At 37.7% G+C, this 288,358-nt stretch overlaps 2 protein-coding genes and 3 pseudogenes across 5 annotated transcripts; 4 read left to right on the top strand and 1 right to left on the bottom strand.

The window, feature by feature from the left end:
* Positions 1-96,759: 96,759 nt before the first annotated feature.
* TUSC3 (tumor suppressor candidate 3) lies at positions 96,760-238,350 on the top strand (the record flags this gene model as incomplete). Its single annotated transcript, XM_080929067.1, has 10 exons — positions 96,760-96,897; positions 148,763-148,932; positions 164,960-165,077; positions 168,310-168,450; positions 171,914-172,054; positions 201,945-202,034; positions 227,813-227,876; positions 229,674-229,748; positions 232,765-232,855; positions 238,091-238,350. 10 exons carry the CDS (start codon positions 96,760-96,762, stop codon positions 238,104-238,106), a joined length of 1,044 nt encoding a protein of 347 aa, XP_080785193.1. The 3' UTR covers positions 238,107-238,350.
* LOC308429593 (short coiled-coil protein-like) lies at positions 123,701-124,052 on the bottom strand (the record flags this gene model as incomplete). The annotated part of the gene is made up of 1 exon (XM_080928499.1): positions 123,701-124,052. The coding sequence occupies exon 1, from the start codon at positions 123,947-123,949 to the stop codon at positions 123,701-123,703; it is 249 nt and encodes an 82-aa protein (XP_080784625.1). The 5' UTR covers positions 123,950-124,052.
* Positions 238,351-254,956: 16,606 nt separating the features above from the next.
* On the top strand, positions 254,957-255,667 carry LOC308429901 (histone H1.0-like; annotated as a pseudogene). The gene is made up of 2 exons: positions 254,957-255,012; positions 255,141-255,667. The product of its transcript is annotated as a histone H1.0-like (transcript).
* A 2,539-nt stretch (positions 255,668-258,206) lies between these two features.
* On the top strand, positions 258,207-258,814 carry LOC308429900 (E3 ubiquitin-protein ligase RNF4-like; annotated as a pseudogene). Its single transcript has one exon. The product of its transcript is annotated as an E3 ubiquitin-protein ligase RNF4-like (transcript).
* Positions 258,815-281,259: 22,445 nt separating this feature from the next.
* LOC308429899 (large ribosomal subunit protein uL1-like) lies at positions 281,260-281,747 on the top strand (annotated as a pseudogene). The gene has a single exon. The product of its transcript is annotated as a large ribosomal subunit protein uL1-like (transcript).
* Positions 281,748-288,358: the final 6,611 nt, after the last annotated feature.

Genomic DNA, 288,358 nt, shown 5'->3' with positions numbered 1-288,358 from the left:
TTGTATAAATGTCCATCTTAACAAAAGCAATCTACATATTCAATGCAATCCCCATCAAAATACCAACCTAGTTCTTCATAGAGCTGGAAAGAGAAATGTGCAATTTCATCTGGAATAACAAAAGACCTAGAATAGCAAAATCCATCCTCAACAACAAGAAAACATCTCTGGGAATCACTATCCCTGATCTCAAGCTATATTACAGGGCAATTGTGTTAAAAACTTCATGGTACTGGTACAGAGATAGGCATGTGGATCAATGGAATAGAATAAAAGATCCAGAAATGAGCCCTCACATATATGGTCACCTGATTTTTGACAAAGATGCTGTAAACATTGAATGAAAAAAGGACAGCCTATTCAACAAATGGTATTGGTCCAACTGGCACTCAGCATACAGAAGAATAAAAATAGACCATTTCTTATCTCCTTGTAAAATCTCAAATGCAAGTTGATCAAAGATCTCCACATTAAACTAGGTACACTGAAAAAATTAGATGAGAAAAAAGGGAAAACGGTAGAACACATAGGCACAGGAGAAAATTTCCTGAAAAGAACACCCATGGCTCATGATCTAAGGTCAAATATTGATAAATGGGTCTTAATGAGATTGAAAAGTTTCTGTAAGGGTAAGGTCAGTGTCAAGAAAACAAAACAGAATCCAACAGAGTCGGAAAAGATCTTTACCCACCTCACATCAGATAGAGGCCTAATTTCCAAGGTATTCAAAGAACTTAAGAAGCTAGACACAAGAGAATCAAACAACCCTATTAAAAATGGGATACAGAGCGGAATAAAAAGGTCTCATTTGAGGAATATCGAATGGCTGAGAACTTCTAAGGAAGTGCTCAACATCATTAGCCATCACGCAAATGCAAATCAAAACAAACATGAGATTCCACCTCAAATCAGTCAGATTGGCCAAGGTCAAAAATTTAGATGATAGCAGATGCTGGTGAAGATGTGGAAAAAGAGGAACACTTCTCCACTGTTGGTGGGGTTGTAAACTGGTACAATCACTCTGGAAATCAGTCTGGGGATTCATCAGAAAAATGGACATAATACTACTTGAAGACCCAGTTATTCCAATTCTGGTCATATACCCCAGAGATGCTCCAATACACAACAAAGACACATGCACCACAATGTTCATAGCAGCCCTAATTATAATAGCTAGAAGCTGAAAAGAACCCAGATGTCCTTCAGTAGATGAATGGATACAAAAATTGTGGTACATTTACACAATGGAGTACTAATTATTTAACAGAAACAATCACTTTATCAAATTCTTAAGAAAGTGGATGCATCTAGAGAATATCATCCTGAGTGAGATAACCCAGTCACAAAAAAAAAAAAAAAAAAAAAAAAAAAAAAAAAAAAAGACTTAATATGCAGTCACTGATAATTGGATACTTACCCCAGGAAGCTCTGAACACCCCAGAAAAAAATCACATTCTGTGTGAAATTCAAAAAAAGAAAAAAAAAGAAAGAAAAGAAAAGAAAAAATCATTATGTTTAATTCTTACACACCAAGAAATCTTTCACTAATTCCAGGTTACAGCTTTTTTTACATTTACTTTATGCTCATTGTAACTCGTAAGATCTTAATGCACACTATGAAACCTTTAAAAAAAAAAGCCAAGGACTGACAAAAATGTATTCATATACTTTATGCAAAGATGCTTAAAATTTGTACATTTGTCTTTGTTTTTTTCTTTTAAAGTAAAGTTGGTCAATAAAAAAAAAGAAAAAAAATACAAAAAAACTGTATGTATATCAAGTGCACATTTGATGACTCTCAACATATGCAAACACACACTAACACCATCACCACAGTCAAGGAATAAGTGGTTATCGAATTTTCCCTTTATTCATTTGAAATTATCACTGTGCTTGTTTGTTGTATTAGAGTTTTGCATGAGCTTGACCTTGACAACAGATTGTAAAAGTAACATTTTTATACTCTTGGCTATAGATCTCATGCAATACAGCACACAGGACTTCCTCCAGCCCAACAGATATCTTATGCCTCACAAACAACTCTTCATATTTATCAGCCTACTTCTATGACATTGCCTACTTCCATGAGTTTAACTCTTTCAGAAAACTCATCGACATAGGTTACACAGTCATCCCCTGTGACTGATTCACGTTATTTAGTAAAATGTGTTCCATATTTATCTGTCTTTTCACAAATAGTACATGGTTTGCTTTCTGTTCAGAAATAAGTAATAACATAATATACATATGTACCATTTTAATTGAAAAACTTTATTTTAAAAAACAAAGATAGATGCACTGATTTTGAGCATTTTTGCATAAAAGTATAGGAATACATTTTTGTCAGTACTTGGGTTTTTTAAAGGTTTGATAGTGTGCATTAAGATCTTACTACTTACAATGAGCAAAAATTACATGTAAGATGAGATGTAACCTGAAAATAGTCAAAGTTTTCTTTGTGTGTAAAGATTAAGCATAATTGTTTTTCTTTCTTTCTTTTTTTCTTGAACTTCATAAAGTCTGTGAATTGTTTATGGGGTGTTCAGCGCTTTCTGAGGCTAGTATCCAATTGTGAGTGACTGCATGTTTTGTCTGTTCTTTTGTGACTCTGTTATCACATTCAGGATGATATTCTCTAGATGCATCCATTTTCTTAAGAATTTTGTAAAGTCATTGTTTCTGATAGTTGAGTAGTACTCTATTGTATAAATATACCACAATTTTTGTATCCATTCATCTACTGAAGGACATCTGGGTTCTTTCCAGCTTCTGGCTATTATAAATAGGGCTGCTATGAACATTGTGGTGCATGTGTCTTTGTTCTATGTTGGAGCTTCTCTGGGGTATATGCCCAGAAGTGAACTATCTGGGTCTTCAGGTAGTACTATGTTCAATTTTCTGAGAAATCGCCACACTTATTTCCAGAGTGTTTGTACCAGCTTACAACCCCACCAACAGTGGAGAACTGTTCCTTTTTCTCCACATCCTTGCCAGCATCTGCTGTCATCTGAATTTTTGATCTTAGCCATTCTGACTGGTGTGAGGTGGAATCTTATGGTTATTTTGATTTGCATTTCCCTGATGGCTAATGATGTTTAACACTTCCTTAGATACTTCGCAGTCATTTGATATTCCTCAATTGAGAACTTTCTGTTTAGCTCTGCACCCCATTTTTAATAGGGTTGTTTGATTATCTGGTGTCTAGCTTCTTGAGTTCTTTGTATACCTGGATATTAGGCCTCTATCTGATATATGGTAACTCTATTTTTGACAAAGGAGCTGTAAACATTCAATGGGGAAAGGACAGCCTCTTCAACAAATGGTGTTGGTCCAACTGGAACTCAGAATGCAGAAGAATGAAAGTACACTCTTTCTTATCTCCTTCTACAAAGGTCAAGTGCAAGTGGATCATAGATCTCCACATTAAACCAGGTACACTGAAACTATCAGAGGAGAAAGTAGGGAAAATCTTCGAAAACATCGGCACAGGAGAAAATTTCCTGAAAAGAACACACATGGCTCGTGCTCTAAGGTAAAATATTGACAAATGGGACTTAATGAAATTGCAAAGTTTCTGTAAGGCTAAGGACACTGTCAAGAGAACAAAAGGGCAGTCAACGGAGTGGGAAAATATCTTAACAACCTCACATCAGATACATATCATTTTTTATCCATTAAATTGTTGGTGGACACTATTTTTACATCTTATCTATATGAAAAATACTACAATATGCCTGAATTCATATAATGATTTGAAATCCTGGTTTTACCTCTTTGAAAGGTATACTCAAGCGTGGGATTGCTTAGAGGGTGAAAAAATCAACTTCTACCTCATTTACCCTCCTCACTACCAAGAACAAGATTTCCAGCTCCCTAACCCACCCTGATACATGTGATCAATCATTGCCATTTGGATTTTATCTCATGACATTCCACACCAATCATATATCTGGCATTTGCCTTTCTCTTTGGGGGAATGGGTTTTTGGTTGCCCATCTTAATGAGTTTATTGTCAACTTTATTTATTTATTTGTTTTTACTTAATGTTATTGTTCAATATCAAGTTTTTGCATGCTTAGAATATTAACTCTTTATTAACAAATCTTTCCTACAAATTCATAATTTGTTGCTTTTTTGTTTTTGTTTCTTTTTTTTTATTTTTTTCCTTTTTTTTGTTTAGTTTTTTTGTCTTTTTTATGTTTCTCAGCATATAGCTCTGGCTTTCCTGGAACTTACTTTGTAGACCAGATTGGACTTGAACTCACACAACCTTCCTGCCTCTGCTGGTTAATGACTGGGATCTATATGCACTACCACGTTGGGTCTTGTTGCTGCTTTTTTTTAAATCCTCAAATATCTTCTTACTGTGAAAATTTGTGGTTAGATAGAAATTTGCTCATCTACTTATGCTTTATTGTCTGTGCTTTGGTTTCAAAGCCCAAGTGAAAGACAATATTTTCTACTACATTGTCTTCTAGTACTTTTAGCACTTACATTAGTCTCTTCATCCAATGTGACTTGATTTTTAAATGTATGTTAAGAAAGAGACTAACTTCAATTAATTACTTCCACATTTGATTATTAAGTTTCTCCAATATCAGCCCTTAGACACATTGGCTTTCCCACACATAGTATCTTCAGATCCATTGTCAAAGGAAGATTACTATAAATAGTTGAAATTATTTCCAATCTCTGTTATTCCATTGGTTTGTGTAGCTTTTATACAGTATCATACTGATATATTACTATTATTAATATTTTCAAGAGTTGTTCTTACTTTTCCTAAGCTTTTTCTATTGTTTTTTGTGGTTCTGTATACATTTTATGGCTTTTTTCTACAACAAAATATGCATTTGAAATTTTGAAGGAGTTAGTAGCAAACCATTTTTTACAGTAAGGATAATTTTACAAATCATAAACATAGACTTTTAATGTATCTATATCTTAAATTTTCTTTATCAGTGATCTCTAGTTTTCAATAATCACTTCTTTCCCTTACTTGGTTACATTTATTGACAAATATTTTGTTAATTTGATGCTACTATAAATATATCTCCTCAAAGTATTCTTTAATTATATTACACCATGGCTGGGTGCAAGACGCAGTTGCCTGTGATGTGAGAGCACGGATTATGTGAAATTTAAGCAGGCATTTTTTTACCTCATGGTAGAGAAGGGAGAAGAGGATTGTGAAGGTAGAATAGGAGAACTAACTGCAGTTGAAGGAACGGGGCTATTATGTGCTTTTGTCACCCACTAGTGTCTGTGGTCAGGGCCAGCTGCTTCTCTTCTGCAATCTCAAGGGACTTCAGAAATGAAAGCCTTCCTGTGACTTTGACCTCAGCTTAGAGGCTTGGCTTTGAGGGAAGAACTTTTTTTTTTCCTTTTAAAAAAATATTTTATTGACATATAAATTGCAAAGCTCAGAACACGGTGTACTTACTAGAGAGTTTGAATTTTGACAAATGTATGACCCTGAAAAACCACAAGGACAATCAAGACAGAATATGTCTATCACCCCACAAACCCTCTTTATTCCTTCTCTCAGGCAAAAGTGCCCAGAACCTCACTCAGCAAGGTCCCACATACACCACACAGCATCCCTAGGCTTAGAAAATTTCTAGTCTGCACTGTCACTGCAGATACAATTTGACACCTTTAGAGTCTCATAAACTGGAATTGTGTGTGTCGACTTCCTTTTCATGACTATGTTTGCTTAGTCAAATGTTTCTGACATTTATTCCTCCTGCGGGCTTCAGTAACTTGTTGCTTTTCATTCCAGAGCCACAGAATTCACCATAGGAAATTACAATTTATTTATCAGTGTTATATGAGACTTCCCCTATACTGTCCCAAAGGTTATTAGAAATAGAGCTCTCATGAATATTTCCTAGATAGGTATGTGTGAAAACCAATTTTTATTTCTCCTCTGTAAATGACTACAAGTGAAATTGCTAAATCATATGCTATTTATTTAACATCACACAGAGCTGCCAAACAATTCTTCCCAAGTGGCCATTCTATCTCAAGGTCTCAATAGTGACATGTGAGAGTTCCAGTAGTTTCATTTCAATGCCAGTTCCTGTTATGATCAAGCTTCCAATCTAGTCACTCTGGTAGGTCTGTAATAATGAATTCCCCTTGTAGTTTCAATGTACATTATCTTAATTACTATAAATGTCAAGCCTATTTTCTCATGTGCTTTAGTTTTTGTACACCATTTTGTTTTGCTTAGTTGTAAGGAAACTGTTACATTTTGATCATTAACAGTTAGGTATCAACCAACCATCAGACTGAACACAAGGACCCCAGTGAAGAAACTAGAGAAAGGACTGAAGGAGCTGAAAGGGTTTGCAACCCCATGGGGAGAACAAAATAATCAACTAACCAAACCTACCACAGCTTTCAGGGACTAAAACACCAACCAATGAGTTCGCATGCAGAGACCTAACGCCCAAAGTACATATGCAGCAGAGGATAGCATTTTCTGACTTCAATGAGAAGAGAGGCCTTTGTTCCAGAGAAGGCTCATTTTTCCCAGTTTAGGGGAACACCAAGATGCTGAGGTGGGAGAGGGTGGTTGGGAGAGGGAACACCTTTATGGAGTCAATAGGAAGGGGATGAGGAGGGGATTCTGGGAAAGGGATAATGTCTGAAATGTAAATGCAGAGAACTTCCATTAAAAAATATTGGGGATGGGGAGAGAAAAAAATATAAAGAAGAGCAAGAAACAAGAGCCAAGTATCCAGACATGGACATATTTCAAAATAAGAACAAATCTGAGATTGTTTATGTTAGGATTTTGTTGTTGCTGTCAGTTGGAATTGGTTGAGACTGCTGCTAGGATGTTCACAAATATTTTAAACTTACTTGTTCCAGTGGGTCACTGTAAATTAATCATAAAACTTGGTCTTTAAATTAAACAAACAAACAAAAAGGTATCATCTTTTATTATCTTAGCTATAAAATGAGTAAGTATATTTTATATAAAAATTCTCAGTCATATTGTGAATATTTTTATATTTTTCCAATTATAAATAATGTCTCAAAATCTTTGAGGTATGACTTCCTTTCCTTCTTTTATGATAACTTAGAAATATTAAATAATTCTTAATGGGTTCTTAGACTGTTTTATGTTCAATTTATTCAGTCATTTACTGTATCTTAATGCAAAAACTCTAATATTTTTAACAGCTTTAATATGTAGACTAAATAATTAATTGGCTATTCATCTCTATACAATATTTGTTTCATTAATGTTGATACACACACACACACACACACACACACACACACACATTGAATAACATACTACATAAAACAATATAGAAAATAATAGGTATTTTCTCACATTCCAGTGTCATGAGACATTTCTATTCAAAATTTTTAAGCATGTCAAGTGCCTGAAGTGTGAGGAACAATATTCTGTTGCTTTATGACTAGGTCAACTTAGGGAGTATGTATCACCTATTGCCCATATAATATAGTAATTGAATTCTCTGAATGGAAACATGTCCTGTGTTGCTCTTGGAGTCTGGATTGACATAACTTCAGTTTTCACATGTACCTCAACTGACAACTTACAATGAAGCACTCACTGTCCCATACTCACTATTATAACATACCTTCCCAAAGTTTGACACAACCAATGGGTAGTTAGTGTTTTTAGCAGTCTCATTACCTGGGAGTATAAGTAAGCTTTAGTTAGGCTGTGTTTGTTTGTGTGTTTGTTTTGCAGCAAATAAATATATCCCCTGAGGTTCCAGTTCCCTAGAGGTTTGGGTGAGATGGTGATTTCTGCTTTCGAGCCCCTAACCCACATGCTTGATAGGTGGAAATTGCCAATGAACTGAGAGTTTCAGCCATTCTCACGGTGTTTTCTCATTGCTTTGGATAGAGCTTCTTGATGGTGAAAACTCTAAAAGAATGAGCTTGCTCAAGCCATGTTGCCATTAAAATCCAGCCATAGAGACAGCACAGGGACTTGCTTTCTGCTTGTTTTTGGTTAAGAAATTTACAAAACGGAAAGGTGCTCGGACACCTGACAAGTAGAATTTTATTGATGCCACATTGTAATAAAAGTATTTGGATGGAATATTTATTGATTCAGTCTCCAGTCTGCCACAGTTCTACATTTTAGATTCACCCAGCATTGAACATCCATCACAGTCCAGACCCCAGGTTACTGTTTTTACTTAGGCTCCATTGATCTCCAAAATAATCATGTAAGCTAAATATTCATTTATTCTTTCACAGAGTAGAAACAGTTTAAACAGTTGGGGTTTTTCTGAGTTCTAATATAGGGAGGTATGAAAAATAGAGCATGATTTGGGGTTACACATAGGCATACATTCTGGCTCCACTACTTAATAACAAGGGGAGTAAAAATAGAATTGGTAATTTCACAACTATGGAACATATGCATTGCCTATAATAAATAGAAATTTAATTTTATGTCATCTTTTGTTGTTTGTCAGACCACTCAATTTATTTACAACTGTAAGGCAAATGTCTTACAGCTTAGAAAACAGAATGATGTTCCGATATTCTTATATTTAGGAAGAAATACTGACATAAGAAGAGCCCAGATATTATGATGTTTAGTGATATATATGCCAATTTGTACTCTTCTGATAATTAGAGCATTCTGCTGTACAAATTGTGTTTTATAGCAATTTTAGTAATAGTAAACAATTTACAAATTAAAACAAAGTGAGAACATAGGAGAAAGGACATGTTTTGAAAATGTTTCCCATGAAGAAAAACAGTGCACTTTCATACTTCACCCCAAATGACTCAGGAGTTATTCCCCACACTATTTCAATAGAGCAGATTTTCAGCTGAGACTATACAAACCTGGAAGTAAGTAGACTCTGGTCATCTAGTGAAAGCTTTTTCTTTGTATCTTTGAAGAAAAATACTTTGCCTCTAATAACTATAGTAAATATATAGATGCATCCCGCCTGGGTTTGCTCCTACTAAGTAACCCTCATTCATGTCTGCTTTCTGTTATCATTGCCACTCAAAATTATCTGTTGGCTCCAAGTGCTTGCAGTTTCTTAGTTGATTGCCAGTAAAAATTTTTGCTTCAAACATATTGGTATTCTAATTAGGAAGAACATAATAGATATTAGCGTCATTTTTCAGTTACCATTTATTAATTTATAATTGTTGAATGACTATGAGTACCTAAGTGTATCAGATGCACAAACATATAAACACACTCATGGTAATTGTTTTCCTAGTACTATGAGATAGGCTTTCATCTAGCAGTACATCTCTATTTTACTGTTGAAATAAATGATATGAAAAGGGGCCATTTACCTTTTGAGGTAAATATTTTAGGGACTATTTGCTTGGGAAGTTATGCTTGACACTTCAAAGCTGAGCAAGTGTAATCACACACTCCCCTCCAACCCTCCATAAAAGAAGAAGATGATGAAGAAGAAGAAGAAGAAGAAGAAGAAGAAGAAGAAGAAGAAGAAGAAGAAGAAGAAGAAGAAGAAGAAGAAGAAGAAGAAGAAACAAAATAGAGAATAAACTGAAGAACTTGGCACACAGTGGAGACTGTTGTCATGTTGTCATGCAAAGTCACTGTGGTCATAGAAAACAAAGCATAAATGCTGAAATAAAACTGCCATATGTAGAAACAGAAAAAGAAAGGAGAGAGAGAGCAAAAGAAAGAAAGAAAGAAAGAAAGAAAGAAAGGAAAAGTAAGGCATGAAGGAGGATATTAATGTTTCTCCCAAGAGCAACAGGAAGCAATTAATACTTGTAGAATTATAAAGTATAATGCATTCTCTAGTTTTGTTTAAGTCATGTTGAATTTCTTTTCTCTCAATTGCATTGCAAATGCTCTAAAAAATAAGAGATCAAAAATCAAATAATTGAGCTCTATTTTTATGTTCCTTTCTAAAATACTGTCAATTTTGGCAGTCTTGTTGGAGATGGTTCACAGGCTTACCCTCTGATGTGACCTGAGAAAGAACCATATAGTCTAGTGAGGAGGCAGGAAGATTCAGGAGGCTTCAACCCTTGCTAAAGAACTATAGGTTACTGAGGAATGTTAAGAGTGACAGAAATTCCCTCATCCTAGAGCATGTCAATTGATTATCCAATACCCAATCAAAAGTCCCAAAAGCATATTTATACAAATAACATTCTTGTGCAATGAACAGGCTGTATTTATACATTCAGGTGTGTGTGTGTGTGTGTGTGTGTGTGTGTGTGTGTGTGTGTGTGTATGTATGTGTGTGTGTGTGTGTGTATGTATGTGTGTGTGTGTGTCTGTGTGTGTGTGTGTGTGTGTTGTTCTCCCTTGTAAGAAGAACTGAAGCATCCACATTCTGGCCTTTCTTATTTTTGAGCTTCATAAGGTCTGTGAATTTTTTCTTGGATATCTAGTTATCAGTGAGTGCATAATCATGTTTGGTAATTTATGACTGGGTTACCTTCAGGAAAATTGCTTCTAGTTCCATCAATTTGCCTAGGAATTTCATTAAGTCATTGTTTATAATAGCTGAGTAGTACTCCATTGTCTAAATGTACCCCAATTTTTGTATCCATTCCTCTATTTAAGGACATCTGGTTTCTTTCCAGCTTCTGGATATTTTGAATAAGGTTTCTATGAACATAGTGGAGCATGTGTGTCATTGTTATACATTGGAGTTTCTTTTGGGTATATGTCCAGAAGTGGTATAGCCGAGTCTTCAGGTAACTATAAGTCTAATTTTCTGAGGAACCTGCAGACTGATTTCCAGATTAGTCGTACCATATAGCAATCCCACTAAAAATGAAAGGGTGTTCCTCTTTCTCCATAGCTTTCCCAGCATCTGCAGTCACCTGAGTTTTAGATCTTAGCCATACATACAGGTATGAGGCAGAATCTTAGGGTGGTTTTGATTTGCACTTCCCTGGTGACTAGGGTTGTTGAACATTTATTTAGGTGCTTCTCAGCCATTCAGTATTCCTCAGTTGAGAATTCTTTGTTTAGAAAATAAAAATCCTACCAAAAGTGTTTAATCTAAACATCATTAGTTATATTCTTCAAATATAAATATTTAAATGGAAGAAAAATAAATTTGATTTGAACAATTACAACATAAGCTTTATGTCAAAAAAATAAGAAAACAACAAATTTGAGGCAGAAATTTATTTTAAAATATTGTATTTAGAATGTGTAGTTCCTAAGCATATCTTTTCAACAAAAATTATCTAGATGGAGATTGGGGTAACTGTTTCTATATGGGTAAATCATTCGAGTACTATTCCAGAGAATGTGAAGGATAGACCAGAGTAAAGATGAAAATTCCATGAAATGCTCTGCTGATCCATGAAGGTTTACCTTGCAATTCAGAACTTCCCATGTTTCTTGAGGTCAAGTGTAGACAAAGTTAGTGAACAAAGTGGATACAGAGTATGTAGATGGATCTTATATTTGCTTTAATTACCTAAATATGATTCCCTGGGAAACAAATTCTGTCCGGTATTATTTTCCAAAATAGCCATCTTTCTCAAAGAAGTTATCTTGTTTTATCTTCCAGATATGGGCATGTGAATTTTATAGTTGATCCAGCTTCCCTCTCATGTGCAATGTATTCTAGGGGAAAAAGTGAGCTTCAAAAACTGGTCTGAACTATTCAGATGGTAACGTCATTTAATCCTTTCCTGGCTTTAAGTTTTCCTCTGCTGCAGTCAATGTATATACAATGTGCCTGTCTATAAACATATTATCAACTGATTAATCTATAAAAGTTGCTGTCAGTTATTAATATCTGTACATCAATGTGTCTTGCTATTTATTCCTTTAAGGTTTGTTTTATTTAATTTATTTATAGCTCTGTTATATTAATTGACTTTTTATATAAAACCTAAAAGAATCATTGAGAGGAAAACAAACTCAGGCAAAGAGATATTTTACAGATGAGGTTTGCAGGATAGATTAATGAACAGAATGTTACTAATAACAAGCATCGGGGTGAGGTAAAACAATGTGAGATCAATAAATAACACAAAATGATATAATGGTAAAAGCTAATGTGGAAGATGAGAAATTAGTTATCATCCAAGTGTGGGAATCTTGGCTAAACAACTATTGCAAGATCACTGCTAAAACTATACAATACCATAATGAGTAAAGAAGCTCAAAGGTCAATGCCTATTTGGGAAAAGTTCAAAACTGCCTGACTAAAGTATTATTAAAGAAATAATCCTTATTAAACTTCCAAACATATATCTCGATTCAAAATTTTAACACTTGTTGTATGTAGAGAGGACAATACATGCTACCTTACCCAGTGAAGAAAATAAATGATATTTCAACTTCCCCTCATATTACAATTTAGTTTCCTTCATTCTGGGAGAAATATACAAACTACAGAAAATGACTAGAATAGAAACAAAAGATAAATGGTAATGCAATGCATTCTGGGAAATACTGGGAAGAAGCTAGGAGTCAAATGCCAGTATGCATAGTGGTTAATAGTGATGGTAAATTTGACAATTTTAGAGCCACCTTGGAAATGAAACTCTGTGTGAGGATGTTCTAGATTAGATTAACTGAAATGGGAAGACCCACTTTAAATATGATTAAAACTATTCCTTGGGACAGAATACCAATGAGAATTGGAAGGAGAAGAAAGCTGAAGAGTGAGAGTCATCATTCTGCAATCCTTGCCTGAGATGTCTATGTGGCCAGTGGCTCAACTTCTTGCCACCATGACTTTCCCATCCATCACAATCAACTGTATTCCCTCAAAGTATGACCCTGATTGAACTGTTTCTCCTTAAACTGCTGTGTCGGGGAGTTTGTGGATGAATGAGAAAAGTAACTAGTACAGATCACATATCATCTGGAAACTTCAGAGGCAGAAGAACGAGTTTGAAAATATCATTTGTGCTATGTCATTGTGTGTAACCAAAGAATTGTATAATATAGGCAAAAAGGAGGATTAATGCAAAACTTCTTTGAAACAAGCAATATTGTAGGAAGTTAGTTAAGAGTATCAAATGACTTCTTAGTGATGACCTGAGAAACATCTACAAATGCTTTATGAATTCTAGCAATAACCAAGAAGAGAAAAGATTTTTAAAATGTATAAAATAAATAGATGGAATAAAAGCAAAAATTCACATTCAGGACTGAAAAGGACTGAAATTGTACAAAAATATTATTTGATAAAAAATCAAATTAAAAGAAAAATTGCCAATGAGCTTTCAAATAAAAGCAAGAAGAGAATTGTGAAGAGAATTGCCAGTAAGACTGAAACTCCAGAAGAACAATTTGGTGTTATCAGGACAGCTTCAACACTGCTCCCCAGATGCAAAGGAAAACACACAAGGGAAGCCAAGAGACCACACAATAAGAGACTCCTTTGCAGGAAGTTTTCTAAATCTATTACAAGGCAGAGTATAAAGAAAAGTATTCAAATGAAAAGAGCAGATACATTTGGAGATGAGGGAGACTCACAAGAGAAGGGAGGAAAGACTGTAGCAGTCAAAGGGATAGATCTCAGATACCACGAATCAATTATGTACAGTTCACATGGTTCAACGAGACTAGAGGCAAGCAAGTACTGGACCTTCATGTTTCTGCAACAGACTCTCTGTGGCAGTCTTATGGCTGTTAACTTGGTATTTTTGTGAGACTACTACCAGTAGGATTGGGTATACCTTTTACTCCTTTTACTCTTTTGAGACACTTTTCTTCTTATTTGGTTGCCTTGTGAATCCTCAATATTAGAGCTTTTTCCTTGTGCTATTGAATTTTGTTTTGTGCTCCTTGGCTGCTGTCTATTGGAAGCTTACTGTTTTCTAAAGAGAAAACTGGGGTTGAGGTAGGTCTGATGGAGAGGGGAGGTGGGAGGCAGCTAAAAAGAGTTGGGAAGAGAAAACTGTGGCTGGGGTGTACTCTATGACAGAAGAATCTATTTTCAATGAAAATAAGTGATACAAGATAGATGAAAGATTATAGTAAATAATAGATAGATAGATAGATGATAGATTGATAAATGATAGATAGATAAATAGATGATAAATAAATGATAGATAGACAGATAGATTACAGATAGATAGATAGATAGATGATAGATAGATAGATAGATAGATAGATAGATAGATAGATAGATAGATGATAGAGGTAGGAAGACAGAAAGACAGATTGATGATAGATGATAGAAGAAAAAAGTCTCAAAAAATCAATTTAAATACAAAGAAATTTCAATAACATGCCCCCAAACCAGGGAGTATCATATTTCAAGGACATAAGCTTAAAATCTAGAAGACAGAAGAGAAAGATCTAAGGTGCTTTGAAGAAAAAATATATACCTCAGTAAATTTATATTCAGAAAAGTATGTTAGCCTGTCAGCAAAACAAAGACAAAAATTAAAAATAAATGAAGGCACATGAATGAGGCGATATCACATTAATGGAGATTAAAGACACAAGTTTAGATTCCTGTTACTCATCACTATGAACATTAAAAGTTTCTGAAATTTTTAATGTAATAAATTATTTCTAGGGTAAAATCTGAAAGTCTAGCTGGCCACTAAGAAATAATAAAAGAACCAATAGAATGAAATAGATATTATAAGTAGGTTGGTATGAATAGGCTTCCTGTTTCTCTTTGTTTCAGAGACAGGATATTATTATGTTCCCTAGGGTGGCTTCAAACTTGGAAGTTTGTTTTTGTTTCATAGGCAAACATGATTATATGCATGTCCCTTCATGGCAAGCATTGCTCCTCCTCAGAGAAGTTACTACATTTCAGAAATATAAAGCAGAGATTATGTTTTGGAAATATAGTCACATCATCTATCAAATTCTTGTTTATCTCTCAGAATCATTTTTAATATGTGGGGAGTGTGATGACAGGAATGTGCGCATATGAGTGTAGGTATCTGAGGAGACCAGAGGTATTGGTTCTCCTATAGCTAGAGTGACAGACAAAGTTGTGCTTAGAACCAAACTCAGAATTTCTACAAGAGGAGTAGAGGTTCCCAACAGTTCTGCCAGCCCTCCAGCCCTTTTAGCTTTAGCTAACCCCAGGAAGCCAAGTGAAAATAACAGCAATGTAAAAAAGAACTGCAACTAAGAGTAATAAAAACATAAAAAAAGTCAGGACCCTTTCTTATCTTCCCATAACCTCTACATTTCTGCTAATATAGTGCCTGCTACAGAAAGCCAACAACCACAACTTTTCCCACAAACTGTGGAATTACTGAGTTTTATGTAAGCATAGATTCTTTCAAGATTTTAATTAAACACCACACTGAGTTTCCAGAAAGCATCATGTCAGCTAGTTATGAGTATCCTCAAAAACTTAGCAACAGTATAGTCTTAAATGTGATCTCATCCCAGAACACAATAGGATTTTAATTCAAGAAATCTGGATCCAGAGCTCCTACTGTGAGCTCCCAAAATAACTCCTAATGGTGGTAGAGAGGATACTGAATTTATTCTGAACTACATGTCCTAAAATATCCTTTCACTCCAACAATAAAAATTCCAGAGAACAGTTTCATCAGTTTTCTCTCACTATCCTGCTTTATACAAGTGGACCTAAAAATTCTTTGTTTTGATTTGGACATATTTCTTCGCGAAGAGACTGCAATATGCACCCAGATTGTCAGGTTTGTTTTCCCTGGGCGAAAGCATGACCAGCAAAGAAACATTTTCTTTGCTGACTTTCATCTGCAAACTGAGTTAATGTTTTAAGCTTTAAGTTTAGACACAGAATTTTTCAAGCTCGGAATTGAAATTTAGGTACTCCTATCAATCAAAAGTCAAAGAAAGACAATTAGTCAAAGAAAGACCAATGGACAGGCAACACTTCAATTAAGCTTTTATGAAAATTAACTTTTTTCTTCTATAATAATAGTAGATCCATTGTAGATTGTGCCTTCTTAAATTTCAAAAGTTTTTAAGGAAAGAGAGCATATATTAGTTCTAGTTCTTTAGAGTACTATGGAGTACCAGTAAACTATGTACCTCCAGTCAGTGCCTAAGAAAAGTTGTAAAATGAAGCTATGTCAGTGATGTTGGTGTCTAGACATGGCAGAGCAAGTTCTTTTATTTATTATTTGTTTATTTATTTAAAAGTAAAAACAAAACATTGTGCAAAATCATCCAATTGTACAATGTTTTGAAAGAAAATTCAGGTGACCTCATTTTACTATGATGATTATTTCTTATAGTACTTATTTCTACGTTGATTAACGTCCTCAAACATTGAACCCAATAGAATTTTTTAAGTCTCATCCAATGTTCATTTAATCTACACTACATGGATCTGTGATCTTATAGAAGCACTGTAATAATTCCTGCCTCTCTTCCTGTGAACACGTTTCAAGGGGAGGTAGTAATATTCCATCAGGCAGTTGACACTTGTCAGCTCACCAAAACTGACTTGATGCAACATCTAGGAAACATTTCACAAATCCTTGTACTCTCTCATCCTCATCCATGACTATCCCATCTCCCACTCGTGCATATATGCATGAGTTTCTTGAATCACCAAAAAAAAAAAAAAAAATAGACAGATATGACTAAAATTATCCATAGAACTTTCTCCATAGGGTAATCACTTGGGACTTAAAAAAAATCACACAACACTAGTTTTCTAGAATAGAATGACTATTATGGAGAACTATGAGTTCTACAGGTTATATATTATAGAATCCTATATAGGTACCCCTATAAGTTATACACAGATTATATTTTGCAAATTGCATCTACTTTTTCATGCCAGAGGCTCTCTTAAATATTCAATGTTCAAACTGGTTTCCTAATATCAATCTATTTCAATTCTATCCCCAACTAGAAAAGGACATTCTGTAGCTAAGTGTTCATTGTCTACTTTTAGGATTCTTTTTTGCAAAATCAATCAGATGTTAACCTGCTTTGGATGGACTTTTTTTGGTGTATGCATTATATAACTGAAATATTTTAATAGAAAGTTATTTTCTACACTTGCCCAATTTCTGAAATTAAACAAGACAAAATTAGTTAGAAGCCTGTTTCTTAAGAATGTAAGGCTATGATTCAATCAGTGACTCATATGAGTCCATCATTCATCTTGTGTATATATTACAAAATACCAAAAAAGTATATAACTAATTTCTAAGTTAATTAAAAGGTCATGAATCAGTTTGAGTTTTCGATAATGCTCCCGGTAACCTTCCTGGCTCCCTCTTTTCAAAATCTAGATTATTTCAAAAGTGAGAAGAAAAACTGTGGTAGTAGCCTAAGGGCAGACACAGGTGGAAGGTAAAGGCACCTGGTGATTGCTAGAAATGGGATGAATTTGACCAGTGGCTGAAGACAGCTTCAAAGAGTCATATAAGAAGAAAGGAACTATGTGTTGGAGATCTTACTTATTTCAACTTTTCACACTGCATAGAAATCTGCTTGAAATTCCAGGGAAGGCTGGTACACATCAATTATTCTCTAGTATTTGATTTCCAATCCATCCTCTTCTGAAGCTCCAGGGCTGATGAAATATAAGCTGAGAATCTTCTGATGTGTTGTCCCTTTGAGAGACTCTAAAACTAAAGAGCAGAACTCTTTGTCAGACTGACAAACTAATGGGTTTCCTGGACGTTCCATCATAGGGACCAAGGGCCCAGATGCTGATATAAATGAGGAACATAGCTATGTAAAACTAGCAGGCTTACTAGACTAGAGGTTGCCATTAATAGCACAAATGATACAAAACACAGTCTCAGCAAGTAAGTTGAGGCTTTGGAAAAACTCTTACAGATGAAAAACTGAAGGAGTTTTTTTTTTTTTTTTTTTTTCAAATTAAAAAGAGTAAAAATTTTCATCCCAACAAAACCAATCTACAGATTCAAATCAATCCCCCTTAACATTCCTACACAAAATTTTACAGATCTTGAGGGGACCATTTTCAGTTTTGCAGGGAAGCACACACACAAGCAAACAAATAAAAAACAAAAGCCGTATTCAAGTTGTACAAGAAGGCAATAAGAACAACAACAGCATGGTTCTGACACAAAAATGAACACGTTGATAAGTGAAATAAAACAGAAGAACCAAACATAAATCTACACACCTATGGTTACCTAATTTTTAATAAAGGATTCAAAAATACACACTCAGGCAAAAACACATTTTTGACAAAGAGCACTAGTCAAAGTGCATGTAGAAGAGTCTAGATTGGTCTAGAATTTCTACTCTGTACAATACTCAACTAACTCTGAATCAAAGTCCTGACCATAAAACTATATACACTGAATCTGGTAGAAGAAGAAAGTGGAGAAAAGCCTAGAACTTGTTATCACAGCAAAAGACTTCCTGAACAAAACACCTAACTTTCTGAACAAAGGCACTAAGATCAACAATCATAAATAGGACCTCTTTAAATAGAAAAACTTCTAAATTATACCATTATTTGTACAAAGAACTAACCTATACAATGAGAAAAGTTTTTTTTTAATTAACCACACATCTGCTACAAATCTAATATTCACAAAACTAGACATTGATAAAACAAATAACCAAATTCAAAATAGGGAACAAATCTAAAATTTTTCTTACAAGAAAAACTCAAATGGTTGAGAAACTTAAAAAAAAAAAATATTCAACAACTTAAGTGATCAGGGAAATGCAAATCAAAACTTCCTTAGGGGCTGGATAGAAAATTGAGAAACATAGGACCAAAGGGACGTTAGTGGCAGTTTTATCTTGAACCCCTGCAGACTAGAGCCTACCTTTTACTTACTAATTACCTCTCAAGTTATCTCTCATCACAGGAAATCAATTTGCAGAATGTGGGAATGTGCTTCTCTGAAAAAAATTATCACCACTTTGATAAACTGTATTGTTTTAGAAGTAGCAATGTCATGCTAAACCCGAAACCACATTTGTCTGTAGAGACGGTCAAACATTAGGTTACAGGTGCTTGCTTCTTAAAATCCAATCCATTAGTGAGCATGTGGCAACACTGGCACAATTTTCCTGCCTGACATCTTACCTTTCACCTGCACAAATCTGTTAACCTATGCCTTCAGAATCCCATTCGGACATGGAGCAGAAAGAACACTTTTCTCTGAAAGATTTTGAATCACCACCTTCCCTGGACACAAAGGGCAGTGAAAAGAAAATGTGCTTTTCCCTTGTACTTGTGAAACAATTCAAAACCGATTTGTCAGTTGTAAAAGGAGAAAATAGAAAAAAATTTTTGTGGGAAATGGTTTTGATTATTTTTTCCTTCTGCTTTTCTTTTTCATTCATTTTCTTTTTCCTCCTACTCTTCTTCCTTCTCTTCCCCCTTTTCTCTACCATCAGAGAAATTTTGAAGGTTTTTGTCTTGATGCAAAATATAATTAGATTATGAAATAAAAATTTACTTCAAGAGACTGATTTACTACAAATTACTTAGCACGAGTTTTAAATTATTTAGTGTGTGTTAGTAAGAATTAAAGTATATGCTATTATTTTACCTGATCTAAAGTTAGAAGAGTCATTCCTCTCTCTGATTTATATTATAACATAGAGTCAAGCATTTTTTTTCATAATCACTTTCAATAGTTTCAACAGGAACACTGGGGAGTAATTACTTCTTAGGCCAAATAAAAAAGTCTTTTTATTATTGGCACCGCAATTTAGTCTTGACAAGCTCACTGGTTGTGCAATTCCTGTTAGTCTCGTTTTATATGGTCTTAATTAGGAAGCATCTGGAAATGAACACCTGAGTGGCAGAAAGTTAGGAGGTGGAATGACAGCTCTTCATGGTGTTTAATGGGCTGTACTGAAACAGCGTCTTCAGGTCATGAAGCCTTTTGATCATTACTAAATAATTAGTGCGGTGAAACACCATGAAGTTAGCTGTTTCATGAACCTACTTTAAGGATACCATTAAGGGACTACTCTTAAATGGGGCTTAGCATCTGGTATCAGTCTTTTCCCAGTGTAAAGTTTCTCCACTGACACAGGGTCTTGGTACTCTAGGGCACCGAACGAGCCTCAGTTCATGAGATTACTGTGTTAGAGTTCATCCTCATTTCTCATCACCCTGAAGCTTCTCAATGACATCACATCATTACAACCATTCATGTGCAACCCTGTTATTGTCTTCTCCCCAAGACTTTAAGACCAGTAAGGCACTTGCATGTTTCATTATAGCTTTACAGATGACAAAACATTTGGGCCTTGAGAAAAATATTTTTCAAATCACTCTATGATGTTATCTGGTAAGCAATCAAAACCTTCATAGTTAATCTATATACATGTATCTGGGCAACTGTGGGATGGAAAATTACTTATTGGTTGTCATGATTATAGAAATAGATAATCTTCTGGATAAGAGCTGGAGTCCAGCAAATATAAAGTAACCAGTGTCTGCCAGGTAGATGCTTCTGATGACCAAGATGTAATCTAATTAAATTACTCCAAGATTGAAACAAGAATGGATGGGAGATCATAGAACTTAATAATGCATAAGGAAACATGGACCTCAATCATAAAAAACAGCTATGTATCAGCATTACCTCCTCCACCCATTCCAACAAATACTATTTAAATCCATTTTGTTTTAAATGTAGGCCCAGCAGCAAAGAAAACGTTCATTCTTATGATCTTCTTTGTCTAATGATCTACTTGAAACATTGGGCAAATATTAAATAAATGGGGACTGGAGAGATAGATACCTTGAAGGTTATGAGCACCTGCTGCTCTTCCAGAAGGCCAAGGTTCAATTAGTGGCCCTGGGACTACAGCAAACAAATGTCAATAATTTCAGTTTCAAGAAATCTGATGCTGTCTTCTAGCTTGATGCAGAGACAAACATGCAGGCAATAACCCATGCACATAAAAATAAATAAATCAAATTTAAAACATATTAAGCAAATAAATTTATTGAAAATGTATTTAGTGTTGCAATATGTTGTTGTCAAGTTGTGAGGAGAGGACTCTTGGAAGTGAATACCATTGAGAGCGTATTTTCTTTCAGTTTTTCAGTTTTCCATGGGACATATGTGATTTCCCAGAATTTTGTTGTTGTTATTTGTTTTTCTTTGTTTAAATTTTTGTTTTTGTCTCTGTCGCTTTGTTTTGTGGCAGGGTCTGTCGATTATATAGCTGTGCTTGTTTTGGAACTTTCTATGTACACCAGGCTGGCCTCAAACACCCAGGGATCCTCCTGCCTCTACTTCCATGTACTGGTATTAAAAGGATGTGTTGCCATGCCCAGTCGAGACTTTTCCATTTAAACAAGGTGTATAATAGTCAGAAACTTTGCTTGCAAAACATTTTATTTCTAGCTAGCATCTAATACAATAGACATCATAAGTCATGAGGCACATGATGGTGGGTCTTTTGCTGTAGTAGTGATTGATTTTCTATAAGATTCACAAAGCAGATCTCTACTTCATGTCAAATCTGAGAAATAAGTCACTGCCAAATGCAGTTACCTTTGTGTATCATTACTAAAGCAAGCTGCCTAGGGTAAGAAACCGAGGGCTATACATCAAACCATAATGTAAGAAAAACAGAAAAAAACTTTCTGTCTTAATACTAGTAAGAAAAAGCATGAGAAAGGGGAAAGAGGAGGTTGGAGGGTTTTGTGTTAGCTTTTTTACTAGGTCTCCCTATATTTCTTAGTCTGTGTATGAATTTCTATACTCACTGGGTCTGTTCCTCAGTCTCCAGAGGAGCTCAGACAGCAGACACAGTCAGCTCTCTTAGAGTCTTTGAACCTCAAACTGATTTATTTGTGCTATGAATTCACACTACAATGTGGTCTAAAAGGTCAGGTAGATTCAAAATTTTTAAATGATCCCAACTGATAGCATGAATTATTTTAAAATATTATTAACTGTAAATTTTCAAATTGATTTAAGAGATGTTAAAATATTATGACATACCTTAAATTTTTTCACACATAATCAAAGTTCTGTTCCAAACTAAAGCCTGTATCCAGCATTTCTAAAACTGGATTATAGAGAGCTGCTGTTTTAGTATGAGAAGTGTGGTTAGGATCTGAAAAGATATTTTAGGCTAGTCTTCTCGAGATCCAGGTTTTGTTCCCAGGCCTACATGGTGGTCAACTCTCAACCATCTATAACTGCATTTCCACTGGACATCTGTGATCTTAATGGACACCAGATATATGCCACATGAGAATTACATAAACACATGTAAGCAAAACACTTGTACACTTAAATAAAATTGTAAAGGAAGTCAGTTTAATACAGAATGATCATCTATAAACTTTTTCATCAAGACATGGCAAAAAATAGACCATACCATTCTGAAGGTAAAGATTCAAGATAAGGGTTTGGTCTATGAATTGCTAACTTCTCTTTAGGGAATCTTAGACTATTTCTTTCTGTGGATGTGACTGCTTTGTATGTGTATGTGTGTGTGTGTGTGTGTGTGTGTGTGTCCTTTAAGTTCAACTGCCTTCAGAACTGATGGGAATATCCTCATTTCTTGCCACAATCCACTTGCTGGTCTCTAGTTCAGTGCAAAATATTCAGGAGAAACAACAATAAATATAAATTAATTTAATCTAAGTGTCTCATAAATTTTGATTTATGACATTCTACTCTAAAAATAGTTATAAGTCAAACAATTGATAAAAGCTTGAATTTTCTTCTCTTAGGAAAATATTTGTCTTCATCAATTTAGAATGAAGGTATTATTTTGTACTAGAAACAATATTTCAGATAAAAAATACTAAGATGCACATTATTATAACAGAAACAAACAATGAAATTACTATCATTTTGAAAGATGTATTTTTTAAGTTATATTTCTCAACAATTTTGTTTTTTGTCAGAGTGCACACAGTCCCCTCAAAATTTAGTTGATGCAAAGAATTTGTACAACAAAAAGAGATTGTTTAAAATTTACCTGGAACTGAAATGTTGTCTTTAGATTAGACATAACTGCCAATATTTCAAACAATAATTTCATTTTTTTTGTCTTAGGACTTTATAAAATTTAAATTGACGTTTTAAAATTTCAAAATACTGACTTGAGAATAAAAATTATGTCTGATACATGAAAAATACATAGAAATCACAGGTCATTCTTAGCTTTTATTTTAAAGCAAACTCAATAATATTGACTTTATCATTAAGCCCTTATGAATTTTGAAACAGATTTTTATCTGTAACGTTAGAGTCAAAAGATTTTCAAAACGACTCAGACTACACCAGCTAGGCAGCTAACCAGGGCATTTCTTCAGTGTTTGTGAGAGTTTGTCTGAATTGGGGGGCAAAAGCAAATATTTGAGCTTTGGGAACAGTGTGAGTTACTGTCTCAATTCCTCAGGATTGAGAATGCAACCCAGACTTTAGGCTAACCTTCGGGCAAGCACTCAAACTCTGAGCTCTGCCCTACCTCTCTGCTTCTCGGTATCTGTTTTCTCTATGTGTCAGTTCTTCCCAGTGTTCTTTTCATTTTCTCATTTCCTGCTTTAGGAGGCACTTGGCTTTGCCTTTATGGAGAGTGCCTGTGGAATGAATCTCCCTTTCTATCCACCTCACTTTCTGTCTCCCTTCTTAAAAGAATACAGTATCTTATACTGGAGTAATCTCCTCCCAACATAGTATGCATTGTTTAAACTACCATTCTGCAACATTCTTATTTAGAATTCAACAGTATAAAGTGTTTTTCTTTCTGTAGAGTAATCTTGTAATTTCACCCTGTAACAAATACAGAAAAAAAAGTTTTTAAAAACAAACTCTACATTTGCTGTCAAGATGGAAGTGTCAGTGAAGGTCTAGAGTTTGAACTGGAAGTGTAACTTTTGAATCAGTAAGAAACACATGTATTATTGAAGGGATGAATGCCACAGACATATTACATACTACTAAGTATGTTCTGGGTGGGGGTCATCTCAGGAAGCAAAATTACAGACTCTTATATAGTTACCGTCCTGAAAAAGAAATAATTTCTTTTCTTTGAAAGAAGAGAACAAATAACCCTGGCAGCATCCCAACAACACATCATTTAAAAAAACAATGTGATTTCTTCAAAAATGGACCTCACAGAGGGTTCACATCTCAGGACTGGGCTCCCTGAACTGAGAGTGAACTGTCTCAATCAAGAAGCCTTCACTTCCACAGCTGTGTCCTGAAGACTGAACAGTCATATTGCTCACAGTTACTGAGTACATCACTGTGCTCTCCACCTTTTTCAAACGAGTAAGGTTATATACAGTCACATGTCCCTCCAAGTATTGAGTTCAGACAGCACCTGTAACAAATATTTGTTCTGAGTATCTTGGTGATGATTCATTCAATACTTGAAAGACCATATGACAACCCTAACCTGGCTGAAAAAAAAAGGCTGTAAAAGATAATGAAGAAAAATTGAGCAAGTATTTTTTATCATAAATGCTATTTTCTAGGAAATTTGAGAATTTATCCCTTCTGAATATGTGATTTAACATCAACACAGAACTTCATAGGTATTCCCTGTCTAGTGATAATTATGTTATTATCTACCTCAATTTTCTTGTTATTAGTCATGTATCTATTTATCTAGAAATCATTAATCTATCTATAATATATTAATACAACTCTTTAAAACAATACAAACATTTTTATTTTTATTAGTTATTTGGGAGTTTTTTTACATCTTGTTTGACCCATTTTCTCTTTACACTCAATTTGTAAAGTTCAAAAAAAATCTTTAAGGCCTGTTTGTGCTGCTAAAATATTTTAGACATGTGGTCCTCTACTACAGTATGATGAACTTAGGAGAGGTTACAGCATTATAAAAAACTGCCTCTCCAGCTCTTAGTAGCTAGCCATTGCCAGCAGCCCCATGGCTACAAGTGGCATGGTATGCCCAGCTCTCCTATCCATGCTGGAATTCTGTCTGATTTCTGGTCACACCATCTATGGCTCTTATACTCTTTCTGACCTCTTTATGCAATGTGTCATAAGCCAGGTAAAACAGGTTAACAGATAGATAGATAGATAGATAGATAGATAGATAGATAGATAGATAGATAGATAGATAGATAGATATTGCTTACCCAAAATAGAAACACTGATATATACATATTAAAATATAGATATGGTTAAGTATTCGGCAGTTTCTCATTTTCTCTACCTTGGACAAATATGGATCTCCGTATTAATCACTATCTAGTGCAAATATCAGATTCTGAGATGAGGGTTGAGCATTGTCTTGGTCTACATGCATAAAAATGTTATAAGAAGTCAATTTAATACTGTGTCCATTTAGCGGAATAATAATAAAAGTTTATATGTAGGGCCTATGACCCATCTGACCATATATTCTTGGCCTAATAATGGTTCCATGTAGTTTTTTACCACGGTCATGGACTTAAATCTAATCAGAAAATAGTTGGTTTACTACCATGGTATTGATGCCATTTATGTATCATTCATTGTTCATATATTGCCAAACCAGTAATCATATCTTCTGTCACCATGAAAACTAGCAGGTCATGATAAAGCTCCCAACCAACACATGCTTTATCTCCACATGTTCTATGACTCAATCATACAGTGTCTTCAGCAATAGGGCCTCACCATCAAGTTCTGGAGCACAAGCAAGAGCAATGGCAGTAGCCATTATGCAACTATTAAAATGGTAAACATCCAAAATTAACACCAACCTTTGGTCAGGATTTGGAACAAGTGTAATGATTCACTGTCATGGCAATTTGGAAGTAAAATGGTAAAGAAAGCAATTGGACAATTTCTTTCAAATTTACATATGTCTTTTTAAAATTACATATGATCCAATAATCACATTATTTTGTCCACAGCAGAATGTGTGCCATTTATTTAGCAATATGTACGTAACTGACAAAACTTGGAAGAGCTAATATGTCTCTCAGGAGGCAAACAGGTGAAACAATACATGGTCTATACAAACAAGTTTTTATAAATTTCATACATATTAAGTGGTCGCAGAAAATAAACACTGGAGAAAACAAAGTGCATATTGAGGAGCCAGCCTCTGATTCTTTCTACCCGTTGTTTCTGAAAACATGAATACTTTGGAAAGGCAAATGAATAGAGATGGTTAATCAGTCAAAGGTTATAAAGACTAGGCAGGAGTTGCCAGTGAGCAGAAAGAACATAGAGGAAATTTAGAACAGTGAAACCATATTCTGTAGAAAAAGGTTATGATGTTAAAATATGTCAAGATCTTAGAATGTACAGCACAGAGAATAAACACTAGTGTGAAGTGCGGTCTTCAGGAAACAGTTATATACTTACGTATGTTTTCAACTGTGGCAAATGGAGCACAGTGGTAGAGGACAGCATTGGGGTAGGATGATAGGTATGGGATAAGTAGGCATGCTATAATTTTTGCTACAATTTGTATAAACTTAAAATGGGTCTAAAAATAAATTATGTTTCTAAAGGCATTTTTTATTTGTGAGAGAAAACATTTTTTAAGAAATATTTTAGCTGCCTTATAACTGGTAGAGCTTTTTACTCTGCTTGTGGAATCAAATCAAATATCTTTAAGTTGCTTAAGATTTTTAGGAACAATTTAAATATTCACATGAATGATTTAATGGTATTATATATCAATTTTCATTTATTAATTCATTCACTTTATATTCTTATCACAGCCTCCTTCTTCCCAGTCTCCCCTTCACAGAGCTTGTACTCTACCCCTCTCTTTCCCCTCTAAGAAGAGAGAGGAGCCCTGGGTATCATCCTAACAGAGCATGTCAAGTCCCTGCAGGACTGAACACATCCTCTCCCACTGAGGCCAGACAAAGAATTTCAGTTAGGGAAAGAGGATCTATAGGCAGTCAACAGATTCAGGGACAGCCTCCACTTCAGTTGTTGGGAGACCCTCATGAAGACAAAGCTATACATCTGCTACATATGTGCAAAGGACCTAGGTCCAACACATGTTTGCTCTTTAGTTGGTTCAGTCTCTAGGACCTCCCAAGGGTCCAGATTTTTTTTACTATTAGTCTTTTTGGGGCTTTTCTCTTTTGCAGGTCCCTCAATCTTTCCCTAGCTATTCCACAAGACTTCCTGAGCATCATCTAATGGTTGGCTATGGGCCTCTGCATCTTTTTCCATTGGTTTCTGGTTGGAGCTCTCAAAGGACAGTTATGTTAGGCTCTTGTCAGCAAGCATTACAGAATATCATTAATAGTAGCATAAATTATTTCTTGCCCAAGAGGTGGGTCTCAAATTGGAATGGTCATTACTGGGCCATTCCCTCAGTTTTTTTTTTTTTCTTTTCCATCTTAGTTTCTGCATATCTTGTAGGCAAGACATATTTGGGTCAAGGATCTTGTGGGTGGGTAGATATCTTTATCCCTCCATTGGCAGTGTTGCTTGGCTATAAGAACTAGCCACTTCAGAATTCATATCCCCCATTGCTAGGAGTTTCAGAGTGAATCCACAGATTGTTTGGGGCGACTCTGGCATATCCTAGAGATGCCCCATTACCAATTTCTGTTCCCTCTTCTCAACTCTCCCTACACCTAATCCCCATATCCTGCTCCCTTCCCATCCCCTCTCCTGCCTAATTTCCTCCCTCCATCTACTTCCAAAGTCTATTTTATTTCCTTTTCTGAGTAAAATGAAAGCAGTCTGCTTTGGGCCTCTAGTGTTTTGGCTTCTATGGGTCTGTGGACTGTAACATGATTATCCTGTTCTTTATGACTAGTATCCACATATAAGTAAATACACACCATGCATGTCCTTTTGGGTCTGGTTGGATCATTCGGGTTATTTTTTCAGTTGCATCTATTTGCCTTCAAAATTAGTTATGTCCTTGTTTTTAAGAGTTGAGTAATATCCCACTGTATAAATAAACTACTTTGTCTTTATCCATTTTTTAGTTCAGGAACATCTGAGTTGTTTCCAGTTTCTGATTATTATGATTAATTGAGCAACTACCCTTGTGGGATAGTGGAACATCTTTTGAGCATATCCACAAGAGCAATATAGCAGGGTCTTGAGAAAGAACTATTTCTAATTTTCTGAGCAACTACCAAATTGATTTTCAAAGTGGTTATAAGTTGGTACTCACAGTTAGGGAAACAACATCCTCCATATTCACAAATAACATAAAATATCTCGGTGTAACTCTCACCAAGCAAGGGAAATACTTGTGTCATAAGAACTTCAAGTTGCTGAAGAAATAAATTGAAGAAAATATCAGACAATAAATCTCTCAATGCTTATAGATCACTAAGATTATCATATAGAAAATAGCCATCTTACCAAAATCTATCCACAGATTCAATGCAGTTCCCATCAAAAGTCCAATGTAATTCTTTACAGACCAAGAAAGAACATTTCTCAGCTTAATATGGGAAAATGGCATAACTAAAACAATCTTATAAAAGAAGTTATGAAAGTATCATTATTCCTGACATCAAGTTGTACTACAGAGTGATAGTAATAAAAACTGCATAGTGTTGATATAGAAACAGACAGATTGATCAATGGAATCAAATTGAAGACCCAGAAATAAATGAACACAAAATATAGACACTTAAATTTTGACAAAGAAGAAAAACTACAATGGAAAAAAGTAAGTATCTTTGACAAATTAAACTGGTCTAACAAGATGCCTGATATAGAAGAATGCAAATATATCCATATTTAGCACCCTGTATAAAGCTCAAGTCCAAGTGAAGAAAGTGAAGGATCTGCCACGCGGACCAGCAGCTTCTAAAGGTTGAAAAACTGGTGAGTAGGAGATCTAGGCAGCCATGGAGCAGAGAGATCTCTGCGGAGTGCACACGCAAAGCGCACCCTCCGACCTGCCTGATCCAGGGACCAGGAACAGAACTTTGGAACTTCTGTTCCCACCTGGCGACTCTGAGGAATAGAACAGGGCTTGGCCCATCTGCCACCTGGATCAGTGGAGATCCAGGGACACAGACCAGATACAAAAAAAAAGGCGAGAACATATCACTGACAACAAAATGGCAAGAGGAAAGCGAAAGAGTATATCCCAAAGAAACCAAGACAACCTGGCAACACCAGAACCCAGCTCTACCATAACAGCAAACATCGGAAAGCCAAACACTCCAGGAAAAGAAGACACAGACCTAAAATCATACCTCAAGATGCTGATAGAGATACTTAAACAAGAACGGGAGGAAAAGCAAAAAAATTCAGAAGCTTTTAAAGAGGATACAAGAAAAACACTGAAAGAACTAAAGAGAACAGAACCAAAGAGATGAAGGAATGGAGGAGGGAATATAAAATGGAAATTGACACAATAAAGAAAACACTAAAAGAGATAACCCTAGAGGTAGAACACCTAAAAAAGAATCAGGAATCACAGAAGCAAGCATTTCCAATAGATTACAAGAGATGGAAGAGAGAATCTCGGGGGCAGAAGACAACATTGTAAACAGAGAAAAAACAACCAGAGAAGATGCAAAAACAAAAAGCTCCTAACCCAAAATGTCCAGGAAATCCAGGACACAATGAGAAGACCGAACCTAAGGATAATAGGAATAGAGGAGGGAGAAGAGTATCAACTAAGAGGCACAGTAAATATCTTCAACAAAATCATAGAAGAAAACTACCCTACCCTCAAGAATGAGATGACCACGAGCATAAAAGAAGCCCTCAGAACTCCAAATAGGTTGGACCAGAAAAGAAATACCTCCTGACACATAATAGTCAAACCATCAAGTGCCCAAAGCAAAGAAAGAATACTAAAAGCAGTAAGAGGAAAAGGTCAGGTAACAAATAAAGGCAGGCCAATCAGACTCACACCCGATTTCTCAACAGAGACTATGAAAGCTAGAAGAGCCTGGACAGACATCATGCACAACCTCAGAGAGCACAAGTGCCAGCCAAAGCTGTTAAACCCAGCAAAACTATCAATCACCGTCAATGGAGAGATGAAGATATTTCAAGACAAATCAAAATTTACACAATATCTGACCACAAACACAGCACTACAACGAATTAGAGGTGGAAAACAAAATACAATGAGGGAAAATACAGCCTAGTAAGAACAAGAAAACTCCTAAACAAGAAAACTAAAAGGAGAAAAAGACACAGACACAACTCAAACCACAAAAGCAATAATAGCAGGAAACAGAAACAACTATTCCTTGATATCTATTAAAATTAATGGACTCAACTTCCCAATAAAAAGACATAGGTTATCAGATTGGATACATAAACAAAATCCAGCCTTTTGCTGCATACAGGAAACTCATCTCAGAGACAAAGACAAACACTATCTCAGAGTAAAAGGGTGGGAAAAAAAAACTTCTAAGCAAACAGCCCCAAAAAGCAAGCTGGAGTGGCTATTCTAATATCGAATAAAGTAAATTTCCAACCAAATGTTATCAAAAAAGATAAGGAAGGACACTTTTTACTCATTACTGGGGAAATCTGTCAGGATGAACTCTCAATCATTAACATATATGCTCCTAAAAACATCACCCACATTCATAAAAGAAACCCTACAAAAGCTCAAAAAATACATTTCACCCCACACAATAATAGTGGGAGACTTTAATACCCCACTCTCACCAATGGACAGATCATGGAAACAGAAACTGAACATGGACACTGCAAAACTAGCAGAGACTTTGAACCAGCTAGAATTAATAGATATATACAGAACATATCATCCTAAAGTAAAAGAATACACTTTCTTCTCAGCAACCCATGGCACCTTCTCGAAAATTGACCAAATAATTGGACCCAGAATGAGCCTCAATCGATAATGAAGACTGAAATACTCCCATGTATCCTCTCAGATAACTATGGTCTACAGCTGGTCTTAAACAACAACAAAGACAACAAGAAGGCAACGTATATATGGAAACTAAACAACACTCTGTTAAACAATAGCAGGGTCAAGGAAGAAATAAAGAAAGAAATTAAGGATTTTATAGAATTCAACGAAAACAAAAACACAACATACCCAAACCTATGGGATACAATGAAAGCAGTACTAAAAGGAAAACTCATTGCCCTAAGTGCTTCCAAAAAGAAACTGGAGAGAGCTTACATCAGCAACCTGACAGCACAGGTAAAAGCCCAAGAACAAAAAGAAGCAGATATACCCAAGAAGAGTAGACAGCAAGAAATGATCAAAATTAGGGCAGAAATAGACCAAATAGAAACAAAAAGAACCATTGAAAAAAATAAACAAAACCAAGAGTTGGTTCTTTGAGAAAATCAACAAGATTGATAAACCCCTAGCCAGACTAACTAGAGGGCAAAAAGAGAGTATACAAATTAACAAAATCAGAAAAAAAAAAGTGGAGACATAACAACTGAAACTGAGGATATTCAAAAAAATCGTCAGATACTACTACAAAAACTTATACTCCACAAAATTAGAAAACCTGGAGGAAATGGACAAATTCCTAGACAGATACAAGATCCTTAAGTTAAACCAGGACCAAGTAAACAATATAAATAACCCTATAACACCTAAAGAAATAGAAGAAGTCATCAAAAGCCTCCCAACCAAAAAAAGCCCAGGTTCAGACAGGTTTAGTGCAGAAATTTATCAGATATTTATTGGGGATATAACCCCAATACTCTACAAACTATTCCAAAAGATAGAATCAGAAGGAATACTACCCAACTCATTTTTTGAGGCCACAATAACACTCGTACCTATACCACACAAAGACCCTACAAGGAAAGAGAACTTCAGACCAATCACACTTATAAACATTGATGGAAAAATACTCAACAAAATCCTTGCAAACCGAATCTAAGAACATATCAAAACGATCATTCATCATGACCAAGTAGGCTTCATCCCTGTGATGCAGGGATGGTTTAATATAAGGAAATCCATCAATGTAATCCACCATATAAACAAATTAAAAGAACAAAATTACATGGTCATCTCACTAGATGCTGAGAAAGCATTTGACAAAATCCAACACAATTTCATGTTAAAAGTACTGGAAAGAACAGGAATCCAAGGTCCATACTTCAACATAATAAAAGCAATATACAGCTAACAAACAGCCAACATCAAACTTAATGGTGGGAAATTTGAAGCAATCCCACTAAAATCAGGGACTCGACAAGGCTGCCCACTCTCCCCCTACCTATTCAACATAGTACTGGAAGTCCTGGCTGGGGCAATTAGACAGCAAAAGGAGATCAAGGGGATGAAATCAGAAAGGAAGAGATAAAAACATCACTCTTTGCCGATGACATGATAGTGTACTTAAGTGACCCCAAAAATTCCACCAGAGAACTCCTAGAGCTGATAAACAAGTTCAGCAAAGTGGCTGGATACAAAATTAACTCAAACAAATCAGTAGCCTTCCTATACTCAAAGGACAAACATGTGGAGAAATAAATTAGGGAAAAGGTACCCTTCACAATTGTCACAAAACTACGAAATGCCTTGGTGTGACTCTAACTAAGCAAGTGAAGGATTTGTACGACAAGAACTTTAAACCTCTAAAGAAAAAAAGAAATTAAGGAGGATCTCAGAAAATGCAAAGATCTCCCATTCTCGTGGATTGGAAAAATCAACATTTTAAAAATGGCCATTCTACCAAAACCAATCTACAGATTCAATGCAATCCCCATCAAAATTACAACCCAGTTCTTCATGGAATTGGAAAGATCAATGTGCAATTTCATATGGAAAAACAAAAAACCTAGAATAGCAAAATCCATCCTCAACACCAAAAATCATCTGCGGGAATCACTATTCCTGACCTAAAGCTCTATTACAAGGCAATTGTGCTGAAAACTGCATGGTACTGGTACAGAAATAGGCATGTGAATCAATGGAATAGAATAGAAGATCCAGAAATGAGCCCTCATGTAAATGGTTACCTGATTTTTGACAAAGAAGCCATAAACATTCAATGGAAAAAGTACAGCCTATTCAATAAATGGTGCTGGTCCAACTGGCACTCAGCATGCAAAAGAATGAAAATAGACCCTTTCTTATCTCCTTGTACAAAGCTCAAGTGTAAGCGGATCAAAGATCTCCACATTAAACCAGATACACTAAAACTATTAGATGAGAAAGTAGGGAAAACTTTAGAACATATAGGCACAAGAGAAAATTTTCTGAACAAAACAACAATGGCTCAAGCTCTAAGGTCAAAGATTAACAAATGGGACTTAATGAGATTGCAGAGTTTTTCTAAGGCTAAGGACATTGTCAAGAAAACAAAGCGACAGCCAACAGAATGGGAAAAGATCTTTACCAACTCCACATCAGATAGAGGCCTAATATCTAAGAAATACAAAGAACTCAAAAAGCTAGACACCAGAGAATCAAATAACCCTATTAAAAAATGGGATATAGAGCTAAACAAAACGTTCTCAGTTGAAGAATATGGAATGGCTGAGAAATAACTGAGGAAGTGCTCAACATCCTTAGCCATCAGGGAAATGCAAATCAAAACAACCCTGAGATTCCACCTCACACCAGTCAGACTGGCCAAGATCCAAAACTCAGATGACATCAGATGCTGGCGAGGTTGCAGAGAAAGAGGAACACTTCTCCACTGTTGGTTGGGCTGCAAACTAATACAACCACTCTGGAAATCAGTCTGGCAATACGTCAGAAAATTGGACATAATACTACCTGAAGTCCCAGCTATTCCACTTCTGGGCATATACCCCAGAGACACCTTAGTACACAACAAAGATGCACCACAATGTTCATAGCAGCTCTATTCATAATAGCCAGAAGCTGGAAAGAACCCAGATGTCCTTCAGAAGATGAATGGATACAAAAATTGTGGTACATTTACACAATGGAATACTACTCAGCCACCAGCAACAATGACTTGACCAAATTCTTAAGAAAATGGCTACATCTAGAGAATATCATTCTGAGTGAGATAACCCAGTCACAGAAGAACAGACATAATATGCAGTCACTGATAGTGGGATGCTAACCCCAGAGGCTTGTACTGCCCCAGAAACAACTCACAGTCTATATGAAGTCCAAGAAATAAAACAAAACAAAACAAAAAAATCTTTACACAAGAAAACTTTGACTATTTCCATGTTACATTTTGTTTTACATGTACTTTATGCTCATTGTAACTATTGAGTTTTCAATGCATACTATTAAACCTTTAAAAAAATCAAGTACTTACTAAAAAAATATATTCATACAGTTTTATGTAAAAATTATTTTAAAATCTGAAAAAATATTACTGACAAAAATGTATTTTATAATTTTATGCAAATAATGCTTAAAAGCTGTACATTTATCTTTGTTTTGTAAAGTAAAGTTGTTTAAAAATTAAAAAACATGGAAAAAATTAAATTACTTACATCACTTAAGACAGGCAAAAATCTTAGTAAAATGTTTTCAGAAATATATGTGATACACTTTCTTATTTACAATATATGTTACTATTATAAAACACTATGGCCATGGGGGAAAAACACTTATTTCAACATATATACCTTAGGTCACACTCATCTCTAAAGAAAGTCAGAGCAGGTAGGAACCTGAAGACAGGAACTGAGAGAGAGGCCATGGAGGAGTTCTGATTACTGGCTTGGGGTTAATGGCTTGTTTAGGCTGCTTTCTTATAACAGCTAGGGCCATCAGAAAAAAGCACAACCCTCAGTGGGCTGAGTTCTCTCATACAAATCAGTAATCAAGAAAATGACCAGAAAACATGCCAATCTTGTGGAGGTATTATCTCAATTGTGAGTTCTTCTTCACAAACTTGTGTTAATTTGATATGAAATGAACTAACACACATACAAAAACTACTACCTACCTTTGACCAAAAAAAATTATTTTTTTATTTTTTAAATTTATTTTTCATTGCTTATTCTCTGTATTTATATTTCAAATATTATCCCTCCCCCTACAACTCTCATCCCACTGGCAATACCCTTGCTTCCATGAAGTGCTCCTTCTCCCAACCACCCTCTTCCACCTCAACACCTTAACATTCACCTCCACTGGAAAATGAGCCTTCACTGCACCAAAGGCTTCTCCTCCTATTGATGCCAGACAATGCTATCCTCTGCTACATATGCAACTGGAGCCATGGATCCCTGCAGTTCTTTTAGACAGAAACAATTTTGGGTCAGAGTTTTTGACTGGGGAATGGCAACCTCATCACTCACTTGATGCCCTGATTAAGAGTCTACCAGAGGTGGAATCTACAATTTCCATCTCTCCACTGCCCTCCCTTTGAGTCCTGAGAGTCTCTTGCCTCCAAGGTCTCTGGTACATTCTAGAGGGTACCCCACCTCCTATCTCCCAGGCTTGCCTGTTTCCATTCTGTTGCCTGTGCTGGTCCTCATGGATTCAGTGCTGTCCCTCCTCCAATTACTGATCATGTTCCTCTCCTCCCCTTTCTGTCCCCTTCCTTATCCAGGTCCATCCCTCCCACATGAGCTTTCCAATGGATCATCTATTGGCTCTGAATCTGTGCATCAAAGTCTAAGTGCACAGGAGGAACATTACTTAGCTCATATATAAATTCCAACCTCCAAAAGGACTGAAAGTGCAAGCAACTTTTAGGTTTTATTGGGGAAGAATTCAGCCATTTGTTTAAAATTAAGGCTCACAGAATGGAAATGTTCTCAAACATGTGAAATGCATTTACAGAGGCCTAAACATTCATCACAAGTGTACACTCAGTTATTCAACTTGTGTAGTCAAAAGTTAACATCAAAATGTTATTCTCAGTAGCCAGAACTAAGGCTAAAACTATTTGTTTTGACAGATCAAGTGCAGAAAGATAAAACATTTATGGCACTGCCAAAACAAATTAGAAGGCAAGAAGCAGGGTAGAAGTTACAATTTGCCTGTCTCCCCTTTGTTTTAATATTTTCATGTACTCATTACTGGTGACTGAAAGAAATACTAATCAAGTATTTGTATCAACAGCATCACTCTTCAGAGAGTTAAGTAATATTACCAGGATTTGGTCCCTTATAACAAAATAAAAAATAAAAGTAGACATATAATATTCTTTTTGATGGCTTATTTTATTTTGGGTCATTTAAATTATCCAGAGAACAGAGCTGTAGAGATGGCTAAGTGGTTGAAATCACTGACTGCTCTTCCAGAGGACCCAGGTTCAATCCCCAGCAACCACATTATGGCTCACAAAGGCCTTTAAAGGGAAAATGAAACCCTCATACCAATGTATGTGAAATAAAAATTTATAAATTATTTTTAAAAAAACCGAAACAGTAAGCATATGTGACTCATATATTATTTACACAGGACTATTGTTATTTCCTTATTTATAACTATACATGTCTTTATACATGTCCATATTTATATAAACAAACTCATAGAAATCAAATTGTCCTTTTTTAGAACAATGAGATATTTTTTAAGAGACAGTAAAAACTAAAAGTCCTCTTGGGTAGCAGGATAATAACAAAAAAGTGCCTTCCCTTCACTCATCCAAGCATTTTCCATTGCCTAAGTAACATTATTAAAGCTATGGATTTCAAGTATTTTAATTAAAGTTTTAATAAATTCTCTATATTTTTAGAGATATATAAATATCTCTATATTTTCCAAGTAGGGAGAAATAAACAGGAGAGGGCTTTGGTCAAATACAAAAATAAGTACACTAATTGTCTATCTAAACATAGAGATAGGTAGTGTAATGTTAACACCATCACATATATAATTCACAAATTTTTTACACAGGTTGTAACAATTGAAACTTAGAATTTTTATCCTTGCATAGATTTAACTGTTGTTAAAGGAAAACCAATAGTGAGAGTTGGGTGTTACTTTGTTTCTTTCTTTAGTATTTTTCTCCTATGGAGGAAATGGTAGAGCAACAATGAAGACATCATAAGTACTTTCAGAGAACTAAAAGAAGAAAGACAACTCCCAACATCAGCCTGAGAGATAAACTGGGTTGTGCAGATTAGGGATCCTGATGATAATTAAAATGGATATTGTGGTCTCCCAGACTGGAGTCGGAAAGAAGCCCTCCCAGGAATGGATGAGGCCTGGTGTGATCTTTATAGATCAAGGACTCTTGTGGACAAGGCATCCCACAGGGGACTTTTCATCAAATTGTCTTAGCAGATCTACGTAAGTATAGGATTACTTTTGTCATTTTACAGATACCCAAATCAAATTTCTGTGAGCTTATGTCTCTGTTTTGTGTTATCTGGCCAGAAAAAATTACCAAAATGAGATTTATGCCCATGACTACTTTCCCCAAATCCTTAGATTTTAAACCCAAGGCCAGACCTGGGAGTTTTGCAGTGTATGTGTCCCATGACATTGGAAATACAACACTGATAGTCACACCTCCTCCTCAGTCTTCTTTACCTCAAATAAGACTTCATTCCATAGAGTCTCAGTAAATTCCAGTTGACTCCTCCATAACCTATCATTCATCTTCAATATAGGTTAAAGTTGTTAATGTTAAATTTAGGAGATGCAGTCTTTTTGTGCTTTCTAGATTAACTTCTAAATGTTTGATTAAAACGTTTGATAATGACCATTAAGTGTACATACTCAGTTGTTTTTGATATTACTACAAAAGTCATTTTCTTTTTACATGTCTATGTATGGTATATTTCTGTGTACATGATTTTGTTTATGTGATTTTGTTTAGGTGTGTGGAGCCAGAGGGTAAAAATACTTGGTCATGCTCCACACTAGTTTATGAGACAGAGCCTTTCATTGAACCTGATGCCCATTCATGGATTAGAGTAAATTGTCATGTCACAGCACTCCAGAGGTTGGCCTGTCACTGTTTGCTCTGTGTCACAAATGCATGCCACTGTGCCCAGATTTTTGGGTAGGTGTTAGGAATTTGAACTTGGGTCTCTGCCTTTGTATTGCAAGCACAAAAGTGATTTTTGCTGAGTTAAGATGAAAATAGATGCCTGGTCTCATACTTCATCTTTCCTAATAGTAAACACCATTTTTACATGAAATTACCTCAGAGAAAAAAAAGATGGCTTTGTCTACCCCTGTTTGTCTTGAAGTTGAAGTCTTGTTGGCCTGTAAGCTCAGCACGGTCTTGGAATTAAAGGTTCATAAGACAAATGTAAAAATCCAGCTTTGCTCAGTAAAGTGACCTAGTTTTAATTAACACATTAACTGACTCTCACCAAGAGTGGCAAACAGAACAGCTGTAGGAAGCTCTGCGTGCTTCATTACAGAGAAAATCCACCGAATATAGTGTTTCATTTTCTAACTGGGAGCTTTGAGATGATAATTTTAACATTTAACTCTGTATCTTTGTCATAGGATAAAAAACTCCACATTACCTAATCACCTTTATTATTTTGCTGAAGTTGTTCTGCTAGCAAAAAAAAATTTCCATACATCTTGCAGACATGTTTCCTCGATGACCCAGGTTCAGTTCTATCAGCTTACATTGCACATATTTATAAATAAATATTTTGATGTTTATCACTTGCTATAATTCAGCTGATGCTATATGATAGCAGTAGCTAATTTGGCTGAGCACTTTAACTATATTGTACTTTTTTTTTAATCTCCTATTTTCTGCCTCAATTATATAATCCTCAAGAATTGGAATTTCATACTTTTAAAGGGAGTTTTATTTTAGCTTATGTTCCCAGAGAATAGAAGGTGTAAGAACAAGGTGCTAGCCAGACTTTTAGTTTGCACAGCTCTATTTTATAGCACTCTGTGCATATGTAACTGATGCAATCTAACAAGAGGAAGAACTCAGTACCAAAGCTGCAGCATGCATCTATTTCTGACAGCTCTGCCTACATGATCTAAACTCTTCCCTTAAACTCTAAGCTACCAGAATAACTAGATTGAGTCCTGGGCCTCAACACTAATGTGATTGAAAAGAAACCACTTTCAAACCATAGACAGAGTAATCACTAATTTTATTGAGCATCTATTATTTTTACTATGTACTCTGCTAAGGTTTAAATCGCCCCATGTTACTCTTAAAGCAGTCTTAGGAGGTACACATGACTAGTAAACACTTCACAGATGAGCCTAAATTTGAGAAAGTTGCCTGAAGTTATTGAACTGGCAAATGGCTAAACTCACATGAGAATAAGCCTGCCTCAGGGACAGAGAGGTGACGTATTTCCCTGCACCCTCTGTATGTGGCTAACATAGTGAAGACAGCATTTGAGAAAGTTTTTAGTAGTGTCATCTCTTGTTTTGTTTTATTAGTACCAACATCATTCCTTCCATCTGTCTGTTTTCTGTTTATCTCTCAGCCTCATAGCCAAAATTCCAAAACGAGATTTTTTTAATTCCCTTAGATAAATGTTAAAATTTGAAACTGTTTAACCCTGCACAGATAAAGTCATTTTTATAGAGTTGAGAGAAAAAATATAAATAAAGACACTAGAAAATTAAGGCTTTAGAGTAGTTGAAGCCCTATACCATTACAATAGCAATTAACAAAACTAATCATTTCCATTTTATATGTAGATTATTGGCTCATGTTTTCATTTTATTTTAAATTGTGCACATTAACATAAATACACAGACTAAAGGGAAGTAACTAATTTGCATTTTATAAATGCAATTAGCATTAATAGAATGTATGAACTCTGATAGTCTAGTTGACACAGTTGCATTAATTCTTATCTCTGGATAGAGTTAAGTGATTCAGAATATACTACTTTCTAATTGGATTGTTCTAACAAGGATAACTCAGGATGATGTGCATTTAGAGCTGAACAGAACATGACATCCAGAATCTTAACAACATAATGAGAATATTTTTGACGTTCTGTATATCAGGCTTTCAAAGACATCTATAAAATTATTCCTAAATACTTGTTTTCTCCTGCTTAGAAATTTCACTCTGAATAAAGTGTTTTTTAACACAACAAAGTGCTGACTGTACCTAAGGGACAGCTTATATAATTGTGTTATTGTTCAAGTAGGTTTCAAGATCTGAAGAAAATATTCCATTTACAGATTCTTTGAAAAGCGGTAATGTCTAACTCAGTATGAACAGTGAGTAGAATAAAGCAAACACAACAATAATTCCCACAAAATAAATTTAATCACTCAAGAGATGCACCATCTCTCACTGATCTGTGTTCTAGTATGCCTTAAATTTTTGTGAAGTTCATTGATTTTGTGTGCTGACTATACCATACTACTTTTTAATTTATGAAAATAATGTTCTGTTTCTAAGAAACATGGAATGTAAAAAAAACACATTTACAATATATAGAGAATATTTGGCAATCACTTTTAAACATTAGAAATGTTGGTTATGAAGAATTTTATTCTATATGCTCTCCAAACAGAGAATTTTCAATTCCTTTGATCAAAATACAGTAGTCTATGAGGTTATTGTCATATTTTCTTTCATTTTTCAGTCTTTTTTGATATATTATATTTACATTTCAAATGTTATCCCCTTTCCTGGTTTCCCCTCCATAAACCCCCTATTTCAATCCCCTCTCCCTGCTTCTTTGAAGGTGCCCCCCAACCCAACCATGAGGTGCTAAGAAAGTATATTCTTTTGTTTTAGGATGAAATGCCGTATAACAGTCTATTAAATCCATTTGGATCATAACTTCTGTTAGTTTCACTGTTTCCCTGTGCTGTTTCTGCTTCCATGATCTGTCCATTGATAAGAGCAGGATGTTAAAATCTCCCACGATTATTGTGTGAGGAGCAACATGTGCTTTGAGTTTTAGTAAGGTTTCTTTTATGAAGTTAGGTGCCCTTGCATTTGGAGCATAGATTTTAAATTTGAAATTTCATCTTGGTGGCTTTTTCTTTTGATGAGTATGAAGTGTACTCCTTATCTTTATTGATAATTTTTGGTTGAAAGTCAACTTTATTCGATATTTGAATGGCTACTCCAGCTTGTTTCTTGGGACCATTTGCTTGGAAAATTGCTTTCCAGACTTCTAATCTGAAGTAATAACTGACTTTGTCACTGATGTGTATTACATGTATGCAGGAAAATGCTGGATACTCTTTATGTATGCAGTCTCTTAGTCTGTGTCTTTTTATTGGAGAATTGAGCCCATTGATGTTGAGAGATATTAGGGACCAATGATTGCTGTTTCCTGGTATTAATGTTGTTAGAGGTGAACTTATGTTTGTATGACTGTCTTCGTTTGGGCTGGTTGAAATAAATTTACTTTCTTGCTTTTTCTAGGGTGTGGTTTCCTTCCTTGTGTTGAAGTTTTCCATCTATTATCCTTTATAGAACTTGCTTTGTGGCAAGGTATTATGGAAATTTGGTTTCGTTGTGGAATATCTTGGTTTTCCCACCTCTGTTAATTGAGAGTTTTGCTAAATATAGTAATCTGGGCTGGCACTTGTGGTCTCTTAGGATCTATATGGCATCTTCCCAGGATCTTCTACCTTTCAGAGTCTCTCTTGAGAAGTCTGGTGTGATTCTGATTGGTCTGCCTGTATATGTTACTTGATCTTTTTCCCTTACTGCTTTTAATATTCTTTCTTTGCCTTATGCATTTTGTGTTTTGAATATTATGTGACAGCAGGAATTACTTTTCTGGTCCAATCTATGTGAAATTCTGGAGGCTTCTTGTATGTTTATGGGCATCTCTTTCTCTAGATTAGGGCATCTCTTTCTCTAGATTTTTCTTCTATAATTTTGTTGAAGATATTTACTGGCCCTTTAAGTGAGGACACTTTCCTTCCAGTTTCTGTCTGAGCTCAGTGCTGACCCTGTGCCACAGCTCTCTGTACCCAGATGCTGCTGGGAGAAAGCTGGTCCCCAAGTAGTGCTGACACACAGGCCTATAGGAGGGTCAAGCTACTGCTGGATAAGACCAGCTAACACCAGAATTAAGCAGATGGCAAGAGGCAAGTCCAAGAACAAAAGAAAGAGAAACAAAGGCCACTTGGCATCATCAGAACCTATTTCTCCCACCACAGAAAGTCCTGGATACCCCACACACAGAAAAAGCAAATTCTGATTTAAAATATCAATTCATTATGATGTTAGAAGACATTAAGAAAGTCATAAATAACTCCCCTAAAAAACACAAGACTATACAAGTAAACAGGTAGAAGTCTTTAAAGAGGAAACACATACTCACTTAGAGCCATCAACCAGGCAGCAAACACCAGCTGATATGAGGATCCCAACACATATATAACAGAGGACTGCTGGGTCTGGACTTGGGAAAAAATTTGCACCTAACCCACAAGAGACTTAAGGTCCCAGAGAATGGAGAGATCTGGTGAGGTGGGGTGGATGCCATGGTGGCATCCTCCTGGAGATGGAGAGGGATAGAGAGGAGTTATGAGATGTATAACAGTCAGAGGGTAGAAGAGAATGGAGATAAATTCTAGACTATTTTTTTTAGAAAGATTAAATTTAAAAATTAGAAAAAAAGAAAGAAGTGAAATATCTTCTTGTCAGATTTTCCCTTTGATGATATGGAGGGTTTTGTTGTTGTTGGTGGTGGTGGTGGTGGTAGTGGTGTTGTTGTTGTTTTGGTTTGAAGTAATTTCATCAGGTACTAAGATGTTCAGCTTGCTTCTTGGGTCTGTTTGCTTGGAATATTTTTCTTCATTTACCAAGAAGTGTGGCCTATCCTGCACCAACGTGCATTTCTCAGATACAACAAAAATATGGATCCTGATTTTGGACTCATTATACAAGTTTGCATGATTATGTTGGGGAATTGAAACCATGGAGGTGGAAAGTTGTTGTTGCTGCTGCTCCTAGAAGTAGTGATGGTGTGTGTGTGTGTGTGTGTGAGTGTGTGTGTGTGTGTGTGTGTGTGTGTGTGTGTGTGTGGTGTGTGGTGTGTGGTGTGTGTGTGTGTGTGTGTGTGTGTTTCTAATCTTCTCTGAGATTATTCCTCATTTTGTCTTGGGTGTGGTTAACCTTCTTTGGGTTGGAGATTTTCTTTTAACACCTTCTGTAGAGCATGGTTTGCAGATACATATTTCTAAAATTTGGTTTGATTATGAAAAGTCATATTTTCTCCAGATATTGTGATTAAAAGTTTTGTTGTATATAGTAATCTATGCTGGTATATATAGTTTCATACAGTCTGTAAAACATCTGTCTATTCAGGTTCAATTTTTAAGTCTCCATTGCAATGTCGAGTTTTATGTTAATAGGTCTGCCTTTATATTTACTTGATCTATTCTCTCTCTCCCAGCTTTAAATATTCTTTCTTTGTTCAGTACCTTTAGTGTTTTGATTATTTGCCAAGGGAATTTTCTTTTCTGATCCAGCATATTTAGTGTTCTGTGTGCTTCTAGTACCTTGACAGGCATCTCATTTTTGACTTAGAAAATTTTTCTTCTATGATTTTGTTGAAAACATTTTCTGTGCTTTTGATCTGGGTTTCTTCTTCTTCTGTTCCTATTATTGTTAGATTTAATCTTTTCATTGTGTCCCAGATTTCCTGGATATTTAATGCCAGGATTTTTTTTTAAAGATTTAACATTGTTCTTGGTCAAGATATCCCTCACTTCTATTGTGTTTTCAATGCCTGATACTCTCTTACATCCTTTGTGTTCTGTTGCTGAAGATTGTCTCTGAGGTTCTGGTTTAAGTTCCTAAATATTGCATTTCCTGAATCACTTATTGATTCTATTTCCCCTTTCTGCCTTGAACTGTTTTATTCACTTTCTTCCATTATTGATTTTATTTCCACTTTCATGTCTTGAACTGCTTTATTCATTTCCTTCCATTGCTTGAGTTTTCATAGATTTATTCATTTCCTCTTTAAGAATTTGTATCCTATTCATAAAGGTAATTTTATGGTCTTTATCTTGTATATCAGCTAAACTACAATACTCAGTGCCTACTATGATTGGGTTGCTAGGCTCTAGTAGAAATATATTATTTATTAGAAACTTCTTTACACTGATGTCTAAGTATCTAGGTTTTGGAAAATTATAATATTAGAAGCTAATATCTCGTCTTGTCTTTCTTGTGTGGGTATTCTCTTCTTGGTTTCTATTGCCCAGTCTAGTTCTTAGGAGAATATAGTGGCTATGTACTGTCTGATAGAAATTTTCAGGATACTGATAAGGTGCTGTGACTTGGGGTTCCATGTAAAATATCTTTAAATATTTGGTGATCTGACTCTTAGGAATGAGAATGGGCAGAAGTTGGAATAGCTTCTAAGTAAATCCAAAGGATTAAGGAAAGTTCCACCAAGATTTGCTTGGAATGGGGGCAGAGGTGAGAGCTCACAGCATAAGGTCTGCTAAAGAACTGGGTATACAATTTGGGAATTGAATATGAAAGAAAGAAGTGAGAGTTAAGATCTGAAGTTCACCCACTGATGCCAGACAATACTATTCTTTGCTATATATGCAACGGAAGCCATGGGTCTCTTCATATGTGATCAATGGTTGGTGTTTTAGTTCCAGAAAGTTCTGAAAGGTTTGGTTGATTGATAACGTTGTTCTTCCTGTGGAGATGCAAACCCTTTCAGTCCTTTCTCTAGCTCTCTCATTGGGGCCTCTGTGTTCAGTCTGAAAGGCTTTGGTTCAGTGAATGTGTGTTTTCCCAGTGTATAGAATGCCAAGGCACTGAGATGCAGAGGGTGATTGGGAGAGGGAGCATCTTCATGGAAGTAAGTTGAGGGGGAGGAGTGAGGGAGAGGGGAGTTGGGAAAAAGGAGACTAGCATTTAAAATGTAAATACAGTGAATATCCAATGAAAAATAAATAAAAACCTCCATAAACTTGTAATTAAAAAAAAAAGATCTGAAGTTCACCTATCTGCTCTATTGAACTACCTGCCTCTCTGGCAGCCTTGGTTGATAGGTTTCCAGGGAATGCCAGTTAGGACCTGGGTGAGTGGGCAGGAAGTTTGGAGGGAAATATCTGCATGATTAATTGGTTGAGGACAGAGAAGAGCAGGAGGCTGCAGTATGTAGTACACTCCAGATGTGGAGGATTGGATATGAATGAGAAAATGAAAGGATGAAGATCTACAGTTAGCTACCTGCTTTCCTGATTGTAGTGGTCTGTGTGTTCTCAGGAATACCTGCTGGAGTTGGGTACTGGGATGAAGAATTAAGTGAGGAAGAGTTTGGAGGGAAGGTTTGTATGATCCACTGAAAATGGGGCCAGAGGGGAAGGGAGCATTCAACAGGTAACCTGTTGCTGAACTGGGGAATAGTAGAGAGATAAAGATCTGCCTACCTGCTTTGCTGGCTTTCAGCTTCTTGCATTTTAAATTTTGATTTATTTTACTTATTTCATGCTTAGATTAGGAATAAAGGAAACCACACAAACTTACCTTGTTGCATACACTTTTTTTTCTTCTTGGTGGTAGTGATTTGAATGAAAATAGAGATTTTAAGCTCATATATTTGAATGTTTAGTTCTCAGTTGGTAACCTCTTTAGGAAGGATTAGTAGGTGTGGCCTTGCTGGAAGAGGTGTGTCACTGCAGATGGGATTTGAGGTTTAAATCCTATGCCAGGCCCAGTCTCACTCTGTCTTCTGCCTGGTCCAGGGTGGGCACATTTTCCCAATGTAGGGGAATGCCAAGTCAATGGGGTGGAGGGGGTGATTAGAAGCAAGTGCACCTTCATGAAAACAAATGGAGAGGTAGGGGAGTGGGGTGGGGGGAATGGAATAGCATTTCAAGTATAAATACAGAGAGTATCTAATTATTTTAAAAAATGGGGAAAAAAGCCAGTGCTTCGGCACCATGCCTGTCTGCCTTAGGCCACACTTCCTTATGTAAGATGTATGTGTATGTGAAATTAGCTCACAGACTTAAGGAGGCTGAGAAGTTACAAGTACAGCAGTTGGCAAGCTTGAAAGAAACTCAGGAGAGCAAAGAGCTGAAGTTATTTAGTGGAAAAACACAAGACTGATATCCTCATAGCTAGTAGACAGATAACTACATTTTTCCTACTCCACATTTTTTTCTTGCTTGTTTTTTTAGATTCATACTTTCACTGAGTTGAAAGAGGTCCACTCAAATTGGCCCTCAGTCTGATTGTCTTGATCTACCAATTCAAATCCTTTACTCATGTGCCCTTACAGGTTCTATCACTACCTCTTCTCATGGTTAATTTCACCATCTATTTCCCCATTTGTACTCAGATGTAAAATTCTCAAATGTTTACAATGAGTATCTCCACATTTTTCCAGTTTGCTTGTTCTGCCTAGATCTCTGTATGATAATTTATAAAATGTAAAACCTCTGAAAAAGGACATGGCAACTATGGCAAGAATACTGAACTAAATAGAAAATGTCACTCATCCATAAAGAAACCCTATTCATTCCCAAGAACTGGGATGTTTTAAGTATTATTTTTTCACTAAAAGAAGGCAAACATACAGATATTTTAGATACATGCATATAAAGATATTTTAAGATCTAGTATTTTTTTAAAAAGCAACTTGAGTTGTCACTAGTCCCAGTCCCCAAAGCATCAGCATAAGTCCATACTCACAGTGCGCTGTGTGTTGGAGGTCTTAGGTATGGCCATTATCAAGTCCCAGTCATAAGAGTTCTGTGAGGTATTTGAACTTATGAAAGAGCATTCAAGATTCTGTAGTATATGTGTATAAAAGAGATAATTGGTAGTTAGAAAAACACTAACATTGTTGTGAGTGTGTTTGTGTGTATTGTAGAGAGACTTGATGCCTCCCAAAAGGGGGATGTTGAAGGGCACCACCTGAAAGATAAAAAAGAGGGGTGGTGAGGTGAAGAACTCTGGGATAGGGAACTGAAAGAGGGGCCAGGATGAGAAAATATTTGGGATGTAAAGAAATAAAATAATTTCTTTTTTAAAAAGAAAAAAGATGAAAGAAAGAAAAAGAAAGGAAGGAAGGAAGGAAGGAAGAAACAAAGAAACAAAGAGAGCATGGGGAGGGAGGGAAGAAAGAAGGAAAGGAAGACAGAAGGGAAGGGAGAAAGGAAGGGATGAAGGAAGGGATGAAGCAAGGGAGAACAGAAGGAAGGAAGGAAGGAAGGAAAAGCAAAAAAATCAAGAAGAAAAAGGCAACATCATTAAGAATAAGGGACACCATGTTGCTGATGAAAATCAGCATACCTGCCTACTCTCTTGTTGGCTGGGGGCAGACTGAACTTCCCCAGAGCAGTGTTGGCCTCTTTCACTTTAACTTTCTTTAAGAGTAAACATTTTTCGGAAAGCTAATATTCTGTCTTATACTTTATTCCACAATCCCTAAGCAAGATTCCCTTGCATCCATCTGAGACCAGGTACACAACATGCAGCTACTGGTTTTGGTGAGTGAGTCCTTGGCCACTGCTAATGAGAACAGCTTTACAGAAGTGCAATGGCTCAACTCCTGACAGAAGTATATGGGTCTGAGCTTTATGTGGAGTTGATCACTCTTCTTTGGTAGATGCTGATTAGTGGAGTGAACATGTGGTACAAGAGATCACAATTCTGCCCATTCTTTTTTTCTTTGATTTTTGATAGTTTTGAGAGATGTAAAGCTTTAAGATTCAATGCTTTCCTTACAAATTCTAAGGGATGTTTTACTTCATCTCTTTTCATATTCCAGCCTTCTGTCACAGCCTGCTCAAATTGACACACCTTCTTTATGTCCCATATTCCAGCTCATGTGTTTGGGACATGCATGTTATGTTTTTTCTTCTGTATCAAATAAAAGATTACCTGTTTATTTTTCTTTCTTTTTTAAATTTAAATTTATTATTTTACTTATTCACTTTGTATCCTGCTCACTCCCTCTCTCCCTCCCACAATCCTTCCCTCCCCAACTCTTCCCTCCCCTTATCCTCTGAGTGGGTGGTATTTTGGTTTTGTGTTTGTTTGTTTGTTTTTAATTGGACAACTTTATTTTAAAAAAACAAAGATAAATGTACAGATCTTAAGCATATTTGCAAAAAAAGTATATGAATATATTTTGGTCAAAGGTTTTATTAAAGGTTTGATAGTATGCATTAAAATCTTACTAGTTACAGTAAGCATAAGGTACATGTAAAACAACATGTAACCTGGAAATAGTCAAAGTTTTGTTGGTGTGCAAAGATTAAGCATAATGGTTTTAGATTTTTTTTTTTTTTTTGGCCTTTGTTTTTCTTAAATTTCATATAGTCTGTGAGTTGTTTCTGGGGTGTTCAGGGCTTTCTAAGGTTAGTACCCAATTATCAGTGACTGCATATTATGTCTGTTCTTTTGTGACTGGGTTATCTCACTCAGGATGATATTCTCTAGACGCATCCATTTTCTTAAAAATTTCATAAAGTCATTGTTTCTGATAGCAGAGTAGTACTGCATTGTGTAAATATACCACAATTTTTTTATCCATTACTCTACTGAAGGACATCTAACTTCTTTCCAGCTTCTGGCTATTATAAATAGGGCTGCCATGAACATTGTGGTGCATGTGTCTTTGTTGTATATTGGAACTTCTCTGGGATATATGCCCAGAAGTGGAATAACTGGGTCTTCCAATAGTACTATGTCCAATTTTCTGAGGAATTGCCACACTGATTTCCAGAGTGGTTGTACCAGTTTACATTCACACCAAGAGTGGAGAAGTGTTCCTCTTTCTCCACAACCTCACCAGCATCTGCTGTCATCTGAGTTTTGGATCTTGGCCAATCTGACTGGTGTGAGGTGGAATCTCAGGGTTGTTTTGATTTGCATTTCCCTGAGGCCTAAGAATGTCCAGTACTTCCTTAGATGTTTCTCGACCATTTGGTGTTCCTCAACTGAAAACGTTTTGTTTAGCTCTGTACCCCATTTTTAATAGGGTTATTTGATTCTCTGGTGTCTAGCTTTTTAAGTTCCTTGTATACCTTGGATATTAGGCCTCTATCGGATGTGGAGTTGGTAAAGACCTTTCCCCATTCTGTTGGTTGCCCTTTTGTTTTCTTGACGATGTCCTTAGCCTTACAGAAACTTTGCAATCTCATTAATTCCCATTTGTTAATCTTTGACCTTAGAGCTTGAGCCATTGGTGTTTTGTTCAGGAAATTTTCTCCTGTGCCTATGTGTTCTAAAGTTTTCCCTACATTCTCATCTAATAGTTTCAGTGTATCTGGTTTAAAGTGGAGATCTTTGATCCACTTACCCTTGAGCTTTGTACAAGGAGATAAGAAAGGGTCTATTTTCATTCTTTTGCATGCTGAGTGCCAGTTGGACCAGCACCATTTGTTGAATAGGCTGTCCTTTTTCCATTGAATGTTTACTGCTCCTTTGTCAAAAATCAGGTGACAATATACATGAGGGCTCATTTCTGGATCTTCTATTCTATTCCATTGATCCACATGCCTATTTCTGTACCAGTACCATGCAGTTTTCAGCACAATTGCCTTGTAATATAGCTTGAGGTCAGGGATAGTGATTCCCGCAGATGTTTTTTTGTTGTTGAGGATGGATTTCGCTATTCTAGGTCTTTTGTTTTTCCATATGAAATTGCACATTGATCTTTCCAATTCCATGAAGAACTGGGTTGAAATTTTGATGGGGATTGCATTGAATCTGTAGATTGCTTTTGGTAGGATGGCCATTTTTAAGATGTTGATTTTTCCAATCCATGAGCATGGCAAATCTTTCCATTTTCTGAGATCCTCCTCAATTTCTTTCTTTAGAGGTTTGAAGTTCTTGTCATACAGGTCCTTCACTTGCTTAGTTAGAGTCACACCAAGGTATTTCATAGTTTTTGTGACGATTGTGAAGGGTACCTTTTCCCTAATTTCTTTCTCCACATGTTTTTCCTTTGACTATAGGAAAACTACTGATTTGTTTGAGTTAATTTTGTATCCAGCCACTTTGCTGAACTTGTTTATCAGCTGTAGGAGTTCTCTCGTGGAATTTTTGGGGTCACTCAAGTACACTATCATGTCATCAGCAAAGAGTGATGTTTTTATCTCTTCTTTTCCGATTTGTATCCCCTTGATCTCCTTTTTGCTGTATAATTGCTCCAGCCAGGACTTCCAGTACTATGTTGAATAGGTAGGGGAGAGTGGACAGCCTTGTCGAGTCCCTGATTTTAGTGGGATTGCTTCAAGTCTCTCCCCATTAAGTTTGATGTTGGCTGTTTGTTTGCTGTATATTGCTTTTATTATGTTTAGGTATGGACCTTGGATTCCTGTTCTTTCCAGGACTTTTAACATGAAGGGGTGTTGGTTTTTGTCAAATGCTTTCTCAGCATCTAGTGAGATGACCATGTGATTTTGATCTTTGAGTTTGTTTATATGGTGGATTACGTTGATGGATTTTTTTATATTAAACCATCCCTGCATCCCAGGGATGCAGCCTACTTGGTCATGATGAATGATAATTTTGATGTGTTCTTGGATTCGGTTTGCAAGGATTTTGTTGAGTATTTTTGCATCAATGTTCATAAGTGAGATAGGTCTGAAGTTCTCTTTCCTTATAGTGTCTTTGTGTGGTTTAGGTCCGAGGGTTATTGTAGCCTCAAAAAATGAGTTGGGTAATATTCCATCTGATTCTATCTTTTGGAATAGTTTGGAGAGTATTGGTGTTATATCCCCAATAAATGTCTGATAAAATTCTGCACTAAACCCGTCAGGACCTGGGCTATTTTTGGTAGGGAGGCTTTTGATGACTTCTTCTATTTCTTTAGGTGTCATAGGGTTATTTAGATGGTTTACTTGGCCCTGGTTTAACTTTGGGAACTTGTATCTGTCTAGGAATTCATCCATTTCCTCCAAATTTTCAAATTTTGTGAAGTATAAGTTTTTGTAGTAGGATCTGATGATTTCTTGAATTTCCACAGTTTCAGTTGTTATGTCGCCACTTTCCTTTCTGATTTTGTTAATTTGGATACTCTCTCTTTGCCCTCTAGTTAGTATGGCTAGGGGTTTATCAATCTTGTTGATTTTCTCAAAGAACCAACTTTTGGTTTTGGTGATTTTTTCAATGGTTCTTTTTGTTTCTATTTGGTCTATTTCTGCCTTAATTTTGATTATTTCTTGCCATCTACTCTTTTTGGGTATAGTTGCTTCCCTTTGTTCTAGGGCTTTTAGCTGTGTTATCAGGTTGCTGATGTAGTCTCTCTCAAGTTTCTTTTTGGAAGCACTTAGGGTTATGAGTTTTCCTCTCAATACTGCTTTCATTGCATCCCATAGGTTTGGGTATGTTGTGTTTTCCTTTTCGTTGAATGCTAGAAAATCCTTAATTTCTTTCTTTATTTCTTCTTTGACCCTGCTATCGTTTAAGAGAGTGTTGTTTAGTTTCCATGTGTATGTGGGTTTTTTTGTTGTCTTTGTTGTTGTTAAAGACCAGTCGTAGACCATGGTGATCTGAGAGGATGCATGGGAGTATTTCAATTTTCTTATATAGATTGAGGCTCGCTCTGTGTCCAATTATGTGTTCAATTTTCGAGAAGGTGCCATGGGGTGGTGATAAAATGGTGTATTCTTTTACTTTAGGATAATATGTTCTGTATATATCTATTAATTCTAGTTGGTTCAAAGTCTCTGCTAGTTTTGCAGTGTCCTTGTTCAGTTTCTGTTTCCATGGTCTGTCCATTGGTGAGAATGGACTATTAAAGTCTCCCACTATAATTGTGTGGGGTGAGATGTATTTTTTGAGCTTTAGTACGGTTTCTTTTATGAATGTGGGTGCTTTTTTATTTGAAGCATATATGTTAAGGATTGAGAGTTCCTCCTGACAGATTTCTCCTGTAATGAGTAAAAAGTGTCCTTCCTTATCTTTTTTGATAACTTTTGGTTGGAAATTTACTTTATTTGATATTAGAATAGCCACTCCAGCTTGCTTCTTGGAGCTGTTTGCTTGGAAGTTTTTTTCCCACCCTTTTACTCTGAGATAGTGTCTGTGTCTGTCTCTGAGATGAGTTTCCTGTATGCTGCAAAAGGCTGGATTTTGTTTATGTATCCAGTCTGATAGTCTATGTCTCTTTATTGGGGAGTTAAGATCATTTATGTTAATAGATATCAAGGAATAGTTGTTTCTGTTTCCTGCCATTATTGCTTTTTTGGGTTGAGTTGTGTCTGTGTCTTTTTCTTCTTTTAGTTTTCTTGTTTAGGAGCTTTCTTGTTTTTACTAGGCTGTATTTTCCCTCATTGTATTGAGTTCTCCACCTATAATTCGTTGTAGTGCTGGGTTTGTGGTCAGATATTGTGTGAATTTTGATTTGTCTTGAAATATCTTCGTCTCTCCATCGATGGTTATTGATAGTTTTGCTGGGTATAGCAGCTTGGGCTGGCACTTGTGCTCTCTTAAGGAGTGCATGATGTTTGCCCAGGCTCTTCTAGCTTTCATAGTCTCTGTTGAGAAATCGGGTGTGAGTCTGATTGGTCTGCCTTTATATGTTACCTGACCTTTTTCCCTTACTGCTTTTAATATTCTTTCTTTGCTTTGGGCACTTGATATTTTTACTATTATGTGTCAGGAGGTATTTCTTTTCTGGTCCAACCAATTTGGAGTTCTGAAGGCTTCTTTTATGCTTGTGGTCATCTCATTCTTGAGGGTAGGGAAGTTTTCTTCTATAATTTTGTTGAAGATATTTACTGTGCCTCTTAGTTGATACTCTTCTCCCTCTTCTATTCCTATTATCCTTAGGTTCGGTCTTCTCATTGTGTCTTGGATTTCCTGGACATTTTGGGTTAGGAGCTTTTTGTTTTTTGCATCTTCTCTGGCTGTTTTGTCTATGTTTGCAATGTTGTCTTCTGCCCCTGAGATTCTCTCTTTGATCTCTTGTAATCTATTGGAAATGCTTGCTTCTGTGACTCCTGATTTCTTTTTTTGGTATTCTGACTCTAGGGTTATCTCTTTTAGCGTTTTCTTTATTGTGTCAATTTCTGTTTTAATTTCCCTCTTCCATTCCTTTATTTCTTTGTTTCTTTTTTCCTCTAGTTCTTTGAGTTCTTTGAGTGTTTTTCTTGTTTCTTCTTTAAAAGCTTCTGAGTCTTTTTGCTTTTCCTTCCTGTCTTGTTTAAATATCTCTATCAGCATCTTGAGGTATGATTTCAGGTCTGTGTCTTCTTTTTCTTGAGTGTTTGGAATTCCGATGTTTGCTGTTATGGGAGAGCTGGGCTCTGGTGTTGCTAGATTGTTTTGGTTCCCTTGGTATATACTCTTTCTCTTTCTTCTTGCCATTTTGTTGTCAGTGATATGTTCTTCCCTTTTCCCTTGTATCTGGTCTGTGTCCCTGGATCTCCACTGGTCCAGGTGTTCTATCCCTCAGAGTCGTAGGGTGGGAACAGAAGTTCCAACGTTCTGTTTCTGGTCAGTGGATCAGGCAGGGCAGGGCAGGGCAAGGCAGGGGGTGCACTTTCCATGTGCACTCCGCAGATATCTCTCTGCTGCCTGGCAGCCCAGGTCTCCCACCCACCAGTTGCTCAGCCTCTATGATCCACTGTTCCCGGTCGCAGATGGGCCAGGCTCCACTCTGCGTCCTGAAGTTGCCTCCGGGTGGAAACAGAAGTTCTAATTTTCTGTTCCCAGTCGCTGGATCAGGCAAGGCAGGGCAGGGCAGGGCAAGGCAGTGGGTGCACTTTCCGTGTGCACTCCGCAGAGATCTCTTTGCTCCCCGGCAGCCCAGGTCTCCCACCCACCAGTTGCTCAGCCTCTACCTACATTTTAGTTTTTAAAGAATGACAAAACAATATAGTTCAACCTTTATCAAAATATATTAGTCGTGAATTAATGAATTAAACACAAAGTTCACTGTTAGGTCTACAAGCTGTAAGTCACTGTATAAATAACTTGGTCTTCATGATGAATGACCAGTCATAGGAGTTCATTCCAAGTCAACAGTTGACTGACCACCCTGAACTGTTATTCAGATCATGCACAGACAACAATGTTCAAAGCTAGGTTGCTTCTTTGTCTTCCAATGATTCATTCCTGTTTCAATTTGCAAAATGGGTAATCAAAAGAAGGGATTTGCTGATAGGGTGACAGTACATGTAGTGAAATTCTGATGGAACACACTATTGTAGAAGTGTTATGAAAGGAAAGGATGGGAATGCAGCTGTTGTTCCTGCCTTTAGATCAGGTCAGTTCCTAACAAACAGATTAATATGTGTCTCAGGGTTTCATTTCTGTGAACAGACACCATGTCTAAGGTAAAATTTGATTGGGACTGCTTACAGGTTCAGAGGTTCAGTTCATTATCATCAAGGCAGAATCATTGCAGTATCCAGGCAGACATAGGGCTGGAGAAACAGAAAGTTCTACTTCTAGATCTAAAGGCAGACTGGAGAAGTCTAGCTTCCAAACAGCTAGGAGAAGGATTTCAAAGCACACTCCAACATTGATACACTTCCTCCAACAAGGCCATACCTCCTAATAGTGCCACACCCTGGGCCAAGCATATTCAACAATGTGTTTCTTGGGAAATTTGGATTATGTCATAGGAAAATTTTGAGCTGAGATTTTAAGTTTTAGTTCTATGATTCTGTCTCCCTAAGAACCCACATGAATACATTTGACAATTTCAGTATCCTGTCCATACAAATGGTGGTCAAGTACCCTGGAATTTGCAGTCCTTTCCTTTGGTGATATTTTCCTTTTTGAGATTTTTAAAAATTAAGTATGCGTATCTATAAATGTAACCACGGTGCCAACAGAGACTAGAAGATTTCAAGAAAATTCTGGTAAATTTATACTTTCACTAATACACAAACACACAGAAAAATATGATGAGAAAGCCCATGTTTTAAATCTATATTGTTATGTCTTGCCTCAAAAGCTTAAGAATCAGAGTTCCATAACCAGTAATCACACACACACACACACACACACACACACACCAAATGTGATCATGATGACATGCATTTATCACCCCAACCCTAAGGGAGCAGTGGCAGGACTTTGGAGGCCCAGGCTAATCATTGAATTTAGAAACCCTGTGTTATAAATAAGCAAGGTGTCCATCACCTGAAGAATGATACCGGAGGTGTTTCTCTAACCTATAGACACATTCGAGTGAGCATATATACACACTTGTACATCTGCATGCATACAGAGATACACACACATGCATACACACACACACACACACACACACACACACACACACACACTCACTCACTCACTCACTCACTAAAAAGATAAGATGAGAAAGTTCCTTGTGCCTCACACTGGAACACAATTTCTATGATCCAAATTAGAGAGAAACCTGGGCTAAAGCCCATTCAGTAAATAAACTGGAAGAATTATATTTGCTGTTTTTTAATTTCATTTGGTACTGGGAGAAACTCTGATTCTTCTATTGTTCATGGCTTATCAAAATTCCCTTAGTAAAGAATTATACAGTTGGATATTTGCTGAAAGTAAAAAAAGTGACCATCTGTAGGTGGAAAAAATATCAGAGAACATTCATCTTTGATTAGTATTCAGACCCTGGCTGTGATCTATAGCTAAGGAAAAGCAGAAGTTTGTATCCTTTCTTAGTTTTGCCAATATTTTAAATAATGTTGAGTAATGGTCTTCTAGAATCTAGGTGTCTATAACGACAAAGATAAGACATAGAGGAAATATTTAAATTATAATAAGGTGATGTCTGTAACCTCCCACATTCTGGTTCTGTTAATGTTTTATGAGCACCAAGGGCTTTAAAGGTTCCAGGGAGTCTAGAATAAAACAGATGTGCACATTTTAAGTTAATTACTCTCTGGAGAAAAGGAAGGGTAGGAAGGAGAGAGAAGGACAGACGAAGATGGAAGGAGGAAATGAGACCGGGAAAAAAGATTAAGGACAAAGAAGTTGTCAATAATAACAATTATGGTTAAACAAAGTAACATACAAGGGGGAATTACCTCAACCAAGAAATAAGGACTTTAGAAATGAACAAGACTTCTTATTAATAAGTTACATAATACTTCAGCCAGCAGAGAGAAATGTGACTTAGATGTAGCACAAATCGCATTTTTTTCTAATTAGAAATGGGGCACACTTGAAGATATTTTTTTAAGCTAAGATGAAAGACTTTGTAGTGAAAATGACAAAAGATCATTGACAGGATGAGGGAAGGAAGAGAACTTGAGAATCTTAGGAAATGAAAGTTTCCATGTCTAATGAAATATATAAAGTTTAGTGCTAATCAAGATGAACACAAACTAAGTTGGCTTTACTCTGACATTCACTGTTTGCTATTATAGGTATGTAAAAAACTATTGATTCTGTAAGTTGATTTACTATCCTGCCTTTGCTAAAACTGTTTATTATTTCTAGAACATTTCTTTTTTATCTCTGTTTTACTTTACTTCCCTTGAAGGCTCTTCTACCCAAAATATCCCCTTAGTATATTCCTGATGACTGTGGGCATTCCAAATAAAAAACATATCTGGAGGCTTAAAGCTAACATCCAGAAATTAGAGAAATTACATATTTATGTTTCTGAATGCTTTTAACTCCACTCACTTACCTAAAGTTTTATAATATCATTTTTAAGAGCTGAATAACATTCTATTGTTTAAATAAATGAGCTGCATTTTGTTATCCATTCTTTAGTTGACAGACATCTATGTTTCCAGTTTATGACTATAATGAATAGAACACTAGATAGAGCAACAAACACTGATGTGCTAGTATCTCTACAGAAAGATGCACTGCCTTTGGGTATGTGTAGAAGCATAGCATAGTCAGGTCATGTGGATTTTCAGCTTTTTGAGAAACTTTCACATTAATTTCCATAGTGGTTCTATCAGTGTGCACTACCACCAACAGTGAATTTTCTCTTTTCTAACAGCCAGGTCAGTATCTCTTTGTCATTTGTTTCTTTGATATGGGTTGTTTTCCTTGGTGAAAATAAAATCTCAAAGTAGTTCAAATTTGCATTTCCATCATGTCTATGGATGATTAATATTTTAAAAACAATTTCTCAGCTATTTATGTTTTGTTATTTGATAGACATCTGCTTAGATCTATACCCCACTTTTATCTGTTGTTTTCTTGATACTTAGGTTGTGTGTGTGTGTGTGTGTGTGTGTTTGTGTGTTAAATTTATTGTATGATATAGATAGTAATCTTCTATTAAATGAACAGCTGGCAATTTTTCCCATTCAGTGGTCTGTTTCTTTACTTGAAAGATGATTAAAAGACAATTAAAACTTTTTTTAAAAAAGATGGTAGTTTTTGCTCTACAGGACCTTTTCAGTTTCGTAAGCTCCTATTTAGTCTTGTTTTAATTCCTTGATATCAGGCTCCTGTTCATAGTTCTTTCTTTCAAATTTTTACTTCATCATAAAGTCATTTCTGTGTATTATTTTCTATTGCTTCTTTAACCCATTTAAATTGTGGTAATGTCTTGTTTAATCAACTTGAATTTGTATAATTGCTGACAGCTCATTTGCTACTACTTGTAAACGTTATAAAATTGTGGTTAGATGTGGTAAACACAGTTATTTTAATTTTTCCAAATTTGTTGAGATTTTGGGGTCCCAGTGGGTGGTATGTTTTAGAGAACCACTATGGGCTGTTGAGTAGAATAAATAATTTTTTGGAGATTGTGTAGAACATTCTGTATATATCTATTAGGGTCGTGTGCTTTGTGAATTCATTTAATTCTGATGTTTTCTTGTTGATAATTTTTGTCTAAATAAGCCACTATGCCTGAGTTAAAATTAATCTGTAAAACTGGATGTGCCAGAGTTTCCTGTATATTTTTAGGTTTGGAATGTTTTATTGGTTTATTGTTTCCTTAGTTAGAATAAAGCACCCTTTCTTTTTGTTCAAATTTGTCTTATTTTGAATTCAATCTTATTAGCTGTCAGGCAGGCTAGCAATGCTGACAAGTTCCTGGTCCTAACTGGAGGGAATTCTTTCTCCATCCCTACATTTTAAAGTAGTTTCTAACTTAAAATATATGGTGATATTTTTACAAACAATAGAGAGATCAATTTAAAAAATCAATTTTATAAACCTGTGTCTTTGGGATAGGAATGGGAGATTTGAGGCCACTAAGAGTTAGATTTATTATTGAAAGGTGTTGACTGCTGTTATTTTCTATTTTTGTTTTCTACTTATATTTCAGTAATTATAGATTCATTTGCATTCTATAATCTCTTAAATATACTTTTTTTCTTCAAAACAAAGCATATTTTCCAGTATTATCTGTAGAGATGTATTGTTGGGCATTAATTTAGTGCACTTACATAATAATTTTTTCTCTTTTCCCTTCAACTATAGAAGATAGTTTTGCTGGGTATAGTAGTTTCCATTGGTATCCATACTTTGAAAGTACATTTTCAGGGCCTGAGACATGGCTCAGTAGATAGGGGTATTTTCACCACAGGCCAGACAAAAGAATGAACCTATGAGACCTTCTGAACATCTCTCTTGGTTAGGGATTCTATTGCTGTGATTAAACATGATTACCAAAATTGACGTGAAGTAGAAATGTTCTGTTTCAGCTTCTAACTCTCAGGTCATAATCTATCAATGAGGGATGTTAAAACAGTAACTTAAGGTAGGAACCTGGAGAGAGAAACTGAAGCATTGGCCATAGAAGGATGTTGCTAAGTGGCTTGCTCTTCATGGTTTGATTATCCTGCTTTCTTATAAAACTCAAGACCATCTCCCAGGCCTCACAAGGTGTACAGCATTCCATACCCTACCCCAGTTGAAGTTCTTCTTCCCTGATAACTTTACCTTGGGACAAGAAGTTAAAAACTTTGCTTGGACGTCTTCATAGCAACCTGCTACAGACACTCCACATACACAAAATTAAATGTAAATTTTCCAAATGTTTAATGTTTTATTGGGAAAATCTAAAGTTTTAATTAAAGATTATAAACTATAATTTAAAGATGTAATGGTGAGATGTGTAAATAAGCACATATGTACTTTCAGAAGTATTTATGAAGCTGCTAGGCAAGTAATAAAACATAGATCCATCCTGAGCATTGTGGACCATACCTTTAATCCCAGCACTCAGGAGATAGAGGCAGGTAGATTTCTGTAATTTAGCAACATCCTGAGCTACATAGGGAGATCCTAGCTCAAAAAAAGACTAGATAAAAATTTAGGATACACATTTTAATAAGTTACATTTTAATCTTAATGTTCTAATTTTTTAGATATTAAAATATTATTAAATATTGTTATTTTACTGGGTTATTTATTGATAACTGATTTAGTTTTTTAAAAAAGTTTTAAATACCCTTACAGGGAATACAAGTTGCAACTTCTGGAAGTAGCATTCTTATGTGAATTTTAAGATGAGTTCGTAAATTTCTACGTTAATGGTAATATTTTCCAAATGTTTATTGTTTGCCAGTCTTCTTCAAACCATAGTGCTATAAGGTAAAAATGCACTTGAATTTCATTTTCAATTTGCATTATTGAGGATGGCATAGTTCCTGAGAATCTAATTGTGCATTTGCCCAAATACTCCTTTGTTACTTATGATATTAACAGTTATTCATGTACATTCTGACTCTAACAAATGAGTAAACATTACACTTTCCTTAGTTCATTATTAGATGTAAATTTGAAGACTCGTTTACAACAGACTAAAATAAAATAACAAGAGTGTAGCTATTTGTACTTTCACATAGGGGCATTTATATTTTGTATGGTGTAAGGCATTTCCAAATTAAAATTTCTTTATGATAGCTTTAGTGCTTTCTCAGAATTTGTTATTGTGTGAAATGTTCCTAAACTCATTACTGAAGACTTTGTAGAGATGTGTGAAGAGGTCAGTTTAGTATCGATTTTCAGAGTTACTCTTTGTTAATGTTTAGACTACTGAATTTGGGTAACCCTCATCTATAGCAACAGAGGCAAGGCGCTTCACTGATTAACGTATATTTCCTAAAATCTTTCAATGATATAATCTGCTTAATCTGCTTATAATGTGTATTAAAACAACCACAGAGGGGCACAATGACAATTAACATACAGAATTCATTGTATATTTCAACTTTTTAGAAGCAACTTAGTTATTAAAATGTCTCTAAGATTCTCCTCTGACCATAATTACTGACAATTTCATTTTGTTTACTGGCTTTACCTGCTGTGGTGGCATCTCACGTTGATTACTTTCACTTAAAATACATTACACTTGGGCTCTATGTATTTCTCTTGATACATACATAGCTTCTTGATGCTATGGCAGGAGACTTTTTTTCCCCTTGCAAATGGTTGGCTTCCATTACCATACAGATTACTTTTCTTAATTAAAGTGGGTAGGTTTATAAATTGGAACTGAAAGCTCTGGGCTCCTCCTTACAACTCTGTGTTGTCATTCATTACAGGGAGTGTTCTCTCTCACATTCACACAACCATTAACCAAAAGGCCAAAATACTTCTGAATTTAAAAGGCCACATTTAGACAAATTAATCTTATGAAATAGAAAATGTCAGTCACCATTCCTTCAATGTTTGCTGAACAAGGAAAATGATGAGTAATATGTCATCAGACAAAATACAAAAATGAATATTGCTCATTATGATGATTTTACTTCTAAATAATCCTATAGCTTTAAACAATTCTGGGTAATTATAGAATACCAATAATGTCTATTTTTAAAAGTTAAAGTATTCATTTAAGTTACGTAAAAATTAATGCATAAAGTTTCACCAGTCTAAAGATGTCCTGTGATTGTATGTAGATTCTATATCTGAAGCATATAGGTGGTATTTTTCCTTCTATTTTCCTTCTTTAACACATCATAATAATTGTCCGTTCTACCCCTGTTCTCCTGCAGATGGCACACTGTCATTGTTTACAGCCAAAATTAAAATTTTGAATGTGTGCACCATATTGTCTTTATCTATTGATCTGTTGGTGAACGTCTAGGCAACATCCATATCTTAGCTTTTATGAACACAACAGCAATAAACATGGATGTGTAAGTACCTCTGTGCCAAGCTGACTTAGCAACCTGTGGGTGTATACCTAGGAGTGATATAGGTGGATCATACAGTAGTTCTGTCTTTAGCATTTTGAAGAACCTCTTTATTGAGTCCCACACTGTCTGTACTCATTTAAATTCTCACCATACTCTATCAGGGCTCTTCTTGCCCCACCTCCTAACCAATATTTAATGTCATATGTTTTCTCCGTGAAAGTTATACTGAATGAAGTGATGTGGAATCTTAAAAGCAGTACCAATTTACTGTCTCCCAATGGTTAATGATACTGCACAGAAGAGCGGGAGAGATGCCTCCACAATTAAGAGCATTGACTGCTCTTCTAGAGGTCCTGAGTTCAATTCCTAGCAACCATGTGGTGGAGTGCAGCCATCTGTAATGAGATTTGATAACTTCTTCTGGTATATCTGAAGACAGATATAGTGTACTCATATACATTAAATAAATAAATGTGAAAGCCTCAGTCCTTCTTAGGAAAAGAAATGTATAGCACCCTCTCAGAGTGTGGTACACCTGGACCTTAAATCACATATAATCCAAGAGCTAAGAATATAGCCTTGTGGCAATTTTTGGTATTCAAAGATCATTATGCTTAACCTATACTCAACAAGAAAACTGTTGCCATGTTATATTCTGTCCTATGTGTACTTTATGCTTATGGTAACTACTAGGATTTCAATGCATGCTATCAAACCTCTAGAAGAATTAAGTACGGACAAAAATATTCATATTCATAATGTATGCCAAAATACCTTTAACAACCTGTATATGCATTCCTCTTCTTTAAAAAAAAAAAAAACGTTGTAAGAGAGAATAAATAAATAAATAAATAAATAAATAAATAAATAAATAAATCTTTTTTAAAGGATGCTGCACACTGTTTCACATATTTATCAGCCATCTACATTTCTTCTTTTGAGACCTGCCTATTTAGTTCTCTTTGCTGATGGATGATGTAGTTTTATTGGTGCTCAATTTTTGTGGTTTTTTTATATTCAGAACATTACCATTTGTTAAGCAGATGGTGAGCAGGGGTTTGCTACAGTTCTGTAGGCAGTCTTTTTTGCTGTGCACAAATAGTTTTTAATATCATGCAATCCTATTTGTTAATTCTTTATTTGATCTTCTCAAGCATAGGAGACCTGTTGAAAAGTTTCTTGGCCATATCAATATCCTGCAATGTTTCCTCTGTTTTGAGATTTCATGTCTCAAACTACACTTACATATAATTCATACCTGTCTGTTATCCATTTTGAGATTATCTAATGTGGGGTGAGAGCTATTAGTCTAGTTTCATTTTTAACATGTGTATAGCCCATGCCACTGCATTTGGGGCATAAATGTTCAGAATTGAGACTTCCTCTTGGTGAATTTTTTTTGATGTATATGAAAGGTCCTTCCCCAGCATTTTTTTTATAACTTTGGGTTAAATGTCTATTATATTGAATATTATAATTACTAATGCAGCTTATTTTTTGGGACCATTTGCTTAAAAATCTTTTTCCACAATTTTACTTTAAGGTAGTTTTAGTCTTTGTCACTGAGTTATTTTTTTTTTTTTTTGGTTTTTTGTTTGTTTGTTTTTGTATGCAGCAAAATGTTGAATTTTACTTGTGTATCCAGTCTGTTCCCCTGTGTGTTTTGTTGGGGGATTGAGTCTATTGATGTTGAGAGATATTAAAGGCAAGTGATTCATGGTTCCTGTTATTTTTGTTGGTAGTGATACTATTATGTGTGTATGATTCTCTTCTTTTGGGTTTGTTGGGAGATGATTAATTTCTTGTGTTTTCTTGGGTATTGTTACCCTCCATGATGGATATTTCATTCTACTATCTTCTGTAGGGCTGTATTGGTAGAAAGATACTGTTTAAATTTGCTTTGGTCATGGAATGTTGATTTCTCTATCTATTGCAATAGAGAGTTTTGCTGGATATGGTAGTCTTGGCTGGCATTTTTACTCTCTTAGAGTCTGGATGACAGATACCCAGGATCTTCTGGCTTTTAGAGTCACTATTGAAAAGGCTACTGTAATTCTGATAGATCTGTCTTTACATGTGACTTGGCATTCCCCCTTACAGTTTTTAATAGTCTTTGTTCTGTGCATTAATGTTTTGGTTATTATGTGATGGGAAGATTTTCTTTTCTGGTCCAATCATGTCTTATGAATTTATGGACATCTCTTTACATTAGGGAAGTTTAATTCTATTACATTGCTGCAGATGTTTTCTATATCTTTGCGCTAGGACTCTTCATCCTCTTCTATTTCTATTATGCTTAGGTTTGAACTTTTCGTTGTGGCCTGGATTTTCTGGATGTTTGGATTAGTAGCATTTACACTTTGTATTTTCATTGATAATGTGTCTATATCTTCTAGGGTATTTTCTATGCCTGAGCTTCTCTCTTCTATCACTTGTGTTATGTTGGTGATGCTTACATCCGTAGCTACTTATCTATTTCCTATATTTTCCATCTCCAGGATTGCCTCCATTTATGATTTTTTTATTGTTTCTATTTCCATTCTTAGTTACTGGGTGGTTTTGTTTAATTCTTTCATTTGTTTAATTGTATTTTCCTGTATTTCTTTAAAGAAATTATTTTTGCTCTTTATGTTTGCCTGTGTTTTCCAGTATTTCTTTAAGAGAGTTATTTATACCCCCCCCTTAAAGACCTCTGTTAGTTTCATGAGATGATATTTTAGTTCAGCATTTTGCTTCTCGGGTCTGATAGGGTATCCTGGACTTCATATGGTAGGATTACTGGCTTTACATTGTACCAAATTACATTGACTTTCATTGCTTGTGTTCTTTTTTATTTTTTCATGTTCTCTGTATTTACAAATCAAGTGTTATGACCTTTCCACCAATTCCACACACCTTCCACATTCCATAGCCTCCATGAATGTGCTCCCTCTCCCAAACTCCCTTTTCTACTTCAGCATTTCCTTACACTGGGAAACCAAGCCTTTGCGGCCTTAAAGTCCTCTCCTGTCATTGATGCCAGAGAATAATATTATCTGATGAATATGCACCTGAAGCCATGAGTCTCTCCATAACAACTCATTGGTTGGTATTTTAATACCACGGAGCGGTGCTGGGTTTGGTTAGTTGATCATTTTTTCTTCCCATGGGGTTGCAGACCCTTTAAGCTACTTAAGACCTTTCTTAAGCTCCTTCACTGGAGTCCCTTTGTTCAGCCCAATGTTTAGCTGCAAGCATTCTCCTCTGTATCAATATGGTTCTGGCAGACCTGCTGAGGAGGCATTTCTACCATATTACTGGAAACATTACTTGGAATCAACAATAGTGTGTGGGTTTAGTGGCCGCATATGGGATGGATCCCCAGTTGAGACAGTCTTTGGATGATCTTTTCTCCAATCCCTGCTCTTCTATTTGTCCCATTATTTCCTCCCATTAGTGTTTTGTTCTCACTTCTAAGAAGGACTGAGGCATCCAACTTTTGGCCTTATTTTGAGCTTCATAAGTTTTGGAAATAATTTCTTGGATATTCTGAGTTTTTTGAGCTAGTATCCACTTATCAGTGAGTGTACACCATGAGTGTTCTTTTGTGACTGGGTTATCTCAATCAGGATGATAGCGTCCAGTTCCATCCTAGGAATTTGATGAAGTAGTTGTTTTTAATAGATGAAGAGTACTAAATTGTGTAAATGTATCACAATTTCTGCATCCATTCCTCTGCTGACGGACATCTGGGTTCTTTCCAGCTTCTGGCTATTATAAATAAGGCTGCTATGAACATTGTATAACATGTGTCCATGTTGCATATTTCAGCTTCTTTGGGTATATGCCCAGAGGTGGTATAGCTGGGTCCATAGGTAGTATTATGTCCAATTTTCTAAGGAACTGCCAGACTGACATCCAGACTGGTTGTAACAGCTTATAACCCCACCACCAGTAGAGGACTGTTCCTCTTTCTCCACATCCTCACCAGCATCTGCTGTCACTTGCGTTTTTTAACTTAGCCATTCTAACTGGTATGAGGTGGAATCTCAGGGTAGTTTTGATTGGCATTTCCCTGATGACTAGAGATGTTGAGTATTTCTTTAGGTTCTTCTCAGCCATTCGATATTCCTCAGTTGAGAATTCTTTGTTTAGCTTTATACCGTATTTTTAATAGGATTAATTTAATCTCTAGAGTTTAACTTCTTGAGTTCTTTGTATATATTAGATACTGGACCTCTATCAGATGTAGGGTTGGAAAAAACTCTTTTTCCAATCTGTTGGTTGCCCTTTTGTCCTTTTAGGTGGTGGTGGTGGTGGTGGTTGATTATCTATTTTGTTTTATTCTTTTTCCCCAGAAGAAAAAATTATTGGAAATTCTATGCTTTTATATTCCAGATGTTATTTCTTTCCCACAATTCCAACCCCCTCCTCCTCCCATTACCTCCATGAAGGTACTCCCTCTCCCAACCACCTTCTCTCACCTCAGAACCTTGCTGTTGCCCTGCACTGAACCAAATGAGCCTTCACTGAACCAAAGGTCTCCTTTCATTGATATCAGAAAATACTATCCTCTGCTGCATATGTACATTGAGCTATGGTTCTTAACATGCAAACTGACTGGTTGTTGTTTTATTCCCTGGGAGCTGTGTTGGGTTTGGATAGTTGATACTTTGCTTCTTCCCATGTGGTTGCAGACCCTTTCAGCTCCTTCAATTCTTTCTCTAGCTCCTTCATTGGGGTCCTCATGTTTAGTCTGATGGTTAGCTTCAAGCATCATCATCTGTATCAGTATGGCTCTGGCAGAGCCTCTGAGGAGGCATCCATTTCAGGTTCTTGACAGCAGGCATATATTGGCAGCAACAATAGTGCTTGCATTTTTTTTTTGGGCAAATATGGTGTGTATCCCCAGATGAAGCTGTGTCTGGATGATCTTTTCTTCACTCCCTGCTCCTCTATTTATCCCTTTTATTTCCTTACATGAATGATTTGTTCTTCCATCTAAGAAAGACTGAGGTATCCATGTTCTGGCCTTTTTTCTCTTTGAGCTTCATAAGTACTCTGGATGATTTCCTCAGTATTCTAAGTTTTTAGGGATGGTATCCACTTATAAGTGAGTAGATACTATGAGTGTTCTTTTGTAACTGGGTTACTTCACTCAGGATAAGAGCTTCACGTTTCATCTATTTATCTGGGAATTTCCTGAAGTCATTGTTTTTTATAGCTGAGTAGTACTCCATTGTATATATGTACCAAATTTTCAGTATCCATTCATCTGTTGAAGGACATCTGAGTTCTTAACAGCTCCTGGCTATTATAAATATGGCTGGTATAAATACAGTTGTGCATGTGTCCTTGTTAGATGTTAGAACTTCTCTTTTGGATATATGTCCAAGAGTGGTATAGCTGAGTCCTTAGGTCCTATGTCCAATTTTGTGAATAACCACCAGACTGATTTCCAGAGTGGTTGTGCCAGTTTACAGTCCCACTAGCAGTGGAAGAGTGTTCCCCTTTCTTCACATTCATGCCAGCATCTGCTGTCACCTGAGTTTTTGATCTTAGCCATTTTGACAGGTGTGAGGTGGAATCTCAGGGTTGTTTTGATTTGCATTTACTTGATGAACGTTTCTTTAGGTTCTTCTTAGCCAATTGATATTCCTCAGTTGAGAATTCTTTGCTTAGCTCTGTACCCCATTTTTATAGGATTTTTTCATTCTCTAGAGTCTAATTTCTTGAGTTCTTTGTACATATTGGATACAAATAATGACTGCTATTACCTGTTATTTTTGTTGATAGAGGTAGAATTGTTTGTGTGCCTTCCTTTTTTTTGGGGGGGGGGGTGGTTGTAAGAGGGTTATTTTCTTTTTCTATGGTGTAGTTTCCCCTCTTTGTGTTGGAGTTTTCTATTATCCTTCATAGGGCTGGATTTGTGGACAGATATTATATAAATATGATCCTGTCCAGGAATATCTTGGTTTCTCCATCTATGGTAACTGACAGTGCTGCTGGTTATAGTAACCTGGGCTGGCAGTTGTGTTCTCTAAGGATCTGTATAAAGTCTGTCCAGAATCTTCTATCTTTCACAGTTTCTGTTGAGAAGTCTGGTATGATTATGATCAATCTGCCTTTATATGTTACTTTTCCTTTTTCCCTTACTACTTTTAGTATACTTTCTTTGTTTTACACATTTGGTGTTCTGACTATTATGTATAATGAAGAATTTCTTTTCTGGTCCAATCTATTTGTAGTTCTATAGGCATCTTGCATGTTCATGGTTATAATTTCTTTAGGTTAGGGAAGGTTTCTTTTATAATTTTGTTGAAGATATTTACTGGGTAGTTCAGTTGGGAATCTTTGCTCTTTTCTACCCCTATTATCCTGAGGTTCAGTCTTCTCATTGTGTCCTGGATTTCCTAGATATTTGGGTTAAGAGCTTTTTGATTTTTACATTTTCTCTGACTATTGTATCAATGCTGTCTATGTTATTTTCTGCCCCTGCGATTCTCTCTTCCATCTCTTGTATTCTGTTGGTGATGATTGCATTTATGACTTCTGACCTTTTTCCTAGGTTTTTCTATGTCCAGGGCTGTCTCTCTTTGTGTTCTCTTTGTTTTCATTTCCATTTTTGGATCCTGGATGGTTTTGTTCTTTCCTTCATAGGTTTCCTGGTGTTTCTCTAGGGCTTGTACTTGTTCTTCTGTGTTCTCCCACATTTCATGTGCTTCTGGAGGCCTTCTATCATCAGCAGGAAGCACAATTTTAATTCGAAATCTTGTTTTACTGGTGTGTTGGGATATTCACTACTAGCTGTGGTGGGAGAGCTGGGTTCTGATGTTGTCAGGTTGTCTTGGTTTCTGTTCCTTAGATTCTAGGTTTGCCTCTTGCCCTCTTCTTATCTTCAATGTTAGTTGATCCTCTTGTCTCTGAATGGAGCTTGTCTTTCCTGTACATAAGTGGGCCTTGAGCACAGAAGGAGATTAGTCCTGGGTGTTCAACTTTCTATGGGCAGGCTGCGAGTTCTGATGGCAATGGGCCGGCCCTAGCTCTGGGTGCAGAGGGATACCTGAAGGGCACAGACCCAAACCATAGCTTGATACCTGCCATCTTGAGAGTTTTCAGAGGGCTTTCCCCAGAAAATCAGTGGAGAGAGAGAATGGGTCCACCTCTGGCCTCAGTAGGGAGAGCGCTTCTTCATCTCCCCTGAGCGCTCAGTTCTCTGCATGTAGGCTGATAGAGCTGATGGCACTGTACCTGAACTACCCCTACCTGCCGCGGCTCTGGGCAGAGATAGAGACTGGACCTGTTCAATCTCAGACTGCACAATGATCCCTGTGCCCTGAGAGTTCCTGGAAGTCCTCCTCAGATAATCAGTAAATAGAGAGCTTAGGCTCACCAGAGAGAGCGCTCTTGTGTCTCCCCTGGGTGTTCAGTTCTCTGTGTGTGGGCCGCATGTCCTGATGGCAGTGTGCCTGATCTGCCTGTGACTCCAGTTCTAGGTGCAGGCCAGACCAGTCTGACCCCGGACTTATTGCTTATGTTCTTAAACTTGCCTCTTGCCATTTGGTCATCTCTGGTGTTAACTGGCTGGAGTCTCTCTGACTGAACCCCTGCCTCCTTGAAGACAAGTAGAACTCTGAGACATGGGTTAGAGCTGGCCTCATGGGAGGCAGGCAGTGCTGTCTCTGGTTAAAGGGGCCTCCTATATTCCTGGTTATGGCAGCCCTCGTGGGAGACAGGAAGGCTATGGAATGAGGGAGAGCAGCAGGGACTCCAGTCTGGCCTGTGTGTAGGAGCACACAGGAAGGGACATGGGGCTCAAACAGAGTAGATGGGTTCTCCATCCACTAGGCTCTCTGGAGATCCCAGTTGATGCAGTTATTTGGGCAAGAAGAGTATCTTACCTGTGTCCCTGGTTATGGTAAATCTCTTGGGAGACAGACAGACTGTGGGGACTGGATAAGGAACAGGCCAGTTGATCGGCCCCAGTATATATGAGAAGGGCTCTCGCGGAGCTTTTGAAAGCTTACTACTTCATGCAGATTACAACTGTTTTTGTCCTTCTCCAAGACTGGGGATATATGCATCTGCTTCCATATCCAGCATTTGTGTACATGCATTCCAGGGATTAGAACTTGTGTTTTTGTGCTTTAATGGCAAGGACTGCAGTGACTTCCGCCCCTGGAAATTTTATTTTAAAAGAATGTATTGGATAACTATGTCAATTTCTCCTTATAGAATAGTAGTCTGTTACTGAGATGGTTATAGCCTTTCCTTTATTTTCTAGAGCTATAATTAGACAGTAAACATGCTACATATTTGACGTCATGACTACCCATCTTAGTAATAAAAATTTGGGGAAACTACAAGATTTAAAGCTATTGGGACTACTTAAAATTTATTTAGGAATATATATTTTCCTTATGCCAAAAGGAATATTGAACGTTAGCAATGAGAACAATTCTTCCTTTTTTTCATAAAATTAGACATGTCTTTAAGTTTGATTTGCATATAAGTGTGAAGACATAATTTCATTAAAAATGAAATAAATTTCAATTATGCTATTCTCTCAGCTCTATTTGAAAATGTTTATTCAGCTATGCCCATGACAGCACAAATCTCTCCAGAAATTGAAACAACAAATGAAGTCTTTGTAAGCAACTATGCCACAAAATAACACTTGCTTATTCAACAGTACATTATAACAACAGTGCTGTGTTATCCTGTATTTTGGCTCATTGACTTGTGTCTCTGCTCACTCTAATATACACATCTTCTGACATAAGATTTATCACACAACTTTTAATTAAATTGTTGACACATGATGGAGGAGTTGTGAGAATGATGATTGCAGTTTATTCTCATGTTGGGCTAATGCTAGTTAAGACATAAAATTTAAATGATAATATAAAAAACTAAAAGGGCATTGTTGACATCTGTTCTTTATAAAAACATGTATTACATAAATCACATTTTTCATACTTCTGTTATAGCCATGTAAGGTTTCGATGTTTTTATTTCTTATATACTACAGAAAATTGAAACTATAATTTAAAAAAATCGATAATTTAATTATAGAAAGGTCTACATGTGCTAACTAGGCCAAACTCTATGTTTTTCTTTTTTAAAAGGTTATTTTATTTGTTTATGTTTCAAATGTTATGACCCTCCTGGTTTCCCCTCTACAAGCCCACTATCCCATCCCCCCTCGGCCTGCCCCTATGAGGGTGCTCCTCCACCTACCCACTTACCCACCTAATCCACTTGCTTCCACCTCACCACTCTAGCATCCGCCCCCCATGCTGGGGCATCAAGCCTCCACAGGCCAAGCATCTTCCCTCCCATTGATGCCAGGTAAGGCAATCCTCTGCTACACATGCAGCTGAAACCACGGAGTCCTTCCTTGTGTAATCTTTCATTGGTGGTTTAGTCCCTAAGAGCTCCAGAGAGTCAGTCAGGTTAGTTGATGTTGTTGTTCTTTCTATAGGAATGTAATCCCCTTCAGCTCCTTCAGTCCTTCCCTTAACTTTTCCCTTGGTCTGATAGTTAGTTGGGAACATCTGCATCTGTATTGGTCATGTTCTGGCAGAGCCTTTCAGGGGACCACCATACCAGACTCCTGTCATCAAGCACTTCTTGGTATCAGCAATAGTGTCTGGGTTTGATGATTGCAGATGGGATGGATCACCAGATGGGGCAGTCTCTGGATGGCCTTTCCTTCATTATCCGCTCTACTCTGGGTACTTGTATTTTCTCCTGGGCATATACCCAAAAGATGCTACAACATATACCAAGAACTCATACTCTAATATGTTTATAGCAGCCTTTTTTATTATAGCCAGAAGCTGTAATAATTTCATGAAACTCGCAGGTAAATAGATGGAATTAGAAAATATCATTCTGAGTGAGGTAACCCAGTCACAAAAGAACACACATGGTATACAGTCACTGATAAGTGAGTATTTGCCAAAAAGTTCAGAAAACCCAAGATACAATTCATAAACCACATGAATCTCAAGAATAAGGACAACAAAAGTGTGGATGCTTCAGTCCTATTTAGAAGGGGAACAAAATAATTATGGGAGGTAGAGAGAGGGAGGGATTCTAAAGGGTGAGAGGAGGGGATGAGAAAAGGAGGCATGATCAGGTGTGGGAAGAGATGAAGGAGAAGTACAAAGGGTCAGAAAATTGAACATTGGTGTATAGCAGTAAGGGATGGAGAACTGGGGGTAGCCACTAGAAAGTCTCCTATGCCGGGAAAGCAAGAGGTCCCCACGACCTAGTGGGGATGACATTAGCCAAAATACCCAATACAGGGAAAATAGAACCTGTAGAGATCATACTCAGGGAATAGGGACAGATCCCAGAAGAGGGATGGGGCCACTCACCTATCTCAAAAATCTTAACCCAAAATTGTTCCTGTATAAGAAAATATATACATGGCACTTGTTTCTTTTTAAATATTTTAGGTATAAAATGATCTAATTCTTTGAGTGATTTAATATCAACCAATATTTTAGGCATGTAAATCATATCTGACAGAAGTTACAGGTGCCAGTCTTTCATCTCCTCACTCTTGTGCGGTTAATATTATCTCTTCTACATTTCAAATCCAGTAAGTATTGCAATTCTTCAAGAAAATATGGAAACACTATGAAAGAAATAAAGAAGAAGCCATGGTTTTGTCAATAGGTATTATTGACTTTATAAATAGATTGACATGAGTATCTTTAAAAATCACAGAGACAGACTATAATTACAGTATAAATGCCGTTTTCTCTTAACTGCAACACAAAGATATTCTGAAAAATATTGAAAAAATTGTGATCCTCCAAAGCCTCATTTTCAAATCTAAGTGAGACAATTCATGTGAAATGTCTAATTTAACACTTGAGCATTCCTAACACAAACATTGACCATTGGTGTTTTGTTTGCTTTCTGCTGCTTGGATCAAATACCATGGCCTGGGTAACTTACCGGGGGCTCTATTTTGACATAATGTTCTAAGGGGGGTTGGTCAATAAAAGCAGGCCAAAATGGCTGGAAGCAGAAGGCATGAAGGCAGGAACGGGAAGCTCTCACATATTAGCCACAAGTATGAATCAGGAAGAAACAACAGAAAGCAGGGTGAGGTTTCATATACTCAAAGGCTACATTTCTTGCAGTAAGGCTGTACCTCATAAACCTCCCCAAACAGTACAACCAAAGAGGGACTAAATGTTCAGTTATCTGAATTTATGAAACACTCTCAATCAAACCACTGTGATTTATAGCTAATGAGATATAAATCATAAATTTGTAGTTCTCTGAAACTGAACAGAGTCCTCCAGATACCATGAAACAGACTTCCTGTTTTGTATTAAACTTCTACTTTATATGATAATGAATAAAATTTTCATTGCATGCATTGAAAATATCAGACAAATAGATGATGGAAAAGATTCATTCTTTAACTCCTCCATAATTAATCAATGGATTCATACTTCTGAAGTTGAAAATTCCAGTCTGAAGTCTGTATTGTTTATACTCATATTTCTCACAAATGCTATCAATTATTTAACAAAATAGAGTAGATTTATTCTCTGTGCAAGTTGTAAAAGGCATGTCCTTGGATATTCCAAAGTTCTTGTACTTGTAGATTTGTTTGAAATATGGGGCAAATAAAGAAAACTAAGGTTTTCATGGAAAGGCTAAAGATGATACCCAAAGTAGACTTTACAACAAAGCTCTAATCCTGGTTATTTTATCTGTAAAGTGATCACAGGAAAGGAGTGAGGAGCAATTAAAGTGAAACACATTACAGTTTCCTATTTTAGGTATTTTATTTAAAAATATATCTGATAATTACTGTACTGTTGACCACTGATTCCTTTATATAAATAGACTCAAGTTCAGAAGCCACATTATCATCTTAGACACAGAAAAGGACTTTGACAAAGTTCATCATCCCTTCATGATAAAATCTTGGACACTCTGGGAATATATGAAGCATATTTTAACATAATAGAGGTATAGATGCAGCTCAAAGCCAACATATAGCTAAGTGAAAAAATAAAAGCAAAGCAAAAAATGTCCAAAGCATTTACACTAGATCAGGAAAAAGACAAGCATGCCTTTTGACATTTCTTATTCAGTATAGTGCTTGAAGTCTTAGAGAATCAAGACAAGTCAAGGAGATAAAGAGGATACAAATGATAAAGAAAGAAATCAAACTATCCTTATCTGTAGGTGAAATGCTTTTATACATACGTCCCCACATAGCCCACCAGAAATTTCCTTCAGATGATATGCACATTCAGGAGAGTAATAAGACATCAAATTAATATACAAAAATCATTATCTTTTCTATATATAAGTGACAAATGTATTGAGAAATAAAACAGGCTACCAATACCTCTCACAATAGCTGAAAACTCCTGGAATAAATTTTACTAAAGAAATGAAAGATTTGTACATGATAATTATAAGACACTAAAACAACAACAAAAACAAGAAATAGAAGACACTAAATTATAGAAAGACTCTTCCCCCATGCTTTTGGACTAGTAAGATTTAAAAACTTCAATGATCATTCTACATAAAGATTCAAGACAAACTTTGTCAAAATTCCAGTTCAATTATTCACAAAAATTGGGAAAATAATAATTTTCATATAGAACAGAAAAGACCTCAAATAGTCAAAACAAACTTTAGGAATAGAAAGCATTCTTACACACTGGATAAGATAAAATGGTACTTGTCAAAGTGGGCAGCTGCACGTGGACTGACATCATACAGAACATAAGAGAACACAAGTTCTAGCGCAGGTTACTATATCCAGAAAAACTCAATCACCATAAATGGAGAAATCAAGAATTCCAGGACAAAAGAAATTTACACAATATCTGTCCACAAATCCAGCCATACAAAGAATAATAGATGAAAAACACTGCCACAAAGAGGAAAACATCAGCCTAGGAAAATCAAGAAACTAATCCTTCCACAAGAAACAGCAAAGAAGAAAAGCACACAAACATAACTCTACCTCTAACAACAAAAAAATCAGAAAACAACAATCACTACTCTATAATATCCCTTAACATCAATGAACTCAATTCTCCAATAAAAAGACATAGACTATCAGACTGGATATCTAAACAGGATGCAGCATTTTGTTGCATACAGGAAACTCATCTCAGCAACAAAGACAGGCACTGCCTCAGAGTAAAAGATTGGGAAAAATATCTCTAAGCAAATAGACCTAAGAAACAAGCTGTAATAGCCACTTTAATATCATATAAAGTAGATTTTCAAACAAAAGTTATCAAAAAGATAAGAAAGCACACTTTTTATTCATTATAGGGAAAATTTGTCAGGAGGAACTCTCAATCCTTAACATATATGCTCCAAATACAAAAGCACCCATATTCATAAAAGAAACACAACTAAAGCTCCAAAAATACATTGCATCCCACACAATAATAGTGGAAGACCTCAACACCCCACACTCATCAATGGAGAGATCATGGAAACAGAAAATGAACAAGGACAAAGTGAAACTAGGAGAGGTTATGAACCAATTGGAATGAATAGACATCTACAGAACATATCATCCTAAAACAAAAGAATAGACCTTCACAGCACCTCACATCACGTTATACAAAATTGAACTTATAATCTGTCACAAAGCAAGCCTTAATAGATATAAGAATATTGAAATACTCCCATGCATCCTATCAGATCACCATAGTCTAAGGTTGGTCTTTAATAATAACAAAGACAACAAAAAGCCCATATACACATGGAAACTACACAATGCTCTATTAAAGTATAGCAGGGTCAAAGAAGAAATAAAGAAAGAAATTAAGAATTTTCTAGAATTTAATAAAAACAAAAAAACAACATACCTAAACCTATAAGATGCAATGACAGCAGTACTGAGAGGAAAACTCATAGCTCTGAGTGCCTCCAAAAAGAAACTGGAGAGAGCATACACTAGCAACTTGACAGCACAGTTGAAAGCTCTAAAACAAAAGGAAGCAGATACACCCAAGAGGAGTAGATGACAAGAAATAATCAAACTTAAAACAGAGATTGACCAAGTAGAAACAAAAAGAACCATTGAAAGAATCAACAAAACCAAAAGCTGGTTCTTTGAGAATATTAACAAATTTGATAAACTCTTAGCCAGACTAATTAGAGGGCATAGAGAGAGTATCCAAATTAACAAAATCAGAAAGGAAAGTTGAGACATAACAACTGAAATTGAGGAAATTCAAGAAATGAACAGATCCTACTACAAAAGCCTATACTAAACAAAGCTGGAAAATCTGAAGGAAATGGATAAATTCCTAGACAGATACCAGATACTAAAGTTAAACCAGGACCAGATAAACCATCTAAATAATCCCATAACACCTAACGAAACAGTCATCAAAAGCTTCCCAACCAAAAAAAGCCCAGGTCCAGATGGGTTCAGTGCAGAATTCTATCAGACATTTATTGACGACCTAATACCAATACTCGCTGAAATATTCTACAGTATAGAGCCAGATGGAACACTGCCTAACTCATTTTCTGAGGCCAAAATAACCCTCATTCCTAAGCCATACAAAGACCCTACAAGCAAAGAAAACTTCAGATCAATCTCATTTATGAACATTGATGCAAAAATACTCCACAAAATCCTTGCAAACAAAATCTAAGAACACATCAAAACGATCGTTCACCATGATCAAGTTGGCTTCATCCTGGGGATGCAGGGATTGTTTAACATTCAGAAATTTATCAACATAATCTACCTTATAAACAAACTCAAAAACACACACACACACACACATACACACACACATGGTCATCTCACTAGATGCTGAGAAAGCATTTGACAAAATTCAACACCCCTTCATGTTAAAAGTCTTGGAAAGAACAGGAATCCAATGACCATACCTAAAAATAAAAGAAGCAATATACAGCAAACGAATAGCCAATATTAAACTTAACTGTGAGAAACTTGAAGAAATCCCACTAAAATCAGGGACTATACAAGGCTGCCCACTCTCCCCCTACCTATTCAACATAGTACTGGAAGTCCTGGATGGAGCAATTAGACAGCAAAAGGAAATCAAAGGGATACAAATTGGAAAGGAAGAAGTAAAAACATCACTGTTTGCAGTAGACATGATTGTGTACTTAAGTGACCCCAAAAATTCCACCAGAGTACTTCTACAGCTGATAAACAAGTTCAGCAAAGTGGCTGGGTATAAAATTAACTCAAACTAATCAGTAGCCTTCCTCTACTCAAAGGACAAACATGAGGAAAAAAGAAATTAGGAAAAAGATACCCTTCACAATAGTCACAGGCACCATGAAATACCTTGGTGTGAGTCTAACTAAGCAAGTGAAGGAACCTGTATGACAAGATCTTTAAATCCCTAAAGGAGGAAATCGAGGATGCTCTCAAAAAAGGGAAAAATCTCCCATGCTAATGGATTGGAAGGATCAACATTGTAAAAATGGCCATCCTACCAAAAGCAATCTACAGATTCAATGTAATCCCCATCAAAATTCCCACACAATTCTTCATAGAGTTAGAAAGAGCAATGTGAAATTTCACTTGGAATAACAAAAGACCTAGAATTTCAAAATCCATCTTCAACAACAAGAAAACGTCTTCGGGAATCACTATCCCTGACGTCAAGCTACATTACAAAGCAATTGTGTTAAAAACTGCATGGTACTGGTACAGAGATAGGCAAGTGGATCAATGGAATAGAATAGAAGATCCAGAAATGAGCCCTCACATGTATGGTCACTTGATTTTTGACAAAGGAGCTGCAAACATTCAGTGGAAACAGGACCCCTAAAGAAACAGAAGGGGTCATCAAAAACCTCCCAACCAAAAAAGGATCTGATGTTTTAGTGCAGAATTCTATCAGACATTCATAGAAAATCTAATACTAATACTCTCCAAAATATTCCACAAAATAGAAACAGAGGGACAACTACCCAACTCATTCTTAGAATACACAATTACTCTCATTCCTAAACCACACAAAGACCCTACAAAAAATAGAACTTTAGAACAATTTCCCTCATGAATATTGATGAAAAATACTCAATAAAATTCTTGCAAACTGAATTCAAAACCTCAAAATAATCATTCAACATGATCAAACGGCTTTATCTCAGGGATGAAGGCTGGTTCAATATATAGAAATTCATCAATGTCCTCCATAATAGAAAAAAACTCAAAGGAAAAAAAATCACATGATTTTCTCTCTAGATTATGAGAAACCATTTGACAAAGTTCAACACACCTTCATTTTAAAAGTCTTGGAGTGTCAGGTATTCAAGGCTCATACTTAAGCATATTAAAAGCAATATACAGCAGACAAGTAGCCAGCATTAAAGTTAATGGTGAGAAACTTGAAGCAATCCTACTAAAATCAGGGACTATACAAGGCTGTCCACTCTCTCCCTACCTATTCAATATAGTACTTGAAGTACTTGCCAGTGCTAGACAACAATAGGAGTTCAAAGGGATACAAACTGGAAAGTAAGAAGTCAAAATATAATATATAAGTGACCCCAAAATTCCATCAGGGAACTTTTACAACTGATAAACACCTTCAGCAAAGTGACTGAATATAAAATTAACTCAAACAAATCAGTAGCCTTCCTCACGCAAAGGGCAAACAGGATGAGAATGAAATTAGAGAGTCGACACCCTTTACAATAGCCACAAAGACTATAAAAAACCTGGTGTAACCCTAACCAAGCAAGTGAAGCCTTTGAAAAAAAAAATTGAAGTCCCCAGAAGATGGAAATATCACCCATGCTCATGGAGTGGAAGGATCAACATTGTAAAAAATGTCCATTTTGCCTAAGGCAGTCTACAAATTCAATGAAATTCCCATCAAAATTGCAACTCAATACTTCATAGAGTTAGAAAGAGCCATTCGCAAATTCTTTTGAAATAATAAAAAAGACAGGATAGCAAAATCATTTTCAATAATCAAGAAACTTCTGAGGGAATCACCATCCTGACCACAAGCTGTATTACAGATCAGTTGTGATAAAAACTGCCTGGTATTGGTACAGAGACAAGCAGGTAGACCATTAGAATAGAATATAAGACCCAGAAATTAAATCACACACCTATGGTCACTTGATCTTTTCAAAGGAGCTAAAAGCATTCAATGGAAAAAGGACAGCCTCTTCAACAAATGGTGCTGGTTCAACTGGCTGTCAGCATGCAGAAGAATACAAATCCATCCCTTCTCATCTTGTTGTACAAAGCTCAAGTCCAAGTGGATCAAAGACCTCCACATAAAACCAGGTACACTGAAACGAATATAACAGAGAGTAGGGGAGAGCTTGGAACACATAGGCACAACAGAAATTTTCCTGAACAGAACTTCAGTGGCTTATGCTCTGAGATAAAGAATTGACAAATGGGACATCATGAAATTGCAAAGCTTCTGTAAGGCCAAGGTCACTGTCAAAAGGACAAAATGGCAACAAACAGATTAAGAAAAGATCTTTCCCAATCCTACATCTGATAGAGTGATCAAGAATACATACTCACAATGTTCATAGCAGCCTTATTTATAATAGCAGATTGTAAATTATCTTTCTAGATTATAATATTATCTTTCCAGATTCTTCTAGAAAGAACCCAGATGTCCTTCAACAAAGGAATGGATACAGAAATTGTGGTACATATACATAAGGAGTACCATTCAGCTACTAAAAACAATGAGTTTAGGAAATTCCTAAGCAAATGGATGGAACTTGAAGTTATCATCCTGAGTCATGTAACCCAGTCAGAAAAGAACACTCATGGTATGCACTCACTTATAAGGAGATACTACCTCCTCAGCCCCCCCACCACCAAATAAAGCTCAGTATACCAATACCTCTCCAAAATCCATAGAACTTATGAAGCTCAAAAAGAAGGAAGAGCAGAATGTGGATGCCTCAGTCCTTCTTAGAAGGGAGAACAAAACTGGGGAGGAAATATAAGGCCAAATAGAAGAGCAGGAATTGGAGAAAATATCGAGAACCACCCCCCGTATACAGCCACCAAACCCAAGCACTATTTCTGATGCCAAGAAGCATTTACTGGCAGGAGCCAGATATGGATGTCTCTTCAGTGGCTCTTCCAGTGTCATATAGATACAGATGAAGATGCTTGCAGCTAAATATCAGACTGAACAAGGGAAGCCCAATGAAAGAGCTAGAGAAAGGAATGAAAGAGCTGAAAGGTTTGCAAACTCATGGCAAGAACATCATCAACCAACCAAGACATTGAGGTGGAGAGGGTGATTGGGAGAGGGAGCACCTTCATGGAAACATGTTGATGGAGGGAGGCAGTGGGGGTGGTATAACATTTGCAATGTAAATACAGAGAATATCCATTAAAATTGAATGAAAACTGGGGCATGGTGGGGAAAGTTCTCCAAAGACGAAATGCAAATGTCCAATAAGTGTATTATCTTGCAGATTTCTGGGTTTGCTCTGTTTTTATTAAGAGGGAAACATAATTCCTCTCTCAAGGGAACCACCTCTGCAAGTTTCAAGGATTTTGATAGCTTAAGATATTTTTTAAAGAATATTTCTGCACACAAAAATAATTCCTTAGTTCAGGAATTAAATACAGGTCACTTTCTTGAGAAGCAGTTTAAATTCCAGCTTCAGACAAGAATGAGTGTTAAAGAACTACAAACAGACGCGGAGTGTTTACCAAGTAAGCTACCACTAAAGACAAGCATATAATATCTCTGTATTCTCTTGTGCAGAGATTTATAACCAACCAAAAATATCTGTGGCTCTGGTAACACAGAGAAACACCTACTGGCTCCCATTCTCTGATTTTCCTCAGCTACACGGTAAGAGTCCTTGAGGTAGAAAGACGTGTGTGATACAGTTGGTGCTCAAGTGTTATTCAGTGACTCAAAAGCCAGAAGTTATGACCAGCTTCAGAGATGAAGAAGGGTGAGGTATGAGAGAGACAACGTTGGAAGAAGTGTCAGAGATGTTTGAGAGTGAATGCTACTGCTGTTATGTACTTCCAACAAAATTTCCACTATGATTTGGTCTTTTGCTATATCTTTTGTATTATTTCTCATTTTATGTTCTTTCTTTTTCTGAGATTTACATCTATTCATTTATCTACCTAGCTATATATCTACCAATAAATCTATGTATCTATAGATCTATATATCTATAGATCTATGTATCTATTGATGTATCTGTCTACCTATCTATCGTTTATCTATCTATCTGACTGTCTATCTGTCTATCTATCTATCTATCTTTCTTTCTTTCTCTGTGTGTATACATGAGAACATACGTGCTACAGTATATATGTGAAGGAAACCTTGCTGGAGCTAGTTCTTTCTATTATATGAAATCTGGGAACCAACTTCAGGTATCTGGCTTGGTAACAATGCTTTTATTTGTTAAGCCATCCAACAGGCCATCTTTCCTTATGTATTTTAGAGAAGTCTTTTGCCTTCAAAGAACTTTAAGTCCTTAAGGACCAAGTCTACCCCTGGTTTTTTGTGGAGATGTTAAGCTGACTAATCAATATTCTGGGGTCCAGAATAATAACATGTTGATAAATTATTAATTAAATGTTACTAATTATGTGAAAGTGTCTAACTCTAGTTTCCAAGGTAATTGCTTTAAAAAAAAACTGAAAGCACATTTCCAAATAGAGTGTAAGAGATAAATTTAAAAGTAAAAGTCAGTGTAAGAGCATGTTTTACACTTTATTCAGGTATACATTTTTTTATTTTAAACTTGCTTATATTACTACCACTTTAATGTAATCATTTACTTTCCTTAAAGTAAATGCTATAATCATAATGAGCAAGTAATTTTGTATTTATTAAAAGGTAGAAATATTAAATCTGACTTAATCAGTACTCTATTAAAATAGCTAATTTACTCTAAATAATGTCTTTTGATGAGTTACGCTATCCAGCCATAATATTAGTGAATAGTTGGGAGAGTTTATAGACTTAATTTTCTCGATGGAAAGAACCTGTAAAATGCCCACGTTTATTTACCTATATGTCTGAATAGATTCATAGTATGTATAAATTACATCTTTGAGCTCAAAGCCTTTTTATAAAAGCTGTATAATAACCTATGCAGTTCATTTTTTAAACTGAGATTAGAATGCTTAAAATCAAAGCCCATAATTAGTACTGGGAATATGTTTTGTAAAAAAAATTAAGCCTTAATGAGAGTAATCTGAGTCTAAATAGCTATAACCATATATGAATGCTTTTTTTCACAAGTAGTTAGAAAACTAGAGTCAATGAAACAGTCCTTCCGAGATACCCAAACCTGACATTCTCTCTTAAGTGACCATAATGGATTTTCATGATGTCTGACTAACCAGAAAAGTAGATTATAAAAATGCAGCTTTTTATCAGAAACAATGACTTTATGAAATTCTTAAGAAAATCAAATGCATCTAGAGAATATCATCCTGAGTGAAGTAACCCAGTCACAAAAGAACAGACATAATATGCAGTCACTGATAATTGGATACTAACCCAAAAAAGTTCTGACCAACCCAGAAACAACTTACAGACTATATGAAATTCAAGAAAAGGAAAGGCCAAAAAAAAAAAAAGAAAAAAAAAAAAAGAAAAAAGAGAAAAAAAAAGAAAAGAAAATGAAAAACCATTATGCTTAATTTTTATACACCAAGAAAACTTTGACTTTTACCAGGTTACATCTTGTTTTACATGTACTTTATGCTCATTGTAACTAGTAAGATCATAATCACACTATCAAACCTTTAAAAAAAACCAAGTACTGACAAAAATGTATTCATATACTTTTATGCAAAAATGCTTAAAAGCTGTACATTTATCTTTGTTTTTTAAAATGAAGTTGTTCAATTGAATAAAAAATGCAGCTTTTATTAAGTTTCACATTAAGATTTGTCTGTAAAAAACTGAAGTGCTTGCTGATTTTTGATAAAAATATTACTTCTTTTAGTAAGCAATAAACACTTATTTTTAAATGAATTATTTTTCTGTTCTATTTTATAACATTATAAATATTGATGGCTATGGCACACCTAAGCTAAAGTTCCTTGGATCTCCAATAGTTTTCAAGAGGACAAAACTTTCTTATACCAAAATATTGAGGATTACTACATTAAATCTTTAATAGTCCAACAGCCAGAAAACAGAGAGAAAGCTTGTTGTTGGTGGATTCTGTGAAGATTTCTTGGAGAGACTGAAACTCACACTGTATCTAAATAGTAGAATGAATTTAAGCATTGCAGGACAAAACGAATGTCCACTTAAAGATGGTAGCAAAAGCAAATGTAGGTACCAACCACAAAGTTCAGGAGGAAGGAGACCCGGTGAATCAGGTGAAATGGGCACGGGTATGCATCACAAAAGCAGCAGGAGCCAAGCTGGAAAAGATACACTAAACACAGGGTCATAAATGTAATCACATTGCTGGTGGAGAACCAGTAGCTCTTCTGAAGCACAGATTGTGGAGTTAAACAAATTTAATTATGCTTCAAAGGGAACCTTCTGGGTGGTGGATTGATTCTATAGAGAGATCAACTAGTAGAAATATTAACATTGAAGTTTATGTAGAAAAGGATAAAGATCACTCCTCAAAGTCAAGGGCCGGAAACTTGAATGATAACAATTAATGCAGTATTGAGGCAAAGAAAACACTCACTATATCAGAAGAAAGGGAAAAACAGTGTTGTTGAGAAATTGTTACTTGATGTTAAAGCATCTGAATTTTGAAAAATGATACATGGCACAATTTAAACCTATACTATATTTCTTTTGATTTGTATTTTAATTTGTAAAAATATATTATATAATTATGTTTTTTATATTTATATACAGTTACCAATATTTTATTACATATTATATATTATATAATCATATTGTATGTTATTAAATATATAAAAAATGTAAAAATAAATTTGAGTAATTGATTAATCAGATTTCTTTTTCAAAAATTCTAGTTAACTAAAGTTTGCTATACTAGGCACATTAATGTATGTTATTAAATAGCTCCCCCTATGAAGAAAAACATTTTCTTATAGCTTTAAAATTATTACTTCCTATATCACTATCTCTATCTGTTTAATGTTTGAATGCTTCTAAAGCTGGTTTTGTTTTCACCTGGAATGGCACTCCACTCAACACACACACACACACACACACACACACACACACACACACACACACACACACACTATTGAAAAATAAGAAAATAATTGAACAAAATAAATACCACAGTTAAAAACAATGGAGGTCAAGAATCATTAATCCCAGTACTTGGGATCCAGAGGCAGGAGTATCTCTGATTTAATATTTATAGAATATTCCAAGTCAACCAAGGCTGCACACCAAGACTGTCTCAAAAAGAACTTTTAGGTATTCTTTAAAATTATTAAAACTTTTTACTTGTTCTTTGTGAATTTTACATCACGCATCTCAATTCTACCTGTCTGCCCCTCCCCTCATACCTACTTTCCACCCTTACAACCCATCCCTCAACAAAGAAGAAAAATCTCTTCCTGGAACATCTCTTTGTGTCACCGTGTGTTCCGCAGTATACTCCTTTGTCTTTTTTATTCACTAATGTTCTTTGCAATGACTCATTGTTCTAGTGGGAGGCCTATGGTTTCTACTACTGTATACAACTGGAACATAACTGGGTCTCCTTTCTGATATTCTGTTGTTATCCTGTGTCTGTATCCATGATGATACTGTAGGTTTGAAAATGTAGGACTGGCCGCTTCACCAATGGGGTAGATGTTGGGATGAACCAATTCAAAGTCCTGGGTATGGACCTGAGCGGTACCTAAGCTGGTCAGCCTGCTGGCTCTCCTGCTCCCATCCCCTCAGGGCCTACTCATCAGCAACCTCCACAACCATAGCCTTCTGTGTGCTGCTGCCCAGGAGTGATGCAGGGTCTGCTTTCCTGAGTGTTACAGCTGTGAGGGACATGTCCAGTTCTCCCTCTTTCCTGGTCCTACAGCCAGCTACTCTACCTGCCATAGAAGAAAAGGGACAAGGGATGAGAGAAGGACATCCCTCTCTCATCCAAACCACTAGTGCCCAGCAGACAAGCAGCAGGGACCACTCTCTTGCACTCCTACCGTTGGGTGCCAGCTCACCTGCAACCCTTATATCTAGGTGTAGCTCTATTGTGCTGTCCAGTGAAGGATGCAGGGCTGAGAACTGCAGCAGGTAAAGGACAATGGGTGACATGGGGGGAATTTTTCCCTGCACAGCAAACAAATAGCTGAGCCAGCTCTCTCATACTCATGTCCTTAGGCTGGCTTGCCTGTATCCCTGTATTACATCTGGTGAGGTGCAGAGACAACCATCCTACTCTCATGACCCCAGGGATAGGTGGCCTGTCTGTTCCAGGTAGTGTGGCTCTAGAGGGTAGGAGGGTATCTCTCTGTTTTGCATGCCATCACAGGGGAAACTAGTGTAGGCCCTGTGCCTCCATTCTCTCCTATCTGGTTCACCTGCAACTCCCCCAATGTGGAGACCCACTCTGCAGATGGCTAGGGGTAGGGGTCTGTCCTATTCTCATACCTTCAGGGCCAGTCCTACCTCACCTCCCGAATCCCACCCCTGCCCAGGTGAGGGGGTGGAGTCAGTTCTGTAAAGCCCTTAAGTTGCCTGGCATCAGCCCAGATCAGGGATGTCTTCCTGGTCTTTGGTGCTGCTGAAGGGCCAGGGACCCAGACATATCTGCTAGGGACAGCACAGGTCAGGACCTCATCATAGTCCCAGGTAATAGCACTGACTACTCTCATCAGGCTGTTCCCCACTACCTCCCTGTCTCCAGTTCTGCCCCTCTACTGTGCCCACATCTCTCTATTTCCCTTTCTTTTCCATTTTGAGGCCACTTAGTTGCTCCTCTTAGTGACATCTGGGCTCTCTGAGTGTCTGGCGTCTTTTCGGCCATCGTCTTCGAAGGGGTAGGTTGCATTCGTGCATTATGGTACCAAGCCATCTTGGTACCATGCATTATGGTACTAAGTCATCTCAGGCATAGTCTCCCCACTTGCCATCCCCAAGCCTGTTTGTCATCCCAGGCTAGCTCCATGTCCAGGTCTCATGTAGCACATCTGGTGGTCATCCAAGCTCTCTCTTCACACAGCTCACCTGAGTGTCTCCTTTCAAGGGTCATCTGTCTGTGGCTCATTCCTACTCAGTGTTATAGTAGGTCCCAGGCAGGGTTCCTTTAGTCTACAGAGCATCAGACTTGTGGTTGTCTCAGGCTCACTTTTTACAGGGAATATTTAGCTACTAATCATTCAGATATTCACAGGTCAGAACACTGAATATAGACATAGTCTCTCCTCTCAGCCCCCCTAATAATGCACATGTGACATAGCATGCACACAGGCAACACATCAAGGGGTGGGAAATTTGCAGATTTTTACATATGTTTTTCCACATGCATCTGTGTTCTATAAACACACATGCTCACGCACATACATACATTTTTACATGAATGAAGTGGTGTTTTTGGAATAAAGTCAATATGTACTTTAAAAGTTAGAGCTTCCTGTGAAGTCTTCATCTCAGCAACTAAAAATATCCTTTGACATGTTTCTTAATAGTGAGTTAGCCTCTGAAGCAGATGAAGAACTTTGTGGGAAATCAAATGGCTATGTCACAATATTCTGCCAATAAAACTTAATGACTGATTATAATTACAATTAAACCCTTAATTTTGTTAATATAGAAGTAGCATATACCCAACTCAGCGTTTCTAATGTTTAAAAACCTAACTATCCATCACTTTTTTCCTTGAAAATGACAAGGTGAGAATGAACATTTATTTGGTGAAATAAAACTATTGGTATGCAAGTTTTAACTCAGTGAGCATAAAAAATAAATTGAGAAGAAAGTTATTGATTCAAGGACTTGGTGATATAGTTTACTCATTAATTTTAAAATGCTCTATTTGCACATTTATATATGATTCCAAAGATAGGATAATTGAAAGGAAACCAAAGTAAGTTGAAATGGTGGCCATTTGTATACTAACATTTTTTTTTATTTCTTACACCCAGAGAAACACAAATCAGAATCCACTGTTCAATATTCTGCAGGAAGCTCACATCTATCTGAGCCAAGACAATTTGTTTGACATAATAGGAATGGCAGCATTATCTCTGTGGCTCACCTGGCTTCAGAGTTTCCTTTCCAATGGTTCTTTGGCTCTGTGGAGTCCTTCTTCAATTATTTCTGGAATTTCAGAGATGCTCTCTATACATTCCTGTAACCTGTTTGGATTCTTTTCTCTTAAAAACAATGCTGCATATTGTTTAAAGTAAATAGCTTCCATCATGTGTCTATGTTCCCACACTCCTTCTATACAATTTCATGAAGGGAAAATGTATTTTCTTATTGAGGATGTGGAAATTCTGGCTGCATTCTGCCAGAAAGCAACCTACTATAGATGTTGTCTCTGGAGTACGTAATAATACAGAATTTAAGGAAATAACTTGCTTCCTATTTCTCTGTTTAGTTCTCTTCTTTCCCCAAAGCTACTAAATAATGCAGAGTTCATTGACATTATATTTCTTGGGCTTATTGTGTATGCCACTGGCCTCTCTGGATATATGCGCATGTTGAAAGATAAGTGAAATACTGTTTGTTTGAGATAATGAAATGTCCAACATAACCAACTCATACAATTGGGGTTGTTTCTGAAAACATCCCAAACACAAACACAGGATGAAATCCAATTGCACAGGTGCATGTTCTTTCTATTATAATTTCACTTGGTAAATTCCTTTCTAGAATGTTTGGCAATGAATTTCAATAAAATATATAATAGCCTTGATCTAAACCCTAGGGCACAAATCAAGCTATGTGTAGATCATATACAAATGCTTTTGGCAAGTGCCCTAAATTATATGACAAAGTATATGTTAATTTAAGATCCAATATGGCATTAGGTTGGGTTTAATAATATTATTGATAATGATTTAGTTGCTGTTGATTATAGTCATAGGACTTTGAAATGTCAAAGTCCTTAATGTTTATTAATAAGATACAGTTTCAGAAAAGCTGAATGAAATATATTGTAATATTTCAAAATCACTTTTATTTTAGAATACTTCAAGAAATATTCATACAAGAATTACATTTGTTAAACCTGGAATTTTCAATAGAGAAAAATCTTGAATGGTAAAATCCACGTAAAGTAATGTTCAACAATTCTTCACCATCAAGGAAATACAAATCAAAACCACACTGAGACTTCATCCATGTTGTTTCTCCCTATATTTTCTCCTGCCCCACTACCTGATCTCTCCTGTTCCCACCCTAATCCAAAACCAATCCATTCTTGAAATCCATTTTAGTTTCTCTTCCTAGGGAGATCCTTCTGCCTCTCCAGTTCCGCTCCAGTCCTCTTTGTCTCTTAGCCTCTCTGAATCTGATCAATAGCATGATAGTCTTTTACTTTGCAGCTAATATCCACTCATTAGTGAGTAGATCCTATGTTTGTGGTTCTATGTCTGGGTTACTTCACTCATGATGACATTTTCTATAGCTTTCTAGTGCCATGATGTAGGCTTATGTTAAGATGACACATGATTGGACAGTGTAGAGGTGGGGGGGCGTCTAAGAAAGCAGAAGAGGTGGTAGGTGGAGATTCCGGAGGTAACATGGAAGCAGACATGTATGTTTCTCTTGGTGCATCCCTAGTTTGATGAGGTTGTCATGATTATTTCTAAGGATTTCTATGAGTCTAATTTATCTTTTCTGGATGGGCAGTTTATATCTTTGTCTGCTAGTTGTGAGTTTATTGTGTACAGGGTTTGTGGATTCAAAACTTAACATATCAAGTTGGTGGATAAGTTGATGGTTGAGAGTCATGATTTTACTGGGATGTGGAAGACAGTGTGTAAAAGCAACATGATGGGGAGGTCATGGAGCACCCGGGACAAAAGTATCTTGATAGGGCATAGTGAACCGACTGGGAAGGAAGCCAAGTGGAGAGGGCAGCTTGTAGATTGTGTGATATCATCCAGATGCTCGGCTCCACACTAGAGCTGCATCTGCAGAGTAAGACCACGGTGCCAATAACAAGATTACTTTTTAGTATTTACTGCAACACCATGATGATATTTTTTCTAATTTCTGTGCAAATTTCATGATCTCATTGTTTTTATTGACTAATTCTCCATTGTGTAATTGTACCACATTTTCTTTATCTGGTCTTTGTTTGATGGACACCTCAACTATTTACAGTTTCTGGCTATTATGAATAAAATTTCTATGAACATAGTTATGTATCCTTATGGTACAGCGGCACTTATTTTTGGGTGTATGCCGCAGGGTGTTATAGCTGGGTCTTGAGGTAGATCTACTGCAAAGTTTTAAGAAAATGCCAAATTTCTTTACAAGTGAACAAGCAAGTCATGAGTGAGAGCTAGGTTTTACTCTGGCCAGGGATTTGGTTAACATTTAACCAATATGTTATCTAAGTGATATTTAGACACTTTCTTTAGTTATTCATTTTCTCAGGCATTTATTTTATATGGGCTTTGTGGTCAACTGATCAGATTTATAATGCTTTATTGTGAATCTGTTATCTGGATGTTGAAGTACCTATACGTTTGGACTACTGTATTGTCATATCTGTATTAAGGAACAATCTATAAGAAAAAAATTGATACAGCTATTCAAAAGTTCATTTCTGATTCAGTGTCAAGGAATCCTGACTATTGAAAATATTTTAGACATTCAAATTCTTTAGATCAATATAATCTACTGCCACTATTTCAAATCTGCAAAAAAAAAAAAAACTTCTTTAGTCTATGAGAAATCGCTTATTTAGTTTCTTCTGAGCAATGTCAGGTTATTATATATATTCTCTGACTAATGTCAGTTACAATTTGCCAGACAAGCACAAGATTTCAAAAACAAAACAAAACAAACAAAATACACACAACCCATGGATCTCTGGATATGTCATGGTGTCTTCTCAATCTAAAATGGCACCTCACTCAGGGGGGACATTTGGTTCCTCTACGTTTTCTGAGTATAATATATAGCTACTCTTTTATTAATGAAATTTGCATGAGACAATTCAGCATTGTAGTGGCTACTTACAAGACCTTTGACATTTGGCAAGAACAAAGCACGACTATATTAGACAGTGAGGACCCTAAGTGTCACCTGCAAACTAATGGGGACAGTAGAAATAGTGGTGTGTAACAATATAACTGGTGATGTAATACTATTAGAATTTAAAGTAAAAAGTACCAAGCTTAGAATTTTATAAATCCTATCTTGGCTGCTCGGTACCCACCGTCCTGCTCAGCTGGGCTGCACTATCCCTGCTTTTCTCAGACATTTCTGTATTGTGTTAAGTTGACATAAACTAGCCAGCACAGATGTAAAATTTTATCTAGGTGAAAATGTTTACACCAATGAGATCATCGGTGCAGAGCCAAGTGACAGAGTGTAAATGACTTATTTAAGAGGAACAAAACAGCTAAGTAGAAAACTGAAAAATTAGAAGAGAAAATAGAAAAGAGTTTAGAAAGGTTGCCACAGATGCGGAAGTGAGTTCTTGAGAACATGGGATGCTCTGCTTTCTTTTACTGATGACAGCACTTTACACAGGTTTCTGTCTTATAAGGACTTCTGTAAAATAAAGGGAGGTGGGGTAGAAGCTTGGGCTTATGCTTGAAGGAGCATAGCAAGGTTTTAAAAGGATAGGAACAATTTTTGTAGGGTTTTTTAATGCTTCTCTTGGAAGTGATGGAGCCACACATTTGGAAAGGGAAAACAGGTTTTCAATACCATAGATGTAGAAAAACAAACCAAACCAAAACACCCAGATACTGTGGGTTGCAGATGGATCAGGAGAGTAAGTGAAAGTGCTCTGAGGCCCTAGACATTTTTCATTGGGATGATGGTTCTGATTACTGCAAGGACATGAAGACGCATCTGGGAGGTAAAGGGTAGAATAATGGATTTTGATCCTATTGCATATATCTAGATTATGGATGCTGGTTTGTTGTCACTTACACACTTTTATTCTTGTCTCCAAATAGACAAAAGTTGATCTCTTTTCTAAATCCTCAAGATGAAAGTGGGGAGATATTCGTTGAGGGAGTAAAAGCAAAAGGAGGAAGGGAAATCTGTTGACAGCATATTCCCCCTTTTAAATTATTTTATTGGATATTCTCTGTATTTGCATTTCAAATGTTATACCCTCCCCCTCACATGCATCTCTCCTCAAACTCCATTTGTTTTCATGAAGATGCTCCATCTACAAATGAACCTCTGCATCCCGGTGACTTGGCATTCCCCAAACTGGGAAAATGAGCCTTCACTAGACAAAAGGCCCCTTCTCCCACTGATGCCAGACAATGCTATCCTCTGCTACATATGCAACTGGAGCCATGGATTTCTCCATGTGTACTCATTGGTTGGTATTTCAGTTCTAGGAAGCTCTGGAGATTCTGGTTGGTTGATAATGTTGTTCTCCCCATGGGGTTGCAAAGCCTTTTAGCTCCTTCAGTCCTTTCTCTTCCTCCTTCATTGGGGTCTCTGTGTTCACTCTGATGGTTAGCTGCAAGCATCCTCAACTGTATCTGTAAGACCCAGCCAGAGACTCTGCAAGTGTATCCATATCTGGATCCTACAGTAAGCACCTGCTGGCATCAGCAATAGTGCTTGGGTTGGTGACTACATATGGGGTAGATCCACAGATGAAGCAGTCTCTGATTAATCTTCAATCCCTACTCCTCTGTTTGATCTTGAATTTCCTCCTGTGAATGTTTTGTCCTTGCTTCTAAGAAGGACTGAAACATCCACCTTCTGGCCTTCCTTCCCTTTTAGCTTCATAAGGTCTGTAAATTGTTTCTTGAGTATTCAGAGCTTTAGAGGGCTTGTATCCCCTTAGCAATGAGTGCATATCATGTGTGTTCTCTTGGGACTGGGTTACCTCACTCAAGATGATATTTCAAGTTCTATCCATTGGCCTAGAAATTTCATAATGTCATTGTTACTAATAGCTGAGTAGTACTTTCTTGTGTAAATATACCACACTTTCTGTATCCATTTCTCTGTTGAAGGACATCTGGGTTCTTTCCAGCTTCTGGTTATTATAAATAAAGCTGCTATGAACATTGTGGAGCATGTGTCCTTCTTATATGCTGGAGCAACTTTTGGGTATATGCCCAGGAGTGGGATAGCATGGTCTTTAGGTAGTATTATCTACAATTTTTCTGAAGATTTGCTAGACTGATTTCCAGAGAAATTGTACCAGCTTGCAATTCCACCAACAATAGAGGAGAGTTCCTCTTTCTCCACATGCTCACCAGCATCTCCTGTCATCTAAGTTTTTGATATTAGAAATTATGACTGGTGTGAAGTGGAATCTCAGGGTTGTTTTGATTTGCATTTCCTTGATGACTAGGAATGTTGAGCATTCCTTTCAGTTTTAAAAAAAGAAAATATTAGCACTTTCTGGTGAGTATACATTCAAATATAAGTCTATGGGGGCCAGTTTTATTCAAATCACCATGGTTTGTATATAATCCTGTTGGTGACAAGCTTTGACAATATAAGGTAAACTGAGACAAAGCATCAAATATGTATGATGTTGGTGATCAGGGCCCAATGCTGTTGATTTCTGGCAATTTACTTTCTCATACTACTCAGTGGTCAAAAGCTGTTGACTTCTGGCAATTTAACTCTTTCTTGTAATGAGTTTGGGGCAAAGCCCATTGGCCTGGGGCAATTTTTCTTGCTGATAGCACCAGGGAAAAGAAACGTATTTGGGTTCTTTTCTTTTTGACTTAGGGTCCCCTCATTGTCCAGACTAGAACATCAGAGTTCCTTAACTGTGGCACTAGACAACATGCATAACAGGTGAAGCTAGAAAAGGAGCTCCACAGCCCTTTATTCCTAGTTTTTATACCTTCTCAGGATAATGGATCACATGGTTTTAAAAGCATTTTTACATGTCATAAGTTCATAATAAGCTTACCACATTGGTTCATGTCATACTTTGCCAAGGCTTAAAGAGTTACACCAGAATTATTTATGTTTTTCCATTAAGACTAGTTCTTGTTAGATGTTGGAGCATCTTTTGGCCCAGGAGTGGTACAGCTGGGTCTTCAGGTAGTACTATGTCCAATTTTCTGAAGAGCCATCAGAGTGATTTCTAGAGTGGTTGTACCAGCTTGCAACCCCACCAAAAGTGGAGGAGTGTTCCTCTTTCTCCACATCCTTGGCAGCATCTGCTGTCACAAAAAAAAAAAAAAAACCCTCAGAATATCCAAGAAATTATTTCCAAAACTTATGAAGCTCAAAGAGTATTAAGGCCAAAAGTTGGATGCCTCAGTCTCACCAGGTGATCTATCCCATATGCAGCCACTAAACCCATGCACTATTGTTGATTCCAAGTAATGCTTCTAGTAATCTGATAGAAATGTCTCCTCAGCGGGTCTGCCAGAACCATACTGATACAGAAGAGAATGCTTGCAGCTAAACATTGGGCTGAACAAGGGGACTCCAGTGTAGGAGCTTGAGAAAGGTCTTAAGTAGCTTAAAGGGTCTGCAACCCCATGGGAAGAACAAAATGACCAACTAACCAATCCTGTTGGGAGCTGTTTGTGCTACACCCAAAGATGGCACCGGCTTCTCACCGATGACTCAGCAAACAGAGCCCAGCCCGAGAGAGATGTAGTGTACATGTACCACAGACTTCACAGCCTGCTCTTGGGGCATGCTAATGAGTTACTGGCGGGCGCACCAATCAGGTAGCGACAGGAGTCTTCTGGGCATATATAAGCAGTGCATTCTTCTTCCACGTGGCCCCCTGCTCAGAGTACTGTACAATAAAGGTTGTTCGCAGAAGAATCCTGTTGTCGCATGTCCTTCTTGCTGGTGGAACGTGGGGCGTGCGACACAAACCCACCATAGCTCCCTGGTATTAAAATAGCAACCAATGAGTTGTTATGGAGAGACTCATGGCTTCAGGTGCATATGCAGCAGAGAATATCATTCTCTGGCATCAATGACAGGAGAGGATTTTGAGGCCTTGAAAACTTGTTTTCCAGTGTAAGGAAATGCTGAAGTAGGCAAGGGAGTTTGGGAGAGGAAGCACATTCACAGAGGCAATGGAATGTGGAAGGGGGATGGGATTGGTGGAAAGGTCATAACACCTGATTTGTAAATACAGAGAATATGAAAAAAAAAGAACAAAAGCAATGAAAGTTAATGTAACAAAATACTCACAGCAGAAAATACAGGGACAAATAATGGAGCCCAGACTGAAGAAAAGATCATTTAGAGACTGTCTCACCTGGGGATCTATCCCACATACATCCACCAAACACAGTCACTATTGCTGATGCCAAGAAGTGCTTACTGGCAGGAGCCTGATATGGATGTCTCTTCAGCCAGAGCCATGCTGATACAGAGGAGGATGCTTGTAGCTAACCATCAGAGTAAGTATGGGTACCCTAAATAAGGAGTTAGAGAAAGGACTGAAGGATGTGAAAGGGGTTGTAACCCCATGGAAACCAACCAGCCAAAACCCCCAGAGCTCCTAGGGACTAAAACACCAAACAAACTGTACACATAGACAGACCCATGATTCTAGTTGCATATGTAGCAGAGGATGGCATTGGCTGGCATCCATTAGAGGAGAGACCTTTGATACAGTGAAGTCTTGTTTTCTGAATGTAGGCTAATGCCAAGGCGATGAGATAGGAGTGTGTGATTGGGAGTGGGAGTATCTTCATGAAAGCAAGGCAAGGGGGAAAGGGTTATAGGAAGCAGAAAGAAAGGGGATAGCATTTGCAATGTAAATACATAGAGTATCCAATAAAAATAATAAAAAAGACTAGTTCCTGGCTAAATATTCATTATGTTACTAGCTCCACAATCTCAGTATAAGTTTAAAGCAATAATTTTTGTTACAAGTTAGCATTGTTTTGTCAAAAGGCTAATCATTGCCTTGTGTCTATAGTATTTTGAATTTTTGCCTAGATAGACTAGTCTATCATTTATTTTCTGTTCTTGCTCCTACATTCCTAGCTTATGATCTTTAGTTTCCAGATAAAGACCTCATTAATAACCTAGAAGGAATGTTTTCTTTGACTTTAAATATGTTCCTAGCCTGATTCCTTTTCCTAGTGCAATTAGCCCAGGACAGATGAAGGTTTACATCTTCAAAGATGAAGTGCTCTATTTCCAGCTTTTATTCTATATGGGCCTTGATATTTCCTGTATCAATTTAGGAGTTCTATGAAATCATTTATCAAGAATTATAACATCATCAATTTTTCTACACAGCCTTACTACATGAAATTACAGCTTCATATTGATTGATTCTGCAGATAATCTACCCAACATAGTGGGCTGATGCCCAGGAATCATCACTCTATGTAATGAGAGCAGGAAAGCCATGTCTGCAGTGAGAATGAATCCTGAGATGAAGTCTCTAAGATCCCTGCTTCCTAGACCTCACTTATCACAGCTATATAAAATAGTGGGCTATCTCCAGAAAAGTCACTTGCTTGCCATAGGCTTTCCTAGATCCCTTTTGACATGAGCCATAGGCAATAGCCCTACAGTCATCTAGTAGGTAGGTGTACTTGCTAGTTTTGTGTGTCAACTCAACACAAGCAGGAGTTATCGAAGAGAAAGAAGCCTCCCTTTGAAGAAAGGCTTCCAAGAGATCCAGCTGTAATGTATTTTGTTAATTAGAGATCAAAGGTGGGAGAGACCACTGTGGGTGTTCTATAGTCCTGGTTTCTATAACAAAGCAAGCTGAATGAGCCATGGGAAGGCAAGTCAGTCACATCACTTCAAGGCCTCTGCATCAGCTCCTGATTCCTGACCCGCTTGAATTCCAATCCTGAAATCCTTTGATGATGATCAGCAATGTGGAAGTATAAGCTGAGTAAGTCCTTTCCTTCCCAACTTGCTTCTTGGTCATGACGTTTGTGCAAGAATAGAAACTCTAAGACAGTAGGTCACAGAACAAGGATCTCTCATCATATCTCTTATAGTATAAGCACAGTCCTCACAGTTAAAGATTTCAAATACTTCAAAAGCCAAATTCATTAGTATAGGCAATCAGGAAATAGACTTACTTGGCTTCATTTAATTCTATGTGGAGTTGAGTTTCTGGAACTCTACTGATTCTGAGTGCTGCTAGAATTAAGAATAGCATATACTCCACTTTAACTCTGTCTAGGTTTTCATTAAGAAGGAGTGCCCAGTCCAATTATGATGGGTATATGATTATATTTCTAGCACCTGGGAGGCAATGGCAAGAGAATCATGATTAAGCTAGCCTTGGTCATAACTAGAGATATAGAGTGAGACCATGTCTAAAAACCAAATTGAAAAGAACATGAACTAATTAATATGAACAGAATGTTCGGACAATGTTGGGACACGCAAAGCCTGAGAATCAAAAAAGAGGCATTTAAGAACTCTTTTAAAAACAGGTGGTGGGTTAAGAGATGGGTCAGTGGTTGAGAACACAGACTGCTCCTCTAGAAGACCAGAGTTAAGTTGCTAGCATTCACATAGCTTACAACCATCTGTTTCTTCAGTTCTAGGAGCTCAGATACATACCCTCTTCAGACACCAGATATCCATTTGGCTTACATATGCAAACCAAATCTCATATACATGAAATAAAAATAAATAAAATTAAATAAGGTGATGTAGCACATTCATGATTACAGATTAGAACTGCCAGAGTGTGAATTTGTGCTTCATCCCTTTCTAGCTGTATCAAATAAATATTGAGTGTTAATTTATCTAGGGAATGTTTACTAAAACTTCCTTACTGTGGTTGTGGACAAAACTTTTCCCCCTTTGCTATGGAGTCCTTGAGATTTCAGAGCATCTGGAAACCATGTAGTAGAAAAATTACTCCATTTAAATTGACTCTGTAACAAAATTGTATTTTCATCCAATTACCAAGCAGCAATAAACTACACTGGACAGAATCAGCAATGTTTATTTCTTTTCGTATGCAAACTGACTTCGTCATATCATAGCCTAGTTGCTACCGGTAACATGGATGCTGTGATCACTACGTCAAAAATCACTAAATTAAAACTGTTGTCAGATGTCATTTATGAGCACTATTTAAATCTCATGTGACTTGTTAGCTAAGCCCCTGCACTTTTATGACCCTTTGTTATGCCTAATGTTATCCTGTTGTTTTTCATATTTACAATATTACCCCACTACAAGTATTTGTTGACCATCAAAAGTGAATTATTTCAATGTTAATATTTGCTTTATGATTCCTTGATAATTCTTTATATATATATAATTTATGCAGTTAAAAGTACTTTAAATGTCTTTAGATTTCATCAGAGGATCAAAGGTGTTCATTGTACAAGAGAAAAAAAATCTCGAGATAGAGGAAAGCAATGGATGTACAAGACACATTAATATGTTCTTATTCATTTTTGAAAAGAAAAATGTTGACATTCTCTAGAAGAATGCTGGTAACTCCATGAATAGTGAAAGCATGGCTTTTAGCCAGGTTGGTTTCTATGGGCCCTGATGGAAGGTAGAACATTTATGTGCACCAGGAGACTCAGTTACTGTAGGGGCCTCAAGAGGAGGCACATAGGGGTTACCAGCCACTTCTCAATGCGACTGGAGCCTTCTGGTGCAATAAGGCAGCGGATGGCCTCCTGATCCAGGTGGCAGGTTGGACCAACAGGTTGTACCCCACTGTGTTTAGAGAGCAGCCCGGCTTTGGGTCAGGGGTGAAAGCCAGGGGTTCCTTCTCGATGGTGGCACACAGGAAGCCCCTGAGAGCATAGCTGAGACGCGCGCGCACTGAGCCTCTTTCTCGCCACGCCCACTTCCTGCTCCATCCCGCGCCATTCCCGGTTCCTCTCCTGGTGAACCGGATACGCTGTCACTCTCCTCCTCCGCGTCCTTTGCCTCCACCCAGCTCCCTGGAGAAGCCGCTGCCACCCTGAGGCCTTGGCCAAGAGAGGCTGCTGGCGACTGGCCCGGTGAGCGCGGGCACGGTAGGAGCTGGGCGCGCACGGCTACCGCGCGTGGAGGAGACACAGCCCTGCGGCCATGAGTGCCAGGGCCGCTCCTTCACGCCGGAGACAGGCGGGCCGCAGGTTGCGCTACCTGCCTACTGGTAGCTTTCCCTTTCTCCTTTTGCTGCTGCTGCTCTGCATCCAGCTCGGGGGCGGACAGAAGAAAAAGGAGGTAGGCTGGCTTCAGCGGGCGGTCGCCTCCGGGCCGGGGAGCGCTGGAGCTCGCCGCGTTGCTAGGAAGCCCCGTCGCGTTGCTAGGCAGCGGGGATGTGGGCGCTGGCGCCCGGGGGCGGGAGCTACGTGGGCAGGAGCGGGTTGGGCGTGTTCCTTGGGCGCCTGGGGCAGTGAATGCGGAGGGAGACCCTATGCCTACATCCTGGAAATGTGGGCTGAAGTCTGAAAGCCTGAGCTTCAAAGATCATGGCTGTGCTTTGCCTCAGGTGTAGGCCGGGCTTTGGATGCCAGAGTTCCTAATGGGCTTATCCGGTTTGAAAATACCCTAAGGGAAGTACTTGCAAGTACAGAGGAACTATATACCCTTTATTCTGCTATTTTATGTTAAGACATCACATTACGTGTTATTTATTCTGCGTTCTTAATAGTGCCCTTGTAAAACTAACTGAACTGAATGCCCATTTCTCTGTTCAACTCTGTGTAATCGAAGCATCAGTCACATTTTTATTTTTTACACTATGCACATTTACTTGTGACGTTTGGGTCATCTGATTTTAGTTTCAGCCCATCTCTTGATTTCAGTTTCAACTTGTCTCTAGTTCTGAGGCTGGGATTTGATGTATGTAAATGCATTGTAAATAATTTGAGCTCAGTTTTGCAGAATTTGTGGAGAAATCTGGTCTGGTGGCTTCACAAAAACATCTATTCTTTGGAATTGTAAGACTTTAAACTGTAGACCAGTTTGATAAGAGTACTTTGTTTGTACTGTTATCTTTGTCTTTTACCACTGAAAGTCACAAGTCACAAGGCTCATAAAATGAATCTGGTTCAGTTTATAACCAGAATTTTCTTAGTAGGGTAGTGAGTGAAAAAAAATCACACATAAACTAATTCTTTTTCTCCATTAATTAAAAAGAAATTAAGTGGTGTGTGTGTGTTTTGTCTGTGCACCACTTCGGTAGGTGTCCTAGGAGGCATCTGATACCCAAGAACTAGAATCACAGCAGATTGTGAGCCAACATGTAGGTGCTGGGAATTGAAACCAGGCCTTCTGGAAGAGAAGCTAGTGCTCTTTTCCATCCAAGCTCTCTTACCAGCTTTGCTTAAAACAACCTCAATATAAAAACTTCCACCTTGAGTTTTCTTCTTTTTCATTTCTTTCTTTCTTTTCTTTTTCCTTTTTCTTTTTGGTACAAAATTCATGGTGTTTTGGTAAGAACTTGAAATCACACTTCTAAAAACAAACTAGATAGATTTTTTAGCACTTTGTACCTTATAGTTTTAAATTCAGTTCATGAGAAATAAAGGTAGGTTTGCAGAATACAGTTTCCTTTATGTTTTTGGGAGGGGGCGTGATATTCAAAGCAGAGGGCAGTAGTAAATGATGATGAACTTTTTTGTACCTAAGAATGTCACCAGAGCCACTTTAGGGAAAAAATATCAGAAAGTTTACAGATTCATAGATTCTTCACATCTTCATCTGTGAGACTATTTCAACATGTAGAATGTTGGGAAAATTAAATTAAATATCAATTAAACCTAAAGCACATACTTGCTTTCCTTAAAATCCTTAAAACATTGGTTAGAGAAGATATTTTGTAAAAGGAAAAGATTAGGAGCCATGGAGATGGTTCAGCAGTTGGAGGCATTTGCCATTAGAGCTCATGACTTGAATTCCATTTCCAGAGCTATCATGGTGGCGAATACCAACTTCTATAACTGAGTGTCCTGAGACCTCAAGGCATAGGCATTGGCACATGTGCGTGGGGACACACACACACACACACACACACACACACACACACACACACACGATCAGAGACAAGATATGAGAGTGAAAAGGGATGTCTTCCAAAATTACTTTTGTCATAAAAATAAGAGGAACAAATACTACTGTGTGATATTACAGAGCATACATAGTGTGTAAAGAAGATGGAGAGGATGTATAGGTAATGGTATTCTCTCTTAATTCTGGAATAAAAAGAATACTGTTTTGGAAATTGTGAAAAATTGTACCATTTTAGAAACTGTTTCTGGTAAATGCTTTTTTCCCCCTCTGACTTAAGAACTTAATTGCCGGTATAAGATTCTGTAGCATTAAATCAAAAAGCATAGCAGTTTGAACATCATTTGGCTTTGGCATGAACATATTTCTTTTTTTTTTTTTTTTTTTTTTTTTTTTTGGTGGAAACCATATTAAAATCTAAAGCTAAGCTGGGAAAATGGGTAGCACTTGCTTTTAATATAGTGATTATGACAGCAACAGTTATGGATTTTTGAGTCATACATGGCCCAGTCACAAGTGGGTTTCTGAGTAGACACCTGGCAAACACTTATCCCTGAAGTTTTGTGTGCAGACACTAAAAACCTCCGTCTCAGGATGAGATTAAGCCTGAATAAGGTGTCCATAACTCGTAAGTGATCAGTGAGTACAAGCTACTATTTAACACCTGAATAAAGGAAAGTTAATATGACAGAGTTCTGACATATGTATGGCGACTGTAATGAATTATTATGTCACAAGACAGTGAAAACTTAAAATCTTAGGTGGTTGGAGTTCCTCAGAAGGGCTTTTCTGTCACACAGGAGTTAGTGAGAGTCCATAGATTGCTGTGTGTTTCTGTTCAACACTGTGTATTTTACATGTCTTCATACACATTTCTTCACGAAGTGACATTTGCTCCATTAAAATGAGTTTTATTATCTTTTCTATTTAAGAATAAACTCAAGTGACGTGACTAAGGAGTAAGGAAGACGGAAGATTTGTATAGTTGCTTCTCTTAATGAACAGTTGAACCCTTTCATACTGGATGATAGAACTGGGAAATTTTGAGTTGATGTTAGTGTTCATTCGCATACTGAGCGCATTTTCTTCTGCTTGGCTTTTAAAAAAGCAGTTTCTTGTTTTCTGACACCATTATCGTTTATCAGCTAATCACCTTCATTTAGAATCATTTTTCACTTTTAATGACCTCTTCCAATTATGTCAAAAAAGGTGCTTTAAAGTGATTTCCAGAGGACTGAGTTTTATCAGAAGGTAACGATACTTTATCCCACCTGCTCCAGAGGTGCCTCATTAAATAGGCTGTGATGTGTAGGTGGCATTGAGCATGCACTATGGAAGCCGAAATAGCCGACAGCATTTCCTGAGAGAAGACCAGAATATGTGTCTGTGCCATTAGTTTGCTAAGAGAATTTACATGGAAATTCTGTGAAAGACTTTAATATTTTACCTAAGGTTAGTAAATCGTATATTTTAAGCCAAGAACTGAATTGGAAGAAAATTCTTATAACTATAATACAAATTTCAAAGCTTCATAGTAGTTAACATGCTGCTGCCCACCCTCATGTCAAGATGTGTGATTTACTTCAGCTGTTATCCCATAGAACGCTGAAGGCTGACTGAAAGCAATAGGCCTTATCGTGAATAGCTCAAACCAGCTTGCCCCTGTTGCAGAGGTGATGGTATAAGACATGCTATTCCCTGTAACAGCACTGGGCGATTCTGTTTTCATCCTGCCTGGGGTCTGTTGTTTGTTCTTTGGATATAGAAATACTGGGTCTGTGAGGGAAAGTTCTTCCATTGCTCGCCTGACAGTTTTGTATTTTGGTGTTTGATAGTAGTGAGCAGCTACAGACATCTGCCAATAATAACAGATGGAAATCCATAATGCATCTCTTGAGTAGGCCCAGGATACAGAGATCCTTCAGCCTGTTAGTGGTAGGTCTTAGAGATGTCTAAGAACTTAGACCTTAGCAGCTCTTAGTGTTTGCATTTCTGGGCCTACTATGGTGAGATTTCCCAGGTCCTTGACTGTAGCCAGTGTTACATATTCTTGGCCTAGAGTAGTGTATGTTGAATGGCCCACCTTTTGTTAAAAATTGGAGTCTCCAAGAGAATAAATGGCCTTTTTTATATTCATAAAACTGGAGTGATTGTGTTATGTCTTGCTATTATTCCTGTATATTTTCTCCCCTGGAATCCTCAGGGGGATGAAGAATGACTAAATTAAAGTCTGTTACTTTACTAATGGCACTATAATTTTGTGTAGCTTCACATTGCCAGCCATATGAGTCATATACCTTGATGTTAGAGAAAGCAGAAATTATAATAACTGTAATCTTAGAGTGGGAATATCATAGTTTAGGCTAAATAACAGAGTGTGACTAGAAATGAGAGCTACTGACATCAGGGTGTATGTTTCTAAATTCCTTTCCTCAGTTATTGTGCCTCAGGGTCTCTCCACCGCTCTACCACATAAGGTCATTGCTGCATCTATGCTTTTGCTTTTCCTTTCTTTAATTCTTTCTCTTCCTCCCTTCCTCCCTTCCGCTCTCCCTCTCTCCCTCTTTCCCTCCCTCCCTCCCTTTCTCTCTTTTGATTTTTTTCTCTCATTTTCATTGGATATTCTCTGAATTTACATTTCAGGTCTTATCCCTTCCTGCCAATCCCTTTTTCCCTCCCTCTCCCAACTACCCTCTCCCACTTCAGCACCTTGGAGTTCCCCTACACTGGGAAAATGACCTTCCCTGGATCAAAGTTTTCTCCTCTCATTAATGCCAGAGAATGACATCCTCTGCTGCATGTGCACCTGGAGCCATGCTGATACTTTAAGGGACTAGCCTTTTAAGTGTGCCTTTTTGTTTTTGTCTTAAATAAGGTGAATAATCTACAGAAATTGCATACATTACAGGAGCTCCCAGAGATGCTTAATATGTTCTAAATAATGTTTGTGTTGGATTTAGCGGAGTTTCTCTAACATTATTTCCTTATGATGAGCATATTAAAAAATACTGTTATCTTTAGTCACCCTCCTGTATGACAGCACAACAGAACGTCTTACTAGCTAGACTGAACACCCACTCATCAGCCTTTCCAGTGCTCACTCTTATCTGCTTTCCACAGCCCACCCTCCCTCCTGTTCTCTGAACTAATGTGTAATCATCTTGCTACTTAGAGGACCTGGCATCTGTTTGTGTTTCCTTCTTTTTATATTTTCTACTAATATGTAGATGTGCCAGTTTTCTTTATCTAGTAGACGGTATATAAGATATTTAGGTTTATGTTTGCTTTGACTAGTACAACAGATAATGCGCTCACTCCCCCATCCCCTCCTGTGTGTGTGTGTGTGTGTGTGTGTGTGTAATAATGATTCCCTTCCTGTGGAAATGCCTTAGGTTTTGTTTTTTTGTTTTTTTGTAAATATGTGCTGGTTTATTCTTTCCATTGGCAATATAGAAGGATTCCTTTTGTGTGCGTAGTGCATACTCTCACTAGCACTGCTAATCTGATTGTGGGCATGTTTACAGTAGAAAAGTGACAGCTCAGTATTTTTTGATTTGAGTTCTTTGAAAAGTGTTGTTTAAATTGCCTACATATACGACTTGTATGTGTTTGGTCAATGCCATTTCATTTTTGTGGCCTGTTTTAAAATCAAGTTATTATTATTACTATTACTATTTGTGGTTGATAAAATAGGGTTGGCACAAGGTCTGTCATTGGATGAGAAGGAAGGGTAGGCAGGAACAAAGTTTTAGAAAGAGGAAGAACGGAGAAGCAAGGGGGAGGAGGCAAGATAGAGGTCTCTGCATAGCTACAGGTTGTTATGAATATTTTATAGGATGATTTGTCTTGTCTAGGTGGGCAAATTGTATAGTACCCATTGGATCATAGTCTGTTGTGTGGTGTTTTCCTTCATGCAGTTACTCAATTGAGTTTAAGAGAAGGTACAGTGGCGAGATGTACCAAGCTTGCTACAGAATTGAGATTGTGTGGACCTGGTGTGGTAGCAACCTGCCAAGGTAGCCACCAAGGTAGCCAAGGTAGGGACCAGGGGGTGGCTGCAGAGAACATGAGCAGACTTCCCAGCTAGCAGAGGCAGCAGGAGAGACTAACCAGAGGGTGGCCGATGATGCCATAAGTATATGTTAGCTCTGTATGGCCTGCCAATGCTAGAACTGATGTGGGTGAGACTGCCCAGGCCAGAGAGTACCTGGGGGCAGCGTAGAGTGACAAGCTGGGACTGGTTGCTGCCTTTTTAATATTTACTGCAACAACTTACTTTTTTGTTGTGCTGTTGTGGTTCTCATATGATTTCATATCTATTTGGATGTTAACCTCTCTCTCTCTCTCTCTCTCTCTCTCTCTCTCTCTCTCTCTCTCTCTCTCTCTCTCTCTCCACACACACACAAAGTTGACATTTATTTTTCATTACATAGGATTTTCAGTCTGATGAATGTTTCCTTTGCTGTGAAGTTGTGGTGAGAGTGCTTTTGAGAACTTTTCTAGAAAAATTTTTAGTCATTCAATGCCTGAAATGTTTACAGTGAGTACACAGTGAGTACACATTTGGATGTTATTTTTTTCCTTTTATGGTAATTTTATATTGTTAGGCCATGCAGTTAAGCCTAGTTGAATCTGATGCATTGATTTTTCTAAGCTGAGTGACAGGTGTTGTGGGGGTACTGTTTCTCTCATACTCAAATGATAAAATAAATGCAGCAGCTACAGAGCAGACCGATCTGGTTACTTTGACAAAACAGTCTTTAAATTGAGGGTATCTGTTTATTAAATTGCTTAAATAAGTGAAATTAAGCCTACGGGAATCTTACTTACAAGTAACATTCAAACTGTCTACCCTGTGAGGGTCATAAAATATGAGAGTGTGTCAAATAATTGCATTGAGTTAGTGAAAAAGTATGCTATGAGGAAGAGAGAGCAACATGTGGAGCAAGCAGTTCTGCTGTGATCTAGAACTTAGCAGATAGTAGCTGGAGAAGAAGAGAAAGTTGATAGGCCCAGAAGACAAAAGGGCAGGATGGAAGCAAAAGAGGTGCATTAGCCTCAGAAAGGGAGCACTGTGCTGGCTCCAGGCTGCCTTCAAACACCTCCCTTTATACATGTACTTGGTAGCACTTAGTAGATTGGGGTCCCTTACACTGTGTGCTGTGTAGCTCCAAAGCTGTAAAAGTTTTTTGTCAGAGTCTGGTGGCCTGAAGGGTTCACAATCATGATGCCATTAGATTAGGCATTTGATTGGAGGAGGGAGACTTTCTCATAGATGGTAGCTTTTTACTTCATCTTTAGGGAAGTGTTAAAGGAGGCCTAGGTGAAAGGTGCCCGACTTCTTTCATACGACTTTCTTTCTCTTTTCCTACTGCTTTCCAGAGAGTGGAACATGTATATGTGAAGAGAACCTAATTCTGGAAGATATGGTTTAAAACCTTTTTAAGTGTTGCTTTGATAGTTCTATGCATTTACATGGAGTATTTTCGTTATTTCCAGTTCCCATTCTCCTCCTTATACTTCGTGAGCCTTCTTAGCAAGCTGCTCTGCTACATTCATGTCTTTTTGTCCGTCAGTTTCTAGGTTTAGTTAGAGATCTTTTGCCTGGGTTTGGGTAGAAACTTCTGGAGCAAGGGGAACTTATCAGTGGCTATACCAGCAAAGAAAATACCATTCCCCCTCCCAGCAACTGCAGTATTCCTCCAGGCCCAATCTGCTAGATAAAATGCTTCAGTGAGCACAAGTGCCCCGCCCAGATGATACCTCCCTGTGCTCTGGCTCAGACATTCTTTTTGGCCTTACTCTGTTCCTTGAGCCTTGGAGTGGGTGATAGAGGTCTCCCATAACTTTTGCTACTACTAGCATATTTTCGACCTTTCAAGGGTGGGTTACTGGCTGGGAGTGAATACTCCTTAAAACTGCCTTGCTCTCTTGCAGAATTGGACAGGAGTCTGAACTAAAGTGTTAAACATACAAACCAGCAAGTGAGGCATAAGTAAAATGAAGTTTGAGATGCTAAGCTTTTTATCCTGTCTTTATTGACTTTCTGATCATCTGAAGCCCCAATATGCTTTAAGTAGAAACAGCCTCTTAGGTCTTACTACAGAAGACTGAAAAAGTTTACCTGGAACTGTTTTAAAAATGGAGACACTAATCCTTATGAAGGCACTCTCTCATAATTTCATCACAGCCATATTGTTGATTAGGTTTTGAGGTAGGAATTTCTGGGAACATTTGAGTATTCAAATCATACTTTCCTAATTCTTTGAATTGGGAATTGCAGCATATTTTCGTCACTGAATTGGAAGCAGATATTGTTACTTTTATGTTGAAGCTTGGTGTGTCAGCTTATCTCTGGTTTGCTGAATGTTTAACAGGAACAGACTTATTACTCAAGACTGAAAAGTTGTAATTACTAATATTTTGCTGCTAGTATACTATTATCTAACCCATTTTTGTTGTTTCAAAAATTGTTGGTTTATTTGACATTCTAATGAAATTTTAAAAAGCTACTGTAAGAATAGGTGATTTGACTTAAGCAACAACTCAAAACAAAACATCAGATTGCTTCTCTCTTGCTGTGATAAAACACTGACTAAATGCAAAGAAAAATGGGGACCCAAGGGTTTATTTTGTCTCTATGTAGTATCAGGTTGTCTCCAGTCCAGTGGCTTTAAGTAACAGCCTTTAGGGCCGAAAGGAAGGTGTGGTCAGGCGAAGCCATCTAGATTTCTTCTAGATTATGGAGCTTGTGAGTAGAGCCCCCTTCCTTGTAGGTGGTTGTAGGGTTCCTTCTCTGTGTGTAGTTTTCCCAGCGCTGGGTATATTGCTTTCTGTTCTTGGAAGCCCATCACACACTGCAGCTCTCTGAGGTAGTTTAGAACATGGCTGCTTGTCTTGTAAGCTCTCTGAGGTAGTTTAGAACATGGCTGCTTGTCTTGTACAATCTTGCCTCCTTTACTATCTTCACCATATTAGACCAGGCCCTATAACCATTTCAGCAAATTAGGGATTTATGCATACAGATGTTTATCCTGAGCATTAATATAGTTATGGGCTGTTAATCTTTTATATTACAGATCTCATAAGTACTTTAGCAGAGGGAATTATGAATGTGGGTCATTGGGTATTATTTTAGAATGGGGTATACTAAGGCTATTTTTTTTTGTTTTTTAGAATTTATATACTCTTAAATATTGGCTTATAAAATAAGTTTAAGTAAAAATACATGACAGTATATAAGACAGTATTATTTCATTCATTTTAATAGTTGCTGAAATTAAAGTAGCACTAACATTTGTATCAGGGTTAACTCAGAAGCTAGATCAAGAGAAGACTGATTTTTCTTCTGTCTACATGTCTACCTGTCTAAGTATCATCTGACTAATTTATCAAAACTATCTTTCCATCTTATTTATTACAGGGACTTGTCCTTAACCAGTGGTGGATATAAGTAGTCTGAGAAAGCATGTTATCTGCATTTTGGTAAGGAGGCAGATGATCTGGGGGAAAAGAAAATAAATATAAAATGGGGACTAAGGACACAGTGGTGGACCAGATACAGTCCAACCATGAGGTGTCAGAGTGGTTGGATGAGAGCTTACAGGATACCGTTGAACTTAGAAGTGTCAAGGAATAATAGGTTTTGGTTTTGGATTTTGTCATGGGGAGAATGAACAGTTAAAATTCAGGACTTTAATTTTTAGTGTGGCTACACTTGTCTATCAATGAATACTTTTACAATCTATTTTTGTATATTAAAAACTTAGGAAATATTTCCTGTTATATGAGTGTACTGGCTGGTTTTGTGTCAACTTGACACAAGCTGGAGTTATCACAGAGAAAGGAGCCTCAGTTGAGGATCTCCATGAGATCCAGCTGTAAGGCATTTTCTCAACTAGTGGTCAAGGGGGGAGGGCCCAGCCCATTGTGGGTGGTGCCATTCCTTGGCTGGTGGACCTGGGTTCTATAAGAAAGCAGGCTGAGCCAGCCAGGGGAAGCAGGTCAGTAAGTGACATCTCTCTGTGGCCTCTGCATCAGCTCCTGCTTCCTGACCTGCTTGAGTTCCAGTCCTGACTTCCTTTGGTGATAAACAGTATATGGAAGTGTAAGCTGAGTAAACCCTTTCCTCCCCAACTTGTTTCTTGGTCATGATATTTTGTGCAGGATTAGAAACCCTGACTAAGACAAATTGGTACCAGCATAGTGTGGTATTCCTGTGACAACCTGACCATCTTTTGGGAAGGACTGTGGAACGACTTTGGAACTCTGAGCTAGAAGAGCCATTGGAATAGTAAGAGCTCTGTGGGATGTTCAGTAGGACCTTGGAAGATAATGTTGAGAACAGTGCAGAAGATGGAGGCCTGGTTTGTGAAATTTCAGAGGAAAGATTAAAGATTTTGATCAAGGCTGTTGCTGTTTTGGTTGTGAAGATTCTGTGGTTTTGGTTAGCTGGGGCTGAAGAATCAGCTGTGATTAACAAGAAACCAGAACTACTAAAGCAAAACCTTTGCATTACTGGGACTATTGATGCTGGTCAGCTGGACCTAAGAAATTAGTGGTGATTATGAAGAGACCAGAATCATTGAGGTGAAATCTTCTGGGAACTGTTTTTTTGAGAGCACAAAGAGGATGTGTTCCAGAGATAGCCAAGGTTTTACCTCGTGCTGTGGCTGGACTTGGTAAAGTTTAAGAGTCACCCAGATGGTACTGGTTTTGAAGAAATGAAGGGGTCATGGAGAGCAGCTGAGGCTTGGCACTGTGAGAGGCTGTGGGAGGCCATTGGTGAAAGTTCATCCTCAGTGGCAATTAGTGCCCCAGGACTGACAGTGGCGTTTTGGAGATGGCAGTACTATGAGATGACCACCAAGAACAGCAGCAGCAGTGGAGAACAGGCAGCTGGAGCCTAGAAGACAAAGTGTGTGCTACAAAAGTCAGAGCTGAAGAATTGACTCAAGCCCTTGGAGGAGCCCAGAAGTTCATAAGTGGATTCCCAGACACTGGATTGTTAGCAATTGGTTTTGCTTTGACTGTGACTGTGCCCTGATATCTTTCCCTGTTGAAGGAAGAAGAGGAGCCCACAGTTTATAGAGATTTTGATATTTTTAAAGAGACTGAATATTTTAAAGGTATTGCAATTTTAAAATGTAAGAATTGGTAAAGACTGTGGGACTATTAAGGTTATCTAGATCTTGGGGATGAACAAGATAGTAAGGGTTGAAGCTTAATATTGATTTGTTTACGTGTCAAGTTGACAAGGGGTCAATTGTATTGGCTGGTTTTGTGTCAACTTGACACAAGCTGGAGTTATCACAAAGAAAGGAGCCTCAGTTGAAGAAATGCCTCCATGAGATGCAGCTGTAAGGCATTTTCTCAACTAGTGGTCAAGGGGGGAGGGCCCAGCCCATTGTGGGTGGTGCCATCCCTTGGCTGGTGGACCTGGGTTCTAAAAGAAAGCAGGCTGAGCCAGCCAGGGGAAGCAGGTCAGTAAGTGACATCTCTCTGTGGCCTCTGCATCAGCTCCTGCTTCCTGACCTGCTTGAGTTCCAGTCCTGACTTCCTTTGGTGATAAACAGTATATGGAAGTGTAAGCTGAGTAAACCCTTTCCTCCCCAACTTGTTTCTTGGTCATGATATTTTGTGCAGGAATAGAAACCCTGACGAAGACACTGAGAAACCATTATTCTATCACATATTTACATGCAACTTTTTCAGAAACAGTGTTTAACACTAGGTGCAAACTGTTCATTTTTGTGGATGACAGTATCTGCTTTTGAAAGATACTTGATAGATGTGCCCCAGATTCAACTTACTGATGCAGAGAATGTTAAACACCTAAGTGGGGTGACCATATTATCTTTGAGTTAATTCTCTTATTAGAAAATGAGAAAAATGAGTACATTTTATAGCATTTGAAATATTTCTATAAGCATCTTACCTTCATTCAGCTGCCAGTAGACAGTATTGTGGGAAAGAAGATTATGGAATCTTGTCTACATTATCACTACCAAGTTTGACAACTATAGAATTTAAAGATAAGATTTTAGCAAAATTGACAACCTCCATGGTATTAATATATGCTTATTGTGAAGATACTTATAATACATACTTTTTTTCCTTTCCATGCTGGGAATTAAATCTGGGGTTAGGCAAATGAGCTTATATCTTTTTACTAACCCATGTGTTTGTGCATGGGTAGTGACTATATGAGCATATTTATGTGCAGTTGTGGAGCAAGACCTCTCATGTCATTTTCCTGCTTTGACTTACTATTTCAATAGCATTGCATTTTTCGTAAGTTGTCTTAATGGTGTGCCAGTGATACTTACCATCATCAGTTTTTTTCTTTATAGGTACAAGTTGGATAATATTTAGTCTAATGCTTGGCAGGGCCATGTGTCAGCTCTAGGCCATGAGTTTGCACAGACAGGATCTCTCTCATATCTCTCTGGCCATGAGACCTCCCCCTTGCTGCCACCAGGTCTTGCATGCATTGCATCAAAGCTCCCTGTAAGGTTAGGTGTAAGTGTGCCCATGAGGAGAAAGGGACACACAAGTCCAGCTGATTTCTGTATTTATTTACTATGCAAACTGTTACGTGTGTGTGTGTGTGTGTGTGTGTGTCTGTGTGTGTGTGCTCGCGCGCTTCTGAACAGTGAAAAGTTACTGGTTCACAGTTCTAGAAGTGAGATATAAAAATATCAGCCTCACTGGCCAAATCTGTAAGTTTGTTCTGAAGACAATGAGGAGAATATTAATTCTCTAATTTAGAGAGATAGCTTATTAAAATCAAACGCTATGACAAATCCCATCTCTTTCTGTGCATTTGCATCTTGGAAGCCATTGTACAGGAGAATCCTCCCCTTTGCCTAATATTTATTAAAAGTCACTGAGCCTCTAAACTGACTTCTTAGTGTGTATTCTCATGTCTTCTCTGGAGCACACTGTCAGAACATGGTTTTTTTTTTTTTTTTTTTTTTTGGACACATACAGGAGACTGTCTATAGCATGCTGTTTGAGTAAAGCATGGGGTCAGTAGGTATTTAATGGATGTTCTCTTCTTAAGATACAGAATACTTTTATCAGAGCATCTAAAAGAATGCTTCCATGCTTTAGGAGCAAATCTCATTGTCTAGGACTTCTGTAAAAAATATGAAAATGCTGTAGGACAGTCAGGAAATGTTACTGTGGGTTTTAGTTTACTCTCAAAGAAGAACTGAGGATAACATTCTTTTCCTTATACATATGTCCAGCTTTGTTTTCTTTGACTTCACCCTACTGAGCATAGGCCAGTGTCTGTGTTCATAGTATTGATGCTCATTTTAAATTCAGCTAAATGATAGCTTATGGCCCCCTATCTTCCAGCTTCTTTGTGGACTCTTGTCTACTATTATTCTCTAAGTTAGGTACTTACTTATTTATATTAAATATACTAGGTTCCCTGTTCCTTAAGTAGTGCTTTGTAAGAAAGCTACATAGGGATGTAGTTTAAATAACTAGCAATATTTCATAGTGAGAAAACAACCGACCGACCAACCAACCAACCAACTAACCAACCAGCTTTGAACTCTTTGTAAAAGTATGACAAAATTACATTTTCTAACTGACCATATTCCTAAAACTATCCATTTTTCTTTTTGAAAAGTATTATTTCTTTATGTATGCATGTATGCATGTGTGTGAGTAAGGTGGTATGTGTGGGTGCCACATGCTTATGGATGCCAGAAGAGTGTGTCAGATCCCCTGATGATACAGTTGTGAGACATCCAATATGGTGCTATGCTGAGAAAAAGAACTTGAGTCCTCCGGAAACAGCAAGTACTCTCAGCTACGGAGTCCTCTCCAACTCATAATTCATTATGGAATTGAAATTTAGGTTATAATTATAAACTTTGATGGCTTTGGAAAGCAACAAAGAATAAAATCAAGCTGGTAAGTTTATTTTTTTGTGATTGTTCCTCAGTAAAGTTGAATTACAGAGTAGGATATTCAGTTATTGTTTGGATTCTGGATTGTGGAACATGATTCTAGGTGTAGCTGGTTTTGTCTGGTGTTCAAACTGGAGATTGAATTGTGGTCTCATGTTTGTACTTTGCAAGTGTTTTCCTATTAACTGTTTGAACAGACACTGTATCTTTACCAGCCTTTCTGGGGGCTGTTGAATACCCGTATACTCTTCTGAACTGTCTAGCTTCTTAATTCTTGTCTGTCTTTCTTTATGTTAATTATAATTCTCTCAGGCTTGTTTGTCATTTGCTTCTCATTTACTTTGAAGAGTTCTATATCTTTTCTCATGTTTTTAGTTAAGTTATAGCAGTGATCACAACATAGTGTTCTTTTTGGATTGATTGGATAACAGGGAGATAAAAGATGTTTGTTCAGGCACTGAATTCATTTTGTAAGTAGTTGGATCTTTGGTCACTCTTATAGAAACAGGTTTTGAGTATGTGTGCATTTTTGAGTGTATGTGTGCATACTGAGTACTTAAATTCATTTGTGTGTGGCAGAGAGAGAGGGGAGAAGGAAGGAAGGGCAAGCAGATATGTTTGAAATAGAAATTGCAAGAAGGCAGCCTTACTAAATGGGATATGAAATAGGGAGGTAGGAAGGATGTCCTGTTCCACTCTGTATCACTTCGGCATAGAAGACTATGCTATCTAGAAGCTACTTGATATACACAAGGAGTTTGTTGTTTATTCAGTGGGCCAGTCTTTGTTTTAAGCATGGCTAGTGTACAAATTACATGTAGCAAAAACGTGCTCCTGGAGTGTCTATAGCTAGGGCAATAAGAGAGCTGGAGTCAAGTCTACACATCCCTGAACCCAGTTTTATCTGTGTCTTCCTTGTTTTGTGAACTGCTATAACCCTTCCCAAGTTAGATTGAATTTGGTTTATATTGCTTGTAATTCCAGGCCTTTTGATAAATATGAGTGAATATTTGCAGTTTCTTTTACCTTTCATTAGGAGTATGATACAGTTGAACATATTTGAATTCTGATATGTAAATACCTTTATTTCCCTCATGTCTTAGTTAGGTTACTATTGTGTTGAAACACTATTTAGGGAGGAATGGGTTTATTTTGCTCACACTTCTATATCCTAATTCATCATTGCAGAAAGTCAGGACAGGAACTCAAACACGCAGGTACCTGGACTTAGATGCTGATGAATAGACCACCGAGGGTGTTGCTTACTGGCTTGCTCTTCATTGCTTTCTCAGCCTGCTTTCTTATAGAATTCAAGAGTCCAGGGATGACACCACCACGATGATTGGCCCTCCCACATGGACCACTAATCAGGAAAAGGCCCATAAGCTTGCCCTAGTCTGATCTTTCAATTGCATAGTAAGTTTTCTCAGTTTAGGTTTCTTCCTCTCAGATGACTCTAGTTTATTTCAGGTTGACAAACTACTAGCCAGCACATATCCTCAAGAGGCTTTAGCCTATTGGTTTTCTAGTTAGACATTTGGTCTATTTTCTGCAGTTATGCAGGACAATGTAGCTTTAAGAAATGCTCAGGCAAGTCTCTTATTGTGTGATGACTTGCATATTGAATGAACACACTTGGAGATATTGTACAAGTTTAATGATAGTTTGTGTTTGTTCTTGAGATAATCTCACACTGTAGCCCTTGCTGACCTGGAGCTCACAGTGCAGCTTAACTTTGTGCCCGTCATCCCACGTGAGTCTCCTGAATGCTGGGATTACATTCATGAGCCACCTCGGTTGGTTGGCATGGTTTTAAAATTAGTAGTAATGGATTAGGTATACGGGAGACAGATTGTTGGAGATTCTGTACTGTGGAAGTGTCTGACATGCTTCTGTATTGTGTTAGCAAGTTCCATAAGACAGATAAGCCTCTTAATTCCTTTGTCACTCTTCTGTTGTACTTGACTGCTTTCATTTGCATCGCTTTCCTTAGCCTGTCTGGAAAATATACGTGCAATTTATCTTCATAGAAAAGAATATATAATCCTGTTAATATAGGCTAATTAAAGTGAGAATTGGAGGAAAATTCCTCACATGAATGAGATAGCAAATTATATCATGATAATGAAGCCACATAATACATACACACAAAGTTTACTTAAGTCATCTCAGAATATCTCTATAATTATCCTGACATCTGGATGAGGGCAAAGTTAATAGCTTATAGCCAGAAGGAGCCAGCTATTTAGCAGGAAGATGGCTATATAATTTCCTGTACAAACCAGACACTTGAGAGTGAAGGAGGGTGTGATTAATAATTGTGCTGAGATAAAGGCAGTAAGGTGAGGCTGTTCTTGGGGTAACCGGGAATCTGGTGACTGAAGGGAGATGTGGAATGGGGTTTTGTAATGAATATATAGTGTCTGAGTGATTTTTCATTGCAGAGTTGGTGTCAGTTTATAGGATGCTTGTTGTGTTTAATACTGTGTTACTGTGCCTGGTGTGTTACTCCAGTAGCACAGAGCATGGGCAGTGTCAGGTGGATTGCTTTCTTCTGTTTCTATCTACAACTTTTAAACTCAGCTTTTAAATTTTTATCATGCCGCTGTAATCTTTTCATTAAGTAACAATTTATTTTTGTTAAAGTTAAGTTTTATAGTCAGTTATTTGTAAAGGTGAATTTTTGGATTATGTGTATAATATATGGGTTAAAAAGAACTGTTCAGAGAGTCCCTGGTTTAAGAAGAGTTGCCAGTATCATTATTAAGCCTGCATTGCTCATCCCTCCCATTGGTTACACTTGCAGGATAGTGAGTCTCCTGTAGTTCACTTTATTTCCTTTTAGCAAGGTAATGAATATTATGAACACTTTAGCATAAAGTTTAGTGCCTTTTTAGTGTTAAAGTATATTATATTATAAAACAGTGTGTGTGTGTGTGTGTGTGTGTGTGTGTGTGTGCGCGCGCGCGCGCGCATTTGTGAATGTATCTAATTGAATGATGACTGATCTTTCTGATGAGTCTTGATAGAATATGAAAGAATGCATTCTTTGTTTTGAATATGCTGTGACTATATTTATAGCATATAAAGCCACATACATTCAAACAGGAATTTTTGCCTTCCTCCCTTCCTTAATTTGTAAATTGTATACGTTAGGTATCATGGTTCTGCCTTAAAGTACAAGGAAAAAATACCTTCTGAAGGGTTTACTTTAGCTTTCAGTTTGGGGAATCCAGGGCGCTATGGCAGAGAGTACGGTGGGGGGAAGAGGCAGCTGTCCTGTGTGTCTACATCGGGAAGCAGAGAGCGGATACTCGATATAGTCACCCTTTTGGTTTTCATTCAATCAGAATCTCTCATGGTACAGTGCCACTCCAGAGTGAGGACGTGTCTTCTCAATCAGTACCTAGGCTAGGCAGTTATTACAGGTGTGCTTCCATAGTGAGGCTAAAGTGTAGTAAATTGACAGTCAAGATTTAACCACCGCAGGAATGATTTTCAAACACATAACTAAATTATATTAAAGCATATGGTAATTTTATTATTGTTACAATGTTCAACATAGTTTCTGTAATGTGCTATGCTCTAATTATATTTTATTCTCTCACCATATACCTTAGTGTAAGTTAGTTTTGTTGAAGAACTAAGTAAATTGAAGTATTCTGTAGATTAGGGTAATTTGTTGTTAATTAGGACTCTAGGAACTGTGCAGTTATTAAAGTTCAGAATCGACATCAAAGGTGCCCCCAATTAACCGTCATTCCTCCTGCTTCTTAGACTAGAGAGGGCGAGTGACTGTGTGGGTGAATCTCTGGGGATTTGGAGGTACAGTATGAAGCCAGATGACTGTTCTAAACCTCTTTGTGATCTTATGTTTTATTTAATTTAAAGATTTTGCAGGCTTTGCTTTCTGTTCATTCTGCTATTTTAAAAAAAGTCTTTCATTTACTTATGTATTCTTGTTTCTCCGTTGATTGTGTCACTTTAGGATTGTAGAGTATATTTTCTTGGCGTGCTGGTTACCCCTGCCTTCTGGTAGAATGACTGCCGGCTTTAGGACTGAATGTGTGCCGCAGTGAAGCAGCTCTGTAGGAGTGTGGAGGAGCCCTTAGGTTGGCTTGCTGGGCGTGCATAGACTTTGCTTAGGGAGACAGTGAGCCTAAATGGGTTAAGGTAGTGTATTACTCAGGACTAGTCACAGGTGAGCCGGAGCACAAGCTTCTTCAGTAGGTCTGTGTCACAGCAGAAATCCTGAGATTAGATGGATTCTTCAGTGGGCCTCCTTTAGACCTCTTTAGCCCTGCCCTGCAGGAGCCAAGGCTCCTTCCTTCTGGAAGAGAGTCTGCTCTGACTCAGAGGGAAGCTGCTTCTGAAGCTTTTATGCAAATATTATTTAAAGATATTTCAAAACAAAGCTGTGAGAGACATGCAGAAATGGCATGGAGTATCACTTCCCCACAGCATGCCATCATGACACTGTTGGTAATTCCAGACAGGAGACAGAAAGGAGAGCTGTCTTCACTGTAGAGAATTGAGAAGGGACTTGTCACACTGTGACCCTTCTTTAGGCGATTTTAGGTATGTCTGTGCCATTTCTTCATGGTACTTTATTTCTCGAAGTTATTCCAGACTTTCCTTCATTTGTAAGTATAATTTTGTTAACTGTTGTTTACATGCCCTACAAAGGTCAAACATAGGATTTTGGCCTATCTTGGTTTCAGTGAGAGCAGGCTCTCAGTTCAAAGTTAAGATTTACCTGTTGTACTTGCATATTTTAATTTGTACAACTGCAGAGGAGTGAATCAGTCAGGTATTAAAATACTGTTTCTCTCTCTGTGTCTTTCTCTCTCTCTCTCTCTCTCTCTCTCTCTCTCTCTGTGTGTGTGTGTGTGTGTGTAGGGTATGTGCAGAGGTCAGGTGAAGACACTGAATTAGTTTCAGGTGAAGTTTTTTTCTGAAGCTGGAGCTCTCCATTTTTCTGCTTCTCTGGCACACAGCAAACACCAGCCATCCTCTGCCTTCTCCTCCCCATGCTGGGGTAACCACTGCCCATGACATGGTGCCCATTGTCCCTTGTGTGCTGCTGGCATCTGAATTTAGGGTGTCCTGGTTCAGCAAGATACTGACAACCATCACACACTTTCTCAATATTTCAAGCATTGTGTTAAGGAAGCTGTAACTCTTTGTGTCCATAGGAGTTATCTGGGTACGTCATGTGGAAACAGAGAAAACCCAAAAAACCTGTTCTGCTTTAACCTCTCAGTTATGTGGGATGACTCCGAAATTAACTATCTTGTTAATTTCATGTTCAGGTTATTTTGAAAGAAACCAATTTAACTTGGGGAAGGTTACTTCCTGTGGAGTACTTTTTTGTTTTATTGAAATGTTTCTTGGACTTAATGTTTAGGACATTTTAGTTTTGAGATTACTTTTAAAAAGCAGGTCCAAGTCTGTTAAATAAATTAGTAATCCCAGTTACTGTGGAGGATGAGGCAGGAGGTTCAGCATCTTTGGCTAGAGTGATTTCTGAGCCATCTTGTTCAACTTCCTGAGATCCTGTCCAAATTTTTAATGCTGCTTTTAAGTCAAAAGAGGATTGGGGGAATATGTTTGGGTTGTTTGTGATGTTGCAGAAAAAACAAACAAAATGAAGCAGAGCGTCCAGCACACCCATTGAGAGTTTTTAAACACTACATTTTTTGCTGTTTAATGTGTGTGAATGTGCCTGTATAATGTTGACATTTATAAGTGACCAGTGCTGTTGAAGTATTTGTGAGCTGAAATTATTTCATTTTACTTTGTGATGATCATTCAAACTTCCCAGTCTAATTTAAAATTATTTAATGTTTAAGCTAGTTCTATGAACTATGAACTAGCTTAAACATTAAATAATTTTGATATGTAATGTATACATGTGTACATGTACATATGTGTTATTTTATTATAGGTGAATGGTGCTGGTTTTATTTCAGAAAGACTCTCTGAGATATGCAGTGGTCCTCTTTTGATTTCATTGTTTTAGTTACTCATGTTCAACCTCACAGTTCAACTATATTTAGCAATAAGTAATTCATAGTTTTATTTTCTGAGTAGCATATTTCATGGTCCTGTTTCTTTCTCATGATGTGCATTTTGTCCTGTATTTCCACACTGTTTATGTATATCTGCACCATAAAAATCTGTGCACACTGTATATGTATGTATACTATATCCATACTATGTGTGTGTCTGCACTGTATGTTTATTTGCATATATATTCATGCTGTATATGTATATCTGCTCTGCATATGTATTTCCACACCATATATGTACATCCATTATATCCACACTATATGTATGCATGTGTATCCACACTATATATGTATATTCACACTGTATATGTACATCCATTTTATCCATACTATATGCATTTGTGTATATATGTGTGTGGTATAGATGTATGTATATCAACACTGTATATACATATGTATATCTGCACTGTGTATGCCTCTTACTAGTCAGTCATTTGCACGCTGTTGAGGTTGTCAGATCACAGAGAACAGATATAGATAGATTTGGCCAGAGTAGGGAAGAGGGAGAGAAAAGGTAACATTCACGAAGCTTTTATTGTAGTATCACCTTTCTAGTTCTGATTTTAGTAGTAATGGGCAACTTACTGTATCTAATTTATAAACTAAACTTACCATCAGTGTGAATGTGCAGGAAAGTAGGTAGTGTATGTAGAAGTCAGTACTACTTTTGGTTTTACTGCTAGCAGACATCATCAAAGTTAAACCTAGTGATTAAAGAGGAATGCTTCTTTGTAAGTACATACATAGTTCATATTATTATTGGTAGACATCTTATATTTGCACTTTTAAAAATTAACATTACTGTCCAAGATTGAAATAAATTTCCAATTTAAGTTGATGGAAGCCTTGTAAAAGTGAACCAGGAATGGGTGTTCTGTATGTTAAAATGTGTGTTAAATGACATTGAAGTTAAGAGTACATATTTCAGACTTTGAGACCAATTCCATTTTTAACTGTAAACATTTACAATTCCATGCTTATTTGAATTCATCACCAAAGCTTCCATCTAGGTTTTGTAAAGAACGGTTGGGTTCAAGTGAGATGAGTGTGTGGAGCTCCGGTTGCCTGGCTCTGAGACTGCATCCTGAGTCCATTCGTTGGTAACATCTGTTCCTTCTTTTTGCTAAAGTGTGTTGTGCAGGACAAGGTGGTCTGGAAAGTCTCCTTTCTGGAAACATTGGGGGAAATCATTGCTTTTGATCCAGTATGTATCTGTCAGATGACAAGATTAATGCAAGAGTGTCTCAAGTGGCTTAAAAATTGCACATGTCACTGCCAATGAATCTGACCATGTCTTCTTTCTCTGATGTTATTCCTTAAGTTTAGTGATTCCTAAGCTATTGCTAAGGTCAGACTTCACTGATAAAGTAAGTACTGTGGCATGTGTTAAGGTGTGTATGATACAGCTGTGTATTTGTGTGTCCGAGTTCAGGCTGATGTGTGCCCCACTTCTGCTGGGTCAGCACTGCTGTAACAGACATGAGGGCACTGCTGAGACTGCTGGCAAATAGGCCATGGGGCATTTTATAGGGAGGTAAAACATTACAGCATGCATCGCCATTTTGGAGTGTCTTCTGAACTTTATAATGCAATACAGCAAACAGCCATCACTTTGAATCTAAAAGCTAGAGGAGGCTGAGGTGATGCCGACAGTGAAAGGCTCACTGCATGGAGAATATTGCAAGTTCATTTAGTAAATTCCATTTAGGATAGAGAAGGTGATCATGGCAGTTCTCTGAATATTTACAAATATATCATGAATAATACATGAAGATAGCACAGTAGGACAGCAACAGCAAACAACAAACACTCAGACATCCTGTGCTTGGTAGGTTGTTGTTAGGTTTACTTTAAGAAAGCATTTCTAATGTTTCTATTTTAGAATGGAATTGACTTCCTTGCATTAGAGCATGCTGTATGTGTGTGCATGATGTGTAGACATGCATGCCGTGAGATGTATGTGGTTGTCAGAGGACAGCTTTCTGGTTGGTATTGGTTTTCCCTTTCCACTTTTTATTAGCTGTGGAGATCAAACTTCTTTTGCCAGGTTCCTACCTTCTCACTAGAATTACTAGAAGTGTTAGTCTTTGTGATCCACTGTAAAGTTAGTTATCCCACAACCCACATTGTCTGGAGGTTTTAATTAAATTGCTTTAATTACTATGCCAATTATATTGTTTTGTGGAGGTGAAGTATAGTGAATTATTAAACCAATGTTCCTCCACCCCCACAACCCCCTTGGACAACTTTTGGAAAAGTATTATATGAAGTATGTTTTTCCATGTCCAAAGCCAGGAAAACACTTTAAGAAAAGGAAGGATGTGGGTGAGGAAGTTGTGGAGGAGTAACCAGGAAGTGGGATATCATATCATTTGAGATAAACAAATGGAAAGATTAATAAAAACTAAAATAAAATAAAGGTTACTCTGATTATCAGTCTCCAAGTTCTTAAAGTTGCAGCTTGTAGGGATTGATTGAATAAGGCCAGTGACTGAATTCAGGTGAAAAGAAAAGGGAAAGTTACTATTGACAGCGCTTCGGTACGTATCACGGACAGTGCAGTGACAGGTAGAGTACATGCAGCTTGAGCAAGGAACTTCCAGGGTTTGGTGGTTCAGTGGACTAGAGATGCTGCTGAGAAACATCAGGAAAAGCCAGTAAAGTAAGGATCACGAGGGTGGTCACATGGGGGACTAGTTGCTGTGACAAAATATGTGACCGAATCAGAGGAAAACTTCGTGTAGCTCATGGTTTCTGGGGATTTGTGTCCACTGTGGTGGGAACAGGGTGATGCAGCTGCTCTGGAGTGACTTCAGGCAGTCGGAGTGTGCAGTGGCATTCCTCACATTGTGCCCAGACCAGGAAGTGCAGACAGTTGAGACCTTCAAGTACTTGTCCCTAGTTCCCCACACTTCCACTCTCACAACTGTGTTACAGTGGCTGCATAGCCCCTGTAAATAATTCTGCCATCAGGGGCCATGTTTCAAGCACATGACCTTGTTGGGGAGGTTGTCATTAAGTCAGTCCTTAGTGGGATAGCAGCGTGCAAATAGACCAAAGTCCCAGTGATTCCATGGCTAAAAACCAGGTAAGTGGGTTGTTTCTCACATGTACCCAGAACTCTTTATTTCTAGAGTCGGAGGTTAAGTTGTGTGGTACACAGCATTTCCAATGAAATGCTGAGTTCTCTTGATGAGGAGTGAGGACTACAGCCCTGTGGGTATAAGGAGAAATACTTAGTGTGTACTTAGGAGTCACACTGGTTTAGTTTAACAAAGCTTACACTTCTCCATTTCAGCAGGGAGAAGTCCATCTCTTTGTTTTTAATTAGACCAGTTTTATTGGAGATTGTTAGAATGAAAATGTTTCGATCCTACTGACTTGGTTTTGCAGTGTTATGTTAAATAAAGAACAGGTCATGCTAAAGCTTGGGAACAGCTGGTTGGGGTATTGCACTTTGAGAACTACTGCTCTTCACTTCCTTACTGAGACCCATCTGGATATTTTGTTTATGTTTTAGGTGTTTTTATACCCATAAGATAAAGGTCATTTTACATTTTTAATTTGAGTTTTCTTTTGTATTTTATTTTGCTTGTTTTAATGGTGTAGTGTCTTGGAATGTTGACCTTTGTAGGTGACCTGACCATTGCTCCATTGACACCTCAGTGGCTGTGATTATCTGTAGGAGATACAGGATTGGGCTTACTCAGTAACATTCATTCCTAGAAGAGTGGGCAGGAAGTTCTTTAGGCCCTCACTGTCTACCCTAGCGGCATGCAATCACACCACAGCTGCATGTGTTTTTTGGATGTGTTAGATCAGAGTACACAGGAGGTGGGGGTCAGCTGTGAAGGGCATCCTATTGTAAGTCAAAACCCTGTGGTGGGTGAGGCAGCTGCCAGTGATCCTTGCTCCTCTAAGTGTCTCCAGTGTATTGATGGCCTGACTGAGTTGGACTTGCCTAGCACTGTTTCTTTAGTTTGTCAGGAGGAAATGGGAATTGCTCTGTTTCTCCAGGGAAAAGTCACATACCATCTGTCACATGTAAATAAGTATGGAGTTTCTCATCTGTGTGATCCAGTTAAAATGCAAATGATTTTAGATTTTGGAGCATTTTGGATCTCAGGTATTGGGATTGGAGAGGCACAGCTTGTGCCTTATGGTTTACTTCTAGTCGCACAGAATTGAAGCTGCTGACGTGCATCTGTCTGAATCTTCTGTACCTAGGCCTCTGACATTCATGTTTTAAAAATATCTTTGTCAACACATTAGCATTCCAGGATGTGTCATTGTCACTTTCTGTTTTGTTCCTGTTTCTGTCTGGTAAATGTTAAAGAAAATGATCCATGCAACCTTTCCCGTTCTTCTTACCTCAGCATGCCTATGTGGATTCGGAACAGCCTTGTTAAGGGTCTGCTGTTTGCATCTGGACCCTGTGAACTTGCTGAAAATTCAGAACTTTCTCTGTGACTGAAGGATTGAAATGCATTGACTACTTTGCTCTGTTCTTCAAGAGCAAGCTGACACATAAGGGTTGTCAACCTGAACTGAATTAGTAAATGTGGTATAAGCTAATGAAGGAGTATATATACCTATATTTACATACTATAATTACTTACTATTTTTTGTATATTTTTAACATGTGTTTAATTTACTAAATACTTGATTTTTTTCAAATATATGACTACTTGACTTAATTATTTTCAAATTAAAACTTCTTGTAATATTTTGTCCAAGTCATTCCATTTTCTTTGACAGGTAATGGTTCTGAAGCTGTTAGTGTGCGTATCCCTTTTGTTCAGACTGCTTCATTGTGGCATCACCAGCCTCCCCAAGGGCCTTAGGTCTGTGGTGCCTCACACTGCCCTCCAGGATCTTTGCTGTAGAGTCTGGATTTCATCAAGATACCCAGATGTCCAAATGCATAATGCAGTCTTCTCAAGATGGAGTTAAGATTAGAATTCGGATTGATTTTGGTAATTGATGAATTAGAAAACTAAGCATGAAGTTTAGGAAGTAAGTGTAGAATGCACAGAAAGCCTTAATGTTAGAATAATAGTGGGTAATTAAAATGAAAACTAATTAAAATGGGAAATTAGTGTGCTTCTCCACATTGATATTCATAACTAGTATGGAAGATATGTAAGTTAGTGTTGCTATAACCTATACTAATTAATTCCTGTTAAAATTCCACCTAGAATTCCATGCTTTATACCTTATAATCTTAGATTGGGACAGGATATGTAAAATTCAAGTGTTCAAAACTGAAGATAGATTTAAAAGGGATACTAATTTAATTTTAAACATTTATACCTTAAAGTAGGAACAAAATATATTTCAACATTTTTCTCATTTGGGGCAGTTTTGTAGGACACTTCTCTTCATGATTACCTTAAAACATGAGTAAACAAACTTAAAGAACTCAATAAAGTCACTGTGACAGAGAAAGTGACTTAATGGTTCAGCCAACACAGTATCCAAATGCTGTTACTGGAAGCTCTTTTAAAAAAGGTGGAGGAAAAAGCTTCATCTGAGTGAGGAAGGTAAGGAATGCAGAAAGCCTTCCTGAGCTCCAGCACAGACTTCATTGTTAACTGACTGTGAGACTTGTGCACTCATAAATCCACTGGCTTTCTTTATCTGCAAAATTTTTTTTCTGAAACAGCTTTTTATTAAACAGCAAAGCAGAACTTGAACACAACTTTAAATATTTGTAACAAGGTCACAAAAGGGTTGCAAAATGTCTGCAATGTGAGGATTCCATATCCTTATAACTAAGTTACCCATCGAGGCTTACATTAGCAAGTTAGATGATTCCACAGTCAGCGGCCCATCTAAGAGCCGGCAGCTCCATTAGTGGATCTTTCCTATTATAAGAACTTAATATTATTTCTGGTATCAGCTCCTTATCAAATGGAAGCTACAAGCTAAATTTTTAAAATTTGTTAAAAGAATGACTAAAATTCTGCAACTAAGTTGAGTTTACAGAAATTCTGGGAATACAACTGAGATAAAACACTAAGGTTAATAATTATCACATATACAAAACTCTTATATTTATGATTCTGATACTAATATACTCTCAATTAATTTTGCAAAAGTTCATCTCCTGGTACAAATAAACCTTGAGACCAAACTTTTCACTGGTCTCTTAATTCTCTCACATTAGACTCAGTCCACTTTCATTTATGTCCCCAAAGTGCACCTGTGGGCCAGAGGTAACGCACATCCAGAGGGAAAACACTAGGAGTTGGTTATTTCTTTTTATCCAGTTTTCATTCCTATTTCTATCTTTCCTCAAGTCTTTTTTTTCCCCTTTTTCTGTCTTTTTTTCTCACACACCAGCATCCCGATCTTTTCAACACCAAATGGACTATTTTATGCAATAAGGAGGTTTTAGCTTCTCAATGTGACAGTTTACATTTCAAAGAAAACCCTTCATTCTTTATAGCTTCAATCTATTTTCAGTTGATTAAAGAGAAACCAGCAATACCATCTTATTACTAAATATCACAAATGGCAAGCCTTAGATAAGAAAGTATCATATTTTGGTTAAGTGTGAGCACTTTCAGTCAGGTTACTCTGTAGGAGATGACTCTGAAGTTCCTGGGGAGGGAGATGGGAAGGAGGAGGCAGATGGAGGAGAGGCACAAGGCAGTGCACAAGCTACAGAATCTGTGCATTCAGTACATGGTTTAGGTCACTTTTTCACAACATGGTTATATTCTTGTATATTTTACTAGTTAGGCTTATGATAAAAGACAGTGCTAAACATTTGTATATATTTAAGCAAATTCTAATATAAAGTCTCTACATGTGCACATTTTCATAGACTAACATATACATAGAACGTTAACTCAGAGATGCTCGTGTTAAGCATTAGTGTTACCTAGATCCGACATTCTCTTTATAAATACTCAGGGAGGCAAACAAAGATACTGTAACTTTTGGATCATATCCAAGCTTAAGGGGGAAGAACAAAAGCAGCAATCCATAGAAGAGAGGGAGGTGAACCCTTTACTTCCTTTTGCTTTTTCTATCAGTTGTTTGAAAAACACTAGAAGCAGACATGAGGTTTTCTATATATTGTCCAAGAAGTTGATTTTCCGATTTTAGCTTCAGATTTTCTTCCTTAACTGCACCTACTCTTGCAGACAGATCTTCAAGTGTGTGTTGGAGTTCCAACACCTGATTAGTAAGTCGAGTCTTTTCTTCCAGTCCCACCTGATTTTCAGCATCAACTGCGTCCATGTCAGCGTTCATCATCTTGGGGAACAGACGTTGAGCTCTTGAACGCAAACTCTTTAATGAACGGTCTTCCGTCTGAGGCGCAGGGAGGAGGCGGGATAGGTAGGACGCCCGGGGCCGCGGCTCTCGGACCCTTTATCTGCAAAATTAAGTAGTTGTATAAGTGATTTATACCCCTTCCATTGTACTGTACCATGCCACGCTAACAGTAATCATTGTTTTGTATATCTTATTTTTATGTTGTTTTGTTCTGTAGGGGAACAAATTCTGAGCCTTAAAGATACAGGACAAGTGCTCTATTATTGATGTGTGTGTGTGTGTGTGTGTGTGTGTGTGTGTTTCTATATCTATCTATCTATCCATATGTGTGTATATATATATATATATATATATATATCCCACCGTCTTTCTAAAAAATCCACACTGTTTACTGTTTTTATTGTTACCTCTCAACCCATTAGTGTAGTGGTTAAAATAATTTAGACTCGACAATTGTATGTATATTCTATTAATTTATAATATATGTAAATCTAAAGCTTTCTTACAGTCTTTCAGGGAGTCTTTCACTAATTTATACCAAAAAGTATAGGAGCAGGTTTTATTTTGAAGTGTGTTTTGTCTTAGTGAATTTCTATAGGATGTTTTCATGACTGATTTAACTAATTTTCAATATATTTTAAATTGGCACATAATTGTACCTAGAAGAACACTGATGTTAGATACTTGTATAGAGTATGTAGTGGTCAAACCTTCATTGAGATAACCATTTTGGGGTTGGAATGCAGTAGCTGTGATTCAGAGGAATCTGAGGTTGTACATCACCTTGACCACAAACTGGGCAAATATGCCTAAGGCTCACATGGTACTGGACTGAAGGCCTAGAAGGCTTGTGGAGAGTAGCTGAGGCTTAGCATTCTGTGCCAAGGTCAGCATCTGCCTGAAGAGAGGTGGGGAGAGGCTGGTGATGAAGGTGCAGTCTCAGTTGTAGTGGAAGCTCCAGGGTTAAAGCAGCCAAGTAGAGAAGAAGCTAAGGCTTGGCACAGTCATTCAGGATCCGTCTAAAGAGAGTCAAGGGAGGCACTTAACTAAGTAGCAGTGGAGGCCCCAGCATACTGGAGATGACCATCAAGGACAGTGTCAAGTGTGAGGTGGGGCTGGCCAGAACCTGTGAGACAAGGTTCATGTGTTGATATAGCATAGGCAAAAGAAGTGGAAGTGTCCCCATCCATTGAGTCCAGAAGATCGTGAGGGAATCCTAGTTGTCAAATACTCAGTCATTCATACTGTTAGATGTTGCTTGACCTGTTCTGTTTCTTTTGTCGTAGAATTATTGGGAACAAGAAGAAACAAAAACAAACAAAACTTATTTTAAGTTCCACCATTTCATTTTCAATAGGTAGAAACTAAATTCACAGTCCCAGACCATAGTGGGGAGCTGGGTACTTTCAATAGCTGACCAGCTTCTGTTGTAAGGAAACGGTTGTCTGAGTGCAGACATCAGTTCATGTTCCAGGCCCAGGAACCTGCTCCTATCCTGATTGGTGAAAACCCCTTGCCCAGTCCCTTATGTTAGAATATGATTGGACGGTGCTAGAGCCTGCCCTGCTCCCCTCACTTTGTTCTCATCCTTTAAATATCCTATGTCATTTTTCTTCAGAGTCTTAATTCAGTTTCTGAGTCTGTTTTGTAGTCCTGATTGGTCAGTAGTGGCTAGATTACAGTAACTTTTTGTTATCTGCATTGACCTGGTGTTTGAGTTATGCTGTATTTATGGTGGGTTTAAGTGGATTTCACAACAGAGTAAGAAAGTATATAACTTATTTTGGAATTCACAGAAACTCATAGTTAAGAGATTTTTTTTTAAGATTGTAATTTTAATTTTTTAAAATATATTCATGAGTATGTTACCTGCCTGTATATGCACCACATATGTACCTGGTACTCACAAAGTCAGGAAGAAGGTGTTAGACTAGAGTTACATATACCTTGTGCTGGGAAGTAGTTCCAGGTCCTCTGCAAGAACCACAGTGCTCTTAAGAGCTGTTAGTGAGACTTTGGGATTTGAAAGTATTGAAGTATTTAAAGTCTGTATAAATTCTACAATAGAAATGACAGATTCAGATTAATATAATGTACTTTTGTTTTAGGTTGTCAAAGGGTCACTTGTGCCAGTTAGTTTTTGTCCAGTTGGCACTAGAGTCACCTGGAAAGATTAAATCTCATTTGAAGAATTGCCTCCATTAGATCTCTGGGCATGTCTGGAATTTTCTTTTTTTTTTTTTAACAACTTTATTTTACAAAACAAAGATAAATGTACAGATTTTAAGCATTTTCTGCATAAAATTATACAATACATTTTTGTCAGTACTTTTTTTCAGATTTTAAAATAATTTTTACATAAAACTATATGAATATATTTTTTAGTCAGTACTTGATTTTTTAAAGGTTTGATAGTATGCATTGAAAACTTAATAGTTACAATGAGCATAAAGTACATGTAAAACAAAATGTAACATGGAAATAGTCAAAGTTTTCTTGTTGTGTAAAGATTTTTGTTTTGTTTTGTTTTCTTTATTTCTTGAACTTCATACAGTCTGTGAGTTGTTTCTGGGGGAGTGCGAGCCTCTGGGGTTAGCATCCCACTATCAGTGACTGCATATTAGGTCTGTTCTTTTGTGACTGGGTTATCTCACTCAGGATGATATTCTCTAGTTGCTGCCATTTTCTTAAGAATTTGGTTAAGTCATTGTTTCTGGTGGCTGAGTAGTATTCCATAGTGTAAATGTACCACAATTTTTGTATCCATTCGTCTTCTGAAGGGCATCTGGGTTCCTTCCAGCTTCTGGCTATTATAAATAGAGCTGCTATGAACATTGTGGTGCATATATCTTTGTTGTGTACTAAGGTGTCTCTGGGGTATATGCCCAGAAGTGGAATAGCTGGGTCTTCAGGTAGTACTATGTCCAATTTTCTGAGGTATCGTGGAATTTTCTTAATTTTGTTTGATGTATGTGTTTGGGGTGGAGTGGGGTCTAGGCCCACTGCATGTTTCCTGTGAAGATGGCCCTGAGTTGAATGAGAAAGCAATGTGAGTAAGCTATGTAAATCCAGTAAGCAGTGTTCCTCCATGGTCCCTGTTTCAGTTTCTGCTCCCAGGTTCCTGCCCTGGCTTCCATGATGAGGAATTCTGCCCTAGACAACATAATAAATCCTTTTTCCCACAAACTTACTTAGGTCATGATTTTATCACACAGAGAAGGAAACTACTGTATTATGTCATTCCAGGTAAGGAAGAATGCTATTTAGTGTTGTGTTTTCAAAAGTAATATGAGACCAAGACAAACTGTGGAAGGGAAAAGTCACTTGTAAAATTGGTGCAGTATGGCGGCCCTCAGTTTAGCCTTGTATTTGTGTACATTTTCTCAGAACTTGAGTACAGCCTTTCCTGTTCGTAAGCGTATAGATGCCAATCTAGTTTCTAAGAAAGGTGTGTGTGTGTGTGTGTGTGTGTGTGTGTGTGTGTGTGTGTGTGTATGTGAGATTTACAGGTTGTATTTCTCTGCTGTGTTAGAATATCAAATTCAATATCAGTTAATTTGCAGCATCCTGTAGAAACTTCAGTGGTTAATGAACCCTTTTTTATTTTCATTCAATTATTTTAATACTTAATTATTAGTTTACCATTGAATAACAAACATCTAAAATATATATCTTTAAAATATTTCCATAGGTTCTTGGAAATAAGATAAGTAAGCCAGCTTCCAGGTGATAGATAACCAGTATTTATTCTTCAGATTTAGGCTCAGTTTTCTAGCCTTGTATTTAAGTATTTAATGTATTTGTTTTGTTAGCAGTTATGAAGTAAGCATAGGACACACTAGGTTATAGCCTTTTCCTCACAAAACCGTCAGGCTGTGACCCAAAGGTACTAATTGTACTTCTGTTTTCTGTATAAAGAGCAGATTTTATTGGCTGAAAAACATTAATAGTGAGGTATATGTATAAGTATCAGAAAACTTTACAGTGCTCAAATTGAGAGTGTTTAGGCTTGAACATAATTTTATTGATAAGTTTTTATTTTATGAAACAAAAATATCTTCTAGTTGTACCCATTAGCATTCACAAGTAAGGGAAGAGCTTTCTTATGTAGCATTGTTAACTGTCCACATTCTGTGAAAGACGCTGTACCCTAGGCAGTATATGTGCTGGTAGCCCTGTGCTTTTTGTGTAGGTGTATCTTAGATCCTGTGAACTGGTTCCAACATCAGTTTCCTGTTTTAAGTAGTTTGTTGAGTAAATACAAACTTTCTTTCTCCTCTCAAATAATTTTCTTTTGTGTAAATGTTTTTATGTCCTCAGATGAAGTGATAAGATAAGAGCTGTACCCAAGCTTTGCAAAGACAGGCTTGGGCTGAGCCCAGATCGTTTTTATTCTCTGTTAACTATCCTTGGCCTAGGCCTAGAAGCTTTCAAGATGACTGATTCAATCCAGCTCCTCTTTGAGTCTTACTGAATTGCTATGCTGTTTTAATCTACTGGCTCCTTCTTATTCTTTGGCTAGTTTTATCTTCACCTGTGTCTAGCTTGTTTTCTCTGAATCCGGTCTCTGTAAAATTGTCCCTATAGGACTGACACACATGCGCGCCCTCGAGCTTACACACACACACACACACACACACACACACACTCATTCACACACACCCTTTTTCTCTAGCTCTTAAGTACCCTCCCTTCCTTTGCTGCTCTGCTGTTGTGTTGGGCATATCCTGTTGCTGATTCATTCTGTCAAATCTTTCTGTGATTCATTACCTATCTGCCCTTCAATTAGATGCCACTTTGAAACACTACACTCTACCAACTAACTTTATCTTCATTGCTAGGGATTAAAGGTGTATATTAAGGGTGTCTCTGCATGCCAGCCAGATCATATACTTGGATGTGATCCTTCGTTCTAACAGTCATGTTGCTTTATTAAAACTCCTTCTTTGGTAATCTTTCTTTGCCTAAGTTGAGGCAGAACATTTATTACTTATCTTCTTTCTATAGAACCTTTTGTTGCATTTCTTGGAGGGCAGCTCATGCTTACTACCATCCTACCAAGGTACTGTGTTCTGTAGTGTGTCTTGCAAGGTGGGTCTGCTGGTAACTTTTTCTCAATTTGTATCTGTGGAGAAAGTATTGACTTTCCATGTTAAAGGATATCTTGTTTTTGGGTACAACGTCTAGGTTTTTTGTTTTTTCCTTATAGTTGAAATATTTCCGTTTAGTTCTTGCATAGTTTCTGAGAAGTCAGACGTAAACCTTACCTTTATTCTTCTTTAGGTAGTGTTCAAGGTTAGGGTTAGGGTTAAATTTTCTTCCCATAGTGCTTTAGCTTTGATTTTTCTGTTCTTTTAGAGTGTGTGTGTGTGTGTGTGTGTGTGTGTGTGTGTGTGTGTGTGTGTCTGTGTCTGTTCACTTATTCTACTTGCTTGTTTTCTGACCTTTGTGGATTGTTAGTTTCTGTTTGGAGTTAATCCAGAGACATTCCTAGCCATGATTAGTTCACCTGTTTCTAATGCTTGATTGTTTTTTCATGTTGTCCCACCATGATTCTGTTGATGTTTCAGACTTGTCTCACAGCCTTTGGATATTGTGTCCTATTGTGCTCAGTCTTGTTTGCTCCTCAGTGTTTCAGGTTTCTACTTTCACAGCGTCATGGTCAGAGTCCTTCCTCAGTCATGTCCAGTGTACTCATGAGCTCATCAGAAGTATATCTGTACCCACCCCATGTTGTCTCTGCCCCTCTCTTAAGTAGACGGTGGTCATCACCTCTACTGTTTTTTTCTTCCTGGGTTTCCAATCTTTGCCTCCCTGTTTATCTTGCATGTCCTTTGCCTCATTGAGGTGTTAGCATCTTGATTATAGTTGTGTAAAGTCTTTAATCCCTGTTGCTTTTGCTTGTTTTATTGTTTGTTTTTCTTTTTTTTAATGTGCTTAATTTTTTTTTTCATAGCCAGATGTTTATTATTAAGGTAAATCAACTGCCAGCTAGGCACATAGGAAATACAGTTTAGTAGATTCCTTTTTCTTAATGGGTTATCAGATAAAATGAGCAGGGTATGAAAAGGGAAGGAGTACTAGACAAAAGTGAACATCTAAGGAACAGACTCGGTTAGATCTGGAAGGTGAGGCAGCAGGTCTTCTGCTATTCAAATATAGAATTCATGAGCCATTCATGTCCTGTGATCTGACTATCTTTGTGTTTATCAGCACCGTTGATCAAACTCTAAGGAATTTTGTTCCCAGTTTGCATAAAATGAACCAGAGATGGCTACTTTGATTACTCAGTGCTAGTGATTATCTGAACTACTATGTGCAGCTAGATGATAGAATTGTTTGTGTTTGTAGAAATATCAGGTAATATCCCTGCTCACTGAAATCAAGATAGACAATTAGAAGTGTGAATCTTTGCTACTACAGAGTATCATCACTGTGTGCATGCTAGGTGTATTTGTTCTCCTGAGTAGCTAGCCTAAGCTGGTTCTTTTACCCACTGTTTCACACACACTGCACTCATGTTCTCATCGCTGGGGCTATCTCGTTTGTGTTTGTTTTAGCATTGTATAGCATTCTCTTTCCCTTTCCTTGTAAATGATTTCTCCAAACAATTTCACTGTCATTGTGCACTCTGAAGGAAAGCGAGGGCTGAAGTGCATAAAGTCAGTGGCATAAGTACTGTTTGCCTGGACTTTCTGAGCCCACTGCACAACACCTTCATTGTGGTGCTTCCACCCAGTGGCAGAGTCTGGCAGCTCAACGAACATATTACAGCAAAACAGGCCCTCACTTGGATGTGCTTGCTGTTTACAATTAAACATTCATAGGTCACAGCTGATCAAGAATTAATTTCATAGCTATAGAGATTTGAGTTGGATAATTTGCATTTGATTTTTTATTGCCATTTATAAAATCAGTAATTCTGTAACAGAAGGGGCAACACTTCCAGGTTGGATTCTAGCTATGTCATAGATATTTTGTAAGGGGGAATAACATATATACCTTGGCATTTTGAAGACAATAATGATAGTTTTAATGTAGAAGATGTTACTGTTTTATAAGCGACTACCCAAAATGTCTTAATTAGTGCACGATTTGAGGACTTGAGGATGCTTTTTTTTCCCTGAGTATTTAAGATGTTTTATGTTTCTGTTGGTAGTTTGTTGTAATGCTAGTCACTAGAGCAGTGGTCCTCAACCTGTGGATATTGACATATCATAATTTTGCACATCAGATATCCTGCATACATATCAGATATTTATGTCACAATCCATAAAAGTAGCAAAATTACCATTCTGAAGTAGCAACTGAATAATTTTATGGTCGGAGTTCACAACATGAGGACCCGCATAATGGTTGCACCATTAGGAAGGTTGAGAACCACTGCTCTAGAGTGAATTTCAGCCAGAATAAGTTTCTCTTCAGCTACAACCCATGCACACTGAAGCCTTTGTTCTTGCTATGTTTGTGACTGGGCTTGGCTCTCTTCAGGTGATTGTATTGCTTTATGCCTTGAGCAGTATATTTCCCTTCTGTATAAATTGCAGTGAAGCAGCTCGGGAGGTGATTGCATGTGCTGCCAAGCCTGACTACCTGGGTATGGTATGTCTCAAATCTACAGGAGGGGGCTGATTCCACAGTGCGTCACTCTCCGATCTCTCTATTTTCCACATCTACTTAGAGCCTTAGGAATAAAATGCTTAGAATTTGACATCATTTACTGGATGTTGAGACTTGCTTTGTATCAGCTTTTACAGGTAATACTTTGTCCACATAAACCATTGAACAATCCATTCATATGTCTTCTATGATTTCCTTGTTTTAATTGTAATCTTCCTTTCTCAGTTTTTGGAATTAACCACAGCACACAACCAACATTTAATTTTGTGTTATAATTTATATCATATGGGCCATAATTTACTATAAATTAGTGTTTTATTCCCTGTTGTTGTTTCAGAGCTATTTATATCTTATGAATTTTACTACAATATATATTTTTTCAGCACAACCTACATTAAATGATTATTAAATGATTTTTATTACTCACATAGTGAACAAAACTTCCTAGGTTTTATTTTTTGTATGACCCAAGTGGGTTGTGCCTTTCACAACTTACATGTCCTTGTGAAATGTACTTTTGAATTTATTTATAGGAGAATTTCCCCAGTGGTGGAAGGAAACAAAGCAGTGGTCTTAGATAAAGTATAGAATTACTAGGCGGACAGCATCTCAGGACTCATCTTTGTGACTCTCAGCTAAACTTTATAAATAGAGTTGTAATGATTACTCTCTTTCTGGATTATTGGGAATACCCAGTTTTTATAATACATTGTATTGTAGGTGCACACATATGTACTACATGTGTAAATAGTACCTGTATTGGGTAGGGTTGATTTAACCTATATTAGGTTTTATTATCACTCTATAAATTGTATTTTCTTTGTATAAAGAGAGAAGGCAGGGATCAGTGAGACAGCTCAGCAGGTGAATGTATGTGACCAAGCCTGACTACCTGAGTCTGATGGAAATCCACGGGGAGGGACCAGGTCCATAGTTTGGCTCTTCTCTGGTCTCTATAGTCCTGCTGTTGCACACATGCTTATGCACACACAAAATGAAATGAGACATGACTACAGAAGATGCTTACTGTTAACTTCTGACCTCCGCATACATTGGCTTGTACATACACACACACACACACACACACACACACACACACACACACACACACAAACACCTTAAAACAACTGACAAGATAAAAGTCTTTGACAAGAAAATTATAAGTAAATTTGTATCTCGGGTCTTAATCGACAAATGTGTAATATTATTTGCTAATATTATTAGTTATTAAACAACCACAAGTTTCCAATAGAACCCTACCCAGTTAAAATATATATATTCTGAACAGGTGGTGCATAGTAGAAACAGAAGGGTTAATATAAGATGATATGATTTCATTATAGATTTAAAAATTACAACACATTTCTTTAAATCATTAAACTGTCTGGCAGTGGCCAGCTGTTAGGAGATTGCACATTATTGGTGGGAATGCAGTTTTGTACACTGCTTACAGTAGGCCTTCTTATCTGTTGTTTTCACAGCAGCAGATTCAACCTACTATAGGTGAAGAACAGGAGAAAGCATTTATTCTAAGAATGTATAGATTTTTCTCAATGTTATATTTTAAGTGTGATAGTTGTTTACCTAGCATTTATATAATATGAGATACTAAAAGTAGAAAGAATTTATGGAAAATACATAGACGTTTATATAAATACCATACCATTTTTATATGAGGATCACGAGCTTCCGTCAGTTTTGTCATCTGTAGAAGATCTGCAGATATTGAGGGAGTCCTTGTTAATTATTCTGGATAAGCCCCTTGGCATGATCTTGTAATTGGTTGTTAACTCTTTAAGCAGGGCCTGGGGTCTTTGAATACTTTTTCTGGTTGTTTGTCTTTTGAGACAGGGTTTCTGGTCTGTAGCTCTGGCTGTCCTGCAACTCTCAGTAGACCAGGCTGGCCTCAAACTCAGAGATTCATCAGTCTCTGCTTCCACATGCTGGATTAAAAGCATGCATCACCACCACCCACCTTCATACTAATTTTTAAATGCATAAAATTATATAGAGTATAGGAGATAAGCACATTGAAATGTATTTCTCAGAATATAATGTGATTTTTTTAAATGATGTTTACTAGCAAGAATATAATAAGATGCTAAATAAATACTAAGATTTCAAAATAGTGTTGAATGTAAACAATGCCTTGGGCTCTCAGGAATAACAGGAACCGAATAGGAAACACCTGTAATTTCTGCTGATTATAAAGACATAGAGGCTGCTGTTCATGCTTCATTTTTGTGCTCCTCCTAAAAATGAGATATATCAAATTTGAGAGTTTTGAAATTGAAGGGGACTCATTTACCCCTTTCAAAGTTCACTATTCCTCAATTACAGCCATGGTAACTATCAACCAAGTTTAAGGGTCTTCCTAGTAGGTCTCACTTATGAGCAATATTAATGATTGTAGCATTGTTTATAACAGGAATTCGATTGGGGTGAAATAAACTCAACTTGCAAGAGTGGAGTCAGACAGTTACGGGCAAAAGAGTGTAGGGGTGTAGGAATGGCATCAAGACTGCAGGGACTGAAGTGTCTGTTATAGACATAATTATTTCTCATGATAAACATGTGCTTGTGCCATTATGAATGGAACAGATTTTGGTGTAAAATAATCTGTTGTGAATTGAAAGTAGGCACTATGAATTAATATTCATACAAATAAATGTCATTTTTACTATCTTTTTCTAGTTATTGTCACATAGCCATTTAATTAAGGGCCATAGTCCTAACACCACACATCATGGTGCATAATTTCACTGCTAGATTATATTTGTTATAATGATTGTCTTATTATCTTTAGGAGTTATAAAAACATCAGTGATTACCATTTTCAAACTAATTATTAGCAGTGTTATTAACACTTTGTGAATTTAGCATGTTTTTTAGGTAGTTTCAGCTCTCAAAACACTGTAAAATTCTGATACTTAACATACTAACTAGTTTTCTTAAGTTTCCAATATAAATATTCTTTTTTGTACTTATCAATATTGTTGAGTTTTACCTGAAGAGATGGAAACAAAAATTGATGTTCTTATCATTTGTATTATAAATGTTTTCCATGAATTAATTTAACCTTGCTAACATCTTTATGAGATTTTGTTTGAATTTTGTACATGAAAAAAAATTGAGAAAAATGGTTTTGATAAATTACGCTATATATAAGCTATAAATAAGACATATTTGAACTTATCAAATACTTTGTCCATTTTTAAGATTAGTATATACATTGTCTTACTAAGATTTATTTATTTCCTGTGTATGAGCGTTTTTGCCTCTGTGTGTGTGTGTGTGTGTGTGTGTGTGTGTGTGTGTGTACGTGTGTACCACTTGAAAGTCTGGTGCCTAGATGTTGGAGAGGACATTGGATCCTTAGAACTGGAGTTATGGGTGACTGTGTACCACAGTGTGCGTGCTGAGAACCAAACCTGGTTCCTGTGCAGGAGTGATAAATGCTCGTAGCCTCCAAGTCTCTCTCTGGCTCCTTAATTCCATTTGCTTCAGGATGCATTATATTGTATGTCATAGATGCTTCTTTGCCTCTTTTACTATAACAAGTTCCATAGGTAGAAAGATCAGGAATTTCCACCTGTTGGGTTCCTCAGTTGAGGTAGGGTGGAAATTCATGATTTTCATTCCCTCTTAAAAGAAAATGAGGGATGCAGGGGAATTTTAAGTCTATGAACTATGCTTTTAGAGACTGGCTATTTCTGCGCTGTCTTGTTACCTAGCATGTATGCATGTTATTAAACTTCTGTTGTTTTTCTGTTGCTTGCCTAGCTATATTTTACAGGTAAGCCCAGGAAAAAAACTGAATAATGGAGAAAATTATGTTTTCTCCGCTGTAAGACTGAGGTCCTGAGATTACATAACATCAGAGTAATTGCTCCCAGGGGAGCTAGCGTTTTCTGTGTATTTCCTTTTAACACATTTCATTACAATGTGTCATTTTTATCACCTCATGGAAGCAGTGTGTAGGACAGGTACAGAACCGGTAGTGATTACGGTCTGAGGATTCAGCGGTGTACAGAGCTCTCTCATGCATGGCAGCCGTCCTGCTCCGTGACAGCAAGCATTTTTATCCTTTATTTTAAAGATGTGCTTCACATTTCATAAGTTTACTCAATCAAGTATGTAATTCAATGATTCCGTACATTCATCCCAGAAATAAGTTGTATATATTTCCAGTAAGAGACTCACACGTTCATTGTTCAGCCCAGTTCCTTTCCCCAGCCCCAGCCAGTGGTTTCTTTATTATAGTCTCTACAGATTCTTTTTAGACACATTTCCTGGGTGGAATCATGCAACATATGTTCTCTGATGTCTGCTTTTAGTCAGCAGTTTTGAGGATTACCCATATTATAACATTAATGTGAATTTTGCTGTTTTTCCCTCCAGCAGTATTTTATTATATGGATATGCTATATTTGATTATTCACTAAGCAATCTAGATATATTTAGGGGTTTTTGACCCATAAGCACACAAATCATGCTCTTATAAATTTGTAATTTGCTTTGGGAATCACAATAATTTGAAGAAGTATTCTTCTGATCTGTGATCCTAACAGTTCATACATGAAACCAGATCCCTTAAGTTAGAACTAATATTGAGTTTATTTTCCATTGTGTTACCATGATAGATACACCTGGTTATTTTTACCTTTTCTGAAATTTCTTCTTAAACATTCCCATCTCCACGGAAACATTTTGTAGTTGGGGTAGGGACTGTTATATTGATTCACTTTATGTCTTGATTACAGCCCCTTTCCTTCCTGTATTCCCAGCCCTGATCATACAAATTCCTCTCTCTATTGCCCTCTCCCCTTGGGTACCACCCTGCCCCGAGACATCTAGTCGCAGCATCAACCAGGTAGTCCTGGTAGTGGGAGTGGATCCAGTGGCAGGGAACAGCTACCAAGACAGCCCTTGCTCCATTCGCTAGGGGACCCACATGAAGAGGAAGCTGCACATTTGCTACAAATGTATAGAGGGTCTAGATGCAGCTCCTGCATGCTCCCTGGTTTGTGCTGAGGCTCTGTGAGCCCCCATGGTCCCAGATTAGTTTACTGTTGGTCCCTTGTGGAATCCTTGACCTCTCTAACTTGCTTACTTCTATCCCCCAATTTTCCACAATATTCTCCAGGCTCCACCACATGATTGGCTGTGGGTCTCTGTATCTGCTTTTGCATCTTCACATGAGACAGTTTTGTTAAGTTCCTGTCTGTGAAGCATAGCAGAATATTATTCATAGTGTTGGGGTTGCCTCTCTCCCATGGAATGGGTCTCACATTGGGACAGTCATTACTTGGCTGTTTTGTCAGGTTGTGCTCCAATTTTATCCCTGCATATTTTGTACGCAAGACAAAATTCTGACCTGGGTATATTATGTTGTAAATTGGTGATATTTTAACTGTGTCTTGTAATAAATTATAGTGATTCTTTTAGAGACCATCTTACTATAAAAGTTTATTTTTCCTTACAGATTCCCCATTTTAAAACTCACTTGATACATGCAACACAAATAGAGAAAAGCTGAGTAATACATTTATCTGCTCCTTGATCTGGTGTAAGGAATTAAATATCTGTCTCTGCAGAGTATGGCTATTGGGGTGGCTCCCAAGGTGCTGGAAAATGGGCTTGTCTCAGCTCCTGTCTTAAGGTATTGGAATTAGTTAGAAAGCTTTTACTTTATTTCTGATGGCTTTTTAGCTCATTATTGAGGCGGACATTGGTGCCACATTAAAAATAAGTTAATATTTCTGTTGCCCGTGTAGTATGTTGTCATTCCTTGGTAATGACAATATAACACATTTATGTTAAAAAGGTAAGATACTTGAGATGCTTGAGAACAATACCTTAGAAAGTGACTGCTCTGCTCATTCTCAGTGGAATGAACAGAACTGTAGTAGTTTGTTAAGAGATGGATACTGAGAACAGAGGAAAGGTGTGGAGGTCTCGTCTTTTCTGTGCTGCCTGTTTTCTGCTTTAGAAGTTTATAAGTAGTGAAGGTTATAATAGCTCAGAGATGCTTCATTGGTACAGCATTATGGCCTGGGTGGGAGGAAGAGAGACTTCAGTTCTGGAGGATAGAAGAGTTGTAGCACTGGTCTTAGTGTGTTAAGCCACTGAAGTGAGAGACTTAGTTTCCAAAGAGGAGTTTCAGTATGCCATGTTCTGGGATGTCACACAGCATGCCCTAAGTTGGAAAGCATAAAGGGAGTTCCTAACTCTTAGGTATTTTCAGAGAGTGGGTTACATTTATCACCATGTGATCTAGGCTTTGTGTTAGGAGTCATACTGAAAGAATGCATTAGGTAAAATAGCAAGGTTGTCTTTGGTATGGGAATTCGGGGTTTGGGGGTGGGTGAGCATGTCAGCAGTTGTAAGTGGTAGAGAGACCTCAACTCTTAGAGCCTTAATACTATAGCATGTGTTACTCATCAACCTGGAGCACATTGATTGTCTGAATAGGGTGTTTAGTGATCTGGAATCTGCCCCATCTCTGCCTTCCAACCCCTGAGTTAGGATGTGCAGTGCCTCATTCTTTACACCTTATATGTGTGATGTGTTCTGAACCCTGGTCCTTGTGTTTGCATAGCTGGCATTGCAGTAGCTGAGCATCTCCCAGCCTCTCCTGACATTTTTAGTTATCTATATTAATCATGGCACTGAAAATTATAGATTCAACCTAGGTATCCAGTCAACAAATGGATGGATCATAGACACACATGCACACACATATAGACACTCACAGAGCGTGACAAAATACACACAGAAACACAATGAAGTTTTATTCAGATACTAAGCAGAAAGTTACATTATTTGTGGGAAAATAGAACTGGGACTTATTACATTAGTCAAAATAATCCAAACTCACAGAAATAAAGTAAATCCCACCCTCTTTACGCTCTTGTGTGTGTGGGGGGGTATAAAACTTGAAAATAGAAGGGGAGCTATTTGGAATCAGAAGAAAACTGTCCAGAGGCAGGACAGGAGATAGCACAGCAGGCTGGGTATGATCAAAGTATACGATAGATTGGAATCACAGTACCACTTGAAAGCCATCAGTTTGTATAATGAAAATATGCTAATGCAAATTTTAAATTGTATTTGTGATTACATCAAAGAATTAAGGACATGATATAATTGACAGGTGAGAGAACGTAACTGTGAGAAATACTTTGCCATAAAACACTAATGCAAATTAAAATGATATAATAATTTTTACTATTTCAGAGCTGTGCATATGCACATGTGTAAGAGAAAATGAGAATTTAATACCAGAGTCTGGCCAGAGAGTACTGAATCTCACATTCTAACACACCAGTATACTGCAGATAGCTTGGAGGCAGTATTGTCATTGAAAATAGAAACACAGATAATTCATCTGCCAGATGACACCAACTGATTAGTGTTTTTTTACAAAATGGTTATTTTGTAATGAGAAAACTCTATACGATTGTAGTTCTGCTTTTTAAAACATACATACATAAAAGTTTTATATTTCCTTCCTTCCTTCCTTCCTTCCTTCCTTCCTTCCTTCCTTCCTTCCTTCCTTCCTTCCTTTTCCCTTTTATTTTTACAGTGGTTAACATGACTTTTAGCTTAGCATTTGAACCATAGTTCTTGTCAACTGGTTGAATATAAATAAGAAAGAGGTCTTTCTTTTTTTTTTTTTTAAACGACTTTATTTTGCAAAACAAAGATAAATGTAAAGATTTTAAACATTTTTTGCTTAAAATTATACATTTTTGTCAATACTGTTTTTTCAGACATTAAAATAAATTTTACATAAAATCATGTGAATATGTTTTTTAGTCAGTACTTGATTTTTTTCAAGGGCTTGACAGTATGCATTGAAAACGTACTAGTTGCAATAAGCGTAAAGTACATGCAAAACAAAACGCAACATGGGAATAGTCAAAGTCTTCTTGTTTTGTGAATATATGTATATTTTTTGTTTTCTTTATTTCTTGGACTTCATACAGTCTGTGAGTTGTTTCTGGGGGAGTGCAAGCCTCTGGGGTTAGCATCCCACTATCAGTGACTGCATATTATGTCTGTTCTTTTGTGACTGGGTTATCTCACTCAGGATGATCTTCTCTAGATGCAGCCATTTTCTTAAGAATTTGGTTAAGTCATTGTTTCTGGTGGCTGAGTAGTATTCCATTGTGTATATGTACCACAATTTTTGTATCCATTCGTCTTCTGAAGGACATCTGGGTTCCTTCCAGCTTCTGGCTATTATAAATAGAGCCGCTATGAACATTGTGGTGCATATATCTTTGTTGTGTATTAAAGTGTCTCTGGGGTATATGCCCAGAAGTGGAATAGCTGGGTCTTCAGGTAGTACTATATCCAACTTTCTGAGGTATCGCCAGACAGATTTCCAGAGTGGTTGTATTAGCTTGCAACCCCACCAACAGTGGAGAAGTGTTCCTATTTCTCCGCAGCCTCGCCAGCATCTGCTGTCATCTGAGTTTTGGATCTTGGCCAATCTGACTGGTGTGAGGTGGAATCTTAGGGTTGTTTTGATTTGCATTTCCCTGATGGCTAAGGATGTCGAGCACTTCCTCAGATGTTTTTCAGCCATGGCCATTCGGTGTTCCTCAACTGAAAATGATTTGTTTAGCTCTGTACCCCATTTTTTAATAGGGTTATTTGATTCTCTGGTGTCTAGCTTTTTGAGTTCCTTGTACACCTTGGATATTAGGCCTCTATCTGATGTGGTGTTGGTAAAGATCTTTTCCCATTCTGTTGGTTGCCGTTTTGTTTTCTTGACTATGTCCTTAGCCTTACAGAAACTTTGCAATCTCATTAAGTCCCATTTGTTAATCTTTGACCTTAGAGCTTGAGCCATTGGTGTTTTGTTCAGGAAATTTTCTCCTGTGCCTATTTGTTCTAAGGTTTTCCCTACTTTCTCATCTAATAGTTCCAGTGTATCAGGTTTAATGTGGAGATCTTTAATCCACTTACACTTGAGCTTTGTACAAGGAGATAAGAACGGGTCTATTTTCATTCTTTTGCATGTTGAGTGCCAGTTGGACCAGCACCATTTGTTGAATAGGCTGTCCTTTTTCCATTGAATGTTTACTGCTCCTTTGTCAAAAATCAGGTGACCATATACATGAGGGCTCATTTCTGTATCTTCTATTCTATTCCATTGATCCACTTGCCTATTTCTGTACCAGTACCATGCAGTTTTCAGCACAATTGCCTTGTAATATAGCTTGAGGTCAGGGATAGTGATTCCCGCAGATGTTTTTTTGTTGTTGAGGATGGATTTTGCTATTCTAGGTCTTTTGTTATTCCATATGAAATTGCACATTGATCTTTCCAATTCCATGAAGAACTGGGTTGGAATTTTGATGGGAATTGCATTGAATCTGTAGATTGCTTTTGGTAGGATGGCCATTTTTAAGATGTTGATCTTTCCAATCCATGAGCATGGGAGATCTTTCCATTTTCTGAGATCCTCCTCAATTTCTTTCTTTAGAGGTTTGAAGTTCTTGTCATACAGGTCTTTCACTTCCTTAGTTAGAGTCACACCAAGGTATTTCATAGTTTTTGTAACTATTGTGAAGGGTACCTTTTCCCTAATTTCTTTCTCCACATGTTTGTCCTTTGAGTATAGGAAGGCTACTGATTTGTTTGAGTTAATTTTGTATCCGGCCACTTTGCTGAACTTGTTTATCAGCTGTAGGAGTTCTCTGGTGGAATTTTTGGGGTCACTCAAGTACACTATCATGTCATCGGCAAAGAGTGATGTTTTTATCTCTTTTTTTCTGATTTGTATCCCCTTGATCTCTTTTTGCTGTCTAATTGCTCCAGCCAGGACTTCCAGTACTATGTTGAATAGGTAGGGAGAGAGTGGGCAGCCTTGTCGAGTCCCTGATTTTAGTGGGATTGCTTCAAGTTTCTCGCCATTAAGTTTGATGTTGGTTGTTGGTTTGCTGTATATTGCTTTTATTATGTTTAAATATGGGCCTTGGATTCCTGTTCTTTCCAGGACTTTTAACATGAAGGGGTGTTGGATTTTGTCGAATGCTTTCTCAGAGTCTAGTGAGATGACCATGTGATTTTGGTCTTTAAGTTTGTTTATATGGTGGATTACATTGATGGATTTCCTTATGTTAAACCATCCCTGCATCCCAGGGATGAAGCCTACTTGGTCATGATGAATGATGGTTTTGATGTGTTCTTGGATTCGGTTTGCAAGGATTTTGTTGAGTATTTTTGCATCAATGTTCATAAGTGAGATTGGTCTGAAGTTCTCTTTCCTTGTAGGGTCTTTGTGTGGCTTAGGTATGAGGATTATTGTAGCCTCAAAAAATGAGTTGGGTAATATTCCATCTGATTCTATCTTTTGGAATAGTTTGGCGAATATTGGTGTTATATCCCCAATAAATGTCTGATAAAATTCTGCACTGAACCCGTCTGGACCTGGGCTTTTTTTGGTTGGGAGGCTTTTGATGACTTCTTCTATTTCTTTAGGTGTTATAGGGTTATTTAGATGGTTTACTTGGTCCTGGTTAAACTTTGGGACCTTGTATCTGTGTAGGAATTCGTCTATTTCCTCCAGATTTTCCAATTTTGTGGAGTATAAGTTTTTGTAGTAGGATCTGATGATTTCTTGAATTTCCTTAGTTTCAGTTGTTATGTCACCACTTTCTTTTCTGATTTTGTTAATTTGGATACTCTCTCTTTGCCCTCTAGTTAGTCTGGCTAGGGGTTTATCAATCTTCTTGATTTTCTCAAAGAACCAACTCTTTGTTTTGTTGATTTTTTTCAATGATTTTTTGTTTCTATTTGGTCTATTTCTGCCCTAATTTTGATTATTTTTTGCCGTCTACTCTTCTTGGGTATATCTGCTTCCTTTTGTTCTAGGGCTTTTAGCTGTGCTGTCAGGTTGCTAATGTGAGCTCTCTCCAGTTTCTTCTTGGAAGCACTTAGGGCAATGAGTTTTCCTCTCAATACTGCTTTCATTGCATCCCATAGGTTTGGGTATGTTGTGTTATCATTTTCGTTGAATTCTAGAAAGTCCTTAATTTCTTTCTTTATTTCTTCTTTGACCCTGCTATCCTTTAACAGAGCGTTGTTTAGTTTCCATGTGTATGTGGGCATTTTGTTGTCTTTGTTGTTGTTAAAGACCAGCTGTAGACCGTGGTGATTTGAGAGGATGCATGGGAGTATTTCAATCTTCTTATATCGATGAAGGCTTGTTCTGTGTCCAATTATGTGGTCAATTTTTGAGAAGGTGCCATGGGGTGGTGAGAAGAAGGTGTATTCTTTTACTTTAGGATAGTAAGTTCTGTATATATCTATTAATTCTAGTTGGTTCAAGGTCTCTGCTAGTTTTGCAGTGTCCTTGTTCAGTTTCTGTTTCCCTGATCTGTCCATTGGTGAGAGTGGGGTGTTAAAGTCTCCCACTATTATTGTGTGGGGTGAAATGTATTTTTTGAGCTTTAGTAGAGTTTCTTTTATGAATGTGGGTGATTTTTTATTTGGAGCATATATGTTAAGGATTGAGAGTTCCTCCTGACAGATTTCCCCGGTAATGAGTAAAAAGTGTCCTTCTTTATCTTTTTTGATAACTTTTGGTTGGAAGTTTACTTTATTCGATATTAGAATAGCCACTCCAGCTTGCTTCTTGGGGCTGTTTGCTTGGAAGTTTTTTTCCCACCCTTTTACTCTGAGATAGTGTCTGTCTCTGTCTCTGAGATGAGTTTCCTGTATGCAGCAAAAGGCTGGATTTTGTTTATGTATCCAGTCTGATAGTCTATGTCTCTTTATTGGGGAGTTGAGACCATTTATGTTAATAGATATCAAGGAATAATTGTTTCTGTTTCCTGCCATTTTTGCTTTTTTGGGTTGAGTTGTGTCTGTGTTTTTTTCTTCTTTTAGTTTTCTTGTTTAGGAGTTTTCTTGTTTTTACTAGGCTGTATTTTCCCTCCTTGTATTGGGTTTTCCACTTATAATTTGTTGTAGTGCTGGGTTTGTGGTCAGATATTGTGTGAATTTTGATTTGTCTTGAAATATCTTTGTCTCTCCATCGATGGTGATTGATAGTTTTGCTGGGTATAGCAGCTTGGGCTGGCACTTGTGCTCTCTTAAGGAGTGCATGATGTCTGTCCAGGCTCTTCTAGCTTTCATAGTCTCTGTTGAGAAATCGGGTGTGAGTCTGATTGGTCTGCCTTTATATGTTACCTGACCTTTTTCCCTTACTGCTTTTAGTATTCTTTCTTTACTTTGGGCACTTGATGTTTTTAGTATTATGTGTCGGGAGGTATTTCTTTTCTGGTCCAACCTATTTGGAGTTCTGAAGGCTTCTTTTATGCTCGTGGTCATCTCATTCTTGAGGGTAGGGAAGTTTTCTTCTATGATTTTGTTGAAGATATTTACTGTGCCTCTTAGTTGATACTCTTCTCCCTCTTCTATTCCTATTATCCTTAGGTTCGGTCTTCTCATTGTGTCTTGTATTTCCTGGACATTTTGGGTTAGGAGCTTTTTGTTTTTTGCATCATCTCTGGCTGTTTTGTCTATGTTTGCAATGTTGTCTTCTGCCCCCGAGATTCTCTCCTCGATCTCTTGTAATCTGTTGGAAATGCTTGCTTCTGTGACTCCTGATTTCTTTTTTTGGTGTTCTGACTCTAGGGTTATCTCTTTTAGCGCTTTCTTTATTGTGTCAATTTCTGTTTTAATTTCCCTCTTCCATTCCTTTATTTCTTTGGTTCTGTTTTCATCTCGTTCTTTGAGTTCTTTGAGTGTTTTTCTTGTTTCTTCTTTAAAAGCTTCTGAATCTTTTTGCTTTTCCTCCCTTTCTTGTTTAAGTAACTCTATCAGCGTCTTGAGGCATGATTTCAGGTCTGTGTCTTCTTTCTCTGGAGTGTTTGGAATTCCGATGTTTGCTACTATCGGAGAGCTGGGTTCTGGTGTTGCTAGATTGTCTTGGTTTCCTTGGGATATACTCTTTCTCTTTCCTCTTGCCATTTTGTTGTCAGTGATATGTTCTTGCCTTTGCCTTGTATCTGGTCTGTGTCCCTTGTACACTTTCCGTGTGCACTCCGCAGAGATCTCTCTACTCCCTGGCAGCCCAGGTTCCAGGTGGCAGCTGGGCCAGGCTCCGCTCTGCGTACTGAAGTTACGTCTGGGTGGGAACAGACGTTCCTAAGATCTGTTCCTGGTCACAGATGCTCAGCCTGTACGAGCCACCTTTCCTGCTGGCAGGTGGGCCAGGCTCTGCTCTGTGTCCTGAAGTCGTCTCAGGGTGGGAACAGAAATTCCTAAGATCTGTTCCCGGTCACTGGGTCGGGGAGGACAGGGCAGGTCAGGGCAGGGGGTGCCCTTTCCGTGTGCACTCTGCAGAGATCCCTCTGCTCCCCCGCAGCCTAGGTCTCCCACTCACCAGTTGCTCAGCCTGTTCGAGCCGCCTTTCCGGCTGGCTGTTGGGCCAGGCTCTGCTCTGTGTCCTGAAGTCGTCTCAGGGTGGGAACAGAAGTTCCTAAGATCTGTTCCCAGTCACTGGATCGGGGAGGACAGGGCAAGTCAGGGCAGGGGATGCCCTTTCCGTGTGTACTCCGCAGAGATCCCTCTGCTCCCCCGTAACCTAGGTCTCCCACTCACCAGTTGCTCAGCTTGTACGAGCAGCCTTTCGGCTGGCAGGTGGGCCAGGCTCCGCTCTGCGTCCTGAAGTCATCTCCGGGTGGGAACAGAAGTTCCTAAGATCTGTTCCAGGTCACTGGATAGGGGAGGACAGGGTAGGTCCGGGCAGGGGGTTTCCTTTCCGTGTGCACTCCGCAGAGATCCCTCTGTTCCCCCTGCAGCCTAGGTCTCCCACTCACCAGTTGCTCATCCTGTTCGAGCCGCCTTTCCGGCTCAGAAAGAGGTCTTTCATTTGTACAATTCTGAGGGCTTATCAGTATTTCATAGTGAGGAACTGTGTGAAGTTGTACCATTGAAAGGGCTTTGGTTAAGTCATAAGCTTTGACCATTCTAGGCAAGCACTATTCTGCGTTTTGTTTGGCTTTTAAAAGTATATCTTTAGTCTATTTTTGTCCTTCATAGAAATTATTCCCTTACTGATTAGGTCAGTTAGTGAGTTTGCTGTTCCATAAGGTGGATGAATAGCTCTGGGGAAACCAACCTAGGTTCCATCTCAGTTTTCATCAGCACAGGTTCTTGTGGGAGAGAGTTTGTTAAGATAGGTAAATAATTTTTGTGTTAAGTACTTGGTGGATCATTCCTTTGAAGATTTGAAACCATAAAACAATCTAAAAACAAGCTATTGGTGCCCAAAATGTTTTAGGATATATAAGAAAGCTAAATGCAGTGTTGTCTTGGAACCCAGATTTGAGAGTGACAAAATGGAGGGTCAGCTACCCACCCATCCCATTCAGAGAGTAGGCATATTTCTACATTTCCTTTAAACAAAGTAACAGAGTGGAACTCTAACTTCTAAATGGCAAGTAAACAACCTGTGTGTCATTTGGATTTTCAGAATTTTAGATTATGTCTGTAAATTGCCTGTTGTAGAGAACAAGCTTCTCAGTATTATTTGGAGGCATGTCTCCATGGAGCACTCATGTTTCATGTTTCTACATATCTCAGTACACGTGTGAACAGGATCGGTATTGTGCTGTCTTTTCAAGGACATTGATATAGCATCTCCCTCCTGGCCAGAGGGCAGATTTACTTGTCCATAAAAGTAGAAACATTTTTTTTCCTCTCCAGGGTAAAAGTTGGGAAGATTCACTAGCAGTTCCTTTAAAATATTGGTGTTTGCACAGCAGAGAAGCTGCCTCAGACAGTAAAGCTGTTGCAGGGGTATAGGATTTGAGTCTCACTCTCCAGCACCTAGTAACATCTGTGACCCAGCACAACTGTATCTCAGTATGGTGGCAGGGAAATGGTACAGTCTCTCATGTTTCAGCCAGCATAGCTGAATTATGAGCTCCAAATTTAGTGAGAGACCATCAACTCAAAAAATAGAGTGGGTCCATCTCGTGTCCATAAGCACACACATTCATACCCATAACTGCACGTGCAGACGTGTGTGTGTGTGTGTGTGTGTGTGTATGTACATTTATATATTTGTGTATATATGTGCGTGTGTATATATGTACATTTTTATATATGTGTATATATTTATACACACAACACACACACATGTAAAACCAAAGACTGACATTGGATTCTTAAGCTGTCTCATGATCCAGTCACTGCGTACATGTCATCCACTGTCACATGACCCCACTGTTCACATGTCCTACACTTGGGGTCACTAGGCTCCTATTGGAGTGCTAATGGCAGCATCAAGTCCTCACCCTGAGAAATATCACTGGAATTCTTTCTGGTCTCTAGAATTAATAATATTTTGTAAGAAGATTCAAACACTTAACTTGTAGTTTATCTTCCTAAATAATTTTTGTTTTTTCAATTTACTAAGATTCCTTATCTCCTTATATAAATGTGCTCATACATTCAGGTGAAATTAATAGTTAAATTTGTCTGCATATACACAAGATTTTTTTTAAGTTAGTTAATTTTTTTAATTTTTGTTCTTCTGTTTTTGTTATGGCAAAATTATCTCATTAAAAAAAAAAAAAAACCTGAGTGAACCCAACAATTAGCCAAAGTTCCTTTCATACAGTTAGCATTTCATTATCTGCTGACCTGAATGCTGTGCCTACTCTGGAAGCCAGTGTGCTCTCCCTCCTCCTGCCCCTTCTCTCCCTCCTCCTGCCCCTTCTCTCCCTCCTCCTGCCTCTTCTCTCCCTCCTCCTGCCCCTTCTCTCCCTCCTCCTGCCCCTTCTCTCCCTCCTCCTGCCCCTTCTCTCCCTCCTCCTGCCCCTTCTCTCCCTCCTCCTGCCCCTTCAGTTTCTTCTTCTTTTTTTTTTAAGCCAGATAAGATGCTTGACGTCCTGCTTATGTACATATTCATATCTCTGGAGTTCATAGGACCCACTGTGAATGTTCTTGAGAGGGAAAGACAGATTGTGTTTTTTCCTAAGTTGTATATGGAGCTGGCTTATATAATAATTATATAATAATTCAAGCCTGTGTCTTACCACTGACACCCATGGTTTGCAAGGGCAAGGACAGTCTTTTTTCTAACAGAAGTAATTCAGATGGAGGATTTTCTTCTCAGGCCTTTTCAGGTCCAGTGAGTGGTCTGAGGATGAGCCTTCTGCCTGAGGCTTAGGTGCCCTCCCCTCCCTGTGCCCACCCAGGAGCAGAATGCCAGTGGAACTCTGTCCTTCTGCGCATTTATCATTCAATCTCTGCTTGGTCCACATTCATCACCTTCCTTACTTCTGTCACTGCAGACTCATTTCTCTTGGGTTTGACCTTTATAAATAAAATTATGCAACACTCTTTTTATGCAGTTTGTACTTGAAAGATTTCTGTTGTTGCATGTTAAATGCTTAAAGGAAAATGCCCTGAGAGAGCTCCACCCCCCCCCTCTGTGTGTGTGTGTGTGTGTGTGTGTGTGTGTGTGTGTGTGTGTGATGATTATCTTGGGTGTACCTGCTGACTTGATCTTACTGGCTTGTCCTTCCCTGTTCTTTGAGTAGCAGGACACATTTCCTAAGTCTGCTTTATCTGCACCATCTCATTGTGTTGCTGGCTTCTTCAGCATCCTGTCTACCAGATACCATGCCACATCAGACCTGCAGGGCACTTGCTGCTGTGCCATTCTTCAAGTGTCTAGCCAGTCTGTGTGCCTTCCACTTGTCAGAGGCTTCTGTAACTTGCCTGGCTTTTTAAAATGGAATGAATAGAATTTTTAGCTGTATTTAGAGTGAATTTTGGGTAAATATATTCCACCTTTTTCCCTGAGAGCTGGAATTTGAATTTCTTTAATACCTTTTTATAGTCACTAATGTCATTTGCAAAATGAAATATTTTGTGCAAGTTAGGATAATGAGGAATTTAATATATTTACTGAAATAAAGGTCATTAACAAAGATTAATTTAGATTAAGAATATAGCTTTGATATAATTCTGTTTATATGAAATCTAATCTGAAAATTTTTAGCTTCTCATGAATTATTTATATAGTACAACAAATATAGACTTATTAAGTAAATAGAAGAGAACTCCCAAGGATGGGAGTGAATCCAAGGAAGGAATACTCTTGTAACTTTTAAATCTCCTCTTTAATTACAGAACCTTTTGGCTGAAAAAGTGGAGCAGCTGATGGAATGGAGTTCCAGGCGCTCCATCTTCCGGATGAACGGCGACAAATTCCGGAAGTTTGTAAAAGCCCCACCCCGGAACTACTCCATGATCGTCATGTTCACTGCGCTGCAGCCTCAGCGGCAGTGTTCTGTGTGCAGGTAATCTGTGTGGATGACCTTGAGACAAGCAGTTGCCTAGCTTAGACTTGGAGTGAGGTTGACACATATAAGAAAATCCAGCGAGTTTTGGTGTGAGATGAATCGGAAGTCAGGCTGCTCGCTGGTGTCACAGCATTTAAAGCTGACTTCGAGTTATGTGTTACTTTTTGTCTCAGTAGATCTTGAGGCAGTGGCTGTGGGGTGAGGTAGTTCTCTCCTGTACTGTCTGTAAAATATTTTATAAAGGGCGATTCTTGTTTTCCTAGGGAAATCCAACTAATTGTTGGTACTTCTAATCATTTAAAAATTTTTACTAGTTGACAGAGGCAAACAATTTGAAAGGATTGAAGTGTTTGGGTGAAATTTTGTCAAGAACAAATAGTCATGTGCAGTAAGGACTGAGAGGGAGAGCCCCTTTTCAGGACTTGTTAGAAGCAATACTGACATTCTCTGTGTTACTTGGTGTCTCTGTGGCAGACTGTGTGAGAACAAGCAATAGAAAGCAGGGAAAGATGCATTTGGGGTCAGGCTTTCGGGAGACTATAGTTTACTCTCAACTGGTTTTGTGTTTGGGGGCCTGTAGTGGTAGGAGGAAGGCAGTCTAAAGGGCTGAGGTAAAGCTCTCAGGCATACACCAGGAACCTCCTTCTTCAGGTAAGAAACCACTTCCTAATTGCCTGTTCATCTCTGCATTTATCAGGGGGTTGAATCACATATACATAGACATAGACATAGACATAGACCTGTATCATACACACTGTACATGTATACACACATCTATGAATTTATGAGCATTCATGACCCAGTAACTTTCAAGAGTACCAGCAGCCACATACCTAATGCTGTCAACACAGGGATCAGGGGGACACATATTCAAACCATAGTTTTCTGTATACAGTTTCTCCACCACCTTCTAGGTAGAAGTCATACCTTGCAAAACTACAGTACCACATAGTAAGCCAATATTTGGCATTGATCTGTTAGGATAGAGAGGGGTTAAATCATTATTCTTTTTACAGCCTTATCTACTCCATATCTCACTCTGTGCCCTAAATGTGGCAGCTAGCTAATTGATTTCCCATTTGCTCAATTTTGTTATTTTAAGAATGTTATGTAAATTTAATCATTGTAGAACCTTTTGGAATTGCTCTTTTTTAAAGTTACCATAATTCCTCCAAACGCCACTCAAGTTGTTGCATTTATCAACAGCTTGTTCTTTTTATTACTGAGTAATAATTTCATGGCACAGATGTTCTGCAGTTTATTTATCCAGGCCTGTGCTAGGCCTCAGGCGCACTGCTTTGCAGAATTACATGTAGGTGTGTGTCAAGTGCATGGGAATGACTTTGAAATAATGAATTCCAAAAGGGATTTGATCCCCCTTGCCAAGTTTTTATATGTATATATTGAAAAATATCTGATTTAATCATAAGCCCAAAGCATTTATTATCACAAGCATCAATGATGTAGCATATTAAGCTTGTTCTAATAAAACAACTTTAATTTTGATTTATTTATTTTATGTATGTGAGTACACTGTAGCTGTTTTCAGACACAGCAGAAGAAGAGGGCATTGGATATTCCATTACAGATGGTTGTGAGCCACCATGTGGTTGCTGGGAATTGAACTCAGGACCTCAGGAAGAGCAGTCAGTGCTCTTAACTGCTCAGCCATCTCTCCAGCCCCACAACTGAACATTTTCATAATGGCTAGTGATGATTAATGCCTTTTATGTGCTTTTTAATTTTGAACATCCTTGTTTTTTTTTTTTTTTTTTTTTTGTTGTTGTTGTTTGTTATCTACATACCTTTACTGAAATACCTGTTCATGCCTCTGTGTCAAGCTAATGGATTGTTCCCTCTGAGTTATAAACCATTATTTTTATGTGTGTGTATGTATGTAGCTAAGGCTAAACTGAGACTAGCTGTGTGGCCTTGGCTTTTCTTGAAATTGCAGTCTACAGTGTCAGGATTGCAGGTGTGTGTCTCCATGCCTTATTGTATACCCTGCATTGTAACCGAGCCTGAAAGCGTGTTGGAGACACTCTGAGATGTTACCGTTTCAGCAGTGACTTTCCTTTTCCCCACATGGATCTTTCTGGTTCTTTTCAGTGTTATATGTTGGATGATTTCTGCACTGCTATTCAATATTTTACTATTTTACTATTCTATATAGTCTTCAAAAAAGTCTCTGCACTCTATTTTGAGACACTGCTGCCTTTTCCTTCTATTGAAGGAAGATGAAGTTTCCGGTAGCACTAAGTCCTGCTTACACTTATGGTTGCCTGCAGAGAGGCTGGTCACTGTTCTTCTGGGTTCCCTTAAGTCCTTCACAGGTCATCCTGCTCTCCCTTCAGAGCCAAATTTCAGAATTCAATTCTCACCTCTCTCCTGGTTAACATCACAGACCTTACCCAAATAAAATTGTTAATTATGACTATTAAGTACAATTCTCAACTCCTTTAAGTGTTAGCTCCAAACTTCCTTTGCTAAATCATAGTGTAGAGAATGTTGTCATAATTGTTCAGATGTGTTCTTGCACACATCTATTCATTTTCAGGACTGACTCTTCTAGGAAGAAAGCAGCTCCTTTTAAAGGAGTGATTAGGGATCAGTAGATTTTATTAAAAAATCAAATCAAAGGAAAGCTAACACTTTCATTTTAGAATCAATCAAAGTTTATATATAGATACAATCATGATGATGTGCTAGAGATTAGTATTATTGTACTTCAATTGAAACATAGTAAGTTACAAATATATTCTGACAAGTTATAAAATGGCTATATGTACATATATACATATGAGCATACAAGCATATTTATATATTTATATGTACATACACACATGCATACATGTACATATTTGTGACTCTTTCTTCTGAAAGGTATATCAAATAAAATCCATTTTGTGGATGACATTAAAGCTGAGAAATTGGCTAATTTATCTGAAGTCAAGGGCCAGGGTGAGGATCTGTGACTGGAGAACTATTAGAGATTAAAGCTCTCCTTAGTACATGTTTTCATTAGTGTTCTTGTCCTGTGGATTGTAACTTGTATCTTTCTTTTGCGTATCTCCTCCTCCTCCTCTGATGTTTAGCTGCAAGCATCCTCATCTGTACCTATATGACTCTGGGAGAGCCTCTGAAGAGACATTCATATCTGGTTCCTGCCACTAAACACTTCTTGGCATCAGCAGTAGTGTGTGGGTTTGGTGGCTGCATATACTGTGGTTCTCCTGATGAGGCAGTCTCTGTAGATCATTTCTTCAACCCTTGCTTCATTGTTTGACCTTGTATTTCCTCCTGTTTTGTTCTCCATTCTAAGGACTGAGGCATCCACCTTCTGGTCTTCCTTCTTTTTGAGCTTCATAAGTTCTGTGGATGGTTTCTTGGGTATTCTAAGCTTTTTGGGCTGGTATCCAATTATAAGTGAGTAGATACTATGAGTGTTCTTTTGTAACTGGGTTATTTCACTCAGGATGATAGCTTCAAGTTCAATCTATTTGCCTAGGAATTTCATGAGCTCATTGTTTTTGATAGCTGAGTAGCACTCTATTGTGTAAATATGTTACATTATCTGTATAAAGGACATCTGTGTTTTTTCCAGCTTCTGGCTATTATAAATAAGGCTGCTATGAACATTGTTGAGCTTGTGTCCTTGTTAGATGTTGGAGCTACTTTTGTGTATATGCCCAGGAGTGGTATAGCTGGGTCCTCAGGTAGTACTTTGTCCAATTTTCTAAGGAACTGCCAGACTGATTTCCAGAGTGGTTGTACCAGTTTACAATACCACCAGCAGTGGAGGAGTGTTCCTCTTTCTCCACTTCCTCACCAGCATCTGCTGTCACCTGAGTTTTTGATTTAGGCTATTCTGTCTGACTGGTATGAGTTGGAATCTCAGATACCTGTGGTCACTTGATCTTTGACAAAGGAGCTAAAAACATTCTATGTAAAATGGACAGCCTCTGCAACAAATGGTGCTGGTTCAACTGACAGTCAGCATGCAGAAGAATGAAAATAGACCCTTTCTTATCTCCTTGTACAAAGTTCAAGTACAAGTGGATCAGTGACCTCCACAAAAACCCAGACACACTGAAACTAGTAGAACAGTAAGTTGAGGGAAGAGCTTAGAACACATAGGCACAGAGGAACTTTTCCTGAACAGAACATCAATGGCTTATGCTCTAAGATCAAGAATTGACAAATGGGACCTCCTGAAATTGCATAGTTTCTGTAAGGCCAAGGACAGTGTCAGAAGGACAAAATGGCAACCAACAGATTGGGAAAAGATCATTAGCAATCCTACATCTGATAAAGGCCTGGTATCCAATATATACAAAGAACTCAAGAAGTTAGACTGAAGAGAATCAAATAATCCTATTAAAAACTGGGGTACAGAGCTAAACAAAGAATTCTCCACTGAGGAATACCGGATGGCTGAGAAGCATCTAAATAAATGCTCAACATCCCTAGTTATTAGGAAAATGCAAATCAAAACAACCCTAGAATTTCGTCTTTACTCTAGTGAAGTCACTTGTAGCCTTAGGTTCTCAACTTGCAGATGAGATCAACACTCTTTGTGAATTACATTTTCCTGCCATGTTAACTAAACCCATTGTAACTGGTTTGGCCAATTCAGTCTCTGGGAGCTTTAGTTCTTGTTTCCCTCATTCACTCACCTCCTTGGACAAGGCATTCACTTTGTCACTGACTAGAAAGTCCCCTTGTGTTCATCTTTTCTCTCTAAGGGTTTAGTTGATACATGAGAAATATTTTAGACTTTAGGGAAAATGTTAACTAATTACAAAGTAGAAACAGCGCTGTAGTTATTACTTACTGGTCAGTCCATTGGTGGTCTCTGAGTTTCTTTGTCAGATTGTCTATTGTCAGCTCTTAACTCTTTGCCATGCCTACCCATAGATCTCATATTGTAGCATTTTCCTGATTTTTTTTTCTGAATTTTGCATTTTAGGTCTTGTTTAATCTCTGATCTCTACTTCAGTTGTGATTTCAAACATACAAGAAACTGGAACAGTAGAATATTTGACACCAGTGTTACTTGTTACAAAGGTTTTACAAAACTTTTCCCAAAAGATGTTACAGTTTACCACCTTTGATTTTGTTCTCTTAGGTAGAAGAGCCTCAGTGAGATGTCAGGAGAGGCATCTGCACTGGAGTGCTCAGTCAGTGCCATGCCTAAATTCAGTAGAAGGCTTTTTTCCCCACTTGTTTTTGCCAATTTTTATTTTTATTGGAACACATCTTTTATTTAGAAAAAGAGGTGGGAAAAACCAACAATTCTGCCACATAAAAGGACCACTGCTGATATTTTATTTCAATTCCAGTTTTATTCATTTATCTGTACAGAAATGTACTATTTTTAATAACTTTTATTTTCTCACAGTACAGTCATTGGCCCCTCCTGTTCCACCCTCCCATAGTTCCTCATCCCATTTCTCCTCCCAGTCTTCAAGAGGATGCCCACCCCTGATGCCTCCCCTCCCCCATGTCACCAGTTAGTTCTCCGCACTCTTGGACATCAAGTCTCAAGGGTCTTCTCTCACTGAGCCTAGGCCAGGCAGTCAGTCCTCTGCTGTATACATGTTGGGACCTCGTGTGTGCTGCCTGGGTCGTGGCTCAGGGTCTGAGAGATCTCAGTGGTCCAGGTTAATCGAGACTGCTGGTCTTTCTATGGGGTCACTCTCTTTCCCAGCTTCTTCCAGCCTTTCCCTAATTCAACCACAGGGTTTCCTGACTTCAGTTCAATAGTCGGGTATAAGAATCTGTGTCTGTCTCACTCAGCTACTTATTGGGCGTCTCAGAGGACAGCCACACTAGGCTCCTCAGTGAGCACACCATAGCCTCAGTAATAGTGTCAGGCCTTGGAGCCTCCCCTTGAGATGGGTCCCAAGTTGAACCTGGGTGCAAGAGAAGAGGGGGAAGGGAGAAGGGGAATATGATCAGGGATGGGTGAGGGAGGAGGACCAATAGAATGAATGGAAAAATGCAACCTCGGGGGTGGGGTGGGTGGGAGGTAGGGGGACCCTCTAGAAAGTACCAGAGACCTGTGATGTGAGAGACAAATTGTCCTACAGTGTTTGTTTGTTTGTTGGTTTGTTTGTTTGCCTGTTCTTGCTAATTTTGGCTCTGAACCTGCTCTCACATATCACAGAGCTCTTGATTGCTCTTTGGTTCTGTTTGCTTAGAATACTATTTTCTATCTTCTTTGTCTTTGTATATGTTTGCCACTGAGATATATTCTAGATGGGGGAAATAAAAAAGAAAACATTGCATCTTGGTTTTGAAACCCTCATGTCCATCTATATTTTTTAATTGGTTAGTTGAAATCTTTTCAGTTCAAGTTTACCAGGACAGCTTTGAATTTATTATTGTCATTTTCTTGATTTTGATGTTTTTTTTCTCATTTGCTTATTTGCTGTTGCAGTGGGGTTTATTTCTGTGACATGTCTTCCATTTTGAAAGCATTTTTGATGTAGTAATCATAAATTCCTTATACATACTTTGTAAGGTCTTTGTTCCTGACTTAATTTTCAATCATGACTTTAGTGGATCTAGTAAATACCATTGTTGTCCCTACCCCCTCAATGTCTTGAAGTGTGTCCATATATACTCTATTGGCCTTAAAGTCTCTCCTGAGAAATCTTCTGTTGGTCCGTGAGCTTACTTTCATCATTTCTATGTTTATTGCACAAAAGTGGGTACTGGTAGTGGCTTAGGCCTTTGAAGATCATAGAGCACACCCTCCATGATTATTCCTTGTATTTAGAATACATAGGATGTATAGGAGCAACCTATGCTGAAGCTCCTCATTAGTGCACCGTGTGTTCAAGAATCCAGAATGGCTTTGCACAAGTGTCTAGCCATGCTTATTTGGATCATAACCTTGGATATTTGTTTTTATTTTTACTTTTACCAATATAAAAATGTTACGGATTCTTTCAGTTAAACGTTTTGCTGATGAGATGGCCTGTGTGTAGAGCAAACAGCAGTGGCTTTTAGGTGGGCTAGGAGTGTAGCTTATCAGTAGAGCATTTGCACAATGCACAGTGTGTTCTGAGAGTGCTATTCCATTCTTGGGGGCTGGGGTAAATGGAGGCAGTATAGTAACACCGACAAATGTACCAGACATAAGAGAAAAACTAAATTCCACTTCTCTGCATAGCATTGAAAACAACTAATATAGTAAAGGCAGAAATGCTCCAAACCACAAAGGTGTGTGTGTGTGTGTGTGTGTGTGTGTGTGTGTGTGTGTGTGTGTGTGTAGGGGGATAGGACACAGACACACACGTAGCACAGTGAAATCATAGGAGAACTTAGGGCACTGATTCTAGGATACTGAGCTTAGGTAGTCAGTATTAGTGCCAAACAATTTATGCCTGTGTCATCTCACTGGCTATAAACCAAAAAGGTTTTAAATGGTTTTAACAAAATGGCATGAATTAAAGGAGACTAATTGAAAAGTGTATACTAAAGTTTTAAACAGTATTCTGAAGATTTAAAGAGAGCATAAAAAAGGAGAAGAAGAGAGGAGAGAAGAGGAGGAGGAGGAAGAAGAAGAAAGGATGAAGGAAGGGAGGGCAGATGGAGCAGGAAAGGAGTATTGCAGAGTGAGGAGGAGCCCACATGATAGAGGCCAACACCCTGAACAGAGGGTGTGCAGCAGGATGCAGGCCTGGGAATTTCACTTCACACCTCTCCTTTCTGATGGTCTCCTTTCCCAAATGCATGGAATGTCCCTGCTCAGGCCCCTTATCCTCTAAGGCTGGCCATCTCCATGTGTGCCAGGGAGCTCAGGAAGGTAAACCCCACTGCATCCCTTACCAGATCCCACTGTGACATGTCTTCAGTGACATTCCTCTAGTGCCACAGAGGTCACATGATAGATGGTAGCCTAAACAGGATGACAATCCTTGGTGTGACAAATGAAATGAGCAGCAAGGGTCTGACCTTTGCAAGAGTACAGGACTTGGAGTGCTGAGCTGCTGTCGGTGCAGTACAGATGTGCTTTCTCCCCGTGTCCCAGTGCGAGAGTTGTAGAGTCTCAGGTCACCGAGACTCTACTGTCCTGTACTGAACTGTCTGCATTCCCTCCATTCCCACACCACACTGAGTTCCTGTGAAAAATGCTACTTATCTTTTGATTCCTTATCTTTGTCCTCTTTTACCTTTGAGAATGGTCATAAACAATATGAACAGTATTTCTTTACTATTACAACTCATTTTATTTATGTTTTTGTAGTATAAAGACTTTTAGATAATATTTGTTGACTTATGATTTCACAGTGCTATGTAAGTTTCAACTTCTAGTTTTATTCTTTGGAGATATCTGAACATAAATCTGAAAGCACTTTGTGGAGATTATTATGTAAGATAGTGGTGATGTGGTAGTGATGGTGATGATGCTGGTGAGCATGGAACACGGATGGTGGGCTAGAAGGATTTTATTAAATGAAATGAATGAGAGATTATATTGGCGACAAAATAAATTTGAATGTTGAAAAAGTTATGTAACCGTTATAGAAATAAGTAGACTAACAGAGTGATTTATTACTTTTCTCTGCTGCTTGTGAGATTATGACTGAAGTGATGTGACTTCTCTTCAGAGGAATGTCCTGGTAGCTGCTGCCGAGCATTCAAAATAAAGTTGGAAGTTTCTACACTTTTATCTCTACAGCTGTAGATACTCTTAGTAATACATCATACTTGAGCATCTGTCTTTGATTTCTATAAGCTTAAGTTACATTAATTAGCACACTTAGTACTATTATAGGCCTTACTATGGAAGTAACTTAATTTAAATTCATAAGAATCTTGATTACCCAGTGTTGACTTATATTATCCAGTACTTTACTGGTGGATTGTTGTCTCTTAGGGAACATATGCTAAAGGTGTTGAGTTACTCCTTTTTTCTATTAGAATCATAACAAAGGTAGACAGAAAAGAAATTGCTTTCTTCAGATAAGACTCGCTCATACAGTTTGCAGATTAGTTATGCTGTAATTCCATTTCATAAGTGCTAAGGATGTCTCACTGCTCTTAGGTTGTAAAAACAAGGTGGTTAATGCTGACCCCTTGAAGCCCTTCTGGGACTCAGGATTGTTTTGGTTTGTCATAGGGGACGATGTGTCTTACTGAACATCTCTCAGTGAGTCTGTGATCTCACTGGTTGCACAAACCTGGTGCTCCAGCTCTATAGTAAAGGAAGTCCCCTCACATTACACAGGGTATTCTAGGAAGCCAGCATTTTGTTTAATTCAAACTTTGCTTCAGGCACCCACCCTTCCTCTTCTCCTTTGCCAATTTTTTCTGTATCATATTTGTTGAAGTGAATAAACAAATACATAAATTTTCCCATGGCTTTGGCTGTTTCCTGGATTTGTGAAACCGTTTAGCAAATTATGTGTAGCTCTTTTGGTGATTCCCAGTGAAGAAACATTCATTTATTTTGAACTGTTTATCAGTAATTTTGACATTAAGCTACATTTTTTGCCTTTGGTTTTTGTTTTGTTTTGTTTGTTTGTTTTTGAAACAGTGTTTTACTTTGTAATCCCAGAATTCTTTATGGGACCCAGTAGGCTAGTCTGGCCTCAAGCTCACAGATATCTGCCTTCCTTTGATTTCTTACTTGAGGGTTGGGATTAACAGTGTGTGGATCACTCTGCTGGCTTATATGTTTTAGTAGTCATGGTAGTTTTTATTTAAATTTTAACATAATGACAGTTTTATTTCCCTACCTAAGGATATTGAATAGAAATGAGAGAATAAAATTTTATTCAGAAGCTTTGTACTGTTCACTATGAGGTTTGGTATTACTATGGTAGTTCAAAATTCATTTCTTCAGATGATAATTTGTGTTTTAACTAGTATTTATGGTTACAAATAGTTGGGATATCAAGTATTTATCTGAATATTGGAAGGAACCATGATCGGACACATCTGACTGTAGTTTTTCATTTCAGAACATTCATGAAATTCTGGACACTTGACAGGTGCACATTTCTTAAACTGATATTTACCTAAACTCTCAAGTATCAAGAACGAGAGCAGAGAATTTGATGAAGCCTTTTTCATTATTTATTATTATTTCATTCTAATCATGAATTTGAATAACCAGAAACCATAGTTTGGAAAGGGATTGAGGAGTTCCTAAGATATACAGAATGTCTGGAAGTTAATCTGCCATGCTTGCATGCTCTTGTCTGTTGGATATGTTTCTAGTGTGTGTTGTGTCATGTGTGCCCTCTAGGTATAGAATGTTTCAGAGATAGACAAAAGATCGCATTGAAACACACTCACTCATAAAGTCGGCTTATGGAGGGGAACTGAAGACGTTGGGTTTCAGTGCAGAGAGTAAGAGGAGAAAGATCTGCTGAAGAAACATGAAACACCAACTTTTAAGCTAGTTGTTGGCAGAACTAACTATGTATGGTCCTTTGTCATGTACCTTAGGCATTTGACATGCCTCACCTGCTAGCAACTCTCCAGGGAGTGAGTACTCACTGTCATGCAGGGGGAGGATGGCATTTTATCTAGGTTTGTACATCTAGAACTATAAAGCTTATACTCAAGTCCAGGTCTTGATACTCAGATGTTGCCTGCCTTGTGTGCCCACTCTCACAGCACTTGGTAGGTGGTAGTGTTATATAGTTTACGGTTCATTTATGGGAAGTTTTTCTTCTCTACACTGATTTTGCTTTGAACATAGGCTAAACTATTTGACCTGTGTCTGCAGCCCACACTGGATCATGTTAAAAAAAAACTCCCTTTTCCTAAACATTCTTTGATGATACTTTCTTGATACTTTTCTGTGCATAAATAATTGGAAAATTGGAATAAAAATACATATTACACACACACATGCATTGCAGAACTGATTATCCAAAATTCGTAGCTAACAACATGTCACAGGTTCAATGGAATTTATTTACAAATGCTAATTTCTGATGTGTGCTGGACATGGCTCTGAAATTTGAAAACATAGTTTTATACATATAGCCAAAGATGTAGTTACAACCTCTCTCCAATTGAGATTGAGTTCTTCTTGTTGTGGTTATTTCTTGCTATGAGTCACAGGTAACTTATTTAAGGTTTATTCACATTTCTTCTATGAGCAAGGATAAGATCAGTGTGTGTATCACAAAGCCTTACCCCAAAGCAAAACCATATATATCAGGCACAAGGAACCTTATGTAGATGCGTTGGAAAATTCTCTATGCAACCTTGGCTTAAAATACTCAAAATAACCATGCCACAGTTGGATTTGCTCCTTGAGTACTAATTTTTCTGTTACCTAGCACGTTTGTTTATATGACAAATGTATAAATATCTGAGAAGAGAAACTTGGCTGATGGCAGAAAGTGTGGCAGAGCACATAGCTCATGTCATGTAGCAGAGGACGCAGAGGGAAGGGAGGACTCCTCATGGTTTCCTGCTTCTTTCCTTTTATAATGTTCTGGTCCCTGGTCTTTGGGATAAGACAACCATATTCAGTGGTGTCTTCCTCTATGTTGTTTGTTTGTTTCTTGAGGCAGGATCTCAGTCTGTGGATCTAGCTGTCCTAGAGCTCATTAAGTAGATCAGGCTGCCTGGAAGTTCCTAATGAACCATTCAGCTCTGTTTCCAGAGTGCTGGTATTAAAGGTGTGTGCTGTCATGCCTACCTGGATCCTTTCTCTATGTATACGTAATGGGAATAACATTATAAGTTCATCTTGAAGTATGTTTACTAGCTATTTGATCATCTTTCCATGCACTAAACTTAATAAGATTAACAATCACAGTATGTTATCATTACTGGTATTATTTTGACTTGTTCACTGATTGTTTTCTACCTGTAATTTAAGTACTGTGTTTCTAGAAGGTACTGAAGTATCTTGAGACAAGTAACTATTTCTTAGTACTCTCAGACATTAAAATAATTCATCTGTTGGTTTAGTCATTTTGTAATGTTTACTACTATTTTCACTTTATATGTAATATAATCTTTCTGAATTAAACATATGGACTTTAAAAAGATTGCAGGTTGAGCGAGTGGGATATCAGTTTGCTTCTTTGTTACTGTATGTTACTAGTCTTGACATCCACATTTAAGTGTCTGTCACTAAATTGTTTGTACCACTCACAGCTATGTATATATTTTATATATTTCTGACTCAGGGACATACACTCATCTGAATCACATTTTCCTGTTGCTTTCACTGTTTACTTTGATAAAGGAAGACAACACAGATATACAGGAAGCGTATAGTTGGCATTGACATAGTTACCGGCTGCAGACCTTTAGTAAAGACCCTGTGCAGTATCCCGTGCAAGCAAGACTGGATTACAATAGCTGTGATTTTGCTGGACTCAAAATTTGTATAGATAGTTGGTGGATATATAAGGAGAAAATATGCCACTAAGAGCTTGGCCTTCAAAATATGCCTTGACTTGCCCATTCCACTTTCAGGACTCTGCTTCTGGCCGCTTTGAGGAGAACAGCCCCTCTTTACATGTCCCTGCCATTATCTTACCCTTTTTGTCCTCAGGCCCAACGTAATGGCTAGTCAGCATGTGATGGAGTAAAACCTTGGAGCTGGCACCTGGGAGTAAATATTCCCTTAATGTGGCTGCAGTCATCTTAGTGAGGCACAGTCTAACATCCCAACCAGCTTTAGCACTAGAAGTTACAAGCTTTCAAAGATGACGTATAATGTTTTCTTATTCTCCCATCCGTAATACCAGAAGCTTCTTCAGTAGGCCAGTTGTTTTCAAATCTATGCAAATAATTGTTGAAATTATTTGACATTCTATGAAGACATACTTTGAAATAACTAGGTAATATATGTTTATGTATAAGAAATTCATCATAAACGCATAACTAAAGACATACTCTTAATATGAATCTAGTGTTATGAAGAGAGAATGCTTTTTAAAACATTCCTTAAAATGCTTTAAAGATAAAAATTACTACATTCATCTTGGAAAATATATTAAATATATAGAATTATGGATGAGTTAATAATCCTTTTTAGTTCTACATAACTTTTAAGAAATTGTATAATGTAAAAAATTATAGCATTTGAATTAAGTGATTTTTTTCCTTGTTCTCTAATAAAAAATGGAGAAAATGTAATAGAAGAGATTTAACAGAACAGTGCCCTCTCGTTAGTCCTCAACTACTAGATCCTTCTCATGCAGCTTGAGTGCCCTCTTCAGGCTGCACATGTACATATTAGAGCAGTCTTACGTTCCTTCCATTCCTGTGCTTTGCACGGTTCATTTTTGGTGGATCCCTCCACCCCAGAAAGAAGATTCCTTTAACAATGTAGTTGTTTATTTGTGGCTCCTGGTGTTTGTGGTTTTGCTTTGCATTTTGAATGACAACGAGGCCTCAAGAGTACTAATCATCAGTAACAATAAAAGTGTGCTTTTAGTACAAGCTGACAAACATGCTAGGCTCCAGTTAATTAGCTTCTTTCCTTCTTCCTTCGTTCCTTTCTTCCTTCTTTCATTTATTCTTTCTTTCTTTCTTCCTTTCTTCCTTGCTTCCTTCCTTCCTTTCTTTTTGGTCTTTGTTAGATTTTTAAATTCCCTGTTAAGTTAGAGTATTGGTGGATATAGGGGATAATGGGTTTTATATAATTGGACACATATATTTCTGATAAATTACTTATATTTTGAATAGATGGTATTAATAATACATATTTCTTAAGCATGCTTATTTTGTTTTAGAGATAGTTTTGTTCTTAGGCCCTATTGTTACTCAGTACACCCAAATAGGAGAAAGCATCTATTTGTTTTGCCAATATGAATTTTGCCCAAAGTTGTGTATTGTGCATGGTTCATATTTATGTGCTGTCATTGCATGCATGTCTGTTCTTTTCCCCATGGCCTCTTCAGCTTGACAGTGTTAGCTGTACTTTACTGTAGCATCTACTTAAAATACCAAGTATAAATGTCTTTATGTTCTCAAGTCCACATGTGATTATAAAACATGTCTCTCAATGATTTATTTGTTATAATTATTCGTTTTACTATTGAGTCATTTGCCAAGTAGCATAGATTGCTTTAGCCTAGTTCGGGCCTCTTGTTGATGGTTTGCTCTGTTGAAGACAGCAGAGCACGGGGTTTATCTGTAATAAGACTGGGTGGGTTGTAGTGTCTCTGCTATGTCATCATATTGTCCCTTACCTCCACTGTAAGGTGTAGTTATTTCTTATGGTAATAAAGGAAACCAAATTATTACTTCATTGAAACCAAAATAAATGAGAAAAATTAATTATTTTCATAGTGTGATAGATTAGAAGGTCAATGTTATTCCTCCAAAGGCCCTAAATCAAGTGAAATAAATCTAAGTTGCCATTTAGTCACATGCCAGAATTGAGAGTTTGTTATGTGGAAAGTGCATCTTAAACAGTATTTATGATTTACTGGTGATGTTGGAAAGTATATTATTCATCATCACTAATAGCTAAACGTGATGAAACTTCCAGGTTCCAGGCAGTGGACAATCAATACTTCCAAATAGAACAGCTAATGTATATTCAGTAAATTCTTCTGCACTTTAGCCAAGAGTTTCCGTTGCAGTCAGTGAGTGACACCAGCAAGCATTACAGATGTAGATTTGGTGCCTTTAGCAGAAGTGGCAGGCTTTGTACTGACTTTGAAGAAAGAGAAGACATTCTAACCAAAACATTTAATGTATGTTGCAGGGCTGGCCCTGGCATTTTTGTGAAGTAGAGCAAACATAGTATGGATGTGGTTCTGCTGTAGAGCATCTTGTGTGTAGGATTTTGTAATGGAATTATAGTGGTTACTTAGACAAGTAAAATGACTGTGGAGAAGCAGTATCACAGCAGAGGGAGCTCACCTTTGATTCTTCAGTTTTTCACAGACTTTTAAAGGCTTCAGAGAACCCGGCAGTTGGTGTTATTGTGCGATCTTTCTCTCTTTAAGGAACACTTCTTGAAGTCAGAGATTTTGCATTTGTCATTTGCACATTGTTTTTCAAGTCATAGGTTTGTGGGTTGAATTTTTACATATATGCTTATTTGATAGACTGCTATTCCTGGACCAACTTGTAACATGAGCTAAGGAAATACGGCATCCTTGTTTTAGGACATTTCATCACAAACTACTATATTATGTTTCAATAAATGTTGGAAAATGAAAAACATGGTTTTGTTCCCACTTATCATATTTTATATTAGTGCATGTTTATTTTATAGATTTTATTATCACAAGAATGCCCATTCTTAAATGATTTTACATTTTTCTATATTTGATATTTATAACAATGTTTTTTAAACAAAATACTTGAATAATACCCTCTGTTTCTGCCATGGATCCACTATTTACAGACAGGTGGCCAGAGCCTGTTATTATTGCTCCTTTCTATAATCTTTAGGATTTGATGGTCCCATGTGTCTAGCTATTAATAATATTCACTAAATTGATCTTCAGTTCCTTGCTGTGAAAGGTAATGCATTAGCTCATATTACAATTACAACATTTATTAGTTTCAGTTCCATTTAATGAGCACTTAACAATACAGATAAAACCATTGTGTTTTCTATGCCTTAAATATAGATTTTTCTGGATTATCTGATTTATGATACAAAAATTAGTAACACACCAATTCTTCTGCTTTGACATAATCCTTCCTTTGTGTTATGTTACCATATTTAGAAACATTTATAACATAAATTATAAATACTTAATTATAGACATTTATATTTTTTAAAATCAATCTACACATATAGATACTGTAAAAATAGAAGGGATTCAGTGAGCATCCATTGTTTGTGACCTGTTCACTTGTAGTTTGATATGCATCTTTTAAAAGGTGTTTGTTGTTCTTCTTTTATATACAGCAGAGTAGTTTGCTACTCTGTTTCATACTCGTTCTAATGAGATGACAGTCTACACAGTAATTGGTTAATTCTACCCCAGAGTTGCCTGTTGTAGCAATGGCTCTGGTCATTGCACATTAAAATGTTTTTGTTCTGCTCCATTATCTGTTCCAGGCAGGCTAATGAAGAATATCAAATCCTGGCTAATTCCTGGCGTTACTCATCTGCGTTTTGCAACAAACTGTTTTTTGGAATGGTGGACTATGATGAAGGAACAGATGTTTTTCAACAGGTAAAAACTCTTATGTTTTTTTGAAATGCATAGCAGTTATTTTTGAAAAAAAAATTGATTGCATGATAAAATACAAATCACTGAGTACAATAAGTAGTATGTTGTAGTTAAAATAGAGTTGAAATTTGGAGACTTTGTTAATCCCATCATTAAATGTCTTTTGTCCTTTTATCATAGTAAAAAATTTATTTAAAGGAAATGTGCTTTTTTAGCACAAAGTGGCCCAACACATGAGTTAATCTTAACTTGATATTACATATTGGTTAGGCAGTATTTCACACAGGCTTATGGAATTTCATAGAGTATTAAGTACAGCTTATTTAATTTTATGTATGTGTGTGATGTACATGTGTAAATGTGCATATGAATGCTTATGTGTGTATTATTGTGCGAATATGTGTGCATGATGTATGTGTTAATATACATGCACGTCCATGTTGGTGTCAGGACTACTGTGTGCAGGCAGGTCTCTGTTTTCAGCTCTCTGTGTCTTTGCTTGAGCGGGCCATTAAACTCAGAAAGCATCCCCTTCTGCTGAGACTTCCTCATCCTGTTTTGTGTTTGGTTTTCAGATAGGGTTTTTCTCTGACCCTGAATATTGAAAATTTGGTGCAAATGTGTATGGTGTCAGCGTGTCTGCACCCCAGACAGGTACTGGGTACCGCTGTGTGGCTCTGCATGGGTGCAGGTGGCTGAGCTGAGGATCCCACTTAGATATTCTTGCTTCTTCCACAGACACTTTTATCTGTAACATACTCCATAGTTATCAGAAGTATGTCTCTGTTATGGCCTAGATCTCTACCACAGATGCCGGTGTTGAAGCTATAAATCACCTCTGACCCTATGTGAGACAGAGTATTTAAGGAGGTCTGAGGATGAGTCACTAATCACTTTCATCCTTCTATGAAGAAGAAATAACAGGAAGATATGTGCTCAGACACAGGCAGTGGGAAAGGCAGGAACAAGTCTCATGCAAGCTAGAAAGAAGAGCGTCCCCAGAAACCTAGCCCTGTCATTCACCTTGATCTTGGACTTTCATCTCCAGAAATATCAGAAAATAAACTTTTTTTTGTTTAAGTTACCTACTTTGTACAACAGCATTTGTAGACATGTAATGTACCCACATGAACAGTCTTCTCAATAGGCAGAAACATGGCTTTGGGTATAAGGATGCTAGTAATCACTGAGAGTTCTGTCTTACTTGTGGCTCTGTGGGTGCTTCTGTTCCCAGCAGTGCCTGCTAAGTACATATTCATTAGGGCTGCCTCTCAAGGAACCTGCCAGAGATGGTATTAAAGTGATAATCTATTAGGGTGTGGAATAAGATAACAGTCCTAGCACACAAACACATTTTGTGTCAACCTTTTGTATGGGCCTTTTTGGGGAAGATAAAAGCAAACATCTCCTCCCTACTTGAGATAGCGAACTGATGACTGCTCAGAGGATTCTCCAGAAACTCAGCTTGAAAATCAGTGTGTTCACTGGATTACTTATAGGACATGGGTAAGGGCTTGCTTACAGGAGCACAGGTGACTTCAAGCTACAGTGTGGGTAAGTGGTGATGCGTGGCAGCTTGGCAGGTTAGACAGTGTCCTTCCAACAGCTCTGTTGTCAGAGCCTTTTCTGCAGGCAGTTGCTTCTGCTTTTATAACCATCTGGAAGGCCTTTGGGAATCCTTAAGTCTTAGGTCTCCAGGTAGCACCCAGGTCTCCCCAGCCTCTCTCTGTTCTCCAGGAGTTATTATATCAAGTGAGAGAAGATTCCTGTATGATACATGTACACTCTGTGTGTGTGTGTGTGTGTGTGTGTGTGAGTGACACACACAATATATTATGATATGCTTTGTGTTGTATGATATATGTTGTGATATGTTAGACTTTGTCAGGTCTTTGCAATAAAAACAGGTTTTATAGGTTAGTTTCATATTGAACTTTTACAATTTTCTATTAAGATTATTCACATAACAGTTACTAAGGAGTCGCTTTTCCAGGGACAGTTCTGCAGCATTGTTATGATGGCGATGGTGGGCTCAGGTCCAAAGTCCAATGCAGTCTAAGTTTCCTTCTTCATAGCGGAGCAGCTTGATTTCATGATCATACTGTGATCTGTCTCTGTATAGACAGGGAATGTAACATTTATGATTATTAGAAAAAGATGTTAATGGGTGAAGAAACATTGTTGTGTCCATGATATGTGCTTATAAAATAATTGCTATTGTATATAAATTAATAATAACATTAGCATCCATTGTCCTTCTCATACTACATTATTTTTGCAGAATTTGGCTAAATCTAAATTGTATAGAAAGAAGAAAAATTAGGCTAGACAAATGAAAAACAAGAAAAGAAACAGCAATAAGGTAATCTCCAGCTATCTTTTAGGGAAATACAATTTCCAGTGTGCTGGCTGGTTTGCAGATTCGGAGCAGCCGGACCCTAGTGTGTCAGCATATGACAAGTGCTCTCGTGTTTATATAGCTGTTGGAGGCAGAGCTGGGAGGAATGAAGAGAGAAACAGCCTTTTTATATAACTGTACATCCTCCCCTTACGGATGGAGCTCAAAGAAGAACTCTCATGGTGTAATCACCATGTAACAGTGGCCATTTAAATTTAATAAGACAGCTTTTGGGGTGGCGAACAAACAGAGAAACCAGGGCAAATCGAGACCTACCCCTCCTTCCGTACCAGCAGTGCTTAAGATATGTGGCGATGAGTAACAAGCACTTGATGGCATTTGCAGTAGCACACGTGAGGAACAGTTGATGGAGAACAGTCTTGCTTTTCAATAGGAAATTGGGTTTGTAGGTAATGTGTTTTAATCGGTCCTTTAGTGTGCCCACTTGCCCAGCTCCACTGACTGCTGAAGAAGCCGAGCAGTCCACGTGCTGACAGAGCCCTTGATGTCTGTTCCGTACTTCTAGGCACTTTGCATCGTCTTAGTCATAAACAACTAGAGAGACAAGGAATGAAAAACTAGTCAAAATACTGAGCAGGCAATGTGAATAGTGTGTTAAATGCGACAGTTCAGGCAGCTTAAGCAAATTCAGCTATTCTGTTTGCTTAATAGTGCATCAAAATGAATAAAAATAGAAATTAAGCTTCAGGAAGCCATGCATATATTCCTAATAAATTCTTACTTTTGGAAATTCACACAAAATATATAAAATGTTGGATGACTAACTATCAGATGCTGGACATTGTCATAATTAGCATTTTACCACTTGCTTTACAGCTCAACATGAACTCTGCTCCCACATTCATGCATTTTCCTTCAAAAGGCAGACCCAAGAGAGCTGATACTTTTGACCTTCAACGAATTGGATTTGCAGCTGAACAGCTAGCAAAATGGATTGCCGACAGGACGGATGTTCATGTATGTTCTTACTCACTACAGTAAATACTGTTTGTGTGTGTGTTATGCATACATTATAATTAGCTTGGTTTGCTCAACCGCTGTAATGAAATGTCAGGGATTTCATTTTTATAGTTTACCTATAGACTTTGTTGCTTTGCCTTGCATAGAGAAGTCTTTGTCTTCTGCCATGCCAAGGATTGAACCCAGGACCTGATGTAGTCTGAATATTCTACCAGTCAGCTCCATTCCCAGTCCAAGAAAACTGGACTTAGCAGCTGTAACTGGCACTTGATTTTTAGTCAGTTCAGGTGCATTGTTGCATCAATTGATATTCTAAACAAACACTAAAATGTATATTAAGTATAATTTATGGAATGGAAAATACAATGAAAATGGTTTAGTATTATTATCAAGGAAATTCTAACCAAGGAACAAGATTTTTTTAGGCATATGTCTTATATACATAGGATACGATTAACAGCTGTGGAAAAATACCTGCTACCATGTCACTTTTGGGACTGGCACTTGTTTTAAGCATTTACACAGTGTGTGTCCTATGTCTGTCTAACTTAATTTAACTAAATGACGCCTCTTCTAGGAATTGATCTTAAGTATGATTCAGATTCATAGCCCTGAAAAATATGTAACAATGCTGATTTTAATGGAAAAAGTTTTAGACTCAAAGGTCTAAAAATAAGACTTTTACATTGAACAAACTCATAGTTTAACAAGTACAGTGTCACTGAGAAAAGTAATATGGACAGTCTGACTGGGGCTTTTGTTTGTATAGATTGAGAGATCATTTATTCTGAATTAAATTAACCAAAATTATGCTAATTGGTTACTTGATGGTTTATGGGTATTTTTTAAAAAATTAGACATTTCTTATGATGAGCTATAAAAAGCTGCATATAAAATTATAAGATGTAAGCTTATATAACTGTATATAGTTATATAACAAATAACTATAAGCAGTTATTTTAAGGTTATTCATAAACAGTGAATTTTTACTAAAAGATATAAGCACATTTTTCTGAAACAAGATAGTTCTATCATGGTAACAATACCTGTCACCTACATGATTTTATCAGCTGTATCATTGGTTTTAATGATACTTTGATGAAAATTGTTTTCTAAGTTTGTTCATTTAAAAATATTTCACTATATAATATACATACAATGTATGATCTGCTTAGTGGGAGACATCAAGGGTTATTATCCAACAAAGCTCAGTTTTAACAAACACAGTGTCAGTTAATGTCAGTCAAGCTAATTAATTCATTACAAAATACTAAGACTTGTATCAAAGAGGAGGTGTAGAGGATAAGAGCCTTTACTAATCTCACAGGAATACAATTCATTTGTTTATTTTAAATTGTTCTCTCATATCCTACATTCTGATCAGTTTCCCCTCCCTCCTTTCCTCTCAGTTGCTCCCACCCTCAGCCCCCAATCTACTCCTCCTGTTTCCCTCCAAAAGTGGACAGGCCTCCCAGCAGTATCAACCAAATATGGCCTATCGAATTGCAGTAAGACTAGACACACCTTGTCATATTAAGGCTGAATAAGGGAACCCAGTAGGAGGACAAGGGTCCCAGAAGCAGGCAAAAGCCTCAGAAACAGCTACTGCCCCTTCTGTTTGGAACCCCACCAGAAGACCAAGCTGTATAATTATAACATACGGAGGGCCTAGATTGGGTCCATGAAGGATCCCTGACTGTACTGTAACATACCGACAGAAGGCCTAGATTGGGTCCATGCAGGTTCCCTGACTGTACTGTAACATACAGAAGGCCTAGATTGGGTCCATGAAGGATCCCTGACTGTACTGTAACATACAGAGGGCCTAGACTGGGTCCATGCAGGTTCCCTGACTGCACTATAACATATCGAGGGCCTAGATTGAGTCCATGCAGGTTCCCTGACTGTACTGTAACATACACACAGAGGCCCTAGATTGGGTCCATGCAGGTTCCCTGACTGTACTGTAACATACAGAGGGCCTAGACTGGGTCCATGCAGGTTCCCTGACTGCACTATAACATACGGAGGGCCTAGACTGGGTCCATACAGGTTCCCTGACTGTACTGTACCACCTCTCCCCTCCCCCCTTTTCCCAGGCTCTTGGTCCTGAGACATGGCTTCATAATTATTTTCAAAGTATACTCTTATTTTCTGGTACATTAATTTTCTTTAGGCTCTTCTTTTTGTTCTGTACTTAACCTAACATTCAGTTAACCTTTCTTCAGATTAGCCTTGTGCCTTTCCATAGAAAATGGTACCAGAACCAAATCTGAAATTTAGAAATCAGGAGTTTGTTCCAATTATGTCTCTTTGTAAATGATGGCTTCTATAGGCTAGAGTATAATAATGTGGATGTGAGGTGACAACCCAGAAAATACAATAAATATGTGCATATTATGTTTTCTGAAGACCTATACACATATCTAGGTATATCTGTGACTCATAAACTCTAAATCTCAACTTAAAGAAAATATACATATGGCCGGTAAGTACACGGAAAAAATGAATTTTATTATTACATTGCGGGCAAATATAAGCCCAAACCATAAACGAGAAAATACTTTTTACACAGTAGGATGTCTCAAGCCAGTATGTCGATAATCGGTGTTTTCAGTGAAATGGAATAATTGCAGTATTACTGAACCCCTGAAGGATGTATACTGGTATGGGCACTTTGAAACAGCCTCACTGTTCTTTAGTTAAAAATGGAGCTTCTATGTTATCTATGAAAGAGTAATGAAAGCTTAGGTACCTGAAAACATGTATGTGAGCACATCTCTGCATGTATGCTGTAATTGCATGTGCAAGTCAAGGTGAGAGGCTGACTATGGTGACTTGTGTTATTGCCATACAGAGAGGCTGAAGTGGGTAAGTTAGACTTCTGGGGTACATTTGAATAGCTTTATTAAACATAGCACTTATAATCTCTAACTTATGGAATTCACACATACTAGCCAATGTGTGGTCCAGAACAGCTCTGGACTGAGTTTCATGTGTAGCATTGCATAGACTGGAGTCTGTGAACAAAAGGAAGAGTCTCTGTACAGCCAAGATTCAGAGCTGCTGCTTCCGTTCATTAAGGGGCTCAGTGAATGTAGTGTCTAAGCTACATCTGAAGAGTAGGTTGTCAGTTCCCTGACGTCTCTGTGCTGCAGATAGGAAAGCTTTAGAGCAACTAGGATTCATGGCTGGCTTCAGCCCAGGAGTATATGGACCACATAGAAGACAGTTAATAGGTATTTAAGGATAGCTGCACGTAGAGGTCAGGAAGTTGGGGGCAGGTCTGGGAGGCATTAAAGGAAGGAGCTGGAAGTAAATATGATCCAAATACACTCATTGTATGTAGTTCTCAGGGAAAATTATTAATTAGTTAGTTTAAAGTAGTAATGACTAGGCTATGATTAAAAGAAAAGTATTAATACTTACTTTTCACTCTTTTAATTGTGTTTTTTTGCAGATTCGAGTTTTCCGGCCGCCCAACTACTCGGGCACCATTGCTTTGGCTCTCTTAGTGTCGCTGGTTGGTGGCTTGCTTTATCTGAGGAGGAACAACTTGGAGTTCATCTATAACAAGACTGGTTGGGCCATGGTATCTCTGGTATGTTGCCACATCCTGCTACCTCTCTTCCTGCTATAGCCGGATTTAATAACAGAATGAGCCAGAATATACTTCAGTAAAAATCACCAAAATGAAATATAGTTACTTCTATAATTAAAATAGATTAAACGTACCGTTCAGTTTAAGCTATGTGTATGATTTCTTTTATTTTTCACAATTAGAATATAATGACTCTTGTATGTGGTATATCCCAAATATTAAAGAATTGTATCTTGATGGTATCTATACATATGGTAATGAATTGATAAGAATTAGCAGTTTGGACTAATTTGTGAGCTGAAGAGATTTTGGTATATATTCCTTCAATCTGTTTCTCCCTGAATACACCACTGTGCGCCTGTCATACTTGTTATGTATAAGTGATACATGGACCTTTCTGTAATGAGCCCGTTGTGGGGGTACAGCCTGGTTCTCACACACCTATAGTGCTGAGTTGTACATGCTGTTAGACCAGGAGGGAGGGCGGTAGGAATGCACAGACCCGGTGCCTAGCCTGACATGACTGGAATCTGAAATGTTTCTGACCAGGGAAAGGATTCTGTTGTATGCAGTGCAAGGCAGAACGGGAAGCACAAGAAGACATTCCAGACAGACAAAAGTGATTAAACTGAGGTTATGAAGTAGCTTTGGAAAATGGGTTCGAATGATATTAAGACCAGTTCAGAGAACGTGTTCTTATTTTATGTTATACAGAGATGGGTTTTTGTCAATGGCTAAATCATATATTTTTTAAATTAATGAAGGGCCAGCAAGGGGGTACAGTGAGTAAAGCCTATTTCTGCTGAGACAGTCCAGCTGAGTTTAGTCTTCAGAACACACACTGTAGGGTGAAAGTGCCAATTCCAAGCCACCCTCATACCTCCACATACCCTCACATCATGTCCCTCAGTAGAGTGAGGAGGATTAAGAATTAGTGAGAGTGAAATGAAATGCCTTCAGAAGTGTCATGATTACTATTTAATACTTTAATTGGTCAAATAATAGTATTAGAATATAGATTACAGGGATGAAGGATGACTCAGTGGTTAGTAGCACTGGCTGCTCTCCAGAGACCCTAAGTTCAATTCCCAGCACCCATATGGTGGCTCACAACCATCTATATAACTCACTATTTCTAACTCTTGTCCAGTGGGGTCTGATGCCCTCTTGTCACGTGCAGATGTAAATTCAGACAAATCCCTCATACATAAATACATAAATAAGCAAATCATAAAAAAACAAAAAACAAATAAACTACCAAAAATATACATTATAAATAGAGGCACAAAATCTGTGTTACAGAAGTAGGCTTGAACTATTACTAGAAAATAAAAATATTTTCTAATACATGAATGATTATTAATTTTTCATTTCTCAGTTAATCTGAAATATATGATAAGAAAGAAGATAGGTAACAGTGTATTAATGGATTGTCTGGCTTATTGCATGCATATATATATATATATATATATATATATATATGCGCAGATCATAGTAGTAGCGTATAGATTGTAGCTTCTTCATCTTGGCTTGATACTATGTCATAAGTGGTATAGTATCACAATTAAATTAATGAGGATTAGTTTTTAAAACATGTTGTTATGTTCAGAGGAACAACTGAAAAAAGACCAAAGCCTCAGGGATATAAGTAGAAATCTAAGTCAAGAGTTAAAGTGGCACCTAATTATGTCATTTGAACACAAGAGATATGAAAAGAACAGAGGGAGAAACCGTGTAACATACAGATAATAAGGACTGTAAGTTGCGCCATGTCCGTGTGTTTACTGTATTCCGTGCAGACAAGCTTAGCACCTAGTGAAGAAGCAGAGATTGCCAGACTGGGTCTAGTAACGCAGTAGCAAACTGGCCTGGTGCCGACACAGGAAGAACACTTTTAAGGCACTTAGTGCTGTGCACGTATAGTTAAGGAAAATTAGTACATGAAGAAGTGTTTGTATTGAGGCACAAAAGTTTGGTATGATGGGTCACATTTTTTTTCATATTTACATGGCAGTTGTATTCCTGGATGACTTTTTTAGAAGAAACCCAAAAGCTGGTTATAAAGTTCATATAGAAAAGCAGAGCCTTTGGAATATCGAGGTAGTTTAAAAAAAAATCCCAAGCTGTATATTACCTGATTTTTGACTAACTATAAAGCTATTTTAATAAGAATGGTATTGAATTACCCTTCGGCTTGGTACCTAGATCACTGTAAAAGAATATTGGGGACTGACACAGTCTCCACACATACAGGTTCAATTCACTCTTGAACACAGGTACTAGGTAATAAACATGAGAAGTACAGGCTCATCCAAGTCATGCTGGAAAATATCTAAGTGCAAGTAATGAGTCAACCAACCAAAAGTCAAGCATCTTAAATGTATTCAGTGGCTTATGGACTGATGTACAAGAGTTGAAATGCCACTCCTAGAACATCACAGAAAATTGTTGTAGCAAAAGCAGAATGAATATGTAAATGAAAGAGAATGACTTACTTTTTTTATTGGAAAGTTTATGTATGTACAATTCAAATGTTATCTCATTATCTGGTTCTCCTCTCTCCCATTTCCCCTCCACTTGCTTCTATAAGGATGCTCCCCCTTTTATCCATCCACTCCCAACTTCAACATCTTGGCATTCTCCTACACTGGGAATACGAGCCTACACAGGATGAAGGGCTTCTCCTGTTGATACCACACAATGCTATTCTCAGCTACATATGCAGCTGGAGCCATGGGTCCCTCCATGTGTGCTCTTTGGTTGGGGGTTTAGTCCCTGGGAGCTCTGGGGGATCTGGTTGGTTGATATTATTGCTCCTTCTATGAGGTTACAAACCCTTTCATTTTCTTCAGTCCTTTTCCTAACTCCTTTATTGGGGTCCCTGTGCTCAGTCTGATGGTTAGCTGCAAGCATCCTCATCTGTTTCAGTAAGGCTCTGGCAGAGCCTCTCAGGAGACAGCTGTATCAGGCTCCTGTCAACATGCACTTCTTGGCATTAGCAATAGTGACTGGGTTTTGTGGCTGCAAATGGGATGGATCCACAGTAGAGGCAGCTTCTGGATGGCCTTTTTTCTGCCAGGCTCTGCCCTATACTTCGTCTTTGTATTTCCTCCCATGAATATTTTATTCCCCCTTCTAAGAAGGAGAGTTAAAACTAATCTTTAAAAGATGCCCTGAAAGTATTTTATAATACATAGACCAAATGAAAATATTTGGAAAGCTTATGGTAAGAGATACTTATTTAGATAGACAGCTACTGGTTATAAGAAAACAAAAGTCCTGTGTTTAGCAGTAAACCGTCTGCTTTTATTTAAGATGGGATACATGTGTGACACTGGTGTAAAAGCTGAAGAGAGTGGGAGTCTCCACAGAGCAAATGTCCATTGACTGAACATAAAGGAATAGTGACATTCACAATAATTTATAGCTAGTAGAACATTGGCAGGTTTTTCTTTTTGGGATTGAATTCAGTGCAGATGTGAAGGATCAGGGACAGTGATAAGGTAAGGAAATCTGAGAGGAAGGGGAGTCTTAATACTGTTCAGCTTGCTTTCACAGTGGCTTTCTCCTGTGAGTCTCTTCCCTTGCATAACATCCTCTGGATTCCAGAACGGACAGAGCAACGGGGGCAGTGGAAGTAGCTAGCTGGCTTTTCCTCATTCATTAAATTAAATTATTCTCTCATATATTACATCCTGACCACAGTTTTTCCTCTCTCCCTCAGCCCCCACCCCCAACTCTTTCATCCCTGTCCTCCTTCCCCATCTACTTCTCCATTTCCCTTCAGAAGGAATGTTTATAAACCAGTGAAGAGCTATAGACAGCTTCCAGGCTGGAATGTCCAGCCTGTCGACTGAGGACAGGACCCAGAGTTCCTGTCAGACAGAATCTGTGTTTTTAGGAAAGTATCTAACACTTGGAGACAGGACATTCCCTCACCTGCTTTCTCCATACACACCAGTGCTGGTTGGAACTGTAGCATACTTTTTGTTCAGGACTTTGGAGAGTGCCTTGTGCTACATTTATGGCAGGCCGTATTTGAAGCAGGAATCCTGTGTGTGATCCTGTTGTTGGAGGACTGACTATGAAAGGAGCTTGTATTCGTTTCCGTCATTTTTAGAGATCATTTTTAAGATTTCTCACATAACCTGTTATGAAACTTGAGTAGGAATGTAGAGCTAAAGGGAAAGACAGAGCTAAAATTTTATATGCAGAATCCACAAACACTACCCATAGCCTGCTAACATTGCTGGTGAAGTGTGATTTTAGTCCCTATGACCAGTTTCTAAAGTGTCCATCAGACCCTCAGAGTAATTTCATAATTTCAGTAGGACTCCCAAAAATGTGTAAAAGATGTGTTTTTACTCCTCGTGAGCTGCATCCAGCCCAGTTTAGGAACATAGTCACTTGCTAATTTGTTGACTTTTCAAGTGTCAGATCAGTTAAGACAGGTAACAGAAACTGCCCAGCAGTCTTTAGTCTCTTACTGAAGCTGTGAATACCATGTGGTGAAGGAAGATCCATCTCCAGGAAGTTTCTCTCCACAGAGCAACACTGGGCATGGGTCCTGTGATATTAGCCCTGTAAAATGCAAGTGCACTTTGAAGGTTAGTCAAGGTGTAGAAGAGAAAAAGTCCTGTGAGGGTGGAGGAGCCCTGCACAATGCAAATGTATATTGGGATGGAGTAGGTAGGCAGTGAAAAAATCCAGGGCGAGATTAGAGGCAGCTATTCAGCTAAGGTCTGCTCAGTGAGATCTCTTGACTGTTTCCATGGAACTGGCAAATGCTTATCTGTGGAACCTGAATTGACCAGGGATTCTTCTGTAAACACAGACATGCATGGCTTAGTCTTGGCATCCTTGAATCTCTGATTAGAACTCCCTCTAGAAAATGTTCGCAGATTAATTGCACACCAAGCATAGGATAGGAAAGGCGCCTGCCCTTTTCTTTTATGAGCCTCCTAATTCCCTATGTCAACCTTTAAAGATGAACACATAGGCTTGTCTTAGAGCCAAAGTCTTCAAATATTAAACAGGAAAGGCCAAGATGGCTGGAAGGCAAATGAAATTTAAGATATAAAGAAAGTAATCGGATACATTATTATTATGTAATGATTAAATGTAGATGAACAGTCTATGCTGTTGGCTTTAAATATGCATGTAGATTGGACATTAAAGACTTCAAAGGTTCTATATGTAAGTGGTAATGACATGAGAGATTGGTTATGCTGACAGTATAAAATCCAAAAGATGCATATTATGTAATAAAAAGGAGCATTTCAGTAGTATTACGTAACCTACATACACAGAATTGGAGGATCCAAGTACACAAAAGAAATATCAGTGGAAGTAGAGGAAGAAATAGCCATCTCTGGGGAATTTCAGCTCCCTACCTTCACAGTGAAGTCAACCGGACTGAAGACTATTAAGGAAACAGCTGATGTGAAGAGCACTATAGAACAGAAGAACTCAAGAGACAGAAACAGAAAATACTTCCCAACAGCAGCACAATAAAGGTTATTTTCAGACACAGAAAACTTGCTCCTAGATAGATTGCATGTTAGGACATAAAACTAAGTCTAAATAAATTAAATAATACTGCAGCCATATAAAATGTTTTCTGACCACATTCGTATAAAACCACCAATCAGCAATGGGAAAATAGAAAATCTGTAAATATATGAAAACAATTAGTGGTCAAAGACATTCAAAAGGAGACTTAGAAGTGAAAAGCAATAACCTAAAGGATGGGAGAGAAGGAAGGGAACAAGCTCTTTGTATTCTAGCTTCAGAAGTCAGTGCATAGCCACACTGTGCAGCACAGCCAAGCCTGCTGCAGGTCCTGAGAAGGCCAGAGCTTTCAGATGAACAACCTAGAGCCTAATGTAAGGACAAGGAAAATGATGGAGTAAAGCTGGAGTCCTCAGGTTTCAACAAGACATGAACAGTAGGTGGCAGATACCGCACAGGGATCATTAAAACAGTGCTTGTGGAAGTAACAGTGAGACAAAATGCACACTGAGGAGCTTACATCATGGTCTGTACCTTCATGGAAAGGATAAGTAACTACTAGAAACAACAACATATTGTAAAGTTAGATGAACTAGAAGAAATGGTTATGTTTCTTGATACATAGAAAATATTAAAGCTAAACCGGGAAGAAATAGAAAATCCGAATACACCAGAAATGAGAAAGTAGATTGATGCCAGCAGTCTAGAACTGATCCTCCCACAAAAAAGAAAAAAAAAAAAAAAAAAAAAAAAAAACAAGACAAGAACAAATAGTCTCTGAACTCTACCAAACATGAAGGAAGTCAATGCTCCTACTTTTTTTTTTCTTTTCTTTTTTTTTATTAACAAATGAAAAAGAACAAATCTCGAACAAATATTTTTTTCTTACAACTTTATTTTAAAAAACAGATACATGTACATATTTTATAGGCATTTTGGCATAAAACTATATGAATATATTTTTGTTATTGATTCTTTTAGAGGTTTGATAGCATGCATTGAAATCTAACTAGTTATCATAAGCATAAAGTACATGTAGAACAGAATGCAACATGGAAACAGTCAAAGTTTTCGGTGTGTATAGATTAAACATAATGATTTTTGAATACCAAAAATTGCCACTACTACTCAGCTATTAGAAACAATGACTTTATGAAATTCCTAAGAAAATGGATGCATCAAACAAACAGTTTAAGACCAACAGTACTCCCAAAGCCAGAGCAAGGACTCTAGGCAACTTACCAGCCTGCATCCTGATTAACACAGACTAAGCAATCCTCAATAAACGGTTGGCAGAACAATTATCAATCCTACATGTAGAAAACCACATAGTATGATCAGGTCAGATTTATCACGAGGTGCTACATGGTTCATTGCATGCAAATCAATGGTAACATTATATAACATTTGTGGAGAGCCATGCCCTAAGATGGCGCCACCCTCTGCCCTCTCTAACTAGTGAGCACCCCAGAGCGCATGCACCTGTATCACGCCACGTTTCTGACCAATTATGTTGAGACACCTCAGCTGGGGGATGGGTGGGGAGGATAACAGGAGAGAGCCTCCCGGGTACAGGGCTCCCCAATCCATCAAAGCATCAAGAAAGGAATCCTGAATAAACTGCTGAGAGAAGAACCTGGCCGTGTTGCGTCTTTCCTTGCAGGACGAGGTTGGGCACGACAAACATTAACAGAATGAAGCCTCCCACCATTGTCATTAATTTTGTAGGTGTAGAAATGAAAGACCAACATAGTAAAATCTTCTCATTATATAATCTCAAATCATAGCAAAAGAAGAATTTTCCTCGGTATAACAGTAATTTAATCTGATTAGTGTTTTCTTCATACTCAGTGGTGAAAAGCCAGTAGCTCCACTGAGGTTAGCACCAGGGCATGGATGCTGACACACCGTCTGCTTTCAGCCTTGCATTAGATAACCAGAGCAGTGAGGTGAGAGATATACAATATCTCAATAACCAAATTACCAACATAGAGAAGTAAAGTCGTTTCTGGTTGCAGATGTCTTTTGTATACAGAAAATGAAAGACCAAAATCAACAAACAAAACAACAAAAATGAAATCTTAGTCAATAATTGCAACTATAGAATACAGATTTCATATTCAAGAATCAGTTAAAGAATTAATAAAATATTTCCAAAATTTCTTAGTAACTCTATACATTTAATAAATTTTCCAAAAGAGAAATTAAGATAATTTCACATTAGAATGAAAATGAATAAAATACTTTAAAATAAAGATAATCAAAGAAACATAAACTTTATATACTGAAAATTAAAATTGGTAAGAAAATAATATAAAAGGCAAAAAGGAAAGGAAGTTACATTATTAAAATGATAAATACAGAACAGTGTATGTATTTAGTGTAACTAGCTCTTATTCAAATTCCAGAGGCACTTTTTCTTCATTGAAACTGAATAGTATATTTACATTTTGTACACATTTACATTTTATATACATTTAAATTTTATCCACAATAGTGGATAAAAGAGCAAATTTGTAGTTATCGCTCTCCCTGATTTCCATTTTTCTAAGCTGTAACATTTAAAGAATAAGAGCTAACTGACTACACAGGGAAGATAGGCTTTTCAACAGTGGTGCTGAGAAACTGCATCATCATGTAGTCTGGTCTAGAACAAATAGTAATGTTTTATGTATTGACCTTTCCTGCAGAAAGACATTATGAATCATCTCTCTAAAGACACAGAACTCTTTAGTACCCAGCAAAAAGATGTTGTGCATCTCTGAAAATTATTTGAAAATATTGAAAAATTGAATACAAGTAGAAAGTAGTAGTGCATTGTGAGCATTTTAAATGTAATTCTGTCAAAAAAGATAGCTGATAAAACAAAATTAAGTAAATGGAAAAACAGTGCATTATAGGTTACAGGTCAATGTATTAATGCAGATGAACATATGACTTAAATCCTACACCCATTAATAGTCACAAATTTCTTTAGGGTTACATAAGACATTTAAAATATTTGATCTTAATATTCATCAGAAGCTCATCTCCTCCAGGGAAGAGCATACCAGTCTAATACCAACTGTGAGCCCTGAAAACATCCATAGATGTCATACTAGAAGACTGATCTAGTATACAGGCTATACTTACCAATACATATGTACGTACGGATGCACATAAATGAATGCAACAATGAAGCAGACACCATGAATTTGAAAGAGGACAAGGAGGGAAACATGGGAGGTTTTGACAGGAAGAAAGAGAGGGTAGGAATCATGTAATATAGTCTCAAAAATAGAACACAACATTTACTACAAGGACTACAAATGTCAAAATGTTTGTAATATGGATTATCTGTACATTTTCTATTAGTGCAGACTTTTCAATGCTTGTTTCTAAAATGTGCATATTCATCTGTGTAGTGATGTTTGTCATGCAGCGTATTATGTATTGGGACAGTACTCAATTCATCCCTTTCTTTCCTTTTTGTCTTCCCTCAACACTTTCACATCCTTCACAACCTAATTTCTGATTAGTGATCTGCAGACTCTCCGATCCACAGACTGGATCTTCTGTTCCCGTCTCTGTTACTGCACTTAATATGATGCTCTCCAGTTATACCCCCTGACGTGCAGTTAACATCTTTACGGCTGAGTAAGACTCCTCTGTGTAGCTACCCTATGTCATTACTTGAGTTTCCTTTGGGCCAAGTAGGCTAGTTGCATGAATTGGCTCTTGTGAATGCAGTGAGCATGTACATGTGTGCTGACTTACAGCCCTTTGTCTGTAGACCCGGAGGCTTTTAACAATGATCTTACTGCGGCTGCACAGCAGTTTATCAGCAATGAATAAGATTCCATTTCTTCCCCATTTTAATCTGGCATTTGTTGTAATTTGTGTTCTTATTGATAGCCATTCTGACAGGGCTATGGGGAATCTTAATACAGTTTTAATTTGAATTCCTTTGATAGCCAGGGATGGTAATAGGCATTTATGTTATTGGGCATTTGCTTCTATCTTCTGTTCATTTTCGAATGAATGATTTTTACTTACTTTTTAAAACTCAGTCTGGCAGACGTGTTCCCCGTAATCTGTATGTTGTCTATTTAATCTTTCTGTTTTTTTTTTTTTTTTTTCTTTTAGTTTTTGGAGTCCCTTGTGTAAATGGTGGATGTTATTTTCTAAACTATAGAGTTTATTTCAAAATATATGTTTCTTGCACATATTCATATCTTGAAGTATGATATGATCTCCATGTTTTTAACCCTCCTGACATTTTTAGTTTCCTGCCATTAGATCAAGATGGCTAATCCAGTTTTTGCTGTCTCATTTCCTGTCCATGTTGATATCATTAGGCAGTGCTAGTAGAAAAGTATCTTTTTCTCAGATATATATGTGTATACACACACACACACACACACACACACACACACACACACACACACACACACACACAGGGCAGCTTTATTAACAATCAGGTGGCTGTAGCTAGCTTATGTCTCTAACTTTTACCCTATTGACCTGCAGTTTGGTTTTGTGTGAGCACTATGTGTTTTTGTTACTTTGGTTGTGTAGTTATTGAACTCAGGTTATTGAAAGTCAGGTGTTGTGATACATATGACATTGCTCTGTTAGCATAGAATTTATTTGATTCTCTGAAGTATTTTTTGTTGTCAATGGTCTTAAGATTTTCCATTCTTTTCTCTCTGAAGTCTGTCATTGACATTTTATAGGCTTTACATTAAAGTGTAGATTGCTTTTACTAATCATGTGATTTCTGTTCTAGAACATAGTTACTTTCCATTAATTTGTGTATGCTGAAATATCTTTGAGCCTCGTGCCTGGTGGATAACTCCTTTGATATGGGATTGGGTACAGCTTCCCAGTACATACTGGTGATTTTTTTCATGTGTTTTTATCAGTGAGATTGGCCTACAATTTTTTTTTTTTTGTTTGTTCTCTTGACTTAGTTTTTGTATCAAAACAACATTGGGTAATTAATAAATAATTTTGAGTGTTTCTTTCCTTCCTGTTTTATGTAATAATTTGAGAGACATTGTTAATTATTTTAAAGGTATGGTAGAATTCAGTAATGTATCCAACTGAGAATTTGTTTTTTTAAATTAGGAGCTTACTTTGCTACTAATTTAGTTTTCTGTTTACATTGTTCATGAATTTTCAGTGTTGTTGGTATAAAGTTGCATATTGATTTTAGATTTTCCAAGTGTTGAGGAAACTGGGATCTTCCTTTCATTAGCATCAGTTGTAATGTCTGTTCCCTTTCACCATTATTAGCTGGGCATCTGTTGTTCTTTAGTTTGCTCTTCTGTCACCCATGCGTATCACGTAAAGAACCAGCCCTTGGTTTGATTGTGCTGTTTTCATCTCTCCTCAGTTTTTGCCTTGATCGTTTCTTCTTATTTATTTTCAGTTTGACTTACTCTTATTTTTTTTAACCTTAAAGTTCAACACATAGCTGTTGATATTTTACTAATCTTTCCATTTTTGGATTTGTGTGTGTGTATACACATGTATACGTATACATATACTGAACGGCTCTACAGTCCGCAAGCAGCGATGGTACCTTAGAGAACTGCTCTTCCTTAATTTGCGTCTGAGGTACACAGATATTGGTATGAACGATCATGCTTGCTGTCTGTTAGCACTTAGCCTGGAATAATTGTTGTACCTTCATGTAAAGCTATGTTACAGGCAAGAAGATGAGGGGTCATGATTTTAATCCAGACTGACAGTTTGCCTTTGGATTTGAGGATTGAGGCCGTTAACTTCTGGTTATCATAGGAAAATATTTGTTTTTCTTATTACAGTAGAACACACCTCTCTGAATATAGCAGATCTCTTTGATATTGAAAGCTAATCAGTTTTGGGATGAACTTAATTGGAGGAATAAAATCAGTGGAAATTCACTGGTATAATGCAAATGAACCTGGATAGGTTCTGGTAGACAAAATAAATGTGGTATGCTGAGGTTTTATTTTGTTTGAAGCAGGCTCTCAATATGTAGCCCTGGCTGTCCTAGAACTGATGTTGTAGACCATGCTGGCCTTGAACTTATAGATCCACTGGTCTCTGCCTTCAGAGTGCTGAAATTAAAGGCTTGCACCATTAATCTGATATGTTGAGATTTTAAATTTTAATAAAATAGCGTATTTCTTTAAAATAAAAAAATGACTACCAAGTTTCAAAATTTGCTTCTGTCTCAGAATAAACTAATAGGTGGTTAAAGAAAAGAAGACTCCTTTTAAATAGGAACCATACAAATAGTGTGAACAAAATACAATATATACACATATGTAGTATAAAATGAGTTATAAATAAAGAACTGTTTATATCAGAAAAGAAAATTGGGAAATGTGCTGTAGTTTATAGAATTTCTGACAGTTATTCTTCTGTTGATAACAAAAAAGCTGCAGCTTTCAAATATTCCTAAGAATAGGAGATCTTTAGAGAAGGCTGAATGGAGGAGTAGGTGTCTAGGTGTTCTGCACACTGCATTTCTGAATATAAAACAGAACTCTTGTAGGAAATAGTGTAAATTAGCACCAAATTCTTGAAATAAAAAGCATAAAGTAGGAAGCATTGTGTCATATGAAAGGTTAACAAAGAGTTTGGTTAATTGTAAAGTATCATACTTACTGTTTAAAGGAGAAATAAGATTGTAATTGTGAATATGATTAGACACCACATAATAGCAATGCATCATCATTTTAAAGATTATTAAACTATGAATTAATATAAACATTGTTACTTAGGCAGTACTGATGTACCAAACTCCATAGTACACATCTTTGTAGTGAAGGTTAGAGATCATGCTTAATTCTGTTATACTGCTCTTCATTTTACTCATGAAATTAATCATGTGTGCAATAAAAATACTAGTAAAAATTACAGAGGAAGAGAAGATTCACCATTAGCATAATTTCCTTGTAATGTAGTTGTCATTTGAAACTGTAAGACAATTGGAGGATAACTGATGGTAGGACATTTTAGCAGTGTACTCACAGGGTTATATATGTGGCACAGTTTAAATGCAACGTTAAAAAGAATCTTTTTATAGGAAGAGTGTATGGTGATAGAAATTATTGTGAGTATCCCAGAAGGAAGGTTATCAGGGAGGAAGCATATGTCAAAGTGTGTGTGTGGGGGGGGTTAATTCAACAAGATATATGAAGTATTTCTGGTTAGCGTATTAAAAGCAGACATTTGTGATATATGTATAATTGACATACTTATTTGTATAGCAAATTCTCAATTTGCCTATGTCCAGTAGCTCTGTACACCCTTCATACTTTACATTTTGATCTCTCCAAGTAGTTAGGGGTCTTTAGAATCGATATGCAATTGATCGAACTGAATGTCAGACTGAAGGCAAACAAACCAAGGCAATGCAGGATATACTGGCAGACCAGGCAACAGGCACCATAGGACAGACTGACAGACCAGCCACCTTCTGGCAGACTGGAGAAAGAACATTCAGCAACCTCTGGAGAACAGTTCTCTTCTCTAGGAACATACAGAGTTTAATTATCCAGGAAAAATGTCTATACCATTTTAATAATGAGTAGTTATGTGTTTGAATTTACACATTTACGAGTAAAGATGGTAACACTATTTAAGAAAGTAGTATTTATATTGACTAAGTTAATATAATTAAAGTAAAATACACTGTGGGTAAACTGAGACTCAGTCATGTCAAAAAAAAAAAAGGGACATCTTTTGTCTTGGCCAGTTTTTTGGATTACTTATTTCAGTGAATCTGCCCAAATTAATTTCTGAAAATATAGGTACTTCTTCAAAGTTGGAATTTTAAAAATTATTACTATTTACTAATATATAGCAAATTGTTCTACTTCTTTACCCTAAAAGAAAAAATACTGGTCAGTTTTCTTCTCTTAATTCTCACACCCAAGAAGACTCCCCAGTTAGTATATAAGAAGGGAGTAATAATCAATATTACTATTTATTGTATCTGTGTGCCTTACAGTAGCCATGCAAAAAAGTTTACATTATTCTTTTACAAGCAAGAAAATAAAGAATAAGTTAAAGTCAACTTGCTTTAGTTCACACAGATGAAAACTCTGAACCAGAACTTGAACCTACTTGCCTCTGTCCTGTAGTCACTAAGCTCTGTGTCTCTAAATTTGAGGACATTGTTTTATGTTGGGTATTGTGCCCTGGACATAGCAACCCACTGTTGTAGCAATAGTGTGTAGAAAACCACTTGTCGGCTGTTTATTAAATATAGCCAGCAGATCAGTTTCTTGTTTTAGCTATTGCATCATGCATAGTTTTGCTGTTGTGTTTTATTTTGAAACATTAAATAGAACATTTAACATTTAATGTCCACAAACACATACCTGAAGGGGGAATCTTGGCAGATGAACAACTTACCAATGGCAGCCTTTTAAACACCAGTAAGTGTATGTTTTCAAACAGTACATTTACAACTCTGCTTGGATGATGGCATTTAAAAAAATGAGCTGCTTTTTGTATCTTTTCCTTTCTTTAACATACAGATTAAAATCTTGTTGTCACTTATCTGTTGGTAACTGATGGAAATGAAGTCATTTGTGCAACATGCTCTCTGAACCTTACTCATAATTTTCTGTATTCTACAACTATTCCTGTCAGCCGATTGTCACCAGCCTTAATTCTTCATTATGTGTAAATGCAGGTTATTCACGTCTGTCTTCTCTAAACCTATATTAGAGACTTCTTCAGCAGTTATCGAAATGTTATCGAAAATGCTGTTTCTGTTTATTCAGTTTCCAAATGTTTATCTGTTTTAAATAAACATCTTTATTTTCCTTTGAAAGGAAGATTTAAATTTCAGTTTTGGCTGAAATATTACTATCTTATTTGGAGAAATTTTATTTTAAAAGCCTATGACTGAGCAAAAGAAGAGTTCTTGAAGCACTGATGCGTATGCAAGAGTGTACCAATCATTCAAAGGGATTATGTAGGAAAAAAGTGATTATGGATTTCCTGTTCCGATGATCTTTCCTTTTCCAATGTGTGTGCATGTGCCTGTGCGTGCGTGCGTGCGTGCGTGCGTGCGTGCGTGCGTGCGTGCGTGCGTGTGTGTGTGTGTGTGTGTGTGTACTAACATGGGTATCTTTATAGGGTATCCATGAAGACCAGAGAATGGCATTGGGTATCTTCTATTGTTTTTCCTACCCACCCATTTTTTGTTACTAGTTTATTTCTTCATTCACTTTAAACCCAGGTTGCAGATCCTAACCTCTCCTCCCAGTCCCACCCTCACAGAGAGAAGGGCAAACACTCCTCCTTGGCTGCCTACCCATCATGGCACATCAAGTCTTAGCAGACTAAGGGCATCCTCTCTCATTCAGGCTAAAGCAGTAAGTCCAGCTAGGGGAGGGGATCCTGTAACCATCAAAAGAGCCCGAGACATTCCCGTTCCAGTTGTTAGGGAACCCACACGATGACCAAGCTGCTATAAATGTGTAGAAGGATTAGGTATAGAATCCACTTGCTCTGGTTCACCCAGCCAATTTTCTGATGTGGAGTCTCTAATTGTGAAGCTCAGCAGTTCAACTAGACTTGTCTAGCAAGTTAAAGCCACATAACTTGGCCCTAACTCTGGAAAAGAGTCACTGTAGGCACTATATAATTGCTATTCTTCCCCATTCAAATAATTCAACTAGACTCGTCCCGCAGATATTCTCGGCTCCTTCCTTGGTGATAGAATTACAGACACACTCAACCTTCTTACCTGGCAGCTGACAATATAAAGAAAGGTACTTGTGCTTCTGAAGCACGCAACCTGCTCTAAGTCATCTCCCGAGCCTCCTACTCTACATCATTTTCTAGTACAGAATAAGATGAGAAACTACTAGGTGTGTGTTTTGTGGCTGATCCATTGAGAAACATACCTTTCAGTGTTTATAACTTAGTGTTATAAGCTCTTACCTCTAGACAGACTGTCTTATAATGGTAGTAATTATGTTCACTACTATATTTTATTTGCTTTTGGGTTCACAACTAGAATAAGAATACAGTATATATTGCAAAAAGGAGAAAGTTATTCATAATTGTTTATACACAGAATAGTCAGAAAGATTTGAACTTCCTGGCAAAGAGGAAATGAGCTCTGGAGATATTTATACATACATATTTAATTGCTTCCTGACTTGAAAGTTAAATTTCAGAAGTGATAGAGGTAGACTTTACTGCTTTTGGGGCATCTTGAGCAGAAACAATGATTCTTAAATTCTTCGAGCTCATAAAAAGCAACAGAGTACAGGTCATTGGTTGGCACACTTTTAATTCTTTTCCTTTTATGTAGAGGCCTGTGTCCTGATTTATGATGCTGTTAAAGTAGAATGGTTGAATAAAATACTGAATTATATTAGTGTATAATTTTAAGGAACATAGCACAAATGTAAATGTTGTGATGTTTAAAAAGCGGTTTTGCTTGAAATACTGACAGGGTTAGCTAGGGTGGTGTGTCGCTCACACTGCGGAGCTCCATGGTCCCATAGTTTTCCAAGATCTCTGTCACTTTAGCCGAGGCAGTATTGTGTGGTTCATAGTAACATTCATTTCAAACACAAAAGAAAACACTCCAAGCATCCGAGAATTAAAAACATGAAGGATAAGACATCATTAAAAGTGTAATAATAAGCCAGCCTTATTAGCACAGTAAATCACAGTCGAGCAAGAGCTCCTCGACTGTTACTGCTGCTGAGTTACACTAGTGGTTGGTCTTCACACCCTAACATTTCTGCTGCCTCAAAATTATAGCAATTTAATTACTTGGATTTTATGAGAAGTTTAAAGGCTGAAAATAGTATAAATTCTCAGACAATTTTCACATTCAGGCAAGGCCCTTATGCCTAAAACATATTATGATTTGTTGGAACAAACATTGAAGGTTATTGGGTAGCTCTAATTTTACAGAAAGATGGAAAATACCCCTCAATAATAGTATTTAACTTTTGACTAATATAATGCAGTTGGTTGTTCACCTTTCCAACAAATTGTTGGTGTTAATGTTTCAGGGAAGTAGTTATTTAAGAATATCCCTAACACTTCCTTTATCTGGCATCTGATTCATTAGAAGATAGGTGTACCTGTTTTTTAAATAGGTGGTTTTTATATACAATCTGATATTTGTGAAGAATTCTTGTGGAAAAATTCTGCTAATTAAGGTCAAAGTTTGCCATTGACCTGATATCCTCTGAGCCCAGAGCCATATGGGACACTCCCATCATTGGCAGGGCTTCTCCTTCTACCTTATCTGGGGAATTAACCTCCTCTCCACCCCCACACACATACATAATTTCTACCTGAGGAATGTCATTTGACCTTAGTTAGATTGCAAGATCAACTTTTCTCCTGATTAGAACCAGATCAGCAGGCACCTATAATCCTGAAAAGCTTCCCCCATGCTAATTAGGCATTTCGTATCCTCAACCTCTATGTAATGACCTTTGCTCATCTTGGATGTGCCTTCCCCAGTCACCCAAGTTATATAAGCCTTTTATCACCCCAAGGAAAGTTGATATGTGTTGCAGTAAATATTAAAAAATAATAAATGATTTATCTCTCTTTCGGCCCTGAGGTTTCACTCCTCAGGCGTGATTTTAGTTTGTAGCCTCACACTCCTCTGGCACCCGGTCTGAACTGTCACCATGGCCCAACTTGTCCCTGCAATTCTCTTGTCTTGGTGGTTTACTACTGCCTGTTCTCTGCCTCTGTCCTGGGGTATTTCTATACCCCAAAATTCCACACAAACACAACTCAACAGCCCGATAGCTTTTTACTCAGGTTTATATGTTCAACTATCAATCTATAAACCCTCTACACAACAAGATTGCATCAAATAGACAAAGATACAAACTGCCCTTTTATATGAGATATTAGACCTGTAAAATCCTTAATGTTAATAGCTTTTTAACACCAATCAATCCCACCTGGGTCCAGCTGGTTCTTGGGAAGCTCCTTGTTGCCATGACCTCTAACCTCTTCTGTGACCTCCTCAGACCTCTCAGCCCTCCTACTTCCCTTATCTCACAGTCATTGGCTTTCCTTTATTTTACTAATTAAAATGGGAAGGTTCAGTTGGTGACTAGCCTGCCCTTCTTGGGGAAGTGGAATTAACATTAAAGTACAAAGAGCTTGAGGACAGTCTACGGATGTCTTCCCAATGCTGGTCCTGGTGTGATCATTCCTCTTATGTTCTCACAGGGCTCATGAACCCCCAGAGTATATCATCACTGCTCAGCAAGGTTGATGTAGTCACTATTTAAATACTAATCAACAGTATGAAAATACTTAAGTAGTTCTATAAGAGGAAATGAAGTTTTACAGAAATTATTCTGTGCCAGACCATCAGAAACACTCCCATCAGTCCAGTAAAAGGTAAATATGCTGACAGCTACCACATGACATCTAAAAAAATTGGTTTTTTTATAAAAAGACTTAAGCAAAGGTATGTTATCACAGATTGGGTTACTCCACACTATCAGAGTATGCATTTTTACTGTGAGAAAATTCACGAAAAATTTTGTGACAGTTGACAATGAGGTGCTACTGTATCTGCGAATGCAAAGGGCCGAGAATAGAACAAGCATCAAAGAGGACCTGAACTGGTTGAAGTTTATACTTACAGAACCAGCATTCGCTTCAGATTCTTAGTAATTCCCTGATGTTCGTTCCATTGCAAGATGTAGAGAAAAGAGTTGTTGTGTACAGATTTATAGTTATTAATTATTGTATTATAAGACAGATACCCAATGCAGTGGGGCTGAAAAACCCATGAATTTGTCTCTCACATCCTGCCATGTACAGGAAAACAAATGAATTATCACTAATTGGGAACATAATACTTTCAAAAGGATGTGTAGGTATTCATTGTTAGACAAGAATATCTTAGAGCAAAAGATGAAGTAACTGTACTCTAAGAAATAAATGACCTATATTAACATTAAAAACTTGTGTGTGCTAAGTTACACTTCTAAGACAATAAAAGGAAAACAACCCATTTGCTAAAGCTTACTTGCTCTCATTCTCTATTTAATACAGTGCCTGATCCACAAGTATAAAGAATGTCAACAAGACAATAACAGTCTTGTTGAAAGGCACATAGCCAAATACTAAAAGAAAAGAAGAAAACTAGCACTGTCACCTAAAGTCTAAATTTCATTAACCATAGGAAAATTCATTCAACTTCCATAATTTCTAATACGTTTGCAAACTAAATTGCTACATGCCATTATGAGCCCTCAACTAGGAAACCCAAGGATATACATCTAGTCCCAAGTATTGAAGAGGATGTTTAGCATTGCTACTTCTCAAACTTATATCTTTACTTCTTGTTCTTGAGAACAGCTTCATTGCATCTGAGAAAGAGGGAGTGAACTAATCTTTACTGCAGAAGTTTCAAGAAAATGTCCTCTCTCAGGAGACTGGCTGTGTCTTGGCTACTATCAGAGAATAACACAGAAAGCTCTTCTCTTAAAATAGTACTGTTCTATATTTTTCTCATTTACAAGAGGACATTTACTCACCTTGTTATGGTTCATGGATATCCTCTCATGAATTGGGCATTTTCTGAATATATTACTTAATATAAGTTCCAGTTTCATTAATGACAAAAGTTGAGCTTTCCAAATTAAGGGGTATACTGAAATAGTGACATATTTTTAGCACATATGATGAAAGATGGAAATGTGTCATGCTTAATGATGACTGGAATAAATTTCGCATGTCTGGCATTTTAGAAGGATTGTGTTAGTACAGAATTTTCTTGTATCTTGTAAAAATTGCCACAACTTTGTGAGTCCTAGATTTCTAAGTATGTCTCAGTGACTCAAGAGAGGATTCTTTCCTTTAGGTTCCTTTATGTATATTACTCCAGCTTTTGGACTCTTCAATAAACAATTAACTAAAGGAAATTTGTAAAATTTCTTAAACCTACCATAGATCTTTGTTTCTTAATTTTGATAATTTGGTCATTTTCTCTTGAATACTAGCAAAGTATGTTTGCATTTGTAAGTATTACTATAATAATGTCACAGATATAATCATAGTCTTAGTATTATAATTTAGATGTAATTTTATATATAAACATTTCTGATTTTGACTAACTTCTATAACATGGAAATCTTGGGGGAAATTTTTGTATTTGTATCATTAAAAGAAATTCACTTTCTGTGGGCACCATTCACAGATTCATGTACCTTAAGTTACTGTAATAGACCTGAGTCTACTTACTGTGATCATTAGATTGGAGGAAAGTATAATGAATTCCAGTTGCAGGCTTGGTTTGGTTTTAACAGACTGTCAACCCAACCTGGCTATTAACATACGAAGGGTGTGGATCTCCATCTTCCAGACGCTGAGATTAGGTGTGCAAGTAGTGGGCTTGCATGTGCATTAACCCTAGAGGCTCATATTTGCTTAGTGCTCAGTTGATGGAGAAATACTTCTAGCGCCATGTCTGTGTGCATGTAGTTAACTCTGGGGAAAATGCATTAGCCTTTATATTGTAAACAGTTGTTAGCTAGATGGAGTTTCTCTGGTTGTGGTATCTTAAGTAAAGTCAACATAACCACCTTAGTTTCCTTGTTTGGCTGTCACTGAAGAAATTTCCCAGGGCAAAAATGCCAATCTAGGGTCTCAAGGTACCAGTGCAGAGTTGACTTCATTTTTCTGGAATGCCGTATGTATCAAGTATGTATCATCAGTGCCTCAGAATCCAGACGAAGGCATCCCTTCCTCTAGAACCTGGCATGTGGGTGCTATGAAATGAACCGAGGTCCTAGAGAAGAGCAGCCAGTGTTCTTAATCCCTGAGCCATCTCATCTCCCCAGCTCTCAAACTTTTAAACCTACTACTTCAATAAAGTCTTGTTCTTTTGGGGAAAAAAAAAAAGAGTTCTCATGCCACAAGAGTGGTTGATCTAGCCCTTAAGAGTACATTTGATTTTATTTATTTTGTTCAAATTGCAAATGAACATTTGTTTCTATTGGATATAGATTCCCAGACTAGCCTGTAGCACAGCGGTTGATAAGTAAAGCTTGTGTTTGAGCTAGTTTTGTCACTGAGAGTTTCCACTCCTATCTCAGGCTAACAACATTATCTTGCTTATGTACTACATTGTTTCCCTTCCTTATACAATAATAAGGCCCCAGCTGCTCTCTGTTTTTTCATTGCTATTATAGATTCTTCTCTTTTGTAATTTATTCTTTTTAGAAGAGTAGCTATCCAGAGTATAAAAATATTTTCCTTTCTAAAATTCGATGATACGGTGTTGATTGGTGCAATATGTATAGGTTCTGTACATGTAGCTGTGCTGCGGAACCATTGGTTCGACACCATGGCATGTCGGGAAGACAGTTTTGCACAGCACTCCTTACTTTTCTTTAGCTCTTGTATTCTTTCTCTGCCCTCTACTATGATGTTCTGTGAGCCTTGGGTAAGGTGATACAGATGCCCCAAGTCAGTGAAGTTGATCAAGATATTCTTCAGGCTGAGGCTCATCAGATTGTTTTATATTTGATTTCCCTGCAACTATGATATGTGCAGACCATTATGACTTCAGTTTGCAAAAATACTGTGTTTGCCAGATACAATAAATCTAATAACAAAAATAGCAGGGAATAGGCTTGAACTCCTAAGTACAGCAGACAACTTTCAGAGCAGAGTACCACAGTGCCTTGGATACTAAGGTCAATCATACATTAATGGGACCTCATGAAACAGAAAAACATCTATGAGTCAAAGGACAGCATAATCAGGACAAAGCAAAAGCCTACAGATTGGAAAAAGATCTTTACTAACCTTCTTTCAGACAGAGGGCTATATCCAAAGTACAAAAAGAATTCAAGAAGTTAGACACTGACAATCACACCTCATAGGAAGAACAGCATTATAAACCAAACAAGATTGGCAGGATTAATACTGTAATAGTGGTCATCTTGCTAAAAGAAATCTACAGATTCAGTGTAATCCCCATCAAAAATCCCCATCAAAACTCAATTCTTCATAGAGTTGGGCTAACAAAAAACAAAGATACTGAAAACCATTCTCAACAATAAAAGAAGTTTGGGGAATCACCATCCCCAACCTCAAGCTGTATTACAGAAAAGTTGTGATAAAATCTGTATGGAATTGGTACAGACAGGCAGATAGGTTAATGGAATAGAATTAAAGGCCCAGAAATGAACCCATGCACCTATAGTCACTTGATCTTTGGCAAAGGAGCTAAAACCATCCTCTGGACAAAAGACTACATTTTCTTTCTTTTTGTTTTTTTTACCACTTTATTTTTTTTTTAAAGAGGGATATATAGAGATTTTAAAGGCATTTTGACATAACATTATATGAATATTTCTGTCAGTACTTAATTCTTTTAGAGGTTCAGTAGCATGCATTGAAATCCCACTAGTTACCATAAGCATGAAGTGCATGTAGGAGAGAATGTGACATGGAAACAGATTTCTTGTTGGGTATAGATTAAGCATAATGATCTGTGAATACCAAAAATTGCCACAAGGCTATTATCTTAGCTCTTGGATTTTTAATAGTTTAGGGTCCAGGTGTACCACACTCTGAGAGGGTGCTATACAATTCTTTTTCCTAAGAAGGATTGAGGCTTCTTTTTTTGGGGGGGGAGGCTTTGTTTTTCTTGAGTTTCATATAGTCTGTGAGTTGTTTCTGGGGTATTCAGAGCTTTCTAAGGTTAGTATCCAATTATCAGTGACTGCATATTATGTCTGTTCTTTTGTGACTGGGTTATCTCACTCAGGATGATATTCTTTAGATGTATCCATTTTCTTAAGAATTTTGTTAAGTCATTGTTTCTAATAGCTGAGTAGTAAATTGTGTAAATATACCATAATTTTTGTATCCATTCATCTATTGAAGGACATCTGGGTTCTTTCCAACTTCTGGCTATTATAAATAGGGCTACTATGAACATTGTGGTGCATGTATCTTTGTTGTATGTTGGAGCTTCTCTGGTGTATATGCCCAGAAGTGGAATAACTGGGTCTTCAGGTAGTACTATGTCCAATTTTCTGAAGAACCACCAGAATGATTTGCAGAGTTGTTGTACCAGTTTACAACCCCACCAACAGTGGAAGAGTGTTCCTCTTTCTCCACATCCTCACCAGCATCTGCTGTCATCTGAGCTTTTAATCTTAGCCATTCTGAATGGTGTGAGGTAGAATCTCAGGGATGTTTTGATTTGCATTTCCCTGATGGCTAAGGGTGTCAAGTACTTCCTTAGATGCTTCTCAGCCATTCGATATTCCTCAATTGAGAACTTTTTGTTTAGCTCTGTACCCCATTTTTTAGTAGGATTGTTTGATTCTCTGATATCTAACTTTTTGAGTTCTTTGTATACCTTGGATATTTGGCCTCTATCTGATGTGGAGTTGGTAAAGATCATTTCCCAATCTGTTGGCTGCCATTTTGTGTTCTGCACAGTGTCCTTAGCCTTACAGAAACTTTGCAATCTCATTAAGTCCCATTTGTCAATCTTTGACCTCAGAGGACAAGCCATTGGTGTTCTGTTCAGGAAATTTTCCCCTGTGCCTATGTGTTCTAAGGTTTTCACTACATTCTCTTCTAATAGTTTCAGTGTACCTGGTTTAATGTGGAGATCTTAAATCCACTTGTAGTTGAGCTTTGTACAAGGAGATAAGAAAGGGTCTATTTTCATTCTTTTCCATGCTGAGTGCCAGTTGAACCAACACCATTTGTTGAAGAGGCTGTTCTTTTTCCATTGAATGTTTACAACTAGTGACCATATGTGTGAGGGTTCATTTCTGGATCTTCTATGCTATTCAATTGATCCACGTGCCTATCTCTGTGCCAGTACTATGCAGTTTTTAACACAATGTAATATAGCTTGAGGTCAGGGATGGTGATTCCAGCAGATGCAGATGTTTTCTTGCTGTTGAGGATGGATTTCACTATTCTAGGTCTTCTGTTATTCCAGATGAAATTGCACATTGATCTTTCCAAGTCTATGTAGAATTGGGTTGGAATTTTGATGGGAATTGTATTGAATCTGTAGATTGCTTTTTGTAAGATGGCCATTTTTACAATGTTGATCCTTCCAATCCATTAGCATGGGCGATCTTTCCATCTTCTGAGATCTTCCTCGATTTCCTTCTTCAGAGACTTGAAGTTCTTGTCATACAGGTCCTTCACTTGCTTAGTTAGAGTCACACCAAGGTATTTCATATTGTTTGTGACTATTGTGAAGGGTATCTTTCCCCTAATTTCTTTCTCCACATGTTTGTCCTTTGAGAAGAGAAAGGCTACTGATTTGTTTGAGTTAATTTTATATCTAGCCACTTTGCTGAACTTGTTTATCAGCTGTAGAAGTTCTCTGGTGGAATTTTTGTTGAAGGTATTTACTGTGCATCTTAGTTGATATTCTTCATCCTCTTCTATTCCTGTTATCCTTAGGTTTGGTCTTCTCATTTTGTCCTGGATCTCCTGGACATTTTTGGTTAGGAGCTTCTTTGCTTTTGCATCTTCTTTGACTGTTTTGTCTATGTTTGCAATGTCTTTGGCTCCTGAGATTCTCTCTTCCATCTCTTTTAGTCTGTAGGAGATGCTTGCGTCTGTGACTCCTGATTTCTTTTTTTGGTTTTCCATCCCAGGGTTGTCTCTTTTAGTGTTTTCTTTATTGTTTCTATCTCCATTTTCAATTCCTTCATTTTTTTTGGTTCTGTTTTCCTCTAGTTCTTTGATTTCTTTGAGTATTTTTTGTGTTTCCTCTTTAAAAGCTTCTATTAGTTTAAGGTTGTCCTCCCATTCTTGTTTAAGTGAGTTATTCTCACTCTTCTCAAAGATCTCCATCATCATCTTGAGAATTTCAGGTCTGAGTTTTCTTTTTCTGCAGTGTTAGCCAATCCACTGCTTGCTGTGATGGGAGATTTCGGTTCTGATGTTGCCAGGTTGGTTGTCTTGGTTTCCATCGCTTAAGTTCTTTCGCTTTCCACTTGCCATCTTGTTGTCTATGATTATACGTGGTCTTGTTTTCAGTGATTAGTACCTGTCTCTCCCATGTACCTGAGCGCACGAGGTTTTAGGAAGAAAAATGATTCTGAGTGTTTGGCTTTTGGTGGGCAAGCAGTGACTCAGCTCTGTGTTTGTGGGCTCAGATGTGGGAGCTCTTGTGAGGCTGTTGTGGTAGCTCAGCACTGTCCGCACAGGTCCTGAGTACTCCTGGCAGGGATCTGCTCTTTCTCTAGTCAACTATGGACCATTTTCCCAATAGCACAGTACTTTCTCCTCTCTGAGGACTCCCGATTTGCTCTCCCTGGGCCTATGTCTTACTCTCTAGTCTAGGTGTAAGAGGGTCTGCAGTGTTGAACTTCAAGCACTGCCTTTCCCAAGCAAATCCCAGCTCCCACTAGCAAGGGCTTGTGCCTTACTGTGGGCCTGTGTTTCTAGATTTTGAGCCAGGGCTTTTCGGGCAGATCCCCAGTCCCTATGCGAGAGTTCCGGCTCCACTGAATCGGAAGGCTGAGTTTTTCGTGTGCTTGGCTTAGCCCTCTCTGCGTTTTCACTACTCACAGTGTCGTCTCACTAGGGCTGTGTCCCTGGATCTCCGCTGTTCCAGGTGGCAAATGGCCTGAGCATTTTATCCTTGCACAAGAGCTTTCCAGGCAGATACCAAGTCCCTATGCCAGGGTTCCTGGTCTCCTGAAGCAACCGGAGAGCAGCGTTTTCCGCGTGCTCAGGCTAGCCCTCTCTGCGCTTTGGCTCCTCACAGAGCAGTCTCAGCAGGCCTGTGTCTCTGGATCTCTGCTATTCCCGGTGGCAAATGGCAATCCAGAGTCCATTTTCAACAAATGGTGCTGGTTCAACTGGCAGTCAGCATGCAGAAGAATGCATATCGATCTCTTCTTGTCTCCTTGTACAAAGCTCAAGTGCAAGTGGATAAAAGACCTCCACATAAAACCCAATACACTGAAACTAATAGAAGAGAAAGTGGGAAATTGCTTAGAAAATATAAGCACAGAGGAAGACTTCCTTAACAGAACACCGATGGCTTATGCTCTAAAATCAAGAATTAACAAATGGGGTCTTATTAAATTGTAAAGTTTTGTAAGGCTAAAGACACTGTCAAGAACACAAAATGGCAACCAACAGATTGAGAAAAGATATTTCCCAATCCTATATCCAGTAGAGGGTTAATATCTAATATATACAAAGAACTCAAAAAGTTAGAATTCAGGGTATCAAATAATCTTATTAAAAATGGAGTACAAAGTTAAACAACGAATTCCCAACTGAAGAATATGAATGGCTGAGAAGCACCTGAAGCAATGCTCAACATCCCTAGTCATCAGTGAAATGCAAATCAAAACAACCCTGAGATTACACCTCACACCAGTCAGAATGGGTAAGGTCAAAGACTCGGGTGATTGCACATGCTGGTGAGGATGTGAGGAAAGAGGAACATTTCCTCCATTGTTGGTGGTATTGCAAGCTTGTACAACCACTCTGGAAATCAGTCTGGTGGTTCCTCAAAATATTGGACATAGTACTACCTGAGGATCCAGCTATACCACTTTTAGGCATAAACCCAAAAGATGCTCCAACATATAACGTGGACACATGCTCCAGTACATTCATAGCAGCTTTATTTATAATAGCTAGTAGCTGGAAACAACCCAAATGCCCTTCTATAGAGGAATGGATTCAGAAATTGTGGTACATTTACACAATGGCGTACTACTTAGCTATTAGAAACAATGATTTCATGAAATTCTTAGGCAAATGGATGAATCTAGAAAATATCACTCTGAGTGAGGTAACCCAGTCACAAAAGAACACACACGCTATGCACTCACTGATAAGTAGATATCAGCCCAAAAACTTGGGATAGCCAAGATACAAGTCACAGACCACAGGAAGCTCAAGAAATTAGAAGACAAAAGAGTGGATGCTTCAGTCCTTTTTAGAAGGTGAAACAAAATATTTACAGGAGGAAATACAGAGACAAAGTGTGGAGCTGAGATTGAACTAAAGGTCATCTAGAAACTGCCCCACCCAGGGATCCATCCCATATGCAGTCACCAAACCTGACAATGTTGTGGATGCTGAAAAGTGTATGTTGACAGGAGCCTGATACAGCTATCTCCTGAGAGGCTCTTCCAGAGCCTGAGAAATAGTCAGATGCTCTCAACCAACCACTGGACTGAGAGTGGGGTCTCCAGTGGAGAATTAGAAAGAAGATAGAAGGAGCTAAAGGTTTTCAACCCCATAGGAAGAACAACAATATCAACCAATCAGATCCCAGAGCTCTCAGACACTAAATCACCAACCAAAGAGTACACATGAAGGGACCCATAGCTCCAGCTGCATATGTAGCAGAGGGTGACATTATTGAATATCCAGGAGAGGAGAGGCCCTTGGCTCTGTGAAGGCTCAGTGCTCCACTGTAGGGGAATGACAGGGTGGGGAGGCCAGAGGGAGTGGGAGGCCGGGTGGCTGAACATCCTCATAGAGGCAGGGGGATGAGGGATGGAGTAGGGGATTTCCAGAGGGGAACCCAGGAAAGGGATTAACATTAGAAATGTAAATAGAGAAAATGTCCAATTTTTAAAAAAGCATTAAAAAATGTGGTGCAGAACTAAACAGAATTTTCAATAGAGTAATCTCGAGTGGCTGAGAAGCACTTAAATTTTTTTTCAGCATCTTTATTCATCAAGGAAATGCAAATCAAAACTAATCTCAGATTCCAACTCACACTTATCAAAATAGCTAAGATTAAAAACTCAAAAGACAGCACTTGCTGGCATGGTGGTGGATAAGGGAGAAGACTTCTTTATTGCTGGTGGGAGTGCAAACTTGTACAACTACTCTGGAAATAATATAAGCAGAGTCCGGTATCTCAGAAGACTCAGCATAGTTCTATTGTAAGAATATGTGGTACCAGTCCTGGGCATACACCCAAAAGATGCAACACCATCCTCCAAGAATATTTGCTCATCTATGTACATAGCAGCTTTATTGGTAATAGCCAGAAACTGGAAACAATGTGGATGTCTTATCAACTGAAGAATGGATACATAAAATGTGGTACACTTACACAATGGAATACGACTCAGCTATTAAAAACAAGAACATTATGAATTTCTCAGGCAAATGAATGGAACTAGAAAACATCATCTTGAGAGATATAACCCACCCAAAAGGATGTGAATAGCATGTACTTACTCATACATGGATTTTAGCCATCAAGTACAGGATACTCATGCCATAATCAGCAGACCCAAAGCTGCCAAATAACAAGGAGAGAAAAAGGGACGAGGGTTGAATCTTTCCCTCTCAGAAAGGAAAGCAAAATAGATATTAGAGGTCTATAGAAGTAGGGAATATGGTGAACAAGGGCATGTGAGTGGGGTTAGCAGGAGATTATATCTCGGGAGAACAGAAGAGTGAGAGAAGGTAGATTGGCCAGGGGGGTGGGGTTGGATGGGAGGATTCAACCATCTCTAGGATGTGCCAGAAACTTGGGATTGAGAAAGGCCACAGAGGGTTAAGCAGGTGATTCTAATAGATTTCTAGCTGTGGGGATATGGATCCTGAAGTGGCCACTTACTGTAGACAAGCAGGCAGGACTCCCAGTGGAAGGATGACAGCAACCCACACACAAAGCCTTCTATTCAAATTGTGTCCTCCTTACAAGATGTATAGGTACTAAGAGCAGACACTGAGGAAATAGACAACCAATGACTGCCTCAAATTTAAACCCATCCCATGGGCAAGAACCATTCCCCATCATTATTAATGACACTCCATTGTACCTGCACACAAAAGCCTAGCTTGCATAAACTGTCTCCACCCAACAGCTGATGGAAAGAGATGCAGACTAACACCCAAACAGTATGTGGAGCTCAAGGAGTCTTAGGGAAGAGTTTGGAGAAAAATTAAGGGACCTGAAGAGGACAGGGACTTCACTGGAAGACCAACCCAGTCAATGAACATGGACCCCCTGGGTGCTCCTAAAGACTGAGTCACCCGCCAAAGAGCCAGCAGGAGCTGGACCTTGGCCCCAAGCACATACGAAACGGATGAGCAGCTTGGCTCTTATGCAGGTCTCCTACAACTGCAGCAGGAGCTATCCCTGAACCTGTTGCCTAACTGCCTATCTGTGGATCCCTCCCTGCTGAATGGACAGCCATGACTGGTATCAGTGAGAGATGATGTACCTAGTCATGCAGCAACTCTTTGTACAGGGTGGAGGGGTAGTGGTTGGAAGGCGACACCCAGAAGGAGGCTTCCCTTTTAAGGAGAATGGAGGAAGACTTAGGTGAGGTAGTTCTAGGAGGAGAGGAAGGGCTGATATTAGGTTGTAATTAAACAATCATCCAACCAAACACTCCCTCAAATAATAAAACTTATTCCTCTGAGTTTTTATATCCTCCAAAGGTTTACCATGTCCTACTCTTTTTTGTGTTTTCTTAAAAAAAAAAAAAAAAAAAAAAAAAAAAAAAAAAAAAAACCACAGAACTTTAGATGGCTACTTATTGCTATTTTAACCCTCATGGGGGTTACCAGATCCAGTAAGTGAGAAGAAGGTAATTGAACAAACTACAGAACCTAAAGAGCACTGAGTGTGATCGGTGGTGCATGGGGTGTTTTCAGTTGTATGGATTTAAAAGTAATGTTTGAAGGGGTCTCACACACCGGTGAGTTCCCATGACTGATCTGTAACTTCTGTTCAGTACCACTGCTACCCTGTGTTATGTTTTGTTATCATTGAGATTTCTTTTCCAAATACATTTTCTCATATTGAGCCAACAGGTAAAACAGTAATTCCTAGGAGTTATTCTTGAGTATATTCTTCCTCTGTTTCTACTGATCTGGATTTGTAGTGTGGAAGTTGGCTGTATGCAGCTACTTACTAGTGGATATATAGAGGGCATAACCTAAGAACATAAGCTTTGCATTGTTGTAACGGATGTGCAAATGAAGCTTAGAAAGGAGGCTCATGTGGGTTTTCTTGTTGTGGTGGTGGTTTTCTTTTTTTTTTCTTTTTTTTTTTCCCCTACTGCATGTCTCAGCTCTTTGAACTAGCTTAGGTTGTCAAGTGTTATTAGATTGTCACTGTCAAGAATTTAACATGTTGTGTCATTTAGTCACCACTGTATCTCTTGGTGTGAATTAGTTACTTAACTATGGAATTAAAGATGCAGAGAGAATAAGTAATTTGCTCTGGACCTTATAGGAACTGAATTTTTTTTTTAAATCCCGGGAGCTGATGATACATAATTTTTAAATGGTAGTTTAATGGTGAGCATTACATTTTAAATAATTCATTATTTTGGCATTCCCTGGCTGATGTATTGAAATACTGTACCCTGGTTTTCAGTGTATAGTCTTTGCTATGACGTCTGGCCAGATGTGGAATCATATCCGTGGACCTCCATACGCTCATAAGAACCCACACAATGGACAAGTGGTAAGTTTAATTTCTATCCATCGATATTATAAGCATCGTTTAATTACTACCTCTCTCTCACATATGCACACATGTATAAACACATATGCATACCTGTATAAACACATAATATTTATTACTTTAGGGTAAGAATCTTTCTGTCATTGACTTCCTAAAATTGTGCCCATTACTGAAAGTACAATGCACTTAGGATATTTGTACCAGTTTGTAAGTTATTGTGACAAATAATACTTGAGGAAAATTGAACAAGTTGCACCCAGTGTTTAACCTAAGTGTCCCTAAGTTTAACCTTCAGAAGTTAATTTAAATATTGTTAATAATTACAATGTAATAGAGTGTTAAAAAACTAAAAGTGGATTTGAAAAAATATGTAGAATGTATTATTAAATAAGAAGCAGTTTTCACATTAGTCGTAGCTCCCAGATTCTTGTGACTTGGCCTGTTGGCTCTCTGTTCCTTGGTTGGGAAGGAAGTACTGTAGTGCATTAGTGTAGCCATATTGCTCTACAGTTTAATGCTACATTTCTGGATATTAAAAATATCTGAAGGTATGCTTTATTTTCATTCAGATCCATAGATTGCAGTTCTCACTCCATGCCTGCCCTGTCCCTTTGATCAGTCGTTGGCATTCTTTAGGTGGTGCTCCTCTTGCTCCTCATATGTAAAGACGTCGGTGTGTAGTCTGCAGTAGTCACTGTTGTGTCGCTGTAACCAAAGCACCTGACAGGAACAGCTCAGGAAGAAGGGCTTACGTTTGCTCACAGTTGGAGGGGGGTACGTCAGAGAAGAAGAACATGAGGCGGAAGCTGTTGCCACAGTTACAGACAGGGAAGCAGAGCAAGTGGGCTACAGAGCAGGGAGGGGACAGTGAAGCATCTCAAAGGTCATTGTGGCCTAATTTCTCACAGCGACCTCCACTTGCTAAAAATTTATAGCCTCTAAGAAAAATACCATTAAGTGGGGGGAACAAATGCTCAAAGCATGAATCGGACAAGGGAAAGACATCTAACCATACTACTCAGCCCATGACATCCAAGGCATTATGAGCACCTCCAACTTCAAGAGTCCTTAGTGTCTTATAACTTCCTTAGAAAGCTTCTTAGACTATTTGATATTCCGAGAACAGACATTGAAGGAAATCCCTTAGATGTGTGCCCCAGCCACATTTAAAACAGAGAGAACAACAAGGAATGTCTCAGAGTAAACCCTCCATTCCAAAGGGAGGAGTGGGAGGCAGTAAGCACTGAAAACGCAGGCACTGTTAAGCCTGTGCTTCATGCCGTCATGTGAACTCGAGTGAGCTTGGGCAGCCTCGTACGCATGGCGCAGCAGCTACAGTTCCTGTGTGTCTTTCTCCTGGCTGTCCGCTGTCTCATGTTTCTGCTGTCACTGCCATCCGGAGTTCTCCATCCTGTACGAAGGACTTTGGGATGTGATGCCACCACACATTGCCTGACCTCATGAGCTTTTCTTAGAAATCTGATACAAGCCCATTAGACTATAAATCCCTTCCCAGGCACACAGGTAAAGCATACATGGACAGCACCAACTTGAGCTTCTGTATAAACGAATATCTAGAGTTCTCTGGACTCTGGTTTGAGTACTCTCTCTGCTTGTGCAACCTGACCTGGAAAACCCTTATCTGGGCGACCTCAATGAATGGCAAGCCTGCAGATTGTTCTTTATGAGGGAAGCCTTTAAATGGGTGTTGAGTTTTATACCGTTTTTTCCACTGAATGGAGTTTACCGTCACCGTGTTTTTCTTACTGCCCTGCTGCAGCCTTTTGTTATTGATGTTACTTTAAAGATTGCAAATGCTTTTTTCTGATCTTATTTTTTTTTGCCTGTGATATTAAATTCACCGATTTCTAGTCAAATTTTATATACTTTGCATTTTTCTGCTCCAGTCTTTGTTTCCATTTTTTTTTTCCGTTTAAGTAACTATTCTAAAGCATGAGCACTGTAAGCTCCAGAAGCCTAAGAGTCGCGTGGTCACTACATCGGCAGGAACGGGATCCTGGGATTAGTTTCATCAATCATTCACTGTTGTGTTGCACAGACCACTAGTCTAAGAAGCATCTTATGTTTCTTTTAAAAACGATTTTGGCTATTAGTACATGAGGCATGTTCAGTCTTAGTGAGCTGCCTCCTATGTCACTATTAACAATGACTAGTTACTAACATTCATTCACCCAAATCAGCAATAATGATACCACTCAGTTTCATGAGCGGAGATGTAAACTGTTTCATGTATCTTAAGGGTTACAGTTTTTGTGGATCATGTCCACCCTCGATGGCCCTGTCTTATTAAACCATAGGGCACATGTGTGTATGACATGCAGCTGGAATGTACAATAATAATAGCTTCGTGCTTAGTACTGCATGCTAGCATCCACTGAACTGTGTACCAGCAGGATACGTAAGGAAATTGTGGGATGAGACAATGAGGCATGTACCACAGAGCTGCTTTCCATGCAACAGTAAAGAAATGTCTCTAATGTAAAGTGAAGCTAGACAAGGAAATGTATCAGTTGTCAGGTTCACCCATTAAATTTATTGATGTTCAAAACTAATCTATGTGTTAGTCCCCAAAAAAGCAGCTGCTCCGATGCAGGGAAGAGGACATACAGTAAGTGATCAGGTGGCTTCTGCCTGTCTGTTTTATACATGACACATACAGTGTTACACAGATGCAAATACATCTCAGTATACTGTGTGTGTTTGTAAAATAAGAAAAGGAAAGGATATCATTTCCTTTGCATACTGTACTATAAGTTTTCTTTAAAAAATAGAAAATTAAAGTAAATGTTTAAAAATTAATGCCTGGTAGTTTTTCTACATTAAAGGTTTTATAAATGAGCTTACAATGGTAAATCCTAAGTATTATAAAATTTAAATTTAAAGCTCCCCGCATGTCTACTGGAATGGATAGAGGTGTGTTTGCTCAGTTTTGTTCTCACTAACGGTGCAGACCTCGGTGTGCGTCCATCCGTATTCCATCGAAGTGTTTGGACTTCACATGCCGCAGCGTCCTGTGTCTTCCGGGCTCGTGTTCTTCATGCCTTCTTAGGCTGCTGTATCCGTGACAGAACAGGAAGCTCTGCTCACTGAGACCTGCTCCTGGGCTTCTGGTCCCCAGCATTCGCGGCCAGTGTTCCATGTTGCTCCACTGAGGGATCTGCAAACCATACACTGAATACTCTGTTAGGATTCCACAAGTAAAAGCTTGGAATCTGAAATAATAGGTGAATGTCCTCATTTGTGAACCTTTGCAGGTCCCTGTGGAGGGCTGCAAATTCTATCCCGCATCAGACTTCTCTGTTCTGCCAGACAGCATTGCATGAAAAGATGCCCAAACTGTCACACTCAAGCCATGTGGCCTCGTGTGGTTTGTAGAATGATTAGGTATATTTGTGGCTGCTGTAAGGGCAGTGACAACCCTCATGTCGACAGCTTAAGGCCAGGTGGATGCTAAATATCCGATACTACAAACTTTAGCCATGAATAGAAAAATTACCCTTTCCACACGGTGATTGTAAAAATAGAAAAGCTCTTCTGTAGGTCTGAGAAAATCTGATGATTGACTTTTTAAAAACCGGCATAGACCTGTTGGACAGAATTTAGCTAAAGGATTGCTGCTGTTGCTGGCATTAGCCAGAGCCAGTCATGTGCTGTTGTTACAGATTTTATCTTTTTTAATCTCTAAATGCATGGGATGACTTCTCACTGGGGAAATATATATACATACATACATACACATACATACACACATATATACATATATATTATAATACATATAGTAATACGATATGCAATCTAAAGAAAAATACATGGAATTGATAGATGACATGTCAGCTCTGAACTTCACACTCTGTATTTAATCATGTAAGTTTTTAACTGGACTAAAAGGACTGAACAAAGCAGGTTTAACAAATAAAATAACATTTTATAATGTTCTGAGTGGTTTATTTCATTTTCAATGCTTTATGCATAAATGTTATCTTGAATACAGTGTTTTGTTCACATTCTCACATATTGTAAAATAACACACACTTAAAAGAAGCTGAGAATATTAACAAAGTTCTATTTCAGAGTAAGTGGATATGAGGGATGTAGGAGAATTAGTACTGCAGGAGGGGATATAGCTGATGGCAGATGGGCTTCTCGCTATTAAGATGCTATGTAGTCACACAAGGCAAGCACTAATGATCACTTAACAGCATGAAAGTCATCACAAAGTAGTCATTACAGTGTAGCTACAAGAAAAATGTACAGCTCATGCTTACATGGGAAAAACACTTTCTGTTGGGAAATAATCATCACAAAGAAAAACACATAAAATAAAGGTTATACTTAGGTATTACTCCCACTCAAAACAAGCACATCATTCTGTTTAAGATTTAGGTGTAAGCTCTTGCCTGAGATTGGTGGTTGTTGGTTGTACATAATCCAGGGCTTGTCCCTGCTTTGCAGATGAGTTCTGTGTATTCTGAGTGTTCTGCTCCCATGTTTACAAAGGAGAAGCAGTCGTGAAGCAATATGGCTGCTGGAGGCTGCAGTCAGCATCAGTGACCCACTGAACATGTTCATGCCTCAGACTTTACTCACAGTACACCTTTGAGGGTCTTAGAGTGTGATCTCATCTCCAGTTAGAAGGAGGAAGCTATGGACTTAAAAGTATTGTGATGTTTTCTTTAGGAATGTTTACAAATGCTGTTCAGTGCTATCTACAACAACAACAACGCTGGCCTTATCTTTACATTTCAAAAACTAGCAAAGCCGGATAGTGAAATAAAATCAATATAGGAAAAATGGACAGAAAACTCATACTAGGGTTTCTGTCCTGTACTTGATCATCTTTTATTTTTGCGTGAGGTGAACATTTCGTGAGAGTGCATTAAATATCAGGTGCGATGTTCGGTACAGGACATTGTGAGATCTGTAAACAAGAAAGGAATGTGAGGGGTGCTGTGGGTCAGCAGAAGGTCTCATTTCTAGAACCTTGCTTCTCACTATGCCTTTGGCAGTAGGATTATTTGAGGTTTTGTACCACTGGACAGAAAGGAAAGCGTGTGTGGCTATGTATTAAAGTGACACTCTATGTGTCTGGTCCTTTACATGCACTGCCCTACGTTCCCTGACACTGTTCACAGCAGTGCCTGCCTATCTGGCTTTGGCAACATTGCTGGCTGTTACTGATTACATGCTTTACTCCATCTCTGCCCGATACTTTCATTGTTAACCTTAGCTATGTCATGTCAAAACTGTGAGCACTGTAAACTGCTTCCTTTCAAGGATTTCTATGTACCATATCCCGTCATTAAAAGGGACCAGGTTGTCAAGACCCTTACCTCCTCACAAGGCACTCTACATGACAGATATTTGATAACTTACAGACATAAATATGTCTTAACATTGCAAATAGAAATCCACAGTAGTTCTGGACCTGTAACATACCATGAAAATAAGAGTTTACTAATCACGACCTTGACAGATGGCAAGATGGTGCAGTGGCTAATGATATTTAAAATCAGGCCTTCAGACCAGAGTTTGTTACCAGGAAATACACATACTGGAAGAAGAAAACCAATCCCTGCAAGTTGCCATGTGACATCTGTGAACACGTCTACCATAGCCTACTCCTATGCAGACATACAGACACACACACACTCCCCCCCCCCCATATTCTCTTCCCTTCTCTTCTCTTCTTTTCTTTTCTCTCTCTCTCAATCCCAACAAAAGGAAAAACTTTGAAAATAAATACACTTGTTATAGAACACAAAATGAGAATGTCAAACCTTAATAGAACTAAATTTTCTCTGACAAACTAAAGTAAATTTGATTTTGCCTGAAAGTCAAATGAGAAAGGAATCGGGGTTTCTAAAGAGTAAAGGTTGAATTACTCATTAACTTCTTCAAAATGTTTAAAATTTTCAAATTATGGAAAATTATTTTGTTCTTTGGAAAAATTAATGTGTGAAATAGAATCCAGTTGTCCTTAAAAACTATAGATTATTCTCACTTAAGGAGATTGCATAATTACATTAAATATAAATCACTAATAAGTGTATGAATTGAAATCTGAGAAAAGCATTTTAATGTATATCTGTAAAGGTAAAAATAAGACCTTATGCCTGTCCCCGATGGAGAGGACTCTGTGAAGACTTACCATGTATGATAGGTACCTCATTGATAGTAGGGAATGGCTGTGAAGTCTGCCTTCTCAGCATTCAGTTATCTGCCACTTCTGTGCACACCAAAATGAAAGTGGGATAATTTTAAATATTTGCCTTAAAGTGGTTTGTGTTTTTGTATGAATGCTTTCTGTATACTTTAACCCTATATCATATGTTGAATATGTTCTCAAAATAAACATTTGTTCACTGCCTCCTATTAAAATAACACGAAGGCAACATCATTTGCTGTACACCATAGTTCAGATTAGCCTTGATTTTATACATGATCCAAATTTCAAACGGTGCTGTGGAGGTAATGAAATAGGTATGTGTTGCAAAATTTTCACATTTCTTTGCAAAAATCATACTGAACAAATTCATGTATCAATGGATTTCTCTCAGCTTCTGTAATTCCACTTCTCTTTTTCTCCCTCTCCTTCAAAAATCATGAAATCTTCAATCATTTATGTTCAGATTACTGAGTAATACAGAATGTGATGGAGATAGAACAGCAAATCTGATACATTGTATGAGTTTAGTTCTCATTCATAGTAAACACAACACTTTCTCATTATGTACTGTAGTTTACAATGACAATCTTTTTTTCATTCCCAGAAGCCCCCCTTATCTGACATAGGCCATATATAATTTTTTTTAAAAAGTCATTTGTATGTTTCAGTGACTATAATCTATTTTGATTGGCATTCTCTTGTTTGCTTTGATTCTTTTAACTATATATTATGTTTCATAAACATATCCACTAATGAGGTGAGAATATCTTGACCACAGAAGGAGAATGTTCTTCACTGTTGTAATTCTCCTTTTGGTAAATGAAGAAATGTACCAAAGAAGGTGCACTTAAAATAAACAGGCGAAATAGATTACATATGATTTATTTCTTTCTTATTTTTACAGTATAGTGGTTTTCCATCTGCATTCATAAATTATCCCAAACTTTGCTTTATTTGTTTTATTTTTTTTATTCTGTTTTAGAATAATCTGAGAAAATAATGGAATTACATATACTACATTTTACTCTCCAGTTGAACATTGACTATAGAATATACATATTATTATTTTATAAATACTTCTAGCTTTATAACATTTCTTGTTTAGCCTGCATACCCATAATTGATTAGTTGTTATATGTACTAAAACATCATTCATTTTGAAAGTTTAGCCAAGATACTCAGGTCAGATTTAAATAAATGCTTGTATCAAAATATAGCTAATATATACCATACCATGTTGAAATGTCTGTAAGATACTGATTTCTTTACTTCAGCCCCTGACTGTACATTTAAAAATAAACATTGAAGTGTACAGTGTGCAAAAAGTAAGCTGTGATCCCCGAAGTGAGGTTTTAACTGAAGTGTACAGTGTGCAAAAAGTAAGCTGTGTTCCCCCGCAGTGAGGTTTTAACATTGAAACAACAGAGCTGCTTTGTGAATATGCAAAAGGTAGTAGTACTTCAGTTTGCTCCAAAGGGGACAGTTACTGTGTAAAGAACATGTTCTTCAATAAAGGAAAAGTTGGGCCCTACATCAAATCTTGTAAAATTCTGTCAGGAACCAAGAATGTTAGGCAACATTATATAGAGTCTCTTCTACTGAGAAAATGAAAAATGATTTTTACAATAAAGGGGTATTGCGTCTGATATTAGATTGCATTTTATATACTTACTAAATAGGTCATATTTTCAAATTGTAACTTTCAGTCTTTTGAAATGCATCTCACCTTCTGTGAGATGGTATCACAGCATCCTGATCTTTCTCTGGACCCCATGCTGTCATTTCCAGTTTAGCTAGTTGCACACTCAAATTCCTACAATCCTTGCACATACTCAATAATTACAAGAAACCAAACTGTCATCTGAAAATACTAGGAGAAAAGTGCTCTCCAGGTACAAGAGTGCGTAAGTACATCATGGAAGAATTACTATAAACCAGGGGTTCAGAGCTTTAGTCATTGGGGCATTTAAAAAACTTGAAGTTTTAAATGTGCTGAAGACGATCCATGACTTTAGAATTTAACTTTTAACCAGTAATTCAACCAAAGTATCGTATGATTTCTACTGAGGAATGAGATTATGTGACATAAATATAGGGTCACATGACCTTAAAGAACAGGTCATGTGAGCTTTAAGCTCAGTTATTATGTTGCACACAAAATATAAATATGTTTTGAACTTGGCTACAGCTTAAGTACTTTTATATAAAATTGTATATTCTATAGAAAATGGCATCTGAAACCTTTATTGTTACGTAGTTAAGTATGTAGGAACATATCAGTGTTCAACTCCCTACCTTGTCAGCAGACAAACTGTATATGAACTTCCTGGGGATGAAGGGCTTTTTGTCCAGCTTCAGAAAGCAGAAGTGGAACCTTCCCAGGTCTTTGAGGCTGGGAGTAAAGGCTGTAAGGTAGGCTGTACACGGTTGGCAGCTTCTGTGTAACTGGAAAAGATTGTAACACACAGTTGTGATCCCTGGATTCTGTAAGGCAAGACTCTTAAAGTTGTTGACTCGGGTGTGTAGACTATTCTCTATGATAAATTGATTTGTACAGAGTACCTGAAGCAAACACTGTTGATATTTCTTCGGCTCACATTCTTATCTTTGTTAGGCAGAGATTTCCTTGAGCGAACTACTAAGTCAGGTTGACACAGATGTTCTCAGTTCTCAGCAATAATTCAGGAGGTTGTTGTTGGTTTTCAGGATAATGGCCCTGTGATGAGAAGGGAACACTTCCGTATGGAGCAGCATTCTAGTGCAGAAGAGACTGTCCTCATGGCCACGCAAAACTGGCCTTGCTATGCTCTTCGGTTTTAAATACACATTTTATAAATGGTAGGCAATCTGTATGTTACCAAGCCGAGACTTTTATATTAGAAATGCTGCAATAACTTTTTTTAATAAGCAGTAGTTGGCGATCCATCTGCATCTACGTTGAGATTGTAGGGACCTTACTTCCGCAGCACTGCTATGTTAGCAAGATTTGTGTGTTGGCAGTGTGTAGGGTGTGTGCCTTGCATGTACATGTGCACACAGGCTTGTGCATATGCATGTGCATACTTACTCATGTGCATGTGTGTAGTATATTAACTTGAAAACTATTTGTGACCACATTGTATGGTACTTTAAATTTTCCTTTTATTTCTTTTCTCTGTAATTTCATAGAGTTGCTTCTCTCACACCAGTTAAACAAATATTTCAAGTGGGTTGTCCTCGACTCTTCTGGGTATCCTACTTGTGGTTCCCCTTGTTTTCCACTGCCTCACCAGCCTGCTTGGTTTGTTGTTCAGTGATGTTAGAACTAACCAATTTCCTTTAAAGTCATTCTTACTAGACTGTTGGTAACATGTTCTGGTAGAAAGTTTCTCAGAGGACTGAATCTGAGTGTCCTCAAGCATGGCTGTTAGGGTTAGAGAATGCTCTGTGGTATGTGTTCTGAGCCAGTGCTTCGTGCTGGCAGTCATGCCTGGGAGCCGCTCTGGCGGATGATGGGAGGGAAGCTCATCCTTCTGTTCCCATCGATGCTTTCACGCTTTTACCTCTTGGTCCTTACTAGGGAAACAGCTCATGGAGCCCAGCCTCCTGTGTTATGACACAGCAGCGCTCATATCCACGTTTAGATGTAGTTTTCTAGCTCTTAAACTCACTGATCTTTCAGATGGTGAGTGCTTTATTCAAGCATTACTAATGTGTAGGGAAATCGTTGTCCTGGTGCCTCACTGCACTAGGCTGTAATGCATAGGCATGAGTATTCCCCCCTTGTCTCAGAACTCCATGGAACTTCTGGTTCATTAGAAGTGAGGGTGATCTGTTAGCTATGGAGGCATATCTATATGACTTATCTGCTTATTTCTCTCTTTTAGCCTAGTTCTGTTATTCTGGCTTTAATAATAAGTCAGATAAGAATGCAGAAGAAAACATGATTTTTTAGGAAAAGCTCCATGTTTGAAGTGCTGTTCTCGGGAAATGTTACAAAATGTAACTTCTATAATGTAACAAGAACACCCACTCAGAGGCTGAACTTCTGGCTCTTAAGTTAGCTTATTAAAAATATCTTTTTAGACTATCTTTTTAAGGTATTTTATCATTTTATATGCATGAGGCTTTGGCCTGCATGTATGTGTATGCATTATGTGCATGCCAGTTGCCCACAGATTGCAAAAGAAAGCCTTGGATCACCTGGATTTTCTCCACTAGGACTCAAACCTAGCTCGTGCATAAGAACAACAACTGTTCTTAGCCGCCGAGACAGCCCTTTCTAATTATTCTTGATGAGTGTTCTCATCTAAGCTGATAATGGAAAATGATTTTGATTATCAATAGAGGCACTTCAAATCATATTAAAGGAAAAAGGGAGGACATGGTTTTGGTGTTAAAACAGAACAAATTTGTATCACTCATGCTCAAGTGAGGGTTGCGCTATAAACTATTAATACAATTGTAGATATTTCATGACATCCATTTGTATATGAGACTCATCTACTCTCTACTCTTGAAAGCATAAGCATATGACCAGAGGATGACACTCTGAACATTGTGAGAAACCAAAATACTTTGGAGGAAACATTGCTCAAATGAACTCATTTAATAGTTCATTTCTTTAAATTTGGAAATGAAGCTATAGGGAAACCTATAGAGCAATATAAAATAATTAAGATATATCTTTTGAGAGAGATGGACCTATATTTTTCCAGAATAGATTTTGTATCTCATGGTAACCTTATCTTTGAGAGAGCAAGTCACTGTCATAATACCTGTGAAAATTAATTAAATCATAGTTGAATAGAAAGCATACATAGTTGGGAAATTATTATCCCAAGCCCCTATCAGTGAGTTGGGTAGGTGCATACTGAAAATGCTGGTTTGAAGATGTTGGACTTTGATGTCTTCTCTTCAGCCTTGTGGTGGGCCTTTCACACACTCTCTGTTCGTTAACTGAATTCAGTGTGAAATACATCCTAAAATGTGGATATTGTCATGCTTAGTCCTATACTTTTTTAAGTTATGAAAGTTATAGCTGTTCATCGATTTTTCCAAACCTTCTAAATATTGGGCATGGAAGAATGATGAGAAGTTTCACTTGCTATGTTGGGGTAGAACTTTAAAATTAAACATGAAGTTTAAGATACTGCTGTTGTAGCAGAACTGGAAACCCATCTTTCTGTGTTTGAGTTCAGAAAACAGCACAGAGAACTGTGAGAGGCCAGGTTTATAACTTTCTACAGGGACTTAGCAAGTGGGGGATGACAGATTGACTTTCTAACACTGCCACACTAGAGTACCACACACTGGGTACTGGATCATAGGAGGACTGTGTTCCCATTTCAGAGGCCACATGCACATAGACTGGCAGGGATGGCCTCTCTGGAGGTTCAGGAGAACCTATTTTCTGATAGTTGTCTGAAGTACTTGGCATTCTTTGAATTGTTGATACTCCACTGCACAAAATGCTCATAGGATGAAATACGAAGGCAAAGTATGGAGCAGAAACTGAAGGAAAGGTCATCCAGAGACTGCCCCACCTGGGGATCTTTCCCATATTCAGACACCAAATCTAGACAATGTTGTTGATGCCAAGAAGTGCATGCTGACAGGCGCCTGATATAGCTGTGTCCCGAGAGCCTCTGTGAGAGCCTGACATGCAGAGACGGATGCTCACAGCCAACCATTGCACTGAGCCCTAGGTCCGCAATGAAGAAGTTAGTGATTGATGGACTTCCTCAGACACAGGCACAGCCTCCAGAGGAAGAGAGGCCTTGGTGCTACAGCCCAGATGTAACTAATACTCTTAGCAGTACTTGTGATGGCTCAGTAACAGGTGAGGAAACTATCCGTGTCAGTTATGGAACATGCCTGTGCCATACTGCTTGGCGTAGGGTCACAGTTACTTTAATAAGGATATGTGACTTTTCTTGAAGATCATTATATTCACTGCTATACTTTTGTAGAAGTAGAAATGTAAGTAATGATTCATGAGCCATCTAACAGTTACTATAAAAGATTGACTATTAAGAAATAACTTGCCTGACCCTCAAAGCATTATTTATTATTTATTATTCACAAGCACTTACCCTTAGAATTTTCAAAGCACTGTAAGGTAAGTACTGAGAATATCAGACATCTATTGTTACAGATACATTTGAAAGGGAAATGAAAGTTTAGGAATTTGGTTCAGTGCTAGATTGCTAGCTTGATACTTGGTACCCCTGGGATTGAACAGAAATTTCTGTAGTTGTTGATTTCCCATAATAAATATTAACTCAAAAATTAATTGTATTTGCTATAAATTGATGTGACAAAGCTGTAAAATCATTTACATTATTGATTACATAATCACACTATTTCATACCATTAGCTATTAAGTTAGGTATTAATGTCCAAAGGAATATAAGAAGCCATTTTTTTAAAGTACATGAGGAAGGAAAGAAAATCCTATGCAAGTATGTAGTCCATTTTAAATTTTCTCTTGTTTCTGAATGCAATGAGATCTGTATGTATAGGAAAGTGTTAACAACCATTTTTTGTTCAAACTCTTTGGAAGGTGACCCAAAAAGTAACCTTTCAAGATGTGCTTTACACCTGGAACATTCTTACTCTGGTTATGTGTTTTTTCTCTTGTGTCTCATCTGTAGACAGAAGGCTTCGCAGGGTTCCACCTCCCGTTTTGTTCAAAGAGGAGAACCAAGGTAGCTCATTTCTGCAGCTGTCCCCAGCACCTTCACTCCAGGGTGCTTTGTGTTCTCCCTACCGTTTCTTTCTTTCGTTTTTTTTTTTTTTTTTTTTTTTTTTTTTTTTAACAACTTTATTTTACAAAACAAAGATAAATGTAAAGATTTTAAGCATTTTTTGCATAAAATTATACAATACATTTTTGTCAGTACTTTTTTTCAGATTTTAAAATAATTTTTACATAAAACTATGAATATTATATTTTTAGTCAGTACTTGATTTTTTTAAAGGTTTGATAGTATGCATTGAAAACTTAATAGTTACAATGAGCATAAAGTACATGTAAAACAAAATGTAACATGGAAATAGTCAAAGTTTTCTTGTTGTATAAAGATTTTTTGTTTTGTTTTGTTTTCTTTATTTCTTGGACTTCATACAGTCTGTGAGTTGTTTCTGGGGCAGTGCGAGCCTCTGGGGGTTAGCATCCCACTATCAGTGACTGCATATTATGTCTGTTCTTTTGTGACTGGGTTATCTCACTCAGAATGATATTCTCTAGATGCAGCCATTTTCTTAAGAATTTGGTCAAGTCATTGTTTCTGGTGGCTGAGTAGTATTCCATTGTGTAAATGTACCACAATTTTTGTATCCATTCATCTTCTGAGAAACATCTGGGTTCTTTCCAGCTTCTGGATATTATAAATAGAGCCGCTATGAACATTGTGGTGCATATATCTTTGTTGTGTACTAAGGTGTCTCTGGGGTATATGCCCAGAAGTGGAATAGCTGGGTCTTCAGATAGTATTATGTCCAATTGTCTGAGGTATCGCCAGACCTATTTCCAGAGTGGTTGTATTAGTTTGCAACCCCACCAACAGTGGAGAAGTGTTCCTCTTTCTCCGCAACCTCGCCAGCATCTGTTGTCATCTGAGTTTTGGATCTTGGCCAATCTGATTGGTGTGAGGTGGAATCTCAGGGTTGTTTTGATTTGCATTTCCCTGATGGCTAAGGATGTCGAGCACTTCCTCAGATATTTCTCAGCCATTTGATATTCCTCAACTGAGAACGTTTTGTTTAGCTCTGTACCCCATTTTTTAATAGGGTTATTTGATTCTCTGGTGTGTAGCTTTTTGAGTTCTTTGTATACCTTAGATATTAGGCCTCTATCTGATGTGGTGTTGGTAAAAATCTTTTCCCATTCTGTTGGCTGCCATTTTGTTTTCTTGACAATGTCCTTAGCCTTACAGAAACTTTGCAATCTCATTAAGTCTCATTTGTTAATCTTTGACCTTAGAGCTTGAGCCATTGGTGTTTTGTTCAGAAAATTTTCTCCTGTGCCTATATGTTCTAAAGTTTTCCCTACTTTCTCATCTAATAGTTTCAGTGTATCTGGTTTAATGTGGAGATCTTTGATCCACTTACACTTGAGCTTTGTACAAGGAGATAAGAAAGGGTCTATTTTCATTCTTTTGCACGTTGAGTGCCCTAAGGTTTCTGTCGCTGCCTCTTTATTGACTGTCTCAGGAGAGACAGACATCTTGTTATTTAAGGTTCACTCTGCCTTAAGTGTCTCCAGTTTGGTTTTTGTTTTCCTTTTTTCTTTTCTTAACACTCAGTACAGGTACAGCAGACTTGATTCTGTGGTTCAGCGAAAGTTATAAGGCATGATAGTGCTTTACTTCCATACTTAGGCCCCGCATTTATTTCGAAAGAGCAGAATCAGACCCTGCCTGACCTGGGACAAAAGCTCAGCTGACACTGAACTTCTTTAAGTGTTCTATGAAGAGTTCTAGTCTACCTGTGGGTTCCCACAAGTAGGCTTGTTCCCTAACTTCCTGCCATTTATACCACCGTGTCTTTCACACCACCATGACACATACTGGTATCATCTGAGAGGAGAGAAATTTGATTGAGAAAATAACTCCCTAAGGTTCAGCTGTGGAAATCATTTTATGATATAAGGCATGTTCTTAATTAGTGACTGACAAGGGAGGGCCCAGTCCATTGTGGGTAGTGCCATCCTTGGGCAGATGGTTCTGAGCAAGTCTGCAATCAACACCCTCCCATGGCCTCTTCATCAGCTCCTCCCTTCAAGTTCCTGCTCTGTTTGAGTTCCTTCCTGATTTGTTCAATGATGAAGGGTAATGTGGAAGTGTAAGCTGAATAAGCCCTTTCTTCCCAGCTTGCTTTGGGAACTAGGTCATGGTGTTTCATTGCAGCAATAGAAACCCCAGTACTGTTGATTTTGTTTAATTTATAGCCATTATTTTATATTAATCTTAAATAACTTATTTGCAATGACAGTTCTTTCATTGTGTTAAAGGACATACTTGTAAAATGTTCTGAGTTTCTAAAATACATAGTTACAAAATTGTCATTTGCCAGAAATCCTCCAACAAAAGGAAATGCAAATTCTGCCCCACTGTCACCTATCTCTTAGATCTCCTCATGTGAATAAAATCTGCAGTTTGTTTGTTTGAAGAAAGTCTATCAGGTCAGTTTAATGTGCACATAATGGAGACTTACCAGACCTGCTTGCTTCAGGTTTATGAACAGCCTTTTTAGTCAACACATAGAGTGTCACAATTACAGAACCCTCTGGGATTATGCCTTAACCAGGTAAATGTTTAACATTCCACTACGTGTCATGTAAGGAGTTCAGTTCTGAAGACTAATGAAAAGTGCCACTAAATTTTTAGGTAACAATAGATTCATGGTCATTACTGCAGCTACACTGTATTTCTAGTGGCAGATAATTGTAGTTAATCATAATTTTCATGAATAGTTTCTATCATTCTTAGTTTGAGGCAATTAATCAAATGCAAAGAAAGTTCAAGCACAAGGTATGAACAACCACTGGGGAAATGAAACACTGGAAGTAGATGATACCTATTTGTTCCTCTTCTAAACAAACCCAGAAGGACTTGACCGGGCTGTTTTATTATCTATAGCTCATCTGCTGTGCAATGTAGCTGCTTATAAAGCTAATCCTGCCTTGAGAAGTTGGTGTGATTTGGGGACTACAAAGTCGGCTCCAAGGATAGGACTGGAAGCCTGTAGGAGATAAGAGAGCCTTTGCCAGAACACCAGGGAGGGATTGCAGCTTATTTTCTGTGGTGCTCTTGGTGACCCAGTATGTGTCCTTGGCCCCGCATGTTTGCCTGCCTTCATACCATTCCTCCTAGTCCTCTCTCTCCTTTCATACACTTGTTTAATGAGTTTGCATGCTTGTTTTTTTTTTTTACTATTAGATATTTTATTCATTTACATTTCAAATGTTATTTTCGCTGTCAGAAACTTGCTATCCCATCCTCCCTCCCTCTGCTTCTATGAAGGTGTTTTCCCACTCACCCACTCACACCTGACTGCCCGGTGTTCCACTGCACTAGGCCTCTCCTCCCATTGATGCCAGACAAGGCCATCCTCTGCTATATATTCAGCAAAAGCCATGGGTCCCTTCATGTGTGCCCTTTGCTGGTCTAGTCCTTGAGAGCTCTGGGGGGATCGGTTGGATGATATTGTTGTTCTTCCTATGGGGTTGAAAACCCCTTCAGCTCCTTCAGTCCTTTCTCTAACTCCTCCATTGGGGTCCCTGTGCTCAGTCCAGTGATTGGCTGTGAGCATCCTCCTCTGTATTTGTCAGGCTCTGACAGAGCCTCTCAGGAGACAGCTCTATATAGGCTCAGTTGGTTCTGCTTTAAGCAGGAACACACAGTGGGATGTTCTTAGCCACTTTTAAAGTTTTTAATAATGTGCAGTCTCTTGTCTGTCAGGACCTTACAGAATAAAAGTATTCATTCTTGACCTTTAGTAAATATTCTGAGAAACTGAACAAGAAAAAATATTTTTTTTATTCTGTATAACTTGGCACATAAAAGAATTTCAGGACCAGTGTCAAACTACATTTCTACTTGATGGTGATTGGGAATGCTGTCTTGAAATGGAATTAGCAGATAGCATTCCTTAAATTGCTCCCTTAACACAAGTTTGTAGGTTCACATATAAACAACAGCCCTAGTGGGCTATATTTAGAAGTTGTATTTTCAGGAACTAGAGATGAGAAGGTCATTAAAAAAAGGAGCTTTATAGTGGCTCTATGAGCGGAAAGGATGACCATCTTCTACCACACATACTCATGCACCTGACAATTCATCAAGGAATTCCTGTGAGATCGAAGTAGTGTAGAGGTGGCTGTCTTGAAACCAGGACAAGGGTGTTGCCCCTTATATGTCAGGCCCACTGGTACCTCTTCCTTGAACTTTTCAGTCTTCAGCCTGTATGACTCCCACCCAGGTCCTTAGGTGGTTTGTTTGCTTATTTGACTTGGCAATCTCAGCAAACTGAGACACATTATAAACACTATCAATTCTGACCAACAAAGCAAAACATCTTCCATTTTTATAGGTTGTGCGGTCAGCGATTCTGTGATACTCTTAGTAAAAACTCTTGAAAAACCAAAATGAATTTCAAATACTATAAGTTTAAATGCCAGAAGGCTACTTATTTTTTTCTATATCCATGCAACTTGAAGTCAGAGAAAATACAGAAGTATATTTTGTTACCTTTATGTTCTGATAAATTACTTTCTCTTTTTCATTCCTTCTTTCCTTTATTTTTATTTTGTTATATTAATTTCTATACTGATAAAGAGAGCTTGAAATCACATGATAGCTGACATTCTCAGCTTTGAGTCTAGATTTCAAGTCTAAGTTGCCCTTGTGTTAAGAAGTGGTTAATACAGGAATGCAACTGGTAAGGAATTCATTGAAATAGTTTACATGATGCCTCCAAAGATGAAGAGAGGAATTTCATGTCATGGTGTACTGAGAACTGTAAGAGATAGACAGTTTATGAAGACGGTGAGAATGAATGACAACGGTGCTTTCCTAGAGTTTGACCAGCTCCTGGCTCATTTTGCCATAAGCTGTTTTTAAAAAAAAGGAAGGAAGAGGCCAGGCACAGTAGTACGTACCTGTAATCCCAGCACATGAGATGCAAACACAAGGGTCAGGAGTTCAATGTCATCATCTCCTCTACAGTGATGTGAGTTCAAGGATAGTTACCCTGTTATATGTGAGGCCCTATCTCAAAGAGTCAGAGGACAAAAGGAGAAAGGGAAGGAGAAAGGATATTCTGGTTTTTGTTTGATTTTGTTTTTGGCTTTGAAATAAGAGAAACTATTACCTTACATCGTCTATTTCTATCATTTGACTTTGGCCATGCCTTGGCTTTTGAGATAGTATAATGCAGACTAGCCTTAGACTGTCCTCTGCTTTATTCTCAGTACTAGGCTTAGAGTCATGAGGTACATACCAGGCTTTGTTTGACCTTGATAGTTTAGATTTCTTTAAAAATAAAATACATATGTACAAATGAAGAAAATAAAAATTACATACGTAAAAACTGGTTTAAACAGATTTTTTTAAGTAAAAAAAAAAAATTAGGAAAGGGAGTAGATGTCAGCACATAATTTTTTTCCACAATGATTTTGGTATTCTTCTTGAGGGTAATGTTCAACTTTGTTCCAAAGTAGGATTAATTAAGCAGTTTCTCTTGAGGCTCCTAAGACAGTACTTATCCTCATCTTTTATTTGCACATGTAGTATCAACTTGATAAAGAGGGCTTTAGTAAACTTAAAAGTATGTTGTTTTTCATAGTGCAAAGAATTTAACTAAGACATAGGCTGTTTCTACGTGTCTAATAATATATATATGTAAGCCAGTGGACAAGAGCTTTTCTATTTGAGTCCTGTGACTAAGAAGGAATAAATAATTTCAAATTAAGAAAGCATAATTCTATATGTATTTTTATTTTATGCTCAGCCAACTTAAAGCTGATTAATTTTACATGATTATACATATAAACAACTCTAAAGGCCCTACCATAAATACTCTATAGTTGACTAATTCATCAAAGTACTAACAAAAAAATTTATCATCCTTTTTATATACACATACAGGATACTGAGGAAGAAGTCAGAAACAATACAATTATGGTAGCCTCAAAGAGAGCTAAGTAAGTGAAAGACTTGCATAATAAAAATTGTAAGACTTTAAAGAACATACCAGAAGACTAAAAAACAGGGCACATAGATTGGTAGAATTGATATTGTGGTCATCCTATCACAAATAATTTATCGATTCAACAAAGTCACCACTGAAATTCCATCACAGTTATCCACAGAAAATGTGAATTAACAGAAAAATAATATTAACTGTCATAGGGAAACACACACAGAAAAAGACAAACAAAAACCCAAAAAGACCAAGATGCTCAAAGCAATACTCAATAATGAAAGATCTGCTGATAGTACTGCCATTCCCAATTTTAAATTACACTGTGGAGATATAATAATAAAAACAGCATAATCATATAAACTCTACATGATTCCTTTTTACTATCTTTGTATCTGATGTATTTCCTTTATGTATCTTAATGGTCTAGTTCACACTTCAAGCACAGTACAGAACAGCAGTAGAGAAGATTTTGTTTTAGTTATGGCTTTAGAGGAAGTGCTTTGGGTTTGTTGTTAAGTGTAATATTGGCTGTGACCTTCTTGTATCTTGCCTTATTATATTTTTCTGTCCCCATATTCTCAGCTTACACAGGACATTTTTATTAATAAAGGGATGATGAATTTTGTCAGAGGTAGCTTCTGTGTCTAATGAGATTATCATGTGATATCTATCCTTGGGTCCATTTATATGTTGGATTATATTTGGATTTGTGTATGTTGACATATACACATACCTTGCATCTGTGCAATAAAACCAACTTTGTCATAGTAAAAATAAAACTGATGATTTTTTATTTTAAAGGATTAGGCTTAAAATAAACCCTGATAGTGTACATTTACAGGATTATTTTTATGAACCATTTTTTTAATTTTCTCTTAGGTGTTCTTTGAAGTATTCAGTACATTCACTGAATGAACAACATTTATATTGTTATGGCAGAATTTCTGTGTCTGAGAAATTACATGCAATAGAAAATATATTACACGTTTATAACAAACCTATGTTAACTATATATTTCAGAGTGAATCACAATGAGGAAAATATGTAAATGAACACTCTGTCTTAACTTTACAAGAATCATGACTTGACATTCTATATAAGATTGAAAGTGCCTGCATCTGTTAAATAGAAATCTTTAGGCCCAGCTTAAATCCATGCATGGCAGTTTAATCCAAATTGCAGTCGTAATGAAGCACTTCTGTAGACAAAGTATGTCAGGTGAGATTTCTGGAGAGAAGTGTAGAATTGGAATGTATTTTCTGTCTTCGCTGGCCATGTGTTTTTAGTAGGAGCACTGCTCTCGAAGCTTTACTAGCTGTGTTTTGGAACTTTAATGTGTAAAGCATGTTATTCATTAAAAAACAAATTAGAGCTAGTTAATTAAATCTTAAAATATAATGTTTCTTCTGGTCTTAAAGTTATTTTGAAGAATAAAAATGATTAGTAAAGATCAATCAAGTGGTTGTACAAGATTCTGAGAATCACCTTTTCACAATATTAGCCCAACCCACTAGTTTCACATAAAATGTACAATGAATTTATTAATTCTAAGTATTGAAACATGTTTATTTAATATTTACACAGTAGACCCTACTTTGTGGTGTATGCTTGAGTATTATTCCTTTATACTACAGAATGCACAGTGTTTCTACCCCAGCGAACAGCTCAATTTTTCAGTTGTTGGGGCTAATCTTGACACCATCCTGTGTTCTTTCCCCTATTTCTCTTCTCCTCCCCATTGCTATAGAGAGACAGATACTATATTAATAGCTTAATAGATCATACTTGTAGTTAATTTTATAAATGCCTATTAAGGAATATTCTGTTCTCTTTCTAAAGTTAAGATGATTGAGCTTAATTGACTTGTTATTGGCAAGGTACATAGTTACAGATTCAGAATGTTGTGTGGTGCCACAGATATTACACATCCATTATGTATTTTTTTTATTCTAGTTGTACATATAGATAATGTTTAGCACAAGACTTTTGCACTGTGTTGAAAAATAGACTGGATTCTTGGTTACATGTTTCTTTCACATCTTGGAAAGCATTCAAGGGTTCTGAAAAAGTAATGTTAGATTTGACTTGCTTTATACAGGATTAATTTCACTGAAAAATAGACTGATAGGGTAGAGAGGAGGGAAATAAAGGAGTCTTTTCCATAATCTCAGCAAGAGGTGACGAATACTTGACAGACATGAAATCTTGGACTTTATTCCTTAGGCACCTTGGCCAGTTCTCCCTGTAAGTACTGACAAACACTGAACTGGGGATGCCTTTAAAAGTGGAACCCATGGTATTTTCTGATGACTGGATGCATGGGAGAGAGGAGAGGAAGAGAAAAGGGACGAAAGTACAATTTCAAGGTTTAGACTGAACAATCAAGTTGCCTATCCCTGAGATAAGAGAAAGTGCACATTCTGGAGCATAAAGGAAAGTGCATGGGAAGCTGGTGTCTAGTCCTAAGTTTTAGCTTTCCAAGTGCTGGTGTCTATTAATGACAACTGGATGAATTGGAACAGGTGGCGCTCTAGTTTTAGTGCAAATGTGAGAGCCATGCACTCAGATTTGCTAACTAAGGGGCTTAGGTTGGGTGAGATACCATGGTACAGAAGAGATGCCTAAACCTATGCATCTCTGAGGCACCCCAGAGTTTGGAGGTAGGTGGACATTGACAACATTGATTGCCTTGAACCCTAAGGAAGAGAATCTAGGAAAGCAACAGAATCAACAAAAAAGAGAGGCTGACCCAGTGGAGCAGTTCAGGAAGGGATTGAGTAAAGCAAGTTTGAGAAATGCTTTCTCAGCAGTGCATTTGAGATCTGGCCATGGGAGCTTCTCAGTGAGCATAAGCTTTATTTGAGAGGATTCTGTAGCTTAGAACAAGCAGGCAATTTTTTAACCACTAACTTGAAAAGAAAACCTGAATTTCTTTCAATTTTCCTAAAGTAGGCATAGTGCCCTGCAGTTGTTACATAAGTTTGGGCATATCATCCTAAACTGATATATTCAGGTATTTTAGGGAGTTCCATCAGTACTGACTTTAATTCCTTAAAGTTTCACACAAGACCTGTCCTCTGAGAACTGATTACCTAAGAGTGCTCTCGCTCCTAAACCCAAGGTGGGACCCCCAATTTCTCTCCATGAGCTGTCCAAAGTAGGACCCACCAGGAACAAACAGGGCACAAGGAATCACACACAGGGCTGCCTAGGACTGAACCCTTCCATTCTCTATCTGCACCCAGAGCTGGGGCTGACCCACTGCCATCATGACCCCAAAACCTGCCTACAGAGACCTGATCTTCCAAGAACACTCTCAACCCTAAGGCCACAGGAGGGACAAGATCCAGTCAGAAACAGAAAGACCAACAAACATCATAGATAACAAGATGATAAGAGGCAAGCACGAGTACCAGAGCAACTGAAACCAAGACAACCTGGCAACATCAGAACCCAGTGCTCTCGGCTGTCCCAACACACCAGAAAAGCAAGATTTTGATTCAAAATCATACCTCATGATGATGATAGAGGACTTTAAGATGGACATAAATAACTCGCTTAAAAAAATACAGGAGAATACAGGTAAACAAGTAGAAGCCCTTAACAAGGAAACACAAGAATCTATTAAACAGTTACAGGAAAATACAATCAAACAGGTGAAGGAACTGAACAAAACCATCCAGGATCTAAAAGTGGCAATAGAAACAAACAAAAAAATTACAAAGAGACACAACCTTGGGGCTAGAAAACTTAGGAAAGAGATCAGGAGTTGTAGACACAAGCATCACCCACAGAATACAAAAGATAGAGGAGAGAATCTCAGGGTCAGAAGATACCATAGAAAACATTGACACAATCATCAAAGAAAATCCAAAGGTTCCAAACCCAAACCATTCAGGAAATCCAGGACATTAAGTCCAAAACTAAGAATAATAAGTGTAGAGGAGAGCAAAGATTCACAACTTAAAAGGCCAGTAAATATCTTGAACAAAATTATAAAAGAAAACTTCCCTAACCTAAAGCAAGAGAATCCCATGAACATACTAGAAACCTACACAACTCCAAATAGATTGGACCAGAAAAGAAATTCCTCCTGTCACATAATACTGAAAACACAAAATGCACAAAACAAAGAATATTAAAATCAGTAAGGGAAAAAGGCCAAGTAACTTATACAAACAAATCTATCAGAATTACACCAGACTTCTCTACAGAGATTAAGAAAGCTAGAAGATCCTGGATAGATTTTATACAGACCCTAAGAGAACACAAATGCCAGCCCAGGTTATTATATCCAGCAAAACTCTCAATTATGATAAATGGAGAAACCAAGATATTCCAGGACAAAAATAGCTTCCACAATAAAAATTTCCAAGCATATAGTCCCAAGAAACAAGCTGGAGTAGCCATTCTAATAAGAAATAAAGCAGATTTTCACCCAGAAGTGATCAAAAAAGATAAGGAAGAACACTTTTTACTCTTCAAAGGAAAAAAAAATCTATCATGGTGAACTCTCAACCCTGAAAATCTATGCTCAAAATTAAGGGCACCCACATTCATAACATTACTGAAGCTCAAAACATACATTACACCACACACAATAATAGTGGTAGACTTCAACACCACACTCCCATCAATGGATAGATCGTGGAAGCAGAAACTGAACAGAGATAAAGTGAAACTAAGAGAAGTTATGAACCAACTGGACTTAACAGCTCCAGCTGCGTGTGTAGCAGTGGAGGGCAGTGTTGGGCAACAGTGGGAGTAGACGCCTTTGGTGTAACGAAGGTTCATTTCCCCAGTGTAAGGGGATGCCATGTTGATGGGATGCAAGTGGGTGGTTGGGTGTGAGAACGTCTTTTAAGTAAGCAAGGCCAGGGAGAGAGGAGGTATGGAAGAAGGTGGGAAAGGGGATAACATTTGAAATGTAAGTACATAGGATATCCAATAAAAATGATAAAAAGAATATTTACTCACTTAATAATTATTGGTCTCTTTCTTGTTCAGTCAGAGTATAAGATATTATTTCAGAGGCATAAACTAGATTCTATATAATGTATATACCAAATGAAGAGTCTATGAGAACATGACTGCCAAAAAAAAAATTACTTCCTTGAAGTTTCAATGATACTTGTTTGAATAATACAAAAATATTTTCTAATCTTTGTTGGTATTATTTACTAGTTGTATAATATGAAACAAAGAATTAAATTCCTAAGTTTTGTCCTATGTATTTTAAATTCCTATTTATTTAATCATGGGGATATGACAGGTAACTTTTATTTGCTAGTTAAAAATATTACAATACCAAAACATACATTCTTGTCACATGATTAATAAATAACAGCATACTATGACAAATGAAGCCCAAAGTGTAATTCCCAAGGCTTGTGGATACCTGCATATTTCTTTACCTCTCCTCTCTACAATGTCCGTAATGAACCACTGCACTGATATTATAGGGCTCTTGGCATTTCTCTGCATGCTTCATGTGGAGTTCTTAAGTACCTCAGATAGCATGAATGAACCATAGGTGTAGGTAGTGCTATACTGTTATGGATATAATCGTTCTTATAATGATTAAGTTAATAAAAGAATAAATGAATAAACCATATGCTTTAACTGTACTTAAACAACTATACCTTTTAGTATTTTATTTGCTTTGCTGGGTTTTTTTTTCTTGTAATAATTTCACCACTTTCCTGTACGTGTGAGGATCCAGGCCTATGTGATTAGCTGTTAGATTCTCTTCTCAAAGTAACAGTACTGTCCATATGAAAACATGAGAGTATAGATGACAGGACTTTAGAAATGAGTATCTGAGTGAGAACTGATGGGTAGAGAGGGACTTACCTGATCCTGTGCTTAAAGAATGCATCTGAGCAGAGCAACACCGTCAGATGAGGCCGCAGCACTGGGAAGTTCTCGGAGTGAGATGGAAAAACAGAGGAGAGAGAGAGGGAGGGAGGGAAGGAGGGAGTGGGGGGAGAGACATGATTGATGAGGGAATACTGAATTTATTATGTAGCTTATCTAGGGACAGCACCAGGAAGGGATAACTGGTTCCTAAGCCTGCGCCTCATTAGCACATACTGAACCCTGATGTACTTATTGTCATGAAATAAGATTGAACAAAATAAACTGTGTGACCTCTTAGAACTCAAATCATACATTATGTACTATATATGATATAAAAATGAGGATTTATATTTGTATTACAACATGTTAATTTTTCTTCAATGTCGAAAACCTAGACAAGGATCATTAGACAACTCTCTAGAAAGGGTAACTATTGGGGCAGGAGCTATAGGAAGTAGAGAGGACAGGGTGGGCACTTGGGATGGCTTGTCAGAGCCGAGTACAGGGACATACATATGAGACGGTCAAAGTGAAATCTATTGTATGCTGACTAAAAATATTGAAAAGTTGACTGCAGAAACCACCAGTTTTCATAAGGGATTATAACAGAGTGATTTTGAATTAGTGACATGTGACTTTTAAGGCTAACTCCTTATTCTAAATGTTGGCAATGTGGGAAAGAATGACAGGACATTTTGCAGGTCAGTTTTAAAACAATAAATCTAAAAGTTACTTGTGTGGTCGTTAATGCTGTCCAGTGTCCTTACAAGGGTCTCCTTATAAGGTAAAGCCACTGCTGTGTGTGTGCTTGTGTGTGTAGTAACGCTGATAAAAAGTAAAGTTTATACATGTAAGATGAGGTTTTATATCAAGTTGTTTTCTGTAGTTCATAATAACATCTCAAGTATTCACAGTTAACTACAACTTATTAAAATCCTAACTGGAACTGAATTGTTAGACCGCTGTATAAGTTACATACTGGAGAGCTGTGAGGCAGTCACTGTCCCCATTGTGAGTTTTTGTTCGTTCTCTTCCCTTACAGAGCTACATTCATGGAAGCAGCCAGGCTCAGTTTGTGGCAGAGTCGCACATCATTCTAGTGCTGAGTATCCTTTAAAATAGCAAAGGACTGAACAGGTAAAGAAGAGATTTGTGTTAACGGATCACCATTTTTTCAGGGAGTAAATTTCAAGACATTTAAAGTATATTAATTTTTATACCAATTTTCTAATTCATATGTAGTTACTTCCTATCACACTGTGTTTTCTGCTATGCTGAATCATTTGCAGATTTTAAATATCTTTTTCTACTGGCTATTAAATTTCAAAGTATTGGTTTTAGGCTGCATTAATTTCTGCCTATGCTGTAGCATGTTGTGAGGGGTGGTTGTGGGTGGGAGTGAGTGTATTTTTTGTATCACTTTCCTTTACTGGGAGCTTATTGGCAGAGCAGTGTGTGTATCTTATGTCAGCAGTAGGAGAAAGGGATATTCCTTTTTATCTCTGTACTAGATGCAGTAGCACAAATGAAGTGTAAGATTCTGTGTCACAAATGGAATACAATAATGCATCTTACTGGTCAAATGACCATGATTTGCTCTAGGTAGAAAGCTTCTCAGCTATGAGCCGCACATAGTGAGAAGCCAGTTGTAAATCTTCCATCACTCCACGCCAGGCATTTTCCAAGGTTTCACATACAACGACCCTCAGGAGCAGAGTTTCCGTCCAGATTGAGCAGTAATGTACACAACAGCAAAAAGTCGCCATGCCCTTCTCCTCGCAGCAGTTCTCTTTCCTAGTTCTGCGTATTCCTCCTCTAGAGAGAACTGGTAAGGGGTTGAGAAGTGTACTTTAAACAGTAGTTTACACTTGTTAAAGCGAATAAAAGTTTCATAAATCAATTTTGAAATTTTTCTTTTTAAAAAATTTCCCCATGATAGTCTACTGACATTTTTGGCATACAGTCGTTGTATGAGTATCTTTCTGTTATGTAACGCACATCATTAGATGAGGTTGCTTTATACAAAGCGTGGCTAAATGCCTAAAGGAAAGCAGAATGAAGGAAAGCAGTTCTCGGTGATGGTTTGAGGAAATGATGTAAGAAGGAATAAGCAGCCTGAGGGTATTTTACAGGGTGTAGATCTGAAATGCCTGGAATAACTAAGTCAAGTAAGGATGTCATCCAGGAAACATGTATTGTTTGGGGTCCTAACTCATAGGGCAACGCTACACACAGGCAGAGTGGATCTTCTGTCTTCCAGTAACCCTCGGAGGTGTGCACCACCTTTATAGATGGGGACCAGGTTGTCTCTTGGTGATTCTACGTCTGGACAAGTTGACAATGAATACAGTTACCAATTAGCATGGCTGTTGTTCATGTTTAAAATGTCAGGATCAAGGTCCTTCTCAGTCGGTCAGATTTTACCATCATATACTTGCTGGATTATATAAGGCTTATATAACTGACTGTCCTTGCTGCATGAGCCAGGTATTTAGAATCTATAAAGTTATCCTTTTGAAATTGAAGAAAAACTACATGTATATGCAAAGATATGCTATGAAAATGAGAAAAATTATTACATTAGAAGCTAATTAATATGTATTAATTAGCATACATTCTAATATTCTAGAGTTGCCCTTAATGTCTTACTGTAACTGAAAGGTGTGTATATTTTATGAAAATAAATTTTATAACTGGTTTTTAAAACTGTGTAATTCATATGTGTCATGAAAGTGTAAAAAAATAAGGAAACTCAAAGATTGGTAATTGCAATATACGAAGAATTGATTGTCCTGTTCACATTTGTCCTTTAACCATTCTGGAACATTATATTTAGATCCAGGAAAAAAAGAATAGCAGATTTTATTCGCACCTGTCTGTGGTTTCCTTGACAACTACTGTAGATGCTGCTATCACCATGGGGATGGTTCTTCTAAATGAAGCAGCAACTTCCAAAGGGGATGTCGGGAAAAGACGGAGTGAGTTGATGTTGCTGTATTTGTTGTTCTGTTTTAGTCTTAGGTTATATTTCATTCAAAGAGGAAACAGAACAGCCCTTTCTAAACACAGACTTCCCTACGAAGCAGTCTGTGCTACAGGAAGTTAGGATTATGTTTACTTTCTTTTTTATTGGCTTTACGTGAGAATGAACTTAAAAACAGTTCTTCCAAAATGGCATTTGGGTGCTTTCTGCCAGTTACTTGCACGGGAGAGGGAGGTTGTGTGACTCTGTCAGGGCTGCTATGGCCCATTTCTGCTATAGTTGGTCTCTGCGGGGATATCCTCACCGCACAGATGGACAGTCTTGAGAGATTTTATTGGCAGTAATATATTTTTATGTCATGAAGCTCAGGGATCTCAGGGAAGCCAGTGCAGAAACAGGAGCTGCTGCTTCTCAAACATTTTTTGTGCACAGACACTTGATTAGTGTCCAGTCCCCTCACATCTTTTACTGACATTTAAGAGCACATGGGGGTCTCTGTTTCAGGAAAGGCAAGAACTGCCTTTTCCAAGGACTTAGCTGTTCAGCTGCTTTCATGCAATTTACAACCCTGCCAGATGTCAGGTTTTCACTTTAAGCAAGTAAACTTTTATCCTTTGATGGGACTGTTCCATCTCAAAGGATGATAGGAAAGAAGTAATAGATGTTGCTACAAGTAGAGTCAAGTGTCTGGGGAATGTCTTCTGCTCAGATAATGATGGGTCAGGAATGGACAAGAGCTTGAGAAGTGGTTTCCTAAAACATAATTTAACAAATATAGCTACAGCAGCACCCCATTTTATTTTATAATTCTTGAACCTGTTTCACCTATGTTTTGATATAAAAAGCATATGTCCCCAAAAGAATATCAATTAAAATATTTAAAATAATGTAGATTTGTTTACATAGAGTACTATTAAGTATTGTGTGACTTCTGAGTACTTAACAGTAGGAAGTATTGAAGTGTGTGGAATCATTATAGAGTTGGCCTGGTTTCAGTGTTTCTTTGATGAGTCTTCAGAACTGAGCTCATTATCTTAAGCGTGGTGACATCAATAAATGCTGTGTCTTTTGAATGCTGCTCTTGGGATGGTCAAAGCATTTTTTTTTTTTTTTACGTGTGCTTATATATTGACGTTCTTTCCTCTGATCTAAGTTATATTAAGAGCTTTATAATGGAGTCTTTAATCTGATAACTCTGCCTCGGACTACCATCTTCATACATGTTCTGTTGTAGTGCCTGCTCACTTTACCTCCAGTTTAATTATTTATGTGTGGTCTTGATGGGATAAAATGCATGGGAAAAAGAACAAGAGACACTCACGCAGGGTAAAAACAAATGTTACCCTTTTGAGTTTCAGTCTGCCTCTGGTTTTGAATTGTACAACTCCTAAGATTATCACTCTTGCCCATGCAGCAGAGATGAGCCTCACTGAGGCCTCTCTCCCTCGCAGTTAACTCATGGCTCCTCCATTCCTGTTCTGAGATACTAGATTAGCAGTATTTTGATCTCACTACGTAGAATCACACTAGTTCGTCTGCTTTGCTTAATCACAGATATGGAACCTCATTCCCTACTCCTCTATTCCTCCTCTAAACAGTACCATTAGAAACTAAGATAGAGAAAAATTATGTGGTAGAATGTTGTATTTGAGAATATATGAAATAAACCTCTCTAAGCTTACTGAGAAAGTTAGAAGGAATTATTTATTACAGACTATATGACCTGGACTGGTATATGACTTACTTAAATTAATATATGACTATTTTAGAGGTGTTTTTCAGTATTCTCGGGAGTATCCATGTGAAGCTAACAGATCAGTATTGTCACAACACAAGCTGTGGCTCAATTCTTCCAAATGCTCCTGATGTTTTATAATGTCTATTGCAAACAGCAGTCGATATTCCTGCAGAACTGCCTGGACAACAGCACATCAGGATCATGTACTCACAGCACATCTTCACTACTCCCTGCTTTCAGGATTGCTGTCAGTCCTGCCCTCTTCCGTGCACAAAGGAAAATGCAGGTTCTTTACCACTGGAGAATCAGAGAACTGTTAGACTGCAGTGTTCTTCTGACTTAATATTTTTAATATCCTTGTCTTTGCCTATTTTTCCTAACTATTTCACTACTAATATTCTCTCAGACAAATATTTTATTCATAACCAGTATTTATGTAATACTAATATATTTTTATAGGACAGGTTTAAATACTATTTTATTTATTATGTTTGCAAATAACTAGTATTAAACTTTAAACTTTAGTAGCAGTTGTTAATTTTACTAATAGCAGTGAATCTTATTTAAATATAAACAAATAATATATAATATATAAATTTGTAAGTATCATACTCACACACAAAGGGGAACTGTTTCATTAGTCATAACAGAAGAAAGTAAACAGTGAGAAAGCAATGTCTCTGCTGTCATACTTCAGTCTTACAGAAGAGTACTGAAAACCGAGACCCCAGCATGTTCCACAGGTTTGCTGAGATGTTGTTGTATTTCTAAGTGAGATGGTCTCTGCTGAGGTAGTCATGAAACCAGTAGCTAGAATTACGTTTCTGCGTGAAGATCGCAGGGCATGTTGAGAAGAAGGTTTTTTTTGTTGTTGTTATTGTTTTGTTTTGTTTCTTGAGCATCTGCCAAGTCATATGTCCCTGCAGTTACGGCCAGTGATTCATAATCTTAGAGCTCATCATCATGTTTGTCACCTTTCACATTGATTCTGTTTTGATGCCTTTGGGACATTTTAGTCCTTACAGGAACTCTAAAAGAAGAAAATCACTGCAAGTCTTAGGACAGTCAATTTTGTTGTTTTAATACCCTCAATAATATGTTTTCAATGAGGAGAATATAGAAAATAATGAATATTTTATGTTGTGAATGATTTGGCTTACAGTCCTTGTGTGTGCCTGAATTGTTGCACGTACGTATATTACGACTGAATATATTTCAAAAGCATCAATATTGACATGTTTTAAGACCCTAATGATGTTCTTTCTTTTTCTAGTCATTTGCCTCGTGGGATTGGGCCTGGTGGTCTTCTTCTTCAGTTTTCTACTTTCAATATTTCGTTCAAAGTACCATGGCTATCCATATAGGTAGTATATTTATACTAATACATATGTTTTCATTTTAAGCTAACAGTATAAGTATTTCTGTGCTTAGTTGAAGCTAATATAAGTATCTAAATCACTAGTTGTCTGATTATAGTGCTATTAAGACAGGTCTGAGCACCCAGCATTGGTTCAGCACCATGGACTGTGCAGAGACAGGTCTTGTTAACATCATATGTTGTCATTTTAGATTGAATGTCCATGTGTACTTAGATACAAAATGATCTTTAAGTAACAGACTTTGAAGTAATCACTTCTCTTTATTTCTAATAATTGGGACATTATTTCAAGAATGCTTTCTCATAAAATCTACTCTTTGTGTCCTTTAAAGTTCCAGCAGCTTTAGAATGCTGCACACTTAGAATAGTAGCATCGACCGTCTGAATCTAAGTCACTGTCACCTTACTCTTTTTCCAGTGTGAGTTGAGCTTCCACTGTATAAGGTGACTCACTTCCTGTGATGGCTTCACTACTCTAGAGCTAGACTCTTGGGATTGGCAATGTAGATGAACTCTCTTAAAATAACTCAGATGTGGGCACCATCCCTAAAAAAACGGTTTGTAACTGTGAAATTCAACAGGTTAGATGGAAACACATGAGGAGCTGGTGCTAGGCAACAGAGGCGATGGGAAGAAAGCTGGTCAGGAGAGCCTGGGGACCCCAGTGTTCTAGCAAGGAGAGGTTAGAGTGAGGAAGTAGAAGACTTTCTCGGCACTCAGTCCTGTGCTGTGCTGATGCAGTGGGGAGGTGGGTCACCCCACTTCTCTGTATTTCAGTAAAAAATCACTTTCTTGAGTTTATATTCTAGCCTTTTTAGGAATTCTTGCATGCTTTGGCTTTTTTTCTGTTCCAGCACTTCATTCTTTCTTTAATCATTTCATTTGTTACATTTCAAATGGTATCCCCCTTCCTGGTTACCCCACCACAAAGCCCTCACCCCTTCTCCTCTCCCCTTTGCCTCTGAGTGTGCACCCCTATCCACCCTACTATTCTAGCATTCCCTTACACTGGGACATCAAGCCTCCATGGGACCAAGGGCCTAAACATTTCCTTCTTTCCTCAAATAGTTTAATTCATTCCATCATATTCTTATAAAGTTTGATTTCCTTTATATGACGTGGTCCTTTCTTGATTAAAATACTAATAAATAATCTGAAGCTGGCCCATAAAACACATTTTTCACACAGAGTTCAAAAAAATTTTTTTTCATATAAGTATCAGCTTAAAGTGTAGCATCTACTTACATATCTGTCATGTTTTCTTTTTTGAATTACCTCTTTTTACATTCCGGTTGTTATCCCCCTCCTGCCCTGCCCTCTGACAGTTCCTCATCCTATTCTTCCTCTCTGTCTCCAAGAGGATGTCCCGAAACCCTCACAACCTCCCACTCCCTGAGCCTCATGTCTCTCAAGGGTTAGGTGCTTCTTCTATCACTGAGGCCTTGCTGTGCTTTCTTAAAGCTTCTTCATCTTAACACTGAGAGTTCTGCAGCATCTGCCTGGTCCACACTGTCATCGCACTCAGACTGCCTCTGAGTCCTTGAGAACTAGAATTGTCCTGAGTCTAGTTGAGTTGAGACCGCAAACAAATTGTTTGTCTTTCTTGGGTGTTCTTGTTTATAAAGACAATTTTATGTACCTCGTTTTTATTAATATGACATAATATATGTAAATTGCTTAGAACACCAGTAATAGTAGTAATTAATTACCCAATAAATGTTTAATGCTAATTATCATTAATTCTGATATAAATATTTACACTCCCATTTTACTTTTCTCCAAATGGAGTTTTCTTAACAGTGTACACCAAGTAGCTTTGGTTCCTATTTACATAATTCATTTGAGTGAAAAACACATTTTTACTGAACCTTTTGATGAATTTAATTGGACTCCAGAGTCCCTTGAAACTTGCCAGTGAAATATCAAGATTCTTAGAGATTATATCTAATTATCATCTGACACATAATTCAGAAGACATTTTATTTTACTGGTAGCACTGACTTAATTTTATATATTGAATAAAAACTGACCTTATCCTTAGTTCAGTTTTCTAAGAAGACAATACTGGTATGGATAGATGGTGATTCCCACTTCGAGATAATGAATAATTATCTTCTCAGCCTTTTCTAGTGGCACTCAGACATACAAGTACCTTCTATAGACGTCTCTAAAACAATTTGTGGATCATCAAAGTCCCTACTGCAGTAGGAGAAAGCATTACGTGTCTGTACTCATTTTACCACTGTGTGTCTAACAGTTTTAACAGGCTCGGAGCGACAGTGGCATAATGGGAAAATACTAATTAGAAGCAGAAGATCTGAATGCAACTTCTGGGTTTGCTTTTGCACTTTAAATAAGAGCTCCTACTCTGGTTGCTCAGATCAGATTGAAATATCTTTTGTTGATTTAGAGTCTTAGACTCAGCACCTGCCTTTTCATTGTAGGCAAAGGTGTCTCATTTCTATATTTATGTGTGTGTGAGAGTAACTGTATAGTCCCTGACATACTCTTGGTTCTCAATGACCTCACTCAGCCTCTCTTCATCTGCACCAGGCCTTTTAGCATTTACTCATCACCCTCACTGCTTTGCATTGTTTGGTTTCATTTCTTGCCTTTGTAGAAGACTATATAGGGGAAATAGTCCTTGACACATTTTGTGTCTACGAGGGTCGGAGCACTCAGTAGGTGCTTATCTTATACTTAGCAATAGAATTTTTTTCACAAAACATTGCTCACCTTCGGGTAATATAAGAAAGCCTTTGAAACAGAGTGGAGCACTGGTTTGTATCCTTCTCCAACCCCAGGAGCTCTGATTCATGTTGAGTAGCATAGCTGGAGTTGTACACTTGCCTCACACAACTGAGAACTTGAGGACAGATAGCTAAATAAAAAGCCGACTGTGTAATTAATTCAGTATGTACAGTAGGCCCAGAAATTTGCTCTCATTTTAGAAAAGAACATGTAGTTCATTATGCTTTTTGTTATATTGAGTTATCACATATTTTAATGCTATTGATCATGACATTCAGTTGAGGGTCTTTATAATAGCAACGAGAAATAAACTGAAAATTTAGGATGAACATGAACAGGCATAACAAGGGGGAAGAAGCTTGTGATGTGTAGTGTTTACATATTTCATATTTACTTATACATCTCAGATATCCATCTCTCATCTACTAGAACAATGCAAAATCTGGAGCTATAAGAATACACAAAAAGGTCTGCTGTGCAGATTGCATGAGACTGACAAGAATTCACTGGTGCTGCCTTTCTCGTGCTGAGTTCTAGCTTTGAAGAATGCATAAAGGCCCAGACAAATGGTTCAGAAAACGTGGGGTGCTCTAAAGGCGCCAGTGTCTGTTGGTGCTCGGCTCTAGACTTTGAATTCAGTCTAAATCTTATAATAATAATGTGCAAACGGAAATCGAGTCTTAAGGATTATTTTTTCCATATTGTTGTATTTCCTTGTGGTGTATTGGAAAGTGATCTGGACATTGAGTGAGAAGATGTGATTTGGACCAAGGCACTTAAAACTCTGTACCCTCAGGCAAGTCCTTTCATTTTCCCCACCTTTCAAATAAAGACCATGATGCATCTCTTCAGTTACAGAAAGATGCTACTTTATAAATAGACGACTGAGATAAACTGGATTGCAGCGTGACAAGCCTTACTTTGCTGATATAAGGACAAGGTTTCCAAATAGATGACACCAATAGTCTTTGGCAAACTGTATTACCTAAATAATAATATACAAACATATCCCCTCCACCTGGGCTCATTTTATTATCACTTTACAGAATATAAAACTGAATCACTTGACAGAGCTATTTAATTCTACTCAATAAAAAACATAGCCAAGTCCCATTTTTCATTAACAAATAAATCTTAATATCTAATATTAATATAAAAATAAGTCTAAATAATTTAATAAAATGTTCAGAAAGGTGTGTGGCTTCTTCACTATACCTCCTAACCCCTCAATTCTCAGAACAGTGGCATCCTAGAGGGTGTTTCTAGACCAGACTGCAGCTTCCTTACTGTGCTGGGGGCAGAAGAGGACCTGGTCCAAGTCAAATATTTACCCATTCCATTCCTAGGCCTCCTTAACAGACATGTCAGCAAAATTCCTACTTAGGATGCCGTTCTATAAAAATCCTGTAGATACCTAACCTTGTCAGTAGTTAAACTTGGTAGTCATTGCCTTCTTTACCTACAAATAGAGTGATTTTCTTCTCCAGAGTCTCTTATTCCTAAAAACAAGTCAGAATTTCTTAAGGCCTTGTCAAAAGATAAGCTGCTTCAGAACTGAAGACTTTCCAGGGTTCCATAGTCTCTTAGGTCAGTGAGATCTCACTAAGGGCAATAAATATCAGTGGACACATGAGTCAGTGAAAGCAGTCGCTATAGCGTTAAAAGTCAACTATTGGTCAGTCGTGGTACATACCTGTCTTGGGAAGTGAAAGCAGGAAGATCAAGAGTTCATTGCCCGTCTTGACTACACAGTAATACCTTCACTCCAGCATTTAAATCATGGGGAACTAGCAAGCTAACTCAGCAGTCTGCCAGAGGTCCCAGGTTCAATTCCCAGCAACATGGTAGCTCACAGCTTTACCTCCAATCCCAGGCGACTTGACACCAATGTTCTGATCTCTGAATGCCAGGCAAGATATACAAATAAATTTGAGAAAATCCAGTGTAATCTCAGGGTTTCTTTTATTCTGCTCTGCAGCTATGGCATTTTAAATGTCAGAATTTTTTATAACCTTTCTAGTTCTAAAAAGTTACAAAAGTACAAAGGTGAAAGTATAAAGTCTTTGCTTTAGTAGGGGTGTAGCTTTAGTGATAATGATAGCTTAGGCTGTAAGAAGTTACTCCTTTATATAAACAAAAGAATTATAAATGCAGTAAAATGAACCTTCTCTAAGAAATTCAAACATAGTGTTTTAGTCTATTCCCTTTACTCCCCTACATCTCCATTGTAACCACGGATTTAGCTGTTGCTCACTTAGCATGTATTCTGTCACCTCTGACCCTGTCCTCTCTATAAGCGTGACCCCCATGACAGGGACTCCTTTCAAATTCAGACCCTAATAGCAGTTTCAATTAGCTGAATATATTTACAATATTTTTGTTACAGTTATGTGAGATAATTTAGAATAGAACAAATAGCTCCTTGTGTTTTTCTTTTGCTCAGTATGTAATAATTTCCTTTCTTTTTCAGCTTTTTAATTAAATGAAGCCAAATGGGATTTGCATAAAGTGAGTGTTTACTGTGAAGAGAAGCTGTTCCTGACATTATATTATTTGGAATTCTTAAGACTCATTCTTTGTGGATTGTGATACACTAGCTTATTCTTGTATAATTTTTTTAAATTGTGGATTTTCCTAAAACATTTAATTTATAGAAGTGGATGTGTAACATTCCGTAATCTGCAATGGGCTATCAAAGTGTTTTTAAATATTCTCAATGTATGCCACAGGAGTGAAATAAATGACATTGTAACTATGAATTCATGTTTTAGAACTGTGTGTTCCTAAGTCAGGAAAGCATGTGTTAGTAAGGAAACCTATGGACTGTATGTAAAAGGACTGCCATTAATGTACAGGGATACGTATGCATGAACTGTGACATGTGGACAGTAATTCCTACTTCATTTCGTTATAAAGGGTGTACACTGTTACAAAAGTGTTCTGTTGTTCTTCTTCTTCCCAACTAGATCACAATACATACAGGACAAAGAGCTGCAGAAATGCTAATGTCAGTTCAGATCCTTAGCCTGGAGAAAACCTGAGCTGTGTCACACCTCCCATGGAGTCAGGCAACAGAACCAGCACATCCTGACTGTCACTATTTACCCTTGTCTTTGAAGTCCTTTACAAATGCTAGCTCATGAGATTCAATCTGCTCTGCTGTGGATACTTTCCTTTTGTTAAATGGAAGCATCTGCATTATCAACATGCAGAGACCTAGATACCTATGAATTATAGTTTTCCCAGAATGATTCAGTGAAGATTTTGGTAACAAATACAGGAAGGAGTGTAACCATTGTTGCCTTGCTACACAACATAAGTGTGTATAGAATACCCATGTACATCACAGCATTTATTCCTCACGTCTTTTTAATAGACAGGAAATACAAGAAAGCTTCTGTGAGTTCAGAGATAGTAAAAACCAAAATAGAAGTTGTACTTATAATCAGCCCTTTAAACCATTGTTTTTTTTTTTTAAACTCTGTATTGCAACTCAAAGATTAATTCAGGAAAGATTTCTTTATTTGGTTCAGTAAGTTTTATAACATTTTAAAAAGCTTATTAACTAATTTTCATTAATATCTGAAGAACAAAACTGGAGTGATTTTATCCACTGGAATTCCCAGCTATGTAGTCAGAAGTAGGAGTAAGGTTATCCACTGAGTTTACCTGTGTTGTACTTAGGAATTTCTATGAAGGTGAGAACTATAAAGGTTTCATGGATCAGGTTTTTTATTGAGCTATATCCTAGGAGAATGTGTTATCTTTCAAAAATGTGATAATATTCTCTGAAATTACATGATAATTTATGATATTAATTTTATCATATACTCTGATGTCTATTATTAAAGCATAATTTCCTTAGTTCATGTCACATGTTTAATAAATTCAGCATTGAAATGCCATTTATATAAAGCTGGCATAACTATCTGTTTGATGCCTTTCCCTAGGTATCACTGGAATTGGAGTTTATCCATCCACTATTACTATATAATCTCCAAAGTTAACTGACTCTGAACTTCAGAGAGTGCAAATAGAATTTCTTGCCAAAGTTTTATAAATAACAGATTTGGTTATATAATTAATTTTTTTATTCCCTATATCTCAAAAATTATTTTCTAGTTAGTATACAGTTAATATTGACAAAGCATGTCAAATCTTCTTATAAAACCTAACAGTATATATCCATAACCTCTGCCAGGTCATCCTCGCCCATGGAATAGAGATTTAGAGGTGGATATTTCTTTATCCTTCATTAGTAAGAAATTTTCCAAGAAATATTTTGTAATTTTCTTAATATCAAAATAAGTCAATTACAGGTTTGTTCAAGGGCTGTAACTCCAGCTCCAAAGGGCTCCAGTGCCACTGGGCCTTCCTGGCATCTGCACTTATATGGACCTACTCCAACAGGCACATAAAAGAAAGAAAATCTTTAACTTTTTTTCATAATTTCATATCTTAAACTGTTACAAAATGAGGCAAAAAAGATGGCTAACCAGGTAACACATCCTTACTGCTCTCTCAGAAGACCCAGGTTTGGTCTCCAGCCTTCGTCAGGTATCTTACTACCAACTATAACTGCAGTTCCATGGGTCTGTCACTGTTAACCTTTATCACTGTATGGAAAATTTTCATTCAAATCCATCATACATTTGACAGTCTCTCACTAGAATTTAATAATTACATTTCTTCTGAGAGAGAAAAGTCCTGACAGGGAAAAAATATCTCCTTTTAAGGGGTCTCATTTTATAGTGACATCTATTGTTCATCTTTTTGGGTTTTCTTCAGAACACGGTGCTTCGCGTGTTATCTATTCAACCAAATATACCCAATACTATGTTCTAGCCATAAATTTCATTTACAAATAAAATAGTTCACATTCGTTATAATTTAACAGGATGAGTTATAGCCAATAACCAGAGAACTTAACATATATGTCTGTCTTGATTCCTAAAGATTCATGAAGGGTTATCATTGTTTTACAATAAGTGACATCATGCACTGTTTTCAAAAAAGGCAGGCAATGGGGACATACAGAGTAGCCAGACCAGCTAACATAAAATAATGCAATAGGCAGGTCAAGTCTTAATGTTCACAGAGTTTACTAAGGAGGCATTTCCTCAACTGAGGCTCCTTTCTCTGTGATAACTCCAGCTTGTATCAAGTTGACACAAAACCAGCCAGTACAATTGACCCCTTGTCAACTTGACACGCATCACTATTAAGCCTCAACCCTTACTTTCTTACTCATCCCCAAGATCTAACTAATCTTAAGAGTCCCACAGTCCTTACAAAATCTTACATATTAAAATTTCAATCCCTTCAGAATATTCAGTCTCTTTTAAAATTCAAAGTTTTTTGTCAATTCAAAATCTCTTAACTATGGGCTCCACTAAAATACTTTCTTCCTTCAAGAGGGAAGAATATCAGGGCACAGTCACAATCAAAAGCAAAATCAAGCCCTGTCTGCACTGGCTGGTTTTCTGTCAACCAGCCAGTACAGAAGTAATTCTCTCAAATTATGCTCTGTAGTCATAGTGACAAAGACAGTATGGTGGGAGCATGAAAGCAGACGTACAAAACAGTGAATCATAAGACTGGACCTAGAAATGCACCCTTACAGTTGTGGCTATTCAACATTAGATAAGCATATCAAAAGAGTATTCTGGAAATAACCTCTTCAAAAGACTGCTGGATATCAAGCTGTAAAAGGTTGAAATTAGATCTATATCGAGGATCAAAATTAAATCTAAATTTGATCAAAGTGCTTAACTTAAGTCATGTAAGATCCAATAAACAACATAAATAGACCTTTCACCTTCAAGCAAATAGAAGCAGCCATTACTCCCAAACAAATAACCCAGGGCCAGATGGTTTTAGGACAGAATTCTACCAGACTTTCAAATAAGAGCTAATACCAACACTCCTCAACTTATTCCACAAAGTAAAAACAGAAGGAGCCTTGCCAAACTCAAATTATGAAGCTGTCATCACCCTGATACCCAAACCACACAAAGATTCAACAGAGAAAATTACAGTTTTCCTCATGAACATAGATGCACTGAAGGAAAAAATAACATTGTGAAAATTGCTGGCTAATGGATGAACTAAAAAAAAAAAATTTGAGTGGGTTAACCCAGACCCAGCAAGAGAAACAAGTGGATATTGTTTGTAAAATAAAGGATAATCATGCTACAAATTACAGAAGCAGAGAGGCTTAAGTAACAAGAAGTGCTTAAGGGGGACGAAAAGATCTTTCTGTGAAGGGGAAATAAGATAGATTTCTTGGGCGGAATAGGAAAGATCCGGTGGGTGGAGGGGAAAAAAATCCTGGAAAAGACCAGAGTTGGGGATCATTTTGAGAGTGAGGTAAAAAACAAGTGCAATGGAAACTCCGTGCAATCTAAGAGGTTAACACTAGCAGACTCTTAGTAATGAGGGGGCAGGAGCCTGAACTGGCCCTCCTCTATAACCAGAAAATGCTTCAAGTGGAGAAATTGAGACTCTAACCCAGCCATGAATCCTCTGACCTACAGTTTGTCCTGCCTGCAGAGTTGCTTGGTCCAGAGCCTACCATCATCATCATCAGACAGTTGAGAGAGACTCCATTCAGCAATAATGGAAGCAGATGCAGTGTGCCCAGCCAAAATTAGATGGAACTTGAAGGGTACAGCAAGGAATGGGGAGGAAGGATTAGAGGAGCCAGAAAAGTGGAGAACACACAAACACAGCCCAAAGAATCAGCTGACCAGGACTCAGATGGGCTCACAAAGATCAGCATGCATGGTTCTGACCTAGGTTCTCATATATATGTTATAGTTCTGTAGCTCAGTGTTCTTGTGGGAGCTCCAGTAGTGGGAGCAGGAGCTCATGCCTGCCTTTGGAGTCCTCCCTCCTACTGGGTTGCCTCCTCCAACGTTGATGAGAGATTATATGCCTGCTCTTAATGTGGCTTGTTATACTGTATTTGGTTGATGTCCCTGGAAGGCCTGCTCCTTTTCAAAGGGGAGGTGTAGGAGGAATGAATTTCGGGAAAAGGGAGGAGGGGGAGGAGAGATACTGCTGGGAGGAGAAGCAAAGGGAACAGCAGTGTGGGTAAAGAAAAAAAATCTATAAAGCTGAGGTACAGAGGGAATCATAGGGAACACATTTCAAGTCATCAACATAGACAGAAACTAAGTGCAAGACTCAGTTAGCTTCAAAGTATCTCTAAGAATTGACAAATTGGATTCCTTGCCCATATTCTCAGGATATTAAAAAATGGGGCACAGAGCTGAACAAAAAATTCTCAACTGAGGAATATCGAATGGTTGAGAAGCACCTAAAGAAGTATTATCTCTAGTAATCAGGGAAATGCAAATCAAAACAACCCTGATATTCCACCTCACGCTAGTCAGAACAGCTAAGATCAAAAACTCAAGTGATAGCAGATGCTGTCAAGGATGTGGAGAAAGAGGAACACTCCTCCATTGTTCATAGGACTGTAAACTAGTACAACCACTCTGGAAATCAGTCTGGTGGTTCCTCAGAAAAGTGGACATAGTACTACCTGAGCACCCAGCTACACCACTCTTGGACATATACCCCAAATAAGCTCCAACATCTAACAAGGGCACATGCACAACCGTGTTCATAGTGGCCTTATTTATAATAGAAGCTGGAAAGAACCCAGATGTCCTTAAACAGAGGAATGGATACAGAAATTGTGTTACATGTACACAATGAAGCACTACTCAGCTTTCAAAACCAATGACTTCATGAAATTCCTAGGCAAATGGATGGAACTTGAAGCTATCATCCTGAGTGAGGTAACCCAGTCACAAAAGAACACTCATGATATGTACTCATTTATAAGTTGACACTAGCCCCAAAAGCTTGGAATACTCAAGGAACCATTCACAGAACTTATGAAGCTCAAAGAGAAGGAATGCCAGAAAGTGGATGCCTCAGTCTTTCTTGGAAGAATAAAATGTTCGTGGGAAGAAATATAGGGACAAACAGAGAAGCAGAGATTGGAGAAAAAAATCATCCAGAGACTACCTCACCTGGAGATACACCCCATAAACCCAGGCACTATTGCTGATGCCAAATAGTGCTTACTGGCAAGAACCTGATGTGGATGTCTCCTCAGAGTCTCTGCCAGAGCCATACAGATACAGAGCAGGATGCTTGCAGCTAACCATCAAACTTAACATGAGGGACCCAATGAAGGAGCTAGAGAAAAGACTAGAGGAGCTGAAAGGTCTACACCCACATGGAAAGAGCAAAATTATCAACTATCTGAACCCACCACAGCTCCCAGGGACTAAAACACCAACCAGTGGGTTCTCATAGAGATTCCTGTGACACAGGGTGCATATGCAGCAGAGGATGGTGTTCTCTAGCATCAATGGCAGGAGAGCCTCTGGTCCAGCAGGAGCTCGTTTTTTCCAATGTGGGGAAGCGAAGCGCTGGGATGCTGGGGTGGGAGAGGGTTCTTGGGAGAGGGAGAATCTTCATGGAGGCAATGGTAGGGGGAGGAGGAGGGAATTGTGGGAAAGGGGATAGCATCTGAAGTGTAAATGCAATAATGAAATTTCCAATAAAAAAGAAAAAAATTTCATAAAAACTTGAAATTTGAAATTTAATCAAAACTTTGCTGATAGCAAAGAAAATAGCATAATTCAGAGACATCAAAATGGAGGCTTTTTTCAACATGATGAAACAGGATCTAATGTATAGAATAGCTGAGGAAGTAAAAATTTAAATACAATTAACCCGAATTGCTGAACAAGGAATAAACTTATAAACCAACAGTCTGTGCTCTGAAAATATAAAAGCAAATGGACAATAATAAGTAAATAAAGTGTCCATTCTCAGCCATCCCAGGAAACGGAAACTCAAACCATTTCAAGATTTCTGTTCACACTGGCCAGAATGGCAGTTATCAATAAAGTAAGATATGCTGATGAGTATGCAAAGTGGTGCATCTTTTATAAAAATTAATGTACAGCTTTCTCAAAAGACAAGTAGTATAGACCATGGCCTATCTATACTATTTCTGGGAATATACCCAAAGGACTATATTCTCAACACTGATATGAACACTTACTATTGAGCTATCCAAAAGGAAGGAAATGTAATCATTTTAGACATTCATCAGTAGATGGACAAACAATAATAATATATGTGTTCTATAGAACTTTATTCATCCATAAAAGAATGAAATTGTGGGGAAAATGATGGATTTTAGGACTTATTATATCAGGTATATTAAATATACTAACAGGATTGGAAATACTTTATGTTCTCTTTCATAGCCACTCTAGCTTCTGATTTTTATATGTAGATTTCTGAAAATGAATGTCATGAAATTAAAAGGGCAGTGTAGCAGTGTAGGGGAAGGCCAGGGTGGTGAGGTGGGAGTGGGTAGGTGGTGAGGTGGGAGGAACCTCATAGAAGAAGGCAGAGAGGGAATGGGAGAAGGAGGAACCAGGAAAGGAAAGAACATCTGAAATGTAAATACATAAAATATCTAAGTAAAAGGAAAAAAAGGAAATTTCAAAAAAGAAATTAAAAGGGACCATGAGAACAGGAAAAGACGTTATAGACCTGAGGCATAAGACCTGCAATGGGATGTAACATTTCAGAGGGAAAAGTTACATTGGGTGTGGATTTAAACATGCATTTAGGCTAGCAGAGAATGTAAACATACAATTAGGTTGCAGTCATGAGTGGGAAAGAAAGGTCAGCCAAAAGAACTATGAAACTGCCATAATAAAGCCTGTTCCATTATATGCTATTTAAAAATAAAACTAAGTAGGTAAGACATCCATAATTGGCTATTTGCAAAATAATACTGGGTCTTAAATTAATTGTAACATGAATATGTTGCTTTCTATTGAGTTGCTTTAATAAAGCTGTAATAGTTACAGAGAAGGAAAATCAATCAGATGTTATTGTTTTGGAAAGATAGACACAAATGGGACACACATTCTAGAATAACACAAGTCCCTTCCTATCAATAGTTCCTTTAAATGAAATTCATGAAAGCTTCAGTGAAAACATACTAGCAAAATGGATTGTCAAAGTCTGAGCCTTCTATTATGCCTCTGAGGGACTCCTATTCATACCAAGACAAAAGTAGGTTAAGAGTCAGTGAGAAAAGACACTGTATGCAAATGGAAGTTAAAAGCAGAAAAATTGACCAGAGACAAGTATTAGAAGTAGATCTTAAAGTTAGTTACATAATAATATGCCAACCACAGAATATGCACATTCCAAATTCAATTGAGTTATTCCAAGATTGAAATAAAAATATAATTGCTCTGGCTAGAATGTCAAGTACTATATTGAGTAGGTAGGGAGAAAGTGGGCAGCCTCTTCTAGTACCTGATTTTAGTGGGATTGCTTCAAGCTTTTCATCATTTAGCTTTTTCTTTTTAATTTTTAATTTTTTTATTTTCTAAAACTTACAATGTAAATATTGTTTAGAGTTATGTCACAAATAATGATTTTTGTACAGATTTTTAAAGGCATTTTGGCATAACAACATATGAATATATTTTTGTCAGTACTTAATTCTTTTCAATATTTGATAGTATGCATTGAAATCTTACTAGTTACCATAAGTATAAAGTACATGTAGAAAAGAATATAACATGGAAACAGAGTTTTCTTGGTGTATATAGATTAAACATAATGATTTTTGAATACCAAAAATTGCCACAAGGCTATATTCTTAGCTCTTAGATTATAAATGATTTAAGGTCCAGTTATACCACACTCTGAGAGGGTACTATACACATATTTTCCTAAGAAGGACTGAGGCTTTCACTATTTGGCATTTGTTTTTCTTAAGCTTCATATGGCCTGTGAGTTGTTTCTTGGGTATTCAGAGATTTCTGGGGCTAGTATTCAATTATCAGTGACTACATATTATGTCTCTTCTTTTGTGACTGAGTTACCTCACTCAGGATGATGTTCTCTAGATGCATCCATTTTCCTAGAAATTTCATAAAGTCATTGTTTCTAATAGCCAAGTAGTACTCAATTCTGTAAATATACCACAATTTTTGTATCCATTCATCTACTGAAGGACATCTGAGTTCTTTCCAGCTTCTGGCTATTATAAATAGGGCTGCTATGAACATGGGGCTGCATGTGTCCTTATTGTATGTTAGAGCATCTCTGGGGAATATGCCCATAAGTGGAATAACTGGGTCTTCAGATAGTACTATGGCCAATTTTCTGAGGAATCGCTAGACTGATTTCCAGAGTGGTTGTAACAGCTTACAACCCCACCAGCAGTGGAGGAACGTTTCTCTTTCTCCACATCCTCACCAGGATCTGCTGTCATCTGAGGTTTTGATCTTAGCTATTCTTACTGGTGTGAGGTAGAATCTCAGGGTTGTTTTGGTTTGTATTTCCCTGATGACTAGGTATGTCAAGCACTTCCTTAGATACTTCTCAGCCATTCGATATTCCTCAATTGAGAATTTTTTGTTTAGCTCTGTACCCCATTTTTCCATAGGATTGTTTGATTCTCTAGTTCTAACTTCTTGAGTTCTTTGTATATATTGGATATTAGACCTCTATCAGATGTGGAGTTGGTAAAGATATTTTCCCAGTCTATTGGCTGCTGTTTTCTTAACAGTGTCCTTAGCCTTACAGAACATTTGCAATTTCAGGAAATTTTCCCCTGTGCCTATGTGTTCTCAGGTTTTCATTACTTTCTCTTCTAAGAGTTTCAGTGTATGGAGATCTTTGATCCACTTGCACTTGAGCTTTGTACAAGGAGATAAAGTATTTCATTCTTCGGCATGCTGAGTGCCAATTGAGCCAACACCATTTGTTGAAGAGGCTGTCCTTTTTCCATTGAATGTTTCCAGCTCCTTTGTCAAAACTCAAATGACCGTATGTATGAGGGTTCATTTCTGGATCTTTTATTCTGTTCCATTGATCAACCTGCCTATCTCTATACCAGTACCATATGGTTTTTAACACAATTTCCTTGTAATATAGATTGAGGTCAGGGATGGTAATTCCCACAGATGATTTCTTGTTGTTGAGGATGGATTTTGATATTCCAGGCTTGTGCCCCAGGTTATCTGCTGGTCCAAGTGGCAGAGCATCTGGGTGTCTGGACCACAAGCACAGCCTTTCCAGGCAGATCTGGATACTCTCTTACTGCTGTTCTAGGAGGCAGAGCGTCTGGTCTGGGAGCACAGCCTTTCTGGACAGATCCTAATCAAACAAAGAATTCTTAACTGAAGAATATCGAATGGCTCAAAAGCACCTAAAGAAATGTTCAACATCCCTACTCATCAAGGAAATTAAATCAAAGCAACCCTGAGATTCTACCTCACACCAGTCAGAATGGCTAAGACCAAAAGATCATGTGACAGCAGATGCAGGTGAGGATGTGGAGAAAGAGGAACATTTCTCCATTGTTAGTGGGACTAAAAGTTGTTACAACCACTCTGGAAATTGGTCTGGTGTTTCCTCAGAAAACTGGACATAGTACTATATGAAGACCCATCTCTTCCACCTCTAGGCTCAGGACCAAAATACACTCCCACATCTAACAAGTGCCTATGTTCCACCATGTTCATAGCAGCCTTATTTATAATAGCCAGAAACTGGAAAGAACCCAGATGTCCTTTAACAGAGGAATAGATACAGAAATTGTGGTACATTTACACAAGGAGTACTACTCAGTTATTAGATACAGTGACTTCATGAAATTCTTAGGCAAATGTATGGAACTAGACGCTATGATCCTGAGTGAGGTAGTAACCCACTCACAAAAGAACACACATGTTTTCACTCACTGATAAGGCGGTACTAACCCAAATCTTTGAAATACCAATGAAAAATTTCACAGATCTCGTGAAGCTCAAAAAGAAGGAAGGCCTCAGTTGTTCATAGAAGGGAAAACAAAAACACTTGTGGAAAGAAATAAAGAGACAAATATAATAGCTGGGATTGAAAAAAAGATCATCCATAGATTGCCTCATCTGGCAGTCCATCCCATATGCAGACACCAAACCCATGCAGTATTGCTGATGCCAAGAAGTACTTTCTGGCAGGAGCCAAACACAAATGCATCCTCAGTGCCTCTGCCAGGACCATACTGATACAGATGAGGATGCTTGCAGCTAAACACCAGACTGAATAATGGTACCCCAATAAAGGAACTAGAGAAAGGACTGAATAAGCTAAAACGTTTACAACTCCATGGGAAGAAAAACATTATCAACCAACCAAACCCTCCAGAGCTCTCAGGGACTAAAACACCAACCAATAAATACAAATTGAGATACCCATGGCTCCAGTTGCATATGTAGCAGAGGATATCATTTTCTTTTTAAAATATTATTTATTTAATATATATGAGTACACCGTAGTTGTCTTTGAGCACACCAGAAGAGGGAACCAAATCCCATTACAGATGGTTGTAAGCCACCATGTGGTTGTTGGGAATTGAACCTGGGACTTCTGGAAGAGCAGTAGTGCTCTTGACTGCTGAGCCATCTCTCCACACCCTCCATTAGGTATGGCCCTTAAAATCCTGATTTTATGTTAAATTCCAAGACTTGTAACATGAAAGGGTGTTGAATTTTGTCTCATTAGGTGCTTTCTTGGCATGTAATGAGATGAGCATGTGTTTTTTTTTCTTTGAGTTTGCTTATGTAGTGGATTACATTGATGGATTCCTGTATATTGAACTATCCCTGCATCTCTGGGATAATGCTTACGGGATCAGGATAGATGATCATTTTGATGTTTTCTTGGAATCAGTTTGTGAGAATTTCATTGAGTGTTTTTATATCAATTTTCATAGAGGATATAGGTCTGAAATTCTCTTTCTTTTTTAGGTCTTTGTGTGGTTTAAGTATAAGTGTAATTGTAGTTTCATAGAATGAATTCGGTAGTGTTGGGCACAGAGCTAAACAAAGAATCCTCAACTGAGGAACATCAAATGGCTGAGAAGCATCTAAAGAAATGTTCAACATTTTTAGTCCTCACTAAAATGTGAATCAAAGCAACCCTGAGAGTCTACCTTACACCATCTGGCAAGGATGTGGAGAAAGAGAAACACTTCTCTATTGTTGGTGGGATTTCAAGCTGGTACAACTTGAGAAAGTCAGTGATTTCTCAGAAAACGACATAGTTCTACCTGAAGACCCAGCTATTCCACTCCTGGACATATACCCAAAAGATGCTCCAACATATAACAAGGACACATACTCCACTATGTTTATAGCAGCCTTAATTTTAATAGCTAGAAGCTGGAAAGTACCCAGATGTTCTCCAACAGAGGAATGAATACAGAAAATATGGTACATTTACACAACAGAATACTACTCAGCTTTTAAAAACAATATCTTCATGAAATTCTTAGGCAAAAGAATGGATCTCAATAATATCATCCTGAGTGAGGTGACCCAGTCACAAAAGAACACACATGGTATACACTCACTAATAAGTGGATTTTAGCCCAAAAGCTATGGTTACCCAAGATACAATTGACAGACCACATAAAGCTCAAGAAGAAGGAAGTCCAAAGTCTGGATGCTTAGTCCTTTTTAGAAGGTGGAGTAAAATACTCACAGGAGAATATGGAGGCAAAGTGTGGAGCAGAGACTGAAGGAAAGGCCATCCATAGACTGTTCCACCTCTGGATCTATCCCATATATAGTCACCAAACCTAGACAATATAGCAGATGTCAAGAAGCGCATGCTGACAGGAGCCTGATATAGCTGTCTCCTGAGAGGCTCTGCCAGAGGCTGAGAAATAGAGTCAGTTGCTCTCAACCAACCATTGGACTGAAACGGGTCCCCAATGGAGGAGTTAAGTGAAAGGACAAAAGGAGCTGAATGGATTTGCAACCCCATAGAAAGAACAACAATACCAAGCAAGCAGAACCCCCAGAGCTCCCAAAGACTAAACCACCAACCAGAGAGTACACATGTGGTACCCATGGCTCCAGTTGCACATGTAGCAGAAGATGGCCTTATCGGGTATCAACAAGGGGAGAGGCCCTTCCTACTGTCAAGCCTAGGTGCCACAGTGTAGGGAAATGCCAAGGCAGGGAGGTGGAAGGGAGTGGGTGGTTGGGTAAGGAATCACTCTCATAGAGGCAGGGGGAAACGGGATTGGATAGGGGGGATTCCAGAGGAGAACCAGAGAAGGGAGATAACATTTGAAATCTAAGTAAAGGAAATATCCAATAAAAAAATGAAAGAAAAATCTTTTACAAATCTTACTTTTTAAAATTGTGGAATCATACATTTTTTTCCAATTGAAATAGAAAAAACACCCTAATAATTCATTAATAAGAAACTGAAAAGCTTAGGCTAGCTGTTGTGACATGCCTTTTATCCCAGTACTGAGAGGCAGAGACAGAAGCAGAGGCAGGGAGATTGCTGTGAGGTGAAGCTCAGCTTGGTGTACATACCCATCACTATACAAGATGAACTTTTTCTCAGAGGGGAAAACAATGAAAAAGTCACATAACTTAAACTGAAGCCATTTTCATGCAAGGGGTCTTAATAGAAGTCATATTGTAAATTAAATATTTTTGGACAAATTAAAATGAAAATATATCACAACTGAGGAAATACAACAAAGGCAATGCCTACCATATAAAATGGAGAATGAAAACCCCACAAGATGTTCTCAGTTTGGGGGTGTGAGGATTTGAAGAAACTTACTAAAGATAAAAACTCAAAACAAGTCTTGAAACTCAAAATAAGAGCTTCCTTTTATGTTTGCAAGGGCATGTCTGAACAGTATGCAACTGAAGTGTATCACCTGGGAAGGGTATAAAGCAGTATATGAGGAATTCTCATTGCCGCCACTTCTTTCTCTATGCTAGAGGTATTTGGGGCAGGAAAACATATGTTGACAGAGGCAATCAAATTTGATTATTGGATTGATTTGTTTTAGTCTCACCCTAAACACATACCAAGATGATGTGAAGTTCTAATCTCAGTATTTCTTTTTTTTTTTTAAGATTTATTTTATTTATTATATATAAGCACACTGTAGCTGTCTTCAGAAACAGCAGGAGAGGGTGTCAGATCTTATTGCAGCTGGTTGTGAGCCACCATGTGGTTGCTGGGAATCTCAATATTTCAAAATGCAATTTTTTTGAAAGCAGCTGATAGAAATATAGTCAGATAAGACAAGATGATGTCAAAGATGATTGGCTTCTAGTTCAATATAGTTTATAAAAAGACTTTCATGTGAAGAGAGTCACAGAGGAAACTTTTAGAAAATAAATGCTCATGATGATGTATCTACACCCCGAAGAACTACAGAAAATTACCCAAAGCGAATAATAGACCTCATACAAAACATGGCCTTCCTAAGAGCCTGACTGTTAATGTGTGATTTCTGAAATATTAAAACCATTTTAATAGTTTTACAAATTTAATATTTAAAACCATATCAATAGTTGTAGCCACCTATTTCTATAACTTGTAGCCATCCATTTTGTTAATTTTTTTGCTACAGACGACCAAGAAAACAAAATGAGCAATCAACTTCATTGAATATTATTGAAAACTGTACATATTATGGTAATTAGTACTTATTAAAGTACTTTTAATCTAAATTACAGTGGATGCCACATTGAACTTACACAAATTAATTGTTTAGGAAGATATAGGAAAATCAGATCCTTCATATACTGTTAGTGGGAATACCAAGGTGATCTACTTTAGAAGTAATTCAGTGGGTTCTCAACAGTATGAACATATAGTTACCGTATTACTTAGCAACCAAATCTATTCTGTGTATCTTTGCTAAAAGAATTACAAGTCATTTAGGCAAAACACACAAACATGTACATGCACATCAAAATACAACATTTACAAATGCCAACAGAATAACCCAAATACCATCCATTGTTGGGACAAATATAAGACTACTAAGCGATGACATTGGGGGAAATTACTGATACATTTGGTAGCATGGACAAAACTTGAAAACACTGCTAGGTGAAAGAGGCCACAGAGAAAGCCATGCATTTCAAATCTGTTATTCTAGTTTCATTTCTAGGTAGATAAAATATCCTGACAAGACAACTTTCAGGGAGAGAGTGTTTGGTTTGCCTCATAATCTCAGGTTCCAGTCCATCAGTACAAGAGCTTGACAGAGCTCCATCCATAGACAAAAGCAGAATGAAATAAATGCTTGAAAGCCACGTACTTATGGAGCTTTCCCAATTCACTTACAGTCCAGGGCCCCAAACCAGAGAATGGTACCATCCACACTAGGAAAGTTTACAAACTCAACACAATTGAGAATAGCCCATAGACATCCCCATAGGCCACTCTGATCCAGATAATACTGAGACATTCATCCTAAGTGAGCCCAGGCTATACCAAATTGAAATGTAAAATTACTACTTTCATGATTAGATTACCACTTAAAAGAGGGTCTAAAAGAAAGGACAAGATGTGACTGCTTAATCATTTGAAGGTTTTCAATGAAGAAAAAAAATGCTGTGAAGCTAAGTGGTTCTGATTGATAATAGGCATTGTTAAGTTGACTAGTATCTTAATTAAGGTTCCTATTGCTGTGAAGAGATGCCATGACCAAGGCAACTCTTAAGGAGAACATTTAGTTGAAGATAGCTTACATTTTAAGAGGTTGAGTCTATTATCATCATCATGGCAGAAAGCATGGCAGCATGGAGGCATACAATAAGTCTTTAGGAATTGGAATGAGATGTTATGAACAGTCACATGTTTGGGTGTCTCTTTGATAAGTTGTGATGGCAAACATTTCATTATCAACTTGATTGGTCACTTGGAAACACACCTCTAAATGTGTCTAGTGAGGTAGGTTTCAGAAAAATTTAACAGAGCAGGAATGATTTTACTGAAATGTGAATGACACCATCTGGTGGGAATGATCCATTGGGCTGGAGTCCTGGACTGGATAAAGTGTAAAGTCAACTGAGAATAAATTTTCATAAAGTGCTTAGCCACAAATACATACCAAAATAAATCATGACATTAAACTTTTCATTATAATGTTATAAAGGAGAGTGGCATAGAATAACACAAATATAAAGTTTTATATATTGCTCTGTGCATTCATTAAAATAGTATCTACTTTTGATTAAAATGATCTTGTCTTTGAAATAAACTAAAATAATGGATATTACCTAAAACAGGCAGATTGTGAAAATCAAAAAGAAATAAAACCTTATGTGATTTTGTTTGCCTGCCTTTTTTAAGCTTCAAAGAATAATTTTATATATAGTTCCCCTTAGAGATGTATAAGTTTTTTTAATTGGATATTTTACTTATTTACATTTTAAATATTATCCCCTTTCCCAGTTTCTCCACTGCAAACCCCCTATCCCATTCCCCCTTCCCCTGCTTCTATTAGGATGTTCTCCCCAACTCTTGACTCACCACCCTAGCATTCCTCTACACTGGGGTATCAAACCTTCACAGGACCAAGGGCCTCCCTTCTCACTGATGCAAGATAAGACTCAACCCCTTCAGCTCCGTCAGTCCTTCCTCTAACTCCTCCATTGTGGTCCCTGTGATCAGTACAATAGTTTACTTCAAGCATCTGCATATGTACTGGTCAAGACCTTTTTTCTCATTCCATTTTTTAAATTAAGACTAGGATAAATAACAAACAAGTCAACTGATGCTTAAAGTTTTCACAGTTTGTTAATATCAAGACCAATACTTCAATGGGAATGTACCAGCTTGCTAAAAAACTCAAGATATCATGACTGGGTTCTCCAGTTTTGGGTGGTTCAAATTGTTGCCAGGCTGATCCCATAGGTAAAAAAAAAAAAAAAAAAAATGGTGAAACTTTCTATTTTCTTAACCTTGGTGATACGTACTAATATAGATCTGCTTTTATTATGCAATATCACTTTATCAAAAGTACTAAGATTATATATGTCTGCCTATATATATATATATATATATATGTACATATACATATATATGTCTGCCTATGATGCTTAAATATAAACTTAAAATATTATTTATGTTTGCACTATACAAAAAGTTAAAAATGTGAAGACAGAGTACCTCACTTGGAAGAAATACAAGGTGCATAAACAACTTTCTTTCTACATGGTAGCCACACTTGTAATTTCTGCAATTTAAAATTGTTCTTGGTCTTCACTACATTATAATGGTGATAAAAGAATGGCGTCATATGTCTAAAGACAATCATAAGAAAATATGTTTAGACACAGAGCTGGGAAACAGGAGGCCCTGGAGGTGGAGGTGGAGGCAGTGCCAGGCACCAGGCGAGCAACAGAACCTTGGGAGCTGGGCACACAAAGCTGCTTGACAGGAGCCACGCATGGCCCCGCGTCCCCAGCAGCCAGTGGCACTTTGGTCTAGCCTGCTAGTGGAGCGGTAAAGCAGATCGCAAGTCAGGTTCTACACAGCCTCCAGCGAGGGCTGGCCCATTGGAAGGTTCCTTGAACAGAGGGAGCAGGCAGGCCACCATGGCCAAGCATTCCACCTCCACCCCTGCGGCGAAGCAAGTCCACAGACCACCCCAAGTATTCAGACATGATGATCGTGGCTGCCATCCAGGCAGAGAAGAACCACACAAGCTCCTCGTGCCAGTCCATCCAAAAGTATATCAAGAGCCACTACAAAGTGGGTGAGAATGCAGACTCACAGATCAAGTTGTCCATCAAGCAGCTAGTGACCACCAGTGTTCTCAAGCAAACCAAAGGGGTGGGCACCTTGGGGCCCTTCAGATTGGCCGAGGGCAATGAGCCCAAGAGGTCAGTGGCTTTCAAGAAGACCAAGAAGGAAGTCAAGAAAGTGGCCACTCTAAAGAAGTCAGCCAAGTCCAAGAAGGCTGTCTCCAAAGGTCCAAGCAAGAGACCCAAAGCCACCCGGACAGGAAGGCCAAGAAGAAGCCAGCTGCCATGCCCAAGAAAGCCAAAAAGCCCAAGATTGTCAAAGTCAAGTCAGTCAAGGCATCCAAGCCCAGAAAGCCAAACCCATGAAGCCCAAAGCCAAGTTGAGTGCCAAGATGGCCAGCAAGAAGAAGTGACAGTGAAGGCTTTGCTTGGGGACACTCCGTTTCCTGTAAATACATTTCTCTCTTGATCTCATCTGTAACCCTTCGCCCATTCTATTCTGACTTTATATAGAGAACAGAGTTTAGATTCCCCAGGCAGACATTGTGGAGTAACTCCTTTTCCCTTAACCCATTGTTTAAGGAGTGTGGAGAGCAGGTGTGGCGGCGCTTCTTTTCTGCTGGTCAGAGACGGTAGCGACAAAGGAGAGCAAACAGACCTCATCTTTGTAATGATGGAGATGTACTTTATTTGATTTGATATTAACCTTCTTACGGGGTTAGAGATGGGTGTGTATGTTTCCTTCGGTGGTTTGTTTACTATGAAGGTAAATGGAACTGGCAAAGTTTCTGTGTAGGTGAGGGGACCTTGTGGGCGTTTCAAAACCTTTAATGAAGAGCAGTTGATGTCCCACCTAGCTGGCCAAGGAGGGAGGAAAAACTCCTTGGGCTGGAGGTAAGTTGGGGACCTGGTTTCTTTTTCTCTTCTTTCCTAGTACCTTTCCATTGTCTAAAAGGTGAAAGGGACCTAAGTGACAGCTAGTTAAAGCAGGTATAGCTTTCCACAACCAGGACATAGCTATTGGGGAGGAGGGGTCTTTTCAGCAGTCTCTCATTAAATGGGAGTGGACTTAGGGGGAGGGGTGGAGAGTCAGCCAAGTGCCTCAGTGTGCCTATGGAAACTTGGGGTTTTTTCCAAATGATTGATGGATTGTGTCCTAGAAGGAATTTGTTCGTTTCCTTTCCCCCTCTTCCTGTGTAAAGTAAGATGTGGCTTTGCTTGGTACCCCTTCGGTTCTGCCAGCTGGCACTTAAAGCCCCTCCAACCTCTTCTACTCTGAGTCTTTTCTACGTAGTTAGGAGGGGGAGAGGCAGGGAGTGGACTGTAAGACATACTACAGTAGATTCTAATTCGCTAGGTAGCTTTAGAGAACCAGGATTGTGTGCATGAGAAAAAGTCTGTACAGTTGTCTTTCTCTATTTTAACAAAATAGGAAACTTGTGCACCCTACCCCACTTTTTAAACAAGTGTAACTAGTGCCCGGGAAAATTACTGTGATTGTAATTTTAAAAATTTAAAATAAAACTGGAAAGAGAAAAAAAGAAAATATGTTTAAAGGGTGATGGGTTGTGATGCCAGTCAGCCAACTTTCAAAATTATTCTCTTTTTAACTTTGGTAGTTTCATTTTTATATACATAAGTAAACAAAAACAATATATAAATTCATGAACTTTCTTAACATTATCAAAGTATAGTTTGAGGGTTTCTTGGAGGAAATAGTGTAATGTCAATACAGACTAATCAAATTTGAAATAGTAAAAAAAAAAAAAAATACCTATTTCTCAAAGCGTATAACTTCAACAGTCTGCCGATATCTCTCAGTGATAGTACAAATTCATAAAGCCCTGAAAATAGTTTATTTCCCTCCCCTGTCCCATCCCCAAAACATCATGCCTTCACATCAACATCAGGAGTTCTAAATCCTCAGAGACAGGGAGAAATCTTGCCACTATTAATTAGGAACTGCTTCTGTTTGGAGTATGGCCCCTGATTTACAGAAGGCCCCCACTGATCCCATCCATTATAAAAAGTGTTGTTAATTGACATGGCTGAAAAAGCGTTACCAACATTGGTACCCATTTCCCTAGCCATGATATTCTTCTAGGAATTTGTGAGCAAATCAAGAAGGCAAGCTACAAATCTTTGGGTTCTAATAATATTGAGTAATCACCACATAGAATTCCAGAGCACTTAAATTCAAATCCAACTCAAGGAAACAAGCTACTTGTTTGCTTATAAATACAAGCACAGACCCTCTTTAAACTCACTTCTAAGATTTATCACCATCATGCTTGCCGAGACCAGTAGAAGAACTAAGAAATAATGTTTTATTCCTTTTAATTCCAATATACATATATGTGACTGGAATGCTAGAAGCCTAGGGCCTCCATTTGGAGTCATTATGTACCCAGATTTTATACTGAATTAAGTGTATATTTCCATATATTTGCAAAAATGCCTATTCTTTATTGAAAGACCTCTAAGGAGCTGAGCTGTCTTCAGAAGTTAATATGTTAGACTGGTTAGGATGTTAGAGAACAATGACAGTAGATGGGTTTTCTAGTCTTCTGATTTTGCATTAATTGTATTCAAATATCAAATCCAAAGGAACCTTTCTTCACTGTATTCTGACTGTGTGAGGGTGAATTTTGCACTAGATTAGCACAAAGACTAGACTGGGAATGCCCCGTAATACTCTCAGCAGTGTGAGGGAGGAAAGCCCATGCAGAAACCAGGTCTTGAATATATGCTCCATAATTTAAGGTACAAGGGGAGTCGGTCTCCTCAGTGGCTGATGGAGTAGAATTTGGAAATACTGGACATCTAGTTGGCTCCAAATTGTAAACCACAGGATGAGTATTCAGTGGGTATGAGAGATTGAGAACATTCTACCACATCGTAAACCTTGGTGTAGATCACTTCCTTTTCTGTGGATTGAAGCCAGAGAGCACAATGAGTACAAGAAATCCTCAAAGAAAGCAGTGTGGTGGAACTGTAAATTCTAGACAAACCCAAAAGCAAACTCGGGAAACAACTTCAACTCCTGAGATTTCCTTGGAAGCAGAACCCATAGAACTTGTGGAAACTGTTGGAGATGAAATCGTGGACCTCACCTGTGAATCTTTAGAGCCTGTGGTTGTGGATCTGACTCACAATGACTCTGTTGTGATTGTTGAAGAAAGGAGAAGGCCAGGGAGAAATGGGAGAAGGTTGCACCAAGACCATGCTGACAGCTGTGTGGTTAGCAGTGATGATGAGGAGCTGTCTAGAGACAAAGATGTGTATGTGACTACTCATACTCCTCGAAGCACCAAGGATGAAGGAGCTACTGGACCTAGGCCCTCGGGTACCGTCATTGTCCAATCTGCATGGATGGATACTCTGAGATTGTGCAGAATGGGCGTCTCATTGTTTCTACAGAATGTGGCCACATCTTCTGTAGGCAGTGCCTCCGTGATTCCCTTAAGAATGCTAGCACTTGCCCAACTTGTAGGAAAAAGATTAACCATAAATGGTACCACCCCATTTATATACGAAATGTTCACAACTGCTCAGGATAGACCAATGGACAGACAACCGGGCTGACTTTTCTGCATGGTATCTGCCTTCAGTTTCCTGAGCTCAAAAAGACTTTGAAAACTCAATGTCTGATGTAAACTGGTCTTTTGTTTTCCAACCCTTTACATCCTTTTGTTATCTCCAGCTTGATGCTATCGAGCACGATCCAGCGATTCTCCCAGATCAGATCAGCATCTCTGCCCCTCTGGGTGGTCCGAGCCCAGAGTAGAAAAAAGGAGTCAGGCATATTGAAATTGAGCATCATGGCTCTAGCCTCTTTATGGAGCTTACGTGTTGGCCAAGATGTTTCCCTGTTGGGAAAGTTTGCCCCAGCTCTTATGGGTACAGAACCTTCCCAAGGCACCTGCCAGTTAGCTATTCTGCCTGCCAAACAATGACCTGGTCAGATAGTCCATCTAACCCAAGGACACTAGTACATAAACTGCCCAAGAAAAAGACTAGCTAGTGGACTTAGTTTTTTTTTTTTTTTTTTTTTTCCCCACGAGAGCAGATGTGACCTGTGATTATGCCTGAAACTTATCATTGATGTGCAGTGTTTTCTGCAAATCAAGAGACTCTGCAGGGCAACCCTGTTTCCTAAGAAGGAGAACCTGCAATAAAGCCCGTTCTTCACCCATTCAACAATCTGGAAGATGTAGCACTGCTAGTGTCCTCAGCCCAGTGTTGCTTATGGGAGTAGTGCCCATCACACCCCATCTCTATTCACCAACTTTTCTCAGGAACCCTACTTATGCTCCAAAGTTCTTTGCCTGGAACAGAGCATCCAAGGCTAATAGGACAAGCTAGTGTTTGAGTGTCCTCTCCTTTCTGCTAAGGAAAGTGTCCTGTGTTGTCTGTCTACAATGCCCTCCAACCCTCAGTTTTTCAGTTCCCACTGCCTAATGTCTACCCAAGCATAGATAGACACCAGGATTTGGTAGCAGTAACAATGGCCTTATCAGCTTTTCACTTACATGCTTTTGCCCAAGTCACTGTTGCCCTTATGTCAGAGGTGTTGCCCTACTCAACCTACGAGACTGCCCTGGCTTTCCCACACCCCTTTAATAGATACGTATTTCCAAAGCTGCTCTTCTGGCCAGTTGAGCTTTGATCCTCTGGACTTGGAATTCTCAGTAGGTTTTGGTCGGCAAAGTGGGACTTCTTCCTCCCAGTGGGACCACATAACAATCTCTGCTCCACTCTATATGTGTGGGAGCCTCTGGTGCTCTCGGAGACAGCAAAGATGGTGAATTGCCCCTGAGGACAACAGGCACAGGATGGCTAGTAGAGGGTGGACCTTGAATGCCAGCCCGCCTTCACCTTCACACTACTTCCTCAGAGGGCTTCAAGTCAAACCAATAGCTTTTTTTGTGTGACACATCTTTGAGGTGGGAAAGGGACCACTGGAGCTTTGCTAGCAATAACTGACTTTCAGTTTACTGTTCTGAAGGAGCAGGGACTCAGCATAGAACTCACTTTAAACGGAGCTGAAGGAGTGTCCCTCCTCTATGTGAAAAGAAAATAGTTTTATTCTTCATTCTGACTTTTTAACTGTTTGGCTTCAGTTAGTTTGAATGAAAGTAATAAGTTTTTTTTACATGGACTCAGAGGGTAAGAGCATTAGCTCATCATTGTGATGTGTGGTATGTGCCCTCCCCTTGGAAGCTATAGCCATTGAGTTCCCTGCAGGCCTCATGGGCTTGGTCTTGTTAGTTCTAATGATAGCCAGACTTCAAGGAGACAAGGCAACCATGCAGCCAGTTCACTGGTTAATATGGTGACACCCACTTAACAATCTGTTTTCTCCTTAAAGACAGTTTATGAAATTGATCATAAAAGTTCTATCACTTCATCCTAAATTAAATTGAGAAAAAAAAATGTGTTTAGTTCTTCTAATCAGAAACTGCATTAATAGAAAAAGGTTGGTATAGAAAATTTTTTCCTTTCCTTTTTCCTTAATGTATATAGTTTAATTCTTTTCTTTGTTACATTTAAACTATGCTCATGGGTATCAGTCTCTTTTAGACTAGTATTAAAGATGGAAATAAAACAATTTGAACCACAAAAAAAAAAAAAAAAAAAAAAAAAAAAAAAAAAAACTTAAGGTATAAGGAGGCCAGTGACAAATTGGGTAGCTATCATGAAGAAATACTGCATCAGAACATGAATTCTTAATAGATAACTCTGAGTTCCATTTTAAATAGCTAACAATATGTTATAAGAAAATTGCCACAAATCCTATGGATAATGTAGATTTCACCAAACAAAGGAAATACACCACAAAATTTACAAAACAAATACTTTTTAAAAATGGTGTTACATAGGGTATCAAAAAAATGACAAAATAGAACAGTAGAAGAAGTTTACATAAGATGCTATCAACACTCAGACCTATATTGATTGAGCTATAACAATCATTTTTAAAGAAACTCAAATTCATGTAGAAAGAGAGGGTAGCAACATTTTTATAAGCTTTTATAATCAAGAATTCAGTAATAAAAGTGACTACATCAAAATGAGTACTGTAATGTTTACACAAAATGTTTCTTAAGCCAATTTCTTCTTTCCTATTCTCAATGACATAGAATATATTTGCTTTCATTACCTAATTACCTTCCACTCTTCTTGTTTATGTGAGATGATCTAAGTTTTTCTTAATAAATTAAGCTTTCTCATTTTTAAAATTGTTTATTACAGAGGTCTGCTTTTATGCTCAGAACTATACTTACTCTGATCTTATTTCAAGCTCTGAAATTAGTGTGTGTGTGTGTGTGTGTGTGTGTGTGTGTGTGTGTGTGTGTGTAGCAATAATTACAAGATCAGGATTTTGAAATGTAGGATGAGGGTGATGGGAGGAGATGGAAGGAAAATTTCAGGTAGTACTATGTCCAACTTTCTGAGGAACCACCAGACTGATTTCCAGAGTGGTTGTACCAGCTTACAACCCCACCAGCAGTGGAGAAGTGTTCCTCTTTCTCTGCATCTTCGCCAGCATCTGCTGTCATCTGAGTTTTTGATCTTAACCATTCTAACTGGTGTGATGTGGAATCTCAGGGTTGTTTTGATTTACATTTCCCTGATGATTGGGGATGTTGAGCATTTCTTTAGGTGCTTCTGAGCCATTCAATGTTTCTCACTCAGATTATCTTCTTATAGAACCCAGGTCTACCAGCCAAGAAATGGCACCACCCACAACAGGCTGGGCCCTCCCCATTTGATCACAGCTGGAGCTCATGGAGGCATTTTCTCAAATGCTGATCCTTTCTCTGTGATAACTCCAGCCTGTGACAAGTTGACACAAGACCAGCCAGTACAATACAGTATAGAAAAATTATGTTGCTACCAGTTTTATCTGTGATTGACAAAAACTTTGAGCAACACAGAGTCTCCATGAGAACACAGATGAATAAGCAAGTTTTGATTTATTCCTTTATCCATCAGAATGGTACCCAACAGTATGAAGGAATAAATCATGACTACACACAAATATGGGAAATTTTCAAAATAATTTTATAAAACCCCAAAAGAAGAAACTGAGGGAATATGCTAGTTTTGTGTCAACATGAGGCAAGTAAGGATAATCTGAAACAGAACATCAGAGAATGCTATCAGAAAGAATTCTGAGTAACCCAATGAGTACCACTCTTCCATGGTCTCAGGCTCATTTTTGCCCTGGCATCCTTCAGTGATGGACATACATGCTGCAAGGAGAAATAAATATTTTTCTTTCTGAGTTGCTTTTGTCCTTAGTGTTTTATCACAGCATTCAAACCCTAAGACAGTAAAGTTCTAGAAAATGTTTTTTTTCCATAATAGTAAATAAGTGATCATGTGAAAAGGAATAGTCTGGGGACAAAATACGCAAGGAACAGGACATAAAGAAACTATGAGTGACACATGTTAAAAACATCAAATTGTATATTTCAGATATGTGCAGAATATTATAGGTCAATTATCCATTTAGAAAGTCGCACAAAAAAATTTAGCTCTCAAGATACAATGAAAATAAAGAAATCGATTTAAAGTTAAAAAAATGATAAGCACATTTCTACCGAACATTAAATCAGTAATCTATAAATAGCTTTGTTTCTGACACTTCTTAGATTATGATATTTTACTTGGCACATCAAAGAACAACTATTACAAATAAAAGCAGAAATTACCAAAAAATAAAATTTCAGCAATAGATTTTAACACCTCTATCAAATGTTGACAAACTAGGCAAAAATAAATAGTTACCATATTGTATTTCTCTAAAAATGTTTTAAAACAGAATAGTAGTTCTAAACTGTCTAAAATACAAAGTATCAAAAGGAAATAAGAACTATGTTACATCAGAAAGTACAAGACACATGATATAACTTAGAGAACAGTCACAAATCAGTACTAAATCATTTCAAAACTTCATTTTAAAAATAAGTGTTAAATAAAACTTGCTTTGTTATATAAGTTATGATTTATAATACGTTATAAATGACACATATGGAATTTTTAGAACATAGGTAACTTCAGTAACAAACCTCAATTAAATCCTTTTAGATGACACAGACAACCTAATGTCATCAATAGAGTGGACAGGCGATATCTAAGAAAATGGGAAGATTATGAAGAAACACAGCAAGTGTTTGATGGCCACAGGTTATATGATCGTAATAGGTGGGAAAAAAGTTTTACTAAAACTGTAAATGGTGCAGATAATCAAAAATGTAAATAACCTTGACAAGGAAGTAAAGATTTATACCCATAATTCAGAGATATAAATAGGTATACAAGGCCAATATGAGAAGGAAATAAATCATTAATTTGAGATAAGATCTCACTATGTAGCCCTAGCTGTCCTGGGGGAATGGGAAGGATGGAGTGTGAGGTTTGGTTTCAGAAACTCTGTGAGTACTGAATATGCATTGGACATTCTGTGGGAAGGCAGATTGACTTTACTTGAGTAACTCAAGGATTATAAAATTTTGGGGACAGGACAGCGTATCTAAGATGGTCAAAGGTCATTGGCTGAAGGCTTGCAATACCAAAATGCCTCATCAGCATGGGGAAAAATTTTAGAAATATCATGGGCTAGTTCAACAGGTTCTTAGTGGAGAAAAGAAAGTTGAACCTGTAATCTTAACCAGGTCTGTGTGACATTCTGCAGGTAGAGGTCTGTAAGGGTTTTTGAATTCCTCAGACAAGGTCAGAGAAGGGGAAGTCCTGCAAATGGAGAGAGTCCTCACGTGCTGAGCTCAAAAGGCTTTTCAGACAGTGATAGACTTTGACCTTAATTAGCAGGGCAACAGGAGGTAAAAGAGCTCTCAAGAATACTTTATATCTCTAAGGGAAAAGATGATGGAATGATCTCCCAGGTTCATATTTTGGAAACCTTAATGTTGTAAAAAAGGCCACTCTGTCAAAAGTAATTTGTAGGTGCAATGTGATCCCAGCCAAAATCTCCACAACATTGCTCACAATAATAGGAAAAAATCCAAAAATTTGTAAAATGATGAAATCCTTGGATATAAAAAGCAATATTTAGCAAAAAGAAAACATGACAGAGTGATTACCTCTCTAGAGTTTTAGATATATTATAGAACTTAAGTAATAAAACATATATGTTGTCAGCACAAAAACAGACAGTAATGGAATAAAGCAAAAGACCTGAGAACAACTGCATGTAATTGCAAACATCTGATATGTGACAAAGATGCTGAGATCATACAGTAGATTAACAATGTGTCTCCAGCAAATGGTGATAGGAGACAAAATGTCTAAGTGTAAAAGAACAAGAGACCCATGTCCATTGTCCTACACAAATATTGACCACAAGTGGATCAAAGACTACAAAAGTAAAGCCTGAAATGCTGAAATTGCTAGAAGAAAGTATAGGCAGTAAATATGATATAGACATGTATGACTCTGTGCTCGGGAATTAAGGCCAAAAATTGACCAGTGGGACCTCATAAATGTAAGAAGCTTCTGCACAGATAAGGAAATGGTTAATCAAGTGCAGAGGGAGGCCAAAGAATGGAAAACAAGTGGAAACAAATGACCCGAATCTAAAAAGAGCTCTCAAATACATTACAAAATGGCTAAGAAATGTCTCAAAATACTATTTTCCCAGCAAATGGAAGATGCAAATTAAAATAGCTTTGAGATTTTATCTTCCCTTATTCAGAATGTCAATATTGACAAAATAAATGACAGCAAATACCAGAGCCAGTGAGGTGAAAGGAGAAATTTCATTCTTTGTTGGTGGGATTACAAACTAAAAGTAACCACTATGGAAATCAGTGTGGAAAATCCCCCAAAACCTAAATAGTCTACCATATGATCTAACTGTGCCTTTGCATATACCTAAAGGAGTGAACATCTACTCCACAGATAATTGTTCAGTTATGTTTATTACTGCTCCATTACCAGTAACTATGAAATAGATACAATATAAATATTCCACAAGCAATGAATGGATAATGGGAATGTGCTACAAGGTTGACTGTATCCCCTTTGGATGCCTCAGACCTACAAATGATCCAGTCTTTTCTCTAAGCTCATCCCTCTGTGCAAGACACTCTCTACCTGGAAACAGCTGGGTATATATTCTGGGAATCAGACAACATTCACCCTCCTTCCTGCCCTGTGTTGCCAATAACTATCTTATTCAGGGCTGTATACTGGACTAACTGCAGGAGCCTCCTTCTCTGGTCAGCTCCCTACGAAATCCATTGGTTCTAGTGGCTGAAGGAACTTTCCTCATTCCTGTGAACATTCTCCCTGACCTCCTTCTAGTCCCTGCCCATTCCATTGCTCGAATGCATTCTTACAAGTACATTCAATGGCCATTTGTGTCTGAGAAACAGAAGCACTCCTCTTTCATTTTTTATTTTCTTGGTATATATTTTACTTTTTTTATTGGATAGTCTCTGTATTTACATTTCAGATGTTATCCCCTTTCCCAAATTCCATCCCCCCTTCTCCCCAAATTGCCTCCATAAGGAAACTCCCTCTCTTAACCACCCTCTCCTACCTCAGCCATTGGCATTCCCCTACACTGAAAAAATGAGCCTTCAATGGACCAAAGACCTTTCCTCCCATTGATACCAGAGAATGCTATTTTCTGCTGCGCAAGAAGCACTCCTTAACAAGCAACCAACAGCCATAAAACTCCAAAGATCCAGGAAGAAAATAAAGTGATGAAATACCAACCCAACAAAGACAAAGCCATATACAAACATCCAGAATAATATTAATCTCAAACCCAGATGCCTAGACCCCAGAGTAAAAAAATACAACTAATAAAAACCAGGAAAATACATCTTCACCAAACCATAGCATCCCTACTACACACAGAGCCCTGAGAAATACAACATAAATGAAGCACAGGATTAGGACTCCAAAATTTCCTCAACAAATATATTTAAAAACAAAAAAAAAATGATTAGGATAAGCCCAATAGTGAAAACGATGAAAACACAAACACTGGAAGGAAAGAAAGAAAAGAGTTAAAGACATAAAAGTAGAAATAGAGTCACTATAAAAAGACAAACTGCAGTGAAATAAAACCTTTAGGTGGTCAAGGAGAAACTTCAGAGGTAAGCTTCAACTACAGAGTACTGGAGATAGAAAGTGGGATTTTAGGTATTGAAGTCAAGATAGAAGAAATTGGCTACTCCAGGCAAAGAAACTGTTAAATAATAGATAGACAAATCACAGACAGACAGACAGACAGACAGATGGATAAAAAATACAAGCACAAAACATTCAAAAACCTTAGGTCACGATGTAAAGGCTAACTCTATATGAAGGATGGAAATGAAGGAAAGAAAAGGAAATTGTGGTCAAAGGCACAGACAACATTTTCAACAAAAACACAGAAGAAAAAGATGTAATATAAAACCAAGGTTCAAAAAACATTCAAATCAACAAATAGACTGGACAAGATGAGAGATTCTCTAAAACACTTAATAAAAAAGCACCGAGTGTAGAGAACAAAGAATGAATGTTGAAAGCTGCCAGGGGAAAAGATTCTGTAACATAAAGGCATTCCTTATATTTCTTTTTTTAATTTAACAACTTTATTTTGAAAAACAAAGATTAATGTACAGATTTTAAGCATTTTTCCATAAAAGGATACAAATACATTTTTGTTAGTACTTATTTTTTTTTAAAGGTTTGGTAGTGTGCATTAAAATCTTACTAGTTACAATGAGCATAAATTACATGTAAAACAAGATGTAACCTGGGATTAGTTAAAGTTTTCTTTGTGTGTAAAGATTAAGCATAATAGTTTTTCATTATCTTTTTTTGGTCTTTTTCTTTTTTAACTTCTTATAGTCTGTGAGTTGTTTCTGGGGTGTTCAGAGTTTTCTGCATATTATGTCTGTTCTTTTGTGACTGGGTTATCTCACTCATGTTGATATTCTCTAGATGCATCCATTTTCATAGGATTTCATAAAGTCATTGTTTCTGATAGGTGAGTAGTACTCCATTGTGTAAATGTACAACAATTTTTGTATCTATATATCTACTGGAGGACATCTGAGTTCTTTCCAGCTTCTGGCTAATATAAATAGGGTTGCTATAAAAATTGTGGTGCATGTGTCTTTGTTGTATGTTGGAGCTTCTCTGGGGTGTATCCCAAAAGTGGAATAACTGGGTCTTCAGGTAGTACTATGTCCAATTTTCTGAGGAATCCCGGGACTAATTTCCAAAGTGGTAGTAACAGTTTACAACCCAACAACAGTGAAGAAGTGTTCCTCTTTCTCCGCATCCTCACCAGCATCTGGTGTCATCTGAATTTTTGATCTTAGCCATTCTGGTTGGAGTGAGGTAAAATCTCAGGGTTGTTTTGATTTCATTTCCCTGATGGCTAATGATGTTGAGTACTTCCTTAGATGCTTCTCAGCCATTCGATAATCCTCAATTGAGAACTTTTTGTTTAGCTCTGTACCCCATCTTTTAAAATGGTTGTTTGATTCTCTGGTGTCCAACTTCTTGAATTCTTTGTATACCTTGGATAATAGGCCTCTATCAGATGGAGGACTGGTAAAGATCTTTTCCCAGTCTGTTGGTTGCCATTTTGTTTCCTTGACAGTGTCCTTAGCCTTACAGAAACTTTGCAATCTCATTAAGTCCCATTTGTCAATATTTGTCCTTAAAGCACAAGCCATTGGTGTTCTATTCAGGAAATTTTCTCCTGTGCCTATGTGTTCTAAGGTTTTCCCTAATTTCTCTTTTAATGATTTCAGTGTACCTGGTTTAATGTGCAGATCTTTGATCCACTTGCACTTGAGCTTTGTACAAGGAGATAAGAAAGGGTCTATTTTCATTCTTCTGCATGCTGAGTGCCAGTTGCACCAACACCATTTGTTGAAGAGGCTGTCCTTTTTCCACTGAGTGTTTACAGCTCCTTTGTCAGAAATCATGTGACCATATGTGTGAGGGATCATTTCTGGATCTTCTATTCTATTCCACTGATCCACCGGCCTATCTCTGTACCAGTACCATGCAGTTTTTTTTAGCACAATTGCCTTGTAATACAGTTTGAGGTTAGGGATAGTGATTCCGGCAGAGGTTTTGTTGTTGAGGGTGGATTTCGCTATTCTAGGTCTTTTGTTATTCCAGATGAAACTGCACATTGCTCTTTCCAACTCAATGAAGAACTGGGTTGGAATTTTGATGGGGATTGCATTGAATCTGTAGATTGCTTTTGATAAGATGGCCATTTTTAAAATGTTGATCTTTCCAATCCATGAGCATGGGAGATCTTTCCATATTCTGAGATTTTACTACATTTCCTTCTTTAGAGATTTGAAGTTCTTGTCATACAGGTGCTTCACTTGCTTAGTTAGAGTCACACCAAGTATTTCATAATTTTTTGACTATTGTTAAGTGAATATTTCCCCTAATTTCTTTCTGCACATGTTTGTCTTTTGAGTAGAGGAAGGCTACTGATTTGTTTGAGTTAATTTTATATCCAGCCACTTTGCTGAAGTTGTTTATCAGCTATAGAAGTTTTCTAGTGGAATTTGTGGGGTCACTTAAGTATACTATCATGTCATATCCAAATAGTGATATTTTTACATTTTCCTTTCAGATTTGCAACTCTTTGATTTCCTTTTGCTGTCTAATTGCTCTAGCCAGGATTTCCAGTACTATGTTGAATAGGTAGTGGGAGACTAGGCAGCCTTGTCTAGTCCCTGATTTTAGTGGGATTGCTTCAAGTTTCCTGCCTTTAAGTTTGATGTTTGCTATTGGTTTGCTGTATATTGCTTTTATAATGTTTAAGTATGGGCCTTGGATTCCTGTTCTTTCCAAGATTTTTAACATGAATGGGTATTGAATTTTGTCTAAGGCTTTCTCAGCATCTAGTGAGATGACCATGTGTTTTTTTTTTTTTTTTTTTTTTTTTTTTTTTTTTTTTTGTTTGTTTGAGTTTGTTTATATGGTGGATTACATTGATGGATTTCCATATATTAAACCATCTCTGCATCCCAGGGATGAAGCCTACTTGAGACTGGTGAATGATCATTTTGATGTGTTCTTGGATTCGGTTTGCAAGTATTTTTTTTTTCTGAGTATTTTTGCATCAATGTTATTAAGTGAGATTGGTCCGATGTTCTTTCCTTGTAGGGTTTTGTGTGGTTTAGTAACTAGGGTTATTGTGGCCTCGAAAAATTAGTTAGGTAGTGTTCCATCTCACTCTAATTTGTGGAATAGTTTGGAGAGTATTGGTATTAGGTTGACAATAAATGTCTGATAGAATTCTGCACTGAACCCATCTGGACCTGGGCTTTTTTTTGTTGGGAGGCTTTTGATGACTGCTTCTATTCTTTAGGTGTTATGGGATTATTTAGATGGTTTACCTGGTCCTGGTTTAACTTTAGTATCTGATATCTGTCTAGGAATTCATCCATTTCCTTCAGATTTTCCAGCTTTGTTGAGAATAGGCTTTTGTAATAGGATCTTATGATTTCTTGAATTTCCTCAGTTTCAGTTGTTATGTCTCCACTTTCCTTTCTGATTTTGTTATTTGGATACTCCCTCTTTCGCCTCTAGTTAGTCTTTCTAAGGATTTATTAATCTTGTTAATTTTCTCAAAGAACAAGCTCTTGGTTTTGTTGATTCTTTGAATGGTCTTTTTGTTTCTATTTGTTCAATTTCTGCTCTGAGTTTGATTATTTTTTGCAGTTTGTCTGCTTCTTTTTGTCCTAGAGCTTTCAACTGTGCTGTCAAGTTGCTAGTGTATGCTCCCTCCAGTTTCTTTTTGGAAGCCCTCAGAGCTATGAGTTTTCCTCTCAGTAATGATTTCATTGCATCCCATAGGTTTCAGTATGTTGTGTTTTACTTTTCATTAAATTCTAGAAAATCTTTAATTTCCTTCTTTATTTCTTCTTTGACCATGCTATCATTTAATACAGCATTGTTTAGTTTCCATGTGTATATGGGCTATTTGTTGTCTTTGTTGTTATTATCGAGTAGCCTTAGACCATGGTGATCTGCTAGGATTCATGGGAGTATTTCAATCTTCTTATATCTATTGACGCTTGTTTTGTGACCGATTATATTGTCAATTTTGTATAATGTGCTGTGAGGTGTTGAGAAGAAGGTATACTCTTTTGTTTTAGGATGATATGTTCTTTAGATGTCTATTGATTCCAATTGGTTCCTAACCTCTGCTAGTTTCACTGTGTCCTTGTTCAGTTTCTGTTTCCATGATCTGTCCATTGATGAGAGTGGGGTTTTGAGGTATCCCAATATATGGTGTTTGGGGCAGTGTATTTGTTAAGATTTAGTAGGGTTTCTTTTATGAATATGGGTGCTCTTGTATTTGGAACATATATGTTAAGGATTTAGAGTTCCTCCTGACAATTTTTTCCTATAATGAGTAAAAAGTGTCCTTCCTTATCTTTTTTTAATAACTTTTGGTTGAAAATATATTTTATTCAATATTAGAATGGCCACTCCAGCTAGCTTTTTGGGGCAGTTTGCTTGGAAGGTTTTTCCCCAAACTTTTACTCTGAGATAGTGTCTGTCTGTCTTTGTCTCTGAGATGAGTTTCCTGTATGCATCAAAAGGCTGGATTCTGTTTATGTATCCAGTCTGATAGCCTATGTATTTTTATTGGGGAATCGAGTCCATTTATGTTAATAGATATTAAGGAGTAGCGATTGCTATTTCCTCCTATTTTTGCTTTTGTAGGTTGAGTTGTGTCTGTGTCTCTTTCTTCTTTTGGTTTTCTTGCTTAGGTATTTTCTTGTTTTTACTAGGATGTAGTTTCCCTCCTTGTATTGGGTTTTCCACCTATAATTCCTTGTAGTGCTGGGTTTGTGGTCAGATATTGTGTAAATTTAGTTTTGTCTTGGAATATCTTGGTTTCTCCATCTATGGTGATTGGGACTTTTGCTGGGTATAGCAGCTTGGGCTGACACTTGTGCTCTCTTAGGGTCTGCATGATGTCTGTCCAGGATCTTCTAGCTTTCATAGTCTCTTTTGAGAAGTTGCATGTGATTCTCATTTGTCTGCCTTTATCTGTTACATGACCTTTTTCCCTTACTGCTTGTAGTATTCTTCCTTTGCTTTTGGCACTTGGCATTTTGACTATTATGTGTCGGGAGGAATTTCTCCACTCTATTTGGATTTCCTTAGGCTTCTTTTATGCTCGTGGTCATCTCATTCTTGAGGGTAGGGAAGTTTTCTTCTATGATTTTGTTGAAGATATTTACTGTGCCTCTTAGTTGATACTCTTCTCACTCTTCTATTCCTATTATCCTTAGGTTCGGTCTTCTCATTGTGTCCTGCATGTCCTGGACATTTTGGATTAGGAGCTTTTTGGCTTTTGCATCTTCTCTGACTGTTTTGTCTATGTTTTCTGTGTTGTCTTTGGACCCTGAGATTCTCTCTTCCATCTCTTGTAATCTGTTTGAGATGCTTGCATCTGTGACTTGTGACTACTGATTTCTTTCTTTCTTTTTTTTTTTTTTTTTTTTTTTTTTTTTTTAGGTTTTCTACCTCCAGGGTTGTCTCTTTTAGTCTCTTTTCTTTATTGTTTCTATTTCCATTTTAAATTCCTTCTTCAATTCCTTCATCTCTTTGGTTCTGTTTTCCTCTAGTTCTTTTATTTCTTTGAGTTTTTTTCCTTTCTTTTTTAAAAGCTGCTATTTCTTTATGCTTTTCCTCCCGTTTTTGTTTAAGGATCTTTATCATCAACTTGAAGTATGATTTTGGGTCTGAGTCTTCATTTTCTGTAGCGTTTGGCCTTCCACTATTTGCTGTGATAGGAGAGCTGTGTTCTGGTATTCCCAAGTTGTCTTGGTTTCCCTGTGGTAAGTTCTTTCACTTTCCTCTTTCTATCTTGTTGTCTGTGATTAAAAGTGGTCTTGTTGTCAGTGATTGGGTCCTGTCCTGTGTACCTGGCCTATGTCTCTGGATCTCCACTGTTCCTGGTGGCAGATGGCCTCAGTGCCTGTTCTGCATGCATGGCCCCTCTGGTTGAAGACCAAGTCCCTATGGCCAAGTTCCTGCTCCATTGAACCAATAGGGGGCTGAGGCGCACTTTCAGGGTGCTCCATCCAGACCTCTCTGCGCCCAGGCTACTCGCAGTGCAGTCTCAAAGGACCTGTGTCCCTGGATCTCTGCTGTTCGAGTAAAACTTTTGTATAAAGTATTTTATCACTTTCCCCTTATTTGTTTCTTTGTTTGTTTATTTATTATTTATTTATTTATCACTTACATCCTGTTTGCAGTGCCCTATCTTTTATCTTCTCCTTTCAGTTGCTCCCTCATAATTTATATTTTTATACTTTACCCTTTTGTCCTCAGAGAAGGGAAAGCCTCCATGGGTACCAACTTGCCCATCGAGTTGCACCAGGACTATGTGCATCATCTCCCATGAGGTCAGAAAAGGCAGCCCAGCTAGGACAAGGAGATCCAAAGCTATATAACAGAGTTAAAGACAGTGCTTTTCAATTCCAGTTGGTAGAGGACTATATTAAGACGAAGCTGCACATCTGCTACAAATATGTAGGGGTTTAGGTCCAACCTATAAGCTCTTTGATTGGTGGTTTAGTCTATGAGCACCAATGGGTTCAGAATGAAGGACCCTAGGGGCTTCTGACAGCCTTAGACCCATCACCTCAGGTCAAGACTAGGTCAAGTTCCATTCTCCACCCATAGTTCTTGGGAGGAGCAGGAACATTTTTGAAAAACTACAGACTGATAGTCACTTGACCCTCTGGTCCTGTGGCCTGTCATATGCACATTAACCAATAGGTTAAAAGGTCCATATGCATAGCCAATAAATTTAAATTATAATCTTTGCTGATGTAATCTGTATCCCTAAAAAATATAAAAACTGCTTGTAGCAGCCTTTTGGAGTCACCTCTCCTCTGGATGTAGTCTCAGTGTACTGGACTAAAAAACCTCTTGCTTTTGCATTGATCCCTGATCTCTTGTCTCATTCATAGGAACCTCAAATAGATAACTCAATTTGGGTCTTACAAGGTTAGTTGATTCTTAGGTTTTCTTTTGAAATTAGTGGGGTACATCTGTGGGAAAAGACAGAGAGCTGGGACTATGGAGGTATCCCTAGGTGAGACCGTTAATAACTCAGGATATGGAGACTGAAGGGGCTACCCTCCCATAGCCAGGCAGGACTTTCAATGGAAAGAGGGGGACAGCAACCAACTTACTCATCAAACCTTGGACCCAAAATTTGTCTTGCCTACAAGATGTACAGAGATAAGTATGAAGCAGAGATTGAGGGAATTGTCAATCAATGACTGGCTCAACTTGAGACCAATCCAGTAACTAGAGAAAGTGAACCCCTGACATTTCTAATGATCTTCAACTATAGTTGTAGACAGGAAGGAGCTTAGCATATCTGTCTCTGGAGAGGCTTCATCTGATATCAATGTAAACACATGCAGAGACCCACAGCCAAAGCAGAGCTGCAGGAGACTTATCTAAGACCTTTTCATGAAAATGCCAAGAACACACAATGGAAAGAGAACAGCATCCTAGATTTATGTGGCTTGGAAAAGTTATCCACATGCAGAAGAAGGAAACCTTAACCTCATTCCTTAAAGAAGTCAACTCTAAAGTTGATTAAAAACTTCCACATAGGAATCACTGTATGGATAGAAGCCACTTGGAGCAATAGTCCATAATGTTGTTTTGGGCAGTGACTTATTGAATCCCAAAGCACAGATGCTTCTATACTTACCATCTTGCATTCCTGCATTCCTGCATTCTATAGAACAATGATATAAATATACTGGTTAAGGCTGGATATAACCTAATTAGTGGCAACTAAAAGAAAAGCAGCCACCCACTCACCCACCATTATGTTAAACCAGAAAATTATAGCATTGAAGAGACAACAGTGAAAAGGCAATCCTTGGAGCAACATGTATTCAATTCAGAACAGGGGTTAGAGTTAACCATGTACAACTTAAGCTATAATTACAAAGGTAACTATTTAAAAGTGGGTATATAGCTGAAAGAACACATCAAAATGGTATATAAAAGGCCAAGAGGTATGTGAAAATATGTTAGTTACTTACCATCAGTATCATCTTGTAGTTATTAAGTCGCTATTATCAAACCATAGAGGATGTATTGGCCCAGATTTATTTTAATATTATTTTAAAAGTCATTCATACAAGTAGCTTGTGCACTTACCATCACATATTCTATAGAATAATGATATGAAAACACTGGTTAATGCTGGATCTAAACTAACCCATTGTCATGAAAACAGGCATGAATATTAAGTCTAACAGAAATCACAATAGATGATGGTTTTATCTGTATAAAAATTTGTCAATGAATTACATATTTATTATTGGTAATATTTCCTGCAATTTATGTCAGTCTTGCAATACAATATATAGGTAAAACATATAATAGATTTTATTGCAAACAATTCAGAAAAAAATATAATATCAATCCTTGTTATAAACATTCTTCAAAATAACCAACTAAATTTTACTTCTGTGATACATTTTTCAAAAAAGATTGAAAGTTCGGTGCTTTTACCTCCCAAGAGTTATTTTTGTATCGGATCTTAATATATAATTAAAATCAATCAAAACAAATAACCTATTTTTACTGGATTGTTCATTCACCTTCAATATTCTATTCTCATGCTTGGTATTAAATATATAATTTTCTTTATGTATAATAATGATGAGCTGTTCATTCCAAAAAGCTGTTCAAAAATGATAAATGTTGAAGAAGAGTATATATTTAATCTGATATAGACATTAGGTAGATCATATATGCAGGCAACATACATGGCTCAAGTAATATATCTGATTTTTATGATTTTATGCATCAGTTATAAGTAGTATTAGAAATAAAATTAATAAGTTCAGTTCACATAATTATTCCTCTTTCATTAAAGAAGTAATGTGTGCCAGGCAGAAATTCAATTAAAGAATGTAATCCTTCTGATAGAGTAAAGCAGTTATAACTGGTAAATTATAGCTATTCGAGTGTTTCTCTTCTCTACATAGGACTAATTCAGAAATGGAATATATCCAAGCCTGCTGACTGTTTTGGCAGACCCTGTCTGCCTTCTATTCCTGCTTCTCCACCTCCACATGGTGATCAGGTCTTTAACAAACTATGACGATGGGGATCTTTGGAAACCAGCCAAGAATATCTAGGAGAAAATCTCTGGGTGAAGGGCATATTCGATCTTGGTTACTAGGCAATCTAAATCATGATAACTTTTACATTATATTATCTGCATTTATTCACTCTGAAATTCCTCCAGAATGATGAGTGGTAGCAACATGGATGAGGAGTCTTGCCAGGTGGAAGGTTTCTTTTTCTCTAATGCCTGCCGTTTAGCCCATCTTTAAATTTAAAGAGAATGTTCCAAGATCCTGCAGGCACTCAGAAACCAGAGCTTAACAAAGCCCGAGTGATGTCCCTAAGAGAAATGAGTACCTTTCAGACTGAATAGGTAAGTTGGAAGTCACTGTCCCCAAGGATGAGGGTGGGGGCTCAAGAGAAATTATTGCTGTTGTCACAGTTCTCAGCCACTTGGAGTGTAAGATGAGTCTCCCTGGCAGGTGTTAGATTATTAGGAAAATGAAGCAGATGGCTTTGGCAAGCTGCACCACCTATTCCCTCTGTTGGCAGCACCTCCCACCCTTTAGCGCAGCTTCACATATGCTTGTTTAAAAAGCTCCTGCCATTCAAGGGAATGGCATCAGTGTCATCATTTGAGCAAGTCTGGAACCAAGAACAAGTGGGATCATCCTCAGTCTCATGGAACATTAGGCAAAACCCTTCTTTGTTTTGTGTCACTCATAATGTGACACCAGATTTCACTCAGGCAGTTCATGTCACTGTGTGAGAGGAAGAAAGTGTCTACCATGGGATGTCTGTAGTATTTAGTGTACCATAAAATGGATCTGATAACCTATGTCATTCTACAAGGAAGAGCAGCCAAGCCTCCAATTTCTGCATGAGGAGAAGGAAAATAGCATTTCCTAGAATGATTCTTCATGTCTTTGAAGCCCAGTGCATTTTGCTAACATTAGATCTGTCTTTTAATCATAGACTTACTTGACTGATCAGCCAGGAAGTCTTAACTGACAGTTTATCAATCTGACAGGATTCTACACAGATGCCTAACTGAGGTCGTTAATGGAATGAAGCTGTGGGAGGTGAACTGGAACATTCCAACCATCCCAACAATAGGGAAGATAATCTGCAGCTATATTTATCCATTATCTTACTATTGACAGGGATAGCAACTAAAATAATTTAAATCTTTTACAAGGGGAAAACTATGTACATTTCAGCACTAATATTTTGACCGTTTATAATGAATTAAGCACTAATGGCATGAGAGCTACCTCAGGAAACATAACAGGGCAAAGTTGCTTTCAATGAACTTAAGAAGAAAGAGAAAGGGTATTGTAAAATCAGTAAAGAGAAAAAAGAAATCTTACTGCCTCTGAATATATGAACATCCAGCATTGGTAAAGAACTGGAAATGTTCCATGTGGTGCATGATATGTTGCTAGAAATGGCCAGAAGAAAGGTCTCTTTGTATAAACCTGTACATGAAAGGGAAGAACATAGAGATGTTGAAAGGAAGTTAGTGTCTCATGGGTAGGAAAAGAGATTTACAGTAGTGACTGGAGTCATAGTTGACATTCACATGGTCAGGGATTTTGAAAACCTTCAAGGTATCTAGAAGCTTTTAAACAGAGGCTGCCACTATTAGATTTGGGTTTTTAATTTATTATAACTATTAATGTGCATATGTGTATTTACTAGTAAGTTTTACTGTGAGATTTTTCATATATGCATGCATCATGCTTTAGTCATACCTATTCTCTCTACTCTACTCTCTGAGTCTTTCCTCCCTCTAAGCCTTCCCTTCGGACCCCTGAGCCTTCCCTAGAAGCCAGTCCCCTTACTAGTTTACTACTTTCACACCATCCTTGAAAAAAATTATTCTAGCTTCATTATTAGATAAAATATATGATTCTTATCTTTTGTATCTAGTATATTGTTCTTAACATCATGATTTCTACTTCAGACACTCATATATATGAGGCTGTGAGGGCCATTCTCAATCTCACCACTACACCTAGCTCTAAAGGAATGAAGCAGTGATAGAGCAGGGCACCCAGTGTCCTCCTCCTCTGCCTGAGTGGATAAGGACATGCTTGTGTACATTCTCTCCCTCCCCCCGCCCCTCCCCCCCCTCACGCGCACACAAGGGATGTTCAGCCAAAAGGAACACTTTCATTTTTAAAACAGTGTTCTGACTGTCATGATGAGAGTACATTACATGAGAGCAGACCTAGAAAGAGTTTCAGCTCTTGCCGGAGATGCATAAAACGAAGATTTCATTTTAGAGCAATGCTCACAAATTTCTTCCAATGAATATTCTATGGGAGTTACACCAGTGAACACACCTTTACCATTTGCCTCTCCTGCTTTTTTCCTGTTCCACAGAAGAGATTCCAATGTGCCTTTATAAAGAAGCAGTAAACTTCAACGATGATGGGAATTGGATAGCTCAGTGAATATGGTCATATGCACACACACTCACATACACACACTCACACTAATTTAACTTTAGGAATAGGTGTGCTATAATAACTAGTATAAATACTATTACTTATGCATAGGTGTAATGGTAGAAAGTATGCTTTGAATTTTTCCAGCATATCAGTTTACATGTTTGTGTTTGCCTAGCACTAATGTAAGTGCAAGAGATCATCAATTCCTAGTTGCACTGTAGGACCAGGCAGCACTTTGTTTGGTTGGCCACCTCTGTAGTTTATGGCCTATCTTCTATCATTTCATTTAAGTGTTGACACTGTACTATAAAACCATTTCCTTTTTTATATACACAGGAAAATAATTGAAGATAAAAAATAAAGCACATTTTTAAAAGCCTTTCACTTTTAAAATTACATTTTTGCCTTGCTTCTTTGACAAAACAATAAGGGCCTAGGTCTTTGCTGTATCTTGTTTATTTTTTATACAAAATTTCACAGTGTAGCCCAGGTTAGCCTTAAAATCATGGGTCCTGCTTTAGCCTTCCACGTACAGGAATTACAGTCCAGAACTATTAAACTTGGCTTCTATCATGCCATTTCAAGACAGGAAAGGGACTTAGCGATCACTCTCCCATCTCCAGATTGCTTCCAACAACAAATAGATCCATTCTCATCATCTGTTTGGCAACCTCCATCTCCTCCTCTTTTCCAGTGAGAAAATGCATCTATTAAGGGAGAAATAAAATACTAAATTTTAACCCAGAATTGTTCCTCTCTAAAGGAAATACAGCGACAAAAAATAGACCAGAGACTGAAGGAAATGCCAGCCAGATACCATCCTTCCTAGGGTTCTATCTCATCTGCACACACCAAACCCTGACACTATTGCTGATGCCAAAATGTGCACGCTGACATGAGCCTGATAGGTATGTCTCTTGAGAGGCTCTACCAGAGCCTGACAAATACAGATGCAGATGCTCACAGCCAATCATCAGACTGAACTCATGGACTCCAATGGAAGAACTAGGGGAAGGACTGAAGGAGCTGAAGGAGATTGCAACACCATAGGAAGAACAACATCAACTAACTGAACTACCCAGAGCTTCCAGGAACTAAACCACCAACCAAACTTCATGTAAATGAAGATGGCCTAATCTGGCATCAATGGAAGGAGAGGTCCTTGGTCCCATGGGGGCTTGATGTCCCAGCATAGGAGATGCTAGAGCAGTGAGGTGGGAGTGGGTGAGTGGATGGAGGAGTGCCCTCATAGAGTCAAAGCGGGGAGATCACATGGGGAGTTTGTGGAGAGGAAACGGGGAAGGGGATATCATTTGAAATATAAATGAATAAAATGATTAATAAAAAGCATGCGAATTGATTGCACACATTTTAGACTTAATTTTTTACAATTGATGCTTGCATTATCTTGTTTTAGGGATATTGTCATTGGGCCGTGATAGATTCACCAGAGTGTTTCTGAGTGTGGATTGCTACCCATCGGTAAGAAAATGTCCTCCACCTTGCCATTCACTCTGCCAGTGGAGAAGAGACTGTTGAGATGGGAAGACATCCTCTGGAAGGTCTGGGGGAGCAGGTGGCAGAGAGCAGAATTGGCAGGAGGAAAAGAGGTGCATACTGAGCCTTTGCTATGAAATTTGGGGATTAAGTACAAAGAATTCTGTAGATCAGTGGGATGTAACAGGCGTTTGCAGTTTCTCTGAACAAACCAGCTATCTTGATGGTTGTCTTCAAGTTTTACAGGGGAACGGGGTACCACATGTATTCCATATTGGTGGTAATGCCTGGACCTTTCCAGTCATCACCTCAATTGCAGACTGTGAGTGTTGCTTTCGATTCTGATCACTTCCAGAGAGTTGAGACACCAGTTTTGCCTTTGGGAACATTGCCTTAGGACACAGAGATTCTAAGAGAACTGCCACCTCTGGATGATGGTGCTCATTGCATTCCAGAAAACACTGATTTTCCCATCAGGAGTTGCTGAGCCCCAGAGTAATTATATCCAGAAATCCTCGCACCTGGATGTATCAGGGAAGATGGAGAAATGACTGATACACATTTGAAGCACAGCAAGGACACAGACTTTTCTCAAGTTGTCCTGTCTCCTACAACCTCTTTGTCCCTCTTTCTCTCCCCCCTCTCTGTCTCTCTGTGTTTATCTCTCCCACTCTCTCTGTTTCTCTGTGTGTCTCTATCTGTCTCTGTCTCTTTCTCTCCTGTTAATTACAGCTTGCATTTGCAGCCAGTTCATTGGAACCTGGCATTTTGCTCTTAATAATGTATTAAACTAAACCGTGAGGTTGGGAAGGTCTTTCATGCATTATAGCTGCCATTCTCTGCTTAGGTTTGCTTTCCAGCATCAATCAAAATGTGACTGAAGAAATGACCAGGAGGCATATAAGAAGGGAAGGGCACTTTTATTATATAGCTGGGGAATTTATGATAGAGTGCCTATGTGATAGTGCAATCTTTGTGGAGAGAACCAATTGTAATATAGCCCCCAAGATGTGGCTGGCACAATGCAACAGGGTGTAAAGTTCTACCAGGCTATTACCTAAAGATTGTCAATGACCAAGAATGTACTGCTCGTCTGGTGCAATCTGCTAACCTGGGCTTTGAAGCCATGTAACAGCTAATTTAAATGTGCATGGAAAATGAGTTTTATGAAGGGTTGGGGAGCAGAATACCGGAGGCAGACAGTAAGAGGTACTCCTTGCTGGATTGAACTTTATCTGAACGGACCCCTTCAGTGGTTAGACAAAATACTAAGTCAGGCAGGATTCCTTTTAATGTGATTCTGAAGCATGTCAGAAAATTCCCCAGCAGTCAAGTCCATTGAAAGACTCCATGTAACAACTCTTCCATTGTAGTGTATGCATGACCTCATGGATGATTTGCTCTCCAAAAATTTCAGAGTGAAAACAGCACTTAAGGTCTCTTTAGTTAAGGTACTTTGGAATCTGGTTCCTATATTTGACTATTAAATGGGAAAATTTGGTGGCTAGAAATGTCCTCCCCTAAGAGGGAAGGGAAGACCCAAAGACTTTATGATGTTTTGTTGGGCATAACGCAGTGTCCTAATGGTTATTAATAACAATAATAGTTATATACACAGGTAATGTATCAAGACCATGTACTGCAATACTATGCATTTGTATACATTTTTAGTTTATATAAATGAGAACTATGTGCTGCTCTTGGCTTAGGCAAATCTTTTTAAAGTTATAGTATCTAATTTGTTATTCTCACTGCTCCATAATTTTTCAATATATATATATATATATATATATATATATATATATATATATGTATATATATATATATATATATATATATATATATATATATATATATATATTCATCAAGATTTTCAAGTTGCTTTTCTTCTTTCCATAGCAGAAGCAGCCATGAGCAGCAAATTCTCAAGCAACACCCTGAACCAGAAAGCACAGGAAGTCCTGTCCTGGAACCAGCAAAAGCTCCACAAGATTTTGGAAATGGTGGAGGTGCTTAAGATGCTTAATAAGACCAAAAGGTTGGTAAAAAGGATGGCCAAGAAGTATGATGCGTTTTTGGCTTCTTAGTCTCTGATCAAGCAGACCCCATATATCCTGGGCCCAGGCCTAAACAAGGTAGGCAAATTCTCCTGCCTGTAATACATGATGAAAACATGGTGGGCAAAGTGAATGAGGTGAAATTGTCACTCAAGTTCCAGATGAAGAAGGTGGTATGTCTGGCTGTTACTGTTGGTCATGTGAAGACAATGGATCATGAGTTGGTCTACAACATCCACCTGGCTGTCAATTACTTGATGTCCTTGCTCAAGAAAAACTGGCAAAATATCTGGACTTTGTACACTAAGAACACCATGGGCAAGTCCCAGTGTTTGTATTAGGATGCTCCAATAAACCACAACACTACCAAAAAAAATTTAAAAGACTTTGAATTATACTTTAGAAGCAGATTTTTATTGTAGAAACAAATTTTCTGTTTTTTTTCCAAAAATAAACAAAGTATTGGGTTAGGAAAAGTAAACTAGCTTGGAAATCTTTGACTTTGATGTATCCAAAGGATCCTAAGAGTCATTCTCTCTCTCTCTCTCTCTCTCTCTCTCTCTCTCTCTCTCTCTCTCTCTCTCTCTCTCTCTCTCTCTCTTCTCTCTCTCTCTCTCTCTTTCTCTCTTTCTCTCTCTCTTTTTCTGTGTGTGTGTGTGTGTGTGTTTATTTCCTGACGGACTACTTTAGAGGGAAACCTTACTAAAAAATTCTGGGCTTTTCATCCCATTTCTGTTTCAATACAAACAGTACAGTATGATGTCACTGCCGTAAACAGTTGTGCTGATGGCTGCTGGGGTAGTTAATCTTGAATCTAGTAAGATTTATTTCAAGTGAGTTCCTTTCTTCAAAATAAAATAAAATAAAATAAAATAAAATAAAATAAAATAAAAGCTGTAAATAAGCATAAAAGTGCTGTGGTTTTTGGAATCAATTACTCAATTACTATTTGTTAACATTAACTTATACTTCAAAATAGAGAATCAAATTCTCTTACATTTTAGGATGTGAACCTAACCTTTAATGGCTGAGTCATCTCTCCAGCCCAAAGGTGAAATTCTTTTTAGCCAAACTTGTATATACATGGGTTCAATAGCTAAGTAGCCTTAAAAGGAATGATCATTTAAGTACTTATTAAATACCAAGCACTGATTTCAAATGTTGCTATAGATAAGGAATAAACCTGTCAGCTCTTATCTTTCCCTTTGAAGCAAAAATATTACACAGAAAACCAAGGCAACAGCAACAAGAACATACTTGATATAGTGCTATGCACAGAATTAAAGTATGCTCATGTTCTTGAGAGTGTGAAGAGATACTACTTTAAAGAATGATATTCATGTTGAATTATACATTTCTTGTTTATTTCGTACCTGCAACTGGCATTGAATTTAGCCTGGAGGAAAATGCATGACCATGATAAAGAGACTCAAGAAAGTAATGACTGCACACCTCCAGCGAATTCCTTACACCACTGAACTACTGCTATATTTTCTAGTTTTCCTCCAGTTCTAAGTAAAGCTCCATGCCTTTCCCTCATCATCTACTGAGAGTTCTGATCCTCTCTTTAAAAAAATAGAAGTAATTAGAAGCAGTTCTCCTTATTCATCAGCAAATTGTCCCAAATCATTTATGCTACCTTTCCTCTCCTTGGAAGATAGACTTTCTGAGATGCTGTGTTTGGCATTGTCTTACTTCTGCACTACGTTCATAGACATCTAACTTCCCTAAGACAGTACAAGTGGAGCTGTGTACCCTTGTGTTCTGTTTTCCTATCAACCATCATTCCATCCTGTTAGAGCACACAGACTCTACCTCATATGTTATGTAGATACCCCAGTACTCTCTAGGAGGGTGCTGAATTTCAATGTGATTCAGCCTCAGTACCTTTATGATTTCAGCTCCTTCTCTACCCATCTCTCTTCTTCATGCCTGGTTCTGAAGTTCAACATAGCATAGGACTCTTTACTCCTGACCCACGTCACTCCAAATAACCTGCACATCACTTCCTCCCTGATCGCCTGTGGTCTTCACTCACATGTTACTCCTGAGATGTTCCCTAGATTTTACTCTGATAGTTACCTCAATTACCTGTTACTATTGCTCTTGCTGGTTGTTTTAGTACCTTAGTCAGGGTTCTTTAGAGTAAATGAACTTATGGAATCTCTCTCAGTCTACACACACACACACACACACACACACACATACACACACAAAGTTTATTAGAATAATTTACAGATAATCTAATAATGGCTGCCTATCTAGGAAGGTTTAAGAGCCCAGCAATTGTTCAGTCCATGAGGCTGGGATATATGCAAATATAGTCAATATATGCCAGAATTCCAAAGAAGTAGCCTCTAATACTACTAAAGGAATCCCATTTCAAAATATCTGGATTAAAGGTGTGTCTTCCCACTGCAAAGAACAAATTAGAAGCAAATCATCTCATGTCAAACAATTCAATATAGCACAAATAAACAAACAAATCACCCACAGGTGTGACCAGGTAGTTTCAAGTTTTGGTTAATTCTAGATGCAGTTAATTTGGCAATCAAGAATAACCATCACACTTGCTTAGGGTTTTCATTACTGTGATGAAATACCAACCAAAAGCAACTTGTAGAGGAAATGTTTTATCTCATTTTACAGTTTTACATCCATTACCAAGTGAAGTCAGAGCAGGAACTCAAGGTAGGACCCAGAGGGAAGAACTGATGCAGAGGCAATGGAGGGATGCAACTTACTGCTTTGTTTCTGGCTTTTTCAGTCTGCTTTCTTAAATGTTCCACACTGCCATATGCTTAAGGTTGGTTCTGCCAGCATTGAGATGGGGCTTCTACATGAATCACTAATTTAGGAAATGCACTACAGACTTGCCTACAGGCAAATCTTATGGAGTCATTTTCTCCTTGAGCAACCATCTTCCCAAATGACTCTAGCATGTGTCAAGCTGACAATAAGCTAAGCCAGAACACTAGCTTAATTTTCTCTTTGGTATTATTTATCTTTTGAAACACCATTTGTATCATTTTTAACTGCATAGTCTGTGCTCCCATATTCCACTAGAGTATAAACTATTTTCAAGTGGGAATTTTTGTTAACAGGCAGTTGTTTTGTAATTGTCTTTTACTTTGTCTACACAATATACAACAAATGTCACACATAGAACCTTTCCAAATGCTCGTTGAATGAACTGAGTGAATAAAAGGCAAAAAAAGTCATAGGAAGAAACTTATAATTCTTAAAGTAGAGCTCATAAAATCTTCTATGTGGGGGAACATTCATACTTTAGAAAACCAGTATTGTTGGAGTGGGATGACAAAGAAGGTACATTTCATCCATGTCTCTAAAAGACAAAACAACCAGAAAACTGATAGCTATTCCACTTTGCCCTTGAGTGCATCCTTCTGAACCCTGTTGCTTTTTGTACAAGGCTCAATAGACTCATCAAATCAACTGCTAAACAAACAGCACATCTCAACTGGGGCAGTTTGGTAACTCTATAGACACTACACTGCATAATGTTTCTTCTAGAAACTGCCCAGGACCACAACAGGACATTGACTGCTGAGAATCCCTCTCTCTTCAGACCTTAGTTTTCTTTGCTCATTGTACTTTTTTGAGAATGTAGCCAGTTTTCTTTTAATAAAATAGTGAACCATTTTGCAACAATATAACCAGTATAGAAACTCTTATTCTTGTTTCTACCCAACTTTATTTTAGGGAGATTTAGTGTTAAGAGTTTCTACCTTCCCATCTGAAAAAAATCAGATTGTACATTTTCATACAAAAGGAACTTTTTCATATAGAAGGATAACTCCAATAATTCATTGGAATTTGTTTGGAACTCTGAATGATCTGAGGGCTATCTCACCATAGTTGTATGGAAGGAAACAGGAGGCATTTGGGCTACTAGTCCGAGATAAACCGTAGTTTGTTAGTCAAATCAGTAACCTGGCCATGATAACTTAGTTTTTCATCTCTTTTTGTGAATTTTAATTTCACATGACAGACACCAACATGAAGACCAATGAACAGGTACACTATAGGAGCCCTCTATGAAGAAGAGAAATGGTAAGCTTTGAGTACCCTATTATATAGTAGGTGGACAGCATAGTCTACTGTTGGAGCAGAAGCTCATCCTTTTTTATCCTAGACTTTAAAATGTTTTTCCTTTGTACCGAATGATAGAAGCTCTCCATCTTTCATAACTGCTTTCCTAGGCAAATAAAATTAGACTATTTCTCCCAAGATATGCAGACATGCTAGTGGTGGGCCTTGTGTGGGGGTCTGTACATGTTTCTCATTATTGTGCCATTCTGACTTCAGTTGAAATTTCCATGAAGAATTCAGTCCAGCGTGCCTCTTCTTAATCTAACTGACAGGGGCTAGGGACACACTCTTTCAATCTGCTTTATGTAGCATTAGACTGAGTTTAGTAGAGATGAGCTCCAACTAAACTTAGTGACCCCAGTCAAGCTCCTTGGGCTATCTGTCCCAACTGGCTAAACAGATCTTCTAGCCACCCAGTACTGTATGCTGTCTTTGGGGCTTGTTCAAGACATCAATTCAGAATGTTTTAAGATTTGTACAATCTCTGACTATTTGAATAAATAGAAAATACTGGCCCACTCCTATCATCTAAAACAGCCTTGATCAGTGAGCAGAAACCAGTTTGGTTATCTATCAGCATGACGCTGGCCTCATGGATCACTTCAGCAGGAAGTCAACGATCGATTTTGTCCCACTGTTTCTAATTGGAGGACACCCAAGGTACAAATAACTGCCAGAACCTGATCAAAAATATTGTGTCTAAAGAGAGCTCCCTTGTGTCCACTCAACATGCGGGAACTGCCATGCTGCCTGAGAGAGAAATGAGTCTTTATTTTGCACAGCAGCATAGCTTCTTCTGGGGACATGGTACTCCTGGAAAGCACTATTGGTTGTACTTGTGAGTCTCAAGTACTACATATATTGATTCTGTGCAAAAGTTTTTAGGGACTTTTGCATGGCCGCCTAACAAGTTCAAAGTGTTTTCATTTCCTGTTCCATTTTTAAAAGGTAGTCAATCCTTCTCTGAAGAGGTTATTTGAGATCAGTTATTCTTATTTGTCCTTTATATTCACTGTACAAGCTGAATTGCTTTTGTTTGCCTGAAACAATCACTCCAGAGTAGGAATAATGTATCTGGAAACATAGCAATATTAGTAAAGCACTATCAGCTGTCCTGAAAGAGATCAGAAAGGTCTGTAGATAGTCTTCCAGTAATGAGTAATAGTTATGGCTAACCAAATGCTAACAGAAATCAGAACTTAACTTAGAGTGACAATTTCTGCCTCAGAAGTATAGGAGAGTCTATTGATAGATATGTTTCAATCTCTGACAGGAGAAATTACAGTTTTCAGAGAGCCGGTTGGTTGGGTGCTTAATAATGGTAGTTTCACCAAGAAGCAGGGTCTTGGGTGTATAGGTCTGTCTCAACACTGTAATTTGTAGCTGTGAACCATTGCCTCTGTTTTTGATCTCAAAGAGAGATATCTTGAATCTACTGGCCTGTAGTTTTCTAAGTGACATGTCAAAACATTGAGGCCACTGAGAATACTATACAAGTCAGTAAAAATGTAACAATGATCCCCAAGGATTTACTATCCAGAGCACAAAGTATGGGCATGAGTTATAGCCATAAATTAGAGTGGACCATAGTCATTTTCTGCAAGACTACCAAGAATGGATAACCTTAGTAACTAATGAGATGCTGTTCAGATTCAAAACAGCCAATTAATTAGTGTACATGGGCGAAACATGAAGAGTACCTTAGTTCTGAATTGAAAAGGAGGAACACTAATCATGAGTGTTCTGACTGACAACGTTATGAATATGGGAAACCGTTGCAAGTTAAATATAGAAGCACTCATGATAAGAAAGCCTGACTCACACACAGATGCCAAATAAGAGTTCAGGTTATCCTGGGAAAGCACTAACTGCATATGTGGGAGATCTTACCATGTAAGAGAGAAGTAACCAGGATCTTTTGGTATGGCAAAATAGGCATGGCCAATGCATAAGACCACACACTAAAAGCTATCAATCTGTTCAGTGGATTCAAGCACACACAATGCCTATAAGTACCAAGGTAATGGGAGCAGTAACTGACTGGAATTGGTGATTGAATTCACTGTGAACCTACAGCTCTTGTTATATATTTTTTCTTAGAGCTATAACAGGTTTCTACACTGAGCTACTGCCTCCCTTACTGCCCTTCTTACCTCAAACTTTTCATTAAGGAAGTGGTTTTGCTTTCATTTTTCAGTTGCTATGGTAGATATGTTATGCCTTAGGGAGGAAAGGTATGCAAGATTAAGAACAATTTCCATGCTTCATTAGATGTTCACTATATTCAGCCTTTCCTATAAATGAAAGACAAGAACGTCTTGCCTGGCCACCAAGAAAATACAATCATGTAACATGCTAATATCTCTCATATATTTAGAGTTTGGAATCACCTACAAAAGAAAGATGAGCAGCCCCGAAACTCACATTTGCTTATGAGGTTCACTGTGAATATCTTCCAAAGCCCATTAACTGAAGTCAGGCACATTTTCCTGGCATAGATCAGCAGAGGCTAATGCTATAGAAGATTGGTATCTTTTCATTTTGAAATTTCTAAATATTCTTAGGATATAAATACACATTCCAATTTGAGGATGAGGACAGAGGAACTTTGACTCCACTTTAAAGTTGTTTTCTCCTTAACTCAGCTGAGGAGATAAAGATTAACTGGACACAGTGGTCTACAGCTAGAACCCTCTATCTCTAGCACATATTCCTTCCTTGGGAAAGTGGAAGCAGGGGAATCAGGAACTCAATGTCATTCCAAGCTATAGAGGTATTTTAGATTAGCCTGAGCTGCATGAGAGCCTCATCATAAAAGAGAAAGACAGACAGACAGACA

Source organism: Micromys minutus (assembly GCF_963924665.1).
Source record: "Micromys minutus genome assembly, chromosome: 14".
NCBI classification, from domain to species: domain Eukaryota; kingdom Metazoa; phylum Chordata; class Mammalia; order Rodentia; family Muridae; genus Micromys; species Micromys minutus.
The sequence above is the reverse complement of the archived record's forward strand: the minus strand, read 5'-3'. Positions and strand labels throughout refer to the sequence as shown.